The sequence below is a fragment of the Gobius niger genome (assembly GCF_951799975.1).
Source record: "Gobius niger genome assembly, chromosome: 15".
Lineage (NCBI taxonomy): Eukaryota > Metazoa > Chordata > Actinopteri > Gobiiformes > Gobiidae > Gobius > Gobius niger.
In genome coordinates, this window is record NC_136866.1 from 24,319,755 (window position 1) to 24,608,112 (window position 288,358).

Sequence of the window (288,358 nt, forward strand, 5' to 3'; positions counted from 1 at the left end):
AGGTTAAAGTGGGCGGGATTAACCTTTACTGACGAAAACTTGCATCAATATTACTCAGCGACATGTCGACGATGGAAAAACACAAAGCGCTGTTACAGACGCTTCACATTTTTAAAAACTAAGTGTCTGATGGATCAGAGCAGTTTGTCGTTGTGAACTTGGCTGTGACCGGCGAAAACGAGGAGTGCCAGAAGTTTGTCCTCTCCCCGAACGATTTCAACCAGAGCGATCCCAGACTGATGTCAGAGCTAATGTTATTGGCTCTGTCACGTTAATCAGGCTCTTGCCAGGTTTTATAGAACAGACATGGCAAATAACACAACATAATGTGCCAGGTCACTTGCACGCATGTCATACACATTACCTAACATCATTACACGGTTGTGAAAGCGATCCACAAATTCTTCATATTAATCTTGTGTCTTTAAGGCTCTTCAGAAGTGAAGTTCATGAATGCATATACACTCTACTTATTCCACATTTTCTGTATGGATCTGGGATTTGTTCATATTAACCATTGACAAGCCTGTGTTTTGACCATTAAAAGACTACATCTACCAGAATCTGTCACGATGATGTCACATGCACACAAACTATTTGATCCTTTTGTTATTTCTTATTGCTCTATGTGGTGTGTGGACATTCACATCTGCTGCTAAACCTTGTATCTGATGCATCTGTTCATCATTCACACTGTCTATTTTTATGCAAGCCCTGTTAGCTTTAAATCAGGGGTGTCAAACATACGGCCCGTGGGCCTGATCCGGCCCGCCAGATGATTTAACCCGGCCCCTGCCATGTAGAGCAGAAATTCCAGAGTACGTAGGAAAAAAGTCAGTCTCTAGCCCATTCCTATGCAGAGTTATGATCTATTAAAGAATAACCAAAATGCTTATTCTAGCCACTAGGGGGCATTACATTAAAAAAAAAGGAAGAATGAATAATGAATAATGACTATGTATGAATAATGACTATGTAGTACTTTGAGGAACTTGTGACACAGGCTTTTAAAGTCCAATACAAGTGTAAACCGTTGTTATTAGTGAAACTTCAGTCAAGTTGGGGCTTTGAACAAATCACAGCTTATTATTATTCATTTATTGGAAACATTTTCACTGTTATATGCGGCCCACGACCCGCTGTAGGAGCTGCATTTCGGCCCGCGACCCAAAATGAGTTTGACACCCCTGCTTTAAATCTTTTATAGTTACATACAATTTTATGTTTCATGTTGCACGTTTGCACCAGAGAAAATGAGTAGTTTCCTAGTTTGTGAACCTGGTCACTGACAACGGCAATAAATCTCTTGAGTCTGCAGCCAATATACCTTCAGCATCTTCACAACAGCTGAAGATGTTTTGATACAAACAACAGAATGTTCTGTTTGCCCTTTACAAAGATCCCTGAAAGGTGTTGTTCTTGCATTCACATTTGCGTCAATGTAAAAACAAAAGTAAGGTACTACTTGCCGGGAGAGCTGTGAAGTCGCTCTTTTGAAACGTATGTGGAAGTGTGAGGCCTTTATTATGCTGCCATTATCAAACAGCAGGTGTGCAAATAAACAACGCGCCGCGGACACGCTGTTCCATATGGCGCGGCTCGGGTACATGATTTCCTTACTTTTCATAGTTTTCTGTGTACTCTTCACTTGAATGGAAGTAACCATGGCGACACAGGACCTTCTTCTTAGCATCGGAGCAATCATAGCTTTGTATTTCCATCAGTAAACGCCAGTGCTAAAATAAATGCTTTTTGGGCGGCACGGTGGCACAGTGGTTAGCGCTGGTGCTTCACAGCGAGAAGGTCCCGGGTTCGAGGCCCAGGGCCGGACGGGGCCTTTCTGTGTGGAGTAGTCCTGTTCTCCGTGTCTACATCGGTCTCTTCCAGATACTCCGGATTGTCCTTCAATTAAAACATGTACAATAGTTCCAGCCAGGTGTTTCTGACCATTAGCCTGGCTCCACACCTGGACTTTGTCTTAAAGGAACAGGCCATTGTTTTCCATACTGAGATATGTTCTTACCTGAGCTGAGACGAATTGATACACACCTGTCTGGTCTTTGTGAGTGCCAGGGGAAGAGCTTGGTATAGCTTCTAGCGTCATTCCCTTTGGAGCTATAGGAATATGAAGGGAGAAGCCAAATGCTAATAACATCTTTGGTCTTTTTGCCTGACTGAGGGCACAAAGTTCTTCCATACTGTGATGTTCTTACCTGAGCTTAGACGCGTTTACACATACCTGTCTGGTCTTTGTGAGTGCCAGGGGAAGAGCTTGGTCGCTTCCAACTTCACCCCGTTTGGAGCCATAGGAAAATACTGGGAGAGGCCAAATGCTAGCAACATCTTTGGTCGTTTTGCCTGACTGAGGGCACACATAAAGACCAGACAGGTCCACATCAACTCGTCTTTGCTCAGGTAAGAACATATCTCAGTATGGAAAAACAGTGGCCTGTTCCTTTAACTTAATCTATTATAGGCCTATTTACTGGTCAGAATGTTTTGATATTATATATATTATTATGATATTCAGGCTATCTAAAAGAAGAGCTTTCAACCAATGTTTGACTAATGATCAATGTATTATGCTTCATTCATCCATAATCCTATTTTCTGCTCTTGTTTCTTCTTCTACAGCTGGGGCGCTCCGTTCTCTATTTCTCGGGTGTATTTGCGTCATATGGGATCGCTCTTCTGCGAGACACTTGATATATTCGTTTCATATAAGATATTTAGTTTGTTTGGTTTTTGAATTCTGTAGGCCCAACACGTTCAAAAGTGGCAAAGTGAGATCAAAGATATGACTTATCAAGCAAGACTTTCATTTAGAGAAATATTTGCTTTGTGAAAATCCAAAATACCGGCAACTTCAGAACAAATAACTCAAGGATTCCAAAGGTCATTGGTAGACACGAAGGGCTGGAAAGAAATATGTCATATTAGAGTGTGCAAACAGTGAGACATTGTTTATAAGAGAGAAATATCTGCCAAAGTATGATCGTATTTATCCATCTATATTTAAATCAGTGCTTCTGCTTCAGTCTAAAAGCACAAAGAGCATCTGTAACCTTGGTGCCTTCTTAACTGTATGAGTGAAGTATGTTGTTTTGTTTATTACCTTGTTTGTCTGCGTGACATGTTTAAGTCTGTGCTCCATACCACGAATATAGTGAAGAGCAAAATAATGAAAGAAAGCTGTTGCCTTATTTTTGACAAGCATAGCTCAAATAATCAAGCAGGAACTAGATATGTGCCTGTACATTTCTCATCTTAAGTGGCAGCTGCATCCCAGAAAGATAATAACCATATTTGGGAGTTTTATTTCCTTGACAAAACATCATAAAATAAGCGTCGCAAAGAGTGTGTTTACTCTCATAGTGAAATGAAGATGTTAAAAGAGAAAACAAGTCTTCATCCTGGCTGGCACTTAAGTTTTGCTTCCATGCCATTAGCTGAAAGTGAAAGCCTGTTTTTACTGTTTAATAATGTGTAATTCCCACAGCTGCCTGCAGAGGGAGCTCCAGGCTGATTCATAATCTTCTACCCAGCCTGTCTTTCCCTTACATAGACATTATTTCTAATTTTTTATCACTGAGGAGCCCAAAAGAATGTTTTAAGCCTCAATTAGGAAATGTCCACTTTAAAATATCGTCTCCTCTCCTTCACCCGGTGCCTCAGGGAAACCTAAGGCGAACAAAACTGCTCTCATCAACATTAAAGATTTCCTTAACGACTATGAGCCACTTTGATTGCATACGTACAGGACGGTATGGGGCAGTCTGTCCACTTGGGGAGATTTTCTTGGATGCAAATCGCGTGGCATCCGACCCCACAACGGCGTCCCGCTCCCCATTACCGGCGGCCCGAAGCGATAACGCGATTAGCATAAGCACTTTTGGTGTATCAGTGAGAATGGCATCCTTAAAGAGGCTTAAACTGTCCCCTCTCGGCCCGCGCTGATAGATAGTTACAAGTTATTGCCACATCTGTCTGGGCCCGGACGCTTTTTCTCCACAGCGCGGCGCGGGGCAAGACTTTACCATTAGGGAAAGGATTGACAGAGTAAATCACCGCCAACAGTGATAGCGGCTATCAGGCAAATAGTTTCTAATGGTGGCTAATGCAGCTAGTCATTACTCAGCACTTAGTCTCTGTGCATTTAGAGGAAGAGCAGCAGCGGCAGCAGCAGCAGAGACAACGCTAGGGCTGAAAATCTCCCAGGCATTTCATGCAAAATATTGCTCCAAGTTTGTACAATTTCTAAACGGTTGTTATTTTGGTTTGTTTTGGAGTGTGTTTAATGATACGGCCTGTTACCTTCAGCAAAATCTTATATATGACTGTGTTTAGTGCCTATGAACTGGTGAAAAACTCGGGAGACATTTCCTATGCTCTTCAAGTTCTTTCAAATGACAAAAATGTGTGTCTGTGTGAATATCTATTTACACAAAATTTAAAGACTATTGTGAGAAAATTACCACTATGCCTGAGGAAGTTAAGGGAATAAGTAATTATGTTTCTCTTGAAACAGATCTTAAGAAATATGTCGTCAGTCAGAAAATGATCCTGACTTAATGTTCCTCTAATTGTAATGCAACCGACTTGTTCTTTTCTTGGGTTTTACCTCGATTATTGATTTGGATGTGGAACTATGTCTGTACTGTTGATGTGTGTTTTCTTTGTAATATTTTCATAATGGTAATTGACCTCAGGAAGAGTAGATGCTTTGATAAAGTCTTTAGTGATCCTTCACCCTCCTTTTGCCTTCAGGTCAGAATGACCAGAAACACTTTTAGAAAAAGTGAAATGTTGCCTTTATGTATATTTCCATGATAAGCTGTACAAAACAAGCTACAAATATTGTCTTTGGGTCAGAATGACCTGAGAGTAAAATTGCATTGAAATCACTGTCACAGAGTCGCAACACTTACACACCACAAAAATGTGAAAATGCTTTAATTCTAAGGTTTATCAGCAGCGGACATGAACGTGACGAGATCTTCTCCAGCAGAGTGCACTGCCCAGATCTGACCCAAGGGGGGGCAGCATAGATTAGTGTCTAGAAATGCAGGGAAATGCAGGTTCTCATGATCAAAATGTAACAATATTCAGAATATGAAGAGAGAGGTTAAAATAAAGAAAAGGGGGAAAAATACAGTGTGGCTTTTGCCAGCTTAGGTCAGTACTAACGGATATATAACAATAAACTCAAAACATCTGAAATTCTGGCCTGTCCTCCAGTACAGTGCACCTCAATATTTGTCTCTTTACAAAGTTTTGTGAATAAAATCATAACAGGTCAAACAGCGCAGACATATTTAGTGGATAACTGGTTAAACCAAATAAACTCTTGTGTTCCTTTTGAGCAGAGCGGTGCAACTCTCATTTTGGTGGTTTTCGACACTTTTGCCCAGTCCATTATCGACTCTAATGGCCTCTTCACTCTGATAAAAACAACCGCATTGTCCTTTTAACAAACACAACAGGCTGCATGCTGCACACCAGGACGGGATTTTCCCGAAGCGATGATGGTCATTAAATTTTGGCAACACCGAAACAGAGAGTTGGCCTGAGTGCCCCGCTTTGTCACAACCAACTAAAATTCACACGGACAAAATGAAAAGGCCATTAACGTCGACGAGTGGGAATCAATTTGGCCGTCGAGAGAGAGAAAGGTGGAGGAGAAGTGTGATTTAAATTTATGTGAGTGGTATCCAGTTAAGAATGGATGTGATACGGGTTTGAGTAAAATCAAGAATAGTTTTTTTTTGTTTTTTTGTTCAAGTTGGATTTTTCCACAGCGTGGCTTTATATCATATTGTCCGTTCGTTTTTGTAAGAGACGAGCTCAGTTAATCAAAATGCCTCGCTCACATCTCTGGCCCTCAGCCGACTCGGCATTTGAGCCGCGTATCGAATCACGGGGCGACCATTGTGTTTCGGGAAAAGCAGTGATTGGCAGGTTGAGTGATAAGGCGTGTTGCTGCCGAGGAACACAATACAGGCCATTTCGGTACAATGGCGTTTAGAAATGAGCCTCATAGTCATACAAAGGTTTTGGCTGAAAAGGAGAGGTGACTGCGGCTGAGAAACAGTCGGTGAACTTTGCAAAAGCTAATTGTGCGGTTAAAGGAACTCAAACTCATTCCACCCTTTCCTCATGTCAAAAGATCCAGCGGTGTAATAATGTTTCACCGAGATATTGCGTTGATGATGAGATTCAACCATCTTCCCAAAGACTTTCAGTGGGGTTATAAGATCTGGACCTTGTGGTGACCAATCCATGCTCCCAGAACCACTCTTTCACAATGAATCTTGGCATTGTCATCTGGGAATATGCATGTTCCATTAGAGAAGAAGAAATCAATGGATGGAATAACCTGGATGTTCATTCATGATGTTCAAGTCGTCAGCTGATCTCATTCTTTGGGCGCATAGTGTTGCTAAACCCAGACCTGAACAACTGCAGCGACCCCAGAATAGTTACTTTTTTTTTGGTCAGGCAGTGTTGTTCCAAACTAGACCTGCAGAGAAACCTACACAACCTGAAGAATTAGGAGTCAACTCTTTTGGTCTGGTGTGTTGGATGGTAGCCTGGCCTTAACATACCCTCATACTCATTTCGTACAGAGGGTCTGGATCTTCACAATTGAGCTCCGTTTTCAGGTGGGAGGGGTGAACTCCTTTTAAACAATTTGAAGCAGCTATCATAACTCTTGGGGACAGCAGCCTTCAATTTCCATCTCTGGATATTCGGGAGCCGAGCCAGGACGGATTGAAGATACTTTCGTATCCGCCGCCGTTGCCGAACTGCAACCATCAAATGCGGCGCAAATGCTTAACACCCGCCTCCCCCACTCGCTGAATGGTAGTAATGGAGATTATAGAGTTAATTCGGCCTTAGCACATGCCTTGCAAACCTTATCAGATTGTACTGTCAAACGGGGAACATTTGGACGCCGACCTTCTACATGACTTGTGGCCTAGTCAAAGTGACACAATGTCTGTGAGGTAGACTGTCGGTGCCTACGTGTAACCGAGGCTATTTAACTCTCTTCATGTATCGCCAGACTCTGAATGCCCAAAACACTGTATTGACTTGTTCAAATGTCTCCAGGCCTGTAATATGGTAATAAACTTCTTCCATGTAAGACATCCAGACTGTGTCCCGTCTCTCCATCCACCTCTCCTCCGTATTCCTTTAGTATTTATAATATAACAGGTAGGTTGAAATTCAACCGACGTAACTTATAAGGAATTGATAATTGACTGGAGTTTACGGATGGCTAAGGCCAGGCTAGTTGGATGGGGGATTAATTCATTTATATCATCTCAAAGCTTCTACTGTTTACCGATCCTTTACACTCAACAATCAAGAGACGGGGAGTGCATGTCTTTAGCACTTTGAGAAACACTGTGATTAGAGGAAACATGCCCCGTCCACACGAAGTCAAGCTCAAGACATTTTCCAAACTGGGTCCAAGAGTGGAAAGATCTGAAATCGCTGTTTACGTGGTTCCATCGTTACGGCGTCTCCGCAGCTTTTCCTAAAGCAATGACATCACAGCGTCAGAGTTGTGTCTATTATCCATCATCTACTGACCTCATAATGAGTTTTACAGCACAATCCTCCGCTCCTCTGCTCCACGACATGTGACAAGGAGAAAAACATGGCAGAGTGAGCCTCGGCCCCGTCTGTGTTTTCGGACTCACAGTGAAAGTCTGTTCGCCGACAGTTTTTCCACTTTAGTCCCGTTACGTCTGAAGAATAATGTCTTTTGATTATAAATCCATTGAGAAGTTTCATATTTACCAGCGGGGCTATTTACAGTCTTGTTCTATTTTCCGTGGTAGCGACACAGCGCCTCACACAGGCCTGGCAGATGTATCGCAGCGTTTTCGCAGATCCATGTGATTGGACACATTCACTGAGCTGACTCCATGTTTATAAGGTTTACGAAATGATATATATTATTGCGTGGATGTAGCCGAAAATGGTAGATAGTTGCCGTAAAAGACCTTCATAACTTACTAGTACAGGCGATTTTCAAACTTCTAGACCGGCAAATTGTAAAAAGCAAGAAGGAGCTTATTTTATGGTAGTCTCCGCTCCTTCTCATTTTAACGTGTTGAAATATGGTAAATGGTAAAATAAAGTCATTTTAATGTGTGATCTATAGTCATGTTTATGTATAAATGTGTTTAAATATCCTCTTTGTATCTAACTGTCCAGGTGGGTGCACTTCACATAAGCACCGAACTCAAGTGCCTTCAAAAGCTCGCCATTTTTTATTGCGTAGAAGTTGCTCACAGGGGAAAAGAGCTTTAAGACTGATGCTCGACACCAAACGGCGAGGCTTTAAGCGCCCGGTTAAAGCCGCCTGACCTTTTGGAGGTTTTTAAGTACGCCTAGTTTTTTTTTGTACGCATCCCGATTTCTTCTCAAAGCCACACTTTCCCCCTCACGTGTTTGACTCCGGCCCGAGTGTGGCCTTGAGAGTGAAGTGAAGTGGTGCTTATGGATTGTCTCACGCAGCTGCGGGTGAGAGGAGGCGGAGCCACGGGGCGCGGGTTCAAAGCGGGCAGGTCATCGCCATGTGGAGCGGAGAGGGGTTTAATCACACTTCAATAGCACGCACTCCTTTCCCGTCTGTCTCCCTGTCTTATATCTATCAGTCTAGAAACTAAACATAGCCACTGTCGCTAAAAAGGACGCTCTTCTGCTCCGTCCTCGCTCTCTCTTCCTACTTTTATTTTTATTTTGTATTTACTAAGGAATAATTCAGCACACGAGAATTAAGAACCAAATTATACAGCTGTCATTTTCCATCAAATTGTTTTATGCTAATTTGCGATCAGCTTTTGACGTCGATTAGCTTCACATTAGAACAGCTGCTTTCAATCAGCGTGAAGCAGATTATACGGGAAAATTATGACATTACATTTAATTAAAGTTAACGCTGCATTCCTTACTCCTTTTGTTAACCGTTCATTGACTTTCTCTAAAGCATGACTCAAAACCTCGATGCAATTCATGGTTTTGCGACTCTACCCTGTCTTTATGAGAGCACTTTATTTGCACATGCGTTTTCAAAGAAGTGCGGTAGATTGGGCAAAACAAGCACCGATTTGATGTCTAATGTTTGAAAGGGGGAAATCAACACGCACTTGAGTTCCCCCTTGAGTTGTTCTTAAAGGGATATTTCAGGATTTTTGACATAGGGCCTCATTTCCTAGTTATCCAGATTGTTGCTGGTACTTGGAGATATTTTTTTTGTAATTCATGCAGTTCTTATGTTTGAAGAGTTTCGTGGCGCTAGGCTAGTGCAAGGCTAGCATATTCCTATGGTATCAGCTAGCCTGCATTAAAAACAGTCCGACCCGCTCCACAGTGCACCTGCGGCAAATCCCTTATAACACCAGACTAACCATATAAATGTCTGTGTCGATAGAATAATTTTTGGAATATAACTGACCTTGCATCACATGAATGATCGCATTTCGAGGGACTATTTTCTAGCAGATCACTCCGCCGCTGCGTAGCTTATACAACCACGAAGCTGATGCTGCTCAAATATAAGGTATTTTAAATGCAAAATGGTTAAAATTATTCTATCGACACCAGGTACCAGCAACACTCTGGATAACTAGGAAATGAGGCCCTATGTCAAAAATCCTGAAATAAGTTTCTTTATTCAAATTGAGTCCAGGATTTGTGCGCATTTGTACGAAGAGCCTCACTCCACTTCTTGACGGAGCTAGCAAACCGTCGCTAAGGGGGCGGGGCTTTTGCGAAAGGTCAATTGCGACAGGAAGAGCGTATGACTTGCCTGTGGTGACACTGCACAATTAAAGAAGCAACACAACTCTCTGACCAAAAACAGGTGAATACCTGAATGACCAGGTTATTCCACCCATGGATTTCTTCTTCCCTGATGGCACAGGTATATTCCAAGAATGCCAGGATTCATCAGGCTCACGCTGCAAAAGAGTGGTGAGGATGCATGTGTGTATTATTGCTTATTACTTCAACACAGTAGATTCTATTGAATTTAAACATAAAATGGAAACAATTTATTGCCAAAACAAGACGAGTTACAGAACAGGACACGCCTTGATCTGCCAGACTATAGCGTTAAATATATAAAAACCCAGAATCACACGAGGAGCATCATTAGTTTCCTTCATGTGTTTCCAAACCAAGATCTCCACCGTTAATTTTAGCTTCCCCAAAAAACACAGCCATGTCTTTGATGAATGATTTACTGGTTTATAAAGTTATAAATAAGTTATTCAGTCTGTCTGTGCTGTTTTGGAAAAGCGAGCGCGGCTTGATGACTCTGTTGGCTCGGGTAAGTCCATTTTGCAGTGATTTGGGCCAAAAATAGATCTGATTTGCATAAAAGCTTGCATCAAAGAAAGGCTGGAGAAGTGCGAGAAGAAGCCAAGTTTCTGTGCACACGGGTTCATCAGTTACAGTTTTTCCCCAATTGATAAGATGCCGCTCCTGATACGAAGCACACATTTCCCTAAACACATGATTTCTTTATCATAGGCACAAATCCGCCAAGCCAATGCACTCTTAGATCAAAAGTGTTTTCTTCACTCACGCTGCAGAAAACACTTAAGGCGAGACCCTGCAGGTAAAATGGGAAAAGAAAGTAAATTTAGATATATTACTTTGGGTCCGAAGTGCCGTCATACACGAGCTTAATATAGAAGCTGCAGTTACACGCATGACCTGAGGTGGCAGTAGTGAGAATAAAATGGCCAACTTGCATTTAGCCTCTTTAAGAAAGAAAAACATGAAAATCGGAAGGAAAAAATGTTTTCCCTATAGTGTCTCCCCTTAACACTTCAATCAATGTGTTTTCATTAGGCTTGGGACTTTTTTATTTATTAATTCCGATTAATTCACATCACATGTGGTTTAGTGCAATGGAAAATATGAATCGAAATAAATCACACTTTACTTTAGCAGTACAGACATTTTTTCAGTTTCCTTTTTCCTGCAAGACGTTGCTTAGAGACGAACACCACGAAAAGCCAAAAGCAATTTTACCATCAAACTTGTTTATTCACACAGTTAGGCCAACATCAGCTTTTTTAACATTTAAAAAGATCATTCTCCAAAATAAAGACTGCTATTGTCTTTGTAATGTTTGACATGATCACACAGGCCTCACATCTGCACTTAAAGTTTGTAATGAACTTGATTTTTTTTTTTTAATCGAGACCATTAACCCACCTCTAGTTTTCATATGGAGCAGATTAAGTCTATTCTTTGGCTGAATTCGTGGCCTACAACCTTGTGTTTCAAAAAAACAAAACAAAAAACAACCCTTTAGCCATCACAAATAAATCAGTATAAGTGCCATTTACAAGATGGTTTCCAATGATACTTTTTCTGGGTCCCATTTCGTCCCAAGATCCAATAACCTATTTGTCTGACCTGCTTCATTTCAAAGACGATGGCAGACACACATAGGGGGTCATTTCCCAAGCGTTTTCTCATGTGCAAAGTGAGTAGTCATTTATGTGTTTTTTGCTTATTTGCAGATCAGATTTGGAGGCCTGATGCTGTAATACAGGCAATATCAACATCAGCTCCGTCCTGGGGGCCCCTGGACTCTGTGGAGGAGGTGAGGGACAGGAGGTTGTTAGCCAAGTTCACCTCCATCAAGGACATCACCTCCCACCCACTGCACGGGACTGTGGAGGAGCTGAGCAGCTCTTTCAGTGGAAGACTGAGACACCCTCAGTGCAAGAAGGAGCAGGTCCTTCTTCCCCACTGCTGTCAGACTGTACCACAAGACTGTGAAGTAACATATGGAATAACCCCTTTGTAGAATATACTGTATGCAATAATCCTTGTATTTACATCACTTATCTGCATCACTTTATCAACCACTGACTATATATACTGTATATTTTTTTTTTGTTACAGTCTGTTATTATTTACTGTTTATACTTTTTCTCCCCACAAAGTCCTTGGTAGTCATTGTATATAAGATACCATTATTTACTATTTAATTGTCTTTTTCCTAACATTTCCTGCCTATTTGCTCACCCTGAGTGTTTCTAAGAGCTGAATGTAACAAATTTCTTATCTTAAAGAAACTAGATGCAAGTTGGCCATTTTATACTCACTACTGCCACCTCAGGTCATGTGTGTAACTGCACCTTCTATATTAAGCTCATGCATGACGGCACTTCGGACCCGAATTAACACCTTTTTGAGTGACAGTGCAGGATTTTAGAGGCAGTTGTGGTGAACAGGTCTGGGCTCATTCTACACATTAGGACATGGCATGACATTCGTTTTAACACTTTTAAACTCCTTGTAACGTTCCATCCCCTTACAAATGAATAGGGAAGACAAACAATGAAAGAGGAAGCCATAAAATTCAAATGTTAGTTGTGGTCCAAACTAATGTTGCAGCATCCAAATTCTTCACAAGTACGAGTTTATAAGCATGTTTCACAAGTTTCAGGATCACAGAAATGCTGGAAAACTAGCCTCCAAGTTCATGAATTTAACCTAAATGTGGTCGACAACAGCTGAAAACATCGGGATTGTTTAGAATTTGTGATATTTGGTGGCTAATGCTAATGGCTATAGGAAAATTACATTGACCAGGCTAACGGACTAGCCTATTGCTAACTGTTTGCATACGTTAAGATCGATTGCCGCTTCTCCTTTTTATTTCTATGGTTTAACACATTTCATAACGTGTGTGTTAGTGATTCTTTTGGTGGAAATATCCTCCAGAATCCAGAGAGAAGGAAAATGTGCAGTGGAGGAAAAATGAATAGACGTCTCCTCCTCACTCCTCCCCGTTTGCCACAATGACCACGTTCGAGAGGGAAATCATGGCGGATTTACAGACTCCTCCCTCCCCAGCTCTGACGGAGCACGTTCCTAAAAAGGGCACAAGGGCGGGATCTTCACTGTAGACTCGGCCCTTGTGTGACGTGTAGTTCACGTACCTCCAATGCTAACAGTATGAGATTTCTAGAAGAGAGTAGAAAATTCCCAAAAATTAAGCACCAGGCTTTAAAGTTGTTTTTAACGTGTCTGAAGTGCAGTGATTTCTAATGGGAGACTAGCGGCTATAGGAGGTACCACAGCTATAGCGGAGCAATGGCGGCCTCTAGTGTTGTGGTCATAAACACCTGCCTGATATCCAAGTGGCAGAAACAGATTTTTTTGTAGCGATATCCAGCAACATCAGCTCATAAAACTCCTGCAAAAGAGTCTTACCTTTGCTCAAAAGTTAGCAGGCATTTTTGTTCGTGTTTGAGACATATGCCGCGGACAATCATTTCCTCTGGCAGGAGGTCCGGAGAGTGTCTGCAACAGTTGCTACGAGGTGCAGAATAATTGGACAACGAGTGTTTTGGGGTTTTGCGAAAGCTCAATTAGCCGCTGAAGTGCCGTGTCTGCCCGGAGTGGGGAATGTGAGTTAAGTGCCTTGGCATAAGACACAACAACGCTCTTTTGTATCCAATGTAAAGATATCTGTGTATTGGGATTTTATTTCTTATATTTTATCTCCTCTACAAACGTATCTGTCATAAACACACAGCTCAGCCTCTCTCAGCCCGAACAAAAGCACAGCCCGAGCTCTTTTGCATTTTAATGACCTCATATGTGCCATAGAAAATAATGTATATGCCCACGAAAAAGAAAGGATTGAAAGGCTGGAATTCATCATGTTTGTTTGGGATAATCTTGAAGCTCCATATTAGTCTGTGGTGGCATCAGTGTAATGACGTATCTGTAAATATACTTGAGTGCTGTACTTAGTTTTTGAGGATCTGTGCTTTACTTGAGGAGTATTTTTGTTGAGAACTTTCCACTTTTACTCCACTTCATTTGAAAGATAAATATAATACTTTCCACTCCACCACATTTCTATTGAGGCTCTGAAGTAAAAACTAAATTACTTCATGTGTTTTGCTTTAATTTTGACTCTTATTTACTGATTTGTGCTTTCTACTTTGAATACATCAGTACTTTCACTCACCACATTTAACGGAACATCATGTACTTTTATTGGAGTAACATTTAGGTATAACAATAAAAGTACCTTTGTTATTGACCTCTTAACCCCCACCTGAACCGAGCACATTTTCTCCACACAAAGAATATGACTAAAGAGTGATGTGAAAACAACAACAAAGAGACAAAAACTCAACAAAAATGTGACGAAAAATCAACAAAAAAGTGACACAAAAATCAACAAAAAAATGATAAAAAAATCAACAAAAAAGTGACCAAAAAGTGACAAAAATTCAACAAAAGTTTAGCAAAAAAGAAGCAAAAAAGTGACAAAAATGTGCCGAAAAAAAAATAAACAAAAAAGCGACAAAAATGTGATGAAAAATCAAAAATGTGATTTAAAAAAAACCCAAATCAACAAATGTGACTAAAACTGAAAAAAAAAAAAAAAAAATTCAACAAAAAAATGAAAAAAAAAAATCAACAAAAATGTAACAAAAAAGTGACAAAAATGTGTTGAAAAATCAACAAAAAAATGACCAAAAGTGACAAAAAATTACAAAAAATTCAACAAAAAATGACGAAAAATCAACAGAAAAATCAACTAAAATTCAACAAAAAATTCTACAAAAAATTATAAAAAAAAGTGACAAAAAAAATCAACAAAAAAGTGACAAAAAAATTCAGCATATATGTAGCAAAAAGTGACAAAAATGTGACGATAAATCAACAAAAAAGTGACAAAAAAATCAACAAAAAAGTGACAAAACCAAAAAAAGTGACAAAAATGTGACGATAAATCAACAAAAAAGTGACAAAAACAAAAGTGACAAAAATGTGATGAAAACTCAAGAAAAGTACTTATAGCAACAATAAAGTGACCCCCCAAAAAACTATGAAGACATGACACAGCAACAAAAAACCTTTGTAGCTTTCAAATGAGGCTTTGCACTGGCATATTGGCTGTGAGCTCTGAGAAGCTCATAGATTTGGGTAAAACCAAAATGCACTCAGTTAAGGCGAGGGGCAAGAGGTTAAAAGAGCAATACTGCCTCGAGTTTGATCCCACAAATGGATCATCGGGTCCATACAAGGTAGATTTTTGTGACTTTAAAGATTGAAAACCCAAATTGTGCGACAGACAGCACAGATGGTGGGACCATCTTGACCCTAATGAATCTCTTCTAGTCGCTGTGATGCCACGTGAGCACGGTCTGCTAAAGTTAATTTAAGATCTTCCCTTTTTCGCAGCCCGGGAGCAGATTTGTCTTGTAGAAGGCCACGTTTCGGTCCCTCGAGGCCCCGGTGCTGCAGGAGAAGCGGAGAGAGCGTGTTTATAAAAATCAATCACAGCAGCATCCGTCCACAGCGGTGCGGCTCCAGTTCCCCTCACGGCTCTGCAGAGGATGTAACGGGAGAATTACCGACTGGTTCTGTCTGTCGAGGTCGCGCTGAGAATGAAAGAGTCACGAGAGGTAAACTGGACACACCTTTTGAGTTTTTAACCATGTTCTAATGACGTTACCTTAAAGCATAGTAGTTCTTTCCTTCACTCACACAGGGTCTTTCTTCTTCTTCTTCTTCTTCTTCTTCTTCTTCTTCCACTCCTTCTTCTGCTTCTGTTTGTATTTCACAGACTTTTGTTGTGATATAGAATGAACATTGACCTGTTTGTCTTTCTGGGCTCAACAGGGGCATGCTGGGAAATCATTTCAGCCCGGGAGTTTTATTATTTAACCCGACCCATGTATCTCCAGATTTGTAGCCCACCACGTACAGCGTCAGCTTAGAAAAGGGCAGTTTGTGAGATCAGAGCTCCAACTTTTCACATTATCCGCTACACAAATAATCCGGGCCTGACACATCTCCACAGTCAGCCTTGAGTTATGCAAATGAAACATATATTATTTATGCACTTTTTATACATCACTGCTGCCTTTCATTCTGTCTTTTTGCCCTCACCTTCCTTTTTTCTGTCTACTTATTTACTTCCATTTGTACTCGGAAGTCGAAATTTCTGACCTCCCATTGGGAAATTTCAATTGGAACGTCCCCCCTATGTCGGATTTCCCACTGGGAAAGTCGGACGATCCTCACAAGCCCCAAATTTGGGGAAAAAACATGGCGGTGCACAGTGTTAGCAGTAAATAAAAACAAGCAACTAAAATATTTTTAGATTTCCTGTGTTCTTAACACTTTAGTTGTCCTCCTTTGCCCACTCGCTGTCTGTCACTCAGCTCTTGCACAGGAGTTGAGCCGCTGCAATTATAGTAAGGAAGTAGTAATATAAAATATAAAATGGATTGTTTGCTTTGCGATACTAATGTTGCTAACGTCCCTAACGGGCTAATACCAACTGTGCTCTTATTGATTATAGTAACATTATTTATGAGATTTATGAGACCACACTGTTTAGGTTTATAAAACAAGTAGGTTAGGCCCATATAATGTTGGATTGCAGCTTAAATGATACTTATTTCCGACTTGACAACTGGAACACTAAAACTTTCCTATAGCTCTGAGTACAAATGAAACGCAGCATTACTCTGCGTTGCACCAACTTAACCTAACTCGCAGGGGTGTTGAACTGAACTCCCCTGCTCGGAGTCAGTTCAGCGTCCAGTTGCATCTCCTGCTTCAGCACGCTGAATGCGAAGCACAATGTGAAAGTTCTTTCTGATTTCACCACCTCAGTCATTATTTGATAGATTTACAAGACAAAAATCATTTATGTAACTTTATTCAGGTCTGAAACAGCAGCTCCTGCTCCAGCTGCAGTTAGAGCATTTGGGCCTGTAGTAGCACAGCTGTGAGAGTCCACTATTAATAGTTTTTTTTCCTGGCGGCCAAAAAGGAACGCGACCCACTGGGAAATGTCCAGACTCTCCCGTTTACCCAGCACTCCTTTGGGACACTGCATTCATCACGACGCCATTGATTTGTTATCATGCCACTAAAAATGCCCAAACCTGATAAGGCACAAATTTCCTTTCATATTATTTTAAGATATAAAATGTAAAATGTAACTGCTGAGTTGCCCAAAAGCAGGTTTATAAGCCACAATGTTCTCGAATGGCTCAATTCTGCTAAACATTGAGCGGTGTTTAGTTCCATTCATTCATGCATGTCTGACTGTCTTCCTCAAGAACAATCGCTTTCCTCTCACCTGCTGATGTCATGAGGTGGTGGTTCCTTGTTTTTGAAGCCTTGACATATTCACTTGACTGATTCCGGTTTCATGGAGTTCCTCCTCCATGCACAAGCACAGATCTGTTCCTTTGGCAGTCAATTGAAACATCTGAGGCACTGAAGTGCACGTTTTTATTCCCATCTCACATTTTTAGTCATGGCTTTAGCCTCATTAACCACTCATTTTATTCCGCAGAACTATTACTTTGACTCAAATTATGACAAATATTTTAGCCCACGAAAGTTACGGCTCCCGGAGTGAATGAAAAACGCAATATACTACAGTAAAGCGGGGTCTAAAAAGTCTCTGAATTAATTTAGCGACTCTGGGACTGAGCTTTGTCCCCGCTGACAAACCCACCACAGAGTCCTTTCATCGCTCTCCACCCCCTTTCCCACTTTCCCCCTCTCCACAGTTCTCTCTCACACTCATCCTGCCTTTGTCTCTGCATAATGTGCGTTTCATCTTTGGAAACTCTTACGGGAAATACCAGCTGGTAAATGAGAACTGAGCGAGTCATTTGATTTGACTTCTGTAGCAATTTTCGGCACACATGACGTAGACAGATCCTCCGTGAAGTTAGCGAGCTGCCAACTCTGGGAAACCTGTGAGAATTCTGTTGCCTGTTTCATGTCGACACTTAGCCATCAAACAGCGCAAATTATGAATGATCCAGATGTTTTCAGCTGCTGTCAGACCATCGACCGCATTTGGGTGACGCCAAAGCCTCGTTAGACGTCACTAATAAATGAACTCATGATCAAAATGAGCGTAGTGGCCTCGAATCCAAATGCTAACTCGTAATGAAGCTTCAGCTCAACCTTCAAGACGTACCTTTAGCCTTCATTCATCGCCTAATCAACGGCAGCCTTTACCCTTTTCCCCTTCTTAAGCTGTGCTGTGACCCTCCTCCGCCCCTCCTCCGCCTGGCCTCTGGAATTGCCCATATATGGTCATGTTTGAAAACAATTAAGGGGGAAAACAATTTGGAGAAAAATCTAAACTTTCTCTAATTATTCAAAAAATACTTTAACAAATGCTGAATTATGAATAGTTTTGTACTACATAAAGATACAAAGACATGGAGAGGAGCAAAGTGATTGCATTGGGCTAAGCTAACGGTTAGCTAGCGCTAGCTACGACTGCTGTTTTTTCCACTTCTACTGAACAATCTGCTGTAAGAAAATATCATATGGGCCCGATTTACACTTGACTTTATTCATGTGCGATAAATAAGTTCATATTCCACCAGAAAATGGCAAAAAAGTGGAAAATTGTGTTTCTATTTTCCCCCTTGGTGAAGCCACGCCCCTTCTATGACGAGATGCCGTCTGTATCTATGCTAACAGTCCGGCCCTCACTAGTATACGAGATTTCTAAAATGTTTCTTACGAAAAGCAGCCTGGGGCCCAGCGTTATCACAGGAGGAATATCTAGCTGTATCAAATTCCCAAAAAATAGGCACCAGGCTCTAAAGTTTTTAATGTGTCTAAAGTCCAATGTGAATATGGGGGAATAGCGGCTATATGCCTCTAGTGTCGCGGTCATGAAGCAGAGCAGTCAGTGGGCATTGGTTTCTGGCTATCGTCCATCAATGCCATGTACTCCATATCATTACTGCAATCTTCCGCCGGGGTCTGAGCCCAAATCATGATTCACGTTCAATAAAACTTCCCTAACGCATCCTGTCTCCGAGTATTTTCAGGCTGAATTCACTCTCTGCTTTTTGTGGAGTCGGATTCACATAAAATGGCCACTAAATAGCGTCTTGTGATATGTCAATGAAAGAGAAACCACAGAAATTATATCAGTGTCAACGGACAGCCATACTTACACGGCCTGATGACATCATTTTTTCATTTTTCATTTATTATGTTATTTGAATGGGACAGTGCATATTAATGAACAGACAACTTTATTTGTCGGATCAAAGCATTTGCCAGCAGCTCGTGAAATGCGAAGGGAACAAAAACAATTATCCCAGCGGCATGAACGCTTTGAGCTGCGTTTGTGAAGATCTGCTCCTGAAGAAGAGATTTGGACTCGTCTACACAACCAGCGCCAGGGCAAAGGATATAGAGGCTCCTAAAAGTCTGTTCTCCTTTCAGCAAAAGGTGAGCACTTATCAGTAGCGTTATCTCAAGAGCTATGTATACAAATTATTAAATTGACTTCAAATCATAACAACACTGCCCAAGAAGTGACTTCCTGTTTCGATCCAGCGCACCAAAATAAAAGCACCATCTTATTCATTAGTTCTGCAGTTCATTAGTTCAACTTTATTTCTGCCTAACTATTAACAAAGCACTTAAAATGTGTGTATTTAATTATATTCTTGTAATGTTGCAAGAACCTGCTGAACTAATCAATGAGACGAACTGTGTGCTTTTATTTTGGCGTGCTGGATCAAAACAGGAAGTCACTTCTTGGGCAGTTCTATCACGCTGGATCAGACGAGCTCAAACAAACTTTGGTCGTGCAAGAGGTTCGAGCATCATTTATAATAGTTTTTTTTTTCTCTATTATGCTATTTTTGTCATTGTTTAGTGTAATAATAAAAATTGTGATTGAATTTTGATTGACTGCACAGCCCTAAATAGATGTAACCTGTACATCACAAACAGGTTTTCTCATGATTTGCTCTTACAGAGGAATGTTTCCAGCTAAGAACAAGTTTTGTGAATGCTAAAAAATCCTATGAACAAAGGTTGTGAGTAAGAACGTGTCGTAAATGAGGCCCATTGTCGGTGTCGAGCTGATCATCAGGAACATGCTTGGCATCCCTGACATTAAAGGGACATTTCAGGATTTTTGACATAGGGCCTCATTTCCTAGTTATCCAGAGTGTTGCTGATTTATGGAGATATTTGTTTTTGTAATTCATGCAGTTCTTATATTTGAAGAGTTTCGCGGCGCTAGGCTAGTGCAAGGCTAGTGTATTTCTATGGTATCAGCTAGCCTGCATTAAAAACAGTGCACCTGAGGCAGAGCACCTGAGGCAAATCACTTATAACACCAGACTAACCTTATAAATGTCTGTGTCGATAGAATAATTTAAACCATTGTGCATTTAAAAAAACTTATATTTGAGCAGCATCAGCTTCGTGGTTGTACAAGCTACACAGCGGCGGAGTGATCTGCTAGAAAATAGTTCCTCAAAATGCGATCATTCATGTGATGCAAGGTCAGTTATATTCCAACAATTATTCTATTAACACAGACATTTATATGGTTAGTCTGGTGTTATAAGTGATTTGCCTCAGGTGCACTGTGGAGCGGGTCAGACTGTTTTTAAAGCAGGCTAGCTGATACCATAGAAATGCACTAGCCTTGCACTAGCCTAGCGCCACTTACTGTAACTCTTCAAATATAAGAACTGCATGAATTAGAAAAAAAAAATGTCAAAAATCCTAAAACATCCCTTTAACTTGTCTAGCAATGTTGCAACATGTGACCCAGGATGTTCCGCAGTGTGGCTTTAAACAGAACTGAGAGCAGAAGCTAAACAAATCTTTTTATTTTTGTCGCATGCGGCTTCACGTTTTATACAACGCACTTGAAAATATGACTTTCATTAATTGCAACTGAATGAAAGTCACAATTTAGTTTGTGTCCCCAGAGAATTGTATAGAACCTGTCATGTAAATATTCTGAAATACATACACTAGCTGTGATGTAGCAGCTCTTCTTCAGCCTTCTCTCAAATGTTAATGCTCCTGGATGTGTTAAAAATGTTGTGAACAAAATTTTTAAATAAATAAATACATAAACAGCAAATCATAGTCACACAACTTGCCAGATAACATTGGCCAGCCTGCAGATAAGCGAGTATGGACGGGACAAACACGGAGAACTGGTGTCTGGCAGGCGAAAGTATGAAAAATGACATTGCAGAAAGTGAAAGCATTACTTTGTTTTGAAATGAGCCTCCGCAGATCCCTTTATCACTGTTTTATTTATACTGGTAAACATCAAACAGAAACAACAGCGAAATCAAGAGCCCGCGTCCTCCCACATTGTGATTATCATTTCCCGTACATCGACAAGTTCATTTACAATGTTTGTCATCGGTGACACGATAATGTCCGTAAGTAAAAAATATGGAAAATAAACGCGTCCAGACTCCGTATAGATATGATTCTGGAGCGTGAGTCGGCTTCTGTCTGGGTATTGAAGTTGTGCTGCTTGAATCGGTGGTGACAGAAATCCTTTAAGTTGAGTCTTTGTGTAATTGCGTGATAAAAACGTATCGATCACGGCGGGGCAGTATCAGGCTGAGTCGAAATGTGCCTCCAAATGCTGCATTGTGCTGTTTGTGGATATACATTCTGTTCAGCGCCGGCCGGACCCAGGTCCAAACCAGCGGGACATTAAGACCGAGTCATGTTTAGAGTCTGGGGCGGGGTATAGGAGCCCCCTCCTGGAGTCACTATATGATACAGTGTTACTGCATTAGTCACGTGTGAGATTTACACATCTCGAACATTTGTACATGGAGTTGTTTTATACATCGTTGTGCCTTTAGATCATTATAAAGAGACTTTAGGTTATAATGTAGAAAACAATGGTGAAACATTCCTTGCGCCTGTGGTCATGTGACCCTGTGGTCATGTGACCCTGGTTTATAAAGGTCCCTCTGTGAGAGCCTAAAGCTCCATGAGCCTCTGCTCCTCAGCGTCAGTCCAGAGGAGACAGAGGGATCATAGGGTGCTCTCCAGCAGCCACTCGGACCGGGACAGATGGTCTCTGGACCGTGTCAGGTGGTCTCTGGAGCGGGACAGGTGGTTGCCGCGGTGATCATGTGAGTCGCCCTGGGGCAGGTCTCCGCTCATGGACAGGCTGCGCTTGGAGCGCAGGCTGCCTCCTCCTTTGGCGTAGGCCACATAGCAGCGGTCTGTGTAGGAGTCTGCGTTTAGAGAGTGTCTGCGGTGCACTCTCACGCCCCCTGCAGGCACAGTCATGTACTGTCGCTGCAGCGGCCGCGGGCCCCTGGGGGCCACAGTGTATTTGACTGGTCCCGGGGCAGACAGGGCCAGCAGAGACGCTCTCTTCAGCTCAGCCGAGTTGTTTCGGTTCATGTTGTCCATCTCCAGGGGCTCTAAGGGTTTGGGGGCGGAGCGTTTGAGCCGCGGGGCGCCGGGGGAGGCCGGGTGCCAGCTGTGACTCATCGCTGACGAGGACACGGTGCAGTCAGGCACCGAGGGCTTGGAGGAAACTGCCGCAGACGGCTTCGGTGCAGCGGGCTTGGTCACAGAGGGCACTGCAGGAGCCACAGCTGGCCTCTGCTTGACGGGCTCTGGCGGCGGCAGGGCGACTCGCAGACACTCCTTGTCGTTCTTCTCGGGGCGCAGCGCCTGTTTGGACACAGACTTTGGGATCCCACAGCCCTGGAGCTGCCCGTCACTGCTGAGCGAGCGCAGGTCCCCCATCTCCAGAGCCTGAGGAGACAGCAGCAGGAACGAGATTAGAAAGACAGGATAAGTCATGAGTTACACAAAGGGAAGGAGACTTAAGCATGACACATTTTCAGATGTGCTTTGTTTGAAGAAGCTATAGTTAATAAGCACCTTATCTATGTCGCCGTGGTTACAGACCCGGTAGCGCACGATGAGGAAGATGATGAAGGCCAGGACGGACGCCACGATGATGCCGCCGATGATGACCACGATGGTGCCGCCGAGGAACTGCGACTGCATGAAGTGGCAGCGGAGGTACTGCGGCTCGGTGCTGAAGTGGACGCAGCCCACCACGCGCGTGGCCGTGAGGGCGGTCACCTGGTCGTCGTAAATGGCCAGGACGCACAGGTCGTACTGAGTGCCCGCCGCCAGGTTATTCACCAGGATGTTCTGACTGCTGGGAGGGATCATCCTGAGGGAGAGGAGGGAGAGAGGGCAGAAAGTCAAAGTCAGCTTTAATGTCACCACATGACAGTGAGATGACATTACTCTCAAACCCTCAAGGAGCAACAGTCCTCAAACTGTCCCACTGCTAAGGGTCATCTGCATTTATAGACTTTATTCACTCTCAGTGCACTCAAAATTAGTGAAAGAAAAGATTGTTTCTGATGTTTTTTCTTAAGTGGAACACCAACAAAAACCCACCATCTTCAATCAAACCCTGAGTCGAGTTACATTTCTATTTCCGTACATTTTCCTGCTCGAGAACAGACAGACAGTTGCCAATTTGCAGCTCACAACTGCCGTGACAGTAACATATTCAAGAGAAACAAGTGCACAGAAACAGTCAGGAGTAAGATCTATTCTCGACACCTTTTGTTTTAAGATTAAAGATTTATCGCTCAGTAACTTTATTATAAAAAACTCGAATATTCTTATTGGCATGTTTCTGTCGTGAATCTGCTTCTCCAGGTTACCCGCACCAACCCAGAACATGCACAATAAGCAAGATCCTCCAGCTAGGTACTTCTGACCATGCCCAGCTTATCCCGACATGGCACCATTGGAAGGCCCAGGGGCAGTGAAGGACAGATCAAGTTTAATTACGGGGACAATAAGGAAAACCACAAAGGAGAAAATTGATTTTCCGGTGGGTCGGGACCTAAAGGTCGGCCACGGAAACAGTTCTAGTGGCTTTCACAGGCAGCATTTGTTTTCATATTCACGCACTAAAAAGTGTGTGAGGTCCATGAATCGGGTTCAATAAAGTATTTATCTATCTGTAAAGAAACACAATCTGAGTCTGTGATAATGTCTGCTACTCAGGCGGTTTTGATCATAATTTTTGCTTCATAGGTTCATTTAATGTTTTTCCAACAATGAGCTGTGGAGAAAAAAACAACAACAAAAAAGCACCAAAAAATACGACAACAATGACAACAACGCAAGGGAAAATCTTTAGGTCAGTTTTGTAGGTCTTACTGTAGCTTTCAAATGAGGCTCTGGCCTGTAGGCTGTAAACTCCAGTCGAGAAGCTTTTAGATTTGGGTAAAGCTGAACTGGAGAAAATGTACTTGGTTTAACTTCAGTGTTCAGTATAAAAGCTGTATATAACGTAAATATTTGCATTTTTCTATTTTTAAAAATATGATTTTTAAACAGTACCTTCTGCATCTCTAAAGTTTAAAGGTTAAAACCTTTCAGGACCCCCTTGAAAAAGAGATGGTTCATCTCAACGGGGCTATCCTTGAAATAAATGAAATGAAAACAGGAAAGGAATATTCTATCATCTAGTAGTGGTGCGAGAACTAGGGCTGACCGATATGTCGATATTTGGATATTTTCAACATCGGCTTTCGGCCAAAATCGGCCAATAAAAAGGCCGATATTTTTGGGACCAAAAGTGATAGAGCTTTCAAATGAGCTCTCCCCCACAACTTCCTTGGCCTCAGGGGAGCGAAGAAAGATCGCAGTGAAAATTGTTTGTACACCTATTTTACATATTTTAGTTTAGAAACTCTTGCCTATAATTTCGGAACCATAAGAGATAGAGACAAAAGGTTTTTTGTTTTGGAATCTACATATTTTTGTCTTTCAAACAAGCTCCCTCTGAAGAAACTACTAAACATGAAAATTCAGCGCCCCCTGCTGTCACAGTTCAACACACTTTTAGAAGCTTCATACACAGGATTATAGACAGTTCTAAAATTTGGCCAAAAATATCAGTCAAATACCCGATAATTGTTTAGTTGAATTTATTGAAAGGACAGTGTGCAAGATGATAATTTCCATCTGTAATCCCCACACCATATTGCTATATATTTCTACGATTGAAACCTTTACTATAATAATAAATAAATGCTTAACTTTAGGCTATTTGAGAGATTTAAAAAAAAAACAACAACATCAAATTAAATTACTTAAAATATCGGCCTTTATATCGGCTATGGGGCATGCCAACCCCCTTCATATCGGTATCGGTATCAGACCCCGAAAATCCACATCGGTCGGGCCTTAGCGAGAACCCCCTGCAAAGTGCTCACGAGCCTCAGCGTCCCTGGTCCCTGCACCGCGGATTGGAAATCACCACCCCAGATTAGCGCAGCAGACAAAAGATAATCTGATTATGGAGCTTATTGTTCAGATGGGATGAAATGACATGACTTCATACGGTTACTCTCAGAGGGGTTGTTTAAATCTGTCTGTGGCATTATCTTCGGTGTGTTTGTTTTTTGTTATTACAGATGAGGGATTGAGGGTCGGGCCGCGGGACATCGGGATTACAGCGAGGTTCATTCACGTCGACTGATCGCTCGTAAACCATTTTCACAGAACAGCGGTGAAGAAAAAAAAAGAAAAATCAGGTATTGTAGCATCCTCAGCAGAGAATGAACGTCAGTAGATTTGTCTTCTCTCAGGTGTTACAATCGCCGCGAATACGAGCGAATCAATACCAAACATGACCTAAATATCAGAATCAATACTCGTTTACACCAAATAGCAATGGCACACTGAAAATTGAAAAAAAAATGTGCCCAACTGCATCTTGTTTCTTGTGCGATAAAGAAGCAATTTGCACAAAAGGAAAAAAAAACAAGACAAAAAGACAGTGACAATGTTATAATCAGTATCAATCGCAAACACCAGCTTTGGTATTGATGGAAATTGAATCTAAATTGAAAAAGCAGGTCTCACGTATCGGTCTTGGATCAGGTTTGGACAACCCTATTGACCCAAGAGCCACATTAGGTTTTTGGGCTCGGCGGGAGGTCAGGATGTTTCAAACAAGTGCATTTCTCAGATAGACTGTAATTGCATAAACCAGTGGGTCCCTTTCTTTTTGTCTTGCGTCCCCTTTGGACCTCTGTGTACCCCCCTATATCAATTGTGCTGGGACCTCATTTCGGCCCGGGAATTTAATTTAATTTTGATTTAGACCAGCCTATCTATCAATGGAATTATAGCTCAGTTATAGTGCGCTAGCCTCATAAACTAGATATTGCTGGGTAAAATATCCACATTGACAATTTAACTTTTCACACAGGCCACTGCCATGGATATAATGATTAGAAATGAGTGGGTCCCTTTCAACCCCATCCATTGTAAAGGTCCTGAGTCCTGTGTGAAACTTAAATTCCTCTCTTCCTATGCAGCCTGTTCCTTAAAAGGGCAAAAAGGTGGGAAGCCCCGTTCTCGTGGGGTGGGCGGAGCCTCCACAGAGCTCCAGAGCTTGCTTGACAGGCTCTGGAGCCAGTCAATGCACTGAAAAATGCTTCCACTTCTTCGGGCTGATATACAAAAACCAGTGTAGTTAAAAATATTTCACCTACCCCAGCGCTGTCACATGGGTCATAGCGATTTTTAGAAAAAGAAAAAGTCTTGGAGCCAGGCTTTTAAGCCGTACATGGGAGGTCTGAAGTCTCATTAGAATCCTGTCTCTCAAGTGTTTTTTGGAGTCGCCCCTGGCCACAAGGGGGCGGTATTACAGCTTCTCGCCATAAGGACCCGGAGCCTGATGCATCTCCATGGTCAGCAACAACTAACAACTCACAGGGACACTTCTCTGTCTCCGCTAGATTGGACTGCATCAATTTGAACTAAAGCGGAGGGGTGTTCCACTTATACACCTGAGATAGTTCAATGTCACATAGTATCTCCCTGCCACAATAAATGAAAAGTTCAAAGTTAAAATTCTTTCTGATCAGTCATTCTTCGATAGATTTACATGACAACTACACTTTTGTTACTTCATTAATGTCTGGAACAGCTCTGTTAACCTCTTAACCCCCACCTGAACCGAGCACATTTTCTCCTGTTTGGCTTTACCCAAATCTAGAAGCTTCTTGAAAAAAAAGTGTGAAAATACCAACAAGAACGAGATGACAATAAGGATGAAAATGCAACGAAAATGTGACAAAAAAGGGATGAAGAAGTGAAATAATGTGTGACAAAAATGCAACAAAAAAGCCAAAAAAGAGCAAAAGAAAAGTGACGAAAAAAGTGAAGAAAAAGTGACAAAAGAGCAACAAAAAAAGCACAAAAATGTGACAAAAACCCAACAAAGAAGAAAAATGGCAAAAAAGATGAGTTTTGTAGGTCTTAGCTTTCAAATGAGCCGTTACACTGGCCTAAGGACTTGGGTAAAGCTAAACAGGAGAAAATGCACTTGGTTAAAGCCTTTAGGCCTGGAAGAGCACAGCTGTGAGTCTGTTATTAATTATATTCTATATATTCTTATATTCTATGTTCCTATGTTCTGCCGGCACAAAAGCAAAAAAATGTCCCAGGTCTCCTGATTACCCATCACTTGATGATTATGTATAAAATGGTCAATCAAAACTACTATTCAGTAAAAAGAAGCTAAACTATAGTCTCACATTCATACATTTCATTGCAAAATAACATGTTACTTGCTGATCAGGGGGCTGCAGGATTAGGGTTAGGGTTATGATTAGGGTTTGGACTGTACTGTAAATTATGCTTCACACACACAGATTTTACACACATTTTTTAGAAACTAAAAGGTCTTGGCTTTCAAATTGAGGAATCACACTGGCATGTAGGCTGTTAACTCTCCATATGCTTTAGGATTTGGATAAACATTATTGGAGAAAATAACCCTAAAATGGCAGATGACGGATTAAAAAGACTTTCCTTTCAAAAATCATGTTCAACCAGCATTCAAGTTCACCTTTCAAAAAAAATCACTCCAAGTAAGTCCTCGAGTGCTCCCAGGGGTCCGCTTACCCCTGGTTGGGAAACACTGGCATAAACCACATTAGAAAAAAAACAAACTGTGAAATAGCGGCTGTCGACTGGGTGTTTTGCAGGTTGGATTGAAGGGCTAGATTTATCAGAAGAATTTCACAGCCCAAAATGATCTGCCAGTGGGGAAAGAATATCTCGCTGCACCAGCTTTAATATTCAACAAAAAACCCTGAAGAGCTAAAACCTGAAGGATGTTTTTTAAAGCGAAGATTCAGATCACGGAGCACATTGTAAACACATCTCGGAGCATTTACATCTGAGAGAACACCGAAAACTGCTGAACTGAAGTGTGACCGGTGAAATCCCATGTACCTTTTCCTAATATGCAAATACATCTCTACAACTTTGGTGAGAAATAAAGTCTTTTTAGCTCTAATGTACGAGCTAAGCCTCTGGACGTTAATGTTTCCTCTTCCCTCGTCACACGTCCGGCCTGGATTGTGTCGATGAAGCATTTTAAAGGTTTATCTCACTGTAGAAGGTGCACATACCGCTGCTGCCTGTGGAGGGATTACATGGGGTCAGAGCCGGTCCATTAGCGGAGCATCCTGAACGGGTTAACATTAGAAACATGCTAACGGAGACAACATGAGCCGCAACTTTGTTCACTTTCTGATGACGGCGGCAAAACACTGCAAGTCGAAACTTATTCATAATTTAGGTTCGTTCTGTGCTTTGTTTGAGGATTAATGTTACATGTTGTGGTCCTGGAGTGACTGGAGAAGAGGCTAAAATACCTCCAAAGAGACAGTAGCTACAGGTATGTCTGCGTACATAATTCAGCCTGATCAATTTGTTTGAACAATTCTGTATATATATGTTATATTCTGTCATCACTTACTTTTGCAGTTAATGTTTTTATGAATGGTAGGATCAATCAATAAAAAAAGTCATATTGCCCAAAATAATGATCGTCAGTTGAGACTTATTATCTCTTCATTTCTTGACCTTCAAATTTTTTTTAAGTGGTTTTGGTGAGTAATAGGAGCTCCATGGTAACGCTCAGGGGCGGGGCTTCAGACTTAAACAAAGTCAGCTCACATTTAAAGTCTTAACCCCCGCACCTGAACTGAGCCCGTTTCCCCCCAGTTTGGCTTTACCCAAATCTAAAAGCTTCTGTGACAAAAACGAGAAGAAAACAAGGATGAAAACGCCCCAAAAAAAAAAGCATAAAAAAGTCACATAAAAAAGCGACAAAAATGTGACAAAAAAAGTGACAAAAAAGCCACAAATAAATTATAAAAATGTGACAAAAAAGCCAAAAAAGTGACAAAAAAATGCAATGAAAAAGTCACAAAAAAGTCACAAAAAGCCATAAAAAAGGAATGAAAAAGTGACAAAAAATGACAAAAAAAAGGCCACAAAAAAGCCACAAAAAAGCCACAAAAAAGCAACAAAAAAAATGCCAAAAAGTGACAAAATAGCCACAAAAAAGCCACAAAAAAATGACAAAAAATGACAAAAAAAGCCACAAAAATGCTATGAAAAAGTGAAAAAAAAAAGTGATTTTTAAAAAAGCAACAAAAATGTCATAAAAAAGCGACAAAAATGCAATGAAAAAGTGACACAAAAAAAACGCAATGAAAGTGCGGCAATAAATTGACAAAAATGTGATGGAAAATAACGTGAAAAAAGTTCCAACAACACGGCTGGTCTTAGCTTTCAACTGACGCCTTACACTGACCTATAGGCTTTAAGCTCCGGTCCTGAAGCTTTTAGATTTGTGTAAAGCTGAACTGAAGCTTAAGGCGGGTGGTAAGAGGTTAACCTCAGACAGGAGGCAGGTGGGATGCATGACCTGTTTCCTCCTCTTCGTCTCCTCTTGGGGAGTTCAGGGATCAGAAGAGTTCCTTAAATCCAGGTGCTGACTGTTGATTTTGGCCGTCGGGGTTAAGCTGCAGTGAGTTTGCTTTCGAACAGTGAGTCGCCTATTGTCCATTCCCGCCTGCTCCGCTTCGAAACACGGAGAGAGCGTTTAATGAAAGAAAATGTTCTGAAGTATAAACAGGCAGCGGAGCACAGAGGCAGAGATGACTTTATGGTTATTATGTGGCTGTGAATTATTTATACACGGGGCTCAAAGAAAGTGCATTCCTAGTGTCGTCAGTATATTTGCATGCGCACAAGAATAGAGGGCTTCATTAGACGGAGCCAGTAATCTCGCCTTTCTACTCTTTCAGCTCCGCGGGAGAATTTCAATGAAGCCGGAGCACAATGTCAGCCGAGAAGACCTCCCCCACACTGCGACAATAAAAACATGAGCTCAAATGATTGGAATTTAGACTTTTCATTTTGATTTTTTCTGGCACAAGCCTCGCAACCCACAACAAGTCAAACGAAGCGAGGCCTCTACGCCGGTGTTTTTCAGACTTTATGAGTTACTGTACATGTTGTTAAAAAGATGACACTGTATTTCGTGGTTTCTGTTTGCGGACGTAAGTATCCAGAGGGCTCAGCTGCGAAGCCGGTTTAACTTAACCTGGATCAGTTCCCGTAATCCCAGTCGACAAACCCAGACAAGGAGCTTCAGGATAAGTGGCGCTACAAAGCGAGTTATCAGTCGGTTAAGTTAACCCTGGGTTTCTCTGAGGATTTGTGAGCGCGTTGATGTGGAACGGGGGGGATTCAATCACGGAAGACCACACTTCGTCTGAATATCAAAATCTATCACTTAACTAATGAGGAATATATTGACAAAGGATAGTGACAGAAGAGCAACAAAAATGTGACAAAAACGCAAATAAGTGAGAAAAAAAGCGACACAGAAGCAGTAAAAGGGCGACTAAAACATGCAGGATAAGCTACAATAATACAACAAAAAAGTGATGAAAGAATGAGAAAAAAGTGACAACGGGAAGCTCTAAAATGTGGGTAAAGCTGAACTGAAGAAAATGCGCTCAGTTAAAGCAGTACTAAGTAACTCTTGCCCCTAGAGGCCATAAGCGCAACTGCAGGTGTCGTAGCATGTTGCAGTGTTAATTTTGACAACACATTTTATTTTAGTTTTAGTCTTAGTCTTTTGACTAAAATGTAATGTAATTTTAGTCGAGATTTAGTCAAAAAAATCTTTTCAATTTTAGTCTAGTTTTAGTCGACTAAAATTGCATGTCAATTTAGTCGACTAAATTTAAGACTAATTTAGTCGACTTTGCATTGATAATGTTCATTATAATCATATTTAATCTTGTTCCTCTGCTTCATGGAGCTGCTCCACATGAACAAAGCTCAGAGCGTTTCCTTTGGCAGAGAATTTACATGATCTGAGGCTCTTTCAGACGGTCAATACAAGTTTGGATGATTTTAGTCTCTCCTTTTCATTTTTGTTTAGTCTTATTTTAGTCGACTAAAATATCTGGACATTTTAGTCATAGTTTTAGTCCCATGAACAACTTTTAATTTAGTTTTAGTCCAATTTTAGTCGTCAAAAATATCACTTTGACTAAAATTAAGACTAAATATTTTAGTTGACGAAATTAACACTGGCATGTTGCAGTTTTTTACTCATTAGTTGTCCGTGAGAGTAAATACTACGCTGACAGAAAAGACAAAGGGAGAGAGGGATATTGTACATCTAATTACACAATGGAGATCATTTTTTTCACTCAAACTTGACTGTAAATACTGTTTAAGTGGGGCAAGCCCGCAGTTAGCTTTGCCCGTTAGCCTGCTAGCTTCTTCGTGATTCCATTAGTGTGTATTGGTGGCAGTCAAGTTGTGGTTTGTGGTCAATTGTGGTTTTCTGGCCAGAGACACCATGGGGAGATGAAAGACCCTCCAATCATCTCCTTAACACTATCACCCCTAGAGGGACTGTGATAAGGATTTATTAAGGTAAACAAGTTACTTAGTATTGCTTTAAGGGGTGGGGTAAGAGGTTTAAACAACTTAAATGCATCACTCATACTGTTAATGATACTGTTGAACGAGAAATAAGCCTTTTTCATGTCGTCATCTACAATCTGCATCAGTCACATGTTAAAAGTTACAACATGATGTCACTACTTTATCAAATCAATGCACGCTTTCAAATAAAGGACGTCTCTCACGGCTGCTCAAGGTGCTTCCTCCTCTCCCCTCTCTGCCGCTCCCTCCCTCCTACACTGCAGAATTTGGGTGACAAAGCTTAGGATTCTCTCCTCTTCTCCTCTAAGCTGGGAACTGATCCAGGTCCAGAGCAGGTTATACGCTAAGGGCATGTTTCCATGGAGATCTACTCTGCTAGAACGTTATCCAGCTTTGTAAGACCGCAAAACCAGGGTTAACCGTGAACTAACCCTGCTAACCCTCTAATCCAGTTTCGTAGTATCCACAAACACAAACACTACATCACAGGTTAAGAAAGGACATCAGCGTCTCTACTGAGAAGAGCCAGAGTTACATCCCCCATAATGACAACTTTCTATAGGGACAATAGAGAGCGTCCCGACAAGCTGCACCAATGTGTGGTACTGTATGTACTGCATCCTGCAGCAGGAGCCTCCAGAGCAGAGAGAGAGCAGCTGAGGAGATCATCTGTGCCCCTCTCCCCTCTATTCGGGACATTTACTCCAACTGTCCCACCAGCAAAGCCTTCAGAACCACGGGTGATCCCACACACACCCACTTCACTTCACCTTCAGATAGGATTCTACGGGCTGCTTCATCCACTAAGAGGCTGAACTCTCTACCTTCCCTCCCTTCCGCTGCTTCCACCTGCATTCAAAAAACTGTGGTCCACTCCAGCCCATCGACGACACTGAGCTCCAACCCCGCACCGATCGGTTCATTAAAGCTGACCCAGCTGATCTCCATGGTAACGCAGGACAGTCAGCACCAAACCACTTTCCATGGAGTTAAAGTCTGCAAAAAACTGATCAATATTGATCTCTAAAAGTTTCAAATGACGAAATTAAACCAGATTGCCTTTTTGTCCAGCAGCACTTCCACACAAACATTTACATCTTTCAGTCGCCAGAAGACCCGGCCCGGTTTAAGTCTCTCCTGTTTGGAATATAGTATAATCCTCACCTATACACCAGGGAGTCGTCGTAGGTGCCGTTGTATTGTATTTGGAACATCCTGATCCCGGGAATGCTCCTCTGGAAGTTGAATTTGACCAGCGCGGACGAGGAGGTGGCTTCGGCGATCACCACTTTCTTCTCCTGGCCGTTTTTGGCGTTGCTCAGGGGCACGTTGCCGGCCTCCGCCCCCGTCTTGGTCACCGTGGCGATGTCGGAGGAGCCTGGGTTGCCGGGCACCTGCTCGACCACGGTGCTGTTGGTGATGTGCGGCAGCTTGTCGATGACCAGGTCGACCGTCTGCTGCGCCTCGCCCGCCGGGTTGGACGCCACGCACGTGAAGGAGCCTGGGACACAGGAAATGGATTCAGTTTAGGAACTTTTGGAGACACATGCTCTGATGCAGCTGAAATTCTTATAAAATGTCCATGTTATTTGTTTGATATTCCAAAATCTACAAGTGTATGAGGCGTTCGAGGGTTGCAGGAATTAAAAGCTCTGCACTATATATTTTTTTCTAAATGGAAGTATTATGTCCTAAATGCCAGAAAAACAGACACAGGACAGTTAAAGTTCAGAATAAATATAAGTATCAAAATGTTAACTTTGCTACATATTTTATCTATTCTGCTGATAATGTATGTTGCACACAAGATTATTGATACTTCCCTTCTGTCTTTGAATGTATCGCAAGGAGGGGAGGGGGTGGGGGCAGAGCAGGCTTCACTACTGACACCCACTGACAAAAATACAATTCCAGGAGTATAGCAGAGGGTATACATGTTATTGCACTTAAAATGAGATAATAAATCTCCATTTAAATATTATGTTTTTTGTCTCATTTTATATGTAAAAATACCACACACTCATATTAAGGTGAAATACTTTTAATATAAGTAATTTCACGTTCTGTTGTCTCTGCTATCTATCTATCTATCTATCTATCTATCTATCTATCTATCTATCTATCTATCTATCTATCTATCTATCTATCTATCTATCTATCTATCTATCTATCTATCTATCTATCTATCTATCTATCTATCTATCTATCTATCTAGATAGGGGGGACACACAGGGGGACCATTTTAACTGGTCCCCCTGTGTCTTGATGCACTTTCAGTTCATGACGTCTGTATATGATTGTATGTGTCTCCATTTACTGTTTTTATGACCAGAGAGCAGTGAACAGAATTGCCCATTGGGATGAATAAAGTTGTTTTGATTTGACTGATTTGATATCTATCTATCTATCTATCTATCTATCTATCTATCTATCTATCTATCTATCTATCTATCTATCTATCTATCTATCTATCTATCTATCTATCTATCTATCTATCTATCTATCTATCTATCTATCTATCTATCTATCTATCTATCTATCTATCTATCTATCTATCTATCTCTATCTCTATCTATCTATCTTATTTGCAGGCTGGATGTAACTCCTTAGCTCTCCCATTGTTTAGGTACACTGACCTGAGTCCTTGACAGTGCTGATGAGGATGTCCAGCGTCCCGTCGGCGTGGACAGCGGCCCGGGACGAGTTGGACATGAGGCGTCCGTCCGGGGCGATCCAGTGAATGACAGGGTCCGGGTCCCCTCTGGCCTTACAGCGCAGAGTCACACTCTGCCCCTCCAACGCTCGGAGCTCCTGAGAGACACAGTGACAGAGATCAGACGGATATGGAAATCAGGCCTGGGAAAAAAACACACTGCCTGGGCAAAAACCGAAGCATCCACTGTGTATTAAGATTTGTGAGTGTTCTATTAAAGAGAGAAATAAGAGGAAATGTCGGTATTCTGAGGCAATTTGGGCACAACAAGAAATATGGAACATTTCAGCCAAAACTGCAGTTGAATTTGCTCTGGACCATATTTTTTTGTATTGTTGACAATCGTATGCTATTAACCTCTGAGTGTATTTTCTTTCCGGTTTGGCTTTACCCAAATCTAAAAGCTTCTCGACTGGAGATTTTACAGCCATAGGCCAGAGCAACGTCTCATTTGAAAGCTAAGACCTATAATACTGATCTAAACAGATCTTTTTCCCCACATTGTTGCTGTGTTGCCATCACTTTTTTGACTGTTTTTAATCATCACTTTTATGTCGCCTTTTTGTGGATATTTTGTTTCTTTTTTGGTCACTTTCTCATTGCCTTTTTTGTCACTTAATTGTTGTGTTTTTGTGGCTTTTTTTTGTCACTTTTTCATTTCGTTTTCTGCCTTGTTTCTGTCACTGTTTCACTGGAGACAAAAAGAGAGAAAAAAAGAAACTGGAGAAAATGTGGTCGGTTCAGGTGGGGGTTAAGAGGTTAAAGAGTTGATCATTGTTTTCCAATAAATTTATACTAAATACCAGTTTGAATCCAACAGAGTAGCCAAAATATTTACTCAAGTAGTGATGTTACTTTGAAATAATGTTACCTAAGTACAAGTACAAAGTAGTGACCGAAAAAAGTACGTAAAAAGTAAGTAAAGGTAAAAAGTGCTTGAAGAAAATCTTACTTGAGTACTTTAACTATTTCAGCTGTGACATAAATTATGACAAACACAACTTGTAATAATGTGAAAATCCTAATATTTCCAAAGAAAATATCATAAAAATGTATTAGTAATATAGGTTTCTGAAGAAAAAGGGGCACGAAACACAGACTACAAATACACCATGTTCCAAATTATTATGCAAATTGTATTTCAGTATCAAAAAGGTAAAAAATAAATCAACAAAAATCTATGAAACTCATGGATGGTATTGTGTCTCAGGGCTCTTTAAATCACTGACATCAATCTCTGACGCCTGTGATGATTAGTTTTCAGGTTAATCCCAGTTAATGGAAAAACTACTGAAAAAGGATGTTCCACATTATTAAGCAGATCATCATTTTCAAGCAATATGGGAAAGTAAAAAGATCTCTCTGCTGATGAAAAGCGTGAGAAACTCATGATGACCTCAACCCTATTGAGAACCTTTGGAGCATCAACAAGAAAAACACCTATGAGGGGGGAGGCAGTTTTCATCCAAACTCTGGGAGGCTATTCTGACATCCTGCAAAGTTCAGTTAAATACAAGCTTTAAAATGCAGTGTATTTCAGGTCGACATGAAGCTTTTATAACTTTAAAATGTCCTCACTGTGGCACAAGTAACCTTTTTTTACTCGAGTAAGAGGAAAGAAGATAGAAGTAAAAAGTCCTGAATGATAGAACTACTCTAATAAGCATGGTTTCTTTAAAAAGTTACTCAACTAGAGACTAAAGACTAAAAAAATCTGCTTTACCGTAAACTTAACACGATAAGCATCTTTGGAGACAGGATATCTAGAATTCTGCAGTAGTAACACCTCGGACATGTAAAATCCACACAGAAAGGTCTCATAAATGTTTGGAGATGGTATTACAATACAACATTTTATCATGTCTTTTTTCTACAATAGGGAATTTACTTTTAACAATTTATCGCATTGACACAAAAAAGCTTTCAAAAGGCCTGAATTCCATTATGTAGCATGTACTATTTATGTACAGACTGTTCATGCCCAGTTTGAGAATAATGGTGCTTTGTGGAGGATTTTAGAGCGCGGACAATATGGACATTTTGAGAGCCGGCATCAATATGAATGTTAAGGGAACAGGAAATGCTGATTTATTGAGTAATTTGATGCAGGTTTAAGGGGAGACACTGCAGGCAAAACTCATTTTCAGGTTTAAGATTCTAGTTTTCTCCTTAATCATATAAGCTTTCACCAACTTTACACCGATCTGCTTTACTATTTTGCAGCATACACATTTGTCTATAGATAAGAATGCAGTGTCTTTTTTCTCACACTTTAGGGCATGAGTGCCCAAAGTGGGGCCCGCGGGCCAAATTTGGCCAACCGGAACAATTCTATTGGCCCGCCAGAGAGTGCCCTACTTTTGTGCCGCATATGATTAATACCAACTCTCTCCCATTCATTCTCTATGGCAAATATGGATGCAGTACACTGTTTGGCCACCAGCGTCAAATTGGGGGCGCTGTTTCACTCCTATCGCAAAGTTAAGCATACACTTTCAACATGATCTTATATGGCATTTTGTTAAAGTAACTAGTAAGATATTATTTGCAGTTGTGTTTGCAAATAATGTCAGGCTTGACATGGCCGTGTTTGGCCCACGACCCACAGGCACTTTTTCATTTTGCCCCTCGGACACAAAAAGTTTGGGCACTGCTGCTTTAGCGCATCATAAACAGGCCTTAGGATGGGGTGTCATGGAGGACCATAGATGGAGGGCCACAGATTGGTGGTCAAAGTCGTTCAATATTAAACTGAGGGCATTTAAGGGAGATGCAAATTGTTCCCCATGCCTTTATTTAAGCTTGGAACATAATGCCAGCTCTGTCTCACAATAAAATGTTGGTTTAAGACGTTTTAATCATGTAGAATTATTAAACTTGGCGTAAAAAGTACCATCTCTGACAATGTGTGCCAATTCAACAAGAAGCCTGAGGCGAGGGCTCAACTAAAATTGAGCCTATACTGATTCAGTGCTACTGCTCAACTGACTTATTAAAGTATTATTTACTTTTAAGTCCTTTATAATCATATGAAATTGAATTCAAAATAGTCCAAAGGGCCATTATAATCTACAATAAGCGTATACTGAAATTAAGTTCTTATCTTTATCCAAAACATTCCCAAACAAAAGCTTTTTGCTTTTAGGTTCTAAAAGGTCCCAACTAAGCTACAGACGACTCTTTACTCTTCACGAGCAGCACACGGCTCAGACACAGGAGGTGAGTTTATTGACACGACAGAAGCTTCTGTAATCGGAGCAGGGGGAGCGTGGGGCACATTGAGGCAACGTGGCCCGGGACTCTGAATGGAGTAAATAGTGCTGCCGCTAACGCAATGCTAACAGAGAAAAAGCAGCAGTCCTTCGCAGTGGCTGTAATACAAACGCTGATATTTACACTGTACATCCACGATCTGCTGCGCACCTTAACTAGACTGAGAAATAAAGAAAAGCACATACAGCCTGTGAGCGCACGTCGCCACCTCTCGCTGCTCCATTCACTTCTATAGAATGGCAAATGCAATTTATCCTTCACAAGCAGGCACTCAAACTCATTTATTCTAACTGCTAGCGACCTAATAAACTCGGGAGAAAGCAGGAATTGAGTGATGTTGTTTTGTGTGTTGTTATTGTATTGTTCTCTGCTGCATCATGCGCCTGGAGGTGTGCCGTGCCCCCTGGTGTTGTTGTTGCACTGACGGACAACTATTGTTTGTCGTTGACTGACATGTATGGATGTGTGTGTTTGCTATGTTCTATTTTTAAGAAGCAGGGGCTGCAAACTGAATTGCCCTCTTGGGATAAATAAAGCTTTCTGAATCTGAAATGTATCTGAGGGCTGCATTTGGGCACTCTTGCCTTAGGACACCAACTCAACCGAAAGCAGTACCTACATACACCCAAATACTTAACTTCAAAACATTTGAAGGAGTCATTGATATCTACTAATTCCTAGTCAAAAATAAACTGCAAATCAAATTATACATTAGACCTTCATTCGAACACTGTCCTGCCCTTAAGCAAAATGTTTGAGAAGGCTCTCATTCATCCAGGGAGTATCCACAGTAGAAAAGTATAATCAACAACTGGAATGGGTTTTGTTAAAGTTGAGGACGTTTCACTTCTAGTTGCTTCTTCTTAGAGCTAAGAATGTCCTCAACTTGGCCAAAACCCAGTCCAGTTGATGATTTAACCTTTTCTACAATGCACTTAAGTAAAGCTCACTATATTTGAAAGATGTAATACTTTCTACTCCACTACATTTCTGTATGTTTTGTTCATTTTAAAAGCCTAATAATGCACACTCCACAACAGTAGGTGGCGCTGTGCAGATGAACAGTCAAATGCCACTGACTCACAACAAGGAAGAGGGTTTGTCCCCGTCGTGTTGCCGTACACTTTTGACCACCACTGCTCTTAATCTAGATTCTAGATTGCGATAAAGGCTACGCATCTCATTAAATGACAATCACTATTTTTTTTTGTTGCATTTTTTTCTTTTTTTGTAGAACAGCCATTATTTCAGTCGCTTATCCAGCAAATTCCTCCTGCGATTGATGATTTGCATTTGTAAACGTGTAAACAAACCAATACACGGATCTCCCATGTCGCATTGACTTTAGCATGACCGTGAAAACACGCTAATCAACACAACAGCATACGCTCTGAAGTCCAAGTAATTATAATTATGCAAACGCTTCCCTCTGAATGCAAACGAGATTCTATGGACATCGTTATTTGATCGGATAATATTGTTGGGATGCATAAATCAAAGCCTAAATTGCTGTAAGCCTCTTATATCTATCCACTATAGGCCTGTGAATGGCTTAATTAAAAGAAAAGCTAAAAAATATCTACATGAAATTCTCCCTAGACCGGGCGCTGGAGAACATTTACGACTAATTCCATATATTTGGTAATTTTGTGCCAGTAAAGGAGGCTCGCAGCGTCCCACCGGGCTTGTTGGATTTCCTGCAGTCGCTAAGCTAATATTTGGTTTGATTTCAAAGACGTCTCGGGTGTCATCTTGCATTATCCGAGGGAGGGAGAAATGCCTCGTTGAGGCAGCATAACTGAATATGGATTTTGTGAAGAAGAAGTGGGATTTCTGCTTTGTGCGTTCACTGGTTCAACAGAGCTCCACAGTGAGAACAATTTAGGCGCTTATGCCCCTAAAAGTGCCTCGGATTTGACTTATTTTCCTTTCGCATCAATCCCTGTCATATAAGTAGATGTAAATGTAGTCATAATAGTTATATTCTCTGTGCAGCTCAATATCCATATTGTTTTTTCTCTCTTATTCACATAATGCGTTTGGTTATGAAAGACTAACTGACATGTTTTTTTCTACTTTTGTACAACATCAACCTGTCCAGGGACTGCGGGTGGAAAATATGTTTCTTTTCTTTTTTTAGACAAATGTCTTTAGCGCATTGTCCCTGATCAAATTAATCAACTCAAATCTAAATTCAAAGCCACAGAAAGTGCTGAATGTTGTTGAAGTCCAGCCATTGAGCCCTATTTTTCGGAGCGTTTGGAGCATTGATGGTAGTTTATTGTTTATTTGGTCGGGACATGCATGTTAATGAACACATGGGACTCATGCATGTAAACACGCTACGCCAGATTGTACGCTTACAAACACTCTCATTCATCCTGGCCTATTGTACATGTGTTTTAGTGCAAACTTCACACATGTCAATGTAAGTAGATATGTTTAAAAAATGTATTAGATTGTGTATAATTCACCGCCTGAGTCTGCTATTTGACCTAGCTTAAAAGGGCTAGATGCAAGTTAGCCATTTTATACTCACTACTGCCACCTCAGGTCATACATGTAACTGCACCTTCTATATTAAGCACATGCATGACGGCAATTTGGACCTGAAGTAACACCTTTTTGAGTGACAGTGCAGGATTTTAGAGGCAATTGTGGTGAACAGGTCTGGGCTCATTCTACACATTAGGAAATTGTTGGAACATGTAGGGGGAGGAAAATACATAATTTTGACATTGTTAAACTCTGTATAGTACCTTTAAGTAATATTAAATAATTATATTTTTTATTTAAAGGTGCCATCACTTTGGCCAATGAGACGAGCTTTCCTGTGAACCGGCCCGTCAGGTCCAATCAGGAGGAGGGGGCGGAGCTTGGTCATTAGCTTTTGAAATTTTGTTCTCTCTCTCCTAGTTTTGCAAATGTGGCTTTCAGGTCCAATCAGGAGGAAGACGGGGAACTTTACCATTTACTTTTGAAATTTCACTCTAGCGCTCTCCTCATTTTGCAAACCTACAGACAATTACTTTAATATAAAAAGATCAGATGACATAGAGGTTGATAGAGTAACCAACATATATTTTAAAATCAAAATTACATACCGTTCCTTATTTTTGCTTTATTTATCCAATTCAGAGTAATTTGTCACATTTTACGGTTCAATATTACATATTTTGAGAAATGTCTGAATTGTTTAACACTGATTTAAAGTTGTAAGTGTTAATATGTTTTCCTTTCAAACTCACTTTTTATGAATATACTTTTTCTGGTTCCACTGAAGAGCCTTTGAGGACCCCCAGGGAGCCCCTTACCTCACTTTGGGAACCACAGTTTAAGCCAGAAGGGGAATGTCTCCGGTTTGTGGACCCACAGTGGAAAGGGAAAACCATCGTGAAATGTCTGTTTGCAGATTTCTTTCAAACAACAAAACACGGACCCGTTATCTCTGTCCGAGAGAAATTGACACAGTTTTTATGGACAATCAGTGAAGGCACAACTTAAGACGTGTTCTCCGCCCACTGGCTTCTGCTGCTTTCTCCTCTGTCGCATGAATCGTGTGAAAACGCTTGATAATCTTTTGATAAAGTCAAAGCTTGGGAACAAATGGGAAAAACAATGATGGCGCAGACACTGGGCACAGACATTTAGAGCAAACATATATCATGGTTTTCGTTTTGTTTTGTGCTACACAGCCAGGTGTTCTGGGAAGATATACAGTTGTAGATAGAAAGAGTTCCCTTTGTTAGAAGCTGATCTGAGATTTCATACTTTTTTACTTTGTCACTCATCCTTAAAGCCATGTGCAACTATTATTATTTTTTGTATGTTTCTGTTTTGAAACAAAAAGTATATGCCTCATCGTTGTGCTACACTGGCGTAATATGGAAACATCCAGCTCCACAGACATAAAAGGCCAGTTTAGATCCGGCGTCTCTAACCCTGTGGGCTACTTTACGTATTTCCATTTTTGTTACATGTAATGTAAAATGGCAGAAAGCAACTTATGCTTCGAGGACACTTGTGTATCTATGCACCTTGACATACCTCTTCATATTTATACTTTACATGAGACAAATGCATTCTTGAAGAAATAACAAGTGGAAAGGTGTACTGTATAGAAGATGGTGAACATAAAGATGATCGGGATGCTGTTTAGAGTGAGCTATGTTAATTTATAAAAAAGATACATTTGCAAGAATAATGAAAAGTCACCCCATAACAATAGAGCTTAGATTCCTCCACCAAAAAAAAAATCCATGCATAGTCCATTATAATAAAACAATGGGGATTTTAAATGTAAAACATTCACTGGAAAAAGAATGATCATCTTAAAGGAACAGGCCACAGTTTTTCCATACTGTTCCATACCGTACGAGTTAATGCATACCTGTCTGGTCTTTTTACGTGCTCAGTCACGTAAAAAGACCAAAGATGCTGTTAGCATTTGGCCTCTCTCAGTATATTCCTATGGCTCCAAACGGGGTGAAGTTAGAAGCGACCACGCTCTTCCACGGGCACCAAAACCAGACAGGTACGTGTCAACTTGTCTAAGCTCAGGTAAGAACACTCAGTATGGAAAAACAGTGTCGTTAGCATTTTTTATCTTATCTTAGATCAGTCCAAACGGACTCAAGTTCAATATAAAGAAGCAATTTAAGTCATTTATCTCATTTAAGATGTTGAGATTGTTGTTTTCGTCAAAGCGTTTAAACCCAACAGAGTATTAGATATAGCCGACAGCTAATGGATTTGTTCCTTGGATCTTGTGTCTACTTTTTAAATAGTTTTTTATCCAATAGTCAGTGGACAATGTTTGCTAGTTCTCCTTAAAGAGACTATACAGAGTTTAAAATGTTAAAATTATGTACTTTCCTCCCCCTATACATGTTCCAGCCATGTCCTAATGTGTAGAACAAGCCCAGACCTATTCACCACAGCTGCCTCTAAAATCCTGCACTGTCACTCAAAAAGCTGTTAATTTGAGTCCAAAGTACCGTCATACACAAGCTTAATATAGAAGGTGCAGTTACGCCTAAGGCCTGAGGTGGCAGTAGTGAGCATAAAATGACCGACTCGCATCCCTTTAAACTGGCAAATATAAACCCCAGTTGTACCTGTGAATGCCTGGTGATGAGGGGCTGCTCGCAGAGAAACTCTTCCTCCGAGACGGTCCAGAAATACCGTCCGGCCAAATGCTGCGGAGAGGCGCACGTCTCCAGGTCGTCCTCCCGCCGCAGCCTCCTCAGCCACAGCAGCTCGCAGTTGCACCTCAACGGGTTCCCTCCAAAACTCAGCGCGAAAGACGTCGGCCCCATTATCCCCGACGTGGCCAGGACCCCGGCCCTTTGGAAAACCGGATCGGGGGGCAGCTTCTGCAGCTTGTTCGAAGTCACGTCTAGCCTTTTCAGCTTCTGCAACCCGGAAAAGGTGCCTTCGGGGATGAGGCCCAGCATGTTGTGGTCCATGTTTAAGGTGTGGAGGCTGGACATTCGCTGGATAGCCACCCACGGGACGCTCTCCAAGTTGTTGTAGGACAAATCCAGCTCCTCCAGCGCCGTGAGGTCGTTGAAAGCCCCGATCTGGACGTGCGTGAGCTGGTTGTTGTTCAGGATGAGATGGTGCAGCTTGGACATCCCGCTGAAGGTGTCGTTCGTGATCCGCGTCAGCCGGTTGCTGTCCAGGTGGAGCGCGCGCAGGTTTTCCAGATCCTTAAAAGCGAGCGGCGCGATGGTCCCGATGGTGTTCCGGGAAAGCGTCAGGTCAACCAGCTTGGTCATGTTGGCGAAGTCTTTCCTCTTGATGCTCGTGACGAAGTTGTCGCCCAGTCGCATCTCCACGGTGTGCCTGTCGATGTTCGGTGGGACGAACAGGAGGCCCTTCTTGTCGCAGAGCGTGGCCAGGTTCGGGTTGAGGAATTGGCACATGCAGCGTTTGGGGCATATCTGGACTTTGTGGGCCTTTGCCGCCGCCGCGCCCAGCACCATCAGGCAGACCAGGAACGTCTCCATCGGGCTTCAGGCTGAGGTCAACACTCCTGGAGAAGACACAGAGAGGAGGGAGTTTAGTTTGGGCAACATATAACTCATACCAAAGCAAGCGATCATGAGCAGAGGACGAGAGGTGTGTAAGATTGTCAATAGCCTAATCAGAGCGGTGAATGGCCTGATCCTGTCAATACTAACTCGCCTTATGCAAGTCTGGAGTAAATCATGCACTATTGTTTCGCCCTTCATTCACTATACCATCCTTAATAAAATGAATTACTTAAGGTTGCTTGGGTTAAGATTATTGTTGTAGAGACTGAGACAAATTTAAGATAAAAACAAATTCTTGGGATATTTATGAGTTCACACACAAACAAACGAGAATCCATATTGTGCTGCCTCCACTGATCTGTTTGAAAACCGACCCCAAAGTGGTTTGGGCCAAATAGATATGAATTAACAAAGCAGCAAAGATGGAAAAAACACATGGTACACCGCTACATACCTAACAAACACACATGACATTCATCAAAACTAAATATTTGATGGATTTGCCGTATGTTTGATCCAATAACTAGCAAATGCTGCCCCAAAAGGTCATCCTCTCCTCTCTCTTCTAATGTGATTGACACTGTAATATCAACCTGTCCCGTGCCAGGTTACTTATCTTATCTTATACTTAGAACAACAGCTTTTACATATAAATAGGATTTGTTTTTCACTTGAAATGAGATTTAAAATAAACTCTATCAAGAAATATAAAAGTTTGTTCTATTGGGAATATTTTTGTCTTGATCTTAGAGTAGATCAACTGCCATAGCATATTTGGCAAGGCCTTGGCAAGATTTAACTTTTGCCCATTATGACTACTTTGGATATGGAAAAGGCTAGTTTTATTTTATTATGATGATCATTGTTAACTGTAGTTAGTTACTGTATACTGGACATTTTCACCACTGTGTTACCTGGCTCCCCAGAGGCGTAGAAGGACCAGGGAGGGGTCGTTTGAAAGCTTGAAATGTCTAGTTTCCAACATCTCTATCACTTTCTGTCCCAAAGTTATGAGATAATGGACCTCATGGGGTTCAAAAATTCAAGCACAATTCTAGCAGCTAGTGCAGATGTAGGCAAGTGGAGGGCCGGGGCCGAACCTCACCATTGAAGCCCAAAGTAAAAATTCAATCTTTTACATTACACATGATGTAATGGGATGTTTTTTTTAACCTCTTAACCTTAACAGAGTGCGTATTCTCCAGGCTTTACCCAAATCTAAAAGTTTGTAAACAGTGTAACGCCTCATTTGAAAGCTAAGCCCTACAAAAGTGATGGTAACTTTCTTGTCGCCGCTTTCTTGTCACATTTCTGAAGCGTTGTTGTAGTTTTTGTTGTGTTTTTGACGTTTATTTGGTTGTTTTTTGTCCTGTTTTCTTCTGTCACCTTTTCTCGCTCCTTCGTCACTTTTTGTCTATTATTGTTGCTTTTCTGGCATGTTTTAGTTGCTCTTTTTTGACGTTTTTGTCGCTTTTTTGTCACCTCATTTTCATCCATGCTTTCGACGCCATTTTGAATCTTTTTTTTCAAGAAGCTTTTAGATCTGGGTAAAGCCAAACTGGAGAAAATGTGCTCGGTTCAGGCGGGGGTCAAGAGGTTAAAAAACATACTCCAGACGATTTTTGAATCCCAAAATGTACTGTATATACTGTACATAGTAACATTTTGTTTTTATTTATATTATACTGTTTACAATACAATAACCAGCAAAGTTAAAAGAGATTCATCTTCCCCCACTCTCCCCTACTAAAGCAGGTATTTGATCTCTTATTTGTGTAATAATATTTATCTAATTCGTCTTGGGGACCAGAGGTTCTATGCTGGAGGGCCGGATTTTGCCCGCGGGCCTGACATTGCCTACCCCTGAGGTTGCCTATGCCCACTATCTCAAACCAACTCACGCCCGACTCAAATGTGAGCTTCTGCAGAATCAGGTGAATGACTTCTCGCTGCTACGACAGGTCAGAAAACTCGTTTCAAACATCCATTACCGCTCAGTATTTACAAGTACTAAACGACCATAGAGGCACAGCGTGAATGTCCTGAGTTCGACTTCCAGACCATGTGGTGCCGGATCTTATGTGCAGCACTTTGGAGATGCTGTTGTTTAAGTGTGCTCTATAAATAAAGCAGACTGTGGAGTTTGCGTCTGTGTAAGTTTCCTCTGGGTTCTCTCGTTTTTCTCTGCCACTGAAAGAGATTCTGTAAAAGAGATTCTGAGGGGAACTTTTCAGGTTAAGAGACACTTTCGGGTTTCTCTTTTTTGCTCCACACTTCAGAATACGCGCAGGACTGAAACCAAATGAATGTCAAAAAACCCGACATGTAAAATTCTCTTATCAAAGAAACGATGCCGCCGCCTGATTACTCACGCCGCCGCTGACAAATCCCCTTCTGCACAGGCGCCCGAGTGTCGCTGTGTGAAGTTTGGAGACGGCTCTCTGTCTCATTTAAAATACTATCTGCCAGCAGCACTTCAGACTATGTGCTTTAGCTCCCATATAAGCAAACAATGAACGCGGTGAGAGCAATTAGGGACACAACAAACCCGCCTCCTGCCGATGTAAGAACTAAACGTCTGAGTAATCCTCCAGAGTGACTTGAGAGACTGTTCTGCAAAAGCTATAGGCCTAAATCTTTATAGCGTTGCCATGGTAATCCTTCATTTTACTCTTTGTTTGTTTAGATTGGGATAAAAGACTTACGCGTTTTTATCAAGGCTACATCAGCAGTAAAACAATATTCATTCACAAACAGATTTTTAAAAGGTGTATATATATATATTGTCCTAAACTGACTTATGTGAGCTTATGGGGTCGGGTTTATCCGATACCATTTATTCCCCAATCTAATCCTAATTCCTAGGCTCAGTGCAGCTGCCGAGGTCGAGCACCGGTCGTATGCCACGAAGTGCGAAAAAGTGAGGCCTGCAAAAAGATGATAAACCCAAAGCCATGGTTAAATGCATAGAATACAAAGTTATTGATATTGCGAAGCTCTCCTTTCACTCGAAATAAAAGAGACAACATGAATACTTTCTCTGCAATTCGCCTCGACACACAGTCAGTATTTAAGCTGCTCTGGGTATTAGTGCTATAGCTTTACACACAATAAACAGTGCTGACCCCATCTGCGGACGCTTTAGAAGAAAACACAACGTAACATACATTGCCTGCCTGGAAAGAAAAAAAAAGTCGGCACAAAAAAGGTCACATGCTCTAGTATTGTAGCACCTTTAGCTTTGATTACAGCACATATTCACTGTGGCTTTGTTTCAGTAAGATTCTGCCACGTCAAAAGACCCTGTGTTGCATTAATGTTTCACCAAGATCTTGTATTGATGATGGGAGAGTGTGACCACTGTGGAAAGCCTTTTCCAGCACATCCCAGAGATTCTCAAAAGGGGTCTGGATTCTGTGGCGGCCAATCCATGACCCACTGATCCCTGAACGACTCTTTCACAATGAATCCTGGCATTGTCATCTTGGAATATTCCTGAAATCCATTGATGGAATCACCTGGTCTTTCAGGATGTTCAGTTTAGGTTGATTGAAATACGGAAACTCTGTATAGAAACACTTTAGATACTAACAACTTTTGACACACACACAAAAAAATACAAATGTTTTTACTTTACTAAAGGGGATGGACGGAGTTTGAAAATGTTAAAACGATGTATTTTCCGACCCCTATTTGCTCCAGCAATGTCCTAATCTGTAGAATGAGCCCAGACCTATTCACCACAACTGCTGCTAAAAGTCTACACTGTCACTCAAAGAGTTCTTAACTCATGCACGAGCTTAGTATAGAAACTGCATTTACGCATTGGACCAGAGGTGGCAGTAGCGAGTAAAAAAGTCAACTTCCATCTAGTCCATTTAAAGACAGTATACCTGACTTTTTTCTAGTAGTGGAACAAAATTTGTTTTGTCCTCCTTTCATATATTGTAAAGAATTTGTGGAAAAACACTGTGCACCTATGATTATACGCATTTGTATCAATGTCATGAAGTTTCAGGCTAGTTTTCCAGCATTTCTGCAAAAGTGACCCTACAGGATGTGAAATGTGCTGATAAACTCATCCCTGTGAAGAAATGGGACACTATGTATGAATGAGTTTGGACCACAGCTAACATTTTCATTTAATGGCTTCCTCTTTCGTTGTTGCCTTTAAAGATATTTTTTTTAAATCCAGATTTGCTGCGCCCAGATTTTTAAAATGCTTCTACCATTTGTGCTTTTCAAAATGTTTGATTATCTGATTTATATTTCATTCATAAATTTTGTAAACTCAACTTGCACTGTCTTATTAAATTTATTCGGGGTATAATATTGCAGCTTGTTATAATGAAAAATCATAAATTGAACACTTTGTGCATTGGAACATATTCTTGAAATGTCGGCCAGTCTACGAATAGAAATGTCCGGCTGTGTTGAATTAAAAAGTTGTCGTCTTCCCAGTCCCTTTCAAGCAAAAGTGTATGTTTCTTTGCAAGAATCATTCATTCTTTTGTTGGAAAAATGCTTTGTCTCCCTTGTGTTCCACTGTGATATTACATTGACTAAAATAAATGAGTAAATCAATCAATCTAAATAAATTGAATTGGAAAATGTGTCATAAGAACCTGCAGTAATGATGATCTTCCTCCAGATTATGTTCCACTTGCTTTATGTCACGACGCATAACTAAAATAACTACCAAAGTAATAGGCAGCAGGCGAACTCCGCACATACAGACTCCATACCACGGTGGAAGAGTGATTCTAGGTGTTGACTATGACAGGACTATACAGGAAGGATCATATGCACAGTAGAAAGTGGTGATTAGGCCCACACCCCAGGCCGAGGACGCGCTGTGTTTCCATCGATTTCCCCTCTACCGCTGCGCTTACTACTTATCACAGCTGAGATGGGGGGATGAGACGGGATACGAGAAGAACCCGGCTGAGGCCTTGTCAGGGACGCAACGTGTCATAAGAAGAGATAAAGGTGACGATATATCAGAGCGAGGCGACATCAGCCAAGCGCGTGTGACGACAGATACAGCTGAGGCCGGGGCAGAGGTTTTTCAAAATGATGTATAATGTAAAACTCGCACACTGTTGGCGCCTGTACAAACTTAGATTATTTTTTTTGAAATGGCAACGGCCGGGGGGCGACTGAAGTGCAAAGCCATTGGTTCTCAAAGTCACACTAAACTGCCAAGTGCGTATGACATATTAGACACAATTTTTTTGCATGAACAGTTACATTTAAGATTTTGCTACATATTTTATCCAGCTTTCTTCAGTTTGACTTTTTTTGTGTGTGTGTTGATAATTTCACTTCCTTATTGGACACTGACAGGAAGTGACATAGACATAGAGCAAACATGTTCAACTGTTGCCGTGCCAACCATGTTATGTCAATGGGAAATGAGTCAAACACAACTATACCCACTATCTATAGATACAGACGGCATCTCTGGAATCGCTCATACATGCTCATTTTTTAAAACGGTTAAGGGGGGAAAACAATTTGGAGAAAAATCTAAACTTTTTCTAATTATTCAAAAACTACTTTAACAAATGCTGAATTACGAATATAGTTTTCTACTAAATAAAAATGCAAAGACATGGAGAGGAGCAAAGTGGTTCAACTGCCCATAAACACATAAAAAACATGGAGAATGCTAACATGGTGCTACATGTTAGCATCGTGTAAATGCTAACGGTAGCTAGCGCTTTGCCGATTTTTCACTTCTACAGAACAATCCGCTGTGAGAAAATATCCATATGGACCCCATTTACACCTGACTTTATTTGTATGTGATAAATAAGTTCATATTCCACCAGAAAATGGGTAAAAAGAGTGAAAATTGTGTTTCCCAAAAGATTCTATTTCCACCCTCGGCGAGGCCACGCCCCCTTCTATGACGAGATGTATCTATGTAAGATATATTAACAGTTATATAAACAGTAAATAAAAAAAACAGTTCTTCCCAACATTTCTTCATTAATTTGCTGCTTCACTGAAATAAAATGATAATTATTACTTACAAAGAAGTTATCCATATAATTAAAGGGACTAGACTAAGTTTAAAAATGTTAAAATTAAGTATTTTCCTCCCCTTACATGTTCCAGAAACGTCCTAATGTGTAGAATGAGCTCAGACCTGTTCACCACAACTGCCTCTAAAATCCTGCACTGTCACTCCAAAAGTTGTTACTTCGGGTCTGAATTGCCGTCATGCACGAGCTTAATATAGAAGCTGCAGTTACACATAACACCTGAGGTGGCAGTAGTGAGCATAAAATGACCAACTAGTATCTAGTCCCTTAAAGTCATATTTACAAAAGCATTAAGAGCTGTCATATGCACTTTAATGCTGCCACGATAATTACTATATCGACTTATCATTCAATAAATAACAGATGACCGATATATTTTTTAGCTCAATATTTATCGTCTGTGCATTTATTAGCATTTCCCCCTATTTTTTCTTTGTAAAACTTTGATTTCTAACTGAAGCAAATTGAGTTACATTATATTTCATGTTTATTGCAACTTGTGTGGTCTTTTAGGATATGATGATGCACTTTTAGAACAACGGTTTGCTGTCATTTTTATGCCTGAGAGTTGACAGAATCGTTAGAGTCAATAATATCGTTTATCGCAATACTTTCCTGCCTCAATATATCGAACTTCAAATTTGTTATCGTGACAGGCCTATCAACAAGCATCAAAACTTGGTCTCTTAAGATGCATTTTTTCGCTACCTGCTTTTATTTTTTGACACCGGTAGTATGTAAACCTGTTTTTGGGTAACTGGTATCGTTGGGTAACCCAGATTAGATTAGATTAGATTAGGATTTTTACTCCAGTGCATTTCTATAAAAGCTCCAAAGTACACTTGATGATACTTAAATGAACGTTTTTGCAGTAGAAAACATATTTTTGTTGGAGTGATGTTTGACCAGTAACTTCAAACTTCCCGTCTGCCTGTCCCGTCAGATTTGTGGATAAATAACAATCACGCCTTTCTTCTTCTACTCTCACATCTTGTTGATAAATACCCAAACTTGGCCAACTTAACAGACTCAAATCCTGCCTTTTTTTACTCATGATTTTGCCCCTAGAGTGGAGGCTTTTTAAATCTACTTATGCTTTTCATGCTTAGCTTCACCAAGCCTGACTCTGTGCCTAGTTGCTTCTTTGATGTGCTGCGCTTTCTCTATGCCTCCCAAACGCTCCCTAAATAGACTTAACTTCTTCAAAAATAATGAAACTCTTCAAACCGGAGCAAGGATTCTCTTACAGCAGCCCAAACATGACACCAATCCAATCAAATACAAGGAGGAGGCTCATGTCTAGTGAAGGACGATTGGAACTTCAAACACATGCAATATGAAATAGCGGAAAAGTTACATTTTAGGCAGGATTCCTCCTTCTTTCTAAAACAGACATGGTCATAAAGTGCTTTACACGGGATACTTTAAATTCATGCCATACACCCTACCCTACCCTACCCTACTATCTATCTATCTATCTATCTATCTATCTATCTATCTATCTATCTATCTATCTATCTATCTATCTATCTATCTATCTATCTATCTATCTATCTATCTATCTATCTATCTATCTATCTATCTATCTATCTATCTAGCTTCTGCAAATGAGCTTCTGCTCTAAGCACTATGATGCATACAATTCAACTTTGGTTTGTGAAAGAGCACTTAGATGCTCCACTGCACTACTGGTGAAATAACTGCCTAACCCAAAGTTGAATTGTTTGGGTGGAACATCAAGTGGGGAGGAAAAATGGATCAGCATATCAACATCAAAACCCTCTCCCCACTGTGAAGGATGGTGCAGGAGAATCATGGTGTGGAGCTGTTTTGTTGCCTCAGGGCCTGGACAACCTGCTGTCATCAATAGAAAAATGTGTTCACAAGTTTTTCAAGATAGTTTGCAGAAAAACCTGAGACATTCACAACAGCATGGGATCCCTTGAATAAAATAACAGCAACAACCGGTTCCTGTAGTTGCAGATTAGACGCTCACAACAATGAGGATGAATCTTGGACCATTCCTCTTTACAAAGCTGTTCAGTTCAGCGAACAGTGGTTTCACTTACTTTTTCCTCCCTGTCCTGTGAGTGTTTACATGTTATGGCCATTAAAAACAAGATAACATGTAATTGTTTGGGTGGTATTAGTTTAAGCAGACACTGTTTATCCATTCTTATGATTTTGATGAAGATCAGACCATATTTTATGACCACTTCAGGCAGAAATGTGAGATATACATTTCATATTAGGGCTCAAAGATATATCGTTATCGTATCAATATCAAGATACAGTGGGGAAAAAAAGTATTTGGCCAAAATCCAATAGAAAATCTATGGTGAACTGACCAACCTTTTTTTCCCCACTGTATGAACATTCAAGGTATTAATATCAAAAAAGCAACAATATATCGTATTGATGTCGAGATATGAACATTCAAAACATTAAAATTGAAAAAGAAAGATATATACAACATAGATTTTCACCAATAAAACTGCACTCTTTGTGTTTTTATTTTTCTGAAAAATGCTTGGTTTTCAAATAACCCATAGTTATACTGCATTATATCAGTATGGAGATATCTGACATGAATATCGAGATATGAAATTTTGTCCATATCATTTAGCCCTATTTCATATACATTTTCCACCCACTGTATGTTACAGTTTGTCTATGGTTTTGTATCTGTCCCTATCAAATAAGCAAAATAAAGAAATAAAGAAAATAAAATTGCAGATGATCCAGAAAAAGCCCAAGTACCACAGTTTGAGAACACTGGAATCGTCGAGAGCAGACTGAAAAAAGACAAATACAAGAACCCACGCATTTCAGAGTATGTTTGTGGTCGTGTCGACTACAGCGTTAGCAGGTTTTACATAATAAATCCAGAGAGATTATTTTGTTGTTTTCAGACTTCATCCTGAATCACTGCAGTGTTTATGGAGCTAATTATGATCGTTGTAATTGACCTTTTACAAAAGCCCCCGTAGTCAATGTACTATCATGTATAATGGGGGAGTGCGTGTAAGTGACAAGGGAATGGAGCTTCTTCTTATGCTGGTCCAATAGTGATGCCAGTCCTGCTCCTGGCCGTGGAGGAGAGAGAGGCTGCAGTGGCTTTGTCTCCCCCGGGGCTGTGGCTCAGCGACATAAAAACATAAAAGTCATTATTTTCCCGCATAGACATAATGTAGTGATGTCCCGTGTGCTATCGGTGCAGTGACGATAACAAATCCACCTGCAGCTGACAGATCAAAGCCCTGCTAGAGCTACTAAACAACCCCCCTTAGAAAGTCAACGTGCCAGATATTCAAACGGCAGAAACAGCTTTATTGCGACAATGTCCTGCAATGACAGCTCATGAAACGACAATACGGCTGTTTAAACGTGTATTAGCTTGGCTCTAGTTAGCGGGCGGTATTTATTTAGCTCGTTTATGGGCTTCGAACGGCGGGAAACGGGTCCCGCGCCATTAGTTTCAATGTGAGGATGTCTGGTAGCAACGGTTGCTATGGGGTACGATAGGACAATGACCGTTTTGGGGGGCGGGGTTTGTGCGAAAGGTCAATTGTAATTCGATTATTGTATAATTTCGGCCTGTGTTATTTGACAAAATGCATCGCGGCAGCCCTAGAACGCGTAAGGAGGCGAAGGGGAAGGTGGGGGGGGGAGAGGTGACTTTAGAACAGCCCATTGCAGCGGGGGGAGGAATGATCCGGTTGTTGGGAGCGCGGCGGGTGTGACATTTCCGTGAATAGTGCTGATCAGGCAACAATGAATCAATGTCTGCTCTGGCCTGTTTCTGCAAAGACGGCGAGGCGGGAGCTGAGGCTTTTAGTACTGGCTTAAACTAAAGGGCTTACGCAAAATCGTCTCTTTAGAGTTTTTAAGCCACGCGATAATGTTATTCTCTTGTAATAAAGAAAAACAGTATCTGCAGTTTGGTTTAATTTCATCTGGGGACGTTGCAGTAATCCAGGATGTTTAGTCTTCTGTTCTCTCTATCATTGAGGCATCTTATCCTTTACTACATTTACTTTCGGTTGTTTCTGAAAGGACCGAGAGGAAAGAAAGGAAAGAGATGACACTTTTTACACTCGGTTTGAAATATGTATGAATAGATCAAAACTGCAGACACGGAAATGCTTTCGACGCATTATCCTCGTCATAAATTTCATTACTCTGTCACACTGTATGAGCGGGACAAAGATAAGATATAGGACTTTCAAATGAAGCACCTCAGAAAGAAATAGGAGTTTGGAGCTCAAACTAGAAATAATAGCGAACAAAGAAAACAAAAACATAATGAGTATCCTCTTTACAAAGGCTGCTCGGATTGAGTATTTGAGAAACTTTCTGAAACACAAGATCCTGGGCATTAAAGGAACAGGCCACCGTTTTTACACACTGATATGTCTTTTAGCTTAGACGAGTTGATGCGTACCTGTCTGGTCTTCATGCGTGTGCTCAGTCACACGAAAAGACCCAGGATGTTGTTAGCATTTGGCCTTTCCTCCTCTATGGGCCCAAACGGGGGTGAAGTTAGAAGCGACCAAGCTCTTCCATGCTTCATTTTGTGTAACTATACTTGGATCATGTAACTAGTCACGTAACCGTATTTAAAGGCACACTGCGTAACATTTCGGACTATACTGTTGCCATCAGAGCAAAACATGCTCCTAATGACCAGCTCGACACAGGAAATGCTATTACTGCAGTGGGTAATCAAAGAATGGATTTGGATGAGAACCTAAGCTGTTAAAATCTTAAATTCTACTGACTTTAGTCACATCTCCATGGAGACGAGCTGGAGATGTACCCACTCCCGGTAAAGTTATGTCATGTTTTAGGAGAGCTGAGCCGCTCACAGCAAAATTACATGTTTGTTTGAGGTATTTTTCAATGCTGAAAATATCTGTCATAAAATGAAAGCTTGTATTTCAATTTAATTTTTTGGGTGAAATTCTATGCGGTGTGGCTTTAAATAGGGAAAACCTGGAAGAGCTTGGTCGCTTCTAACTTCACCCCCGTTTGGCCCCATAGAAGAGAGAAGGAGAGGCCAAATTGCTAACAACATCTTTGGTCTTTTTGCGTGACTGAGCGCACGCGTAAAGACCAGACAGGTACACATCAACTCATCTAAGCTCAGGTAAGAACATATCTCAGTATGGAAAAATGGTGGCCTGTTCCTTTAAGGTGAAGTTGGACATGTCAAATTAAAGGTGCTTTACATGGTGCATGATCAATAGCCAGGCCCTGGGCACAGGCGACCTAGGCGGCTGCGCTATCTGCTGGAGGGACGTTGAATGGCTATTTAGTGTTTTAGCTCTATGAGGTCCATGCTCCCGCCATCTTCAAAATCGTCGACTTTTGGATAAAACTTTGGAAAGGACCCACTCGGGTCCTTCTACATTTCCAGGGAGTTGTGTAACATTGCAGTGGACATTTGTAAATTTACTTCAGAAATGGAGGCGCCTCTTGTAAAACTGTGGTTCACTCAATTCATGATTACACATATTTCGATTATAAAAAAAAAAAAGTATAGATTGATAAGAATAATGGTCATAATCATAATGAACTAAAACTAGTCTTTTCCACAGTGTGTCTAAAAGGACTGGTTTAGCAAGCTAGAAAAACACAGTAATATACAGTACACACAGTAATATATGACAACTACCACTTTTAATGATTGATGTTTTTACTAGGGCTGCATCTAATTTTGTTTGTCATTTTGTAATCGATTAATCTATCGATTATTTTTACGATTAATCTCTTGTTTGTAAATGGTGTAGGAAAATGTAATTTTTTCAAATTTTTTTCATCAAATAAAGCTAAAGTGGCGCCGCTTGAGGACATGTACAATTAAAGTAAACGTTTGTTTCTTGATTCTGCTTCTGATTGGATGAGACACAGACAGATATTCATGAAATTTACAATGCACAAAACACTTCATATACACTAACGATAAAAACAAAGTAGGTTTTCATCAAAAATACTACATTTTCATGCTATTTTTGCTCTATTTGAGTCTGTGTGAACCAAGAAACGATTAATCGATCACTAAAATAGTTGTCGACTATTTCAATAATCGATTAGTTGCTTCAGCCCTAGTTTTTACTATGTGTTTTTCTTTTTTGTTTGTTTTGGGGGGTGGGTTAGGGTCAGGTCTAGGTTCAGCAACACTATGTGCCCAAAGAGTGAGATCAGCCGACGACCTGAACATCCTGAATGACCAGGTTATTCCATCGATGGATTTCTTCTTCCCTGATGGCACAGGCGTATTCCAAGATGACAATACCAGGATTCATCAGGCTCACATTGTGAAAGAGTGCTTGTTATCATTATCACACATTTTAATGTAAATTTGCCTCTAGACTGAACAAATCCACACCTAAATCAGTCAGAAGCTCAAACAAAACTGACATATCATCAAACCGTGCCTTTTGTCTTTGATTGACAGGACATTGTGTAATAATAGCACGTTTATTGGAGCCTACAGAAAACAGCTAATCTGCTGTCTCTGTTTCTTGAGACAAATTCATTTTCAGCCTGAATGAACTTAATTAATCTTTTTTATAATCTCGTCGAAGTGAAAATCAGCACACAAAATAAATCATCCTCTTTCAAGCGCAACTAAGGTCGGATATTAATCTTTCAAACAATTTGCTGGTGTTTTTGTAGCGCAAGGCCATGTAAAGAGGATGTTAAAAAAAAAAAAAAAATCCTGTTTCACATGGTCACTGGTGGAATATGTACACAAAAATCTCAGTTTTAACTTTAATTCTTCACCACACCTCGGTGATTCAGCCTGCTATAGGATTGACTACAGAACGCTGCTCGTTGGCTTTGCATTTCCCTCCTGTGGGGAGAGTAAATGGTTTTATGCTCCACAGAACAGGCCCATGTGAACGCGTCGACAGCCTCTCGACGGCTCGGCTCCTGTTTGTGCAACGAGCTGCAAAGAACCTGCTACATCCGCACTGCAACAGCGCTCTACACGTGCCATTGATCCCCTTTGTCTGTGGAGATGGGGCTTTTTTCATTTGATTTCACTGGTAAAGAAAAAAATCCCTCAGCCGAACGTGTGAGAACAGAACCGATGTTAAATCCCCGCCGCAAAAAAACTACATTAGTTAAAATCAGAGGTTGTGAAGCACTGTGTAGTTTTTGAGGATCTGTGTTTTACTGAGCCGTTAGTCTAGTGCAGTGTGTACACGAGCTTCTCTACAAAACAAAAACACATTTATTTGCTGAAATGTACCACTTCATATCAGTCATTCAGGATTCATTTTGTCGACTAAAATATTTAATCAGAATTTTAGTCAAAGTGATATTTTTGCTGACTAAAATGATGCTAAAACTAAATTAAAAGTTGTTTATGAGACTAAAACTCTGACTAAAATGTATAATGATTTTTTCATCAACTAAAATACAACTAAATCAAAATGAAAAGAAGAGACGAAAATCATCAAAACGTCCAATGACACTGATGGCTTTTATTTTGGCAGTTTTGGTCCAGTCACAGAAGCTTCTGTGACTAGATGAGAAACATCCTCAACTTTAACCAAAACCCAGTCCAGTTGATGATGTAACCTTTTCTGCAATGGATACTCCCTGGATGAATAAGAGCCTTCACATACATAGCACTGAGCTGGCAAGCTGTCAAGGTCAAGGCCCGCGGTCCGCATGATTTAATGCGGACCGCGGGCATTCCTGTTCAGAGTTATGGATTTTTAAAGAAATAACCAGTTTGCTCACTCCAACCACTAGGGGGCAGCTTAAATTTAAAAAAGAAATAATTCCACACGTGCCCAGCAGAGGGCACTGACATAATAAGAGATCAGGATAAAAACAGCAGATTATAGCCATGTGGTAAATGGTCAGTCTGCCCCAGGGCGGCTGTGGCTACAATTGTAACTTACTTCCATAGAATGTGGAGTGAATGAATAATGGCTTAACACTTTGAGAAACATGTGACACAGGATGATAAAGTGTAAGATGTTGTTTTTTATGAGGCCACAGTCCTGTATAATATATGCGGCCTGCGACCTAACGTGGGGGCTGAATTTCGGCCCTCGACCCAAAAGACTTGGACACCCCTGATGTAGGAGAAGAAACATGAAGTAGCACCTTGATCAAAAATGATTATAATGAATATTATAAATGCAAAGTTGACTGAATTAATCTTAGATTTAGTCAACTAAAAATAGACTAAAATTGAAAAGAATTATTTGACTAAATCTTCACTAAAACTAAATCACATTTTTGTCAAAAGACTAAGACTAAAACTAGGGCTGGGCAATTAATCGAAATTTAATCGAAATCCCAATCTCTACTTTGGTCAATCTCAACAATCGTCATGGGACTTAATAATCGACAGGTTTACAGTTATGTCTTTGGCACAAACAGTACCTGAGACTTGATGAAAGCAAGCCAGGTTTGAGTAAAAGATGCATCTAATTTTATGAATCAGCCAGATGTATTTAATTCATTATGAAAAAATCTAATCAAATGGAAAATCGAGATCCCTCACTAAAAGTAAATTAAAATATGTTATCAACTCAAAATTAACACTGCAGTCATTGCAGATGCTGTTTATGTCATTTGAGCCGTAAAATAATGACAAATTCCTTTGAAAAGAGTGAATTATTATCATTAGGGCCAATAAGGGAGCCATGAGTCTAGGTTTGTCACGACTATATCGACTTCTTGTTTGATAAATGAAAGATAAACAATATATTTAGGGCTCAATATTTATTCTCTGTACATTTAAAAGCAGTTTTCCCTCACTGAAGTAAATTGACTAAAAAATGTGCCACTTAAAATGTGGTTAGGTACATTTAGAACTTAAAGGGGTAGATGCAAGTTGGCCATTTTATCCTCACAACTGCCACCTCAGGTCATACGTGTAACTGCACCTTCTATATTAAGCTAAATAAAACCTTTTGAGTGACAGTGCAGGATTTTAGAGGCAGTGGTGGTGAATCTGAGCTCATTCTACACATAGGACATGGATAAGTTCCTGAATGTCTTACTTACTTACTACTTTTACTCCAGTGACAGCATTGCTTCTTAAAAGTTGTGAAACGGCCTTAATTGGAAAGCCAGAAATGCCCAGGGAACAAAACAAATCCAGCATATAAGGCTTTTAATATACAGTACCTATTATATAAGCAACGCAATACAACCGGTAACATCATCAATGGAGTCAGAGCTGCTCAAACCCATATCACTGTTCAGTTTTCAATGCACTCTCACCTATTTCCGTCTTCCTTCGCCGTGTATGTTTCTGTTGCTCCCCAATTTGCATTTCATCAGAGCGATGATGCGCTCCACTGTCATTTGCATAACGGGCTGCCCTCATCGGCTCCATGTAGATAAGCAGATAATCAATCAATGCTGCCATTTATCACGCTACCGAAATGCCACACCTGACGGAAAACATGCATGTCTTAAAAAGAGGCCCAAGCAGCGAATATTCTACTGATGAATTCACCGTATAATCGCGGACAGATGTTGAATATGGAAACCAGATTAGCTCCCAGTGGTCGCGGGTCTTCCTCCCATTTATAATAAGGCAATACATACATGAAAGTACACACTACAAAAAGTAAATATCAGCATTGGCTTAAATTACTTGAATTGAGGAAATGTATCTTAGAGGGGTTTCAACTCATTTACACTTTTCTTCCTGACAAAGTTTACTTTGCTGGTTTGATGACAAATAAAGACGAAATGTATTGAAACAAGTCAGAAACATCTCAGAACAAGTGAAACGATCTAGGTCAAATACTCAACCAAATCTTAACTAGACAAAACAGCTCAGATTTGGAGACATTTAAACTAATCTAGTTAACTACTTTTTGCAGTGCAATGCCATTACATACAATAAACAAAAAAAATCTATTCCAATATTTAAAAAAATTCCACACAGTCCACTTCCTATGTTTAATCCATAGACTGTAGAAAAGCGATGGACTAAGTGGGGCTAGAATCCCTATAGCGTTCAGCACAACTAACTGAAGCTTGGTCATGCTAGCAGTTTGAAACCAAATAGGACCAAAATTAAAATAGCAAATAGAAGAAATGGCGCATGTTAAAGGAATAGGCCACCGTTTTGAAATACTGAGATATGTTCTTACCTTAGCTTAGACGAGTTGATGTGTAGCTGTCTGGTCTTTACGTGTGCCCTCAGTCACGTAAACAGAGCACAGACGCCGTTAGCATTTAGCCTCTCCTCTTCTCATCTATCGATCCAAACCAAGGTGAAGTTAGAAGCAACCGAGCTCTTCCTCGTTTTTTCCCTATTAAAATATGGTTACCTGAGCCTTTACACGATCCAAATAGGGAAGAGGTGGAAGAGCTTGGTTGCTTCTAACTTCCCCTCCGTTTGGATCCATAGATGAGAAGAGGAGAGGCTAAATGCTAACGCCGTCTGTGCTCTGTTTACGTGACTGAGGGCAGGCGTAAAGACCAGACAGCTACACATCAACTCGTCTAAGCTAAGGTAAGAACATCTTATATATATATCTCAGTATTTCAAAATGGTGGCCTATTCCTTTAAAGGGGCTAGATGCAAGTTAGCCTTTTTATACTCACTACTGCCACCTCAGGTCATACGTGTAACGGACCCGAATTAACACCTTTTTGAGTGACAGTGCAGGATTTTAGAGGCAGTTGTGGTGAACAGGTCTGGACACATTCTACACATTAGGACAATGTTGGAACATGTAGGGGAGAACATGACATTTTTAAACTCTGTATAGTCCCTTTAAGACTAACATGTAGAGGTCAGAATGAAAAGCCTGTGTTCAATAAAGACATAAACAGGGTCACTTCCGGAGGCCTGTCCCCAATAACAGTTTGGCTTCAGCAGCTAATCACAATGCTACGCCCATGTCTATGGACGTAGCATTGTGGGATGTGGGATGTTTTAGAATCAGAACCTAAAATCACAATCTTTTCTTCATAACATTTGCTACTTCAATGGTGTGAAATTGTGACTGATATTAACCACTCTTTCACAGTGTGACCTGGAATCGTCATCGTGGAATATGCCTGTACCATCATGGAAGAAGAAATCCATTGACAGAATAACCTGGTCATTCAGGATGCACAGGTAGACCTCATTCATTGGGCTCATAGTGTTGCTGAACCTAGACCTGACTAACTGCAGCAGATCAGAACAGTTACTTAAATGCACCAGGCAGTGTTTAATGAACAGAAACACAATGTCCCACCGCAGAAAGTCAGCACAATAAATAAATCAACAGACTAGTCCAAATTTATCGCTACAAATTGATATTCTGAAGAGCTTTCCTTTTTTCCTCCCTGTGTTTTCGAGCAGGTGGTTTGTGCCCGTGGAGAGCGGAGCCGACTGACAGCACACCCCCACACCGGCGCTCAGTGGGTGGATTTGTGCCGAATAGACGAATGGCCAACCTCATTTATGGACGTGCACCACCAAAGAACACCAGCACAGCAGCCGCGTGAATATACAGCACATGGAGACTCGCCACGAAGCGCTTTACGAAGCCACGGTTCCTGAAGTCAGGCGGCGTCAGTGCCTCGGAGTGTTGGATTGGTGCTCACTGTGAATCTCTGGGCAAGACTCTGCGCTCACCTCGATAATATTATGAAGATAAGTTTAGTCATCTTAAAGGAGCACTGCGGGGCATTCGCTATCAGTCACAAAATGCAGATATATAAACAGACGTGCCAGCAGTAACAAACAGGCTCCTCATGCTCAGCCAGAGGATTTGTGCACTTAACAACCTCATGTTAGAGATGGCGATGCCCGCTCTTAGCAAAGATACGAATATGTGGCTTCTGTAACGTTAAACTGTTGATGTATCATTGGGAAAGATACAGTGCGTGAAGTGAATGAGTAATGACTTTGAGAAGCTTGTTAACTCAGGCTTGTAAAGTGGAAGAGGAAGGTTTGCTCCGTCGCGGGCCGATTTTCATCATAGTTAAAGATGCTCTCAGTAGAATTTTAGAACCCACAATAAACCCCTGCCACGTCTCATGAGCCGTAGCAGAGAGTAAATCTTGTCAATTTTCTCAACGGAAGAGTCCCAAAAGAACACCGTGCAGAGCTGCATTTGTTATGTCACGGTAAACAAAGGAGCACAAATAAGATTTTGTTTGTTTTGTGTGAACATTTAGACAGGACTGTGAAGGGATTTGAGAAATTCTCTGCATTTTCTTCCTTATTTTTGATCATCGTGAAAAATCATAAAATCTCTCGTGCCTGATGTTGCCTTCCCCTGCACTTAACGATAGAAAACCATTATGTCTGAGGAAAGACCAGCCGACTCACAGTAAGTTTGCATGTTTTGAGTCACAGTACATGTTTTGAGGTATTTTTCACCAATAAAACACCTGCAATTAAATCAGCAATGTTAGTGAGAATACTTTGAAATTGTATTTTGTTACTGAATACTGAATACTTGCCTTAAAATGTATTTTGTAACGTATTCCGTTACTTTGTCTAATCAGAGGACAGTATTCTGAATACTTTGAGAATACTTTCACATTGATTGTCTTCATATATATGTATACATATGCCAAATAATTACAAAAATGAAGACTCCGATTGTTGGACAGTGGACACCTGTTATAAACTCTCTCTCTTGGCCAATGGAGCAGCAGATACAGCATCATGTGACACATGTGCAGAGTTTGTATGAACTGTGGAATTAAGGCGTTTTAAAGCTTTATTTTAATTTAGGGGGAAAAATTAAAAGTTTCTTTCTTAATAATGTGCAATATGGAGCTTAAATGTAATGATTGAGTACTGGGATGTATTCCCTTGATATTTGGAAATATCTGTATTCTAAATACTCTATAATGAAAGTGTAACTTTACCAGAACACAGCTACTCAAAATCCATCCATCCATCCATCCATCCATCCATTTTCTTCCACTTTTCCATTGCCAGGTCGTGGGGGCTGTTGGAGCTGCCCAAATCACATTGCACCAGCCCCTTATGGCTCCTCCTGCAGGTGGTGGGTCCACAGTAGGACAGCCTCATGATTAACCGGGCTTGTTGGTCTCTCATAAGGGACTTCTGAAACGCTCTTTATCTGACCCGTCACCTATACGACCTGTTTGTCATGGGAGACCCTACCAGGGGCACGAAGCCCCCGACAACAGAGCTCCAGGATCATTCGGGTGCTCAAACCCATCCACTACATTAAGGTGGCGGTTCCAGGAGGGCAGTTACTCAAAATGAGTTCCCAAATACATATTCTAAATACATGTATTTAGTTACTCCCCAACACTGGAAATCAGCGCTAAGCTGAATTAATGTTTGTTTTATTCACAGGGTGAAAAGTTACACAGCTTTAAGTGGCTTTAATTCAGGAGCAGGATCTCATTTCCCTTCACCTTCTGATGCCACTTTTCTGTGTTCAAACAATATTAAGATTCACATTGGAGTCAGGCAACACAAAATAAGGGAAAAAAGAGATATTCAGTAACAATCTTGAATATTACAAAACATTTTTTTCTTCAAATCGTGTTAAAAAAGATACAAATAAATAAATGCAAAACAAGGCTTTAATAGAATTGAAACAGGAAAATCCAATCTAAAGCGCAGTTTTAATTCACTGTTCGTTTGTGTTTTAGACTGTTGGCAACCTCAGTGATTTTGCGATATTTCGTGGCTTATTGTACAATAAATAGCGATATATTGCGCAGCCTTACAGTGAAGCAAACTCATGTCCAGTTTCTGCAGGGTTTGGCCCTTATATGTAGCAGACGCAGCCCGTTCAGACGATCAGACGGCCAGGTCATGGAGACATGTGTTCAGACGGTGGAGCTTATGTTGAGCTCGTATGACAAAACTCTGTCTGGGCACCGAGTCCAGGGACCGGGCCCTGTGTGGAGTCGGAGAGATGGAGCGGGGCCTCTATGAAGAAACATCTATAATGACGTAAAATGAGAACGCAAACTAGGCCTATTTATGTTTTGAAACCGAGATTACACATTCAAGACATACCCATTAGCATTAATACATCACTGTGATTCTTTTGGCAGGATCTGGAATGGCTGACTTGTCGTATCCTGATCTAGTTCAAACAGTGAGAAATGGCACTATCCAAAAATAAACAGCGATGTGACAGGGAGGTAAAGCAATACTGTAACATGGCAGCCAAACATCATCGACAAAGGCAATGACAGTGAAGTTCTTAGATCTTTCATTATGAGTGTGCTTTAGCAGTTCAGACTAGCTTTAATAATTCAACCATGACCAGATATAGATACAGACGGCATCGTACAGGACTAGGAGGCATGGCCTAGAGGAGGGGGAAGGAAGCTGAATGAACGTCTTTATTAACTATTAAGCACATTTTCCAGTAAAAGTGAAATGACTACAAAGTTAAAGATGCATTATGCAACTTTTTACGCGGAACAAAGTTGATATATGTGCGCCAGGATCAATTGTTGGGAAGGTTTTCACTGCTTCCTGACCCTCTCACCAGAAAACCTAAAAAACAATTGATTCTGGAGCGTCTTAGAAACCACTGTAAAGGAAGGGAAAGGCGCCATGCTGACCACTCATACAGCCGCTGGGTCACTACAAGGTCAAACATGCACAAATATCAACTTTTTTCTCAACATAAAAAGTTGCATAATGCACCTTTAAGCCATAAGCCACGCCCCCGCAAATTCTCATTGGATAACACTCCAAATGCAGCTTTTTCAGTCGGCTTGAATAAGTCAATATTGTAGTTTTACAAATGTTTAGGGTTAAGGATTAAGGCTAGGATTAAAGGGACTATATGGAGTTTAAAGAGGCTAGATGCAAGTTAGTCATTTTATGCTCACTACTGCCACCTCAGGTCTTATGTGTAGCTGCAGCTTCTATATTAAGCTCTTGCATGACGGCACTTCGGACCCGAATAAACACCTCTTTGAGTGACAGTGCAGGACTTTGAGGCAGTTGTAGTGAACAGGTCTTAGCTCAATCTACATATTAGGACATGACTGGAACATGTAGGGGGATGAAAATACTTAGTTTTAACATTATTAAACTCTGTATAGTCCCTTTAAAACTGTTATTATGTATTTTCACCCCCCTACATGTTCCAGCCATGCCCTAATGTGTAGAATGAGCCCAGACCTGCTCACCACAACAGCCACTCAAAAAGTTGTTCATTCTGGTCCTAAGTGCCGTCATGCACAAGCTTAATATAGAAGCTGCAGTTATGCATAAGACCTGAGGAGGCAGTAGTGAGTTTAAAATGACCAATTTGCATCTAATCCCTTTAAGTTAAGGATTTGGAAAAGGGATTTGGTTATGGCTGGAACAATGTTTGGGGCAGAATCATGGTGTAACTGGGTAGAAAGACGTGGAAAAAACAGCATGTAAAGCTAGTGGCTAGCATGACGCTAAAATTGCCGTCATGGTTACCATATTAGCTATTGAACCACTTTGCACCATGTCTCTGTATCTTTATTTGATAGAAAATACATCGTAAATTCAGCATTTGTAGAAGAGGCTGTGTTGTAGAAGTTGAAAGAGTCGTTTTTCCACCTTTGTTTTCCTCGTCTGGTTTGCAAAAGTATCAACAAATTGATGTTAGGGCGAGGAGTGGGCAATATGTGAAAACCTCCTTATCACAATGTACAACCTACCACATAGTTGATTTGATCATGACTCTTGTGCATTAGTATCTCATAAAGTTTACACTTAACTGTGATTAAATCCACCTGTCACTCACTCAGAGCACGAGGCTGACAGAGTTACAGGTTCAATGTCATTTTTCTGGCACAAGGCAACAATGTCGACACATTGACATCATTCAAAATGTTAAGGCTCTTAGTTGTCAAGGAATTATCCATCAAAGTAGAGGTTTTCAGTTATCGTCGACTGGACTGTGCTGATCGGGTTGAGGATGTTTCTACTACGATTAGCCAAAACAATGTAAAAAGAATATGTAGAGAAAAGAGCAAAAACAGAATGGTAGCGTCCTTTGTTCATCATCCTGCATCTAAATGAGGAGCTTAACTCGTGAAATCAAAGGATGTAGTGGGGAGTAAACAATCGCTTTTTTCATGTCTTTGTGAAATGTCCTGTGTCTGAATAATGTCCTTGTATGTGTGTTGCTACTCGGAGCCGCTGAATGTTGCAAAACAAATTTCGGGATCTTCGGATCTGACAATAAAGTATTTATCTCCGTCAAAATGCTTTTATGTGAACAATAACTCCCATATTTTAAGCTTTCAAATCTCCATTGGCTTATGATTATGGAATGGAGCAGAATTATCAGTGGTTTTGACTAAACAATCCGATCTCTATGTGTGGACCATGTGGAGAAAAGTGTCTGTAATGGAGCCAAAAGCTGCATTTAAAAACAAAACAAAAAACATAATCACGGTATGACGATATCACCAAAACGAGAGATCGTCACAGGGAACAGATTACAATTCGTTTTTTGTTTTTTTTAAATCGTCACAAACCAGCTGCATTGTTACTTTAATGGCATGGTAATGAGAGCCCATCTACAACTCTATTAACATGGTAATATGGGAAAACAGGACTATGTTGAGGTTTTCCATAAAAATTAAATTTAATTCCGGTTACGCAGTCCATTAAAAATAAAACAAATGGACTAGACAAACAATTCAAAAGACAATCATGCCAATGTCTCCACAAGTCAGACTGATAACGTGTCGCATTTTGTGAGGGACACTATTATTTCATTTCAGTCGATACATGAAGCTGTACATCAAAGTTCGTGGTACGGCCTGTACAGTGTTTACTCTGACATTGACAAACATCTCTGTGGTTCTTGATCGTCTTGGCTTCCTCAGAAGAACACGCAAAGCATCATTATCGGCCACCTGCAGCCTGCAGTGCCGGCTTTCTTATAATGAGTCCAGACGTGAGCCGTGTACAGTACGCTTCAAATAAAGCCAGCGCTAGAGTCTCATCACAACAGCCAAACTTACACAATATTTGGACAAAAGACTCGACTACAAGGACGTTCATAAATTGCTTCACTGCCATTAGCAGCGATGTTAATGGAAGCGCGCTTTATGCTACATGTGTTCCTCTGGGTGACAGCCTTGATGCCATGGCAACACTAAAAACGTCAGATATTTGGGTGAGAAACAGTCATCGGCCGCTTGTTTTTGAGATCACCTCTTAATATTTGGAACAAAAGGCCCCGGCGGACAAGAGCGCAGGGGGGAGCCGCGATTTTTGGAAGAGATTGCTGGGTAAAGGCCAGACGCGATGATGGCAATGAATTGGAAACAGGCGAATTTGGATAATTCACGCTGCAGTGTCAATCTGTCCAAAACCGTCTCAGAAAGAGCCTTTTTTTTGGATTTACAAGAGACACCAGGAGTAAATTAAGACTCAAAGGGGTCGGTCGGAAACAGGGCTTGGCCAGGACTTAAAAGAGCTAAACTAAAAGAGGACTTTGATAGGTTATAAAGAAACACGTGACCTTTGCATGTTTGCACAGTGTACGTGGAAAAAGCAAAGCATGCGCAAACGTGATTTAGTTCTTTGTCCTGTTTCAGTTGCCTGACCCGGTTAGGGCTGGTCCTGGTTGTAAATCAAAAAGGAATCTTTTTCAGGCAATGGGCTATATGCACATTGCACACAACCGTATGTCTCGTCCAAAAAATAAAAGCTCAAGATTAAATGGAAGGCAGCGAGGGACTGGAGGACAGTCACTAGCATCATGTTTAAAACATTTTTTCAAGAGCAAAAAATGTATTCACTAGAGAAAACTTCCGTGGTTGATCTTTTTATCTTGAAGGATAGTGGGCCTGTCTTTAGTATAAATACTCTTTAGTAGGGCAGGGCAATATGGTCTAAAGTCTATATCACAACATGAAAAAGAAATATCATCTGTCTGTGCTTGGTCATGACTTCAGTCCAAATCAGCTGGAGTGCGCATATCATGTCTACAAGGATATAAAGAATTACAACAATATACAATACGATATGGCCCAAGCCCACCCCTACTTTTTAGTTGTTTCATTTTTGTGATGTTGTTTTCCGACACTAGCTGTTAGCGCTGAGATAAAAACACGTTTACTGCAGCCAGCGACTTCCCATCACCATCTCGCTGTCCATGAAACATCATCATCATTCGTTGATTTGTGCAAGACATCGCTAATCCTTATTGGGAAAATAGCGAGAGAAGAAGGACCATAACCTCCGGAGATCGCACTTGGAGTCACATGTCACTCGCGTGAAGACCTATAGTGTATTAATATGCATATGGGGCTTGAAAACAGGCTTAGAAACATTTTTGGCTACCTGATATTTTCTGTTTTGTAATTTGAAATCATGTCTCTGCAAGAATAACACGGGCGCCAGAGCTGATGAACAGTTTGCATGGAGCTCCCTCTTCAGGCAGCATGGGGAATAACCTTTATTTTCATTGGGCTCCTGGAACTGCCTCTGTTGTCGGGGGCTTCGTGCCCCTAGTAGGGTCTCCCATGGCAAACAGGTCCTAGGTGACGGGCCAGGCAAAGAGCGGTCCTTCCGTGGACCCTCCACCTGCAGGAGGAGCCATAAGGGGCTGGTGCAATGGGATTTGGGCAGCTCCAACAGCGGACAAGTGCAAGAAAATGGCTGGATGGATGGATGGATTTTGAAAATAAGACGGTCGGTTTCATGTTTTACCAATGACGTACTAACCCAGGAAATACATATTGGAGCACGACAGCAGTAGAAGAACAAACAACCAAAGTGAACGGGATTACTCAAGTCAAATATCGATTTTGCATCATATGTCACCTTTAAAACATACAAAGGATCTGAATCTCCTCTCAAACTCATTGCCATCATCACGTCTGGCTTCTACCCTCGACCTCTTGATCCATCAGGGCCTTATTCTAAACACGACATGATTGCAAAACAAGCTTGAGACACCACAGGGCCGGCCAGTGCTACTTTTGATGCGCTAATTACGGCTTCTTCTATTTTTCAAAAAGCCCACGATTTGACGGGAGCGTGACATAGTTGGAATCGTTTTTTTTTTACTCCCTTTCTTCCTTCAGACAGACGTGTATAAAGTGTGAGTTGTGCGTCGGGCGGTGTCAGGGGGATAGCATACTAAGTAGACCCCACCGCATCAATAGAAGTGCTGTGTTCATCAAGCCTTTAGAACTCCCTCATGTAAATCAAAGGGGTTTTTCTTAGCATCATTAGAGAGGACTTTTGGGGGGCTACCTCGTCAATCTGCGGAAGACGACGGGGGATTTTCTAATTATATGAACTAGGTGAATCACGACTGAATCCAGGGTTTATACAAACATGGAGTGGCAAGTCAATTTTAAGGCTCTGCAATGCCATTTTAGGCCCTTTTGAGTGTCGAAACTTAAAGGACAAGAACTTAATATGGGGACAACCTAGGACCAAAACCGGGCTAAACCAGGATCTGAACTGTTCTGAAGAAAATGATACATCGAACAGACTACTCATATCCAAGGACTAAACCAGGCCAAAAAAGTAGGTCTTAATTCGAAGAACATCAGATCAGAAGAAAGCAGTCTAAACCAGGAACATACTTGAACCAGGACTAAACCAGGCCAAACCAAACGGAACTAGAGCTTATCCAGGATTAAAGACTGAACTAGAACTTAAAATGCGTCTCTGCAACTCAGACTGACTGTGTGCATACAAAGGGCCTATCTCATCGACCTGGAGACTACTCGACTAGTTGGAGACTAGAGTCGCCGCTGGTCTCGTAGACGTCTCTGATACGTCCCCAGGCAAAAAGGCAAGTCTCCAGGTTGTCTTGGTGAAAACGAACAGAGGTCTACGCGGTCTCAAGCAGTTGTGGAAATGTTAAGAGCACTATTTGTTTTCCTCAGCCTGTGAAACGTTTCGGTGACGTCCCGGCAATGTCTCCAAGACCTGTCGGATACCAAGGAGATCTCAAAGAGTTGTCTGGAGTCTCTGAGATCTTCTTGGTATCACGTCACAGAAATGTTTCCCAGGTTGAGGCCAACAAATAGTATTCGCGACACAACTGCTTGAGACTGTATAGACTTTTTCTCCACTGATATTGAACAAGTTTGTTTTCACCAAGACGACCTGGAGACGTCTCGGAGACATCCCGTGGCAACTCAAGGCTCCAACTATCCTCTATGCTGGTGAGATAGGCCCTTAAATCAAGACCTGAATCCGGCCAAAACTCAAGCAAAACCAGTGCTCAAAAACACTTTATTAGTATTTACAAAGATGAACCTAACAATCTCAAAAAGAAGCTAGGAATCCACCAAAGCAGGCCTAAATCAGACTAAACCCAGGACTAGAACACAAATACATGTCCAAATCAGGACCTTTCCAGTATCTTCACAAAACAAGGACTGAAAAAGGGTTCATATCAATCGGCCTGCAAGAATCGAAACTGGAATTTGAATTGCTGCCATGATAAAATCTCATATGGCTGCAATTCCTTGGGCAGTGTGCAAACGTTAACATGTCCCATCCCGTCCTCTCTTAATGTGGTCTTTTATATGTGTAATCCTGTAGTTTTGGCCTCTACAATCATGTTCTGAAATGCATATAGTGGAGCAGTTCATATTTCAGTCTCTCCTCAAATGTTAACGCACCTGAACATACTTAAAATGTGCAACATGATCTGGAAGCTTGACGTTAAAACACAAATCACAGATAAAATTGCAATGAATGTTTTGAAAAACGCAGGCGGATCGAGATGCAGATTCCTATTTCAAGAAAGTATGTGCACACGACTTAAATGGGAAAATTTCACTGGAGATTATCAACTGATGTGACTTGACTTGCAATCTGGGGAATTTCTTCGGAAACATCGGAGGCCGAATCCTGCAAATCGGAACAGGTGCGACATTTGGAAAGCAGAGGCACCTGGTCCATACGTGCTCGCGCCTACAGCGGCTCTCCCATGTACAATCTCTCTGATCAAACGAGCGAACCGCCAAACTGGAAAAGACGCTCTCCGCAGCGCACCTTTCATCCACAGCCCCCCTGGGGACATTTCCACCTTTTTGCAAAGCGCACCCAAATGGGCAAAATGAATTCACACAACAAAAAGCCTCTCCCACGGACATCAGTTTCATAGTTGGAATGAAAAACCCCGAGTTGAATCCATCCCCTTCACACACACACAAAAAAAAGAAAGAAAGGATCTCATTTTGCAGTCTGCCAAATTTGGGTCAGCTGGTGAGCACGGGCAGCTCGGAGGAGGATGTATCATGTCTAACACGTAGTGCGAAAGGTTGCTGCAGCCAATGAGCCATGGAGCCTATACCAATGGTTCCAATGCTTTGATAGGTAGGTAGATAGCGGCATATGGAGCCTACCAGCACTAAAAGGCGGTAAGATGAGGCGTGGGCACGTTGTCATCCCTTCTTTCTGGCTGGTTGATGTTACAACAGAGCTCCAGGCTGATGGTGAATAATAACGAATCAAGCACCACCTTCAGCCCATTTACTGGCTGGCTTTTTATCTGGCGAAACGTTCCAAAGGGAAAGAAACTAGGTGTAGAGCAGAAGGAGCGCAATGTATGCCTAACCCATGACTAAAAGCCTCGCACGCTCTCCAATGGCAAAATCGCTCTGGCAAAATTGTGGGAAAGCTATTTAACGCAATCTTCTGCATGGATACCTGCAGCTATATGTGCTCGGCAACCAGAACTAAAAATACAATCGCACTTGGCAAATGAGACGATTTTGACCTTGCGGTGCAGGTCTTGGGATGGTGGCCACAACCCCACGGTCTGTCACACTGGGGGGGGAAAGAGGGAGGAGGGCAGGGGAGGGGAGGGGGGTGTTAGTGAGGGGAGCGCATTGATGAACCAAGCGCGGAGGAAAGGAAAGAGGAGAGAGGAGAGGAAAGGAGAGGAGAGGGAAGGGGAGAAGAGGCGATGGAGAAGAGAAGAGTGGGGGGTGGGGTGTCCTGACAGAACTTTCAAGTCGTTTCTTGTAAAGACACTCGCACATGCCGCTGCCCAATCACATCATTAGTCCAAAAAAAATAAAAAAAATAAAAAAAATAATGTAGGACTTACCTTGGCGATTGAACATCCAGCCCGCAGTCAAACCCTGAGTAGCCGAGGAGCGCGTTTGGTCATATCTGTGTTAGTTTTTTTTTTTTTTTTAATCCCCCTCCTCGCTCCAAACGTGGACAATTCAGGTGGAGGCGATTATTTAAAAAAAATAATAATAATAAAAAGGAAAAAAAAAAGGCAAGCAGGTTCCTTCCTTTTACAGCGTGCGTCGGCCTGCTGCCAAACAACAAGCAGCGATGCCCTTCAAGAAGAAATCCATGGCCCCAAGAATCGCGAGCTTCTTTTCGGGCAAGGGCCCCACAAACTCGCAACGACACGAGATCTCGGTCGAAAAAAAACGGATGGATAACGGAGGGTTAGGGGTTGGATGGAAGCTTTACGTCCCGGGGTGTGTGTGTGTTTGTGTGTGTGTGTGTTGGGAAGAAGAGGGATGTGGCGGGTTGTTGCAGCTGTCGGTATTCGCTTCCTCCCGTCCGAGCACACACTGCGCAGCCGTTCCGTTCGCGCCCGTGTGCACCTCCAACGCGAGAGAAAACGCCTTTTGCAGCAGCAGCGGGCTTCGATAATGCACTCCACTTTTAAGATAGATGGACGGGGAGGATACAGTCACTGGTGGTGGTGGTGGGGGGGAAAGGCTGCTCCTCTCTGCTGGGCGCGCACCAAATCCCGCCAGATGTTCGTATCGCTTTCACTTCGGGTTTTTTCCTCCCTCCCCTTTGCCTCGATCTGTGCTCACTGCGAGTTAATCCCGGTTTGAGCGAAAGGTTGCTGACATAATATCTCCCCGCTCAGCGCTGCCCTGAGCTCGGACGACTGTCAGGCAGCGGAGTCGGCTCCATTTCTGTCCAGCCAGAGGTGTCGTGCGCGGAATGGCAATGGCGTGCGCGCGCAGAGACAGACAGATGCGGTGTGCGCCGGGAGCCGTGCGCGCCTGTGCCTCGCTCTCTCGCTCGCTCGCTCTCTCGCTCCCTCCCTCGCAGCCGCCCCGTGTATCTCCCTGACACACGGGCGAAGGCATTATTTATTCATGTGCGATGAACTCTCGGCTGCTCCTGTGCGCGGCGCGGAATGCAGCAAAGTCCGGTCACATAAGAGTAGCGATGACCCACTGATTTCACGCAATCGAGTGTTTTATTGAGTTGTCGCGCCATTAGCACAAAGAGGAAAGTCGTGTGATCAATAATTGACCGCAAAGACAAGCCAATATGGTGGCTCAAAGTGTAATCGATGGTAGTTTACTGAGGGGGCAAAATATCCTTATTGTGTGCTATAGACTCCTCACACTGTGGTGCCACACTGTACGTCAAATGTACAGGAGAAGACACTTGGTGAGTATAAGTACTGCTTAATTAAATAGTCTCTACCGGCTTTAGGCTCTCAAAGCGCTTTACATCAAGGAACCAGTCACCCATTAACACGCTCAGTCACACACACTGAAGTGAAGTGTCTTGCTCAGGGACACAATGACAGTGTGCACCTGCGGGATTCGAACCACCGATCCTCCGATCACAGGTCGTCCCACTCTACTCTCTACACCAGTGGTTCTCAACCTGGGGGTCGGGACCCCCAAGGGGGTCGTGAGACGAATTTGGGGGGTCGCCAGATCATTTAGATAAAATATACATACTTTTTTTAGCATATATTATAATATTTTATTGTCGCATGTGTGTGTGCTATTTTACCATTATATGTTATATTATATGAGTGCCATTATATGTTCGTAATTTGATTAATTTTATTTTAACCATTTGTTTTTTTCTTTGTTTTTAAAGAATTATTTAGGCTAATATTCCGATTTCTCACGGTGTGACCCGGGCGGGGGGGCACGAACCCCTTTAACTGTTATAGTGGGGGTCGCAGCTCCAAAAGGTTGAGAACCACTGCTCTACATCACCGTCGCCCCAAGTTAATATCTTATTATTTGCTTGGAGCGCCCTCCGCTGGCAGCAGGGAGAAATGTGTGGTAAAGCAAAACACAAGCTTTCACTTCGAGAAAATGTAATAACAAATCGATGGCACGGCGGTTAGCGCTCGCTCGTGCTTCACGGCTAGAAGGTCCTGGGTTTGATTCCCACCTGGACGGGCCTTTCAGTGTGGAGTTTGCATGTTCTCCCATGTCTGTGTTTCCTCTACCACTAAAAACATGTACCATAGGCCAGGATAAATGAGAGTATGTTTGAGAGTGCGCATGGGGAACGAAGCTACAATCCGGTGTGGCGTGTTTACATGCATGAGGCCCATGAATGTTCCTCAACATGCACTGTCCCAACCAAATAAACCAATAGGCTAAATAAAAAAAAAAATGATTAAGAAGTTTGAGCTTAGCACTGCTCAGAACAGGTCTGCTGGTTTGCTTTGGAGCAGTGTTTTGTAACTGAATACATGTAATACTAACTTTGAGGAACTGTATTCAGGTAGTACTTTTTCATTTGAGAGTATTTAGAATACAGGTACTCTCCTCAAAAGAATACATTGCAGTGCTCAACCATTATATTTTAGTTGCACGACATTATTGAACTTTTAATGATGATCTTTTTTTCCTCCTAAAATAAAATAAAGGTATAAAACTTCTTACGCCACAGTTCATTGTTTGCACGTCTATTAGATCACTTTAAAACAGGCATTACACAACAAGTGTAGCCTACAATTGTGTAATTATACGCGGTATTTCTACATTAATATTATGCAAATCAACGTGAAAGTATATATTCTAAGTATTCAGATTACAATGATTGGACAAAGTAAAGGAATAACACAACATATATTTTAAAGCAAGTATTCTGCAACTAAATACAATTCCGAATTATTCTCTCCCCAACTCTGGTGAGGAGATACATCTGGCTTCAATCTGATGTGAGAGCAACATTGTCAAATAAAATATGTACAATAGGGTCCCCTCTGGAGCCAGGACTCCCCTGGAAATGAGATTCCCAATCTCAGTGGCTCTTCCCAGGTTTAAAAAAGGTAAAAAAGACACACAAAAAAGGAAAATTCAGATTGGAGTGCTGCCTGCTGTGGGGATCTTACTTTTTAAGGTCAAATGGAGGACAGTGGCCAATATTTCATCTATTTTTCTTTTAATTACAAATGTCGAAACTGAAAAAAAGTAAGTTTAGTTCATTTGTGCTGCCAGAAAAGACATTGAACAATTACATTGGTAATAACACAATATGAAGATAAATTCACGCCGAAACAATTTGAATTATCGCTGTTCATTTGTGAGTTCTCTTACTCATCACTCACAGCTCAGTCCCAGATTGACCCAGTGTTACCTGTCCCGCTCGGTCATTTCAAAAGGGGTGTTCCCGGTCCACGTGAATTGCCTTGTGGACATCAAGGGTGAAATCGATGGCTCCGTTCTGTTACATTTACTGGAAATCAATACAATAAGGCCAGAGCGAGCCGAGCGTTCGCCGTGACGCTTCCCTGTTCAAACCAGTCCATAAGCGGCTCGTTTAGAGGACATTAAGGCCAGAATAGTCATATTAAGGAAGATTAGTTCAGGCCGTTTCAGCTCAGCTCCGCTTTGGAGCACGGACAGAGATCCCAGACGTTTAGGGGAAATAGAACTGTAACGCTTTACACCACAATAATGGGAATCACATGGTACCTAAATAAATACCTTATGAAGTGCTAGAATTAAGAGAATTTGTGTCAATTTTTAAGTTTGGACTATACATTAAAGACATAAGATGGAAAAAGCATTATTTCACTGCACGTTCTACTTTTACAGATATCAATTTGAAACTTGTGAGATATTAGAAGAAAATCTATTGCTGTCAGTTTATGTTTTTGTGTAAAAAATCCCATATTTTCAAAATAATGGATCGAGCCAGGTTTAAATTTATGATTTGTTGACAGATTAGTAGACTTTTTCTGAGGGGAATTTGTTTTTAAATGGAAAAATCTGTAAACATTGAAAGTTCGCCTTGTTTTTGAAATTCAAAGCTCAACAAATCAGGCAACGGAATTAGATATTAAACAAACCCTCTGAAAAAATATTGTGTCTCCCCTTAATATGAGGTAACCAATAAAGCAAAAGAAATTGAAGGCAGGAAAAAATGGGAATACTCAAAATCACCATCAATTCTCACACTTTAGAGCCTTTTTCTTATCTAAAAGCATTATTTTCCCACCGTATAGTATAACAAATATGTTAATAATGAAGGTGATTATGGAAACAGGACAAACACCTGATTCATTTCATGATAATATGACAAATCTCAACCCGATCCCCAGTGGAAAGACACTAAATTGCCAGCAAACATTGTTGGTATGTTGAGAAGGAACCTCCACTTCTGAAGTAAATTTACGAATTTTCATCACGATGTTACACGGCTCCCCTCCACTCAAACTTGGTTGTAAATACTGTTAAGTGGCGCTAGCCCGCAGTTAGCTTTGCCTGTTAGCTTCTTCGTGATTCCATTAGTGTGTATTGGGGCCTCTGACCCATGGGCAGTGAAGTTGCAAGCATGGTTTTCTAGCCAGAGACACCAGGGGAGATGGAAGACCCTCCAATCATCCCATTAACACTTGTATAACCGGCAGAGGGACTACAAAAATAATGTATTAAAGGTCAACAAGTTACTTAGTACTGCTTTAAATGTGGCACAAACCCTGGTTCGGGAAAAGTCTGATCGAGAACTGATCCGGTTATAAATATGAGTCAAAGTGCATATGACATGTCAGACTCATTTCTCACCACAGCCCAGTCAAAAGCACGATTCCCAAAATACTTGTGGAGGGTACTGTACATGACACTATATTACAACCCTGTAGTCATGAGTGAACCAGACAGACTCTGAGTTTGAGTGGGATCTGGGGAGCATTTTGCTGGTGGGAAGTGTGAATGCCACGTCCGGCCTGTGACCCGCTGCCGTGCGTGGTCTTCGTCAGTGACAGTTGGCGAGGCGGTGACGAGGCTCGGCTCATTGTGGTTTCATTTTTAATACACACTACGACCAACTCGCATCACAGCCTCCTCAATGTGACGCATGCTGCAGAGAAAGCGGAATCTAAACCTCAGATGGAGAGCAGGTGTTTTATTGTTTTTTTTTGAAGAAATCTCCACACAAAAGATCATTCTCTTTACGGTTTATCTGTCCCCGCTGTGGTACAGGGAGCTGATGAACTCTTCGTACGTCAGTCTGTCGGCCTGGGCTCCTGTGCGGCTCTTCTTCTGCAGGAACATGACCCTGGTGTCCCACGGAGACTCTGTGATCTCCAGCAGCTCCCGTACATGACCAACGATGACCTGCAGGGGTCACAGAGGGGGGCGGCCTTTGATAAATATATGTTTACAGACATAACCTGCAGTTCAAAAGGTCTCCCACTGAGAGGAGGATGTGACTGGTGTCGAAATATCAAATTATGAGACGGTTTCCACTGCAAAGCATCACTCACAGGTAAGGGCTGGGCACCAGTAGTGCCTAAACCTTTTTTTTTCAATATGAAAATATACCAGTTTGGTATAGGTACTAGTGGTATCGAAATAATCAAAAGTATCGAAAGCAGGTACCGAGAAGGAAGTATTCAAGTTTTGATGCTGTTGGTCATCAAAATTTAAAAGGATAAAAAGTGAAACACAAGTGGAAAAAATTGGGGGAAAAATTGGGGGGAAACAGGGAAAATGTGTGGGAAAAAAATAAAATAAAATGGGGAAGAAAAAATGGGGGGGGGGGGAAATTTCTGAAGAAACATGTAAAAAAAAATGGGGAAAAATTGGGGAGAAAATGTGGAAAAAAAATGGGGGAAACAGGGAAAATTTGCGGAAAATAAATAAATAAAATGGGAAAAAAAAAGAAAAATGGGGAAAAATTGGGGGAAAACATGTAAAAAAATTGGAAAAAAATGAAAAAAAAAAAAAAATGTGGAAATTTAGGGAAAAATATAGACCATTTGGGGAAAGAACGTGATTTTTTTTTTTTAAATGGGGAAAATTATAAGAAAAAAAATGCAAAAGAAATTAAATGGAAAGAAAAGGGATAAATTAACATTATTAATCTGTTTTATGGTTCTATATGACAAATAATTTTGCACAGGTGTCGAAGAAAGCATCGTTCAGGTATCGGTATCTAATACCAAGCATCGTTAAAGTACCGGTATTGAAAAACATTCAGCGGTGCCCAGCCCTACTCACAAGCACACAGACACACACACGGACACAGAGACAACAGTCCACCACCCGAGCCCTCCGTGTCCCTTTTACTTCATCAGTATTCTCTCAGAAGCGTCAGTGTTTTTGTGCTTTTTACGCAATTAATATTTCAAAATCCAGATTCTCATTTCAAACACGTCCAGGAGCGTTCACATTTGAGAGCGGACTGAAATGAATCGCCAAACTAAACGCGGGAATCACATGCCTTTCAGAACGTGTTTGCAGAGATCTGAATGACGGGATTGAAAAGCTTTGGAGTAAGACCTATGGAAACAGGACATGTTGTTTGCAAAAGGACCGTGACCTTGCTAAATAACTGCCGACTTTGCTATTTACCAACGGCATCCATTAAAATTGCACATGGGCACGTCGTATAACCTTTATATAATTGGGGAGCACTGACACCGGAATGCAACAGAAGATTTTTGAGATCAAGCATCAATTTGCCCCGCGGCGCACACACACACACACACACACACACACGCTGAAAAGCATGTTTTTTATCGAGCACCAAGCAAAATTCAACAGATGCCAGACATTACAGGATAATTTGGTTTCACAGTAGAGCTGCAAAATTGAAGGCAATCAAAATGAAATTCTAAGGGTCACAATCAGCAAATTGAGAAAGCTGCAGATGGTGAGGTAGAATATTGTCCTCTGCGGGGAAACGAGATGCGTCTCCATGTAGTTTCATTATAGAAAACTGGCTAACCCTGTAGAGGAGACATCGAGTTAGTAAGTAATATAATATGCGCATAAAGACTGAAATACAAACTGTTGGACACGTCAAATTAAATCAGAAATCTATTCAGTGTCACGATAACAAACTCTGACCCTAAAAGAAAATCAGACCTCCCTCATAGTTATGGCATTTTGTTGTAAACAAGAATTACCTTAGGCTTTAGGCAGCTCTTGACCCGAGATCTTGGACTAACAAATTATGCAAATAGGTTCATGGGGGTAAATGGTGGACAAGACAAAGGGAAAGAAAAGGCCTTTTTTTTTTTAAACTACGCCAAAGTGCCATTAGCTCCAATCAAAACCCCCATGTTTGGTAAATTACTAAATTACAAATTGGTATCACTAATAATGATTAAAACTGTGACAAATTACCTGGCACTTCAATACTTCAGTTGCTGTTTTTCTGACATCAAAGCTACTAAAAGGGTAACATGTTTCTTTGCAAAAATGCTCGAGTAAATTAAAATGCTTTTAGTCAATTTCAAATAACCTTCAGTCAAGAGGGAAAATGGGTGTTTCAGCTCGAAACAGCATGAGTCATTTAAGGTGTCTGGTAAGTGGTAATGAAGAAAACTGACAAGTTTAACAAGGGCTTTTAAAATGGTATTGGATCAATCAGTGTCTAAAAGTAAAAGCACATAATGCACGTCTGCCACTGTAATAATTACAGGCTAAAGCCATATCGCTGAAAAAACTGCATATATAGGCACCATTAACACATCAGGTCTTAATGTTGACTTGGTTTTATATTATGCAAATGACACAATGACTAAGACAAGAAAGAACTGGCATTTTTGATCTTGGGCATGTTTCTGGGTACTTCAAAACATTGTCCATAGACTGTTTTATGTAACTCCAGTACGATCTGTTTTCCATGATAAACTAATGGAGAATAAAATGAAGACACTATACTGTGTACCAGTAAAGACCAGGCATTTTTCCGGCAGTTCTTTTCCCTGCTTTTAAATGGCTCATTGTCATGAGATTTGGGTCATGACTGAAAGGACAAGATCTTGGATTTGAATTGAATTTCTTCCAGATGGGTAAGGAGTGCAAACCTGAGGCAACTCCTGTTGTGAAATTGGGTTATACAATACAGCTTGTGTTTTTTGAGAGCTGATGTAACAAGTAAATTTCTTCACTGCGAGATCAATAAAGGCTTATTTTACCTTATTAGATTTGATTTTGAGTTCACAAACTTGGGAGGAGCTCGGAGTAGAGCTGCGAGAGGAGCATCTGAGGTTGGCATCTGTTCTGGGAGCTTCTTCATTGCCTCCCTATGGAGATAATTTGGTGCACGTCTCAATGAGAAGAGGCCCCGGAGAAGACTGAGTATACACTAGAGCAGGGGTGCCAAAAGTGTGGCCTGGGGGCCAAATACGGCCCTCAGACCAATTTTTGGTGGTTCTCAGACTTCTTCTTGAATTGGCACATATCTCACCAAATAGCATTATGGCATTATTAAAGGAGCTATACCTGATTTTACTTCGAGAAATGGAATGAAAATTATTTTATTCTCCTTTAGTATATTGTAAACTCAAATGCTTTTAGGGAAAACGGCGTGCATCACATTATAAAACATTTGTATCAATTTCATGAACTTTCTGGCCATTTATGCAGCATTTTTGTGAATGTGAGCCTGAAAAGTGACCCTGCAAGTTGTGAAATTTGCCTATACATTTGTGTCTGAGACGAATTTGGATGCTACAAATACATTAGGAAAGTTACAAATGAGTTTGGATCACAACTAACATTCTAATTTAGTGGCTTCCCCTTTCATTGTTTGCAATCAAAACATCAGGTATAGGGCCTTAAATGGCTTAAATGTCTCTCTTAAATGTACCCGGGTGAATGCTTCACTGCACTGACCACCGATATTTGGCCCTCCACAGTGCATACACTTCGACATATGGCCCTCGATGAAAACACTTTGGACACCTCTGCACTAGAGGGAAGTCTCTCAGCTGGTCTGGGAATGCCCCAAAAGAAGGTGAAGAGAAGTGTGGCATCTCTGCTCAGCCTGCTGCCCTGACGACCTGGCTCCGGATAAACCCAAAGGAAACGGATGGATGGATGGATATATATATATAAAATTGTGACAAAAATGCCTCATTATCTTTAAACATGACAGGGAAAAACTAAAAGCAGTTACGGATTATTACCTTTATGTGTTCAAAGTCTGTGATTCCAAGTTTGGGCAAGTTTTTGTAGTTCATATGGACGAGTTTCCTCCCTGTGATGAAATTCTCCGTAAAACACGCCTGTTGACATTGTAAACATAAGATCACACAGACATACATGTAGTAAAAAAAAAACTTGGTATAAATTAAATGGGTTTTGACATTTGGTTACTTACTTTATATTGCGGAAATCCTAAATCTTCGATCCAACTCCCGACGTCTTGACAACTCCACTGAAGGTAGTAAAAGTCGGCCGTTCCGGTTGATACAGCCTGCAAATCTAAAACGTTCAAAGCCATTGTATCACCTAAATATCTGAAATAAATCCTACTTCTACCTAGTAAGTAATTTGGCAGAAATTTTTAATCATTTGAGGTCAATTTTGCTTTTTTCTCAAGAAGTACAGACACGAAAATGTGGTTTGTGTTTATAGCAACATATGATAGCAACAGCCAATCAGCGCCTCTCAATTCTGGGTGGCGTTCGGAAAACGCAACGTGATTGGCTAAAACTGGAATTGGACCCGCCTCAATTTACCGGAAGTAAGCGCTGACGCTTCACTGATGTGTAGACAAAATGGATCAAGTAGATTAACTTGAACACGTTCCACTGGTTATTTATAGATCAATACTCACAACATAACCGTGTCTGCAGCAGCATTTATGCTAGCTGGAGTTGTCCTGTAGGTTTTGCGTGGTTTGGTAACAGAAACACGAGTCTTCACAATGGCAGCACTCCTTCTTCGATCGCTTATGGTCAAAAAGGTAAGTGACATGCATCTTATTAAAAGCTTTTAAGTTTCCAAAAAGTGCTTATTTTAATGTTGGGAATACTGAAAGCCAAGGTTACACATTGCTGCCAGAGTAAGCTGCACTACAGGTTCTTCTGAAAGGTTAGCCAAGCTACTAAAACAAGTCAAGAGTCTTGCCAAAAGAATGGTTTATGTTTTTTAATCTACTCATGTGTCTTTCTGCAGTATGCAAGTAATGACGATGTTTGTTTTTGTCTTTCTTGCAGGCTCCCGTTCACTTTGGTCGCATGTGTTACTCCTCTTCTTCAGTGGTAAAGTTGCACAATTTTTTTCATAACTCAGAGAGCACTGCTTTTACTGTAGTTAAAAATAACTATCCCATCCCACTCATGTTGGTTTACATTTTATTTTATAGTCTATTATTATGTATGTATGTTTCTTTACAGTGGGTATGGAACGTAAATTACATAAAAATAACTTGCTATGAGCAGTTGTTCATAGATTATTTCACATAGTTGCCACAGCTGCCCTGGAATAGAATGACGGAAGCAAGGCTGCCAACCCCTCTCGCATACACACCATTTGCCTAATGTATGTAGGCCTGTCACAATAAATACAATATCGACTTATTGTCCAATGAATTTCAGAAAAGCAATCCACACATACTCTTAGAACAAGGTATTACTGAGATTTCCACTTTTTAAGTTTGTTTTCCGTGGCTTCAAGTGGTCCATAATAATATTGTTTGTCACGATATTTTGCCTCAATATATCAAACTGAAATCTAGTTATCGTGAAAGGCCTATGTATATGTTTTAGGGAAACCTATGCAGACACAGGGAGAACATACAAACTCTAACCGCTTCGCCACCGTGGCCTACATTTTACTTTTTTCCCCCTCGGCTGTACAGGATTTACTAATGTGTAATATGGACCGAGGAGGGTAGAGTAGCCAAAATATATGACAGTATGAGTAAAGTTACTTTAAAATAATTTCACTCAAGTACAACTAAAAAGTACTGGCTCAAATGTTCGCTCAAATAAGAGTAAAATTAACATTAAAAATGCATTAAAAAAAATGTACCTGAGTGGTGTGATTAGTAAGAAACTGTAAAAGTCTGATTTATGGTCCAGTAGTTGCATGAATTATGAGAAAAAATGCATGGAATAAAGTGAAAGTGAAGAAAATACCATAAAATCATATAGAAATAAATCCTTATGACAAATTCAGTTTACAAAATACATCTATTGTATGCATCAAACTGAAGATTTGTCACTTAAAGATGTACTCACAAAGGCACAACTTACTTTTTTTTTTTACTCAAGTAAGAAACAGATACTTCATTTTAATATCACTCAAGTACAAGTAAAAAGTACTGTATACAAAACAACACTTGCAAAAGTACAGTTAGTTCAAAAAGTGACTTAAGTACATGTACTACCCACGGCTGAATATGGAATGAACTGAACTGTCATTTATTATTTTCTGGTTTGTTTCTTGTTCAGCCCACCACAAAGCTGTTCATCGATGGCAAATTTGTCGACTCTAACACAACAGAATGGATTGATATTCCAAATCCGGTAAGTGTTATTATTAAAAATACCTTTGACGGTGGCAGAGCGGTGGCAGAGTGGGTCGCCTCGTGATCGGAAGGTCGCGGGTTCGAATTCCAGCTCCCACAAATGCACACTGTGGTTGTGTCCTTGGGCAAGACACTGCACCTTACTTGCCTCCAGTGTCTGCGGACATTGGTGTATGAATGAGAGTGTGAATGGGTGACAGGTTCCTCACTGTAAAGCGCTTTGGGCCTGATAAAGGTAGAAAAGCGCTATATAAGATGAGTCCATTTACCATTTTCCTTTGCTACTGCTAGTGCTGCAAAGTGAACCACCAATTCCTTCATGATGAACTTGACAGTTAACACACAAATCATTTGTTTACGTTACTGCATGTGCAAACCTAAACCAAGCCAATGATTGAAATGAATCTTCTAACTATTTACCATTACATGTGACTCCATGTGTTGTTTAACAGGCTGTGAGAAAAAGAAAAGAAAAAAAAGAAACAGATTAGACACTGGCAACAGCCAAACAGATTGACACAAAAGTCCCAATGCCTGATCAACCTGGTTTGGTGAGCTTTTCCATAGCGGAGGCCAGGGCCAAACCGGTCTGATCAGGTATACGTTTTGGGATCGACCTCTAGCTGTGGCCAAAGCGTGCTAACCTGTGACTTATGTGACGTGAATAGACGCTGGCCTCTGATTGGCAAGTGAGAGGGTGGACAGCCCTCACTGTTAACATGCAGGTCATAGGGATTTAATAATTCACATCATCATACCGCTGTTCTATAAGGGGATTTTCCTGATATTAGCATTTAGCTGCTGTTAGTGCAACTTTAGCTGGTGTTTGCATAAATGTGCTTACCTTCATAGTTCGTATTTTAGCAGTTTCATTTCTGTTTTATTAGCCTTGGTACCTCTGAATGATTTGATTTGTCCACATTTGTTCTCATAGTGGCTTACAAAACTTTAATGACGTTCTGTACTCCTCTGTGGCGGCACCACCCACATCAACTGCGGTTGTGTAGTGTAGTGGAAACAAAAGCGTGTTCTGGGTAGAGTCGATACGTGCACGTACAGTGGGGAAAAAAAGTATTTGGCCAAAATCCAATAGGAAGTCTATGGGAAACTGACCAAATACTTCTTTCCCCACTGTAGATCGTGGTGTGCACTGGTTGAGCCGTGCTATGTGGAATAGTGGCTTAAGGGTAATCTGGACTCCTGCGTAATGACCCTCGTTTGTTTTAATTACTCTCTCGTCATTGACTCTCTACCCAGGCCACAAATGAGGTGGTAGGTCGTGTTCCCAAAGCCACTCAGGAGGAGATGCTAGCGGCTGTGGACTCCTGCTCCAGAGCCTTCTCCTCCTGGTCCGAGACGTCCATCCTCAGCCGACAGCAGATCTTCCTCCGCTACCAGCAACTCATCAAAGACAACATCGTAAGTAGTTTGTCTTACAATTTTGGGAACATATCGCATTAGTTTTTCTGAGAAGTATGGTGTTTACAGTTAGTTTTGTGTTAAAAAACTCAGTTGCAATCCGCTGGGTCATTACTTCAATTACTTGAGTCGAATAATGTCCTCAGCAGAGCTCCCCGTGTCCCCATGAGGTCTTATTATGAAACCTCTGCAAACATGCTCTCATAATGTGCAGCTCCAACCGAATGAATAACAAATGGAAAGGTGCGTCAATAGAAGGGAAATAATGTGACTTTCAGGGTCATCCTTTGTGTTCCAGAAAGAGCTGGCGAGGCTGATCACGCTGGAGCAGGGCAAGACTCTGGCAGACGCAGAAGGGGATGTGTTCAGAGGACTGCGTAAGTACAACGTAACGAGGGGACGCCTGGCTGCTCTTTACGAGGCGGCGTAGACACGGGGTTATGTAGCATCATATCATTTTTACTGTTGGGGATATAGCACCAGGATCTTTTTGACGACCCTCTGATGGATAAAGGGGTTATAAGGTGGATAAAGTGCTTCAGGCCGTAGCTTTTGTCCGCTTTGGTGCGTGACTCCCTGGTTACAGTAGTTTCTAAATCAGGGCGGGATGATTTTTGTCCAAGTCGAAAGATGTAGAGACGAGAGTAGCAGCCTGAACTGAATAAACATGTTTTACATAGACTAAATGATGAGGCCTGTGGATCGTCCATCAATTGTCCATCAATACAAAACGTGCTCCTAATGACCAGCTAGACTCAGAAAATTATATTTTTGCTGTTGGTGATAAAAAAGAATGGATTTGGTTGAGGACATAACCTTTGAATCACATAACAGGCTGCCTTTATTCAACGTCTCCATGGAAACGAGCTGGAGACCGCCCCGCTTTCAGCGAGGTTACAACAAGTCAGGTCTTATGATAAAACATACCCTTTTTCCCCATTTCAGCTACGTAGACGCTAGAACGTCTATCACACCCGCTATGACACATTTGAACACTTCTATTCAGAGTCCATTAGCCTGCTCAATGTATTTTTCCTATAGCCATTAGCATTAGCCGCCAAACATGGCAAATTAAGAACGATCCAGATGTTTTCAGCTGTTGTCAACCCATCGCCCACATATAAGTGATGTCAAAGCCTAGTTAGAAATCATGAATAAACCTTCTGAGATTTTACTCGAGATACAAATTAGCATATAAGTGTGCTCAGTTCAGTTAAGTTTCTGCTTTTTGTGGGTTGAATACACATCCAATGGCCACTTAACATCACCTTATAATATGTTAATGATAAAGAAAACCACAAACATTATATAAACATACCTCTTCATATGTGCTTTCCTGTTCATTTGTTTGGGGTGGAACATTCAATTTAAAGCGGGTCCGGGCTCAGATAGCTAAAGGTTTCTGTGATTTCTATGGTTCAGTTCAGTTCATCATTTGTGTATCAGGTAATTTTTGTTTTACGTAGCCATAGTCCATAAAATCATGTGGGGAGTCAGTGGATTATGCTGATTTAGCCTGACATTCTCTACTCTGCGAGTCATTAAAATGCGAAAATAAAATTCATAAAACGAATTGTGCCAAAATCAAGGCCTTAAATGTCAGTAAAAAAGGCATTCAATTGTTTTCTGAAAAAGTTGCCTGCTGCTTTTGAATATCTCCTAAGGCAGTTTTACTTGGAGGCTGATGAGATGTGCTTACTTTCTTCTTATTAGTGCAGACATTTGATATCCGTGGCCGTCTACTTGCTAAATGTGCTAAAACATGCACTTAATTATCAATAAAGGTATTTTTCATTGGGAAGGGAGTCTTCGTTTCCCTTTCTTCCTTTTTTTGTTCAGCCCAGACGTGTGTCGCGTCCAGATTCTTCTGCCAAACTCATTTCTGTGAGCTCTCATCTGAAAAGCTCCGTTCACCTGTGGGTGGGCTGCCAGCGCTGCACAAATTAAACCAATGGTGCTTGAAGGTTTATTACAACTTCGGGAGGTAGAAGTGCACAGAATTTGTTGTGAAAAGTGCGGAATAAGAACTAGAGAAGTCCTTGTATTAGGGATATTTAAAACTTATGCATGACCCTCAGCTAATACTGGCAATTCGGATGTAGGTGATGTAGGAAACTGGATACAGTCCAAACGACACAGATGAGATCTTTTTTATAAGCAGCCCACTGCCATATGTGGTAGGGCTGCACGATATTGGAAAGAGTTGGGAAATGCGATTAGGGCTGGGTACTGTTAAATATTTTTTTTTATATCAGTACCTGAACTAGACAGAAATATTTGTTGTCTAGAACCAGAAAACATAACAATAATGTAGATTTATTCTATAAAAGACCATTTATTTTAAATTTGTTTCATTGATTTGTGCTGAAATAACCAAGTAACTTCCTTTATTTCTGTCCTGGTCCAACAGTCACATTATACACATTATAACTTGGATCTCAAGATATATTTTTTATTTTTTCGATGCCAGTAGTACCTAAACTTTCTTTTCCCCAATACCACGCTGCCACCGTTTAAAGGAATAGGCCACCGTTTTTCCATACTGAGATATGTTCTTACCTGAGCTTAGACGAGTTGATGCGTGCCTGTCCGGTCTTTGTGCGTGCCCATCTAAGAACTTGGTTGTTTCTAACTTCACCCCGTTTGGAGCTATAGGAATACACTGGGAGAGGCCAAATGCTAACAACATCTTTGGTCTTTTTGCGTGACTGAGGGCACACAATTCTTCCATACTGTGATATGTTCTTACCTGAGCTTAGACGAGTTGATGCGTACCTGTCTGGTCTTTGTGCGTGCAAGTGGAAGAGCGTGGTAGCGTCCAACATCACCCCCGTTTGGAGCTATAGGAATACATTGGGAGAGTTCAAATGCTAACAACATCTTTGCGTGATTGAGGGCATGCACAAAGACCAGACAGATACGTATCAACTCGTCTAAGATCAGGCAAGAACATATCTCAGTTTGGAACAACAGTGGCCTGTTCCTTTAATGGTACCCAGACCAGGACGATATGTGATACAGATGTGCAGTATAGCGATATTTTACTTAACCGTTTCAACACCGTATGTTCCATGCAATTCAAACTCAAATTGAAAGTTTTTTTTTTTTTTTGATGTTTAGGCTTAGTTTGCAAAAAATGCATGGCTCTCAGTCAGATGGAAGACTTAAAGGAATAGGCCACCGTTTTTACATACTGAGATATGTTCTTACCTAACCGTAGCCGAGTTAATATATACCCGTCTGGTCTTTGTCCGTGCGCTCTGTCAGTCTGTTAGGCAACACGTGGAAGAGCTTGGTAGCTTCTATCGTGAGCTTTTTTGGAGCTATGTGACATGTGGGAGAGGCTGCGTATGTGCTCCGTTTGCGTGACAGAGCGCACGGGCAAAGACCAGACGGGTATATATTAACTCGGCTACGGTTAGGTAAGAACATATCTCAGTATGTAAAAACGGTGGCCTATTCCTTTAAGTGACTCAGTGATACAGTATATTGTGGCTTCCTGCGATACTGATATGGCATAATGTGCAGCCCTTATACTGTATATTGTCCTAAATCTGATACAAATCCAAAAGGGATGCAATAATTCTACATTGATTTAGTATGCCCTCTTCAGTTCAATACGCAAATGTTCTCAATAAAAATCGATGGAAGATTGTAGATTTGCCGCTAATAGTATTTTCAGATGTTTCTCTTTTCAAAGGTCTATATTTTTGTGCGTTAGTATTGCTTGTTAGTATTTTATTAGAATTTTTTTACATTTTAATTCTTGTTCAGCACATTAAATGTATTGAATCAAAATCATGACCTTCAGATCATAATAATTATCAAATCGTGACTGGTACCGTTAAACAATACCAGTATGGTTTAAAAAATAATTATTAGTATATCTTTAGAGACCGAGTTTTGATGCTGTTGGTCCAGGGACCGCATTTAAGGAAGTTACAGCTTGAATAAATGAAAAGAAAATAGTCTTTTATGGAGTAAATTGTCATTATTGTTCTGTTTGTGGTTCTGGATGAGAAATATTTAGTATCGGTATCGAAGAAAGTATCTACGTATCTAAGTATCTATGTATATCTGTATTTAATTTTTTTTTAACAGTATAAAGCCCTAATCATGACTAAAGGGAATTGTTGCATCCCTAGTATCTAATCTTTTGCAATGCAACTTCAGCCTCAACGCCCAAGGCACATTCCTCAATAGCACATACAAACACAGTGTATGTACAATACCAACTGTCTGAATGCAGCCTTTCTGTTTTAGTTTTAGAGATGTTTTGGCCCAATGATGTAACTAACATTCCAAGCAAACGACCAAAGTTTTGCACCACCTGGTAATTTTCGCATGATTTCTGATCTTTTTGGCCAAAAGTACCAATTAGGGCTGCAAGATAAATGTTAGTTTATTAAAACGGCAAAAGCTCTCCAAAGAGAACTTAATGTTTCTGCCTCTTTTGGGTCTTATTGCACAGAAAAACGTCTAAACCCTGTTATTCCTTTCCCCACAAACACGCTGTAATTCTTGTGTTTCTTTAGTTGTTCACTTTGCAGGCTTTTCCCAAATGTTCATACCCCTGAGCGTTTTAATAGTGCACTTTGAACTTGATTGAAAAAGAAAGAGCAAATCTTATTACAATTTCAACACTTATATTCACGAAATAGCTCAGCCCAGCTTTACCGAATGGCTCTGCAGAGTACCCTGATGCTCATCTCTTGTTCCCATTTCAGAGGTGGTTGAGCACGCCTGCAGCATCACCTCCCTGATGCTCGGGGAGACGCTACCCTCCATTACCAAAGACATGGACACTTACACGTACCGCCTGCCCATTGGCGTGTGCGCCGGCATCGCGCCTTTCAACTTCCCGGCCATGATCCCCCTGTGGATGTTCCCGATCGGAATGGTGTGCGGCAACACTTATCTGATGAAGCCTTCGGAGCGGGTCCCCGGGTGCACCATGCTCCTGGCCAAACTGCTCCAGGACTCAGGCGCGCCAGACGGGACCCTCAACATCATCCACGGGCAGCACGCAGGTGAGAGGAGCAGCTTTCAGTGCATCAACTCACTGTGAAGGAAACCCTGGCTTGGCTTATTTATGAATACACAGCTGGATCCTGAAGCTGGAGGATACTTTCTATTGCCTTTTCTGAATGAATCAGTATCTAAAAACATAAGTCTAAATTATAATCGTTCATAAACACCATTAAAGGTAATTTCTTTGAGCAAAACCAGTAGTTTTTGTAATGTATTTGTGCTGGAATGAGGCCTGTAGTCTAGTAGGAAAATCTGACATTTTCACTGTTGTGGTTCCGGATTGTTAAGGGCTGGTGGTTTCCAGCCCTTAACAATCCGGAACCACAACAGTGAAAATGTCAGATTGTTGATATAAGATGTAGGGAACAAACTGTATTTGATGAATATGCAACTCATGTATTGCCTTTGTTTGCTTTTTTAGTGAAAAGATTAAGACAAGAATGTTTACAGAAAAGTCAAATTTAATGATAATGTACTTATCTGTCAGATAAAATGAAATATTTTCTATATAAAACAAAATTTTCTCGTGAAATTTGCACTGTATGTGTATTTTGACATTATATAACCTCACAGGAAATCTTGGATTTAAAAAAGAACAAATGATGTGACTTTTTTCATGGCGGAAACAAGATGGCCGCCGTTACTGAACTTGCTGATATTCAGTTCAATTGTTGTATCTTCAAAATTACACCAGATGTTCTGAAATAATTCACACTGTATTTAGACTTCACCAACCTGATGCAGTATGCAACCCCTAATCTTCATAGGTTAATGCATGAATAAATTATATGACATTTCATTAAGAAGAACCGAAATGGCTCATTTTCAGCTGACAGATGTACAGTCTGTCATATATATAATGTAATATCTAAAAAACAAGAAATTGGTATTGTACTATATATGTGTTGTTTGACGTGATACTATCAACAAATCTAGGCCCATCTTGATCTCAAAAGATCAAATTTACATGGATCAATTTCATCTGAAGTATGAACTAACAGAGGTAGGTGCTAGGTTTTCAGTTCACACTGTGGAAACAACTTGATTTTTCAAAATTTTACAATTATTTACAAACCCAAACAACAATGTAAAGTCATCAAAGGTCACACAAAAAGGTTGCGAGATCTTTTGCTTTATAATTGCAAGTCATGCCTAAAGAAGCGCTACGATGTGAATGACTTTTGACGCTGATAAAAACAAAAATGTATCAAAGTTAATAAGCGTACTTAATCCAGTGTTACTGACGAGTGGAGAATTAGGTGCTGTGGATGTTCTTACACAAGCACCTAATCATCAGAGTGTGTGATGAAATAAGGCCATAGATCTAAGCGCGATACAGTCACTTTAAATAAACCCCCAGCGCTGTGCAGAGACTCATTTCCATAATGTATGCAGCCAGTAATGAATGGGACTATGGAGCTAAACCTATGCATCAGGGGACCTTGAATATCTGATGTGACAAAGATATAATGTAGGAAATAACAGATTTTCACATTACGTAGGAATGATATGTTATGATCCTTTATTTATTTATTTGTAGAGCACAATTCATACAGGCAATTCAAAGTGCTTCTTTTAATAAACATAACTGTTTAATTGTAGAACTATTTAACATTTTGTGATTATTAATGTCTTACCCCCCACCTTAACCACTTCCTTTTCTCCAGTTCAGTTTTTACCCAAATCTCAACATTTTAAAGTGATGTTACTATGATCACACTGCCATGATTTTCAGTTGGATTTGACATTAAAGGTGCATTGTGCAACTTTATAATGCAAAATAAAAAGTTGATATTTGTATGTATTTGACCTTACTTTTCATCAAGGTGGTCTTTCCAATGCACCTGGAACAATTGTTTTGTCGGTTTTCTGGTGAGGTCAGTCAGCAGTGAAAACCTTCCAAACAATTGGTCCTGGAGCGTTGTAGAGACCACTGTAATAAAGGAAATGAAGACGCCATGCTGACCACTATTACAGCCGGTGGGTCACTACAAGGTCAAATACGCTCTTTTTTTTTTTTTGCATTATGCTTCTTTAAAGGGGCTAGAAAGCAAGTTGGACATTTTATACTCACTACTGCCACCTCAGGTCTTACGTGTAACTGCAGCTTCTATATTAAGCTTGTGCATGAAGGCACTTCGTACCCGAATTTACAACATTTTGAGTGACCATTGTGGTGAATGGGTCTGGGCTCACTCTACACATTAGGACATTGCTGGGACATGTAGGGGGAGGAAAATACTTTTTAAATTTTAACATTTTTAAACTAGTAATGTGTGTTGTTGAAAAATTATTAAAATGATCAGGTCCAACAAGTGTACATTTTCTATTTGTCGTTTGCTTGTTAGATTCTCTTTCATCATTTAATTAAAACGTTGTGTTTTCTGGTCTCTTTGTAGCTGTGAATTTCATCTGTGATCACCCAGCGATCCGCGCCATCAGCTTCGTGGGCTCGAACCAGGCCGGGGAGTACATTTACGAACGCGGGTCCAAGAACGGCAAGAGGGTGCAGTCCAACATGGTATTATTTTTTCAATTTTATCACTACCCTTTATTCTATTTTGTGTTAACCTTCTCCAGCTTGCATTTGAATTGCAATTTCGATTTTAAGGTTATAGCCCTAATGGAGACTTTTACAATGTTCTTTTAGGGAGCCAAGAACCATGGCGTGGTGATGCCCGATGCCAACAAAGAGAACACGATTAACCAGCTGGTGGGGGCGGCATTCGGGGCGGCCGGGCAGCGCTGCATGGCCCTCTCCACGGCCATCTTTGTGGGCGAGTCTCGCGAATGGCTGCCCGAGCTTGTGGAGCGATCCAAGTCTCTCCGAGTCAATGCAGGTACAGCGGCTTCAGTGATTCGGACGCTTTGGTTTTTACAACACATAATGTTTTTCCATTTCACTTGGTTTGATCATGTCGTGGATCAAATTGCCTCCACTTTTTGACTTGGGGTTAATTTTTACTGTAGACCTACATTACATACCTACATACAAGTTCACAAAGAGTTTCAATGGCCTGGATCCTTGTTACACTCCTTATTCAAACAAATTTGCTTGCTTACACGTGACCAATGGGAAGCACTCAAGAAACCTTGAAACCACCACTGTGAAGCATTTAAGACTGGGAAGGAAGTTTTAAAATAGACCCAGAAAGAATGAAGGATCTTGGAGCCTGATGAATGACTGAATTAAGCTTAATTGTCTCTCTTGGGGAAATGTGTTCTGGGCGCAGATACAGTACTGCTGCAGCTGACAAGGAACACATAAGACAGAAACAGACAAAAAACGACAATTAGTGCAAAATTGCTATAAAATCAATCATTTAATTAGTAAGTACAGCCTTGTGTAATGTGATCGTGATCTTGGGTTGTGGATCCACAGCTGAGGGCCTCCCCACTACTGTAGGAGGGGAGTGGAGCGGGCGAGGACTGAGCTGTGCTTGTGTTTGTTGAGGAGGGAAATGGAGGTGGAAATGACAGAAAATTTAAAGCGTTTGCTTTTGCATTTAGTGGCTCTGTATCAACAACAGGTCGTACTCGGGATGGGTCAGCCGGGATTTTAGAGGCTTGTTTGACAATGACCTTCTAATCCAAACACTAAAACTTTCCACATTCAAATCACATGCTGCAGATAAACAACTTTGGTCGACCATGAACTTGAAGAAGCGGAATAGGAATGTTCATGATTAATTAGTTAATCGTTCAATCACCAACCTGGGCTTAATCTATTGAAAATGATAACTTTTATTTGTCATACAGTGACTCCTAAAGGTTATTGACGGAAGTGAGCGGGGGAAGTCTTTAGGAGTTACTGTGCGGACGTTGTGCTCCTCGTATCATTACGCCTCACAATATAGTACCCCTTTTTATCTGCTTATAAAATCGACATGTTACATTACTGTGTAAATATACTTCGCATGAAAACACTTCACGTAACTTTATTTAAATAGGGAACACGTGGAAGAACTTGGTAGCTTCTATTGTGAGCTTTTTTGGAGCTATATGACATGTGGGAGAGGCTGCGTATGTGCTCCGTTTTCGTGACAGAGTGCACGGACAAAGACCAGACGGGTATATATTAACTCGTCTAAGGTTAGGTAAGAACATATCTCAGTGTGTAAAAACGGTGGCCTATTCCTCTAAGGGCAAATAGATGATCTTCTAAGAACAAATAAGCAGAAAAGGCGGCACCTAAATTTGGATTTTGGTTAATAATTCAACTTTTTAATAATATTTCATGATCATTACAGGGATAAACAATCTTTCATTATAAATTTTGATGATAAACGAGGCCACTCCTTTCGTTCAGTCAGCCAATAAGTTAATTGATAAGAGAAATGAGTGAAGAGTGCTCCTGGTGCTTTCCCCCCCCCACACACACACAAATGAAGATGCAAGCTTGACTGGCTGTTGTTTGTCATTGCTCATATTCTTAAGCCTGATTACCGAGCGCCTCGACGCATTTACCTTCAGGGGACCAGCCCGGAGCAGATGTGGGACCCCTGATTTCTCCTGAGGCCAAGGCGCGGGTGGTGTCGCTGATCCAGAGCGGAGAGGAGGAGGGCGCCCAGCTGCTGCTGGACGGGAGGAAAGTCCAAGTGAAGGGATACGAAAACGGAAACTTTGTGGGGCCCACCATTCTCTCCAAAGTCAAGGTGAGACAACGACCGTCACAAACAACCTGGATTCACCACAAGAGACAAAAGTTCCTCAATGATCAGGCAGAGGGCAAGTGTACCATTAAGTGTAGAAGAATTTGTCATATTGCTTTGTCTTGTGTCTTGTCGGTGGCAGCGACACAAGGCCAAAGAAGATAGAACTCATAACACAGATATAATTGAATACAGTGAGTCCTGCCTTAACCTCTGTATCTACATCCTGATCACGGGTTGGCACCTAGAACAACCGCGCCTCATTAAATCTGAAGGGAACCCTTTAATGAGGCCAGCACTTTCACTTCGAGCTCGAACTCGCTGTCGCTCTAAACCCGCGCTTTCAGGTCATTATAGATAATACACGCACATCTTAAACTCCTGCTGGACTGGCTTTGCCCTTTGCATGAAATCAAAGTATAATCATTGGATTTCTGTACAAATCCTTAAAGGGCAAACCGTTACTAAAATACAGTGATGTGTTGGAATATAAACGTTGCTATGAATACTGTCTAGAAAAAAAGAAACTGTGCTTTCGAATGTAAATTACAAGTTTATGGAACAATCTCCTTCACCTTCCTGTATATCCACTAGGGCTGGGACGATACACTGTTATCACGATCCGATACGTATCACGATACTTAGGGGCCGATACATATTGTGAAACAGTAACTAATTTTGATGTAATATACTGTATTTACCTTTAAAATGTGTAAATAGAAAACAATCATGTGTCCAAAAGTGCCCACAAGATAAAATGCCTCCAAACACATTAACTAAGCTTCTCATTTTTCAACTGGAAGTGCTAATATTGCAGGTATCTTATCTTGATTAGTTCATCCTTTTAACTTAAATTCATGCTTTTAACTTAAAGCCACACCGTGTAACATTTTACCCAATAAATATAATAATATAAAACCATTTATTTGATTACAGACATTTCTGTTATTGAAAAATACCTAAAAAAACAAACAAAAAGAACAACATATGTGTTTGCTGTGAGCAACGCACCTTTCCTCTGACCTGACAGTTGTGCAGGGCGATATGGCCACATATTTATATCACGGTATGAAAAAGAAATATCACCATAACAATATATTTGGGAATATAATTTACACCTGGCAAAATACTTAAAAATCAAAGCCTGTAGCCGGAAAATTCATTTACAACTATTTTATTCTCTTTATTCATCTAAATTCACCTAAATCTCTTCCTCCATCTGGAAACACACAGAAGATAAGATAATATTGCTACAATTATTTACACCTTCATCTCCATTACAGTAAAATGCTCCTGTAAGTTCATCCTCCTCTGTGCAGTTTACTTGTGGTTTTATTGTCAGGAGACTTGGGATAGTATTGTAGTTTTTGAACGATCCACTATGTCCCCTATCTCTCCTGTTCGCATACACAAGCAGGAGGGAAAGAGAGGGAGAGAAGTGCGTATTTGAGCTTGTCCTGAGACTTACGTGAACACTCCTGATGCGAAGGACATTAGCCTTTAACCGCGTTTGCAACATGGTTTTCTTCGTGCCGAGGCTAAGAAAGTTAGCTAGCGAGCTAGACAATGCTTCAACTTGCCGGAGTTCATCCAAGACTCAAATCCTGAGCTCTTTCCTTGCAAATATGAGCGACAAAAGCAACATACTTTATTCATATCATTAGATTCTTTAACCGCCTGAAGCCCCACAGTCATTTTTATGCTGCTGCTTTCAGTGACTCTGAGCGCAGCATCTCCGTGTGGTTCTGAAATCAGCTGCGCATGCAAATGATCTCATCTACCGCGGTAGAAAGTAGAAAGTTTACACCGGTGTCTAAAAACTATAATGGTATTACCGTGCACGATATTGATATGGACCAACCCTACCTGACAGTAACTTAAAGGGGCTAGATGCAAGTTAGCCATTTTATACTCACTACTGCCACCTCAGGTCATACGTGTAACTGCAGCTTCTATATTAAGCTCGTGCATGACGGCACTTCGGACCAAATTAACACCTTTCTGAGTGACAGTGCAGGATTTTAGAGGCAGTTGTGGTGAATAGTTCTGGGCTCATTCTACACCTTAGGACAATGTTGGAACATGTAGAGGGAGAAAATACTTAATTTTAACATTTTTAAACTCTGTATAGTCCCTTTAACTGGGAGTGGGATGCCTCCAGCTCGTCTCCATGGAGATGTCGACTAAAGGCCTCCAAATATGAGAATTAAATTGGTTAGGTCTTCATCTAAATCCTAAATCCATTCTTTCATTGCCCACGGAAAAAATAGCATTTTCTGATGCCACGTTGTTTTGTGTTGGCAAAATGTTATGCAGTGTAGTTCTAAGGTATTATAGAAAAAAGTAGAGCGATTGATATTTTGCCCCAGCCCTAAGATCCACTTAAAGAAATGGCAGTTTGGTCTATTTTACATGGGAACTGTTGAAATCTGCTTTTCTTTTCATCTGAGGAAAAGCCTAAAGATCTTTTCTAACTAGCTGCAATTGATTTTAGTCTAAATCTATCTGTCTCCCTCCCTCAGACGGACATGACCTGCTACAAGGAGGAGATCTTCGGCCCGGTGCTCGTCGTGTTGGAGGCCGAGAATTTGGACGAAGCTATTTCTCTGATCAACGGGAACCCCTACGGAAACGGAACGGCCATCTTCACCAACAACGGAGCCACGGCGCGCAAGTTCACTCACGGCGTGGACGTGGGTCAGGTGAGGGACACGTCCGGCAGGAAATTACCTCTCAGCAGGTGGCCTGTGCGTTCAATAGATCAATGATCAAGCGATGAGCGTCTGAGCTGTGTTTGTCGGCGGTGACTCACTCCCAGTGATATAACTTTGACCCTGGTGAAAAACATCCCTGAAGTGGAGTTTTGTCATGTTTGATTTGTCTCAAAAAACTAAAAACGATTGCCCTCCACCTGCTATTGTCATGAGATATCGTGCTCCTTGGTGTTTTTGATCATTTCAGCTCTCAAATTACCTCTACTACAAAGCATGCCTCGCTGACGCTTATGTTGTTTTTACCAAACTAAAACTAACTTTTAACGTAAACGTTTTGGGACCTAAAAAAGTTTAAGGCAGGAAGTAGCATTCTTGTCCAATAAGCCGAATGCCCATCTCGGGTCGCCCGTTGCATTATGGGTAATGGAATTTCTTTTGGCTGCCAAACAATATTGATAGTTAGCGTGAAGCAACGAAGAAAGCTCTGATTTGGACCGTTTTTAACCGCTGGAAAGTTGATGATTTAAAGCATTTTTGTCGCCGCTGTGGAGCTTGTTACAATATTAGCATAAAGTCTATTTTTACAGCCTCAGCTGCTACGGAGACAGACAGAAACTTGTCCTTGTTCACATAGTTGGAAGAACTATGTGAGAAAAACATTTCTGACCCTTGAAGGCGACTGTTGGACGAAGTGCAGGATCTGAAACTGTGGCCTCATGTCGCTGACATTCATTACATTTAAACTGAATGAGAAATAAAAACGTAGAATCCTTCTTTTTTTTGTCAATAAGGAGATGGACAGTAAATGAAATCGTTTTTATTATTGTGACCAGAGATCCACATACACATATGGCATCTAAATTTACTTTATTTGTATTTTTTTTTTTTAGGAGTGATCTGATGGTGAACAGCAACTAATTGACAGTCGGAAATGTATGCACTATATCTAACATCAACACCGCTTTGAAACTTTTCCCTGTGATTTCAAGACAAATTTAAATGATTTAAAAAGTGGCGCTATGGTCCACTATGGTCCGCTATGGTACACTATGGTCTGCTATGGTCCTGCCTAGGGAGCCGCCATCCTGACTTTCCCCTTGCTTTCAAGATATTGACAACATAAATATTTGTCTTTAAACCAATGCCCGTAAGCCTTACAGTTCACGGTTATGGCTCAATATACTGTACTTCAGTTTCACGCTCTGCTACCTGAACTCGCTCACACACGTCAAAGGCGGAGTGGTTTGTTTGGTAGCCAAAATTAGGAGCCTGATTGACCCACGCAGTCGAGATGTGCATTCGGCTTGCTGGCAAAGCTACTTTTCAGATGGTCTAAAAGTGCTTGAATTGAGAGCATTTATTACAATTTTGAGTAAATTCAAAGGCCACTGAATTAAGATGTTAGTTGTGGTTTAAATTCATTCCCAACTTTCCTAACATGTGAAGCATCCCAATTCAACATTCAACATTCACAACTGGCATCAAATTGATACAAATTAAGATGGTCATTGTCCCATAAATCAGGACAAAACTTAAGATCGAACGGAGGACCTTGGCTGAACGGAGGAACCCTGTGTACTGGAATTGGACACCAAGGACTGGACGGTCTGCGATCTTGGCCCGTCTGCTCAGGGACTCCCATCGGCCTTGAGTCTATAGCCTGTCAGTCCATGGGAGTGGAGTGCTGTGCTGGAGAGTCTAAGGACAGGGGACACCCACTTATTTGGACATTATGTTTGCCTGGATACTTAATTCGCCTGAACTTAGCATTGTCTTATTTACTGCTCTGTTTTATTGCCATAATGTTCGGTGCAGCAACTCCTGTTGTGATATTGGGCTATACAAAACCATTGATTGAACTAATTTTGTTCCACTACTAGAAAACAAAACGGGTATAGTCATTTTCCAATCCTAGATTACGATTACCAAAATCAATAGCGTTGCGGCCCACAAAATTTTCCAAAAATTCCAAGGGGGCTTTCCAGTGCATACATACACACTATGTTGCGTTGTTAAACATGAAGCACTAATGGTCATATATCCATATATCCAAAATAGATAAAAAATAAATAGTTTGTTTGATTTTTCAGATCGGTGTGAACGTGCCCATCCCTGTGCCTCTGCCCATGTTCTCCTTCACCGGATCAAGAGGCTCGTTCAGAGGAGACACCAACTTCTATGGCAAACAAGTACGATAAAGGGGGTGGATTTAGAAATATATTAGCATCATTGTTTATTGTTATTAAAAATGTGTTGCAAACTTCAAAACCTCTACATATTTATATATTTTGGTTTAAACTGGTCTAAAACTGGAATAACCATTTAAGAAATTACCAAAAAGAGAGAAAAAAAATCAAATTAATCTGCCTGAAACTATTACTAGAAATGCACAGGAGAACTGAAAAACTCATTGCTAACTCGCTGTTTTCTCCTGTTTTGTTTTGTTTTTAGGGCATCCAGTTCTACACACAGATCAAGACCGTGACGTCGCAGTGGAAAGCGGAGGACGCCACCGTGACTAGCCCCGCGGTTACCATGCCGACGATGGGACGCTAAAACTGACTTTTACCAATCTTTTCTAAATGCCTTTCAGGAACCAATAATGTTTTGAAGGACAATAACGTAAAGACCTGCAAACGGGTAGATGTATTCTGCTAAATTGTAGTGTTAGTCGCCCCTTTGCCAGATGTAGAAAGATTTAAAAATCACATTTTAATAACAATGTTTCATTAATTAACACGACACTTCAATAAAATCAAGTTTGAGCACATAAACAAATCGATTTTTGCCGATAATGTACTTAACCTTTGATCTTTGTATAGTGAGCCCTGTTGCCCATTGCATTTTTGGTTGCACAAAAAACAAAACATCAATTAAAGGTTTCTTTCCCCTGTATAATAAGGTAAAAAAAAAACTGTAGCAGGATTTTTTTCATTTGGACATGGTTTCGTACAATTTTCGACACTCGTGAAGGACTTGTTGATTGTGTCGCTTTGGTGCTGTGAAGTTTTCTAGCTGGTGACTTTATCTTCAAATATCTATGTATTTGCTTCATCTACAATAAATGTTTGGTTTTAAAGGAAAATTGTAAAGGCCCGGGGTGTTTTTGCCTCTGAAAGCACAACAGATCCGAAATGTACCTACTGTATTTGTTGACATGTACAGGTTAGTAAATAGCTCCTCTGAAGTGCTGTTCTTGACACATTTCTGTTACTAAAGCTTGGGTGAAAAATGGGCTCTCCAGTTCAAATAAAAAACACACTTGAATGGATTTGTGTTTTCTTTCTTTTGGTTTCACCTTTGCCATACTCTTGTAACAATATGCCCTTTAACAAAAACATTGATTTATGGAAGGATCTCATTGAATGTGCTGACCTTGAAATCAAGATTCTGTTCACAGTTCACATTTTACGCATGTCCAGGAGCGTTATGAATTGAGAGAAGACAAATATGAACTGCTGAACTAACAGTAATAATGTGTTTAGTCAAGGTCAACTACAGGTTCAGCAGGTTTTATTCAAAGAAGGCTGTGCACTGGTAACTCTTGTTCAAATGCTGTATTGTGGATTGTAAATGGGAAAGGCCTGAATATAATGAGCACAGAGAAACCCGTGGCCTTGAATATTGCAACAAGCTGTGTCAAAACAAACTTAATTTTTGAAAAGACAGTGGATATTTCAATGAAATTAGATGAATCCATTATTTTTATTTTTATAACAGCTATCATGTTTCCCACTAAGGAAATTCTTAACTATTCTTGATATTAGTGGTTAAATAGGCTGGTTAAAGTTGAATAAAAATAATACTTACTAACATTGTGTGCAGGCTTTGAGAAGTGTAGGTGTTCACCATAGTAATCAATGTTTCCAGCGTCATCAACTTGACAGATACACACACAAAAAATGAAAGCAGAATATGTTGTTATGGAGAAGTGAAACGTCCTCAAATGTAAACAACCCAGTCCTGTTGACTACTTTGGACACTTCCACTTCATATTTCAAAGAGTAAAAAGGGCCATTGCAAATTTGGGTAAGTTAAATCAAAAACACAAATAAACTATTATTATTATTTATTATGTATCATGTATTATGTATTATTTATTATTTATTATGTATTATTTATTATTTATTATTTATTATTTATTTTATTATTTATTTTATTTTTATTATTATTATTATTATTATTATTATTATTATTATTATTATTATTATTATTATTATTATTATTATTATTATTAAATAATAAATAATGTGTCCCGTCATTATTTACGTTACGCTGACGTCATTACGACAAGGCTGGGAGTCTGACGGCGGTGCCCTCATCAACAACATGGTCCGTCCATATCTGTGCCTCAAGTCCATTTAAAACACTGAGAACTCTCCCGGCCCTGGCCTTTCCTGCCTTATCAAATTACCAATGGCATGGACGAGTTGTCCTTTAGTCATGTTCAAGCAATTAGGTGATTTCCCTTCAGCGAAATGTAAGTTTAAGGCTACGTTTCTGTAGCAGCTAGCATTAGCCCTGGCAGAACAGGAGACACCGCAGCAGCAGCACCGTTTCTCACTTATTGCGGGTAACGTTTTTCTTTTACGTTTATTACTTAATTATTTCTCTGAACTGATTCAAAACCTTTAATCTGCCTCCAGGTGATACTTTATTTATTTTCATATCTAGTGTATCTAATGGATTTTAATGCACCACACAGAAAGTTTTCACAACTTCCTGGACCATCTACACTAGGATGAACTGGACTAACCCACGAATAAACTAGATTAAAACTTGCTCTACTTTTGAAAAATCTGGGTCTAAACAGTACTAAAGAACAAAATGTGTTTCTATTTATTTATGTTTGTGTGTGGTGTCAGTAAGTGAGACATTTCGGAAAATCTGCTGTTGCCATGGAGATCCGCAGTGGCTGTTAACATATTCCATAGACTAACATAAGCTAGTAAAAACAATATACAAAATTGAGAGAAAGTCTGAATAACTTCAGTATTTTACCTTAAAAAATCTCCATTAGTTAATTATTGCTGCTGATCCCATGATGCTTTGCAATATGACAGCACAATCCTGAACTCTATTAAATGCTGTTTCTGATAGTGTACACATTGACATTGTGACATCTCTGAGTCCGACAAGATTTAATCTGTACCAGACTTGACTCAGCAGGTGAACTAACAAGGAGTGGCCGTCGATGCTGCTAAATTACACGTCAAACAGACTTACCTTTAAGTGTAATGACAGGCTGTTGGTTTGTCTCTGCATCCTCCAGTGTGAAGATGGAGGCAGTCACGGCGCTGCTCCTGCTCCCCCTGCTCCTGTGCACTCTCTCCGGGCACAGCGGAGCCCAGGCCGGGATCTCTTACATGGATCTAACCCAGAGCATGAGCAGCCTCCTCCCCAGCCTCAGCCGACCAGCCAACCACAGCCGCATCCGCTACGGCGTGATGTTCGACGCGGGGAGCACGGGCACGAGGATTCACGTTTACACCTTTATACAGAGCGACAAAGGTAAAGTGTTTATAGTCATATGTATGAGACTGCGCTGTTTTTAACTATGCAGCTGTTGCCTTTGCATCTGGAGTCACCAGTGTTGGGGAGAATATTTAGGAATTCTATTTAGTTACAGAAAACTGAATACTTGCCAATACTTTGTCCAATCAGAGTATTCTTAATACTTAGATTACTTTCACATTGATGTTAAGTATATTTATGTATAAATGTGGCAAATGATTAAAACATGGAGCTACGCTCTATAGACCGCCTGATATGAACTTATTTACCCCTGATCAGGGACGAAAGAACATCACGTGGCATGTACAAATCTGTTCCTAATTTTGGAGGAGAGACAGATAATTGATTATTGAAAGTTAAGCACTACAGAGATAAACCTTCCCCTGTTTTTTTTTTTTTTTTTTTTGACTGAGTGCAGGCTGCAGCGATGTATGCCTTTGATTTTAAGAAAGTAGCTGTATTCTAAATACTCGACAAATGAGTGTTCTACTGTGTTTTTTTTTTTGTGGAGCATTATTGTCTTTTTGTTACATTACCCACATTACTGACTGGAGTGGCCAATGGGGTGAAGTGTGTTACCCAGACAAATGCACAACATGCTCTCGGTTATGCATTTCTATTTACTGGAGAAAAAGTGGAGCACAGCAGTCTGTGTACATACAGTCGAGTTCACGACCCTACCGTGTAAAGGGAAAGAAACTGAAGAAATCTCAATGTAACATTTCTTTGAATGCGTTTTCTTGCTGTAGCAATATTGTGCATTCTGATTACCATTACTACTACTTATTGTGTTTTTTTTTTTTCAGTTCATGAAAGATCCTTCATTGTAACCTTCAATTTGTTTCTTTTTCAGAAAAGCTGCCTATTTTGGACAATGAGATGTTTCAGTCAATAAAGCCTGGTTTGTCTGCTTATGCTGATTCTCCGGAAATGGTAAGTATCATGAGAAAAATTATGATTTAAAGACAAAAATAAAGGAACTGAATTCGAACGTTCTCATCCAGATTCTCATATGTTTTTGGCACATGCTTTTTCCTCTAATTGGCGTCATTTGTTGAATTTTCTTCCATTAAAATATCCATTAAAAATGAATTCTGAACAAAAACTCGAGGTCACCGAGACTTGGTTCCTTCCACTGTTGTTTCAGGCTGGACACTCTGTGCGGATGCTGCTGAAAGTGGCCAAACGAACAGTGCCTCGTGTGGAGTGGAAGAGAACTCCTGTGGTGCTCAGAGCCACAGCTGGATTGAGATTGCTGCCCAAACAGAAAGCTCACGCTCTTTTGGACCAGGTGAACATTTCTTGTGCTTATATCGGCTGACACATCGGTCGGGTCCTGTGTTCTGTCAAGTATTTCTCTCAATTATTTAGGTGTGTTCTTTTATCACTGTCACAATCACCTTATCTGACACTTTATGGGGAAGAGCCTCCTCTTTTCCAGACAGCAGATTATAAACCCCTGAGAGATGGAGCCGATAGAGGGATAAAGCACTGTTATCAGACTCAAGGCTCTCTGTGTGAAGTGCAACGATGTTAATGTGTGGCTTTGGGGCACTTGAAAAGATAAATGACAAATGTATTATTTCTCTGGAGGCAGTTAATTAGTCCAATTATAGGACGGCATCTAGAAATTAGCCTCCATTACAGCTGTAGTGTAGAACGTGATGATATACTTTTTGATGGAGCCTAAATCCAGTACTCCAGCATCGTTTATAATGGTTTTAAGTAAACATTACTGAACAGGATCATTATCCTAAAGTAATGTGTAAATGTGACGCTAGAAGTAAGAATATTGAAATATGTTTTATGTAATCTGTGTTTCCCTCTTTACATTTTCTTTACATTTGATGAGGCACAGTTAATAATTATAAAGGTAAATGGCATTTAACACAACTTCTCACACACTTTTAGTATTTTATGGAAAGGAAGCTTATAGCGCTTTTCACATGACAGGAAATAAGAACCACTCAAAGACACTATCGTCCAGGGATAGGGCTGGGTACCGTTAACCTCTTATCCCCCGCCTGAACCAAGCACATTTTCTCCAGTTTGGCATCTCATTTGAAAGCTAAGACCTACAAAAGTGATTGTAACTTTTTTGTCAATTTGTCGCTGCGTTTTTTTTTTCATCCTCGTTTTCGTCACTATTTTGATGCTTTTTTTTTTTCAAGAAGCTTTTAGATTTGGGTAAAGTGAAAAAGTAAGTGGGGGTTAAGAGGTTAAATGATTAAAAAAAAGTTACGGTACTGGTATTGAAAAAAAAGTTTAAAGAAAAAGAAAGTATTGAAAGCAGGTACAGCATTAAAGGACGTTACACCACAAATAAATGATACAAATGTAAAAAACAAAACATAAAAAAGACATAACATTTGTTTAAAAAACAAATGTTGTTTAAGTATCAGTATCTGAAAAAAATACAACGCTGCCCAGCCCTATCCAGGGGTAGGCAAGTTTGTGTCGTGGAGGGCCGATTTTCTTCAAACATGGCGGCTTACCGAAGTGGAGAAATGAAAAAAGAAGTTAACACTTTATTTTACAGTACCCTTGATACATTGTACCTAACTACATTTAGTACAATGTAATGTGCTCTGTAACAGTGTGTAATAACTTGTACTTATGGGTTAGATACAAAATGGAATAATATGTATTTGTAGTTCGTAGGTACATAATGTATTAAGACATAACTCTAACCCTAACCTTAAGGGTCTCGTGTCCTATTACATTATGTACCTACAAAGTACTAATACAAGTTATTCCATTACATTGTACTAAAATGTAGTTAGGTACAATGTATTAAAGTAGTGTAAAATAAAGTGATACCAAAAAGAACAAATAAATCACACAGATTTCAGCCAAATCAACAGACGAGGCACTAAACACTAAAACTGAGAGACTTCCACATCTGGATAGAAATGATTGGCTCCGAGTCCCAGATGCTCCAGTCGTTGACTTACTCCAGTGTTTCTGTGTCGTAGGTTCAAAGTGTGTTTGATGAGTCTCCGTTCTTGGTGCCAGACAACAGCGTCAGCATCATGGACGGCACAAATGAAGGTAACGCCCACAGTGGGTTTATATACTGCTCTATCTCAATGTGATTACGCTGAAATCTGACACTGAAAATGTTCAAGTTATTCATTACTTTCTGTATTTTTAATCACTTTTTTGTATCTTGGGTGATGGACTGAATTTACCACACCCCAACCTTTTATAAATGTAAAAGATTTGGCAGCAGTAGTTGCTGTTCAGGGTCTGAATATGTAAATTGAATTCATATTTTTCTTACTTTTCATAATCTTCCAAACTTTTAATATCTATTTTTAATGCACTATGGTTGGTAATCCATTTATTTCCTAATATGAAAAGAGGCCTGAAACTTCCTTCACCCTCTTTAAGGCAGGAACAAGTAACTGATTACTGCTGTTTAACACTTGTTTGTAAAATCTGATGACACTTAGAAAAATTATACAGTTGAAACCACACAGCTGTCGTCATCTGAACAGGCTTTAATTATGTGGAAAACATGTTACTAACTGGCTTTACAAAGGTGTTATCATACTGTCGGAGGTGATGTATCAGCACTTTTAGCTTGTTTGGAAATTCTCATCTTAAGCCCGAGTGTCTCGACGCAGTGTCTAGGTAAAGGTTTAGTTTCAAATTTAATCTTTGTCTGTTTGTAGGAATCTTGGCCTGGATCACTGTCAACTTCCTAACAGGTTTGTACTTATCAGCTTTTAATGTGTTATTATATAAAACACACCTGGATGGTCTCATTTGTGTCAGTAAGATATTTAGTCATCCTTGGGCCCTCAAAACACCCGTCTTCCCTAAACATCATACAGAGTTTTCCACCAAAGTCTTTCCCGCACTGATTTGCAAGCTTTCCGTCCATTTTTTCACCCCCAAGTTTCCTTTTTTCACTGCTGCCCTCATCACTGGAGCACAAGAGGAAGAAGTGCCCCCACTGCTGGCATTTTATATAACTGCATTTTATAAAATCTTAAAACTTATGGGTATTTTCGAGACACATATACTGTACATAAGTATAAATTATACTACACAAAAGACCTTGTTTAAAAAGACCTTTAATAACATTGGCTCAATGGCCCCACCTGGTGATGTCATGAGGTGGCGCTCCTCTGTCTGATTATTTGGGAGATTTGGGGCATGTGATCAGTGGAGTTGACAAGGCTAGTTTAAACTAATCCAAATCCTAAACCCTGATCCTAACCTTAAGCATAGCGGAATTTACTAAATGCGTTTTACTGAGATTAATTTCAATAAATGTTGCAAGAAAATAAGTGGAGGTTGACGTCTCCGTCGGCTGCGTTCAGACCCGCTTGGATTATTTCAGCACTCAGATTGCCTCATCTACAAACCACTCGTTGCAAACACCCGGCAGAACCTAAATTTTAGTCTCAATAATAATGCTTCACTTCTCACTGTGCCAGCAGAGAACAAGTCCAAGTGTTTTTTTTTTATGCTCAAATATTAGGACTAAATGTTTTTAGTACATTATCCATCCATCCATTTTCGTCCACTTGTCCGTTGCCGGGAAATCACATTGCACCAGCCCCCTATAGCTCCTCCTGCAGGTGGTGGGTCCACAGAAGGACGGCCTCACGATTCTCAGGCCTGTTGGTCTCTCATAAGGGGCTTCTGAATTGCTCTTTGTCTAACCCGTCACCTAGGACCTGTTTGCCATGGGAGACCCTACCAGGGGCACAAAGCCCCCGACAACAGAGCTCTCAGGATCCTTCGGGTGCTCAAACCCCTCCACCACGTTAAGGTGGCGGTTCCGGGAGGGGTTTAATACATTATTTTAAACATTATAAAGCCTAGATGTCCTCAATTATTAAGTAAATCTATAAAGCACAAAATCAGACCTTTGATCAAAGAACTGTTTTCAGGTCACTTGCAAACTCAGACTCAAAAGACAGTTGGAATCTTAGATCTGGGAGGAGGCTCCACACAAATCACTTTCCTGCCAAAACTAAGGGTAAGACGTTTTTGTTTTATTTATGGATTTATTTGTTTGTTTAAGGTAATCCACGGTGCTGTATTTGCTCCATTTGGAAAGGAATTAGGGAAAGGACACAAAACTCTCACTGGATTATTATTCCTCATCCGGTCCACAACCTGTACACTTAATGTCTACCTTTTTATAGTGATGATTCAAGGACAAAATGCCTACAATTGCCTGGTACAATTATCTGGTTCTAACATCTTTGTCCTGATAAATACATAAATGGAAAAATAAAATTCAAAAGGCCATTTGCAAAGTGATTTTAGCATTGCCTTTTGAATGTGACGAACTCTCACTTCGTCATCATTTCTCATCGTGTCGCCTACATGTGTAATTCAATGGTGACTGTATAGAAACGATCACCGCTGAGTCTGATCAGTAATGGTTTGTGTGATGTTTTGTTTGCAGAAAACCTTTGAAAGTGTTCCCAGTGAGGACTACGCGGTCAGATTTGACATCTTGAATTCAACGTTTGAATTGTACACGTTCAGGTGGGTAACAGTGGAGACAGGGGACAACATACAAGTCTGTGGACATTTCACTATTTTCTAAAGAAGCAAGAAATGCTTAAATGTTGAACCCGACGACCTCACAAACTTTCCCTGTCAGTCTAGTGGTTTATAGCCCTTTGAACTGACAATTTATGGCAAAAAAAAGAAAAAACCTCCCTCAGTTTTTAAGCTAATAGAGGAGATTTTAAACTTTGTGCCAGTGTTTGTTTTAACCCCAGTAATTAGGGTTTCTGTGGGGCATTAAAAGCTTAACCCCCCGCTCCAGTTATTATCCTGGTATCCAGGCATTACCTAAATCTAAAAGCTTCTTGAAAAGTGCGACGAAAATGAGATGTAAATGAAGATGAATACTCAACAAAAATGTGACAAAAAAAGCGTAAAAAAGCAACAAAAATAACATCAATAAAGCGACAACATAGTTACAAAAACACACCAAAAGAGTTACAAAAACGTCACCAAAAAAAGACTACAAAAAAGTGATGAATAAAAAAAACACTTAATTTTACAGTACCTTGATACATTGTACCTAACTTCATTTAGTACAATGTAATGTGCTCTGTAACGATGTGTAATAACCTGTGCCTATGGGTTAGATATACAATGGAATAACTTGTATTAGTACTTTGTAGGTACATAATGTAATAGGACCCGAGACCCTTAGGGTTAAGGCTTAAGGTTAGGTTTTGGGTTATGTCTTATTACATTTTGTACCTACAAACTACTAATACATATTATTCCATTGTGTATCTAACCCATAGGTACAATTTATTACACGTTCTTACAGAGCACATTACATTGTACTAAATTTAGCAAAGTACAATGTATCAAGGGTAGTGTAAAATAAAGTGTTTCAGCTTTCAGATGAGGTGTTACACTGGCCTGTAGGCTGTAAGAAGCTTTTAGATTTGGGTAAAGCCGAATAGGGGGAAATGCACTACAATAAAGTGGGGGTTAAAAGGTTAAAAAGCATTAAAAATCATTAAATGCCTATTCAGCTGGGTTATTAAAAGGCATTACATTGGTCTTGCTGCCACCTGTAGAACAACAACCTGTATAACATCAGCCATATGTGCTATACCATATGGCTGATGTCATAACTCAGTGTTTGTCTATGGGCTGTGATTTTTTGACATCATCTGTTGCCTCCTGTAGTTACCTTGGAAACGGCCTGATGGCAGCGAGACTCGCGACTCTGGGAGCTTTGGGCGCAGAAGGTACTCAGCTCTTTCTCTCTCCTCTTCATAAATGTCTCCAGATCAAAAAAAGCACCAGTTCTTGTTTTCAAATATTAACTTTGTGGGCGCTGTTGGGCGTCTGGGGGAATCTGCGTCTGCGTTGGCTGCGGTAACCACCTGTCGAGCGCGGCGTGGGATTAAACGAGCCATTTGTGTGTTTTCCCAGGGCTGGATTGGCAGGTGTTTAAAAGCTCCTGTCTGCCAAAGAAATTCAAAGACGAGTGGAGCTTTGGCGGCCTCACGTATCAAGTGAGCGGGGATCCAGAGGGTAAGGGCCTGTTCACTGTGATCAATGAAATAATTAAAAACTATTGTTAGAACCTCATGACTCGTGCTGTCTCTGCTGTAGGCCTTTCCGGATATAAGCCGTGTTACCAGGAGGTGGGGAAGGTGGTGAAGGGCGTCATTCATCAGCCTCATGAGCTGCAGGATAACAATCTCTTCTATGCATTCTCCTACTATTACGACAGAGCGGTGGACGCGGGTCTTATCGGTCAGTATCAACACTAGGACCAGTGTCAGAATCATGGGGAAAAGGCATTAGGAATCACGGAGTTGGAGCCAAAATATTACATGCTTGCATTTACTATGTTACAAAGTTGTTCTCTCATCAAAATCCCACACGTGCTGAGCAGTTAGCGCTCTCGCCTCACAGCAAAAAGGTCCTGGGTTCGATTTGCTTTTCTATGTGGAGTTTGCAGGTTTCTCTCCCCGTGTCTTGATGGGTTTCCCCCATCATCTAAAAACATGCCCAATAGGTTAATCCTCCAGCAGGTTATTGTGACCATCAGCCTGGCTCCACATCTGGTCATGGGAGACTTGACAGCTATGCAACCTTGCGACAACTGCCACTCAGTCTTCTGCAGGTGGTAGTTCTCACGAGGTTAGTGACAGTGAGTTCAGTATGAAGGGGCAGAGAAATGTTTTATTTGAATGTTTAATTATGATACAGGAAATTTACGGGACAAAACTAATACAGGAAGACGGGGAGAAACGGGGGCAAAATATGGTACATTTAACAGCTATGGCGGTCACCCACTGCTCCTTTGCCCCAGCAACATTAAAGGATGGGTCTAATGCAGAGGACAAATTTCCCTACAAGGACAAGAAAGTCCACCTTAAAGGGATATTTCAGGATTTTTGACATAGGGCCTCATTTCCTAGTTATCCAGAGTGTTGCTGATTTCTGGAGATATTGTTTTTTGTAATTCAAGCAGTTCTTATATTTGAAGAGTTTTGTGGCGCTAGGCTAATGCAAGGCTAGCGCATTCCTATGGTATCAGCTAGCCTGCATTAAAAACAGTCTGACCCGCTCCACAGTGCACCTGAGGCAAATCACTTATAACACCAGACTAACCATATAAATGTCTGTGTCGATAGAGTAATTTTAACCATTTTGCTTTTAAAATACTGTATATTTGAGCAGCATCAGCTTTGTGGTTGTATAAGCTACGCAGCGGCGGAGAGATCTGCTACAAAATAGTCCCTCAAAATGCGATCATTCATGTGATGCAAGGTCAGTTATATTCCAAAAACTATTCTATGGACACAGACATTTATATGGTTAGTCTGGCGTTATAAGTGATTTGCCTCAGGTGCTCTGTGAAGCGGGTCAGACCGTTTTTAATGCAGGCTAGCTGATACCATAGAAATGCGCTAGCCTAGCACCACGTAACTCTTCAAATATAAGAACTGCATGAATTACAAAAAAAAAATATCTCCAGAAATCAGCAACACTCTGGATAACTAGGAAATGAGGTCCTATGTCAAAAATCCTGAAATATCCCTTTAACTTAACGCTGTGGCAGCTCCCAAAAAGCTTCCTCCTGAGGACCTAGATGTCCAGGAAACGCTTCCCTCACCTCTTGATCTCTTGCTCGGCTTAATCCTTTCATTATGAAGTAAAAACACAGCGAGGTGGTGGTGGGGCTTACGATCTCATCAGGAAGTGAAACTCTTGGATATTTTGTTTCAGCTGTTTTATATCAATAGTACATTTCCTAACCAACCTGCATAAAGCAAAATACCCGAGAGCATAAAAGAGCATCGTTGTCCATAAACCTCACTCATCGTAGGCTGTTTTACCTCTCTCCAGTTGAATTGGGTAAGCATGTCATTAATATAATTGATCCTCCATATATGGCTTTGTATGGCTTTAATCACAGCCCCAAATGAGCGCACACTAACTGGCAATAATGACACAAAATGACACAGTTTTCGGAGCTCGCCATTGACCTGAAGGAGAGCACCAACATGGGCCACTTTAGTTCCAACCTCCCGTATTAGTTTGACAGAAAGAGTTGTGTTTAGATTATAGTTTTTAAGAAGAACTCTCAACACAAGAACATCTGCAACACATTCTCCCCCCAAAAAACCTTTTAGCTCCACGCCTACATCCCTCATAATGGTAGCAGCGCGTTTGCTTTTTGCGACGCCATTGTCATGCCAGACACGGCGTGGATGAGTCACCGCGCTGTTCTCCGTGGATTTGATGAGCTATAGGTGTGTGGTAAATGCATCTGCCAGTCTAAAGGCCACACAGGGACTATTATTTGTATTATGCAAATGCTCACGTAAGCCGGCGTAATGATGGCACGGGGAGAACCTTTTCAAACATGCCGAGTGACCTGGTTTCTGCCGTTACAGACGGGGAGCAGGGAGGAAGGCTGGAGGTCAGAGACTTCAAGAAACGAGCCAAAGAAAGTGAGTTCAGCCGCAGTTTACTTTCTTCCCCCTTTTTTGGCAGATCCATTGTCGGCAATTTCTTCAACATTTCCATGGTTTTAAATGGATTCCAACTGAGATTTAATCCGAAGCTCTCAATAATAACACTGCTTGACTATTTTACTGCATAAATTTATGGAAAATACAAAAATGATTGCCTTAAACACATTCAGCTGAAATTGTGCATAATTTTTTGCTCAAAAGTTCCCAGCTGTGGCCGATTTGCATTTGAATATCGAACGTTCTCCACATTTTTGTTCCTGCTTGATGGAATATTTGCAAGTCCTATTAAATGAATAAGTCTGTGGCATCAAAATGTAGTATATAAAAAAACTATGGCTGAAGGTCTGGGTATTTCGTCTATTCGTACAAACTCGACATGAATGAACTGAAAAGGACAGAACATGACCAATCATTCAGTCCTTTCTTCCTTTTGAAATCCACTCGTCTGCAGAATAGAGGACAGATTTACTCACTAACCCACACAATGATGACCCTCCGTCTCTTTCAGTTTGCAATAAGATGACCAAGTCCCCTCCGAGTAGCCCTTTCCTGTGTCTGGACCTGACCTACATAACCTGTCTGCTCAAGGACGGCTTTGGGTTCAAGGACAGCACGAAACTTCAGGTAACGTGCGCCCATAAACACTTACAACACACAGCCCAGTAAATAAAGTAAATCAAATGCGTCCGAACAGATTACTTGGATTGTGATGTGGATCGATATGTTTTACGATACGGGAAACAGATTGCTTATGTAGTCTTGCGACATCAGGGTTTATACAGATTTTAGCGACCTAAATGTACTGTCTTTGAGTGCCATTTTTAACATCTAAACCAACTATCTCAGGGTTTCTACAGGTCTCAGCCAATCAAATTGAATGCGTTTCAATGCCTAATCACTACAGGCGCTTGTCATATAATTAGAATATCATGAAAAAGTGTGAAAACTGTGAAACTAATATATGATACTCATTACATGCAAAGTGGCATATGTCAAGCCTTTGTTTGTTATAATTTTGATTATTATAGCTTAGAGGCCCCTCCTGGAACTGCCACCTTAACGTGGTGGAGGGATTTTAGGGCCTGAATGATCCTGGGAGCTCTGTTGTCGGGGCCTTCGTGCCCCTGGTAGGGTCTCCCATGGCAAACAGGTCCTATAGGTGACAGGTCAGACAAAGAGCGTTCAGAAGCCCCTTATGAGAGACCAACAGGCCCGGTTAGAATTGTGAGTCAGTCCTTCTGTGGACCCACCACCTGCAGGAGGAGCCATAAGGGGCTGGTGCAATGTGATTTGGGCAGCTCCAACGGCTGCCCCCACGACCCGGCAACGGACAAATGGAAGAAAATGGAAGGATGGCTTACAGTCCATTTTGAAAATATTGGGGTTAATAAGCATTATTAAGGGGTTAAAATAATTTGGGGTTTTTACAAGCTGAGCCATAATAATCAAAAAAACAAATCAACTCATTACTTGCAAAATGAGATATGTAGCTTTTAAGTTGAATAACAGAAGTGTTATTCAACTTAATATCATATAATTTCATGATATTCTAATTATATGACAAGCACCTGTAAATGTTTAACGCCACAAATGCAAAACATCTCGGCATATTTCATTCCGTAAGATTCAAACAAACTGGGGAGTGAGAGGAAATTATAATAATCACAACTAAATGGAAATGGGACACAACGGGAAACTTTTGAGCAAAAGATTGTGGGAAATTTCAGTCCGAGCTGCAGCTGAATTTGTTTTTGACCAAAGTTTGTCAAATGTCTGCAGTAAAAAATAGCTGAGCGATGTCATTGTCTCTATGGAAAAATTATATTTTGATTTAGTAATTTGAATCCATTTTAATGACGTTTAAAGAGACAAGATGCAAGTTGGTCATTTTATACTCACTACTGCCACCTCAGGTCTTACATGTAACTGCAGTCTCTACATTGAGCTTGTGCATGACGGCAATTCGGACCCGAAGTAACAACTTTTTGAGTGACAGCGCAGGATTTTAGAGGCAGTTGTGAACAGGTCATTCTACACATCAGGACATGGCTGGAACATGTAGGGGGAGGAAAATACTTAGTTTTAACATTTTTAAACTGTGTATAGTCCCTTTAAGGCCTTAATTTTGGCATAATTCAGTGAATGACTTTTACTGCTTTTTAATGCCCTGCAGTAACCCTGTAACTTTATTGCCACAAACGCATAAGGATCTATCCGGGTTTCCGTGGGGCATTAAAATAAATTCAAACTGGCATTAGATCTTAATTTCTTAGAAAATATGTTTTTCCTTAGAGGCAGAACCCTCTCAATGACATCACTCAACATTTTTTACTGCAGACATTTATCAAAAACATAAAACCTATGGTCTAAAACTAATTCAGCTGTCGTTCTTTCCAATTTAGTTGTGATTATTAAAATTTCTTCTCATTCCCCTGTTTGATTGAATCTTACAAATGAAATATATATATTAAAAAGCTGCCACCTGTAAAAACCCTGTATACGCATAAAAAATCTAAACATTTGTATCTTGTCCAGCAAACAGGAGGAATGATGGTAAAATCTATATTTAAAAAGAAAATGGACAAAACAGGAAAATATAGAGTAAGATTTTAAAGTCATTGAAAAGTAATTGAATAAAACTGAGCTAAACCTGAACTGAATACTTTGTAATAATGTATTTTTGATCATATCTGGTGTAGAAATTAGTCAAGCAATGTCACTATTGCCAAAGAAATGATACTGGAATCATTACAGCTTGAAATGGCAGGATGGTAGAGTGGAGAGTGATTGTATTTATAGGAAAAGCTTGACAGGACATTGCTGCTTCCTGACTGAACGTACTCGATATTACCAAGACAAAAACAAAACCATTTTCTTCATTATTCCATCATTTTATTTCAATAAATACAAAAGGCATTTGAGTGATTTGGTGTTTTTTGGGGGGATTTTTTTTTTATGGCCACAGTTGACCAAGAAAGTGAAGAACGTGGAGACGAGCTGGGCTTTGGGAGCGACTCTGAAACACTTCCACGACCTGAAGATCCACTGAGGAAACACCGGACCTACTTGAATGAAATGAATGAAACTTGAATTGACAATTGTTTTAAATTATTCTGATGAGTTTAGATAGTGGTTCTCAACTCTTCCAAGTGCTTTATTTTGATTCGCCACGGCAAAAACAGCACCGTTAGAAGCACTTTGGTGTCGATGGCCAGTTTATTAGCGCTGTATGACCTGGAATGTTCCATAATGTTGCTTTAATGTCTCTTTATTTGGGTCACGGCTCGTCATGAAAGGTTGAAAGTGGGTCGTGAGGCTGCGCCAGATGAGAACCACTCGTCTAAATTTTGTTCGTCGTTTAAAGGCGAAATTTATTTATTTGACCAGGACATACTCATTTATATTGCACTTTACAATGTCCAGCGGGTACAAAGCAGATTCTACATGTTTTTAAGTGTTCCCAAAAAATTGTTTCATACCAAATTCTGATAAATTTTTGAAGTAGAGTATGAGCTTTGTGTGTTTGTTATTTTGAATTAAACAAAATGCATTGAAACCTATATTAAAAAAAAAGAGTTAAAGTCTTAAAATGTAGCAGTGATAAGCAGACAGTGCTCTTAAGACGTCACAAGTCATAATCTAACCTCTTTTAGCGGTTGGTGACATGTTTTTAACCCGTGTTAGACTTCTTTGGGACTTGAAACGTGTGAGAAAGTGGCTCTTTGTTAAAAACTATCTGTACTCGAAAACAAACCAAAAAAACATTAGTGACTACTATTATACATATCTACACTTGTGCAGTCCTGGATGTGTGGCTCCCAAAACAAAAAAACAAAAAGTTCATTTTTCCGTGAGCAGCGGGAGGAGCTAAAGCAGCCCCACCACGTCCTCGCCGTACGGGTGCGCCTCCGTCGTCATGGCAACCAGGTGGTCGTGCGGCTGCGAGAGGACGACCACGGAGTCCGCCGAACCTGGATGGATACAAATGATCTCTCAATAGATACAGACGGCATCTCGTCATAGAAGAGGGCGTGGCTTCGCCATGGGGGGAAAATAGAATCTTCTTGGGAAACACTTTTTAGACATTTTCTGATGGAATATGAACTTATTTATCACATACAAATTAAGTCAAGTCTAAATCGGGTCCATATGGATGTTTATTCACAGCAGATTGTTCAGTAGAAGTGAAAAAACGGCAGTCGTAGCTAGCGTTAGCATTAGCTCGATGCTAACATGTGGCATCATGTTAGCATTCTCCATTATTTATGTATTTATGGGCTGTTGAACCACTTTGCTCCTCCCCATGTCTTTGTGTTTTTATGTAGTTGAAAACTATATTCATAATTAAGCATTTGTTAAAGTATTTTTTGAATAATTAGAGAAAGTTTAGATTTTTCTCCAAATTGTTTCCCCCCCCTTTTCCCCCTGTTCAAAGATGACCATATATGGCTGATTCCAGAGATACCGTCCAGGGACGGGCTGGGACTGAAAAACAGCCCTGGACTCTGGTTCAGCCTGGCCCAAATTAGCGTAAATGTGACACTTCCACAAATACATATGTTAACCTCTTACCCCCCGCTTTAACCGAGAGCATTTTCTCCAGTTCGGCTTTACCCAAATCTAAAAGCTTCTTGACTAGAGAGCAACACAATAACGCCTCATTTGAAAGCTAAAATCTAGAAAAGTGATGGTAACTTTTTGTCATGTCGCTGCATTTTTGTCATGTTTTTGCTGCTTTTTCATTTTTTTTTTTTGTGGCCTTTTGGCGTGTTTTCGTGCCTTTTTTTTGTCACTTTTTCGTTGTGTTTTCGTCTCTTGTTTTTCGGGTTTTTTTTTCATGTTATTGTTGTTTTTTCATTGCTTTCTTGTCACGTTTTCGTCACATTTTGTTGTGTTTTTGTCTCTTTTTTGTCACTTTTTTGTTGCTTTTCCAGCACATTTTTGTTTTTGGATGCTTTTCTTTTAGCTTTTAGATTTGGGTAAAGCTCGGTTTCGCCCGGGGGTAAAGGTAAGGTAAAGTGAGAGGCCAGACCGGTGGCCCTATGGCCCTTCTGTGCTCTTCCAGAATAGAGATATGGCCAGTCCGCCCCTGATACCGTCTGTATCTATCAATCTAAAAGGTGACCTTTAAATTTCCAGCACTTTCAAAAAGAGTCGTCGTCATTTCTAGAGTCAAATTAAATTAAAACTTGGCTATAAAAAGCAGCAAATGCCCTTAAGTAACCCCCCATATTAACCCGACTGTTATAAATTTCACACTTAGTTCAGCTGGTTGCTTTTAATCGCTGTTATGGAAGTAATGCTGCAGAGGGTAGTATAACTTTATGACCTGTGTTGAGGATAAAACTTCTGTAAAAGAGGTTTTTTAGCCGGCCACAGACGCGCTGTTAAAGTTGGATACGGAAATATTCACCGAGACGACACCATCTTTGTGATGAAATAGGACTATAAGCGGAGAATACGTCGTGCAACACTGTGAAATACTTTTGAAAGAAATCCACAAACATTGAACCTAATCATTAAAAAAAAGTGATGTTTAAGTTGAGGTATCGTCCAAACTCATTCCCAACACTACAGGTGAATAGGGAAACTTTTTAAACTTCAATTTAAACTTTTGCTGTAGATTACAAACAAATAAGAGAAAAAATATATTGCAAGTTTTCTGTCATTTTATGTTTTTAATTTATGCAGTTCTTATATTTGAAGAGTTTAGTGGGGCTAGGCTAGTGATAGGCTAGTGCATGTCTATGGTAACTAGTAGCCTGCATTAAAAACAGTCTGACACAAGCACAGAGCACCTGAGGCAAATCACTTATAACACCAGACTAACCATATAAATGTCTGTGTTGACTGAATATTTTTTGAAACATAACCATTTTGCATTTAAAAGAAGTTATAGTTGAGCAGCATCAGCTTCCTGGTTGTAAGCTACGCAGCGGCGGAGTGATCTACTAGGTTACCGGATCTACGGTAGTTTGTTTACCTGCGGCCGGCATTACTACACATGGAATTCACAAAGGAACTTTCTACAAATCAGATCTGGCAACGTTTGGAGGACTACCACATGATTTTGAAGAGGTTTTTCATGCAGGCTAATAGTTACCATAGACATGTACTAGCTCAGCACTAGCCTAGCACTAGCCTAGCACTAGCCTAGCACTAGCCTAGCACTAGCCTAGCACTAGCCTAGCACTAGCCTAGCACTAGCCTAGCACCACTAAACTCTTCAAATATAAGGACTGCATGAATTAACAAATATATATATCTGCAGAAATTAACACTCTGGATAACTTGGAAATAAGGTCCTATGTCAAAAATCCTGAAACCTCCCTTTAACTTCCACCTGAACTGAGCACATTTTCACCGGTTTGGCTTTACCAAATCTAAAAACTTATTGAAAAAATGTCAAAATGGGGAAATGATCTGTTTAGATGAGTTTTGTAGATTCGGGTAAAGCTGAACTGGAGTGGTTATAGGGTTTTTTCCAGTCCTGTATCCTACCATTGCACATTCGTAAATAAACCTGCGCCCGCCCACCTGGAGACCGGAGCATGGCGTGGTGCAGATTCATCGTCTCCACCGTGGCCGTCGTCATGGAGACCATCCCCTCCGCGCTCTCGCCGTGGTCCTCCAGCAAACTGCTCTGCGTCAGCGCCTCCCCTGGACAAAGGCGGGAGTGCACTTTCAGTACAAGTAACAAAAACGGTCACAAAGTTCAGCGTCTTCTCCCTCAGCATGTGTGAACAGAGGTTAAATCGAATAAAGGTGGAGATGATATTTACAATCAGGGGGGGAAAGTTGGAGTTCAGTTCAGTTTGGATTTCCAAATCCATCATTGAGCCCCTGTTCCAATTGAAAGTAGAACGTCCTGTTGCATCCCCTGAGCTTGTTCACAGTAAAATTGGACAATGCTTTTTCTTTTAACAGCCACAGTTCTGCAAAGGAACAGCCACAGTGGAGAAAAACAGGCTCTCATTATTATAAGCTTCCGATTTATATGGGTCAGCCTTCTCAAAGCAAGAAAGAAAGAAAGAAAGAAAGCAGCGCATTCACGCAACACCGGGATAATATCGTGTACTGGGTTATTTACGAGCGGCTGTATTATTCAGTTGCAGGTCTTGGTTAAGGTAACAGCAGCGCAGTAGGTACAGCAGGAAGGTCCCAGGTTCGATTCCTGGAACAGTTATTTCATATTAAGTGTGCACAGTTGATCACAGGACTTTCTGTGTGGAGTTTGCATGTTCTCCCTGTGTCTGCGTAGGGTTTCCTCCAGGTACTCCGGTTTCCCCTGTCACTAACAACATGTACAATAGGTTCCCCTCTGGGACCAGGACGCACCTGTAAATGAGATTCCTAATGTCAGTGGGAAATATTGAGGTAATAAGGTTAATGTTATGCTTTATTTAACCCTGTTGGGAAATTTGTCCTCTGCATTTAACCCGGGGACCCATCTCCAGATGTGGAGCCAGGCTAATGATCATAATCACCTGGCTGGAGGATTAACCTATTGTACATGTTTTTAGTATACTACTGTATATTGCCCTCTAAAAAATCTAATCACATTCATATTACTTGTCAAAAACTACATTTCCATAAATGTATCCCCCTAAACAATGTTCATTTGATAACTACTTTTAGATTAGTTTTAGTCAAACTCTTAAGTCAAGATTTACAAAAAAAAGTCTCTTTTTTTTTTAACTCAAGTAAGACTAAAGATACTTCATTACAATATTACTCATGTAGAAGTAAATACTACACTGACAGAAAAGACGAAGGCAGAGAGTGATATTGTACATCAAATTATACAATGGAAATAATTATTTTCACTCAAACTTGGTTGTAAATACTGTTTAAAGTGACGCTAGCCCACAGTTAGCTTTGCCCGTAAACCTGTTAGCTTCTTCTTCGTGATTCTGTTAGTGTGTATTGGTGGCTCCGGTCTGGTGGCAGTCAAGTTGCAAACATGGTTTTCTGGCCTGAGACACCAGGAGGAGATGAAAGACCCTCCAATCATCCCATTAACACTTGCATTACCCCCACAGGGACTACGGAAAGGATTTATTAAAGGAATAGGCCACCGTTTTTATATACTAAGATATGTTCTTACCTCACTTTAGTCGAGTTAATATATCCCCGTCTGGTCATTGTCCGCGCGCTCTGTCACGCAAACGGAGCACATACGCAGCCTCTCCCATATGTGACATAGCTCCGAAAAAGCTCACGATAGAAGCTACCAAGCTCTTCCACGTGTTCCCTATTTAAATAAAGTTACGTGAAGTGTTTTCATGCGAAGTATATTTACACAGAAATGTAACATGTCGATTTTATAAGCAAATAAAAAGGGGGACTATATTGTGAGGCGTAATGATACGAGGAGTAAAACGTCCGCGCAGTAACTCCTAAAGGTTATTGACGGAAGTGAGCGGGGGAAGTCTTTAGGAGTTACTACGCGGACGCTGTGCTCCTCGTATCATTACGCCTCACAATATAGTCCCCCTTTTTATTTGCTTATAAAATCGACACGTTACATTTCTGTGTAAATATACTTCGCATGAAAACACTTCACGTAACTTTATTTAAATAGGGAACACGCGGAAGAGCTTGGTAGCTTCTATCGTGAGCTTTTTCGGAGCTATGTCACATATGGGAGAGGCTGCGTATGTGCTCCGTTTGCGTGACAGAGCGCGCGGACAATGACCAGACGGGGATATATTAACTCGACTAAAGTGAGGTAAGAACATATCTTAGTATATAAAAACGGTGGCCTATTCCTTTAAGGTAAACAAGTTACTTAGTGCTGCTTTAACCACTGAACCAAGCGCATCTTCTCCAGTTCGGCTTTACCTAAATGCCTCATTTGAAAGCGAAGACCTATAAAGTGATTGTTGTGTTTTTGTTGGATTTTTGTTGCTTTCCTGGCACGATTTTTGTCACTTTTTTGTCATGTTTTGTGTCATGTTCATCCTCGTTTTTGTCAGAATTTCCAAACTGGAGAAAATGTGCTCAGTTCAGGTGGGGGTTAAGAGCTTAACTAAACATTTATAATATATAACTACATTTACTCAAGGTCCACGGCTTCATGAATCTCCTGTCACGGACAAAGCACAGACCTGGTCCTTGGGCAGTGAATTCAAATGACAAAAATATCTGGAGATGAGTCACAGTTTTTCATTATAAACTACTTTTAATTTAAGACTCAATTTTAGTCAGTAAAAATATAACTATGACTAACTTGACGAGAAAACAAAACTCCAGATACGTCTTAAACTAAAATAACAACGTGGTCTTTCATGTGAGAGGCGCAGATTGGCAGCCACACTCCTTATACCCTGCCCGCCTTTCATGACGATGTCTGAAACACGGTGCTGCATTTGAAGTACCCACTTAATAATTTCCGAGGTGAAAGCAAATGCATTTTAATGGATATTCGACACACACGCTGCGGAGTGTGCAGACTGCTGCGATTCCTCGACGTGCCCCAAAGAATGAAAATTCAAATGATACATTTTTAAGTGCAGAAAAGCATTAATGATTCAAGATCTGTCTCTAAATGTTACTGAGGCTCACCGTATTGCTATGCACATTTCTAATAATGTGAACCGCTTGAAGCCACATTTTCCCAAAGAATTAGCATAACTGCCTACTACGGCGCGTGGCTTTAAAACAGCGGCGCTCGAACGGGGGTCAGGACCTAAAAGTGGAGCATGGGGAGAACGAATTTAGATTTAATGCCGTGACTATTCAGAGACCGGCCGTGCTTACATTTACATATAAAGTCCAGGGCGGAAAGTAAAAGCGTAATTAATATGGACGCAGTTAGTTAGCAAAGCGTAATGTGCTCGGGAAAACTGGGATCTGTCGCGTGTAAAAGCTGCTAACACTGTGGTTTAGTCCTTAACGAACATGTATGTGATTCTTGCTTTAGTTGAGCAGTTCGTATTCAAAGCGGCTCTGAAGAGGAAGGTGCTCACGACATGTTTAAAATGTGCACTGAGGATGACGATGCTTCAGGAAACAAGTTGAGATCTGACCTCAGAAAAACAAAATAAAAAACCTAGGAATAATGATGATATTCAAAAACAAAGTGTACAAATTCAGCCCAAACTGCTTTTGAATGTGTTTTAGATCCGGACTTGTGGGCCAGGGGCCGTCTGGTACCAGGAAGTAGGAAAAATAAAAAAGACTTAAAGGCACTATACCTGATTTTTCTTCTAGAAATGGAACAAACAAATGTCCTCTTTTCGTTTTTCGTAAACTCAAACATTTGTGGAAAAAAACACTGCATCTAATTATACAGCCATTTGTGTCAATTTCATGAACATACCAGACCAGTTTTCTACCATTCCTGAGACGGTCACCCTGCAAGCTGTGAAATGTGACTATAAACCTGTCCCTGTAAAGAATCGGGATGCTACAAATATAGAATAGCTAGGAATGATGATTTAGAGGCTTCCTCTTTCATTGTTTATAATACAAAAAACATCAGGGGTAGGGCCTTTAAAGGGACTATATTGAGTTTAAAAAATTTCTTCCCCCTAAATGTTCCAACAATGTCCTAAGGTGTAGAATGAGCCCAGACCTGTTCACCACAACTGCCTCTAAAATCCTGCACTGTCACTAAAAGGTGTCACTTTGGGTCCGAATTGCCATCATGCACAAGAGAACTGAGCATTACTGTAAGGCGTGGGTCCGACTCGAACGGAGCCCGTGCACCTTCACAATAACAGAATCTGAAGTTTGATATATTGAGCCAGGAAAATATTGTGATAAACGACATTATTGAAGACCTTTTAATGCCAAAGAAATGAACTATAAAGCTTTAAAATGACCATAGCTTTGAAAAACAGAAAAAAGTGAGTGCATCAGCAGGTCCAAAAAAGTAGGCGCAGGTGCTCTTCAGAGATCAGGTATAAAACTTGATAAACAGAGGGAAAAAAAGGGATCTGAGCTAGACCTAGAGATGGTCTTCCTCAGGACATATCATATAGATATGCCCTGAGGAAGTGAATGTCCGTTCAATAAAGGACTTTTAATTAAGTCAGAGTACCTCAGATGATAATAGCTTTGTTCAAAAAAATACTGAGCCTAAAAATGTATTGTTTATCCGTCCTCATGACAGCCCAGACAGCCAAGCCCTAATCTGGAGTCTGATTGACAGAGTCAACATGTGTAACATGCATGTCGTACCTGTGGTGTTCACAGACCTGCACCGCTGAGAAACTAAAGCTGTTCCTTCCCCTTTATCGCCCCTCTTTATCTCTTCATCTCTTCCTCCCTCGCCGCCTTTTAACATTAACATCACACTGCAGCCTCCTGCACTTTCATGCAGCATTTACATCCTTCTGTGCTCACACAGGACACCAAACTGCTTTATTTATCCCACTGTGAGCTAAACTGTCTCAGAGACGGAGAATACACCAAAGGTCCCGCTCTGGCGCTGGTATCAAAGAGCACAGGGCTCTCCATGCGACAGGAACATGATCAAAACACCAGCACGTTTCAACAACCCCAAGCCCCCCTGGGTCGGCAGTTTCCAAGTCTAAGGTTGGAAATGTTCCAGTCACAGAAGGCCTGTAACTCCACATTATTCTTGATTTAGAAGAAAAGTAGCAAAAAAAAAAAATGGCTCTTAAACCTCCCTTTGAAAAATAACTTTGTTTCATAAACATATTGATGCTAAAAGTCGAGGACTGAAGTGAAGACAAACCTGCGTCCCGCTCGTTGCCGACGCTCTCCTCTCCATGGCGTTTCCTCATGTGAACGTTTCTGCTCCCAGACTGAGAGAAAGTCTTCCCACAGATCCCACAGTGATGCGGCTTCTCCCCTGAAACAACAAATGCACCCGAGTTTAGCTGCAGAACTATAATAAGATCTAAATTAAAGTTAGAGACAGGTTCCACCAGAGCAGAGTTAACACCATTTTTTAAAGCTTCTTCATAAAATCACCATCACTGGTGTAAAACTTTGCCGTCAAATGAAGCGATAATTTAAAACAAACATGAAAAGCTGTGAATGCACGTTAAATTGATGAAGGCAGGGATAGAATTATAATTGTACAGTCGCGTCAGCACGGTCCTACAGAGGGTGATACAAAAACGAAAAGCTAAACAGCAGGATATGGTTTTATTGAACTTCTCACCTGAATGAACGAGCATGTGTTTCCGGAGACTCGAATACTCGGCGAAGGAGCGTCCGCAGCCGTCAGCCTCGCACAGAAAAGGCTTCTCCCCTGAAACAAAAACAGCACAGACCAGTGTTTCCCTTGTTCTGATCCAGGCAGTCCTCAAATTACCTGCAGAACAAAGCTCCAACACCGTAGAAGAAGAAACAGCTAAATCAAACAGGATTGACTCGAGGATTACTCAAAACTGCGAGAAATGCTGCTCTTGGACAAAGGAACGTTATAACATGATTTAAAGCTAAAAAAAAGTTGATTTTGCAGAATACGTCTTCTTTAAAGCAATGCTGCGTACAATTTTTCCCACTAAATCAAACTAAAAGCATTTATTTCATTATGTGTGCAGAAGTTAATTGTTCTTTAAAGCCATTTTAATCTCAAATACTGGCTTTAAAGTCACAAAGGCAATAATCTGCATATTTTGATTGTTCACATTTGTAAACATTCCACAAACAGGAATGTGGCGTTCAAAAGTGAATTGGACACAAAAGGAAACTTTATAATAACTACACCTTATTAAGCCTTAATAAATGATGAATTAACATGTAATTCATCATGAACAATTCACTAGTTAAGTGTGACCAACACGTCGTAACTACTTACAATAAATAAGTGAAGAACTATTCATAATGAGGTAGTAGTAGTGTTTAAGTGTTAGTCACACTTAACTAATGAATAGTTCATGATGAATTAACTGTAAATAAATAGGGTGTAGTTATTATAAAGCGTTACTGAAATAATTGCACAACTTCAGTGTTTTTGAAATATTTATGCAAAAGAAATGTCCTTTAGTTTGCAAGAAACTGAGATTAGATGCCAGTTTGAATCCATTTCAATGCTTTCTTCTGATATTTAAGGCTTTAATTTTGGGAATAAATCAGAGTATAGCATTATTTTCGTGTGTAACAGATTTACAAATTTCAAATAATTGGATATTATAGACAAGTTTTGTGCTTCTAATCACTTTATATGTTAAGTTTTGAGGCAGTTCAATTGATCTTGAGAAGTAGAAACATCGTGGCTTTAATTCACACGCTGAACCCCCAGACTTAGCAGTCTGAAAAGCGCTCCTCCCTCCTCCTGCGCCGCACCTGTGTGGATGCGCCTGTGGTTCTTCAGGTTCCCCGCGGTGGTGAATTTCTTGCCGCAGTTTTTCTCTTTGCAGATGAATGGCTTGTCTCCGTTGTGCGTCCTCATGTGAACCTGGAGCCGCTGCAGGACATAGAAGCTCTTCCCACAGCCCTCGGCCCCGCACCGGAACATGCGGTCGTTCCTGCGCAGCACAAGTGGATAAAATAAGAATTACAAGGTCCTAATCAGTGGCAAGGGCAGGCCTCAATTACCTTTAATATGTATGCAATATGTATGCAGGCGTTCTACCAAAACTGTTGGAATTGAGGAGTAATTTGTAAAAGCAAATATAAAAACACAATAAGCAACCCGAGATCAAAGATTTGTGGAAAACAGATGAAGAAATGCCTGCAAAAACTGCATATTTGTCATATCTATAACATAAAAAAGTTGAGCCATGTCAATATTAGGAAAGAAAATAAGATTTAATGCCAGTTAGAATCAAATGGAATGCTCTCTAGTGGTATATGGGGCCCTTGTGTTTCTAAACGCAGACTGTAGACTTTTGTGCAGACGGAGCGCGCTCTGTGCAATGTTCAGCATTCATGCCTGGCGGAGGAAGTGGCAGACTCTCCAAGCTTTACCCCCGCGGACAGCGTTTAACTCACAGTTTGTAGTTTGTCCTGTGTCCTGTAATAAGATGCACCCGACATTAAGGGGACTATTCACCTTATTCTGGGCCAGGCAGAGAAACGGTGCAGTGTTGACTTGTTGGTGCAAATGAACACTGGACGTTTTACACAAATCAATCGACTAAACATCAGATTTGAGCGGAGAATATTTTCCCTCGTTCTCCGTTTAAATGAACGGGCTTTGCGCTCGACCCGAAGCGTCTGTACAACGGAAGTGCCGAGAGGGGTGAATACGGAGCTTAAAAATGTTAAAACTAAGTATTTCCCCCTACATGTTCCAGCAATGTCCTAATGTGTAGAATGAGTCTAGACCTGTTCACCACAACTAAAATCCTGCACTGTCACTCAAAAAGTTGTTACTTCGGTCCGAAGTGCCGTCAAGCACGAGCTTAAAGGAATAGGCCACCGTTTTTACATACTGAGATATGTTCTTACCTCACTTTAGCCGAGTTAATATATCCCCGTCTGGTCTTTGTCCGTGCGCTCTGTCACGCAAACAGAGCTCATACGCAGCCTCTCCCACATGTCACATAGCTCCAAAAAAGCTCACGATAGAAGCTACCAAGCTCTTCCACGTGTTCCCTATTTAAATAAAGTTACGTGAAGTGTTTTCATGCGAAGTATATTTACACAGAAATGTAGCATTTCGAATTTATAAGCAGATAAAAAGGGGTACTATATTGTGAGGCGTAATGATACGAGGAGCAAAACGTCCGCGCAGTAACTCCTAAAGGCTATTGACGGAAGTGAGCGGGGGAAGTCTTTAGGAGTTACTGCAGCTTCTATCGTGAGCTTTTTTGGAGCTATATGACATGTGGGAGAGGCTCCGTTTGCGTGACAGAGCGCACGGACAAAGATCAGACGGGGATATATTAACTCGGCTAAAGTGAGGTAAGAACATATCTCAGTATGTAAAAACGGTGGCCTATTCCTTTAATATAGAAGGTGCAGTTACACATATGACCTGAGGTGGCAGTAGTGAGTATAAAATGGCCAACTTGCATCTAGCCCCTTTAATGTAAGAGGAGATCGAGAAAGCACTTGTTGTAGTCAGTACAGCTTGTAACACGCCACGCCTCAGCTGACCACCAGTGACGCCCTCAGGTTACCAGCGAAAGCACTGAGGCACCGTTGTTTGTAAGCAAGATACAGAGTTCTTCTTCACCGACGCTATTGTTGTGCCAGCCAGGCAGAAGATCGCTCCCTTAAGGTATAAATTTTGGCGCAGTCTATATAAACTAAATTCCAAACCAGTTTATCTACAAAGCACTATCTATAACAACAACAGCGCTGTAGAACAGAGACAAAATAAAAATATGTGCAAACTCAATACAGTGCCATGAAAACAAAACAGCAACAGTAAGATTTCAGACTGTTTAAACGCCAGAGAGAACAAGCGTGACTGTAAAAACAAGAAGGGAGTCAACTCAGTATGGACAATTACGATTTGAATCAGAATAAACTTAGAAGGTTCTGCTACTCTTTTGTATTAATAATAACAATAGTACATTTTATTTGTTTGGCGCCTTTCTAAACACTCATGGTCGCCTTACATCAAGGAAACACATTAAAAGTACAATACACAAAAAGAATCAGAAACATTAAAGCAATGAAACAAAACCATAAACAAGACAATGTAAAGTTCAGGCAAATGAAGTATCCGGCAAACAATGTTTAAAACAAGCCTCGGCAGCAGGTGGTGATGAGCTACGTGAGTTTCCCCTGTATTATATCTAAATATGTAATATATTATATTTATTTATTTATTTCTGCTCTTATATCAGACAAACATTAAAGCCATGTGCTATTCGTTATTTCATTTACCTCAACGTGTGTCCATGGAAGTCTGCCATCCTCCTCCGAAGCGCTGAATAATTGTGTATTGTGTGATTGTGTGTTATCGCCGGTTGTTCCTGGGCGTGGTCGACCCGTCAGGACCCGACTGGTCCATCAGGTCGATCACGTCCTCCGTTCACGGTTCGCGGTAACCGAAGGAATGTGTCCCAAGAAGGCAGAAGACGTGATCTGCCTGATTGACCTGGAACAACCGCGGGTAATGGCAGGGGCAACTTTATTCATAACGCACTTTGGAAGGACAATGGGGTTGAGAGAAAGTGCTCGAAACAATAAAAAGTCTGATAAAAGGTCAGCAACTCGGTAAAGAAGTGGGTCTTAAGACGGTATTTTAAAAAAAGATATGGAGTGGAGTCTGTCTTATGTGAAAAAAATCACCCCATAACTTTGGAGCTACCACCACAAAAGCCGATCCCCTCTTCTGATCTCCCGACTGGTCTTTGAGCGCTCAGCGAGGCAGTGCGATTCAGACATTTAAAAACAAATAAAAGCAACGGGCAGCCAATGAAGAGGAGATAAAATCGGGGTGATGTGCTCAAATTTCCGCGTGCCAGTTAAAAGACGTGCAGCTGCATTTCGCACAAGCTGCAGTCGAGCGACTGAGACTGACTCACACGGAAGAAAAGTGCAGTAATCCAGACAGACGGGTGGTAATACAAACATGGATTATGGTTAAAAGTGCTGTGTCATGCAGGAAAGGGCACATAAGGTTTGGGCAGCTGCCACAGGCAGAAGATAAAACATGGCAGACGTCTATGTTAAAGAAAATGAAAAGCACATTACTTGCCCGTTTGTCTGATCAGGGTTTATGCAGGTAGAAGAAAGTGCACAAATACAAGGTCTGGGCAATTAAAGCAGCACTAAGTAACTCATGCCCCTAGAGGCCACCACGATTTTTTACTTATTAATTGTCCGTGAAAGTAAATACTACGCTGACATTAAAGACAAAGAGAAAGAGGGATATTGCACATCTAATTACATAATGGAGGTCATTTTTTTCACTCAAACTTGGCTGTAAATACTGTTTAAGTGGTGCTAGCCCGCAGTTAGCTTTGCCCATTAGCCTGTTAGCTTCTTCGTGATTCTATTAGTGTGTATTGGTGACTCCCGTAGGCAGCGAAGTTGCAGTTGTAGTTTTCTGGCCAGAGACAGCAGGGGGAGATGAAAGACCCCCGATCATCCCATTAACACTTGTATTACCCCCAGAGAGACTAGAGAAAGGATTTATTAAGGTAAACAAGTTACTGAGTACTGCTAAATCGCAGCATCTCTATTTGATCAATCTCAATCATCGTCATAGGACTTTATAATCGTCAGGTTTACAGCAGAAAGGTTCAGATGAGACAACGAAAGATTTGTGTGTGTTAAATGAAACTGGAAGGAGGCGTTTGCTTTTGTTTTAGTGGAAGTTTATATAAAAGGTCTAAGTTCAGGATTCAGCTCTATTTCTGCAAATCTTGCAAAAAGCCTTTTTAATAACATTTGAGGGCTTGATTTGGTCACAATTAATTAAATGACTTTTAATACTTTTCAATACCCCGAGAAAACCCTGTTGATGTAGAAAAGATATTAGCATAAGACATTGTACTGCCTTAATAATTGCAACCACTGAACCATAAAGACAGATATCTCTAAAGTAAGAGATAAAACAGCCTCTAGTCAAACTACCCAGTCCAGTCGGCGACATGAAAACCCCTGCTGCGATACATTGCACATTAACCTTCAACTTAATAACTCTGAGTTTGCGCTACCTGTGCGTCTTGAGGTGGTATTTGAGGTGAGCGGGCCAGATGAAGGTCCGACAGCAGCCTTCGAAGGAGCAGTGCAGCACAGACTTGGGGACGGGGCGGTCGTTTCCGGGCGAGGGGCACTTCCTCCTGTCTCCTGCCTCTGAGGCTAAACTGAGTGTGTGATCGCCTAGGCAACGGGAAAGAGAGAGGAAATAATGTTACAATGTTTTAGATCAGGATGCAGATTACAGTCAGCATTTCAGGCATTTGAGAGACGATGGATAAATGACCTAAACTAATACAAGAATCATGTGCATTTCAGAACAAGTTTGCCGTGGACTAAACTGCAGGATTAGCAGGTTTTTAAAAAACCCTGCAGAGACAAAACATTGTGTTGCTCACAATAAACATTGCATACAGCCTGAACAAAACCGCCTCGATCTGTGGATGCTGCAGGCGGTCAGATCCATGGTTAGGTTGAAGTAAATACGTTTTTTTTTTAAACTGGGAGACAATGCTACAAACAAACATGAGAATCAAAATATTTCCAAGAAAATGCAATAAATATATAGAAAAAATAAATAATTCTGAAGAATAACACAAACTACATCCTATTTTCTATGTCAAAAGGAAACTTTTGCCACATAAAGATTTACTCACAGTGAAACAAGTAACTTACCTAGAGTACACAACCTAGAGTACAGATACGTCATTATAACATTACTCAAGTAAAGGTAACAAGTACTGTATGATTAAAACTACTTTAAGAAAGCTAAATACAGTTTGACCTAGGGCTTTCATCAAGTCTTAGGTACCGTTTGTGCCAAAGAAATGGCTATAAACCTGTCAATTATAAAGTCCCATGACGATCATTGAGAGATTGCGATTTCGATTAATTGTCCCAGCAGTCAATTTCCTAAATCATCTGCGCTGTTTGTGATTAAAATATTGCAAACATTCAAATACGGATTCTTAGTCTTGCTGCCCTAGATTTAGATCAGTAGTTCTCTAAGGCTCATCTGTCATTTATTTTTTTGTTGGACAGAAAATAGGCCCTTAAACTCATGTAAATGAATATCGCTTCACGATACGAGGGTGCTCAGAATGTTCCATAGCAACATGATGGTTTCCATGGAGCCTTGAAGCTAAAGGTTAACATTACACGGCAACAAATCGTAGCGCCTCCATCTGAACTAGGCTTGACGTATATTTAAGTTTCCTTCTGTTTTTTAATCTTATTTTATTTCCAATTTACATTATAATGTGGACAGGAAGTAGTCTGTACCCTACACTGGCCAACAGGAAGTTAGCCAAAATAAATCAGTGCACAAAGCTTATAATGCAATGTTATCGTAATATCTTTCAAACAGTAAAACAAATACCAAAACAAAATGGTTAAAATTGAACACAATCAGGAAAATTACATTCAATCACATTTCTTTTTTTGTTTCAGAAAGAGTTAACCAAAAATGTGTAAATCTCATTCAGATGGAAGACGTCTTTGATTTGCTGTGGTTTCTTCAAATATTATACAAAATTTCGGCGATACATTGTGCAGCTACATTAATATTTTTGCAGCTCATGTACAAATCCAGGCGAACTCTCTGTGGAATGAGAATGAGATGATACGAGAACTACAGAGCGGGCCTGATCTAAATGCAATCACTGCCTTTTTTAACTCGCTCTGACTCCCTGCATTCAAAGCCTTTGACAGCGGCAGTTTAGCTTAAAGCCAGTCAGCGGCGGCCGCTCTATAACGGACGTCCCGCGGCCACGGAAACGTGGGCCGGGCTAATGCGCGGTGGTGGGAGGGCGCCATTTCACCACAGAACGCAGGGGGAGCTGAAACCTGTTACAGCGGCGGCAGGAATGTCACCACACGGCTAAAATATAAACTGACTTCCTGGACACAGCTGGAAATTTTACAGATATTCAGAGTGTGATCTCAAATGTTACTGGTTTATAAAGGGTGCAGCAAATCAAATGTAAATCTTTCTCATGCCATTTTAAAGGGGGGGAATTATGCAAAGAGCTTAATGTTACAATGTTGTTCTGTAATCTTTGAATCATCTCCGGAGGCTATTCTTAGCAAAGTAGCTGCAGCTCCCAAAAAGCTCCTCCTGGGTTCTACATATCCAGGAAATGCTTTGCTCACCTTTCCTTTAAGCTTAGATCAAGAGATGATCCAAGCTTAAAGGAATAGGCCACCGTTTTTACATACTGAGATATGTTCTTACCTCACTTTAGACGTGTTAATATATCCCCGTCTGGTCTTTGTCCGTGCGCTCTGTCACGCAAACGGAGCACATACGCAGCCTCTCCCACATGTCACATAGCTCGAAAAAAGCTCACGATAGAAGCTACCAAGCTCTTCCACGTGTTCCCTATTTAAATAAAGTTACGTGAAGTGTTTTCATGCGAAGTATATTTACACAGAAATGTAACATGTCGATTTTATAAGCAGATAAAAAGGGGTACTATATTGTGAGGCGTAATGATACAAGGAGCACAACGTCCGCGTAGTAACTCCTAATGACTTCCCCCCGCTCACTTCCGTCAATAACCTTTAGGAGTTACTGCGTTTGCGTGACAGAGCGCACGGACAAAGACCAGACGGGTATATATTAACTCGTCTAAGGTTAGGTAAGAACATATCGCAGTATGTAAAAACGGTGGCCTATTCCTTTAAGAGACTAGATGCAAGTTTGTCATTTTATGCTCACTACCGCCACCTCAGGTCTTATGTGTAACTGCAGTCTCCATATTATGCTTGTGCATGACGGCACTGCGGACCCGAAGTAACAACTTTTTGAGTGACTTCTTGAGTGACAGTGCAGGATTTTAGAGGCAGTTGTGGTGAACAGGTCTGGGCTCATTCTACACATTAGGACACTGCTGGAACATGTAGGGGGATGAAAATACCTAATTTTAATAGGGCTGTCACGGTATGAAAATTTTACCTCACGGTTATTGTGACCAAAATTATCACGGTTTTCGGTATCATCGCGGTATTTTTTTTTTAGTGTGTGTTAATAATTTCAGAAAGCATTGATAGTCTACACAAACTGAAATAGTTTCAAAAAAGTTTAAGAGTAGGGCTGCAACTAACGATTATTTTGGTAATTGATTAATCGACCGATTATTTTTACGATTAATCGATTAATCGCTTGGCTGTGAAAGGTGCATGGAAATTGTATTTTCTTCAATTTCTTTATCACATAAAGCTAAAGTGGCGCCGCTTGAGGACACGTGGATGGAGTAAACTTAAAGTAAACGTTTGTAGGAGGCTCTTTATGCTAATTCTGCTTTGATTGGACGAGACAAAGACAGATATTTATGAAATTTACGATGTACAAAACACTGCAGACCCTAACTGTAAAAACAAAGTAGGTTTTCATGCAAAATACATAATTGTCATGTCTTTTTTGCTCAATTTTAGTTTGTGTTTACTAGAAAACGATTAATCGATTACTGGCAACTACTTTAGTAATCGATTAGTTGTCGATTAATCGATTAGCTGTTTCAGCCCTATTTAACAGTGCTTATTATCTAAAAAAAAATACAGACAAAGCCTTATCAAAAGTGCAACTTTTCACATCAAAGTAAAGGAACTATAACGATGTGTTGTTGATCGTTTCGAGGGTATTACATATTACATGAAAATTGTCCTCAGTTTGTGTCCTTCCAGTGAGCTTTCGCTTTGCAGATTTGGGAAAATGCCATCAGACAGTGATCATTATTAAATTCATGATACTGAGGCGAAAGTGAATCTATTGCAATCTGCCACCGGGAGCCCCGTAACGCATTGTGCCATTGTGCGGAGGTATCCGGACACGGCTTATGCTGGCGGTGGCGCTGCAGCCGCACTATGGGGCGACGCGTTACATTCTCCCTCAACCCAAAGTCCCACATCAGCATTTCAGCTAAAACGCTAACGTTAGCTTAGTTGCTATAGAGTTGTGGGAGACGGTCACGCAGGTGAGTCAGAGGTTCGAAGTATTGCTGCATTTAGAGACACTTTTTCCTGCACGTTCCGCAAACAGGAAAACTGTCTTCTATCAACTGTCCAGCTTTCTTAAAATACCCAAAATATGTCCAGAATTCAGGCTTGGTCCGCTCTGAAGGCTGATAGATCCAGCGCGCTGTCGTCTCGGACATGATTCCAGCTTCGAGAAAGTTTTGTTTTGGTTGTAGCTACAGAGTGCGCCTGCGCAGCAACTTCAGCAGATGAGACGGCGGCTCGTAAGGCTCACTTTGCCTAAACCGCGGGCGCGGTAATCCACCGCGGTTAAATATTTTTTCAAACACAAGACAGTAATTATTATTGTCAACATTTTTACCTTGGTTTACCGCTACACCGGTAACCGTGACATCCCTAAATTTTAACATTTTTAAACTCCGTATGGTCCCTTTAAAAACCTGCTGTTTTTGATGTAAATATGAGGTGGATTTTCATAAAACATATTGCAGCTTGTGATTCGTGCTGAATATAAATGAAATGTAATAAATCTGTACCATAATGAGCAAGAGCAGTTTTATAAGTATATGTGCAGCTCGTGCTCAAAACATATGCTGTAGGCAATTAGGCTTTCAGGCAAAATAGAGCATTTTCTAATAAACAGATGTTGATTAAAATGTGTTTGAGATTATGACCAAATATCTGAACAAAGCAACACCACATCTTTATGCACAACTACTATATTTTGAAATGACACATCTGCAATATATCAGTGCATATTTTCTTAATATTTGAAAACATTCTGAAGGAAGGGAAGGAAGGAGAATTTCAATATTCAAAAGCAAAATGGATGAAATGAGCAACTTTTGAGCTAGAAAGTCTGCACATTTTAGCCAAAACTGCCGTGGAATGTGTTTCAGACAATCATTTATGCATTTGATGAAGCTATGCAGTAAAAACTACGGCGCAATGTCATTATTTTCCAGGAAATGTACACATAATGCCAAACTTTTTGTCCCCAGAGAGAAATCTGTCCTCTGCATTTGACCCATCTGTCAGCACCAACAAAGTGGGTGTAATTACAAACTGCATAATACATAGAAAGCAGCGGGACTCGAAGATTCTTGGTAAAACAGTTCCCTTTCTCCACTCACAATCTGCGGCAGAGCTTTTGTCTCGGGAGGGGGCAGAGATCAGAGATGGAGCCAGCAGTCGTATCGGGGGCAAACGTGTTATCTAAGGGGCGGCGAGCGAAGGGGCCGTAAATTGGTTCTGACGATGTGCCGCGGAGTCCTGCTGTGTGGGCCATTAGCTTGCATTGGTGATACACAACTTTAAAGGCATCCCTGCTTTGTACTGGAGTGCGAAACAGATGAAAATGAATGAGAGGGAGATGAGGAGAAAAAAGACAAGAGCCTGCTGTCTCCACTCATGCGGTGTTGAAAGAGTCTATCGTTTATAAAAGGCTGGGCATGCATCATAGGAGTGGACCGTAATTAGTTTTTTCCTCTTCCGGTATATTATAAACTCAGACTATTGTGGAAATCATACTGTGCATCTAATTATAAAGCATTTGTATTAATTTCATAAACTTGCAGGCTAGTTTTCTCACATTTCTATTAAAGTGACCCTGCAAGTTGTGATCCCTGATGATTGGGATGCTACAAATGTGTTAGGAAAGTTAGGAATGAGACTGGAAAGCAACACCAAATTTACTGGCTCCCTCTTTCATTGTTTGTAATTTTAAAATATCCCATTTTAACCAAGCATATTTTCGCCAGTTCGCCTTTACCCAAATCTAAAAGTGTCTTGACTGGAAAGCTCACAGCCAATTGGCCAGTGGTTTTTGTCACTGTTGCTTTTCATCTCATTTTTGTTGCAATTTTGACCCTTTTCTAAAGAGGCTTTTAGATTTGGGTAAAGGCGAAACTGGAGAAAATGGTCGGTTCAGTTGGGGATTAGGAGGTTAAGTGGTTGGTACAAGACTCACAGCAAGAAGATCCTGGGTTTGATTCACACCTGGACGGGGCCTTTCTGTGTGGAGTTTGCATGTTCTCTTTGCAGGGTACTCCGGTTTCCCCTACCACTAAAAACATGTACAAAAGATGGGGAATCTTTTGTACTGGGGCCAGGACTCCCCTGAAAAAGAGATTTTTAATCTCAGTGGGACTATCCTGGTTAAACAAAAAGGTCAAAGGTTTGTGTGGAGTTTGCATGTTCAGGGTTTATATAAGCAGAAGAAAGTCCAATGTATTGCTTTCAATGCACTTTTAATGTCCAAATATGATATTTGAATGCCACAAGCACAGAAAAATAATCTGTGCTTGTTTAATTTCTTAACATTTGCAAAGATTTCATCAAAAAGAGGAAAAAGAATTGAAACTTTCAGCCAAAACTGCTACTCAGTTTATTTATTTTATTTGACCTTTCTTTAACCTATATTGTTAAGACCAGAATTTTGGTATTTGCGATGAACACGAATGACAGGCATTGATTTGACCAAAATTAATTTAATGACTTTTAATGCTTTTTATTCCCCATGTAAACCCTGATGTTCTGCCTGTGACTGCATAGGTTTCCTCTGGGTACTCCGGTTTCCCCTACCACTAAAATCATGCACCATACGGGTTTGTGGCTTCAAAAGATGGGGCAAATGCAGAAAACACATTTCCCTACGGTGATCAATAAAGTACACCTCAACTTTAACATGTGCAGAGTCATGAATTCAAAAACCTGGTTAAAACTAAAGGTGTGCATTTAGACGCTATAGAATCAGCTTGCATTGTGATATTGTACCTGCCTGTCCTTTTATGAGCACAGGCTTTTTTCACCAGCACAACACTGGATGCTATAGCTACTAATCATGCGATTCTCCGACATCTTTGTTAGGGTTCTCCTGTTCTGACAAAATCTATAATTAGTTGGTGTCTGGAGCCTTGAAGTGTGTACATCTCTCCAGGGCCTTCATTAAACACAGAATTTGTAAGCGCTTCACAACAATGTCAACTCGGAGCAGCTGCTGATTCATTAGAAGTTGCCATAGCATAGGCAGGATTTCAGCGGGAGACCTGACTGATCTACAGCGACAAAGCTTCGAGACAAGACACAAATTAGCTCAGACAGACCTTACTTTACCCCCAGTCTCTCTTTGTATACTGTGCAAAACTGTACAAGCATTCCCATCCATAGTGAAGGGCGAAAGAAGGGATAAACAATTTGAAAAGAACATGTTTTGCTGACAAATACTGAATTATGGCCACAAGAGGGATCACAATCAAACTAAACTCATGTGATGTTAAGAGAAGATGCAATTATGCTCCAAAACATATTCATTAGCAGGTTGGCCGTTGTATCCAATTTGGGTTTGACGACCTACATTTTCGCTCATTTCTCTGATGAGTGTTTGCAATTCTTATGAATGCATGGACTTTTTTGTGATTGTGGCATTACGGCTCAAGCATTTGGGTATTAAATGGCTTTAGAAAACAATAAACTTAACTAGCTTCTCCTTAAGTGGAAAAAGAGTGGTGCGCACTGAATGGGTGCTGCTGCCGGATGCTCTCTCATCGAATGCAATTTCTCCATCTGTGAGATCAATAAAGTATCATCTTATCTTATCTCTTAAATAAACCCTGACTAAATATTAACTTCAAAGAAGGGCTGCTCGATTATGGGAAAAATAACAACCACGAGTTAGATTTTTTTTGGAATGACTGCAATTTCAGTTGGGATCAATAAAGTTACAATCTATTTATCACTATAACTGGAATCACAATTATTCAAAGGGTTATGTGTCTTTTGTTACAGACACAGGCATAACTCGAGCACGTTGGGAAAAGAAGTTTGTTATGGATTTTTTTATTTCACTCTGTATAGACTTAGGGCAGACTTATATTTAACCTCTTAACCCCCGCCTTAACCAAGCCCTTTTCTCCAGTTCAGCTTTACCAAAATGTAAAAGATTCTCATCTGGAGGACAGCTCACAGCCTATAGGCCATTGTTGCCTTTGCGTTTCTATCACTCTTTTGAGGCTTTTTTGTCACTTTTTAATCACTTTTTGTCAGATTTTTCCTCTCATTTTAGCTGCTTTTTCCAATAAGCTTTTAGATTTGGTTAAAGCCAAACTGGAGAAATGTGGTCGATTTAGGTGGTGGTTAAGAGGTTAACCACCATATATAAAGCCTAGTCAAATTCAGGTTCTTATGGATGTTTTGACAAAGCTGATTGTCCACTAGAAGTGAAAAAACAACACTCAAAGCTAGCCGTTAGCATGTAGCATGAAGGCAACATTAGAATTATGGTTAGCATTTGGGCTATTGAACCACTTTGCTGTTCTCCAGATCTCTGGATCTTCAATTGGTAGTAAACACCTCCCTCTTCTTCTTTTTCCTTTTTTTTTTCCTTCATAATCATTTGTGATTAAGAAGGAATGAGGTTAATAAAATACAAACATTTGTATTAGTAAAAGCTCATATTTCAGTTTTCTTGTAGATATAAATGCTACAAAGGTGATAAAAACATTTAGAGAAACTGAAAACGAGCATCACCGTGACCGTTGGTGACCGTGACTGCAGCGCGAGCCTCCTGGTTGGCTCTGGCGTCCCGTGCAATCTGAGCGCGTGTGGCGGCGATAAGGCTGTCGTGGGCGAGTTCCTGAACGCGGAGGTACCAGGGCGCTCCGTCCACCCCATAGTCGCCCAAAGACACCCCGTCCTCCTCCTCATCTCCAGGGCCGTCCTCGAAGATCAGAGACTCTGAGGAGGCTGAGGGGACAGAGGGAGACGGTGAAACAGCGACACAAAGGGAAAACCTTCCAAAAAACAAGACAAGACGGTAGATGGTGTATGTGCTGAACACCTTCTGGAATGAAAAGGTTAACACTGTGGTGAATAAGAAACTACTGCATGGTTGTGTTTCATATACAAGTGACCCCTAGAGGTTTAAAAGGGTAATGCTTGGTCCTCCTCCAAATGCTACTAACTCTCTCTTTTATGTGCATCTCTAGACAGTGCACTCAAAGTAATCAAATATTTCTGTGCGTTGTTTATTAATTCATCTGAGGCAAGTGACCTCTGGCAAGGACTAGAAAGTAAAGCCCAGATTCCACATTTTCCGCCTGTTCGCTCAGCTCCACTCCGCCGCCTCCGAACGACAGCGACATCAACGCCCACCATCTCCTCTTCAATCTGCTCTGGTCGCCTCCGCCGCACACGCAAGGCAATGAGTTTGAGAAATAAAACTCCTAATAAAATATTACGGGCAGGCGAGCTGTAAACTCCGGAAAGAGAGGAGATCACGTTAGAGTTAGATCACTTCTCTTTATTTCTTTTGATTGGTTGTTTATTCCAAGTTCAAAGTACATTTCATATACACCTAACTTTTTTCACCATATGTGGCTTTTACATAATTTTAACATATATCCATAATACTGTACATAATTAAACTCGAAAAGTAGTGGGCAGAAGTATAACTCATATGTTCCCACCCCTGCAAGTATCATAATTTAATTCGTTTTCTTTTGCTCATCCTGCATGCAAGGGAGAGAGGGGCAGAGAAACAGTTACGTGAATGAGAGCCGTAGAAGCTGAAACTGGGGCGACAGCGGGTCGTCTCTGATTGGAAGGTCGGGGATTCGAATCACAGCTCCCGCAAATGCACACTGTCGTCGTGTCCTTGGGCAAGACACTTCACCCTCCTTGCCTCCAGTGTCTGTGTACATTGGTGCATGAATGAGGGAGTGAATGGGTGACTGGTTCCTTTTCTGTAAAGCGCTTTGGGCCTGATAAAGGTAGAAAAGCGCTGCATACGTTGAGTCCATTTACCGTTTAAACTCTTAACCCTCACTTTAACTGAGCACATTTTCTCCAGTTCAGCTTTACCCAAATCTAACAGCTTCTCGACGGGAGCTTACAGCCTATAGGCCAGTGTAAGGCCTTATTTGAAAGCGAAGACAGTTTTATCCTCATTTCTTTGTGCCTATTTTGACGCTTTTTTTCAAGAAGCTTTTAGATTTGTGTACGGTTGAACTGGACAAAATGTGCTTGGTTAAAGTGGTAACCCCCACGAGGTTAATCGGGTCATGTGACTGTGTGAAAACAAACTCCTACAGAGGGACATCGAGGTTATATTGTGTAAAATAGTCAGCTCGGAGTAATGTATTTACTTTGAAAACCCAGATGTCAGGGCCGTTCTCTCTCCTATCTGGTGCTTGATCCGGCGCGGCTCTTACAGAGTGAAGGCCACTCGGAGCGAAGAGGACAATGTGGAAGTTAAAATGGCAATGCACGTGCTGCGGAGGTCCACGGGCGGAGTGGAACGAGGCGAACACAGAGAATGTGGAATCTGGTGGTAACTCTACCCCAAAAAGGTGGGGCAATATAGCAAACTTCTTACCTTTGGCGAGGTTGAGCAGGACGTAGGAGCTGCTGTCCGTCTGCTGCAGGTCGTGGAGGATAGTCGGGGAGCTGGGGGAGGCCTGGAGGGGACCAGCGACTGAAGAGCTTTCAGAAACTGTCCGAAACTCGGACAGAGACGGGGAAACGTGCGCCTCATGGCCAAGACCCTCATCTGGAGAGGAAACAACAAACAAACCTTATCAACAAATGAAGGGCAAGGGATAAAATGATCAAAAGCAACGTCTGCACTGTGAAATACATTTTGAAACATGAGCTGGATATTTAATTTAAGTCATTCTTTAAAAATAACGTTTACAGCAAAAGTCTGATTTAAAACGCGTACAAGCAGCCACTGAACGGGTCACACAGTTTGATTGCAGAATAGACATTGAGACCTTTAAAGTGAGTGATGCCCTTCTAAGCCGTCGACCACATCAAACCTAATGGTCCTCTCTGCGCTACAAGGCTTACAGCATTAATTTAAAGGCGATGCATGAATAATCTCCACCTTAAGGGGACAGCTCTCGGATAAAAGATGGCTATTATTCAAAGCTCCAGCGCTGTATACATAAACAGGGTAACTTTAGCAACATGCAGCGTCAGCATTTCAAACTTGGATGTAACTTTATGACTGCCCATCAAACTTAACAGCTGAGAGGCTTTGCACAAACTTTCAAAAATAGTGTAACTTACTGTATACCTTAAAACCATTGACCTAAGACAAAGTTTAATCTGAAACATAAAAGGGAAACGCAAGACAGCTTTCCAAGTTTGTGTACCGGATCGGCCTTCGGTGCAAAGTGCTTATATGGCAGCACAATGTTGCCCATAAGTGTGCTTCTTTGTAGACAGAAGATGGTCACACTAACATAAACATTTAAAAAAAAGAGGGGTCCATATTTATTTGACCTGTATTTAAGCAGGAAAATCCCACTGAGACTTCAGGTTTTTTTTTCCAGGGAAGTGAAAGGAACAAAGAGGAACAAAAAGCTTGAATTGTCTTTTTCCTAATGCAGCTACAACACAACGCAGCCCATTAATAAATCTCACAAACTCAAATATCAAAGTGCTCAGGACATTTATGTAAGATAATTGGTAATAATTAAATGGTGAAGGTGCTGTTTACATTTAGAATGCCGTTATCTTTACAGGGACTAGTTAGTTTAAAATATTTAAATAAGGAGCGTAACAGAACCACAGACTTCGGGTTGGATGCAGAGACGAACTAAGAAGGCCTCAAACCTCTGAGGCCGGACCTCACTTTTAGGAACCGCTGTCCTAAGCATTGACTTATCAAGAGTAAACTATTCCCATAGTAGTTGAATAACAATATTACCTGAGAGCTGCAGAGGGCTGCACAGGGAGCTGACAGCAGGGGGCAGCAGAGGGACACAGGGCTTGGACCCTGGCTCTTCCAGACCCTGCACCAGAGGGATGGACGCGTTCTGCACAAAGTGCACCAGCAGCTGAGGAGCAAATGAAAACATTTATGACAAAGACTCCTATTGGGATGTAGGAGATTATCTGTCCCTCTGATGGTCTTAACGCTGCACAGCCGTTTAAGCCCCTGTCCAACAAAATCAGCTGATGTTTCACTTGTTCATTGGTGACATTTCAAGAAAAGTTGATTTTGCCATAAACTTGAATAAGTTTGGAATATGCTTTGAGTTCCGAGTTTTCCCCTATGGAAGCCTATGTGAGACTACATTATCTACTATTTAAACTTTTACTTTCTCCTTTCTCCACTTTTTTGAATTATACATACATACACATACATACATACATACATACATACATACATACATACATACATACATACATACATACATACATACATACATACATACATACATACATACATACATACATACATACATACATACATACATACATACATACATACAAAGCTTCACACAACAACAGTCATATCATTCATTCTGACTGCAGTGAGGAAACCGTACCTCTGGTTTAGAGTCAAGCTCATCAGAAAGCATGGGTCTCTCTTTGTGGAACCTGAAATACAAAAATGACAAACCATCTGTACTTGGTGCAACAATAGTACTCAGAGAAAATTATAATCCAACTGGATAAATATTACGGTAGAGTCAATGCATTCAGGCGTGTAGCACTGTTTGTTTAAACCTATAGATCTTTTACAAGAACAAGGGAAGCTTCACTACTCTGCTCATCAAAGCGTTTTTGCCCATCATCGAACTATTATTTATCTAATACATCTATGTTGCCTACAGGAGCCTCAGCCTTGACAACATCGTGATCACTTATATAAATTGACATGACTATTGTGACCTTCCTTCGTAACATTTTCTCCAGTGTGCTCTAGTTCAGGCTTATTCAGCTTGAGTACAGGCCACGGCCCCCATGAATACAGTTTAATGATCCTAATCATAAGTCTAATCTAAACCAGTGGTTCGCAATCCGGGGACAGAATTGCAGGGTGGCCAGAGCGAAGGCTGGGAACCAATAAATGATACCAGTATGGTATCGAAAAAATAAAAGTATCAAAACCAGGTACAGAAACAATCTTATATCTTTAGAGACTAAGTTTTGATGCCGTTAGTCCAACAACAGTCCGACAACATTAAAAGAACTGACTTGGTTGTTTGAGCTCAAATAAATGATAGAAATTTAAAAGAATTAGTCTTTTGTAGATTCATTGAACATTATTGTTCTTTTTTTCTGGTTCTAGATGACAAATACTTTGGAATAGGTATGGAAAAATGTATTGTTGAGGTATCTGTATCATAAACCAAGTATCGTCATTCGTTATAGTACCAATCCCTACCCAGAGCTTTGCCTGGTCGGGAAAAAAGGTTATTTTGGAAAATCAAATGATGATAAAAAACAAAAAACCCACAAAAAATGACTAAGAAAGGGCTGCAAAACACTCCATATGTTGTTTATTTGTTTGAACAAATGGTAGTTGGTCATTATATGCATGTTTTATTTTGGTTAGACTGTGGATTTGTAGAAAAGAGGTTAGTAATCATTTCTTTATTTATCATTTATCTCAAAGAAGCTTGACAGTAAATGTGGGTCACCTGTTCTACCACTACAACCATCACAATAGATTATGGACATTCCCTCTAGTCTCATTTACATCTATGTTCCGTGTTATTTCAATACATTACAGTGACTTAATGTTACCTGTCTCCAGTGCTGCTTTTAGAGAAGAGATGTTGTTTCTTCAGAAGGTGACACTGCGGGTCATCTTTGTGCCATCACAGCCCTGCAACTACAAAACAAGCATTAAACCAGTCAGCATTTTATTTTTAAACCTCCAAAACATAATTAAACAAAACATAAAGACTGTTTATGTCATAATAGTGGGTGTTTCTATCACTTCTGCGTTGTTGTTGTTAGCATGTAGCATTCCAGTGCTAAAGCTAGCTTGTGAGAGTGTGCAAGCTAACTGTCGTCACTTTACATTTATGAATTACACTTCTTATCCAGCTTTTTAAATAAAACAAGCGAACAGGGAGAGCGGAGTACCTTTCAGTCCCAGTGAGTAAATTATAACATGTTAAAGGTCGGGAAATGTGTCAAAACAGGAGCAGGTAGCGCTACGGAGCCACGGAGGGGACAAAGTAAGCGGAACTCAAGCTCATCAGCGCTATCTAGTGGTCACCGTCCGAAACACAGCTTTTTACAGCCTAAACATAAATTGATTTAGTTTGGTTTTAATTTATAAGCTTTTTAATACAGACCTGGGTGTTTGTCTTTAATTAATTTTAATTTACTTTATTGGGACAGACACTATAATTTCACATGTAAAAGAAATTCTGAAAAAGAGACTTTCCAAAAGGTCAAATTAAATTAAATGTAATTATTTTCTTGTAATGTTTTAAGTACCTGCTGAATTAATCAATGAGACGAGCTGTGTGCTTTTATTTTGGCGTGCCGGCTTGAAACAGGAAGTCATTTCTTGGGCGGCGTTGTTATGATTTGAAGTTATGCACAGAGTCAATTAAAAACATCACAAAAATGGTCATACTAAAGAATGATGGGTAAAAAAAAAAATCTGCAAAATCTTAAATGTAACTGTGTGTGTGGCAAAAAAAAAGGGGCCTAATGTCTCTCATGCAGTGTAATCATATTAAGGATTTCTTAATATTGGCCAGTTTGTTCACAGCTTTCCAAATAAATATAACTTGTGTCAATAATATGGGTGAAGAGTCTTAAGTAACACAACTAATCACTCAGAGCTGTTCTTCATGAGGCATTTATTAGTAATAAAAAACCAACAAAATCAAATCACAAATCATACTTAAATACATACGAGCGAAAGTGGTCAGAACCAAAGAGAATCAAAACGATAGAAAAAGATATTGAAACAGGTGTTGATATTTACAGGACACTGTCACAAATGGTGCTAAAGTTTCAGCAGAACACATAATAAAAAAACTTTTGTCCTGGAGAGCTACAATAGCTGCCTCAATGGATATGCTGCGGAGAATCTGCTACTTTTAACATGCAAAAAAAATCTGAAACATACACTTTTGTCATTTTAATAAGGCCTCATTCAACAAGGGCGGGGCAATAAATATAATAAATTAACGCTTCGTATTCCACAAAACGGGGAAGAGTGCCAGTTTGTTCAATTGTGCTTTGACTGAAGCTGGAAATATAATTAATCGTTGATGTTTATTTCAAGATACTAGATATGTATTAAGCGCTGCACGTATGTTTTATTTCAAAACTGAAGCTATTTTTGCATTTCCAGCATGTTCAAATGTCATCAGGATTGTCCAGTATCCTTTCCGCCCCCCCAAAACATTGACAGGATATTTGTCCACAGCCCTATCGTGAACTGCTTTGAAAGTCTTAATCTGATCCAATAAAGGGCCTCTGTAGTTGAGTCAAGGAGGAAGCATTAATTCTCTTTGCACAGTTTGAGCTGCCATTCGGATTACGACGGATTGAGACGAGGACAACACAAACACCAGCACTTTAGGCACATGACAATTTAAAGAACGACATAAGGCTCTCGTCACATTCAAATATTTCTGCTTTTAGATCAAAACATGTTAAAATGAAATGATCATATTACATCAAGTATGAGACAGGAAGTATTAAAAGCAGAGAAAACCCCTTCTGATGGAGTTCAGGGCTCGGCAGTAACTTGAGTAATGCGTGTTTTTAAATGCTAAATTGCAGAATGAAGTTGCTACTTGCAGTAAATCTTCAGTTTTCAGAGTGTTATGTTTGTACTTTCATTAATATTCAGTCCAGTCCATAGAGTGTGACTGTCAAAAGCAGTTTAAATATTATTATTACATCATTCAAAGACCCTCTATCCACTTCTTTTTATAGCAGTGTGGAATAAAATGTTTTGTCCTTCAGTATATTGTAAAAGCAGCCCATTGTGAGAAAGGATCTTCGTGCATCTCATTCAGCTCGTTGTTGTTTGCATCACTGTGACAGTTTTGTTTTTTTAAAGTTGAAACTAATCCCTGTCAAGAAAAGGGCCGGGCACCGTTAAGTGATACCAGTATGGTATTCGGAAAAAAAACAAGGTTTAGGTACTACTGGTATCGACAGTAGCAATATATAATCTTTACGTTCAAGTTTTGATACTGGAGTCATCCAAATTGACAAGTTGGAAAAACAAGTGGAAAAAATAGGGGTAAATTTGAGAAAAATTTGGGGGGAGTATGAAAAATGTGGAGAAAAAACATGGAGAAAAAACTGGGAAAATGTGAGGAAAAAAAGAGAAAAATATTGAAACTTTATGGGGGGAAAAAGCATAGAAAATTTGGGGGAAATTGAGGAAAAAACGTTGGAAAAATATAGAAAATTTGGGGGAAAAATGAGAAAAACATTTATTAGTAATGGGGGAAATAAATAAGTGTTTTTCCTGCCCTTTTATAGTTAAAGGAAGTTTCTTGGTTGTTTCCCCTCAAACAAACAAAACAATTGCAAAATAAATTAAATGTACGGAAAAGGAATAAATTAACATCATTAATCAGTTATGGTTCTACATTACAAATAATTTAGTATCGGTATCGAAAACCAAGTATTGATAAAGCACCGGTATCTAACTTTTTTTTTTTGTACGGTACTCAGCCCTAGTCAAGAACTGGGATGCTGTGTGAAGAGAAAGTTAGGAATACGGTTGAACTGTAACTACGTTTTCCATTAGCCAGCTTATTCCTCCATTACTTGCAAACACAGAAAAATCTCTAGTATTGGGCCAAGGTTTGTGGACCCAACTCTGATATAAAGAAGTTCAACGAATAGGATTAAGACAGAATACGCCTGCTTTCCATCTGAAATTTGCATAATTTTCCGAGCAAAATGCTTTAAGAAAGTCGGTGCTATTTCAATCACTATGTTACAGTTGGTTAAAATCGCAGACTGACCCTACTGCCCCAGTAAACGGAGCCGACTGAACGCTTCATAGCCTTTTGCAGCGTCATTGAAACTGGCACTTCTTCAATGCTTCACCACACAATACGCCAAACAAATGTGCAATCTTTTCAGTCTTTTTCAAGTCAGAGTTTTCCATTTCACTCTTGGCCTTATTTTGTCAACAGCTGCATCCCTTTTGGTGATTTAGAGCATCTCTTTTTTCAGGTTCTGGGTCAGTTCTGGGTCAGTTTGGTGCGGCGGGATCCCAAAAGCTGAGAGCGCTCAAAGTAGGGCACAGTACCCACGGTGTCGGGGGGTGGGGAGGGTATTTCAGAAGAGCGCATTACTTCTGGTCCATCTGTCCACACTGCCTGTACACCCCCCCCCCGTGGTCAACTCCTTTCTCCAGACCTCTCCAGGCTCCAAACGTCATTGGGTAAAGCGAATCCAGGGTCTTAATCGTGTTTCGAGGAGTTTTATTGATTTATTTACTTGGGTCGGGTTATTGGTTTAAGTCCAAATAGTTCCAACGGCTGTAAAACGTTAGTTTGAATTGAGATTAAATTACTACAAAACACAATACAGCAATATAGTAAGAAATCAGGGCACAAAACATGGCCAAATTATCGTAATGACAACGTTAGGTGATGCTGTACCCGTATTATCACGAGAAGCCACAATATTTTGACTCTGACACACAACCAACAACAAAAATAACAAAAAACAGTGCAATAGTTCTCCATTTAGTCCCATTTTAGCTTTGTTTTGGTCCTTATTCTGTATTTTTGTAAGTCTTGTTTTGGCACAGAATTGAATGGAACATACCGTGTTGCAATGGTTTGGTAAAATATTGCTTTAGTATTGTTATTGTAGTATGGACATGTTTTCTCATACACAGTGCAGCCCTAATTGACAGTAACCGAGTTTACACCATATCATTTGGTGTGAAATTGTCCTGGACCCAAAACATCGGCAGAGTTAATCGATTTTTGGCTGGTCTGAAGTTTAAAAAAAGTCAAAGTACTGTAAATATTCTTCTGTACGGTGTGGTCCCTGCCTTCCTCCATTTGTTCCTCTGTATCAAACAGGCCTAGGACTCATCGCTCTTCACTTGTCTCACTTCTCTCCCCTCTCTCTGCCTCTCCTTCTCCTCCTCTCGTAAACTCGCCTGCAGCCTCCCGCAGACGCTGGCGTCCCCGCTGCGCAGCGCTTGCAGAAACAAGTCCGTCTGCTCCTTCAGTCTCTCCAGGTCGCCCTGGGTGCGCTTGTTTTGCCGCAGCAGCTCCTTGGTGCGCAGAGTGATGTCCAGCAGGCCCGATTTGCTCAGGATGTTGTACGTGTTGCAGAAACGCTTCCGTCTTGTTTCGCCGTCGTAATCGCCGTCTGGTTGTTCCGCTGTAAAAGTCTGTGGATCAGTGAGAACTTCCTTTTTGAGTTCGAAACACAGAGGCGAGGGCGTTGGAAGTTCAAGTAGCCTCGCTGATGCTACTTGACTGTCCTGGGCAAGTCCAAAGTTTGTCGCTTCTGTTGAGGGAAGTTGAGAAAGTTGAGTCTGCAGCAGAGGCGAAACAGCACTGAGAGGAAGAGCTGGTGAGGCAATAGCGACCCCACTGTGGTGGCATTTTTGCGAGTGATTGCTCTGGCTGCTCCGCACTGAGCTTGTGGAAGAGCTGGAAGAGGACGAGGAACCGGTTCCTCGACCCGACGAGCTGCCATCGTCGCGCGGGGCGATTTTGGGGTAGGATTTTAAGATGGGAAGATACTTCTTGGAGCGGCGATGTCTCGCAGATGAGGATGTGTGGTCTTTGGATTTGGAAGGAGTCCGGCGCGACACGACCGGCTGGAGGAAGACCACTTGAGGCTGCTGGACCACGGGTTGGACCACCTCCACTGCTGGGCTGAAGCGCCACGGCTTCAGAGCGGGAGGAGCATCCCCAGGCTGGAAGAAGAGAGAGACAGAGGAGAAAATCACAAGCAGTTCATTCAAATAAACCCAGGTCCGTTGTGTCATAGGTTGGGCAGTTTCTGAACATTTTGTCGCTAATTATGATTTTGACTCAATTGTAATTAATCTTGGTGCTTACATACCAATTAGGGCTAAGGTGTAACCCAAAAGCATTACTTACTCTCAAAACCGTTCCTTTGCTGGGACTGCAGAGAACACATTTCTAACGATGACAACTGTGATGTGACTGGGGCTACTTAAGTGGTGCTCAATGTGTTTTTGTAAAAAGACACAAACTAGAGCTGAAATGATCTCAGAGTGTTAAGATTATGATTAGATTAGTTACAGTGACTATCAAAATGGTAATGATGTTGGTGATGGTGAGCAGTTCCTGTCTGTACCTGTTGTTTCAGCAGCATGTTGTTCATGATGATCATGGGCCTGGAGTAGGAGCCTCCCACCACAGCCAGGGGAGAAGGCTGCGGCGTCCCCCCTTGAGCTCCAGGCGTCTGTGGATTATCGACCACGGGACCGGGAGAGTCCTCAGAGTCTGTGGTGTCCATGGTGCTGAGGTACTCCGAATTGCCGTCTGAAGCAAAGAGCATGAGGCGGAGAATCGTGTGAGACTTTAACTTAGGAAGTACTTATTCTATATAAAAAGGGTTCAGTCAAATGTCCTTTAAAATGCCTCTATCTGGCTTTTTAAAGACACAGGAACACATTTTTGGAGAAATCCACTTTGGCCTTGTGTAGTATATTCATATTTTTGAAAGAAAATGCGGTGCAATGTGCAAAAGGTAAACCTGGGAGTAGCACTGATGCCAAAAATAAGTTAGGATGTTAAGAATAATATGCAAACTCGTGAAGCGTTCCTCATTTTTATCTTTTTGATCCAGTTTCTATTGTTTTAAGCGCTTCAGTTTTTTGCTTTTTCACACTAAATGCTTTATATCGAATCCTACAAACAAACGTTTTGATAGTGAGTTATGTATGAGTTTGGATGACATCGAAAATTAGCTCCCTTTAGCGATACTTTTCTTCTCTGGCTATTAGTAAGACATGCTTTGAAGTGAAGTCAGATTCAGTGACATCAGCAGGTAGGGGGAAAGTGTTGTCATTTTTCAGGTAAATAAGACTCTTAAACTACTAAACTATTACAAGCTAGATTATAACATTCATATTTTGGACAAACTCACCTGAGAAGCCGGAGTCCCTCTCCGCCTCTCTCTGAAACTCTCCAGACTTCATGTTGCCAGGTCGCGTCACTACTTTCCTTTTCGTGCTCATCTTTCCTCGTGTTCGGCTCACAGTGTTTATTATCTCCACAACCTGGCGAGACACAAACACATCAGCAACTTCCCATTTCCTGAATCTAAACTATCCATGACCTCAGCCACGTGAGCATCCAAAGATATAAATGATTGGCTACACATTAGCAAAACATTAGGCTAGTGTAATGTTTGCAGTAACTATGTAATAAACTTCTATTGACCTGCATATTTCTGAATCATGTAGCCAAAACTCAATTTCTCAGAATAAAATAAAGATGTATTTTCCCCATTGTTGAAATTGAGGTCTCATAGATTACATTTAAACTCATGTTAAAACTTTTGATGCACAAAATTGCCATGGAAAGGCACATGCATTTTCTCAAGTGTCAAAACAAATGAATGAATCTTTCTGTTGGTGACCATGTTATAACTTATCAAGCAACAACCTGAATTTATTATTGTTTCTATTTATTGCTTTACAGAGAAAAAAGGTAAACATTTCAGATTTCAATCATCTGTTGCCAATATGATTTCTGAACAGAGTATGAAGGTTAATTAATCGCCATCAAACCTAAATGTATAACCTCACATTAAAGGCCCAATACATGTTGTTTTTATTATTACAAACAATGAAAGAAGAAAGCCACAAAAGTAAAATGTTTGTTGTGACCCAGACCTGTAAGTTCATTAAATTGATACAAATGCTTTAGATGCACAGTGAGTGAACAGAAAGCCGCAACAAATTTCGTTTCACTGCTTGGGAAAAAACAGGTATAGAGCCTTTAAGCAGGAGGTGATCCTTTGCAAACAATATAGTATCTAATTTCCGACTCCATGTGGTCATTCCTGTTCCTGTCCATAAAACTTGCACGCCTTAGTTTAAAGATCTCCACACCATGCATGCGATTCTAGTAAGTTTTCATTTTCCCGTCATGTTAATGGTACATAGAGTGATTAAAACGATAAATATGTTCCAGACAGACAGAAGACTGTAATAGAAGAGTGCCATAAAGCAGCAATACGTGACAAAAGCAGCTCAGCTTCGCCCACAGACAACAATCAATAACAAATGATTCCACAAATGATTCCACCTACTTTTCTCTGTGCTGAAAATTAAGTCATCGATGAGGCTGGTTCGTGTCCGTATGGTCCGAAAGAGTCTCGTCCTGTGTCCGTGGTGCCGTGTGCCCGCTGTAGACCTACGCGCCCTGGAACTCAGTGTTCCACGATACAACACACGGGACAAGCGGGGCCCCTCCCTCCGCCTCAGTCACATGCGGAGCACGGTGGCTGCCTGCGAGCGCACGAGTCTGCAGCCCGGAGCCCACGGCACAACCAGGACCGCGGATTCACGACACCCGTCTGTTCAGACACAAGGACTCTCTTCTTATTTACAGCTTTCTCACTGGGTCTGCACAACATTTCCCTCAAGTCCATCGCTAGAAACCACAATGTATAAGTCAACAACTGAGGTCAGGTCTGTCTGACTGAAATTCGCACTCTTTTGCAGGGCCAATAATGGAAATGTCTGGTAGCTTAAAAATGTGCAAAAATTCAGATTTGCCTTTACCTTTTTATTCCATAACCCTCAGAATCTTAAGGCATTCAAAATGACTGGTCCCACCCAGTGTTGGGGAGTAACTAAATACGTGTATTTAGAATACTCATTTTATTTTAGAATATTTAGAATGCAGTTATTTTCCAAATATCAAGGGAATACATCCCAGTACTCAATCATTAATTCAGCTCCATATTGCACATTATCAAGAAAGAACATTTAATGTTGACCTGTTTTTCCTCCTAAAATAAAATAATGATTGAAAACTTAATTCCATTTGCCGAGAGAGTTAAAGAGTTGATCATTAATGGTAAGTGAATCGTAGTCTTCATTTTTGTAATTATACAACATATTCATATATAATAAATATATAATGACAATTAATGTGAAAGTATTCAATGTATTTAGAATACAATACTCTGATTGGACAAAGTAACGGAATAACTTTACAAAGTACATTTTAAGGCAAGTATTCCGTATTCAGTAACTAAATACAATTTCAAATTTCTCACACTGGTCACTTCAGCAGTGATGCCGCTGTGAGAGGCCTGTTATACAGCTCAACAATCCGACCACGGTCTAAACAATAACGTTGTTTTTTTGCCTTCGCCATCAGGACGTCATGACAGTGTGAATACCAGACAACAGATTCATTTGGCCTTTTAATGTGGCCCTAAACTTTTGATCAGCTGCAAAACTTGTTTTCAATAAAACCTTTACTCTTAACATTTCTCTCACTCACATTTCTTCTTGTTGCTTGTTGAAGTTCTCTTGAAACCTGGTTAAGATCCAACCATGCAAAATGTGATTTTTTATTTTTATTTTACCATTTTTCAAGAGGTCTTAAACATTTGATTAGGATTGTATCTATCTAAAGATGTAACAATAACTTACAATTAATAATTTGATTGGGGCCCTTCTAGGGGGGTGGCCAATAGGGTACAGGCCATGCACCTAAGCAGCTGAGGTGAGGGTCTATAACTATTTCATTTATAATGCTGTATATATCCAAAATTCAACACATATGAAGAGATGGCAAAATATAAAATTATTATTTTATTATTATCACCTTTTTTGTTGTTGTTTTTCCTTAATTCGGATAGGCCTTTGACTGGTTGGCCCCTGGGCTCCAGCCCCTGCTTGCCCGATAAGGTGGCTCTGCTGGTGGCACCCTGGAAGAGGCTAAGTGACCCCTTTATGCCCTGCCAACAAGAAAAGGGCTGGACAGGCCATTGCGTTCTACACTTTTGTAAATGTTTTCTAATTCTGTAATGAGTAATTAATAAACACATAGTTTATAGGTTAGTTTAGAATTTCATCATTTATTTTTCTATTTATTTTTCGCTTGTTTCATTTACAGGACTACCTGCCTTTTGGAGAATGTCTCTTTTGTTTAACATGCTTTTTGAACCTCTAAAGCCTCCTAATCACATCTTGTGCATTAACGTGGTGATTTTTCTATCTGCGGTCCTGGATCTGCCGCGCGCTCCAGTCTGCCGCATTCACCCCACTCTCTGCATTTAGTTCATTTCTTCGTCACAAAGATAAAACACAGCCGCCTACGTGCACCAGATAGGTTATAATCTATTCGCCAATGCCCTCGATATCACTGACCCCGGTCCAAATCGTTCCCAGGCGTCCCCAAATCGCTAAACACGGGGACATTATTTACTGTAGTTTTGCCATATATGGAAGTACGACGCATACGTCACGTTCCGAGCCCGCCCCCTCCTTGCAGACGCGGCGCTGTGATTGGTGGACGGGGCCAGGCGCTACAAAACGTGACTCGGGCCGAAATGTGTGGCAAGTTAAGGACATCGTGTACACGCCTCAGTCTGTGGGTGTAGTACTTCAATGAGTACAGCAGGTCAGATCACGTACCGACCGACATGGGAATCCACTGACAAGAGGGGGTGAGGGAAAGGGGGGGTTTCAATGTTGGACGCAGAAGCTTTAAGCGGGGTGTGCTGGGAGTAAACAGTGCACGTTTGGGAAGAACAAAGCGGCCTCACGTGCCACAACCATATGACTATTAACATATTTCACTCATTCACAAAGTAGCCTGGGAGGGAAACAGCACGACCAATAGATCCTGTGTGTGTAGGTAAATGGTCTTTGCAAGAGTTACTTTTATGTAGGAAGTTGGAAAGAAATGTTGTTGATGTTCTGAGGTTTATGTATTTTTACTCACTGCTAATGAATTTCCCCACGGGGACAATACATTTCAAAGTTTCAAAGCATGATCACTGTGACCCTCCACATCCACAGCATACACTTCAATAATGTGTCCTATAATAAACAAAAAAAAGTGGTCTTCACTCAAGTGACATAGGAAAGATGGAGAGCTCCATATTCCAATGATGAAACTGGCTCACTCATGGCCCCCTCTTAAACATTTTATACAAAGCACCACCTTATATTTGACCTTCCAAGTACCACCTCATGAAATATTTGACAATTACACCTATAGAGTTCGGGAATGTGATGTCATATCGCTAAGCATTATGGGATTAGCAGCAATTGTAAACAAATGGTAGAGTTATTCTTCACATTAAAACACTTGGACACCACAGTGAGTTAGATGTATTTACCAGCAGTAACTCAGCAGCTAATGGAGTTGTTCCATGGCTTTTTTTCTTCCACTTTTTACACTGTTTTTAGCTAATATTAGTCTATGGAAATGTATGCTAACAGCTGCAAAGATGGCGGATCTCCATGGTAACTGTGGAATTTCCCGAACTCTACTGCTCAAGATTAAATCAGGCCTCAACTGTATCTAAAACGCACCAAAATCAGATTAAATAATGTACAAACTGGGTGACGTCTCATCCAGAAATACAAATACCAGACTTAAACGCATAACTAAAGCAAATTGAATCATCTCTAATTGAATCAAGTCTACAACTGCAGTAAGGAGGAGTCCCACCTGAAATGGTACACATACCACATATAAGTCTGCACCAGTATGGTTAAATAGCAGAGTAACCGAAATTCAACTTCTTTTCTGTCTAACTAAGAGGTCAAATACTAAACAGGTGAGAAAACAAGATCACTTTTCCCTTTTCAAAATTTGTTTTTCATGGGAAATCGGTCGAACAGGTCTAGCTAAACCTACTGTTTTCTTTTCAGATTAGAAACCAGTTCAGTGTCTTGGTTTGAAGAAAGGATTACTTTGAAGGACTAAATGTGTACCACTACCTACTTAGTACTTGTTCTGCAGTGTGGTGATACTTGACATCGTATACAAAGGCAGAACGGGTCATTCATTCGCTCTTTGAACTGGAAAGACGAGCTTCAACTCACTCAGTCGGAGTCACTTGAATATCTGTAGGGTTTGGACAAGGTGATACTGACTCAAAGTGAAGTGATAAATTGTTATGAGACATCCACATTATTATCAATATGAAAACATGATACTCGTGCACCTTCTTTTGTTTTACGTAGATCAGAGAATTTGTAGCTGCCATCTGACTCAGTCTTATGCAAATAGACCTTTTTATTGGTCTCTTTGCATAATATGTCATCATCACGTCCATGCAAACTATTATTTACACTTCAACAGAGTAAACCAAGCATTCGGTTCCCATAAAGTTGTTGTAGGCCTATCGTTTTCCCAGAAGCTGAAAGTATCTTGTGTGGTCTCCGGTACTTTAAGGATTTACTTGTTGTCGTTCGGTCATAATGAAAGGTATATTGTATGTAATAACTACTTGGTGCTGCAGAAGCATAAACATGGCATCTACTCCCACACAGTCCCAACGATCTCCTATGTTTTGTCTAGCGTCACACAATGTTCTCTCCTGCTGCTCCATTTAAATTGTGTTATTTCAACATTCTTTGGCACTTTTTGTAATTCAGAACAGCTCATAACTTCTAAAATAAATTTACATAGGAGCCATTATCAAACGCCGACTATACTGGTTAACAATTTATAATATCTACGCACTAAAATAAACGGTGTAAAGTACCTACAAAGCATTTTAAATCATCTCGGAACATTTATATGCAGCTAAAGAGATGTGCCTAATCAGGAATGATTAGATCAGAAAAAGGGTGAAGGTTAGTCGTCCTGAACATAATCATGGTTTGAGAAAGAACCTTAAAAGTAATCACCATTTTTGTGTTTCCAAAAAATCAGATAAAGTAATGCTTTGCAAATGTTTTACAAATGAATTGTTTACCAAATGCTTAATAGTGCACAAGTATTAAAAAGGGTTACCTCTGCCAATTATTTGGGAACAGGATTTATTAAATTTTGTAGAAAACGTCCTGACGTCCCCTCCTGAAACCCCTCCACCACGTTAAGGTGGCGGAGGGGTTTGAGCACCCGAATGAGCCTGGGAGCTTCGTGCCCCTGGTAGGGTCTCCCAGGGCAAACAGGTCCTAAGTGACGGGTCAGACAGCCCCTTATGAGAGACCAACAGGCCCGGTTAGAACCGTGAGGCCGTCCTTCTATGGACCAACACCTGCAGGAGGAGCCATAGGAGCTGGTGCAATGTGATCTGGGCAGCTCCAACAGCTGCCCCCACGACCCGGAAACAGACATGTGGAAGAAAATGGATGGATGGATGTTTACCAAAAGCTTAATAGTGCACAAGTATTAAAAAGGGTTACCTCTGCCCATTTTTTTGAAACAGGATTTATTCAATTTTGTTCAAAACGTCCTGACATGTCGAGATCAAAATGTGTAATGTCTGAACACTTAACACCTGATCCATCCATAATCATACACCATTGAAAGAAGCAAGTTCCAAAAAAAGGAGGTTTTAGTTCAGTGGATAAATTTGCATTTCAACAGAAGTACGTGCATTTAGTGTTATTTTTCCAATAAAAAAAGTCCCAACTTCAACCATGTCTAATACTTTACGTTTATTTATGCCAAATAATATGTACAGGACACTGATGTTGCCTTCTGCGGTAAAGTTACAAAAAGCAGTGATAGCGACAGACAAGTTATCGATCAATTTGTAAGATTGGGTGATGTTACTCAGCAATTACAATAAATAAGTTAAACATTAGAAAGCCCAGACACAGAACAAGTCGAGTATCCTAATTTGAAACTGGAATGAATGGTGCAAAGTTTCAGTAGCAACTCTGGTAAAATGGCAATTGTAAAACAACTATTCACTTTTTATGTACAAAATAACTAGCGTTTGTTTTTGGCTACTTTTCTGTGGAGAAGGCCCTCTTCATGGGCGGAGGGGGGGTCTTCCCAGCTTCATACAGCGACTCTGGAGGAGGGGAGCTCAGGCAGCACCAGTCCGGGATACGCCCCGTTTGGTTGTAATAATCTCGGGACACGGACCGGCTGCCCAAAACGTCCTGCAATGCGCCGAATATGGCACCTGGAAAACAGCAAGAGGGGATTATTTTCACTGTAGCGTTAATATTTTAACAGTGAGAAGACAGCAACGTGGGCTTTGATGGTATTTGTTATTTGCAAATGTTAAAACTATTTCAATACAACATTTTTATTTCACCCTGAATCTCTCTTAGCTCATACTGATTATATTCTAGTTATATTCCTACCTCCGAGCCAGGCAGTGCAGTTGGGTTTGGCAGGTGGAGAGTGAATGCGGAAGCTCTTGCTGGCCAAGACACTGCTGTACTTGGGTTTCTCCACCAGGAGGCGTATTTCTGCCAACAGTCGGTGCAGAAAACCAGGGAGCATCGCAGTCCCTCCAATCACCACCAAGTTCTCAGAGAGGACCTTACGAGTGTCAATGGGGCACTGTAGAAAAAGGAGCAGATCAATATCGCACATTTATAATAGCAAATGTCTAAACCGGGTGTAAACCATGTCTAAAGGAGAAAAACACCAAACTAAAACGCATTCCTCATTGCCCAAGAATTGAACCTTCCTGTTGTGAGCCAAGAGTACTAGCTCATATTCCACCATGTGAAACGAGTTACAATGTCAACTCTTGCGTCAAACAAGAAGTTAAATGAACAACAAAACAGACTTTACCTTGACTAAAGTGTCTAGTATTAATGTTGCTACGCTCTTCTCTTCATTGTCTTGTTCAAACAGAATCTCCACGAGTGAGTCTCTGAGGAAACAAAAATATAACATTTAAATAACAAAGATGACCACTGCAATTGGTACCAAGTGCAGAAAGATCTACAAACCTGATCGAGCCTTTGACGTGCAGAATCTTCTCTCCATCCAGAGGGTACGCAACATCCGGGGGAGGAGCAGGGCGCTGCAATGTATAAAATCAAATTAGAAATACTTGTAGGGGTTAAGGATACATTACTCTCCAATGACTGCCTTTGGGAGCAGCTTGGCGTGTCTACAATTAAGTATCAGAGCCCTTGTATATCTTAAAAACCTACCTCTGCATCTGGATTGAATTTAGCTTCTTGAATCATGAGTCCTCTCTGAAGGTCACTGACAAAACATGTTCTTACTACGAAAACATAAAACATCATTATTCAAAAGGAAATAATGAGTGATCATCATATAAAAAGTCTTGATATACTTGGCCAAGGCATTTCACTTTGAATGATTGATAATAATCGGAAGAGACGGAATATTAACTTACCTTTGATATCCTCAACAATATCTTCTGGAATGGTCCCTGTTAAAAGCCATATCAAAGATTGACAATAAAGAGATAAAACTACATTCATATAGGCAAATATGTTAACAGTCCGGTCATATTTTCGTAGACACTGTGTGTGTGTGACATCTCAGGTACTGACCAATAGCAGCAGCTACAGTCTGCCCACTGCTGGTGTCTGTGTCCACCAGGCACTGCTCCACTAGAAGTCCATCCAGTTCTCTACAAAATATATAAAAAAAAAAAAAGTACATTAAAAATGAAAAAACACCACCAAACACTTGAGAAAGGCACATGTTGTTTGACACAGTAAAAACATTTAAAGGTTACATACTTATGAATAGCTTTTCCTCCCAATGGTAAAGCCTCCCATGCTGGAAGAATAGGTGTGTGTTCATAAACCTGTTGTTTAGTTAAGGATAAAACAAAGAGGTTGAGTGCATGTGACATCAAATCTCTATAAAGAGTCCATGTAAATACAGAGATGGAGATCAATTGATAATTATATAGTAGAGTTTTGCCTGATCTTTTATATTGCAAATGTTACGTGATTACAGCACCCACTTCGTCTAGAGTTAAGTTTGTGTGACGATTTGTTTGTAGCTTGTTTGTATGTCCATTACCAAGCACTGTCCCAACCAAATTTACACAAACTAGCACAGGCTAGAGGTCTAATGCAAAGCAGGGCAAGGATACAGGCAGCACCAGTGTCTCCGTCTGTCCACAGTCCATCACCAGAGCCGAGTTTATACCCAGCGTCATCACAGCCATGAGGTGACTCGGGGCGAATAGAACCGAGGGGACCTGGGGTTAAAAGCAACGATAAAAGTCAAGGCCAATTTACAAGACAAGTCATCCAACATTCAATTCAGTGGTGCATTGTTCATAAAATGTGCTATATAAATTAAATGGATTGGATTCAATTTGTTGTGCAATAACCTCAAACTGCTTGAAGAAAACTTTGGTGAGAGTCTCTCTGAAATGCGACGGGCAGAGGATGGACTCGATAATGACCACTCTTCTGTCGCGAGGGTTCACCAAGAGATGTCTGAATCAAAGAAATGTTCAGAAAATAAAATAAATATATGTGGATATTAGGGCTGGGCAATATCATGCCAAATTTTCGCAATACTTATTAATATCCATAAGGAAAAAATCCACAGTATAATGCACTGTCACTGAGGTTTTCCACATTTATTTGGCTATTTGTCATACCTGAAGTAAAGTAAGTGGATGAACTCTTTGAGGGTGACATAAAGCTCTTCTGTGTTGATGTTGTACTGCACCACTTTGATGGGCTGTTTGTGAAAAGGAAATAAATAAATAAATGAATTGATACAGAGACACAAGCAAAAAAGGCAGTAAAACCTCAACTTTACCTGTTGTCCTGGTTTCCGGATCTCGCTCGGAATTATGAACCTGGGCCCCGTTTCCCCGGCAAAGCCACATCTGAAAGTGAAAAAAGTTATAATATAGTCAAGCACTCTCTAGCTTCACAGTAAGAGTAATTCCTTTGTCATGTGGCGGCCTTTTGTGCAAGAAGTTTGCAGGTTTGAGTGGGTTTCCTCTGCTTTCCACAAAATAAAACCAGCCACAACCAACAATTAAAGTTGTGAAATCTACAAGCAGATTGCCCCTGAACAATTCCTGACAGGTGTGTGTTTACTTTGCATTGTCCCGTCATCTCATAATAATAATAATAATAATAATAATAATAATAATAATAATAATAAATCACATCTTTTTTCATGACCCGAATTCTCCAGGTTTACAGTGGTTGCACTAAAGTGAAACAATAGCCTTCTTGTCGATGAAGAAAGAACTAATTCATTACTCAGAAAAAGTGGTTCATGTGATCAGACTGCCTGAGGTAATGAAAATAAAAGTCTTAGCACTCACTTTACAGTTTTAAGGTGTCATCCCATCAACACTGACAATTTACAGAGCAACAAAGATCAATTTGTTGAACATACTCTATCAATGTTACGAAATTGATGAATATAGCATAAAACATACAAAGATTCCCATACATATAAATGAGGCTATGCTAGCTTGCTCTTGCTAATGCTACTTTGGCACCAGGTAGGAGCAAAACAACATTCATTTCACGGCATTGCTCATTAATGTACACGCTTATTAGGAATATAATATGTGTTCATTTAAAAGTGTATAACTAATGTGGGTAAAAATAGAAAAAGGCAATCCGCCCTGATAAAAAATCGTAGCATGCAAGATGCTAATAGCTAGCTTCGGTAACTCACTTTGTATACGCCGCTCCCAAATCTATAATGATGGCCGTTTTCTCTCCTCCGCTGACCAAACCATCAAAGAGGGGCATTTTAACTACAACTACTAAAAGATGTTAGGAAAATTGTGCCGCTCATTCGAAGATTTCTACAGACAGATTTTGTTGTTGTGGTTGAGCGGCTGACAGATGGGGCAGGGCCGGGTCCTGAGAGCGAGAGAGGCGACTGAAGCGGTGCCTGATCAAAAATAAGAGTAGCCTTTCCACAAACAACAAGTATTTATAACAAAATCCATAAACAAACATGACACTGTCCGTGAAGCATTTAAGTGCACACTTTTATGTTGAACGTGTTCGACAAATTTACAAGGTGACATCTCCCTATATTATCATAGCAGGTCTGATGGAGATTAAAATAAATAAATACAATATGTTTTCTTCTTACACCTTGTGATTTTACGTTTTATAATTTGAAAGTATAAAAACACAAACACAAGTAATAATGCGGCCCTATCAATGGATGAGTGGAGGAGCAGCAGCTCTATTTAGAGCTCCGTATAGCTATGGGAACACCTAGACTCCTTGCCATATCATGAATGATTAGACATGATCATACATACATAAAATATTATATTTGTTTTTGACTGAGTGTTTTATTTAGTCCACCCATCAACATAATATTTTTCTTTATTTCAAGCAAATGTCTGTCATTTAAATCAACGTGCTGGCTCGTAGTTCCAATGACTATATGACTACTGGACCATAATATCAAGGTTTAGATCCACAAAAGCAGGGCTCATTACATCTATTTTGTGGCTCTAGAAGTAAGGTGATCTAAAGTCTTGGATTAGTCCTGTTAGATCATTTTGTCCTGGTTTAATTTTAGGGTACTGTTATGGCTAAACTTTGGTTCACTAGGCTAATATTGGCACAAAATTCTAAATCATATGGGACTGTCTTTTCAAAAGAATTCGGCATGTACATTGCAAAAAAACACAAAAACAGTATTCATGCACTCTAATAAATGTAATACATATCCTGCAATTTTGTTTTGAAAATAATAACGTAAATCTGCGCACTGATTTAGTATTCAGTGGAAATTGCTAAAAAAAAAATTCATACTGTGTCTTTTGTTCCACCAAAAGGCTCCTGCCACTGCATGTCACAAAATGTGTTTCGAAATGCCGATCAACGAGCATCTCTTGAGTGCATGTGCAAAAGAGACGTGTTTTTGTTACACTCTCGCACATGCACACGTCAGAGCTGCGCACAGCGTCCCTTCCTCTCAGCATCTTCGCAGTTCGCATGTTCCTCTGGCATCGTTCATGTGACCGTGCGGTATTTATGCAGCGCCAGTTTTCAGCATAGAAATAATCGCCACGGGAACTGCACCCACGCCATACGCGCCTGTTGGATTCTTTCGGGATTTCTCAGCAAAAAAAAAAAAAAGAAAAAAAAAAAAAAAGAAGCAAAATAAGCCCGTCGCATCCTCCTAAAAAGCACTATCCGCCATGCAATCGGGAAGGTAGGTGTATTTTTAGCCCGAGCTACTCCAATGCATAGCGCGCGCGGAGATGTTATAAATGCGTAATTAGTTGCACGGCCAAAATCTGGGTAGCAAATCAGCTGTCTCGGGGTGAGACGGCGGTCGCGTTTTGCATTTGTTTACCGTGCAGAAATATGTTGTGCTGGTTAGCTTTGGGGCAGTAGCTGATCCATTTTAGGTCGTTTTGGTTTGCAGGCACAGAAGTGGGTTTGCAACAGCCCTTCTTTTTGGAGATAATTCCTTCATTCCACTTGTTGTTTTGACGATTGTAATTTTCCGTAGCCTCGATTTGAAATTACCGTGATGTCACGTGTTCCCGCTATGAAAACAAACCCTTGCTTGGTGCTAGAATGATGCTGCATCTTACTACCAAAATGCATACAGGGAGGGATATGAGGCTATTTTTAGTTTAGGTGCGCACAGGGTTTGTTTTGTCCCAAATGGATAAAGCTTTTAACACAAATGCAGATGCACAAATGACAAATGTAACAGGGTTTATACAGGTAGCAGCAAGTGTAATTTTATCATTTTGAATGCTCTTTTAATGCCAAAATAGTCGATTTTCTATGCATTTAGAATTTCTCTGCAAAGGAATGAAGAAAAATGTGGATATTTTAAAGCACTGGACACAAAAGCAACAAAAAATGAATCAGAAATTGATGTAAAACTGTATATAAATGGCCAGAACTTTTCCGCCAAACTGGACCATATTTCTGTATTTTCTATAGGCCTCCAATATAGGTTAAACAATGACACTATGTCCAAAGACTCTCAATGCTTTACAATGCCCTGCGGAGACCGGGAAATGTTTTGGTAGTAAAGCTTCAACTCTTATTGATCAGATTTTATTTTTTTAATCAATTTTTTTCTCTTGAGTTTTATAGCATGGCATCATTCTTTTTAATAAATCATTCTTTCAAACAAGTCAAGTGGTGATGGACACTTGAGCAGCTAACCAGAGGGTCGGAGGCTCCCCGCTGGCTCTCTATAAGCTACAGTTGTTATCTTGAGCACTTATCTTCTCACCTTCCCCTTGAGAATGCGTTGAAGTGACTGTGGTTGACTGGTAGAGGCTGTTGCCGTGTTGTAGCAGGTACATTTCTGTCAGTCAGCTGTGACTATGGAGTAACTCACCACCTTGAAAATGTGACGGAGCGACTGAATAATATGGACTATGCCTTGACGGCCTTGACTTGACAATTCAACTATTCTTGGCCATAGAACGCAGCAATAGTAAACACTGGTTGGAGAAAGTAATGAACTGCCGGCTAGGGTGGGGCGATACTGACATATAATTAATATCTCAATATTTTTGGGGACTTTCTCAATAACGACGATGAAGCAATGCCATCAGAAATATGCAAAACTGTGCTGGAAAACATCTAACATTAACATTGCTTTGTCGCTCAAAAGGATAAAAGATAGTCATTAACAAACTACAAAAGGGCAGGAACATTTCTTTCCCACTATTTCCACTATTCAACTATTTGGGTTTTAGCATTAGCCTCATAAAATGACTTATTTGCATCGTAGAGCTAACATATACCTTACTCATCTTTGTTTTTCTCTTCTTAGCAGTGAGCTCTGAGACGTTAAGACAGAGATGGAAATTGCCTGGATACTCCTACGCCTACTCCTCAGCGGCACCATCTTTTCTGTTCACGGAACTCCGGTCTCCCTCCCCGGCCTCGCCCCCACGCGAGACAGTGATTTAGCGACTACTGCTGCATTTCGGCTAAATATAGACACCGCCAAGCCCGGACTAGGTGAGTTTTTTAGCCGCTGGGATGAGTGATGCTTAATGTAGGTCCAAAAGGAGGATGTGACCCAAATGCGCAGTATCCTTAAAAGTGCCCATTCTGTTAAACTGACTTAAAAAAAAAAAAAAAAGCTTTTATCCACGTTATAACTTTGTTCCCCTGTGAAAAAGCATATTGGGAGATGTGTTTGGTTTACGCCACACAAGCTTGAGAGAACCTTGAGCTCAAAACACCTGCTCCCACCTGCTGATGTCATGAGGTGGCCCATGCCCTTCTATTCTAGGTTTAACAGCTTTGACGTCCTTGGCACTCTATTTTATACTACTCTATTTAAGGTGATAATTCATTTAAAAGTCTTGAAAAGAGTGGTGTGCTGGGTTTTCTGTATTCGGAAGAAGTCTGCATAAAGCACAGGTGGGCCACGTCAGGCCTGGGAGCCAAATCTGGCCCTCAGGCATAGAAATTTGGTCCTCAAGATGATCTTGAAAAATATTCTTGCATACAACAGACACCAAATAGCCTACCAGTGAAAGTACTAAACATATGCTGAAAATACAGAAAGTTCCTTTGAAATGTACCTAAACCCTCAGAATGTAAGAAATCAAACCTCCACCAAGCAAGCCTGCCTACCGTTGGTATAAGGAACCGCAAGTAGTGTTTGTACTTAACTAGTGCCTTGAAATGATGCTGTTTTAATTTTTTTTAGAATAAAAATGAACAGAAAGTTATAGTTTTCCTTTGCTCTCACAAGTTTTTGCTCACTAGCCGGCCTAAACAGAACAATTACTTTGACAAAAACTTCCCAGTAAAAACTCTTTTCTTTTGGTGATATAGGACAAATACCAAACACACAAGCTACGGATGGAGAAGACGTTAGCATAGCCTCTACCACAACGACCGGCAGGGAGACGATTGGCGAGGATGACTCTTCAGAAAGTTGGCTCGCACCAGTGGACAATGATGATGTCCCGAAGCGGCTCCTCGGCCCTCAAGTGCCCACAGAAGGAGCCACCATGTCCATTTTGCAAGATCCCCCGATGTTACCAGCTTTAGGACCTCTGCCAAAGGAGGATGGTCTGGAGAGTCTGTGGACTGAGGCGGCCAGACCCAGTGGAGGTAAGACACAGAGACGTCGCCATGGCCGTATCGACCATTGAGGTCACCGAGGTCCGGACCTCGGTACAATTTTAGCTTTTTTTTCCTTCTCCACATTGAATCCTTTACTGCGCAAATGAATGTTGTAAACACGCGCTTCTACAGGCGGAAGAGCCTCTAATTCAGACGTGGATGAGCTTGTTCTGAACCTAAATGTGTCTCTAAAACCGGACCTCATGAGCTGCTTTGGACCCGAGTGCGTAAAACTCTTTGGAGGCGGGGGCGCGGCTGTGCGTCAGCCTCACTACAACAGCAGCGCCTTCAGCATGAGCCGCGCAAAAGTTTTATCCTGATGCAGTTTCTTTGCTCTCTGTCATAAAGAGAGAGGAGTCAGTGTGCGCCTCAGAATGACGGTGACTTCATTTCAGATGTTTCAGATGTTTTCCTCATTCTGACCTGAGGAGCGAGAGAAGGAGAAGCGTCTGTGCCTCATCATTGCTCTCCTCCTCTGCTGCTCACTTTGTTTCTGTCTCATGCAAAGATTGTAATGTCCTTCTTCGCTTTAATGAGCTTAAACCAGCGCATTCACCTTTGTAGCGACCAGTGGTTTGACAGTGAGGGCGACGCAGAGGGGGCGGGGCCAGAGCGCAGTGTCCAAACCAGAGTCTGATGTTCAGAATGAGCCAAAGCAAAACACTCAGCTTTACCCATTCACACCCACAGCCTCGTTTTCAAAACAATTAACGGACATTTTCATTTAATATTTTAGTTTTTATTTAGGACCAGACATTCCTATTGCCTCTCACTCAGGCGAGCAAAACTGTTTGGAAAACCTGCTTCACAGTAATAATGGATGAAATAGATGTTAAATAGGTATTTTATTTTGTGATATTCATCATGTCAAAGTAGGGGGTACGTGACTCGTCACCTAAAACTTCAGGGGGTGCACGGCTGCACCCACTGCCCTTGGGTAGACTGATGGAAGCGAGGCAACCAGTCTGCGCCATCTGCATGTCCGACCACCATCCACTCACTCACCACATTCACTCAGGCCTCCTGGTCCCAAACGGTGCAACGAAAAGCAATTTTTGAAAACAGCTTCAGGATGAGACAAAAGTGTTTTTGATCACTTAAAATACAGGAAATTACATCTGAATCTTTAAAAAATTCCTGGGGAGGACCACCAGACCCCCCAGTTTAAAGAATTATCTGGACCTCACTGTTTTTTATATCCTGGCAACGGCCCTGGACGTCGCATCTGGTTTTAGAAGACAGTTCACTAGGGCTGGGTGTCATTGTATTTTTTTTTAGATACTAGTACTTTAACAATACTTGGTTTTCGATACTGTTGTGGATTTTCTTACTTAATAAAGCTTAGAGATATGTTGTCTTAGTCAAAAGGTGAGGTTTAATACATATATATATACGGAGAACGCACAAAGCGCTGCATTAGAGTTCTGAGGAGCAAATTCTCTGATCCAGCTATGTAGCGTAGGTCACAACAGCACAGCAGGAAAGACCATGGCAGTTTGGTGTGGTTATGCAGATGAGTAGCAGACGTGTGCAATGCTAATACTGCTTTTGTTAATGCTTTTGTCTCAGGACAGGTCTTTGGTCTTTGAAAAGTCAGGGAGGCAGGATGCCGGCGCTCTCCAGCAGACCGTGGCCCAGATGACAGGCTAGTCTGTGTATTTGCTGCGACTAGTTTTGGTGATACTAACTAAATAAAACTGTCACAACAAAACTGATACCTGATCTATACTAAAATATTTGTCATCTAGAGCCAGAAAACAGAGCAATGATGTGTGGAATATCTGTAAATGTACAATATCGGGTTCATTTCCAATGTCAAGAAATGTGTGAAAAGAAATTGGAGAAAACTAAGGAAATAATTTGGATGGAAAAATGAGGCGGGAAAATGGGAATATTAGAAAAAATTGGGCAAAAATTTGAAAGAAATGTGTTAAAAAATTGGGCAAAAAAGGGCAAAAATATATATATAAAAAAAGGGGGGGGGGGATGGGGAATAGATGGGGTAAAAGGAAAAGAAAAATGGGGAGAAATAGGGTAAATTTAAGGAATAACAATGAGTGGGGAAAAATGTGAAAATTAGAAGAAAAAAAATGGGGCTCAAATAAGAAACAGTGGTGTTAAAACATTTGGAAAAATTAGGAAAACTTTGGGCAAAAATGGGGGAGAGGGAGGTCATTTATTTGAGCCCATACCGCCAAATAACTTGGAAATGAAAATATTTGTAAAAAATATTCGATACCTGCTTTCAATACTTTTTCGATAATGGTACCTAAACCTTTTACCGATAACTATTGTTTAACAGTACCCAGCCCTGCAGTTCACTTGTCCAATTTGTTTGCATTGTGCCAGATCTTGCAAGGCAACATCTCTCCATTAGATGATTAGGTTCGTTACGACTGGCTCAAAGCGTAACATACGGTAGATCTTTTTGCTTTACTGAAGCAGCTGAGTTAGCAGTAAAAAAAAAAAAAGTACTCCTGAGTGTGAGTGTTGCACTATACACCACTGAAAAATGAGTCCAAAGCGAGAGACAAATTTCCCCACAGGGACGATAATGAAGTAGTCTTTGAAACTTCCCATACACAGCACTCTCACACCAATCTGTGCAGAATTCATCGGATCCATTACGAATTCAAGAAAATTAAACGCATTTGTCTATTCTTGATGGTTTCGGGAGCGCAGCACTCTTTCTCTGCTCCACTTTGAACCCAGCTGGGAGTGGCGACAGTCTAATTAAGTTCTATTCCTGAGCGCGGCACTGAAATAGAGAACACAGAAGCTGCAGGCGCTCGTGCAATCTGTGGGGAACAGGAGGAGTCCCCAGCGGAATATGAAGTGGATATGATGTTTTTTAAGAAACAAACTGGCTTACCTTTATGAATGCAGAGTGTCCACCGCTCAGGTATTTACAGAATTTACTTCTAAAAACGCATTCGGTGATAATCCTCCAATAAATGGCCGAGGCAGGATTGTAAGATATTTTTGATGTATTTAAGATCTTTTTTGGCAAATTTTTGGTCAAAGCAATAATTTTGCAGACTGGAATCAGACTAAATTAAAAGTATTGATGACAAAAATCTCCAAATATTTACGCCGACTTATGAAAACTGCATGAAAATGAAAAGAAGGGACTGAAAAAACATCTGAACTTGTCATAACAGTATTTTCTGCCAATGGAATACATGTAGCGTTCTGTCCATGTTGGTGAGTCACTATGCAATATGATGATGAAATAACTTATATAAATAATACCTGAAACTATATGACACTTTCATCAAAAGACTTATTAATGATAATCTAAAATATGTTGGGAAAATGGACGGGAGAGGGAATGAGACATTGATTAAACTAATTGTAAATGGGACTAAACCCAGACCAAATCGGGCTTAAATGAAGCTTCAGCGCAAATTCAACCTGCAGCATTAATTCATCGCCTCATCACCGCCAACCCTTATCCAATCATCCAATCACAGTCCCATCTCAAGCCGCACCTTCGCGACAGCCAATCACCGCAGCTGCTCGTTCCTGCTTCAGCCATTCATTGCCCAGGATCCCTTTCTTAAAGGGGCTAGATGCAAGTTAGCCCTTTTATACTCACTACTGCCACCTCAGGTCATACGTGTAACTGCAGCTTCTATATTAAGCTCGTGCATGACGGCACTTCAGATCAGAATTAACACCTTTTTGAGTGACAGTGCAGGATTTTAGAGGGATCTATGGTGAACAGGGTTAGGGTTAGGGTCTGGGCTCATTCTACACATTAGGACATGGCTGGAACATGTGAACCAGTGTCCGGGCTCCAGGGGAAGATTCTGTCTAACATTCATAATCATCATGTATTTCATATCTTTAATTCAATCTTCCACCGGGGTCTCAGCCCCAATTACGATTCATGTCCAATTAAACTTCCTAACGCCACTCTGTTTCTATGAGTCTTTTCAGGTTGAAATAGGTTTATGTCGTACGTCCCACAGACAAACTCCAGAAATGATTCAGGACTTAAAGCACATATGACAGGTTTTTATGCTTTTGAAAATAGATTAGGGCCAGGAATTTCGATTAATTAATTACATAAGGTTTAGTGTGATTAAAAATATTTATCGAAATTAAACACACTTTACCTTAGCAGCACAGACACTTATTAAGTCCTTTTCCAATTTAAAATTGTTTGCCTCTATCTATGTCACTTCCTGTCAGTATCCAATAAGGAAGTAAATCTGAAATATAATTGTGTTAACTATGTTTTAGCAAAATTTGTGTCATATGCACTCTAAAAAACGAACGCTACTGTTGTGCCTCCAGCAGACACCGTGGCCCCGCTGTCCCAGGACGATGCCACCGAGGGCACCATGTCTTCGGAGTCTCTGCCCCTCATTTTCGATCCGCTTGAAGACGTCTCACCAGAGGGGGCGCTGTCTGACCGTGCCAGGCCCAGCGAAGTCCCGGGACAGGCGTCTGGCACAGAGCAGCAGGAGCCAATCAGGTCGTCTACGTCAGAGCAGGAGGCGGGCTCAGAGCCGGGATGGGATCAGGCTGGGACAGGTGTGACATGACCTGTGATCACTCTGAATTAATGGGGTTAAAAGTAGACATGAAATATGGATGTGTGTGAAAATACTGCTTTGTAAGATCCAACTGAGAAGACGGTGTTTTACAGTTTAAAAGAGGTGATCGAAGCCAATGGTTTTCAACTGGTGGGTCAGGCTGGGCGATGAATTTATCTCAATATTTTTGGGGATGCACTTTATAACAATGATGCAATGTGCTGTCAAACATCAAAAGTGTTCATTGCTTTGTCGCTCAAAAAGATAATTGTCCTGAACAGACGACCAAAAGGGCAGAAAACCCTTTCCCCATTGTTTTCTCCCCATGACTCTCGCAGTGTCCTGAAAAGCTCCTCTCTGTGTGACGCGTTATAAACAGGCGCCGCGGAGACCAGATCAAACCTCGAGGAAAACCCTCAGTACACCGGCCCCTCACTCTCATCCCCGCCGCGTCCCATGACAATGGCAACCGTGGCAACCGTGACCATGGCAACCAAGCATCAGCATCACTCCAAATCCAGACATGGGTTTGACGAGATGGGGTCTGACGGTAGGCGTTGTTTTTGCATTTGAAATATTATTGTGCCCTTTCAGTTTCTTTCTGCATGTTCACCCTGTGTCTGGATATGTTCCCTCTGGGTGCTCCGGTGTCTCCCATTGGGCTAAAACATGCACAATACCACAAAACCAAACCTAGCTTGAGTCCACTGGCACGGCACTCTAATCGGAGCAGGAGCAATTTCTGAATGAAATCTCCAAACAGACCCTTATCATTAACTGTGAGGGATTGGATCCACAAATTGTCAATTTAACTTGCCAACAACAAGCACATTTTTTGAATATTGTTGCCACATTTAAACACAATCATTTATTTGTGTAGACAGTGAAGATGTTGAACTTTCATGTGGATAGGTCAAGTAATTACAGAGATATTCATCATTATAAAAGATAAGTAATTCAAATAAAGTAAAACAAAACAACAACAAAACATCTGCCTATTGAATTTTAAACATCATCCTTTTGACAATAACCTGTTCTGTTCCTTGTTTGTGTCTTTGCAGAGGATCCAGATGATGATGAGGAGACCTCAGAGGAGTCGGAGGAGAGCGAGGAAGACCTGACAGAAGCCCCCGAGGCCTCCACTCCTCCCCCCTACAGCCTCATCCCCCCTCCCCCCATATGGGTCCAACGCAACCAGGGACTGAGTATGACATTCACGTACACAAACATATAAAATACAGTTTTCAAGACAGAAATACATGAATTATGTGTTTTTCCTCTAGTGCGTAGCTGGGTCGAGCTGATCAGAGAGAAGGTAAGACTGCCCTCTACTGGCTGAGAAATGTATTTTGTCCTTGAACTTTAAATATTTTACAATACTAGTAGTGCTGGTAAATATGACAAAACATTAATCACTTTTAAACACTCATTATGACTGATTTAATAAGAAAATGTATTTTTATAATGGTTCATTGGATAGACATTTCCCCCACGACAGGACTGCAAATGAAATGTTTGAAATGACCAAAATTATCTATATTTTCCAACAAAATTTTAACAACAGAAACAGCCAAACATGTCTTTATTTGTTTACCTTCATTTCTGGTTTGTTTTAAAGGAGCAGGCCACCGTTTTTCCATACTGAGATGTGTTCTTACCTGAGCTTAGACAAGTTTATACGTACCTGTCTGGTCTTTCTGCCAGTGGAAGAGCTTGGTAGCTTCCAACTTCACCCCGTTTGGAGCTATAGGAATATACTGGGAGAGGCCAATGCTAACAACATCTTTGGTCGTTTTGCGTGACTGAGGGCACACACAAAGACCAGACAGGTACGCATCAACTCGTCTAAGTTCAGGTAAGAACAAATCTCAGTATGTCAAAACGGTGGCCTGTTCCTTTAAAGCCATTTCACCAAGTAAACATAATGAAATACAAGCATCCAGTCTCCAGCTCGTCTCCATAAATAAGTAAATAAGTCCTCATCCAAATCCATTCTTTGATTAACCACAGCAAAAATACAATTTTCGGATTCTAGTTTGGCTATTAGGATGTGCCTTTAATTAAAATTTTCAGAAGGAATTCTGTATATCTTTATCTATTACTGAATCTGACTTGTTTTTTCGAAGGGCCAAAGTGACATATGGCTCTGAATTTTGCTGCAAAGTTAAAAAGTATAGTTGAAACTGGAAAATGTTATCATCATGTCAGAAAAAAGCATTTTGAGAAAATGACTTTTGAATGTGCATTTCCCCATGTAAACCAATAGTGGATTCAGCGAAATAATGGGGGGGGAAAGCTGACTGCGTAGATTAGATTATTTACTTGTTTACAGGTGACAATTTGCGTGGCCATATATCTCAGGATTTTAATTGTCCGCAGTGTCTCTCCTGCATAACCCTGTCCATTACTACTTCTAGGCAGGTTATGTGTCTGGGATGCTGGCTCCCGTGGGCATAGGGATATCCGGGGCTCTGCTGCTCGTGGGCGCCCTCTACAGCATCAGAACGATGCACCGCAGGAGACGCAACAGCTTCAAACACCAGAGACGGAAGATGCGGCAGCAAGAGGTCAGTAACGAGCAGTTCCCATCACAAACCCGAAAGGTTTAGACACTTAACATTTTTGTCTTTCATCTGCAGCAGCCTCGGGAGCCGGGCACCAGTGGACAGGACCAGGCCATGCTGCTGGCGGACAGCTCGGAGGACGAGTTCTGAATGAGTTTGGGGAGTTTGGGACGCAGCGCGGGAAGTGAAGCTGCTGAACGGACTCTGGGTTAGCTTCACCTGGACCACATGATCCCCAGATAAGGATAAGCACTGGGCCAGATGCAGCAGTGTCCCTCTGCCTGAGAACAAACAGACAGAGGACAGTCCCCCTGGTGGTGGAAGTGTGACATTGCAGGGTATTTGTGCACCTTTGAAAACGTTACAGTGTGTTATCTCAGTGGAGAGTTGGACTGGTATAGAAGTTTAAATGAACCATGACAACCTTTGTTGCTTTGGACAACTGAGAACCTGCACAGATAATGATTAAAAAATAATAATAATAATAATAAAAAAAAGAGTCAAAGCCACAGCTAGGTTGTTGTCAGACCAGTGGAGAATCCTTGTAAATACTTGCACAGTAAATGTGTCAGCTTTGTTACAAATTTGTCCAGGAACTACAATGTAAAAAAAAATCTCTGTTTCATCTAAAATTGCAATATAAGGTTAAGAGTCACGAGTGCGTTATTGTTGTCACTGGGTCGGTGTCCTGAGTAAATGTAAAGGAACTGTGTCGTTTAAGAATTTTAAAAGAAATCAACAAACTATGAACAAAACTATATTTTGTCTGCGAGTGATCTACAACCTCACTGTTTCAGAGTTTCTGCCCTTCTACTTGTAACGATCACGTGTCAGTGTTAATGTGGAAAAAAAAAACAGTCGATATGTGCTGCAGGAAAGATACAACTTGACCTCGATTCGCCACATCCACAGTGCACAACCTTCTGTAGCATTGGTACAGTCCGAGACCTGCTCCTAGAAAGAAATGTCACTTTGTGTTTTTTTTGGGGCATATTCCTTCTTTTATCAGATCAGAGAAACTAATCGGTCTTATGTTTGTCCTGCCACATGCATAGAACCTGTATTCGTCTTATTATCTGCCTGTGGAAATGCAATAAAACCATTACATCCAAGTGTTTTTGAAATAGGACTTTGAGTTACCAACAGAAAAACCTGAGCTGATCTTAAACAGGACACAACAAGGGTATTATCAAAGCCTATCATTTACAATATACAATAATCTAATCATTTATTTCTGTGTTCTTTTTCCATATTAAAGGTAACCTGTTGGACAAATCAAAATTAATAAACGGATTACTGCAAGGAGTGGTCTCTTCCATTCATTCTTCTATTAATAAAGCCCTCACTTGTCGCGCCGGTCCTCACCTGAAAGTCCCCTCCAAGTTGAGCGAGACCAGGCGTGTAACTATTTCCTCTCCTGAAACCGAGAGTGGACAGTTCATCCCTCTCTTTCTCTTTCTCTGTCTCTTCAGAAACAGTTCCGTCTCTCGTGCGCTCGTGCGTAATTGCGCACGACTCCCCTGTTGTCTGCTCACAAAATAAAACCCGACCTGAGAATAGCTGATGACGATAGAGGCTTATTAACAGTCGCGTATGTCTCACGGTCAGGTCAGCGTCTCCCTGTCATAGACTCTTTCCCCGCTCATCCCCCGCTCTGAGAGTCCACCATGTCGTTTAGGCTATGCGCATTTCTCTCTCCCTGTGCAGCGGCTCGTGAACATCTGGGCAAAGGCAGTGACGGGTGCGGGCTGGTAACAAGCAATCTGTTCTTTACTACAAAGTGCTGAAGTCCGCGGAAAGTGGATGCGCCCACAGCACTGACCGAGCCACGCGCGCTCCTGTTTATTCAAAACATGGTCAGAAAACAGTAAGAGTCAAAACAGTCAAAACCATTAAGACTGACGTCTGGCGACGGGACTGTACTTAGGCACGTTGTCATGGAGAGAAACGTGACGCACCAAAGGAAGATAAACAAGCGCGCAGTCTTAGCTCTCGGTTTGCTTTTGCCGTATCTTTCGGTGATGCTGCTGTTTTGCATTGAACGAATTTACAGCTTTACTTTTATATCTCAGCGTTTTTCAGTCTTTTTTCTAATTATCATTAGTGAAGAGGTTATTATTCATATTCTTTATTATTGTTATTAGCATTATTAAGTCTAGTATCTGCCTGTACTGTATTACATTTTAAGTAGGGCCGATGTACAATGATACTTATCATCATGAGTATTCATTTTATTTTGATTGGTTTACGTATTCTATTGTATCTTTTTTCCATCTGTCTTTTTGAAATTTTTTGTTTCTCTCTCTCCTTTTTGCATTAGATTAATTTAAGATCCTCTCCTGCCTTTCAACAACCACGCAGTTTACACGCACGCGCACTATAGGTTAAAGCTGTTTGTGTCTTATTGTAATGTCTTCTGTCTATTGTTTTATTCGTGTTCAATTACTTTACAGCACAGTATTAAATTTGTACAGCACTTAATGAAACTAAACTAAACTAAACTAAACTAAACTAAACTAAACTAAACTAAACTAAACTAAACTAAACTAAACTAAACTAAACTAAACTAAACTAAACTAAACTAAACTAAACTAAACAATGGCAATAAAAAACAGTTTCAGCAAGAACAGGTTTGTGTAAAGAGTGGTGTCTTCCACTCACTCTGGACGTGACATCTTTATGAAAGAGCGTACCTGTGCGTTTGAATGAATCAGTGAAAGGACTTGATGACTCATGCGGGCCTGATGAGCTGAAAGGAGGGGGATGGGGTTACTATATGGCAGTGGTTCTCAACCTGGGGGTCGGGACCCCCAAGGGGGTCGTGAGACGAATTTGGGGGGTCGCCAGATCATGTAGATAAAATATACATACTTTTTTTTAGTATATATTATAATATTTTATTGTCGCATGTGTGTGCATTATATGTTATATTATATGAGTGCCATTATATGTTCGTAATTTGATTAATTTTATTTTAACCATTTGTTTTTTTCTTTGTTTTTTAAGAATTATTTAGGCTAATATTCCGATTTCTCACGGTGTGACCCGGGAGGGGGGGGCACGAACCCCTTTAACTGTTATAGTGGGGGTCGCAGCTCCAAAAGGTTGAGAACCACTGCTATATGGTATGTAATGTAATTAGGGGGTGATGTTTCAATCAGAGGGGGGCTGGAGGGGTCGTTTGGGGAGGGGCTTTCGACACAGATCAATAAAAGCCACAGGTAACTTACTGCTGAAAGGACATCTCCAAACGCAGGAAGACCCGTAACGGCGCACCGGAGGAGAACACGTTATACAGAGCAGCTGCTGCCCCTCCAGGAGTCTGTCTGCAGCTTCCAGCTTCACTCGCGAGGCCCTTTGTCTGTATGAGCTGAGAAATCATTCTCAAGCGCAGGAAGACCAAGACGCCTCAGAAGAATTTGCTGATTTGGAGGAAATATCCGTGAACAACGTAGCAGCTCCACAGTCGGTGCTGCTGCCCCTGCAGGAATCTGTCTGCACAAAGGTGAGTCGGATTCTTTCAACAACGCACACGCACATCAGCGGCACTGGTGCGGGACAGGAGGGACATGATTCAATTCAGAGGAAATTATTCTTACAGTTTTGGCTACAACCCGGCCTCTCTCAGAGGTCAGAACGGTGTCCACACCTCGGACAGTCCGACTTCTTCAGTCCCAGGTGAACACATTTGTGACATTTCTGACCTTCTGACACATAGCCCCCCACGCCACACGTCTCCAAAAAGAGACAACAAACCCAAACAACCAATAACATTAGCCTAATACAAACGTAAAACACAAACAAATGCATTGATTGCCGCGGGATATCAATCACTTTTTGTAACTGTTTCCTACCTTTTCATCACATTTTTTACGCGTTTTGTCATTTTATTGTTCCGGGACTTTTGTATCACATTTTTGTCGCTCCTTTGTTGCGTTTTCGTCTCGTTTTCGTCACTATTTTGACACATTTTTCAAGAAGCTTTTCGATTTGGGTAATGCTAAACTAAAGAAAATGTGATCAGTTCAGGTGGGGGTTGAGGAGGCTAATTATAATCATTAATAATGCGAGATTTTAATGTTTGGTGCTTTATCGTTACATCGGGTGGGTCGCTGCCATTGTGGGCCAACCTGACCAGCAGGTTTGATAACGAGGCGATCGAGGGTCAGACAAGCAGATTTGCAGAATAATGTCTGTAACAGAGCTCTAATTCCTCTCCTGTTTCTGTCTGCAGAGAAATGAACACAGACCAGACCCTTCAGACTCTCCGCACACGGAGGAAAATGCACAGCTGTGACGAGTGTGGGAGGGAATCCACTACAGCACACAGCCTGAAACTTCACAAGATCATCCACACTGGAAAGAAGCCCTACGAGTGTGGCCTGTGTGGACATGCGTTTGCTCGAAAGGCAACTCTCCAACAACACATGAGAATCCACACTGGAGAGAAACCGTACAGCTGTGAGGTCTGCGACAAGACCTTTGCTCAGGTGTCCAACCTCAAAGCTCACACGAGGACGCACACAGGGGACAGGCCGTACCGCTGTGAGGTGTGTGACAAGACCTTCAGGCAGCTCTCGGCTCTCCAGCAGCACAAGAAAATCCATTATGAGAATGGCCATTATGAAAAGGTAAAGCCGTATGAGTGTGACCAGTGTGGGCATACGTTCAGCACGTCAACGCACCTGCAACATCACAAGAGGATCCACACCAAAGACAAACCGTACCGCTGCGGGCAGTGTGGCAAGTCGTTTTCGGAGTCGTTCGGTCTCAAAGCTCACACGAGGATCCACACTGGAGAGAGGCCATACAAGTGTCAGGAGTGTGGCAGGAGCTTTGCTGTGCTGTCCAACCTCAAAACACACACGAGGGTCCACACTGGGGAAACGCCGTACAAGTGTGATGTGTGCGAGAAGGCGTTTAGTCAGCACTCAAATCTCGTGCGGCACATGAGGGTCCACAGTAGGAGTGTGATCGTGAGGGAAGACATTTAGAAGTTTTAGCGCTCTGGAAAATCACATGAGAATCCACACTGGAGAAAAACTGTACAGCTGTGATGTGTGTGACGAGAACTTTACTGTGTCATCAAAGCCTCACATGAAGAGGATCCAGAATCAACTTGAACAGCTGCGTCTCACAAAAAAACCTCAGAGAATCAACCATGACCAGAGACTCAGAGACATTAGAAGGACTGGTCAAATGAAGAGATCATCATTTTATAACATGTTTGTGTAGTTCAGGGAGACGCAAACGAATGTTTCGGGCATGCTGATGTTTTTGTGTTGACAGATTGTGCATAGCTACAAATAAAGTTTACACTTTGACATTGAAGCTTTAATTGTTCATTGTCCTTTTGAAATTCACACTTACAGGAGTTAAAGACAAAGTTGTGTTCATGAAGACACTAGTCGTGAATATTAGTTGTGTACATTTGTTATACAATTCCTTATTTTTTTTTTATTTTTTTTTAGTTTTTGAGTTTTTGCACAAGTACAAAGAAAGACAGCAGAGCTAAACGGCTCTGTTAAACAGGGTAAAACGAGACGGCAGATGAGGGAGGGGGATGTGGGTGGGGAGACATGGGTGTGCGTGTGTGTATGCGTGTGCGCGTGAGTTTTAGTAATAATAATTATGGGAATTGTCATGGTGAGTGTCAGAGGCTGGCGCTTGAGGAAGAAAGGACAAAAATAAAAAATAAAGAGTAAAAGTAATAAAAAATAATAATAATAAATAATTAGAAAATAATAAGATAATAATAATAAAACTAAATTAATTGAAAATAAGTATTAATAAGAATATTTTTTGATAGATAAATTAAAAGGAGAAAGGGGGGATCAATAATTATGTGATTTGGAGAGCAGAGAAGGAGGATGAGGGAAACAAACACAGAATAGACAAGCAGACACACATATACGTACCTACATACAACCATATATATATATATATATATATATATATATATATATATATATATATATATATATATATATATATATATATATATATATATATATATATATATATATACGTCTCTTAGCCACTTTTTTTTCCCTTTCTCCTTCTCTTCCCTTTCACTTTTCTCCTTCCTCCCCTTCTCCTCTCAGGCCATTATTCCTAGTCGCACTCTAGCCCTAAGGAGAGCGCAGACCAGGACAGCTCCATAGACTCCAAGGCAACCCACTCACCCCACTCATTGTGATACATTTCCACATTTTTCCGTATTGTGATTAGGGAAAGGGTTACATCTAGGTCATCCCAGTATTATTATGATCCCAGTAGTATTTCTCTTTAGCTTATAATAACATAGTTACAAATAAAACAAAGTCTCCAATTCCCACAAGCAACAACTATTTTTTCAGTCCTCAGAAAATATGGAGCCATCTCAGCCTCTGCAGACTCCCCACACACAGAATACACAAGACGTTTACTCAGTCATTAAGCCTTTAAGCACACATGAGGATCCATACTGGAGAGATGCCATATGAGGGTGACCAGTGAGGAAAAACTTGTATCCAGTCTTCAAATGTAACACTTCACATGAGAGAGCTCTTTGGGGGAAAAGACAAAACAGCTGTGACGAGTGTGGGAATGTCTCCCTTTCTCTTAGTACAGCGGTGTGGATGCTTTTGTACATCTTTGCTTTGTTTTTATGAGGTTTATTGGATTACTGCAGAATCCGTACCAGCAGCTGATTAGGACCTCGAGACCACTAGGGGGCCCCCAAGAGCTCCTATGTTTGATTGCAAATAATGGTACAGTTCAAATAATATTCACACAGGACCACGCAGCAAAATAACCAGAGGAAGATATCATGCTGCTGAGAGAAGCCGGACTTTTCCATGTTGAGTAAGTGAAGCAAATTCATTGTTTCAGTTGACTCCTTTTGTGATCTACTTGAATGTTGCTTAAATTACCGGTCAACTTGTTCTTCCGTCGAAATGAGCGAATCCAACTTTCTCACATCTGCTGGGAAGTGAATGAGGCGTGAACGACCCGACTCATTAATATGCGTGTTTTCGCGCATATCAATGCATTCAATCACCTGCGAACATTTTGAGCTGACATTATAGTGTATGCCAGGACAATTCAGTTACATTTTTTACTGGGTCTGATCTTTCAGAGGTCTTTGACCCCGGGCAGCTAATTGAATGGCCGACTGGGTGTGTACTGTCAGCAGAGAGAAACAGAAGACGCTTTATCCAGAAGGGAGAGGGAGGGATTCTTTGAGGATGGGTATAAAAGTCCTGTGACATTCCAGCTTGTCTTTTGTGTGATCCTGTCTGTGTGAGCTGAGAAGACATTGTCAAGTGCCTTTAGACCAAGAAGCCTCTGAGAACTTTGTTGATTAGGAGGAAATATCCGGGACAAACGGAGCAGCTCCACAGTCGGTGCTGCTGCCCCTCCAGGAGTCTCTCTGCACAAAAGGTGAGTAGGATTCTGACTAAAGCTTTGGGGCAAGAGGCAATTGTTGGTACATAAGAATTCAGGGGAAATATCACATTTGATATAATTGTCATTGTGGACAATCTTGATTAATTTCTCCAATGGGTTCTGTGGTGAGGGCCACTATGCTCCATTTCACTCACAAGGACCACAACTTCAGATACGATGTACACAAACGTTTATTGATACACACGTGATAAATGTCGTTTTGGGGCTTCGATGAGGGAAGCTCACAGGCTCGCATCCCCATACCTGAAGGAAAAGCAGAAGAAATTTAGTAAAAGGTGGGTGGGTGGGGCCGGAAACCTCGAACGAGAGGATGAGGTTAGTAGACGGGGGCTTGAATAGGTGGCCGGAAGAGGCGTATGGGAGGTGTGTCCTGCTCTCGAACCTCAGATAAATATAAATACTTATCTCAATTTGTGGCTAGTTAACAGAGATATTGTTTTTATTGCTCTTTGTGTACCTGCAGAAAGAAATATGACCACGCTAGAGGTCACATGGGCTACAACACATGATACTCCCCACCTCCTTCCCTCCCGCTCTCCCACCAACCTCAAACTCGGGGTTGGCGGAAAGATAAATAGCTTCACCTAGGCTACAATGAAGGAAAAAATAGGAGACTCTTTGTTTAATGGAAGAAAGTCAGTAGCACAGAGTCAGTCAAGACACTGCTGATGTTTCGACATTAAATAAAACTGGAAAAGGTTCAAAACTCAAGTCAAGATGTTCATTCATACTGTGTGAATGAGAATGAAGTCAGAGGGATGGTCAAACCTGAAGAAAGCTAGTAACTTACAGAATGTCTGTAACTTAAAAACAACTTCTCTCCTGTTTCTGTCTGCAGAGAGCAGGTTCCCAATACACAGGGAAAACATACAGCTGTGATGAGTGTGGGAAGGAATTTAACAAATCAAAGAATCTGAAACAACATAAGATTATCCACACTGGAGAGAAGCCCCACGAGTGTGGCCTGTGTGGAAATACGTTTACTCTGTCTACAAGTCTTAAATATCACATGAGAATCCACACTGGAGAAAAACCGTACAGCTGTGATGTGTGTGAGAAGACATTCCGTCAGCTATCAAGTCTTGAGCATCACAAGAGAGTCCACGATGGACGAAAGCCGTATGAGTGTGATCAGTGTGGGAAAACATTTACAAGTTTAACTGGTCTTGAAAATCACACGAGAATCCACACGGGAGAAAAGCCGTATGGCTGTGGGGAGTGTGACAAGACCTTTACTCAGTCATCCACCCTCAAAACGCATATGAGAATCCATGCTGGGGTAAAACCGCACAGCTGTGATGTGTGTGAGAAGACATTCAGGGGCAGCTCAAATCTCTTGCGGCACAAGAGAGTCCACGCTTGGCAAAGGCCTTATGAGTGTGATTAGTTTGGGAAGACATTCAGATATTTAAACCGTCTCAAAAAACACCCGAAAATCCTCACCGGGGTGAATCTCCACTAGAGTGACCAGTGTGGGACGCATCATCAGTGATCAGACCAACTCCACTGTGCTGCAGAACCATCCAGGAGCAGAGTGGAAGCCGGTCAGAGAATCAGAGACATTAAAGATACAAACACTAAAGAGCACAGAGCTGCTGAGGCGGGTCATGTGACACTGGACTCAGAAACATGAGAAGGACGGGACACACGAAGAGATCAAATCTGTTTTATGACATGAACATGTTTGTTTGATGATTAAGATATGCTGATGCTTTTGTGTTAGAATGTGTTTTTTGTTGTTGTTTTTTAACAAATAAAGTTTAATTTTTGACGCTGATGCCTTTTTTATTGCTGTTTTGAAATTCACACGTACAGGAGTTAAGCACAGATTTGTGTTAATGAAGACAACGATAGTAATGATTGAATATTAAAGTAAACATTGGATTTGATCGGCTCAACCCACTTCTATTGTGAACATAATTCAACCACTCTTTAATTTTGTGACTGAATTCCACATTTTCATGGAGCCCTAGAGGCACCAGACCCCAGTTTGAGAATGGTGGGGCTGCAAACTGCCTTGTGTATGTTAATCTTTCCACTTAATTAATTTTCATCACTTTTTTGTGCATATTCTTTTGGGGCACATCTTTCAGCACATTTCAAGAACTCATATTTCTGTCGGGAGTGGTCTCATACATTCACACTGGAGTGCTATTGTTTGTGTATATGAAGCATATCTGAGGTCAGTGTATTTTGATGTAAATTGGTGAAAGAACTTCAGGTGTGGAGCAGGCACAATGAGCTGACAGGAGGAGGGGGGGAGGGGAATTCTGTGTAGTATAATTCCAGCAGGGGGCAACAGAGGCTTCATTCAGAAGGGAAGTGGAGGGGTCATTTGGGGAGGGGCTTTCAACACAGAGCTATGAAAACACCAGGTGACTTCCTGCTTGACTTGTGTGTGAGACTGTGGGAGCTGAGAAGATATCTTCAAATCCAGGAAGACCCACAACGAAGACCCAGAGGAAATATCCAGGACAAACGGAGCAGCTCCACACTCGGTGCTGCCCCTCCAGGAGTCTGTCTGCACAAAGGTCAGTAGGATTCTGACTACAAGGTTTTGTACAAAGACACGCTCACATCAGCTGCACTGGTGTGGGGCAGGAGGCAGAGGGGACAATTGTTGATACACAACATTTCAAGGTAAATTATCTGATCTCATTTGGCTTCATTTCTCTGATGGGTTCATCCTACTGTGAGAAGAGGCACTAAACTCCATATTGTGTCTAGTTATCAGAGATGTGTCATTTTTTATTGCTCCAACCCCAAACTCAATGGGATTCTGCAATGAAGGAAAAAAAAAAGACTTTTTCTTTAGTGGAGGAAAGTCAGCAGCACATGTCAGTAAATACACTGATGTTGTTTAAGTGTCAGGTAAAAGTGAAAAGATTCAAAACTCAAGTTAAGATGTTCTTTACAATACAAACTGGACAGAGATTCAAGCAGCTACAGCATTCACACAGTGTTTTGGTAAAACCGATTTGTTGCTGATTCACAGTGAGCTTATGTGGGGTTGGGGGGAAAAGTCAGAGGGAGGGGAGGGTCAAACCAGGCCTGTAGACAGCTACTAGTCATTTACAGAATAATGTGTCTAAGAATAAAAGCAACTTCTCTCCTGTTTCTGTCTGCAGAGAAATGGACAAGGAGCAGATAACACACAAACAGGAAAATGCATACAGCTGTGATCAGTGTGGGAAGGAATTTAGTAAATCAAAGTATCTGAAACAACATAAGATCATCCACAATGAAGAGAAGCCCTACGAGTGTGGCCTGTGTGGAAATGCGTTTAGTCGATCCAAAAGTCTTAAACGTCACATGAGAATCCACACGGGGGAAAAACCGTACAGCTGTGATGTGTGTGAGAAGACATTCAGTCATTCCTCAAGTCTCTGCCAGCACAAGAGAGTCCATGATGGACTAAAGCCGTACGAGTGTGATCAGTGTGGGAGAACCTTCACAAGTTCAAGTGGCCTTGAATATCACATGAGAATCCACACGGGAGATAAACCGTATAGCTGTAATGTGTGTGCCAAGACCTTTACTCAGTCATCCCACCTCAAAGCTCACATGACAGTCCACACTTGGGTAAAACCGTACAGCTGTGATTTGTGTGAGAAGACATTCCGTCAGTCCTCCGGTCTCTTGCGGCACAAGAGAGTCCACGATGGACGAAAACCGTACGAGTGTGATCAGTGTGGGAAAACATTTACAAGTTCACAAGGTCTCAAATATCACATGAGAATCCACACTGGAGAAAAACCGTACAGCTGTGATGTGTGTGAGAAGACATTCAGGGACCGCTCAAATCTCTTGCAGCACAAGAGAGTTCACGATTGGCAAAGGCCTTATGAGTGTGATTAGTTTGGGAAGACATTCAGATATTTAAACCGTCTCACAAAACACCCGAAAATCCTCACCGGGGTGAATCTCCAATAGAGTGACCAGTGTGGGACGCATCATCACCGATCAGACCAACTCCAGTGTGCTGCAGAACCATCCAGGAGCAGAGTGGAAGAGAATCAGAGACGTTAAAGGGGCAAACACGGAAGAGCACAGAGCTGCTGAGGCGGGTCATGTGACACTGGACACACGAGAAGGACGGGACACATGAAGAGATCAAATCTGTTTAATGACATGAACATGTGTGTGTGATGTTTAAGATATGCTGATGTTTTTGTGTTGATAGAATGTATTTTTTTTATTTTTTACAAATAAAGTTTAATTTTTGACACTGATGCCTTTTTTATTGCTGTTTTGAAATTCACACGTACAGCACAGTTTGTGTTAATGAAGCCCAAAAGATACAGCTTGATGCAAAAAGCACAACACAACCCTCTCTAGCATACATTCCAGGACCTGCTCTTAGAAAGATGTTACTTTGTGTTTTAGATCAGCTAAACTTATCGGGACAAACAGGGTTTTGTTATTGTCCTGCCACATGCATAAAAAACGTATTTGTTTTATCTCTGCCTGTGAAAATCCAGAAAAACCAGTACATCCAAGTGTCTTTGAAATAGGACTTTGAGTTACCAACAGAAAAACTTAAGCAGATCTAAAACAAGGGTATTATCGAAGTCTGTCATGTACAATATAAAATAATGTAATCAATTATTTCTGTGTTCCTTTCCATTGAAGGTAATCTGTTGGACATTTTCAAACCAAAACTAATAGACGGATTACTGAGTGGTCTCTTCCATTGAACACAGAGTTATTTTGTTAATGACACGGTTGATTTATATTTATTGTACTGATACCGGTGAGCGCCCATTTTGAGCTGACATTATAGTGTATGCCAGGACTATTCAATTACATTGGGCCTGATCTTTCGGAGATCATTGACCACTGGCCAAGTCCTTTTATCGAGCCCCCGGCCCGCCTGATGAATAGGCCAGGTGTATAATGTATATCTAAAACAAGGGTACTATCGAAGCCTGTCATTTACAATATAAAATAACTAGCTGAGACCAGGCCTTCAGCCGGGCCTCGCTAGTCTCCACATTTGATATTCTGAGATTATGAGTTATTACAAAGAAATGTCCAGTATAGTCCCTGTAACCCGTCACTCAGTTTAGCTGTAGACCCGCACTAAGTAGACCAGTGGTTCCCAACTGTTTTACTGGAAGGCCCCCCTGCACATTCCATTTCAAAAACTATGGCCACTACAAATGTTTAAAATAATGAATGCTAAAAATTATTTCAAACCAACTGCAATTGGAATGTTTTATGCACCCGTACTCCTTTCTTATATTTGATTATTTTTACTCATGCCCTGACCCTTTGACCAGACAAAGCTCTGAGCTTCTGCAATCCCCACTGTAATGACTGTATGTTTGTTTGTTTGTATACTTTATTGTCCACGTAGGGAAATTCGTCCTCTGCATTTAACCCATCCTTCGATGCCGCTGGGGCAACCCGTAAGGAGCAGTGGTCGACAGCAGTGCCGCCCCCGGGGACCCATCTCCATGATGTGGAGCCAGGCTGATGGTCAGAATCACCGAGCTGGAGGATTCACCTATTGCACATGTTTTTAGTGGTAGGGGAAGCCGGAGTACACTACGCAGACACGGGGAGAACATGCAAACTCCACACAGAAAGGCCCCGTCCTGGTGGGAATCGAACCCAGGATCTTCTAGCTGTGACACGGACGCGCTAACAGTGTGCAGAAAGGAGTGAGCCATTTTCCAGAGCACACGCAGAATGAGCCACATACGTCTACATACATCTACGATATGTTCGCTAAACTCAGGAAATAGAATTCAAGAGACAGTGGAATATTTATGGATAAATATTCGGGGTTCAGCTCTCACGGTTAAAAAATAATTTGTTGGTTTTGAAATGAAATAGCCTAATGATCATTATTAGACAGTATTTATAACCTTAGAATGAAATTGTCAATGGTCAAAGCTGCTTTATAATAAAATGCATCTCTGGGCTCACAATACGTGAAAGCAAAATAGAAAAGAAATGGTAGGCACCGCAGGAAAATGTTTAAAAAAAAGCAACGCAGTGCAGACCATTCGCTCGTTAAGTCATTTTCGCCTTCCGCACACGGAGGGTAAAGCATTCGGAGCAGCGCGTTTGATTTGAGGCTCGTGTTTGGCCAGGTCGTGGACCACATTCTGCGTGTACCTACTTGTTTTCGGAGACAAAGCTTTTGAGACGGCTTTTGAGACGGCCAGGATTAGATCTCACTCATTCGTCTGCGCCTCTGACATTACGCAGCACTGGATCTATAATGAACCACAGCCTCGGTCACTGCAGGAGAAAGTTAAACAAAGACACGCAGATGTCATGTGTTTTGGAGGATGTAACTGTACCAGTGCGGAGCGTCTACAGCTGCAGTGTAGCGGTGAGTGACGATGACTCACATCGCCCTGTTTGGATGCGCGCACACGCACGGCAGTCAGATCTCGTGCACTCGCGTTGTAGTGACGCTGGGTTGTCCTCGGACAGCGGTAGGTACAGCAATGCACTGCAGTCCATATTGACCCGTGGCCAATGCCCACGGCCGGTGGGACGGTCACATGGTGGCCCGTGGCCAATGCCCGCGGGCAGAGGGACGGTCACGTGGGGGCCGCCCGCGGACTTCTGGGAAAATAACATGGCGGCGCCCCTATGGAGCTTAAGCCCCGCCCAATCCGCGATTCCGTTTTATATGATAGATGTAATCAATTATTTCTGTGTTCTTTTCCCATTAAGGGTAATCTGTTTTACATTTTCAAACCAAAACTAGCGGATTACTGAGTCGTCTCTTCCATTGAAAACAGAGTTCTTTTGTTATTGATTTATATTTATTGTAGCCTACTGATACCGGTGAGCGACCATTTTGAGCTGACATTATCGTATATGCCAGGACTATTCAATTACATTTTTCACTGGGCCTGATCTTTCGGAGATCATTGCCCACAGGCCAAGTCCTTTTATGGAGCCCCCAGGCCGCCTGTTGAATAGGCCGGGTGTGTAATGTCAGCAGGGGGGCAACAGACGCTTCACCCAGAAGGGAAGGGAAGGGGAGGGATTCTCTGGGAAGGGTATAAAAGTCCCATGACATTCCAGCTTGATTTTTGTGTTATAGAGTGTAGGTGTGTTTGCATTTTTGTGGTATTTAATTTATTTTGTGGTTAATTTTTATTTTATTTTATTTTGCTTTGTTCGTGTACAAAGGGTGTAGTTTGTAAGCTCATTGGCTGACCCTTACTCCGGAACAGTAGGAGGCGGTAATGCTCCTTTAAGCTGGTTGCCAACTGCCGTAAAACAAGAAAAGGAAGAAGTTTGGATGCGTCCAAAATGGTCAGATTGCTAAGAGCTCTTACGCCAAACCGGATGTGCGTCAGTGTCCGCCATGGCAAGTTGCTTCCGAATTGGTAAGTCAATTAGGAAGTAGTTAGGAAAAGGAGCCTCGATGCTAACTATCATAGCCACTTTAGCATAGGGACCTCTGATGCTAACTAACCGGTGATTAGGAGCTATGGACACTGTACAGTAGGGGGCGACATGCACTTTTTTTTGGCCTGCACTCCACCAATAACTTTAAAGAAGAAGAAAAACAGCTGTTGGTGATGTCACTTCCCTTTCCCCTGTTTAAGGATGGACGGATTGTGCAAATTCTGCTGAAGCTCTAGTTCACTAACTGCAAAGAGATCTAAGAGTCGACCCCATGAAAGGTTAAGGATTAGTTGCTAGTGTTAGTGCTTAGAGGCTACAATTTGATGGTTTCGGACGCAGCCATAGTCTTTTGTGTGATCCTGGGCCTTTCCGAAACCATTCCCTCCTCCCTTCCCCTACACCCTTCCACTCAGGTCTCAGTGAGGGCAACTTCTGAGGTTCACTAAACAGAGAAATTCGAGCTGTGACTTTCAGACGCACTGTCCCTCTCCCTCACGAACGGCACAGCCCATAATGTGGAAAAAATCAGTAATTCGACTGATCATACTTTTGAATAAAAAAAAAGGTTCTCTTATGAGTTTACAAAGTTATTCAGATTCAAATATGTTGTATGTACATTATTTAATGTAGCTTCTTCAAACTCACAAGTGAGAACTTTTCCTCTCATTATAAAATCATATGAAGTCTCACTGTCATTTTCTTTTTCATTAATAAATGTCTATATGACGATAAAGTTGTTCAAATGAACACTTAGATGCTCCTAAATTAACACGGAACTGAGGTTGTTTGGTGTGTTGTTGTGGGACTGCTCTCTGGTGTAACACACACCTGTTAAGTGTGGTGTCGATGCAGACTCGCTGAGAAGGAACTTTTTACCCACTTCCCCTCACTGAGGGCTCCGTTTCAGACAGAACTCCACTCCGCGGGCATGCGCAAACTGAGTGTTAGGGGGAGGGGGAGGGAGGAGGGAGCAGTTTCGGAAAGCCCCCTGTCTGTGTGAGCCGAGAAGCCATTTTCAAGCGCAGGAAGACCAAGAAGCCTCTGAGAACTTTGCTGATTAGGAGGAAATATCCAGGACAAACGAAGCAGCTCCACAGTCGGCGCTGCTGCCCCTCCAGGTGTTTGTCTGCACAAAGGTAAGTAGGATTCTGACTATAAGGCTTTGTACAAAGACACGCTCACATAAGCAGCACTGGTGTGGGGCAGGAGGCAATTGTTGGTACAAAAATATTTAGGGGAAAATGTCCATCAGATCTCATTTGGCTTAATTTCTCCAATGGGTTTATCCGACTGTGGTAAGAGCCGCTACGCTCCATATTGTGGCTAATTATCAGAGATTTATGTTCCTGTCTAAAGAAATATTACTACGTTACAGGTCACATGGGCTACAACACATGATACCCCCTCCCCCACTTCCTTCCTTCCTCCCCTCCCTCCCTCTCCCTCCAACCCCAAACTGAATAGGCTTCTGTTTTCTAATAAGTTAAATAGCTTCACATACAATGAAGGAACAAAACAAGAGACTCTTTGTTTAATGGAAGAAAGTCAGTAGCACAGAGTCAGTCAAGACGCTGCTGATGTTTCGATATCAAGTAAAACCGGAAAAGATTCAAAACTCAAGTCAAGATGTTCATTCATACTCTGTGAATGAGAATGAAGTCAGAGGGAGGGTCAAACCAGGTCTGAAGAAAACTAGAAACTTACAGAATGTCTGTAACTTAAAAACTAACTTCTCTCCTGTTTCTGTCTGCAGAGAAATGGCCAAAGAGCGGGTTCCACATACACAGGGAAAAACATACAGCTGTGATGAGTGCGGGAAGGAATTTAATAAATCAAAGAATTTGAAACAACATAAGATTATCCACACTGGAGAGAAGCCCCACGAGTGTGGCCTGTGTGGAAATACGTTTACTCTGTCTACAAGTCTTAAATATCACATGAGAATCCACACTGGAGAAAAACCGTACAGCTGTGATGTGTGTGACAAGACCTTTGCTCAGTCATCCTTCCTCAAAATTCACATGAGGATACACACTGGGGAAAAACCGTACAGCTGTGATGTGTGTGAGAAGACATTCCGTCAGCTCTCAGGTCTAAAGGAGCACAAGAGAGTCCACGATGGATTAAAGCTGTACGAGTGTGATCAGTGTGGGAAAACATTCAGTCTTTCAAAGCATCTCACACGTCACATGAAAATCCACACTGGAGAAAAAACATTCAGCTGTGATGTTTGTGACAAGACCTTTGCTCACTCATCAAGCCTCAAAACACACACGAGAATCCACACTGGGGAAAAGCCATACAGCTGTGATGTGTGCGAGAAGACATTCAGTCACTGCTCAGGTTTCTTGCGACACAAGAGAGTCCATGATGGACGAAAGCCGTACGAGTGTGATCAGTGTGGGAAAACATTTACAAGATCAGATGCTCTTGAATGTCATCTAAGAATCCACAGGGGAGAAAAACCTTACAGCTGTGAAGTGTGTGACAAGACCTTTACTCAGTTACCAAGCCTCATATCTCACATGAAAATCCACACTGGGGAAAAGCAGTACAGCTGCGATGAGTGTGGGCAGGAATTTTGTAGATCAAATTATCTGAAACAACATAAGATGATCCACACTGGAGAGAAGCCCTATGAGTGTGGCCTGTGTGGGGTAGCCTTCAGACACACTGGGTCCCTTAAAACTCACTTGAGAAGCCACACGGGAGAAAAGCCGTACAGCTCACAACGAGTGTGAGAAGACATTCAGCCGGCTCTCACTTCTAAAGCAGCACAAGAGAGTCCACGATGGACTAAAGCCGTACGAGTGTGATCAGTGCGGGAAAACATTTACAAATTCAAATGGCCTCAGATCTCACATGAGAATCCACACAGGAGAAAAACCGTACAAGTGTGATCAGTGTGGGAAAACATTTACAAATTCAAATGTCCTCAAATCTCACATGAGAATCCACACTGGAGAAAAACCGTACAGCTGCGATGTGTGCAACAAGACCTTTGCTCAGTCATCCCACCTCAAAGCTCACATGAGAATCCACACGGGGGAAAAACCGTACAGCTGTAATGTGTGTGAGAAGACATTCAGGCAGCTCTCAAGTCTTGAGAATCACAAGAGAGTCCATGATGGACGAAAGCCGTACGAGTGTGATCAGTGTGGGAATACATTTACAAGTTTAACTGGTCTGGAAAGACACATGAGAATCCACACTGGAGAAAAAAACATACAGCTGTGATGTGTGCGAAAAGGCCTTAACTCAGTCATCCACCCTCAAAGCTCACATGAGAATCCACACGGGGGAAAACTGTACAGTGTAAAAGAGAGTCCACAATTGGCAAGAGCCGTATGAATGTGATTAGTTTGGGAAGACATGCAGATATTTAAACCGTCTCACAAAGCACCCGAGAATCCTCACTGGGGATGTGACATTGGACTCAGAAACATTAGAAGGACGGGACACATGAAGAGATCCAATCTGTTTTATGACATGAACATGTTTGTGTGATGTTTCGGATATGCTGATTCTTTTGTGTTGATAGAATGTATTTTGTTGTTTTTTTTTTACAAATAAAGTATAATTTTTGACACTGATGCCTTTTTTATTGCTGTTTTGAAGTTCACACGTACAGGACTTAAGCACAGATTAGGGTTAATGAGGAAAACCATAGTCGTGATAGAATATTAATATAAACATTGGATTTTATCGGCCCAACCCACTTCTATGAACAGTGGCGGCTCCAGACAATTTTGCTTGGGGAGGCAATGGGGGGTCCTTTCAGGGGGGGGGGGGGGGGGGGGGGGGGGTCTCATGAAAACCAACAAAAAATACAGTGGACACGGCGATCCATCCATCCATTTTCTTCCGCTTTATCCGGGGCCGGGTCGCGGGGGCAGCAGTCTCAGCAGAGATGCCCAGACTTCCCGATCCACACACACCTCCTCCAGCTGTTCTGGGGGGACCCCGAGGCGACACCAGACCAGGACATAGTCCCACCAGCGTGCCCTGGGCCTTCCACAAGGCCTTGTCCCACAAGGACATGCCTGGAGCACCTCCCGCGGGAGAAGGCCAGGAGGCATCCGGAACAGATGCCCTAGCCACCTCAGCTGGCTCCTTTCGATGTGAAGGAGCAGCGACTCTACTCTGAGCTCCTCTCGGGTAACTGAGCTCCTCACCCGATCTCGAAGGGTGCGCCCAGCCACCCTGCGAAGGAAACTAATTTCGGCCGCTTGTATTCGCGATCTTGTCCTTTCGGTCATGACCCAAATCTCATGACCATAGGTGAGGGTGGGAACGTAGATCGATCGGTAAATCGAGAGCTTTGCCCCCCGACTCAGCTCCCTCTTCACCACGACAGACCAATGCAGCGACCGTATCACTGCTGACGCTGCGCCGATCCGTCTGTCGATCTCACGCTCCATCCGTCTCTCACTTGTGAACAAGACCCCAAGATACTTGAACTCCTCCACTTGAGGCAAGGACTCCCCACCGACCTGTAGAGGGGAAGCCACCTTTTTCCGGTGGAGAACCATGGCCTCGGATTTGGAGGTGCTGATCTCCATCCCGGCCGCTACACACTCGGCTGCAAACCGCCCCAGAGCGTGCTGAAGGTCCTGGTTCGTTGGAGCCATCAGAACAACATCATCCGCAAACAGCAGAGATGAGATCCTGAGGCTCCCAAACTGGACACACTCCGACACCGGACACCTGCGCCTAGAAATTCTATCCATAAAGGTAATGAACAGAACCGGTGACAAAGGGCAGCCCTGGCGGAGACCAACACGCACCGGGAACAGGTCTGACTTACTGCCGGCAATGCGAACCAAGCTCCTGCTGCGGTCATACAGGGAACGGACAGCCCTTAGTAGAGGGCCCCGGACCGCATACTCCCGGAGCACCTCCACAGGGCACCACGAGGGACACGGTCAAACGCTTTCTCCAGATCCACAAAACACATGTGGACTGGTTGGGCGAACTTCCACGAACCCTCGAGCACTCGATGAAGGGTATAGAGCTGGTCCAGTGTGCCATGACCAGGACGAAAACCGCATTGTTCCTCCTGGAACCAAAGTTCGACTATCGGCCGGATCCTCCTCTCCACCACCCTGGAGTAGACCTTACCGGGGAAGCTGAGGAGTGTGGAGCACACCCTCCGGTCCCCCTTCTTAAAGAGAGGTGCCACCACCCCGGTCTGCCAATCCAGGGGTACTGTCCCTGACTGCCACGCGATGTTGCAGAGACGTGTCAACGCGGCCGGAGGTCAGACGACACAACTACAAAGTCGATCATCGACCTCCTGCCTAGGGTGTCCTGGTGCCACATGCACTTGTGGACACCCTTGTGCTTGAACGTGGTGTTCGTTATGGACAAACTGCGACTAGCACAGAAGTCCAATAACAGAACACCACTCGGATTCAAATCAGGGAGGCCGTTCCTCCCAATCACTCCCATCCAGGTCTCACTGTCGTTACCCACGTGGGCGTTGAAGTCCCCCACTGGAACAATGTAGTCCCCAGTCGGAGCACCATCTAGCGCCCCTCCCAGGGACTCCAAGAAGGCCGGGTACTCTGCACCGATGTTGGGCCCGTAGGCCGAGACAACGGTGAGAGACGTGTCCCCAACCCGAAGGCGTAGGGACGCGACCCTCTCGTCCACCGGGGTGAACTCCAACACGTGATGGCTGACCTGGGGGGCTATGAGCAAACCCACCCCGGCCCGCCGTCCCCGTGGGCAACTCCAGAAAAATGGAGAGTCCAGTCTCTCTCCAGGAGTTGGGATCCGGCTAATAACTGCATATTACTGTTACTAAACAACAAAAACAACTCGGCATATCAACTACTTTGTTTTTTAATTAATTAATTAATTGCAGTTTGCAAACAATACTCTCAAACTTTAATTGCCATAGCCACACCCATGACAGAAAACATATTTACAAAATGGTAGGTGCAGCGAAGTTCATGGGGTGTTTCAGTGATTATTATGTTTACATTTTTTCATGTGTCAAATAAATTATTAATCAACCAATCAATCAATCAAAGTTTATTTATATAGCACCTTACAACAACACAAGGAAGACCAAAGTGCTTCACAGAAAGATTAAACAACATTAAAAAATCGCTACAAACTAGATTTAAATAAGTGTGATCTAAGTCTTCAAAGCTAGTTTGAAAAGATGTGCCTTTAATCTAGACTTAAAGAGGGACAGGTCAGTGAGAACACGCAACCCTGAAAGAACGATCACCCCACTGTTTGTACTGGGACCTGGGCACGTCCAGAACCATCTGATCGGCAGACCGAAGAGTTCTGCTGGGGCGATGTACGGTCAACAACTCCGTTGAATATCATTTGTTGTTTAAAGTTCAGCTCTCGGTCAAAGATGACTCCCAGGTTCCTAGCTGCATCGCGAACCTGACCAATGACCCTGGACTGAAATTAAAGGACATCCCCGGAACCAAAAAGAACAAATTCAGATTTTGCTTCGTTCAGGTGGAGAAAGTTCTGAGCAAGCCATTGTTTAATGTCCAAAAGGCATCTATGGAGTGATTCGAGAGCAGAGGCAGGTTTGGGGAGTACCGGTAAATAGACCTGGACATCATCAATACAACGGTGGAAGGACAAACTATGTTTAGCAATGATGGACCCGAGCGGAAGCATGTACAGTGAGAATAGGACCGGGCCAAGGATGGAACCCTGTGGCATCCTTGGGGCCGGGAATCTATTAATTTTTTTTTTACAAATTAATCGCAAATCTAATTTTAAATGAATTATTAATTATTGCCTTCATAAAATGCCTAAAATCTCCTGACTAGAATTGACTTTGGCTTTGAAAAAGGCCAAAACATTTCTCTTAAGCTCAATGCTGCCTGTCTGTGAGCCTTCCCTTGCTGTGCTGGTCCTCACCAAGGGTGACCTGTTCTATGACACTGAAAGCAGGACACTTGAGGTCAAAAGTGAGGACACAGATGCTATTATTTAAAAACATGTTACATCCAATTAGAATGCAAAGCATCAATGTTGTTGCATTAGGAATAGAAAATATCAATAGAATAAATAAGAATTTACATTTTGTCAACTAATGATTGATCTACTGTAACTTTAAGCTCTTTTAACATTATGTGGTCATATATGCATTTGGCGGTAGCAGGTCTCTATGGTAACGCTGAGGGGAGGGGCTGTCTCGCTCTCTCATTTGGTGCTTTGTGAAGAATACAAACAAACAGAACGAAGAATGCGTGAAATCTGTCTCTTCCCTCCTTAAGGTGAAGGTTAAGGTATACTTTATCAATCCCCGTAGGGAAATTTGAACCATTCTCAATGCCGCTGAGGCGACCTGTAGGAGCAGTGAGCTGCCAGCGTGGGCCGGCTCTTGGGGACCCGTCTTCATGATGTGGAGCCAGGCTGGTGGTCAGAAACACCTGGCTGGAGGATTCATCTATTGTTCATGTTTTTAGAGGTAGGGCAAACCGGAGTACCCGGACGGAGGAAATGCAGACACGGGGAGAACATGCAAACTCCACACAGAAAGGCCCGTCCCTGGTGGGAATCGAATCCGGATCTTCTAGCTGTACCTTCGAGCGCTAACCGCTGTACTGACCGTGCTGCCCTTCTGTTCAGTAGGGTTAGCCTACGCTCGCTCCGGGCTGCAAACTGCATTGTGTATGTTCATCTTTTAGCTTCGTTAACTTTCATCACTTTTTTTGTGCATATTCTTTAGGGGCACATCTTTCAGCACATTTCAAGAACTCATGTTTCTGTAGCACACTGGAGTGCTATTGTTTGTGTACATTATGCATATCTGGGTCAGTGTATTTTAATGTAAATTGGTGAAAGAACTTCAGGTATGGAGCAGGCAAAATGAGCTGAGAGGAGGAGGGGGACTCTGTGAAGTATAGTTCCAGCAGGGGGCAACAGAGGCTTCATTCAGAAGGGAAGTGGAGGGGTCATTTGGGGAGGGGCTTTCAACACAGAGCTATGAAAACACCAGGTGACTTCCTGCTTGACTTGTGTGTGACTGTGCGAGCTGAGGCGATATCTTCAAATGCAGGAAGACCCACAATGACGACCCAGAGGAAATATCCAGGACAAACGGAGCAGCTCCACACTCGGTGCTGCTGCCCCTCCAGGAGTCTGTCTGCACAAAGGTGAGTAGGATTTGTACAAAGACCCGCTCACATCAGCTGCACTGGTGTGGGACAGGAGGCAGAGCCGGCAATTGTTGGTACACAACAATTAAATTATCTGATCTCATTTGGCTTCATTTCTCTGATGGGTTCATCCTACTGTGAGAAGAGGCACTAAACTCCATATTGTGGCTAGTTATCAGAGATGTGTCTTTTTTTATTGCTCCAACCCCAAACTCAATAGGATTCTGCAATGAAGGGGAAAAAAAGACTTTTTCTTTATTGGAGGAAAGTCAGCAGCACATGTCAGCCAATACACTGCTGTTGTTTAAGTGTCAGGTAAAAGTGGAAAAGATTCAAAACTCAAGTTAAGATGTTCTTTACAATACAAACCTGACAGGGATTCAAGCAGCTACAGCATTCAGACAGTGTTTTGGGAGAACAGATTTGTTGCTGATTCACAGTGAGCTTATGGGGGGTTGGGGGAAAAAAGTCAGAGGGAGGGGAGGGTCAAACCAGGCCTGTAGACAGCTACTAGTAATTTACAGAATAATGTGTGTAACAATAAAAGTAACTTCTCTCCTGTTTCTGTCTGCAGAGAAATGGACAAGGAGCAGATGAAACAGAAACAGGAAAATGCATACAGCTGTGATCAGTGTGGGAAGGAATTTAGTAAATCAAAGTATCTGAAAAGACATAAGATCATCCACAATGAAGAGAAGCCCTACGAGCGTGGCCTGTGTGGAAATGCGTTTACTCGGTCTGAGAGTCTTCAATGTCACATGACAATCCACACGGGGGAAAAAACGTACAGCTGTGATGTGTGTGAGAAGTTATTCAGGGACCGCTCAAATCTCACCGATCAGAACAACTCCACTGTGCAGCAGAACCATCCAGGAGAAGAGTGGAAGCCGGTCAGAGAATCAGAGACGTTAAAGAGACAAACACTGAAAAGCACAGAGCTGCTGAGGCGGGTCACGTGACACTGGACTCAGAAACACGAGAAGGACGGGACACATGAAGAGATCAAATCTGTTTTATGACATGAACGTGTTTGTGTGATGTTTAAGATATGCTGATGCTTTTGTGTTGATAGAATGTATTTTATTTTTATTTTTTTTACAATAAAGTTTAATTTTTGACACTGATGCCTTTTTTATTGCTGTTTTGAAATTCACACGTACAGCACAGTTTGTGTTAATGAAGCCCAAAAGATACAGCTTGATGCAAAAAGCACAACACAACCCTCTGTAGCATTGGTACATTCCAAGACCTGCTCTTAGAAAGATGTTACTTTGTGTTTAATATCAGCTAAAACTTATCGGGACGGACAGGGTTTTGTTATTGTCCTGCCACATATAAAACCTGTATTTGTTTTGTCTCTGCCTGTCAAAATCCAGCAAAACCAGTACATCCAAGTGTCTTTGAAATAGGACTTTGAGTTACCAACAGAAAAACTTAAGCTTATCTAAAACAAGGGTATTATCGAAGTCTGTCATGTACAATATAAAATGATGTAATCAATTATTTCTGTGTTCCTTTCCATTGAAGGTAATCTGTAGGACATTTTCAAACCAAAACTAATAGACGGATTACTGAGTGGTCTCTTCCATTGAACACAGAGTTCTTTTGTTAATGACACGATTGATTTATATTTATTGTACTGATACCGGTGAGCGCCCATTTTGAGCTGACATTATAGTGTATGCCAGGACTATTCAATTACATTGGGCCTGATCTTTCGGAGATCATTGACCACTGGCCAAGTCCTTTTATCGAGCCCCCGGGCCGCCTGTTGAATAGGCCGGGTGTGTAGTGTCAGCAGGGGGCAACAGTCGCTTCACCCAGAAGGGAAGGGGAGGGATTCTGTGGGGAAGGGTTTAAAAGTCCCATGACATTCCAGCTTGTCTTTTGTGTGATCCTGTCTGTGTGAGCCGAGAAGCCATTTTCAAGCGCAGGAAGACCAAGAAGCCTCTGAGAACTTTGCTGATTAGGAGGAAATATCCAGGACAAACGAAGCAGCTCCACAGTCGGCGCTGCTGCCCTTCCAGGAGTTTGTCTGCACAAAGGTAAGTAGGATTCTGACTATAAGGCTTTGTACAAAGACACGCTCACATAAGCAGCACTGGTGTGGGGCAGGAGGCAATTGTTGGTACAAAACAATTTAGGGGAAATTGTCCATCAGATCTCATTTGGCTTAATATCTCCAATGGGTTTATCCGACTGTGGTAAGAGCCGCTACGCTCCATATTGTGGCTAATTATCAGAGATTTATGTTCCTGTCTAAAGAAATATTACTACGTTACAGGTCACATGGGCTACAACACATGATACCCCCTCCCCCACTTCCTTCCCTCCCTCCCTCCCTCTCCCTCCAACCCCAAACTCAATAGGCTTCTGTTTTCTAATGTTGATTAGCTTCACATACAATGAAGGAACAAAACAAGAGACTCTTTGTTTAATGGAAGAAAGTCAGTAGCACAGAGTCAGTCAAGACGCTGCTGATGTTTCGATATCAAGTAAAACTGGAAAAGATTCAAAACTCAAGTCAAGATGTTCATTCATACTCTGTGAATGAGAATGAAGTCAGAGGGAGGGTCAAACCAGGTCTGAAGAAAACTAGAAACTTACAGAATGTCTGTAACTTAAAAACTAACTTCTCTCCTGTTTCTGTCTGCAGAGAAATGGCCAAAGAGCGGGTTCCACACATCAAATCAAAGAATCTGAAACAACATAAGATTATCCACACTGGAGAGAAGCCCCACGAGTGTGGCCTGTGTGGAAATACGTTTACTCTGTCTACAAGTCTTAAATATCACATGAGAATCCACACCGGAGAAAAACCGTACAGCTGTGATGTGTGTGACAAGACCTTTGCTCAGTCATCCATCCTCAAAATTCACATGAGGATACACACAGGGGAAAAACCGTACAGCTGTGATGTGTGTGAGAAGACATTCCGTCAGCTCTCAGGTCTAAAGGAGCACAAGAGAGTCCACGATGGATTAAAGCTGTACGAGTGTGATCAGTGTGGGAAAACATTCAGTCTTTCAAAGCATCTCACACGTCACATGAAAATCCACACTGGAGAAAAATCGTTCAGCTGTGATGTTTGTGACAAGACCTTTGCTCACTCATCAAGCCTCAAAACACACACGAGAATCCACACTGGGGAAAAGCCATACAGCTGTGATGTGTGCGAGAAGACATTCAGTCACTGCTCAGGTTTCTTGCGACACAAGAGAGTCCATGATGGACGAAAGCCGTACGAGTGTGATCAGTGTGGGAAAACATTTACAAGATCAGATGCTCTTGAATGTCATCTAAGAATCCACAGGGGAGAAAAACCTTACAGCTGTGAAGTGTGTGACAAGACCTTTACTCAGTTACCAAGCCTCATATCTCACATGAAAATCCACACTGGGGAAAAGCAGTACAGCTGTGATGAGTGTGGGCTGGAATTTTCTAGATCAAATTATCTGAAACAACATAAGATGATCCACACTGGAGAGAAGCCCTATGAGTGTGGCCTGTGTGGGGTAGCCTTCAGACACACTGGGTCCCTTAAAACCCACTTGAGAAGCCACACGGGAGAAAAGCCGTACAGCTGCGATGAGTGTGAGAAGACATTCAGCCGGCTCTCATTTCTAAAGCAGCACAAGAGAGTCCACGATGGACTAAAGCCGTACGAGTGTGATCAGTGCGGGAAAACATTTACAAATTCAAATGGCCTCAGATTTCACATGAGAATCCACACAGGAGAAAAACCGTACAAGTGTGATCAGTGCGGGAAAACATTTACAAATTCAAATGGCCTCAGATCTCACATGAGAATCCACACTGGAGAAAAACCGTACAGCTGCGATGTGTGCAACAAGACCTTTGCTCAGTCATCCAACCTCAAAGCTCACATGAGAATCCACACGGGGGAAAAACCGTACAGCTGTAATGTGTGTGAGAAGACATTCAGGCAGCTCTCAAGTCTTGAGCATCACAAAAGAGTCCACAATGGACTAAAGCCATACGAGTGTGATCAGTGTGGGAATACATTTAAAAGTTTAACTGGTCTTGAAAATCACACGAGAATCCACACGGGAGAAAAGCCTTACGGCTGTGGGGAGTGTGACAAGACCTTTACTCAGTCATCCACCCTCAAAGCTCACATGAGAATCCACACTAGAGAAAAAAACGTACAGCTGTGATGTGTGTGAGAAGACATTCAGGGGCAGCTCAACTCTCTTGCAGCACAAGAGAGTCCACGCTTGGCGAAAGGCCTTATGAGTGTGATTAGTTTACGATGACATTCAGATATTTAAACCGTCTCACAAAACACCAGAGAATCCACACTGGGAAGGATCTCCACTAGAGTGACCAGTGTGGGACGCATCATCAGCGATCAGACCAACTCCACTGTGCAGCAGAACCATCCAGGAACAGAGTGGAAGCCGGTCAGAGAATCAGAGACGTTAAAGGGACAAACACTGAAGAGCACAGAGCTGCTGAGGCGGGTCATGTGACACTGGACTCAGAAACATGAGAAGGACGGGACACATGAAGAGATCAAATTAGTTTTATGACACGAACATGTTTGTGTGATGATTACGATATGCTGATGCTTTTGTATTAGAATGTGTTTTTTGTTGTTGTTTTTACAAATAAAGTTACATCTTTTGACACTGATATCTTTTTTATTCACACGTACAGGAGTTAAGCACAGATTTGTGTTAATGAAGACAATCATAGTCGTGATTGAATATTAATATAAACATTGGATTTTATCGGCTCAACCCACTTTTGTTGTGAACATATTTCACCAACTCTTTAATTTTGTGACTGAATTCCACATTTTCATGGAGCCCTAGAGGCACCAGACCCCAGTTTGAGAATGGTGGGGCTGCAAACTGCCTTGTGTATGTTAATCTTTTCACTTAATTAATTTTCATCACTTTTTTGTGCATATTCTTTTGGGGCACATCTTTCAGCACATTTCAAGAACTCATATTTCTGTCGGGAGTGGTCTCATACATTCACACTGGAGTGCTATTGTTTGTGTATATGAAGCATATCTGAGGTCAGTGTATTTTAATGTAAATTGGTGAAAGAACTTCAGGTGTGGAGCAGGCACAATGAGCTGAGAGGAGGAGGGGAATTCTGTGTAGTATAATTCCAGCAGGGGGCAACAGAGGCTCCATTCAGAAGGGAAGTGGAGGGGTCATTTGGGGAGGGGCTTTCAACACAGAGCTATGAAAACACCAGGTGACTTCCTGCTTGACTTGTGTGTGAGACTGTGGGAGCTGAGGCGATATCTTCAAATGCAGGAAGACCCACAACGACGACCCAGAGGAAATATCCAGGACAAACGGAGCAGCTCCACAGTCGCTGCTGCTGCCCCTCCAGGAGTCTGTCTGCACAAAGGTCAGTAGGATTCTGAATACAAGGTTTTGAACAAAGACACGCTCACATCAGCTGCACTGGTGTAGGGCTGGAGGCAGAGGGGACAATTGTTGGTACACAACAATTCAGGGTAAATTTTCTGATCTCATTTGCCTTCATTTCTCTGATGGGTTCATCCTACTGTGATAAGAGGCACTAAACTCCATATTGTGGCTAGTTATCAGAGATGTGTCTTTCTTTTTTTATTGCTCCAACCCCAAACTCGATGTGCTTCTGCAATGAAGGAAAAAACAAGACTTTTTACACTGCTGTTGTTTCAGTGTCAGGTAAAAGTGGAAAGATTCAAAACTCGAGTCAAGATGTTCTTTACAATACAAACTGGACAGGGATTCAAGCAGCTACAGCATTCAGACAGTGATTTGGGAGAACAGATTTGTTGATGATTCACAGTGGGCTAATGGGGGGTTGGGGCGGCGGGGGAGGAAAACTGTATGTGTGAATGGGAACAAAGTAAGAGGGAGGGGAGGGTCAAATCAGGTCTGTAGACAGCTACTAGTAATTTACAGAACCATAAGGAGCTGGAGCAATGTGATTTGGGCAGCTCCAACAGCTGCCCCCACGACCTGGCAACAGACAAGTGGAAGAAAATGGATGGATGGATGGTGTTTAAGAGTAAAAGTAACTTCTCTCCTGTTTCTGTCTGCAGAGAAATGGACGAGGAGCGGATTACACACACACAGGAAAATACATACAGCCGTGATCCGTGTGGGAAGGAATTTACGAAATCAAAGAATCTGAAAAAACACAAGATCATCTACACTGAAGAGAAGCTCTATGAGTGTGGCCTGTGTGGAAATGCGTTTAGTCGATCCAAAAGTCTTAAACGTCACATGAGAATCCACACGGGGGAAAAACTGTACAGCTGTAATGTGTGTGAGAAGACATTCAGTCATTCCTCAAGTCTCTGCCAGCACAAGAGAGTCCATGATGGACTAAAGCCGTACGAGTGTGATCAGTGTGGGAGAACCTTCACAAGTTCAAATGGCCTCGAATGTCACATGAGAATCCACACGGGAGAAAATCCATATAGCTGTAATGTGTGCGACAAGACCTTTACTCAGTCATCCCACCTCAAAGCTCACATGACAGTCCACACTGGGGTAAAACCGTACAGTTGTGATGTGTGTGAGAAGACATTCAGTCAGTCCTCCAGTCTCTTGCGGCACAAGAGAGTCCACGATGGACGAAAACCGTACGAGTGTGATCAGTGTGGGAAAACATTTACAAATTCACAAAGTCTCAAATATCACATGAGAATCCACACTGGAGAAAAACCGTACAGCTGCGCCGAGTGTGAGAAGACATTCAGCCGGCTCTCATTTCTAAAGCAGCACAAGAGAGTCCATGATGGACTAAAGCCGTACGAGTGTGATCAGTGTGGGAGAACCTTCACAAGTTCAAATGGCCTCGAATGTCACATGAGAATCCACACGGGAGATAAACCGTATAGCTGTAATGTGTGCGACAAGACCTTTACTCAGTCATCCCACCTCAAAGCTCACATGACAATCCACACTGGGGTAAAACCGTACAGCTGTGATGTGTGTGAGAAGACATTCAGTCAGTCCTCCAGTCTCTTGCGGCACAAGAGAGTCCACGATGGACGAAAACCGTATGAGTGTGATCAGTGTGGGAAAACATTTACAAATTCACAAAATCTCAAATATCACATGAGAATCCACACTGGAGAAAAACCGTACAGCTGCGCCGAGTGTGAGAAGACATTCAGCCGGCTCTCATTTCTAAAGCAGCACAAGAGAGTCCACGACGGACTAAAGCCGTACGAGTGTGATCAGTGCGGGAAAACATTTACAAATTCAAATGGCCTCAGATCTCACATGAGAATCCACACTGGAGAAAAACCGTACAAGTGTGATCAGTGCGGGAAAACATTTACAAATTCAAATGGCCTCAGATCTCACATGAGAATCCACACTGGAGAAAAACCGTACAGCTGCGATGTGTGCAACAAGACCTTTGCTCAGTCATCCCACCTCAAAGCTCACATGAGAATCCACACAGGGGAAAAACCGTACAGCTGTAATGTGTGTGAGAAGACATTCAGGCAGCTCTCAAGTCTTGAGCATCACAAGAGAGTCCACAATGGACTAAAGCCATACGAGTGTGATCAGTGTGGGAATACATTTACAAGTTTAACTGGTCTGGAAAGACACACGAGAATCCACACGGGAGAAAAGCCTTACGGCTGTGGAGAGTGTGACAAGACCTTTACTCAGTCATCCACCCTCAAAGCTCACATGAGAATCCACACTAGAGAAAAAAACGTACAGCTGTGATGTGTGTGAGAAGACATTCAGGGGCAGCTCAACTCTCTTGCAGCACAAGAGAGTCCACGCTTGGCGAAAGGCCTTATGAGTGTGATTAGTTTAGGAAGACATTCAGATATTTAAACCGTCTCACAAAACACCCGAGAATCCACACTAGGAAGGATCTCCACTAGAGTGACCAGTGTGGGACGCATCATCAGCGATCAGACCAACTCCACTGTGCAGCAGAACCATCCAGGAACAGAGTGGAAGCCGGTCAGAGAATCAGAGACGTTAAAGGGACAAACACTGAAGAGCACAGAGCTGCTGAGGCGGGTCACGTGACACTGGACTCAGAAACATGAGAAGGACGGGACACATGAAGAGATCAAATTAGTTTTATGACATGAACATGTTTGTGTGATGATTACGATATGCTGATGCTTTTGTATTAGAATGTGTTTTTTGTTGTTGTTTTTACAAATAAAGTTAAATCTTTTGACACTGATATCTTTTTTATTCACATGTACAGGAGTTAAGCACAGATTTGTGTTAATGAAGACAATCATAGTCGTGATTGAATATTAATATAAACATTGGATTTGATCGGCTCAACCCACTTTTGTTGTGAACATATTTCACCAACTCTTTAATTTTGTGACTGAATTCCACATTGTCATGGAGCACTAGAGGCACCAGACCCCAGTTTGAGAATGGTGGGGCTGCAAACTGCCTTGTGTATGTTAATCTTTTCACTTAATTAATTTTCATCACTTTTTTGTGCATATTCTTTTGGGGCACATCTTTCAGCACATTTCAAGAACTCATATTTCTGCAAGGAGTGGTCTCATACATTCACACTGGAGTGCTATTGTTTGTGTATATGAAGCATATCTGAGGTCAGTGTATTTTAATGTAAATTGGTGAAAGAACTTCAGGTGTGGAGCAGGCACAATGAGCTGAGAGGAGGAGGGGAATCCTGTGTAGTATAATTCCAACAGGGGGCAACAGAGGCTTCATTCAGAAGGGAAGTGGAGGGGTCATTTGGGGAGGGGCTTTCAACACAGAGCTATGAATATGCCAGGTGACTTCCTGCTTGACTTGTGTGTGACTGTGTGAGCTGAGGTGATATCTTCAAATGCAGGAAGACCCACAACGAAGAACAAAGGAAATATCCAGGACAAACGGAGCAGCTCCACACTCGGTGCTGCTGCCCTTCCAGGAGTCTGTCTGCACAAAGGTCAGTAGGATTCTGAATACAAGGTTTTGAACAAAGACACGCTCACATCAGCGGCACTGGTGTGGGGCTGGAGGCAGAGGGGGCAATTGTTGATACACAACATTTCAGGGTAAATTTTCTGATCTCATTTGCCTTTATTTCTCTGATGGGTTCATCCTACTGTGATAAGAGGCACTACACTCCATATTGTGGCTAGTTATCAGAGATGTGTCTTTCTTTTTTTATTGCTCCAACCCCAAACTCGATGTGCTTCTGCAATGAAGGAAAAAACAAGACTTTTTCTTTAGTGGAGGAAAGTCAGCAGCACATGTCAGTAAATACACTGCTGTTGTTTAAGTGTCAGGTAAAAGTGAAAAGATTCAAAACTCGAGTCAAGATGTTCTTTACAATACAAACTGGACAGGGATTCAAGCAGCTACAGCATTCAGACAGTGATTTGGGAGAACAGATTTGTTGATGATTCACAGTGGGCTAATGGGGGGTTGGGGCGGCGGGGGAGGAAAACTGTATGTGTGAATGGGAACAAAGTAAGAGGGAGGGGAGGGTCAAATCAGGTCTGTAGACAGCTACTAGTAATTTACAGAACCATAAGGAGCTGGAGCAATGTGATTTGGGCAGCTCCAACAGCTGCCCCCACGACCTGGCAACGGACAAGTGGAAGAAAATGGATGGATGGATGGATGGATGGATGGTGTTTAAGAGTAAAAGTAACTTCTCTCCTGTTTCTGTCTGCAGAGAAATGGACGAGGAGCGGATTACACACACACAGGAAAATACATACAGCCGTGATCCGTGTGGGAAGGAATTTACGAAATCAAAGAATCTGAAAAAACACAAGATCATCTACACTGAAGAGAAGCTCTATGAGTGTGGCCTGTGTGGAAATGCGTTTAGTCGATCCAAAAGTCTTAAACGTCACATGAGAATCCACACGGGGGAAAAACTGTACAGCTGTAATGTGTGTGAGAAGACATTCAGTCATTCCTCAAGTCTCTGCCAGCACAAGAGAGTCCACGATGGACGAAAACCGTACGAGTGTGATCAGTGTGGGAAAACATTTACAAATTCACAAAGTCTCAAATATCACATGAGAATCCACACTGGAGAAAAACCGTACAGCTGCGCCGAGTGTGAGAAGACATTCAGCCGGCTCTCATTTCTAAAGCAGCACAAGAGAGTCCATGATGGACTAAAGCCGTACGAGTGTGATCAGTGTGGGAGAACCTTCACAAGTTCAAATGGCCTCGAATGTCACATGAGAATCCACACGGGAGAAAAACCGTATAGCTGTAATGTGTGCGACAAGACCTTTACTCAGTCATCCCACCTCAAAGCTCACATGACAATCCACACTGGGGTAAAACCGTACAGCTGTGATGTGTGTGAGAAGACATTCCGTCAGTCCTCCAGTCTCTTGCGGCACAAGAGAGTCCACGATGGACGAAAACCGTATGAGTGTGATCAGTGTGGGAAAACATTTACAAATTCACAAAATCTCAAATATCACATGAGAATCCACACTGGAGAAAAACCGTACAGCTGCGCCGAGTGTGAGAAGACATTCAGCCGGCTCTCATTTCTAAAGCAGCACAAGAGAGTCCATGATGGACTAAAGCCGTACGAGTGTGATCAGTGCGGGAAAACATTTACAAATTCAAATGGCCTCAGATCTCACATGAGAATCCACACAGGAGAAAAACCGTACAAGTGTGATCAGTGCGGGAAAACATTTACAAATTCAAATGGCCTCAGATCTCACATGAGAATCCACACTGGAGAAAAACCGTACAGCTGCGATGTGTGCAACAAGACCTTTGCTCAGTCATCCAACCTCAAAGCTCACATGAGAATCCACACGGGGGAAAAACCGTACAGCTGTAATGTGTGTGAGAAGACATTCAGGCAGCTCTCAAGTCTTGAGAATCACAAGAGAGTCCACGATGGACGAAAGCCGTACGAGTGTGATCAGTGTGGGAAAACATTTACAAGTTTAACTGGTCTGGAAAGAAAGACACACGAGAATCCACACTGGAGAAAAAAACATACAGCTGTGATGTGTGCGAAAAGGCCTTAACTCAGTCATCCACCCTCAAAGCTCACATGAGAATCCACACGGGGGAAAACTGTACAGCGTAAAAGAGAGTCCACAATTGGCAAGAGCCGTATGAATGTGATTAGTTTGGGAAGACATGCAGATATTTAAACCGTCTCACAAAGCACCCGAGAATCCTCACTGGGGATGTGACACTGGACTCAGAAACATTAGAAGGACGGGACACATGAAGAGATCCAATCTGTTTTATGACATGAACATGTTTGTGTGATGTTTCGGATATGCTGATTCTTTTGTGTTGATAGAATGTATTTTGTTGTTGTTGTTTTTTTACAAATAAAGTATAATTTTTGACACTGATGCCTTTTTTATTGCTGTTTTGAAATTCACACGTACAGGACTTAAGCACAGATTAGGGTTAATGAGGAAAACCATAGTCGTGATAGAATATTAATATAAACATTGGATTTTATCGGCTCAACCCACTTCTATTATGAACAGTGGCGGCCCCAGACAATTTTGCTTGGGGCGGCAATGGGGGGTCCTGGTCATTCAAGGGGGGGTCTCATGAAAACCAACAAAAAATACAGTGGACACGGCTAATAATTGCATATTACTGTTTCTAAACAACAAAAACAACTCTGCATATCAACTAATTTGTTTTTAATTAATTATTTAATTGCAGTTTGCAAACAATACGCTCAAACTTTAATTGCCATAGCCACACCCATGACAGAAAATATATTTACAAAATGGTCGGTACAGCGAAGTTCATGGGGTGTTGCAGTGATTTTTATGTTTAAATTTATCCATGTGTGATATAAATTATTAATCAATCAATCAAAGTTTATTTATATAGCACCTTACAACAACACAAGGAAGACCAAAGTGCTTCACAGAAAGATAAAACAACATTAAAAAATCGCTACAAACTAGATTTAAATAAGTGTGATCTAAGTCTTCAAAGCTAGTTTGAAAAGATGTGCCTTTAATCTAGATTTAAAGAGGGACAGGTCAGTGAGAACACGCAACCCTGAAAGAACGATCACCCCACTGTTTGTACTGGGACCTGGGCACGTCCAGAACCATCTGATCGGCAGACCGAAGAGTTCTGCTGGGGCGATGTACGGTCAACAACGTTAAATATCATTTGTTGTTTAAAGTTCAGCTCCCGGTCAAAGATGACTCCCAGGTTCCTAACTGCATTGCGAACTGGACCCATGACCCTGGACTGAAATTAAAGGACATCCCCGGAACCAAAAAGAACAAATTCAGATTTTGCTTCGTTCAGGTGGAGAAAGTTCTGAGCAAGCCATTGTTTAATGTCCAAAAGGCATCTATGGAGTGATTCGAGAGCAGAGGCAGTGTTGGGGAGTAACGGTAAATAGACCTGGACATCATCAGCACAACGGTGGAAGGACAAATTATGTTTAGCAATGATGGACCCGAGCGGAAGCATGTACAGTGAGAATAGGACCGGGCCAAGGATGGAACCCTGTGGCATCCTTGGGGCCGGGAATCTATTAAAAAATGTAATTAATTAATCGCAAATTAATCGCAAATCTAATTTTAAATGAATTATTAATTATTGCCTTCATAAAATGCCTAAAATCTCCTGACTAGAATTTACTTTGGCTTTGAAAAAGGCCAAAACATTTCTCTTAAGCTCAATGCTGCCTGTCTGTGAGCCTTCCCTTGCTGTGCTGGTCCTCACCGAGGGTGACCTGTTCTATGACACTGAAAAGCAGGACACTTGAGGTTAAAAGTGAGGACACAGATTATTTAAAAACATGTTACATCCAATTAGAATGTACAATGCATCAATGTTGTTGCATTAGGAATAGAAAATATCATTAGAATGAATAAGAATTGACATTTTGTCAACTAATGATTGATCTACTGCAACTTTAGGCTTTTTTAACATTATGTGGTCATATATGCATTTGGTGGTAGCAGGTCTCTATGGTAACGCTGAGGGGAGGGGCTGACTCGCTCTTTCATTTGGTGCTTTGTGAAAAATACAAACAAACAGAGCGAAGAATGCATGATATCTGTCTCTTTCCTCCTTAAGGTGAAGGTTAAGGTATACTTTATTAATCCCCATAGGAAAATTTGTCCCATTCCTCCTACCCGGAGGAAACACAGACACCTTCTTGCTGTTACCCGCTGTACTGACCGTGCTGCCCTTCTGTTCAGTAGGGTTAGCCTACGCTCGCTCCGGGCTGCAAACTGCATTGTGTATGTTCATCTTTTCACTTTGTTAACTTTCATCACTTTTTTTGTGCATATTCTTTAGGGGCACATCTTTCAGCACATTTCAAGAACTTGTGTTTCTGTAGCACACTGGAGTGCTATTGTTTGTGTACATTAAGCATATCTGGGGTCAGTGTATTTTAAAGGAATAGGCCACCGTTTTTACATACTGATATATGCTCTTACCTCACTTTAGACGTGTTAATATATCCCCGTCTGGTCTTTGTCCGTGCGCTCTGCCAGGCAAACGGAGCACATACGCAGCCTCTCCCACATGTCACATAGCTCCAAAAAAGCTCACGATAGAAGCTACCAAGCTCTTCCACGTGTTCCCTATTTAAATAAAGTTACGTGAAGTGTTTTCATGCGAAGTATATTTACACAGAAATGTAGCATGTCGATTTTATAAGCCGATAAAAAGGGGTACTATATTGTGAGGCGTAATGATACGAGGAGTAAAACGTCCGCGCAGTAACTCCTAAAGGTTATTGACGGAAGTGAGCGGGGGAAGTCTTTAGGAGTTACTGGGCGGACGTTTTGCTCCTCGTATCATTACGCCTCACAATATAGTCCCCCTTTTTATTTGCTTATAAAATCGACATGCTACATTTCTGTGTAAATATACTTCGCATGAAAACACTTCACGTAACTTTATTTAAATAGGGAACACGTGGAAGAGCTTGGTAGCTTCTATCGTGAGCTTTTTTGGAGCTATGTGACATGTGGGAGAAGCTGCGTATGTGCTCCGTTTGCCTGACAGAGCGCACGGACAAAGACCAGACGGGGATATATTAACACGTCTAAAGTGAGGTAAGAGCATATCTCAGTATGTAAAAACGGTAGCCTATTCCTTTAATGTAAATTGGTAAGATAAGATAAACCTTTATTGATCTCACAAAGGAGAAATTCACTTGTTACAGTCGGCGTTACTTCACAGTAACGCCGACTGGTGAAAGAACTTCAGGTGTGGAGCAGACACAATGAGCTGAGAGGAGGAGGGGGAGGGGGATTCTGTGTAGTATAATTCCAGCAGGGGGCAACAGAGGCTTCATTCAGAAGGGAAGTGGAGGGGTCATTTGGGGAGGGGCTTTCAACACAGAGCTATGAATATGCCAGGTGACTTCCTGCTTGACTAGTGTGTGACTGTGTGAGCTGAGGCGATATCTTCAAATGCAGGAAGACCCACAACGACGACCAAGAGGAAATACCCAGGACAAACGGAGCAGCTCCACAGTTAGTGCTGCCCCTCCAGGAGTCTGTCTGCACAAAGGTGAGTAGGATTCTGAATACAAGGTTTTGAACAAAGACATGCTCACATCAGCTGCACTGGTGTGGGGCAGGAGGCAGAGGGGGCAATTGTTGATACACAACAATTCAGGGTAAATTATCTGATCTCATTTGGCTTCATTTCTCTGATGGGTTCATCCTATTGTGATAAGAGGCACTGAACTCCATATTATGGCTAGTTATTAGAGATGTGTCTTTTTTTAGTGCTCCAACCCCAAACTCAATAGGATTCTGCAATGAAGGAAAAAAAAAAGACTTTTTGTTAAATGGAGGAAAGTCAGCAGCACATGTCAGTAAATACACTGCTGTTGTTTAAGTGTCAGGTAAAAGTGGAAAAGATTCAAAACTCAAGTCAAGATGTTCTTTACAATACAAACCTGACAGGGATTCAAGCAGCTACAGCATTCAGACAGTGTTTTGGTAAAACAGATTTGTTGTTGATTCACAGTGGGCTTATAGGGGGTTGGGGGAAAAAAGTCAGAGGGAGCTACTAGTCATTTACAGAATAATGTGTGTAAGAATAAAAGTAACTTCTCTCCTGTTTCTGTCTGCAGAGAAATGGACAAGGAGCAGATAAAACACAAACAGGAAAATGCATACAGCTGTGATCAGTGTGGGAAGGAATTTAGTCAATCAAAGTATCTGAAAAGACATAAGATCATCCACAATGAAGTGAAGCCCTACGAGTGTGGCCTGTGTGGAAATGTGTTTACTCGGTCTGAGAGTCTTCAATGTCACACGAGAATCCACACAGGAGAAAAACCGTACAGCTGCGACGAGTGTGGGAAGACATTCAGACAGCTCTCACATCTAAAGGGGCACAAGAGAGTCCATGATGGTCTAAAGCCGTACGAGTGTGATCAGTGTGGGAGAACCTTCACAAGTTCACATGGTCTCACATATCACAAAAGAATCCACACTGGAGAAAATCCGTACAGCTGTGAGGTGTGTGACAAGACATTCAGGCAGCTTTCAGTTCTCTTGCGGCACAAGAGAGTCCACAAGGGACTAAAGCCATATGAGTGTGATCAGTGTGGGAAAACATTTACACGGTCAAATGGTCTTGAACGTCACATAAGAGTGCACACTAGAGAAAAAACGTACAGCTGTGGGGAGTGTGACAAAACCTTTGCTATGTTATCCAACCTCAAAGCTCACATGAGAATCCACACCGGGGTAAAACCGTACAGCTGTGACGTGTGTGAGAAGACATTCAGGGACCGCTCAAATCTCTCGCGGCACAAGAGAGTCCACGCTTGGCAAAGGCCTTATGAGTGTGATTTGTTTAGGAAGACATTCAGATATTTAAACCGTCTGACAAAACACCCGAGAATCCTCACTGGGGAGAATCTCCACTCGAGTGACCAGTGTGGGACGCATCATCACCGATTAGACCAAATCCACTGTGCAGCAGAACCATCCAGGAGCAGAGTGGAAGCCGGTCAGAGAATCAGAGACGTTAAAGGCACAAACGCTGAAGAGCACAGAGCTGCTGAGGCGGGTCATGTGACACTGGACTCAGAAACATTCAAATCAAATCAGTTTAATGACATGAACATGTTTGTGTGATGTTTCGGATATGCAGATGTTTTTTTGTGTTGATTGAATGTATTTTGTTGTTGTTGTTTTTTTACAAATAAAGTTTAATTTTTGGTGCTGATGCCTTTTTTATTGCTGCTTTGAAAATCACACGTACAGGAGTTAAGCACAGTCGTGATTGAATATTAATATAAACATTGGATTTTATCGGCTCAACCCACTTCTATTATGAACATATTTCACCCACTCTTTAATTTTGTGACTGAATTCCACATTTTCATGGAGCCCTAGAGGCACCAGACCCCAGTTTGAGAATGGTGGGGCTGCAAACTGCATTGTGTATGTTAATCTTTTCACTTTGTGTATGTACTTTTTGTACATAAGGGGCACAACTGGAGTGCTATTGTTTGTGTATATTAATTAATATTGTGTATATAATGGTTTACCTCCACAGTTGGTTCCGCTGCCCCTCCAGGGGTCTGTCTGCACAAAGGTGAGCAGGATTCTGACGAGGCTTTGATCAAAGACACACATCAGCAGCACTGGTGTGGGAGGGGTCAGAGGAGATGGCTGGGGGACACAACAGTTCAGTGGGAATTATCCATCTGATCTCATCGGCAGCCTACAAATAACCTACATTTCTCGGATAGGTTCATTATAATGTGATAAGGATTCACTTTGCTCCATTTTAAGGTTAGTGATCAGGGATGTGGCTCCATATACTCAAGATGTACTAGTTTATCGTCAGTTCTTGTTCCATTAGAAATTAGACACTCTGGAGATTTTATGTCCAAAGCAGATACATTTAGTATTATAGATATAAGAGTATGAACTGAACATGGCACTTGATCTGTTTTGATAAAGAGCTGATTTCCATTTCCATTAATATGTCATAACTAAAAAAAAAGCACACAGGAGAGTCAACAGCTACAGAGCCCTTGTAGAATGAATTTCTCCACAAAAATAAAGGGTTTGGAAAGCGATTTAACAGCTTGCATCTGGGATCTTGTCCTTTCAGTCATGTCCTCAATTAACCTCATGACCTTCTGAGAGTAAATTACCTTTTTGACGATGCAATGAGGTTTGTTTAGTTTTTTTCCTACTGTTTCTTTGCAGATGAAGTCGGAGGCTTTTCCCTTTTCCGCAAGATCTGCTCACAGTGAAAGTAATGCTGCCCTCTGCTGGTTAACACTGGCCTGTTAAAAGTCATTGGACTTGAATTGAAACAGGCCAGGGCAATAAATGGTATATCATTTTTTGTCTCCTAAACTAAATTGACCTCTGTAACCTCTGTTTTGTAATGGAAAAGTGACACAAAAGAGACAAAAAAGTGTTGAAAAAGTGACAAAAATGTAGTGAAAAAGTGACGAAAAAATTATGAAAACGTGATAAAAGCGACAAAAAAAGTGATGGAAGAGTGACCAAAAAGTGACGAAAACACAATAAAAATGTGACAAAAACGTGGTAACAAAAAAGTGATGGAAAAGTAACAAAAATGTAAATTAAAAAGTGATGAAAAATGGATCAAAAAGAGATCAAAAAGAGATTTAAAAAAAAGTGACAACAATGTGATGAAAAAGTGACCAAAAAATGATGGAAAAGTGACAAAAACACAACAAAAATGTGACAAAAACGTGGTAACAAAAAAGTGCAGAGAAAGCAAAGGAAAAATCTGAAATCATTTTTGAAAGTCTTAGCTTTCAAATGAGGCGTGACACTGGCCTATAGTCTATAAGCTCCAGTTGAGAAGCGTTTACATTTGGGTAAAGCCATAGTGGAGAAAATGTGCTCTTTTAAGGCAGGGGGTTACTTTAACGTGACATATTTTGTTTCTTTTAAATACTTAAAGGTGCTGACAGGGCCTTGCTACAATCACGATTTTGTATTTGTCCAGGAATTGTAATGTAAAAAATGTTTGATCTGAGAAATCAAAGGGTTCATTATTGTTGTCGCTGGGTCACTGCCCAAAGTGCAGGATACAAAGAACTGACTTTGTGCCCTTACACCCTTACACCAATCACTCGTGTTGATGTCAGTATTATCGCTGTGCAGCTCTTTGGTCTTTCTGTTGCACCTTGTGTGTGAGTGTTAGTATTGTCCAGCCTAAAACCTGTATTTGTCTCATATGGGCTCTATCTGCCTGTGGAAATGCAGCAAAACCATGATATTCCAGTGTGATTGAAATTGCAGAGACACTTCACAAGTACCTCAGTATAAAAAAATAAATAAATAAAAACAGTTTTCAATAAACGGCTTTCTTTATTCTCCACTTTGAGACAGTATATCTTCAATAATAATTAAAAAAAACAGACAATCCACACCTTTTACAGCTTAAAAAAAAAAAAAAAAAATCAAATAATTTATTTATGTGTTTCCGCATTAAATAAAATGTATTGGACATTTTCAAAATTACGGGGAAGAGAGGAACAGAAATGACACATGCAAAAACAACAAAGGTAGAACTCTCCTCTTGTTGCACATACCGACGATGGTAGAATGTGTTACGAGGACTGCAAGAAATGAATATCCACTGTGAATAAAATGACTTTCATTATATTCATATTAATTTGAGGTTTTTGGGCATGTCAAATTGTCAGAAACCAATGTCCAATTGTCAATTTTTGAAAGGAACAGGCTCCACAAGCTTGTAACACTAATTCTATAGCAGATTAACCAGGTCCAAACATCTGCATTTGACAATTAAAGGGCAAAGTCTACCTCATTGATAAAAAAATAAAAATAAAATCCAAATTCTGCTTCAATCTTGACTATCGCAGATGTTCATTTCTTTGCAGTGGTGTTGATGTTGCCATGGGTGATGTGTTTGTGAACTCTCTGCTGATGCTTGTGTAAAGAATGCAGCGTTGGCAAAGCTCCCCACAAGCCTCTAGGATTTCCGACGATAGCCCTTGAGTCATTAGATCTGAACAGAGCAGTAGTAAAAGCTGTAATGCCCATAGAGTTAGCGTCCGACTTCTGTAGTTACTTCCTGCAAAAGGAATAACAGTCTGCAAAAAAGGAGGATCTAAATTAGTTTATAGACTATCTATGCAGGGAGTTTGGGCTCTTTGTAATTCTTTATTAACGTTTCATGCGCTCGAGTATCCCGGTTCTTGGTTATGACAATATTCTGATTGTGATGTTTACATGCGTCAGAGAAACCATAATACTCATATCCCTGTTTACATGAGACACCATAGTATCCTGGATATTCACGCTCCACAGTGGGGCGGGGTTAATGACAAATACAGTGAAGAGCTAAACATTTGGCTTTGTCGAACATCTCCGTAAACAGAGACAAGAATTGTAAACCATTACCTTCCGTCTGAACCGAGTGCATTTCATCCAGTTCGGCTTTATCCAAATCTAAAAGCTTCTCAACTGGAGAGCAACAGTGTAATGCCTCATTTGAAAGCTAAACCTACAAAAGTAATTGTAACTTTTTTGTCACATTGTCGTCACATTTTTGAAGCATTTTGGTCAGTTTTTAATACTTTTTCATACGTTATTTTATTGCGTTATCATCATGTGTTTTTTTTTGTTGCTTTTTCATTGTTTTTTTGTTGGGCTGCAACTAACGCTTATCTGGTAATCGATTATGAATCTACCGACTATTTTCACAATTAATCGCTTGGCTGTCAGTGGTGTTTGAACTTTTTTTTTTTTCAATTTTTTCTATCACATGACGCTAAAGTGGCGCCGCTTGAGGACATGTTGATGGAGTAAACTTAAAGTAAATGTTTGTTGGGAGGCTCTTGAAGCGAATTCTGCTTCTGATCGGACGAGACACAGACAGAGATTTATGAAATGTCAGTGTACAAAACACTACAGACCCTAACTTTAAAAACAAATTAGCTTTCCATAAATGATACACAATTTTTAGGTCATTTTTGCTCTATTTGAGTCTGTGTTTACTAGAAAACGATTTAGCGATTACTAAACTAGTTGTCGACTACAGCCCTACTGTTTGGTCATATTTTCGTTTTCGCTTGGTTTTTCGTCACTTTTTTGCTGCGTTTTCATCCACATTTTCGTCGCCATTTTGACTTTTTTTTTCCGTTTTAAGCTTTTAGGTTTTGGGGAAAAGCCAAACTGGAGAAAATGCACTTGGTTCAGGTGGGGGTTAAACAAACATAGCAAAGCAATAATTAGAACTAATCTAGACGGTCCTTTTTTGCAGAGTGTGGGTAAAATAAAAACTGCCAAATTATCTGTCCTCTTTCTGAGGGAGTGTAAGTTACAAGAAATGTCTAAGAAACAAATAATACCATGGTTTTATCGACATATTCAAAAGAACTCTTAATGGGTTTCATTGGAAGGAGGTGCACAGGAATATGGTCCAAACATGGGCATTTTGTAAACATTTCCTGTTTCCTGTTTCTGACCTTACAACAAACACAGTCAAACCGCTGCAATTTCATTTTTAATCTTAAGAGCTCAAGGCAGTGGTTTGTTGTTTAGTAGATACAGTGCCCTCCACAAATATGGCAACTTTAGAGAATATGGACAGATATTCTCTGAGGAGTCTATGAAGTTTAAGGTGACAAAGACATGTTTGCGATGTCAGGAGGATGGAGAAGAGTCCTAACATGAAGCTAAAAGACCTCAAATCTGCGGGAGTCCTACGCAACATGGTCAAAAAGTCTCCAAAAGTAGAATATAAAGTTACCCACATTGTCGCATTTGATCAAAGGTAGCAGTATTGCAATTGTCTGTCATTCTCAGCCAGGCAACAAAACAGAACATTGCTGAAAGGTGATTTATTTGTGTTTATGTTTATAATGCTTCAAACGCCATTGAGCCATCAATTGTGAATAAACTGAAGAGGAAAAAAAAAAAAGTATTTGCCTCAAGGTTCAACATACAAGTCCCATACGTTTCAATCCTTCTATCCAAACCAGCAATACATTTCAAGTTATCGCTCTGATTTCCCTCTGCAACACTGCTCTTCTTTCCTCATTCAACTTTTACTCCAAAGACCAAAGCAAATCCTAACCATGTTCTTTGATAGATTCCCACCTTGGAGATTATCTGCTCCAATCAACTGCCATGACAACTTTTCCAAATGTCTCTTAACATCCCAACACCTGCTCATATTCCCTGCCTGTAACAATTTTAGGGACAGAATGTTCCACCAAGACTTAAATGCACCTTTCCGTAATGTTCCAGCCTGTAGATGGAGGATCTCAGATGGAGGGCAGAGGCCAATATATGTATGAATCTCTATTTTTGAAAGTGCCCAAAAACATATCTTACAGCTTGAATTCCTTTCAATTTACAGCAATCATGGATTTACGCTTTCAAACAATTCAAGGCGAGACACTGCAGGTGAAAAGAGAAAAACTAGAGGCATCAATCTGATTTCTTGGCTGAAAATAAGAATAAGTACTTTCACATTATCAGTCTATAGTTGTGCCTCTGAATAACAGATAGAGCCAGGTTTGCATTTATGGGTTTATTTTGATCACAGTCTTAGAAAAAAAACAACTGAAACAAGTCTGTAAAGTTAAAAATGTTGCTTTTTTTTTTTTTTTTTGGCAATTTAAAAATAGCCTAGGAATCGAGATCTGGTGGTGTCTGTAGGTGTTACTTTTAAGTGGAGATGTCGGCCTTGGGAGAACATGGCCCCGGACAGTAAATGTTAATGGAGCATCTTATTGTGAAGATTAGACTATTTATTATTTAACCTCTTAACCCCCACCCGAACTGAGCACATTTTTTCTCCAGTTTGGCTTTACCCAAACCTAAAAGCTTCTTGAAAAAAGCGGCGAAAACAGCAAGAAAAATGAGGATGAAAATGCAACATGAGCGACAAAAAAGCAACAAAAACGTAACAGAAGAGTGATGAAAACGCAACAAAATGGTGACCCCAAAAATGCAACAAAAACGCCACAAAAGAGAAACAAATTAGTGACACAAAGCGACGGAAATGTGGCAAAAATGTGACGAGAAAGAGTCACGAGAGCGTGGCAACAGACAAGCGAGGATAAAGATCTGTGTAGATGAGTTTTGTAGGTCTTAGCTTTCAAATGAGGCATTATACACCGGCCTATAGGCTGTAAGCTCAAGTCAAGAAGCTTTTAGATTTGGGTAAAGTAAATGCATTCAGTTAAGACGGGGGTTAAGATGCTAAAGCTTAAAAAAAAAAAGGGTTTTGCCTGCAGCGTCTCCCTTTAACACATGTTGTATATTCCAACAGAGAAGAATTTAAACTCTGTGGCAGTTTTTGTTTGATGTGGATTAAGTCCCAGTAATAAAGGCTACTAACCTAATATGAAATGACAAATTCTGACCCCCACCACCTCACTTTATTTTCACTTTATCATCACTGTAACCTATGAAGGCGCTGAAAATGAAACAAAAAAAACAACTGCTTGAGCGGCAGAGATTTGCAATAAGTCACGTGGCACAGTTTATTGGCACCACTATGAATTTACATTAGCAAAGAATTAAATAACAGGGGTTCAATTTTCCAACACCGGGTCAATGATGAGAATTTGGAGTGAACCGGGCGCGTTTTGAGTCAGCCTGGAGGAGGGACGTGTGTGAAAGACCAGAGTCACTCACTTCACCGTGGGTTTGATCAAGGGGACGATATTAGCGGAGGGCACTGTATTCCACCATCGCAGCACCATAAATGTGATTTGCGTTCTGAATCCAAAATCAGAAGGAATAAAAGCAATACAGTCTAAACTTTTTTAAAAATAAAACACACATTCATATGCAGCACACACACGGCAGCGATCCCACAGAAGAGCATCTGACTTTTGTTCATTATGAGCGTTGCATAAAAAAAGGAATATCGACATCAAGTTAAAATGACTTATGAATATTAATCTTTTAATGTGGTTTGAGAGGTTTTCAAAATGTACTAATCTGTGCTCGCTTTAGATTTGATGACATTTCGTCTCTCATCCAAGAAGCTTCTTCAGGGCATCGGCTCTTGTAATAACAAATTGAGGCTTTACCCGTTCAGTAGAGAGGAATTAGACTTATTAGATCCACCTTATCATGGTTTCTACAAGCAGCAGCGAATAAAATGTAATACCAGAGTTTTTGTGATTTAGACAGACGTATGCAAGGCCGGATTTATGCGGGGGCTTACAGGGGCTAAGCCCAGGGGCCCAGTAGGTTGAAGGGCCCCTGGGCATAAGGAGGAAAGGAGAGCGTTCCCTCTCTCTTTGCAGACTCCCTCACATGTAAGGCTTAATCTGATGACTTTGTACCTGAGACTAAACCAGGAGTAAACCAGGACTAAACTAGGTCTAAACAAGGTCTGAGCCATTTTCATTGAGTTGACACAGGGAAAAAATATGTACCTATTGGTCTGTTAAAATACACGACATGCACGAAATTGCACCATTAAAATAAAAAGAAATCTCTGTGGGAGGCTCAAATTGAGGTCATTATGTTCAACCGTTTTTTTTTTTACTAGTACTATGTTTAAGAAGTTAATTGTGCCTGTTTAAAAAAAAAAAAAAATCATTAATCTTTTCATTGTAGAGAGAGAGAAATCCGACATACATACAGTATATGGGGGGCCCTGAAAAAACTTTAGTCCGGGGCCCATTATACTTAAATCCGGCCCTGAACACATGCAGTAAAAACAGTAATGTCATTGTTGCCTTTAATGCCAGTTTGAAATCCGATTGTGTGCTCTTTAATGACTTTTAAGGCCTTCATTTTGGCTGGGGTTCCAATGCGGCCCCGCCAAGCCCTTCCAACTTCTGCCATTTTGTTGTTTTTTGTGTTTTGTTATACATGTTTAGACATTATAGTTGATTCAAAGATGAGAGGCGAACGGTGTCGAATCCAACCCAGTAAAGATAATTCCGATCTGAAAAGCTTTTCTACAATGGCGTTTGTAATGTATAAGGATTGGGTAAATTCACTGGCTTCAATATTATCCGTCATTGGTGTAAGAAAAGCGCATTTTGATTAAGATACATTCTCTTACTCCTCTGGGACAGCTTTACGCTTGAAATCAGTCCAGACTAGGGCCGCAATATTAATTACTATTGCAATTTTACTCATGAGAAGTTGTCCAGATTCTAATGTTAGCCCTGTAGTTTAAAGCTCTGAATTTGTTCTGTTAATATTGGGTTCTTTTATCTTGTGGATATTCCTTTTTCGCAGTGCGGGAGGGAGAGTAGAAACTTGCTATATTTAGTGTATATGGGCAGGTGCGTCTGATGTGCGAATATTGAAGTGCTCAGTTGCAAAAAGGTTCGAAGTCAAAATAAAGTGAAAGCAAAATTGAGAATGAAAAAAAAAAAAAAAAAAAGGAATCGATGTAAGTTATCCTTGTTGGAGAGGCTGACTGCACAGCAAACAGGTCTGTCTCTGGCTTTGCTAACGCTGTGGTAATTAATTTGGCATATGTGTGACCGCACCGTTTTGGCAGAGGTCGTTCTCCTTTTTAGCAGCGGCTGGCAGTGCATTATGGGGTAAAAGGGGCGTCGTATTTGAAAATAAAACAAAGGGGAAACTATAACATTTTAAATTTCGTGAAAATGCTAAAGAGGACATATCATGCGCTGTTGAAGCTTTTGATTTGTAACTTTAGTTGTTTTTCTAATTTCAAGTCAAAAAACTGTTTTTTTTGGAATTATGCAAATTAGTTTGGCTCCCTCTCCTGGTGTCAACTGGGAGTGACGCCTTTTGATTAGAGAAATTAGCAGCAGGGCTATTGCCAACAGATGGGAACGTCTTGGCCGGCCACAATTACTATATTGATTTATTATTCAAATGACAGAAATACAATTGTTCTACAATAGTGTGGGGCTATATAGCTATTGTTTGTGCATTTACTTGCATTTTTCCCGATTTTTCTTTCAAAACATATTTACCAAAGCTAATTGTAGTTAACTATACATGTTTATAAGCCCTTTTACAACAAAGGTTTACTGCCGTTTGTAGCATAAAATGGAAAATTTCCTGCCTCAGCATATGAAACTTCAAAATGTGAGGCCTTGGAATGTTGTAGTGAAGGCAATTGGATTTGAAAAAGGGTGTTTCTAAGAATAAGATCTTAGCAAACTCGATTCCTCAAAAAAGCGCAAATTAAATATTTATGAGGTGCAAACATGTGGGTCGAAAGCTCAATTTTGCATGATAGGTCCACTTTAGAAGTGACAAAAGGGGGGGCGATAGGTAGAGAGTAACACCTTCAACGTAGCACACACTCCAAACCCTTGTGTTAAAATAAACGCATGCATATGTCGCACAGTCCCCGATCTCGAGAGGCAGGAGACGAGATGACAAACTAAAAAAAAACAAAAATGTCACAATGGGGTTAGACGATCACACAGACAACAGCCTTTGCCCACAGTGAACCCAACTGCGCTGCAAAAAACGGATTATCTAATGGAGTTGGAAGGATGAACTCGGAATATTTAACTTGATTGTAAAGCAGCTTTGACGAGTGTAGCTAGATTACGTCTTTAGGTCTAGGTTTGTTGGCTTATTTTATGGTATTTTCACTGGTTTCATCAGTTTAAAATTGTGTTTAGAATTTGTATAAATTCTGTAAATGAAATATAACAGGTATTTTACAGTGAGCGGGCACGCCTCTCCTCAGGCCTGACTTGTAACTGCTCGTCTTCATGGCAATGTTGCAACTTTGCTTTGAAATGCAAAAATTAGGTTTAAAAGTATAAAGTCCTCTCCCGAACAGAGCCGTGGGAGAATATTTTAGTTTAGTGGTGCTGAGGGACAAAATTCACCCCAAAAACGTATTTATTGATATTGCCTGCAGTTCCCAAACTATCCGTCAGGGGCTGCAGCACCCACAGCACCCTGGGTTCCCACGCCCTTGCTCCCAAATGATTTATTTTGAAAACCCACTGTGAAATTGGTGTTATTGGTAGCTTGCTTGTGACATGTAATCCGAAATGTGGTTTCTGCTTTATGCGGGTATTTTGGTAACACATTATCACTCTTACATCCCTGTCTCACACTTTGTGGATAGAAAATGCCCCTCCCTCCCTCCTCTTCACTGTGCAACTGTTTCAATTATTATTATTATTTAAATGCATTGCTCGGCCCGTGTAGTTAAGCTTAGCAAGGAGCTTTTCGAGAGCAGAATGTGAGGAACATCCATAGATTACTCAAAGATGCGCGAGCGGCTCCAAACACAGCTCCATGTATGTTTTAATGAGAAAACAACATCATAACATGGTAAAAAGCTCTAAAAAGGGGATTTGTCAAAATAACAGAAGTGAGAGTGAAATTTGTAAGTAACCAGTCAAGCTCCGCCCCCTTCTCTCCTGATTGGACCTGACAGGCTGGTTCACAAGAAAGCTCGTCTCATTGGTCAAAGTGACAGCCCGGGGATTCTTATTAGTGGCTGAAATCAGCAAATGGGAGGGACTTTTGAAAGAAATATTTAATATTACTTTAAATTTCAGGCTCAGGTGGTGAATTATATGCAATCTATGACAGTTGTTAAACTATTCAACTTACAGACTATCGCTTTAAGCAAATCGTGATACAGTTTTAGGCGTCGTCTTTTGATGAATCTGTTTTGTAGTATTTTTTTTTTGGCAAGTCAATGAAAACATCCAGAATATGGAAATTGATTTATCTGGAAAAAACAAACATCACAACTAAATATATTTGTCGACCAAGTTTGTGCAAGTTCCTCACGTCCCTGTCAAATCCGATAAATAAGCTTGAAACGAGCCAGACATTCATGGAAAGAAGTTAAAATAATCTAGAGCCAAGTGAATCCATATTAGCTGAAAAACTCAAGTCATTTCAACTCCTGTAGATAGTATTTTTTTGCAGCGCATGTACACACAATAAACACACCAGGCATAAACGTGCAGTCATCCCAACACTTTTCAAATCTAACTTTCACAAGGTTAAAAAAAAACAACAACACAAAAATAAACTCCACAAAAGTTTTTTTTCTTCCGGCGGATTCGGGACTCGCCCTTTTCCTCTTAGTGGGTGGTGTTCTTTAAATCCGTTTTCCTTTTGTCCTGCGTTTTTGATGCATGATTTTGGTGTTTGGCGCCCGTGTGTCCCGTGCCTCGCATTTCCAGGTGAAAAAAAAGGCGGTCAAGTGCTCGGTTTGGTAAAAGTCCCAGCGCGCGCAAACACTCTCACACACACACACGCACACACACACAGGCCAACTTTCCCCCTTCCTTTTTAGTGGAAAGATTCAGTCTCATGAAGAAACACTGCTTTCGGAGTCCGCACGAGGGTTTAACGGGGCGCGTCTATGCAAACCTATGTGCGTACTTTTGTACACAGGCGTCGATGGTAGCTGAACGTGTGTTGAGTGGACATTAGCCTTTAGCGTCCGTTTAGCGTAGCCACAGTTTGAGCCGTAGCGCGTCCACTCCGTTCAGGTAATATCTGAAGAGCCGTTTATCTCTGACAAAGCCCAAGTTCTCGTACAGCTTCAGCGCAGATTTGTTGGTTATTTCCGTCTCCAATACAACCTGCAACAAGACAAACGACAGTTCACTGCGGTGGATGAGATGCAGCAAGAGAGTCCTGCTCAGTTTTGGCAAAGCAGACAACACAATATTTTATCGCTTACTTACAACTTACATTAAAACAAATCTTCTGGTTCAAGTAAGGTATTACTTAATTGTCCCTCAATGTACGAGATAGATACAGTTTCCCTCGGGCTGGGCAATTAACCGCAATCTCTTCTTTGGTCAATCTCAATAATCATCATACAACTTTATAATCATCACACTAGAAACAGAACCTAGTTTGGGAGTTTGGATGAGGCAATGGGAGATTTTTTGTGTTAAAAGGAACAGGCCACCGCTTTTCCATACTGAGATATGTTCTTACCAGAGCTAATGTGTACCTGTCTGGTCTGTGTAAGCCTTATACCTCTCCCAGCATATTCCAATAGCTCCAAACAGGGTGTCTTTAGAAGCGACCACGCCCTTCCACGGGCACGCACAAAGACCAGACAGGTACGTATCAACTCGTCTAAGCTCAGGTAAGAACATATCTCAGTGTGGAAAAACGGTGGCCTGTTCGTTTAAGTAATTCTGGAGGAAAGTCTGTTTTTGTTTGAGCTGAGGTTTACTGTATATAAAAGATGAAATTGTCTTTCAGTTAATGAATGAAGTGCTGAATGCATTTATTTTCTTGAAAAAAAAAAAAAAAAAAGAGAAAATACATTTTAAATCTTTTGCCATATCATCCGGCCCTACATCCACACAAAATAATAAGAATAAAAACAGAGACAAAGTAAGAAAGAGAAATTAAAACAATAAGAACATGCAGAAATGCTCTTAAACATTCTTATTCACAAATGGTGTGGAGAATTGGATCATTTATTTTTAAAATCGGTTATATTCTCACTTTGGCAACCTGAACCTCCGGCCAAACAAACTCTGCGTTTAGCACATGGGTCGGATCGATTACAATTCTCCGAGCCTCTCAGGCCAGAGACTAATCATAGAGGGATGTTACAGCGAAGACCGGATGGTTTTCTTTGGTCACACAGACTGTCTTCAGCTTGTCTTGATTTTAACTGCACAGACAAATTTCCAAGACAAACCTGAATGCTGTAACGTACCACGCTCTCTAAAATGGCCTCACAGAGCACAAGCATGATTTTACTGCTGACCTCATATAGGCGCCATCTCCTTAAGAAATGCAAGCGCTGCTGTATCTGCGAGCACAAAGTGTCCACATGGACCAACCACGTGAGGCCGCTGTCAATAAGTATTTAGATGATGCTGCTGCCTGCATCTATCAAGTTGTTGGGAGGAATTTTTTTTGCAAAAATCTACCGGTATTACAATATTGTCTTTTATATATTACTAAAATATAAGGGCCATAGTGTCCGGCCAAAGGTAAAAGTACTGTTTATCTCCTAAATCTGCAGCTTAAGGCGACTCGGGCTGAGTTGTGAAGGGCATAGGTCTGCACACAACATTTGAGAGAAGACCAGGGCAACGGTGGTTCAGTTGTTTAGTTCACCCATGGATTCAAAGGTTCTTGTGTATCAGCTACAAATGTAAGCTAATACTGAAACATCGCCTACTTAACTATAAGAAATGAAGGCATTTCACAACTTGATTTGAGAGGTCTCAGAACTAAAGATTTAGCAGGTTATGAACATTAAAAAGTTGCATAAAAATGCAGGGATATTTTGTTTGCAGAGGCAGTGGTGCAATATGACAGAAATAGCTACTACGGGTTGCTGATGCACAGTAAATGTTTTAGCAACACCACACAAAAAATAACACGCAGAAACTTGGAAAAAGAACAGTTTTATACAGGTTTCAGAGATTACCATTGAACTCATATATTTTATTATATAGAATTTATTTAGATTCTGTGACGTCTCTACAAAATAAACATCTTAATTGGATGTTTTCTCTTTTCTTGTATAAAACCTGCTAACTCTAGTTAAGGGACCTGTGATTCTAGCAGTGGTTTGGCAGTTCATATTTCAATGCATCTAGACATGTTTTTAAAGAGCACTGTCAAGTAAATCTTTGATTTTAACACATCTAATCACAATTGTAAGACTTGATAGAAAAATCTCTCTTTGATATTTGTTCAAATGTCAACACTATCATAGAGGCCTGTTTATCACATGATATATCACATCGCTTCAGTGGGCCATTGAGTCCAAGGCTGAGAGCAAACCAAGTGAAGGGCAGTGTTTGTTTCTTTAAAAATCAGTAAAAACACAAGGACTTACCTCGTCACAGTCACCCTCCACCATAGCATAGATTGCCTTTTTTACCAAATTAGTACCTGAAAAGAGAATTTGTCATAAGCAAGATACAACTTCTAGTTAATAAAAAACAGAATTCCAAATCACTGATATTTACAAATGTTAAAACCCATAGGTTGGGTTTCCTTTCTTACATTTAATCTCATGTCTAAATCTCAGATGGAGAGCAGGGCCTAAACTAGAGGAACAATTACTTTTGCCAGATAGAAATTCTTAGGGAGGCTTTGAATGAAAAGAACACCCTGCGTCTGTCCGTTAGGGACACAATGTCTCCTCCTTTTTCTTCTTGTTTCCTCTGTCTATAACAGGTTCCACACCGCAGAGATCGAGACTAGTGTAAAACCATCTGCGCATGAGTGAAGCGTAATAATGTTCTACAAAAGCATGTGGCGCTATCAGCTGAAGCGTGCACTGGTGACTTTTACACAGCACTACACATAATGCAGTCTCGCGTTTCACCCACGTCTTAATCAATGCACTTTACGTCTAAACGGAACGCTGCAACAATCCAATCTTATCAGTGGATAAGTGGAGTATTGTCTCAGAAAACATACAAGAATAGCTGTTTGCTTGAAAGTTATACTAGACAAAAGGAGAGTGATAGTTTGAGAATGGAGCATGCGGCCAGTGCTGCTTGGGTGGTGATGTTGAAATGAATATTCTACAGATACAATCTGCAAAAAAATAGCTCCACCGAGGTCCTACGGTCTCCTCCTACGTCTGATGGTGCTGTTCTCACCAAACAAACTAGTGCCTCTGTCTGTGAAAAACTACCTAACCACTCATTTTACGCCACTTTTTGTTTCTAGTAAAAAGACCCAGCGGTTTTAGAGATCTTCAAGAACAGTAAAAGGCAAGTTCTACCACAGTAGTCTGAACGCTCCTGCCTCAGAATATTGACCTCCCTCTTCATAATGTTTTGTCTCGTGCATGCAGCCCCTTCAGACGGTGACCACATCAGCTCCAAACTCACCAATGCTTTTCCTTCTGTGTTTGGAGTCCACCGCCAGCATCGCGATGTAGCCGCGGCGAAACATCTTCTTATGCATGTCCAGCTTACAAACAATGGCTCCGACACACTCCTGCTCCACCATGGCCTAACACACACACACACAGACACACGAAAACACCATGAGGAATGACATTGCAGCAGTGCTGACATTTTAATGGTCACATTTAGCAAATCACAAAGGCTGTATTGTTAAAGTGTATACAACAACTTTTCATGTTTGTTTTTTGAGTTATGACTTAGTTGATGGGATGACATTGAAGTCAACCATTAATAGTAGTTTCACACAAGTTAAATAGCATGTTATGAAAAACTGAAACAGCTCAAACTCTATCAACCCAGTCCATCTATTGACATGGCATTGACATAAACTGGACATGATGAATAGTACAAATGAACAAAATAAACTTGTGAGTGTAGCTTTAAGAGATCCAGTATCTTTAGCCATATCATCCTCTGCTTTGCATTTACAGTGGCCTTGCTTAACTGCACAAAGGTATGTAGTGCTTATTCAATCAAAAGTTGAATGTACAGAAAAAGGCGCAGTACAAACACCAGTGACTACATACAGTTGACTTTGAGAGACATCCCAAAGAACTCTCCTCATACCAGTTCTGTGCTGTCATGAACTCTGACCTCAATGTCATGACACTTCCTCAATTGTCACGTGTTCCAGACAAACAGGAAGTGGAATGGGTACTACCTTTTAAAACAAGGCAAGGAAACTGCAGCCAATTGAAAACATATTACACACACGTTTGTAGTAGACTAACATCAGCATGACTCATACTCAAGTGCAGCCGTAACAACACAGATCCTTGCATTATTCTGATGCAACAGTGGTGCTAACTCTGCCCTTCAGGCATTTACATTTGGTGGAATCTTTACAGTCACGCCCTGCCTCCAGAAAGTGCAGAAAGAGACACACTCTGACAGATTTCAATGGGATGCGTTTCGAGCTCAGGAGACTTGTCATACTCACCAGAAAGCAGAGCTGCGGCCAGTTGTGGATGAAGTACCTGTACGTGTAAATGGAATAAGGTTCAGATAAGTCCTTGGTGATGAGGCGCATGATCCACGGCATCTGCAGCTCGGACTCGTAGCGCACGTAGCGGATGCCGTGGTTCTCTGGTTCGGTGGGTCCCGGGGAGGACAGGTGCAGGCGGGACAGCTCTGCAGCGGGAGGCTCCTCTGCGGCGGATGGGTCGGTCTGGTCCGAGAGCTCGCTCTGGAGAGGGTCGGGGGACTCGGACTGGTCCTGGAGCTGACTCGGGGGCTCCTCTGTCCGCGTAAAAGCCGGTATCCCGTTCATGCTATTGTTAACCAGCGGAGATTGGCTGCCGTTTTTGGATAAAGCGCTGTGGCCTTCGTGTAGACACCGCTCAGTGCTGTTTCTACAGACAGAGAAGTCCTCTGCGCTGCCGCTGTCACAGTTGTCCGTGGTGGTTCGGAGATTGTCAGGCAGGTTTTCGGGGAGTTGGCTGTCGCTGTCCTCTGTGGGACTGGACAAGCCGTTCAGCTGCTGCTCTCGGCTTTGCATTGGAAGGTGCAGTGCGGGGCTAGCTCGTGCTAGCATATTTTTCTGCTTTTGCTTCGCCGACTTATTCACTTCTGTGACCGAGAGCGGCCGGTTTCCTGTGGTGGCACAGTCCGTGAGATGACAGGCCGGGTCTCCGTCTGTCGTGCCCCGCTCAGAGCCGCCAGCCCCGGGGAAAGAAGCAGCTGGAGCCGGGGATGAAGGCACAGCGCTACTAGGCCCAGGCGGCACAGTGGCCATCCCCCCGCATTAAGGGCGAGATTCTCTCTCAAAACACGACAAACGTAGTGTCATCCACAATGCCAAAGGTTATACGAACAAAATCGAGGTAATTTTACCGAGTATTACAAAAATCCTGGATTTGAGGGGCCAATAACGTGTCCGCTGGCGTTAGTCGCTGCTTTCTCCTCGATTTCCCCGCTGCCGTTAAGCGGTGTCGCAACAATCACCATTGCAACAGCAAGCAGGTGCTTTTTACGACAGTGCGTAAAATGTGAAGCTGTCAGCTGTCATTTGTTTATTATAATGTCAAAATAAACGAGTGTGAATGTCGTAAGGAAACCAAAGAGCATGTTCGTGAATAATTACTCAATAATTATTCAACAATGGAGCATATTTTACAAGAAAAGTGTAAATGTCACATTGTGTCCTGCTGCACATGCGGCTATTCAAACCTCTACCACTAGATGACGCCAATCTACAATTTAATTCTGTTATAATCCCCATGTCACCTTTGTACCACGAGATGTCGCCCGTTGATAGAGATACTTTTATGGGCAAGGTAGCCTTTTATTCTCCCCATTGTGCATGTGCATGCACTTTAATGGGAAAAGACAGTTCCAATAGGCTTATGGGCTGGATTCAGCATTATGGCAACAATCAAGACTAAAGACAGACATGATGCATATTCATTTTTCATATCATAGCATAACATAAACATCTTTTCTAAATCCACTTCTGGTTTAGTCATTCATTACAACAGATTATTCACAACAGATTGATTGAATAGAAAGAGAGGAGATGTTGAGCCTTGTGCCAGTTTATATTTCATGTGGATACAATATATTTCCAACAAACCTGACCACTCGCTAGCACAATATCAAACGATGGAGGGCTCTTCACAATGTTGCGGTTTCACATGAACTCCACCTATTGTTTGTAGTAACTTAAAAACAGGTTCACTATGATGGTTCTTCAAAGCTGAGCCTGCAGGGTTCGAACTCTGGAGGACTGAAATCAGACGCGCACAATCAGTCTCCCCTCTCCAAAATCTCCTTCAAGACCCTATCTACTTGAACAGGCTTCTCTTAATTACTTTCTCTGTCACTGTGCGAGCCACGGAGCAGCGCCTTGCCAAAAAAGACTTGGCTGCCACTAACCCATATTCGCAGCCCTGTGTCTTCTTTCTCAGCCTCCTGTCCTTACCTCTCCCTCTCTCTCTCTCGCTCTCTCTCTCTCTCTCCTTTTTCCAAATTTCTCCAGGGCATCCGTTGCGTCATGTGACTGGTGCGCCTGTGATTACAGCTATTGGCACCAAGACACTTCTAAGAGAGGCAGAGCTATATGCCCCCAAAAAGCACAACAAAACAACAGCATATACTAAAGGAGGCCCGCAGAGGTGGAGAGAGTTGCCCCAAATTGTACAGAAGTAAAGGTATTGTTGCTTCAAAGTATATGTGCTGATTGTAAAAAAAAATAGGAACTACTCTCTTTTAAGCCTTAATTTCATGACGAACAAATTATTTTTACAATGTTGGGACATGGAGGGGATAACAAAACAAACCAAAGCATTTACATAAGTCTGTGTTTGAAGGTGCAATCATCAATTTCCACTTACATTATGCTGTTAAATTCAAGTGCAGCTTATGACTGACATAGAAATGAAAGAAAATATACAGAAATATGTCAACAAAGGTAAGTAATACGAATAATGACATGAAACATAATAAACTAATATAAATTGTACTTGTACTTATGTCATGGCTCGTGGCTGGTGGTGGTCAAAGAGTCCGATGGGGCACATTGATAGCCACACCACAGTCAACACTGACTGTGGTGTCTCTATCCCGTCCAGGGCAGCACTGGCTACACAAGTAGTTAACCACCACTGAGTAGTATTTAATTTTTTCGTTATTTCAACAACAATAAAGCATTAGTCATTATCATTATTTATTGAAACAGGGACAATGTACAGAACCATTAGTCTTTACAAGAGGAGATGGTTTGAACCAGATTTAGCTCAGCAGCTATTTTCCATCCGCAGTCCCCTGGTCTTACTGTCTATTTCAGATGCTTAAATGTGCTTTATAGTTGCAAAAGATTTACTTTTAATGTTTTAGATGTATTTTTCATTTATTTAGATAAAACAGATGAAACATAAGATTAAAACAAAAATACTACATCACATGGAAGGCATTACTCTAACCCTCTGATTTAAAATGCTGTTACTGAATTATGAAGTCGTGTTTGTTTTTTGCCCCTTTGTACTTATGAATGTAATATTTACCAGTTAACTCTTTCCCCCATAAAGATGTCATTTAACGATTATGCTCCATGGGTAGCCCTATACATGTATAGGTTGTTCCTAGGACCTATGCCTGACATTCTTTTTCCCCCATAAAAGTATATGGTAAAAGTGGTCATTTGTTGCACCATATTATGATTCATTGATGTTGCGTCTTGTCAACCCAAATCTTCAATATGTGATATGTAGCTTTGTCGTTATATAGTGAAGGACTCAATGAAGGACGGCAGTGACGGTAAAAATACCCATTTCCTCACATTTCGACTAAAAAGGTTCAAAATTAGGTATAGTCCCTCCAACAGTGTGAAGACATTCACACTGTTGGAGGGATTGTGTATTTTCCCGTCACTGGTTATCAACTGGTATGGTGTCGGGACCCACCATCAACCTGAGGTCAAACCGCCTTTGCTCTGCCCAGTCCCGTCAGACCTTGTAAGCTAAGCAGGGAAGGACCTGGACGGTACTTGGATGGGAGACCGTTTGGAAAAACCAGGAAGCCTGGGTGAATGTGGTGAGTGAGTGGTTGGTGGTGGTCGGAGGGGCCAATGGCGCAGACTGGTTGCCTCGCTTCAATCAGACTACCCCAGGGCAGCTAGGGCTACAACAGTAGCTTACCACCATGGAATGAACAAATAATGACGACAGTGTGGCGCTTTGAGAAACTTGGTAAAACAGGCTTGTAAAGTGCAATACAAGTGTAAGGCATTATTATTATTATTATTATGAGGTGACAAGCCACGATCCATAAGACTTGAACTTGTATATAACGTATTTAACGTTATACGTTATATACGTTATATACGTTATATACGTAACGTTAAATACTGCATTTTTCCTCACAAGTTGTTGAATAAGCTTTAAATATGAGAAAGCTGAAATTATGATAAAAAACAATAACAGTCATTTTTAGCAGAATCAGGTAGTTTTCTGCACAAATTATGAGCATAAATATTAAAAGAAATGTTGAAACCCACTGAAAACGGTTCCACAACCCACTTTTTGTTAGTGTAAACATTGATCTTACAAGAAAGTTTACATTATCTGTTCGCTTAATCAGTGGTAAGCTTGTAGTCACATCTGCCCTGGGACCGAATGAAGGAAGTGTGGCTGCTAATCTGAGCCTACAACTGCTGTCAATCATTCACACCGAGCACATTGCAACAACACAATAACTGTGGAACCGTCAGAGTGAAATGACATGAGCACTTTGCCTCCTCCTGCCCGTAACGTTGGCTCTCTCCAAGGCTCCCCCCGTCAGCGCCTCTCGTTGCTGTTGCCCGCCGTCTGGACCGTAGAGCTGCATTTAATGAGTTTTCTGTGGGTTAATTAGGAGCTGAAGTTTGGGGGCCGGACCGGGACAAAGGCGGGCGAGGCAGGTGCTGCTGAGTGGCTGCCAGATTCTGTGGTTCAGATTAAGACGCCGCAAAACGACTGGAGAACATTTGACAGGGCCAGGAAAATGCTACAATGACTTTTTACTGCAGAAATACACACACTCTATGCTCCAGAGCAGAGGTGGGCAGAGTAGCCAAAATATTCACTCAAGTAAGAGTAACGTCACTTCGAAATCATTTTACTTAAGTAAAAAGCGGTGATGAAAAAATAAGAGTGGAGTATTGTGTAAATGCTCAATGAAAATCGTATTCATGCTTCAGTAGTGACATGAACTACGAGAAACAAAACATGACATTATGAGAAAATCCTAATGTTTGCGACACACATGGCACACAAATATATGAGAAGAAATATTTCTGAGGAATTAAGTACTCCAAACACAAACTACATCTTTTGCCAGGTAAATATTTAGCCGTGAAATAAGTAACTACTTTTCTTTCTTTTTTTTTTCAGTAAAGATTATGATATTACTCAAGTAGAAGCAGAGGTGGGTAGAGTAGCCAGAATGTCTACTCAAATAAGAGTATTGTTACTTTAAAATAATTTACCTCAAATAAAAATTAGTGGCACAAATATATACTCAAGTAAAAGTAAAAAAGTACTTGGAAAAAATGTTACTTGAGTAAAAGTTTGATTGCTTGATTGAAACAATACATGGAATCATGGGGAAATTGTAACATTTTTATAGAAAATCCCTTAAAAACAAATTTAAAAAAGCACAAAGTACATCTATTTTATGTGTCAAAATGACGAAAGGCTCCGCCCAGGTGGAAATCGAACCTGTGACCTTTTTGCTGAGAGGCTCAAGCACTAATCGCTGTGCCACCGAGACACGAGCAACTCTTCTTTTTTTTTCTTATGCAAAAGTACAGATGCTTCATTTTAATATTACTCTAGTAGAAGTAAAAAGTACTGTATGAAAAAAAGTTACTTGTGTACATGCACTTGAGTACATATAATTGAGTACCCTCCTCTGAGAAGAAGTAAAAAAGTACTATGATAAAACAGGCAACAGTTTTTTGCGCCATGTCCAAGACCCTAATAAGGTACTGCCTGGTAGGAATTTAACCATAACTAAACGAGGATCAGACGGGACTGAACCAGGTCTGACCCGGGTTTAAATCAGGATTGGTGGGTTTGAACATGGACTGACCCGGGACCAAACATTGGACCAGAATTGCAGGGCTATGCTGAGATAAAATGGTGAGAGGAGAAGAAGAAAGAAAATACAGACTAAAACCATCCTCTAACTATTCCAAAGGTTGGTGATATGAATCTCGGCTCTGATGTTCCTATGTAGTACAAGCTTTATACTGTATACATGTGTGGTTACTAGTATTGAGTGTGACGTGAGTGAATGAATTATGAGCATAGTGCAGTTGTCCCACATGAGCAGACTTGCCTTCCTCTTATTTAGGGCTTGTCAACTCAGTAAAGCACAATATATATATTTCTGATGCCTCAGCTCAATAATAAGGTTTCCATTACTTCTACAATGATACATTTCGGGTTTCAATCCAGTTCTTAGTTCATCTTCTTCTGTCCTTTGTCTAAAAGCACAGTGTTTGCCAACTTGCCTTTGTTTGCTCCACAGAAGACGAGGTGCCTGTTCATGTTGGCTCCAGAACAATAGGTTTTTCATGTCACTGAGGAAGGTACGCAGCTCCATTGCCTTTTTTGATTGTGGAGTGAAAACATGCAGTCGGTTAAAAAAAACACGCTCGCACCGAGTTTCATTCCAGTGAGGTTCAGTTCAGTCGGGAAAAATGCAGTGATCTCATAAATGAAAAGTGACCTGGATGTACTTGAACCACTGTTGCCCAGGGAGATACTGATGATTGTATATACCAATTTATAAAGTAATTGAACCACAAAGAACAAAAAGACTCCATAAGGGTCAAAGTATTGAAACCAGCCCCTTTCCACTATAAACATGCACAAAAGGCCAGAATGAACGAGTGTGTGCGTGGTTGTTGGTGGTCGTAGGGGGGGGGGGGGGGGGGGGGGGGGGTGCAGATTGGCAGCCTCGCTTCCATCAGTCAAAGCTGTGGCTATAGCATTTATTCGTATATTTTAGGCAATGGCACAAAGAAATATAAGGTGGACAATAATCCACATGTAAATATGATGATCAATACCGTGTTTCCAAACTGAGATATGTTCTTACCTGAGCTTAGACGAGTTGATACGTACCTGTCTGGTCTTTGTGCCCGTGGAAGAGCTCGGTAGCTTCCAACTTCACCCCCGTTTGGAGCTACAGGAATACATTGGGGGAGGCTCAGGTAAGAACATGTCTCAGCGTGGTAAAATGGTGGTCTGTTCCTTTAAAGGGAGTGGGAAGAAGATAACTATAACTAAAATAACTAAGGTAATCACCACTGAGTGTGGCGTGAATGACTGAGGACTATAATGTGATGCTTTGACAAACATGGTAACACAGGCTTCTAACACACAATAAGCAAATGTAAGCCATTATTATTATTAATTGTATTATTATTTTGCTTTTCAAACTTCTTTGCTGCATTGTAGTCATTATTCATGCACACCACACTCAGGTGATAAGCAACTATGGTGTACCCTGGAGGCGGCCAATCTGCACCTTCAGCTCCTCCTCAGTAGCTTCTTCCTTACTCCTTGTTGTCTCTTCTATTCCCCACTGTTTTATTTATTTACTCATTTCAATTAGGACCTGGTTCAAGATCAGGAGACGAGTCCCTGACGCTCCACAACTCCAGACAATCAATTGGATTTATCCTTTTTCTTGTGACTTGCCAGGTTATTCCCATCCCATTAACCGCTGAAGCAAAGGCGTGAAATGACACGGAGCGAATAAATCTCAATCTTAAGACATTTTCCCCTGAATGAAAGCTTGTAAAAATCGATAGCCCTTTTTTTTTGATAGAGTAAGAGAGGGCATCATGGCGTATGGGTGGAGGGGTTCTTTAGACAGGCGCCAAAGCAGCAGGAGACACAGACAATCACCCAGCACCAGATCCACCACACAGGGCAGAGATGGAGGGATGGAGAGAGGGAGAGGGGGATGAGGGGGTGGAGGACAAGCACAAGGAGAAAAGGACCAAACACTGCAAAAAACGGATGCAACAAAACATCATGCCAAGTTTATTTTCACTACTCACAGTTTCCTTAGGTTTGGTGTTTTTTGTGGTTTAGATGTGGTTCGCATGATGTTTAGGTCTTAGGTTTCTTGGCTTGATTTGATCTTGGCTTGTTGGTATTTGAAAGAAACACATGACCGAATCGACCTCTTTGAAAGAGTACCACCTCAAGAAGCCTGAATATCACCAGTGGTATACGTTCCACAGTTTGGGAACCACTGTTGTTTTGCTTTATATTCCTTATGTCAGCGGTTCCCAAAGTGGGGTCCGGAGCCCTCCTACTCTTGTGTTGGTAAAGACTAATGGGGATCCTTAAATAAAGTAAAGAAAATAAAGAAAAAAGTAGATTACATTTTTTATATTTAAGTGTAGTACTTTGACCCAGTATTTAGCCTACAGTACAGTCATTGGGCGGCACGGTAGTACAGTGGTTAGCGCTCGTGCTCCACAGATAGAAGGTCCGGGTTCGATTTCCACTTCGGCAGGGCCCTTCTGTGTGGAGTTTGCATTGTTCTCCCTGTGTCTGTATAGGTTTCCTTTGAGAGTGCACATGGGGGACGACGGATGGAAATTATCCGTCTGTCGTATGCCTTGTTTACATGCATGAGACCCATGTATCTTCATGAACATGCACTGTCCCGACCAAATAAACCAATAAAACATTTTGGGAAAGACTGCTCTGTGTGGGGAGGTGAATTTGAGAACTGGTGGGTGTGTTTTGTTGTACTGTACATTTAGTGTATCTACTCTGCTCTTTTCTGTTTTCTTTAACTTTCTTTAACTTGGATGTGATCCCGAGGACCCCCTTTAAAATGAGAGGATTCCTCTCAGGGGGCTTATCCTCCAATCGAATATGTCCATAAATAGATAACTAAACACATTCACATCCTTAATTTAGATGATTTGAATGAAAAGGTGCTTGTCAGTGACCATTTTGTTTTCTGTTTGGTGTCACAAGAAAGAGTCATAAGTCTTTTGAACAGCTCTTGGCAACCCATAAAAAGCCATAAACCTCATAACTATTTGAAAGGCCAGATATCTAATTGTGGCACTGAGTGTAAAAGGCTTGAGAACCATACACCATACAGGGAAATGGGCTTAATTGCTGCTGAGTTTAACCTGTCAGGAGCAGATCTTGAGATTTGATGAGGAGTATCTAGCAGCAGATCAGTTTATTGTACATGTTTAAGTTGCAAATCCCATATCCAGGACAACTAAATAATCAATACGAGTAATCACTAAATAATGAAGTGCTCAAAGTTTTCCACTCATTGTCGCTGCTCCTTTGTTTGAGCTGAACGTCAAAGCGACTTTACAGAGATGAGACGTGCTTTTGAAAACAACCTGGAAAACACACACACGCACAAGAAAAAAAAACCCCGAATGTGCAGATGAAGAGGAGGTGAAAAGAAAAGCGACGGGAGGGAAGACGTGGAAGAAGAAGGAGAAACGCGTCGTCCGGGAGAGATAGCGGTGCGGTGTAACGGTGTTTATCAGCGAGCCACATCGAGCCGCATGAAGAGCGATCCAAGTGAACCATCTGCTGGGGACAGATAAGACCGAGAGAGCGGGAGCATAGAGCTGTCATCCAGAAAACAGGGGGAGAAAAGAGGGAAGGAGAGCGAGCGAGGCACAAAGAGAAAACATAGCGAGAGAGAGAAGAAGAAGAAGAAGAGGGGGAAAGGGAGGGGATTTGTGAGTATCGTTTGAAAAAGACTTAGCGTCAAATAGTTGTCCACTCCTGTCCGATGTCATAATAATCCTCTGGCTAACGAGCAGAACTATTAATCACGTTTTATATTTCCTCACCGCTCTTGCATTTAGACACACATTTGGGCTCTTGTCTGGAATAGACACCTGGCCCAGCTAAAAAGAGACAAAACAAATCCCAGGGTGGAAGTTTTGACTTGATTAAGATGATTAAGATGATTAGGATAAATCCCACTTAAACAGACCCCCTTAAACCACTTAAGCAGGAGGACGGGCCCTGCTCTTCTGAGACCAGACAATGGAGAGGAATCATGAAGAGATAGAAGTACAGATATCAGGAATCTCCCTTTGTTTGTTACAGACAGAAAAAAAATGTATTGTGTGTTGTTGAGCCTATATGATGGACTGTACAATGTGGATTTTGTCATTTCAATACAGAAAAACAAACTAATGTCAAATTTGGTTTTCATGTGACATTGCTTCTTTCTCTGAAGCGCTGTTTACTATAGCACTGGGATAAAAGTATCACAATACTTTCAGTGTTTTTAGGCGGTTTTGTCTTGCACTCCTTTGTTTTCCAGTAACAGCCCCTTGCTACAGTTTGAGTTAAAGCAGAACTAAGTAGATCTTGCCCTCAGAGGCCATAAGCGCACCTGCAGGCGTCGTAGCAAGTTGTGATTTTTTTTTTTTACTTATTAATTGTCCGTGAGAGTAAATACTACGCTGACAGAAAAGGCAAAGGGAGAGAGGGATATTGTACATCCAACTACACAATGGAGATCTTTTTTTTCCACTCAAACTTGGATGTAAATGCTGTTTAAAGTCACGCTAGCCCACAGTTAGCTTTGCCCGTTAGTCTGCTAGCTTCTTCTTTGTGATTCCATTAGTGTGTATTGGTAGCTCCGGTCCGGTGGCAGCGAAGTTGCAATTGTGGTTTTCTGGCCAGAGACACCAGGGGGAGATGAAAGACCCCCAATCATCCCACTTGTATTACCCCAGAGGGACTACGAAAAGGTAAACAAGTTACTTTGTCCTGCTTTAATGCACTTTTCAATCTACACACAATAAATGTCAAATGGCATTTGGTTTATAAACTTTGTATAGCCTACATTACTGTTTTCTTTATACACACCATAATTACTTTATCAATATACAAAAGTGGATCGTCCCAGCCCTACTGTTTACTGACATTGAATTGACATGAACCATTACAGAAACACATTATAGGATAATTTCATTCATTCATTTATTTGAATGGAGCAATACATATTAATGAACAAACAACTGCTGTAAATATGCTGATCTAGCTCAAAGCTCATTTCCATCCGCATCGGACTGGAAACCGTGGGAATAATGTGGTCGTGGTTGGAGGGACCAATGGCGCAGATTGTCAGCCACACTTCTCTCAGGGCAGCTTCTGCTATTGTGAGTTCCCTATAACAGACTATGGAGTGGATGAAAAATACACAATAATGTGAAGTGACTTTGAGCATCTGGAAAAGCACCAAAGGCTATAGCTGTGTTTCCCAATCAGGGGTACTTAAGCACTTAGCAGGGGGTACTTGGAATTTTATCAGATTAATAAAAAGGGAAACAGAGTAGTATTTTCAGTATTGCTTTCAAAGGAAGGTTCATTTTAATTATAGGGGGGTACTCAGAGAACAACTGAGGGGTACACAAGACAATAAAGGTTGGGAACCACTGGGCTATATAATACTTTATTATTATTTGGTGACTAGTGCCATTATAAGCCTCTTCCTCAGAGAAAATGTAAATAACAATTCTCAGATGCATTGTGCCTGCCAGTTGGTTGTGCTTACCTTTTAGGATTTAAATGGAGGCCCAGCATTTTTATTGAATTTTAGATTTAGAGCTTTCATTCTTGGAACAGAATGAGATTGTTTTTACATGTTTGTAGGAAACCAGCTATAGGAGAAAATACTTAAAACTGCACCATGTGTTTCTTCCTTTCCAGTGATACCTGCTAACTATCATTGAGTTGCATGAGGCCGGTGTTACAGTACTGGGTCCTGCAGATCTGAGAGAAGGACATTAGCGCTGACATTAAATCTGTAGTAATCCTGAACTGAATCATTTAAACTCATTTCATTCTCCGTTTTGCAGTGCAGCTCCCAGTCTGAGCTTGGGGTCCCGGTGTCTTTGTCGTCCTGCCGTTTTCAGAGTTTTGGGGGGACAGAGCCGGAGTTTAATCCTCATTGTCCCGGGACGGTGGAGGGAGCGGGGGCTGAAAGATGATCCAACTGGCCCCAGATAATCCCCTCCGCACCCCCGACTCTCAGCCTGCCTGTCCCCCCTCCTCCAATACATGACTTCACCATATATACACTTCATATGTAGGACAGAGTACACACAGGTTTTACTAAAGAAATATCTAACACTCAAAAACTTTCTTACAATAAAGTCCACAGCAACTATATGTGTCCTTGTGCCTGGAAAGTTAGTTATCAATTCTAGGTAATTATTCAGACAGTCATTTTAAAGGCGACATCACACAAGATGCAATGTTTTGAACTTTGACCCTCATCTCACCTGGAGTTGCTTCATTCATGCGGTTTTGAGTAATAATCACATTAACTTTGGTGGTTTCTTCTTCTGCTCCATTCTCTATTTCCTGAATATTGTCACATTACAGGTACCTATAGTGTCCTCCAAATTTTCAAAGCCCAGAAGGATACGTTCTGAGAGTTGGCTAAGGTAATCGGTTTTTGCCATGATTAATTCCCAGGGCTGGGACAAAATATCGTTTTGCAGTGCATCACAATACTTCTTTGTTGTAATATGTGTATCGTATCGGAAGCTATATATCAGTCATCAACTCAGTTATAAGAAATTCTACTAAACTCTCATTCATTAATGATTAGTAGAGTGATAAAAAGTGATTAAAAAAATACAGCTAAATATACCAGCTCAAATACTCTAGAATTCAAGCCTTTGACTGAAAAGCATGATTAAAAGTTACTTTTATTTAAAGGCACACTGCGTAACATTTTGGACTATGCTGTTGCCATCAGCACAAAACATGCTCCCAATGACCAGCTCAACACAGAAAATGCTATTTTTGCAGTGGGTAGTCAAAGAATGGATCTGAATGAGGACCTAATCTGTGAAAATAGCATATTTGGCAGCCTTTAGTGAAAGTCTCTCTGCTTTACAGCTAGAAGGTCACTGGTTCGATTCCCACCTGGACGAGGCTTTCTGTGTGGAGTTTCCATGTTCTACCCATGTCTGCGTAGGTTTACTCAGGGTACTCCAGTTTCCCCTACCACTAAAAACTTGTACAATAGGTTCCCCTCTGGGTACAGGACTCCCCTGAAAAAGAGATTCTTAATCTCAGTGGGACTTTCCTGGTTAAATACTGTACATTAAGGATTAAACAAAAAAGAAATACTACTCAATCTAACCTTTTTTTGTAAATCTGAAATTATTCCAAGTACCTAGACTGACTTATATTTAATTAATACATTTTGGAAACTCAACTTGTGCATTTTGTATTAAATTAATTCGGGGTAAAATATTGCAGTTTGTTATAATGAAAAAATACTTATTCTGAATTGGAATATATTGAATCCTCAGTATTGTATACGTATTGGATCTCGACAAAAGTGTTTCGTCCCAGCCCTAATCCCCCTGCCACCAGTGGAGGGCGCTCTGAATAACATATGAAGTGAAAGAGCGATCCTTACTCATCAAGAATCTTTAACAGAAACATTATTTTATGTAGGCTCATGTAAAATTTCAAAGCCCAAATGCGAGTTTATAATCCACAAATATAGTATATGGTATGAGGTTTTACTCATAATTTAGATATCCGTTTTGGCAGTGCATGGGGGTTTAGAAGTGGAAAGAGGGGGGTCCTTATATAAAATTAATCCGTTCACACTTTTCCTCGGTGCCGAGTGAGATACGAGTCGTGTCTAATGGGAGACTGCCGTCATCTCAGGGCGGCGCGATAAAGGCACAGTTTAAACTAATGGAGCCGGTCATTAGTGGCTCTTTGAAGCAATACAGGCTTTTGGTAATCGTCACGGGGGATGTGGCAATTTAAATGGGTCAAATTAAGCTACACCTCCTTGATTTTTACAATTTGCTTTGAGGTCGTTTCTTAGAAGTGGGTTGCGATAACAGACAATATCCCTCTGTTATGTAATGAATCCTGCTTTTAAGAGTTTGAGATGAAGGATTCTGCACTATTGATCAGACCGTGGCCTTGAAAATATTAAAATGGGTATTTGAGGATGTTATCTGGAGTGGTGCATGTCCTACTCATCAGATAAAAGCGTATTTGTGTCAGAACTGGGGACTTTGTTCTGTCAAATGGCCATAATGTCAATTGGTGTGCCTCAAGGGTCCATCCTTGGGCCACTTCTTTTCTGTTGTTTCTGCCTCCTTTAGGTGCTATTTCGGGAGCTTTTGTTAAGCTTTGTAAAACCGGAAGTGATATTTCTGGAAACCTCGGGGTCCCTAGCACAGTTTGTCAAACTTGTCTCAAACCTGGAAAATGGATCAAATATACAAACTTGAGAAACAAATTAGTGCTGTATTAAAGCCAGTTAATGATTAGCCAAGATAAAGTCCACACTCGCAGGTCAACATTTTGAAATATTGTCATGCTTTTATTACTATTCCATACTGAACCGGTTTATTCACAACATGATAAAACTGACTTCTTGAGGGAAAAAAAACAAACATAGCTGGTCTTTTGAACGGCTTTGGAATTCGACTCTAAAGAACCAAAAATTACGTCACTCACGACAGCATATTTTTTTGTTTGCGGACGTAGATTTGAACTGATAGGTGTGAATTGCCACGGTCCCTCTGCTTTGTGAGCCGCTGAGGACAGACGATGATTGGGGTTGACACTGTGTCCAGGAGCCTTTTATTTGCTCTTTTTCAGTAAAGAGAATGAGAGTCTTTTTTGTGAAACAGACCCCTCCTTTGCTCAAACTCCCCCTATTCCCCCCCCCTTGTGCACTCTTTGGCTGGAGCAGGACTGTTCACTTTGCTCTCTAGTCCCATAGCTATAATTCTGCAGATTATTCAACACAATTCATTTGAGTAATATGGAAAATACAGTATGATTAAGATAGTAACATGGAAAACGTGTACTCCTAAGGCCATATTTATGAGAAGTTTCCAAGCAATTGAACATAGCTGGATTTTCTTGATTTAAAGCCAATATTTCAACACAAAACATGCGGCTTTGTCAAGGCTGGGTTGTTGGCTGTGTCCCACAAGATGTAAGGTCAAAAGAGAAGAAATTCGGCTGTGAATGTGTGGAAGTTTTAACTCGTATTGTTTGATGCCTATGTATATCGATACCTGATATCTGAAATCAATGGTCAAAAACAAGAAAATAGTGGCTCTTTCTAATCTGGTCTGTGATAAAAGTCGGTAAAACAAACATGCATCAACTTCAAGATTACCACCACCAACAATCGCGCTACAGCTAATAAAACACGCTAACAATCTTGATCCCTAAAAACCTTTTGCCTCGATAAAAGAAAAAAATGTCCATCTCCAAAAAGAAATCCCCTAAATCTCATTGTTGGGCAAATCCTGTTTTAAAGGCAAAGTGTTACTCTGCGTTTTGAGACTTGGGCTAAGCCAGCGGCTCCTCTCTGCCACTTTGCCGCGTCTTTTTGATCGCGCAAATCCGTGTTGTCAATGGCGATCTTTTCTCACGCGGCCCCCTCCTCGGCCGCGCAGTGTTTACCCGTCACCGAACAATGGCTGGTTACTGGCAATTAAACAGCATTTTCCGAAGGATCTGTGCCACTGGCTGCTCCTATAATGGCATTACTGTTGGGGGATGATTCAAGGTTTCAATAGTCAACAGGATTTTGGGGACTCACCAGGAAGAAAAAGAAAAAAAAGTGCGTAGTCGAATTAAACGTATTACATAGATTTAGCGCCGAAAGCTTATGATTCAAGGTTTGCAGATTAGGAGGCTTCTAAAGATGGAGGGGGAAAGGAACGACAGGCCCAAAGGAAGTGGCTAGTGTAGTCCCTAAAGCATAGCATCACTCGTGTCGACAATGAAATGGAATGACAAACTAAGCGTTTATCCCACAATGGCATTAAATTGAGGCTTATAAACGTTCTGTTGGCGACCTGAGCGTTGATATTGTAAAAAATAAAGAATGAAACACACAAAATAGAGATAACAACAAAAGACACATTAAGCAAAAAAGAAATAGTCAGTCAATCATAGAATTTATTTAAACCTGTAGCACTGACCGCATTCATACTTGTCTGTATTTTTGTAGTACACACCCATACATACGTTTATTTATTTAAAATCAGAATACTGTGTGTGTAATCAAGACTTCTGATGTGAATTAAAACATGTAATCGTGATGTTGCACACCCTCCAGTGAAAGCTCGCTTGAAAGCTTGAAATTTGTAGTTTCAGACAGAAAAGTCTCTATTGTTTTTTAATGATTATAATAATGCCTTACACCTGTAATGTGCTTTACAAGCCTGTGGTCCTATGGTCATGAGATTTGGGTAATGACCGAAAGGACAAGATCGCGAATACAAGCGGCCGAAATGAATTTCCTTCGCAAGGTGGCTGGGCGCACCCTTCGAGATCGGGTGAGGAGCTCCGTTACCCGGGAGGAGCTCGGAGTAGAGTCGCTGCTCCTTCACGTCGAAAGGAGACAGCTGAGGTGGCTCGGGCATCTGTTCCGGATGCCTCCTGGTCGCCTCCCGCGGGAGGTGTTCCAGGCATGTCCTAGTAGGACAAGGCCTCGTGGAAGACCCAGGACACGGTGGTGGGACTATGTCTCCGAGCTGGCCTGGTGTCGCTTCGGGGTCCCCCCAGAACAGCTGGAGGAGGTATGTGTGGATCGGGAAGTTTGGGCGTCTCTGCTGAGACTGCTGCCCCCGCGACCCGGCCCCGGATAAAGCGGAAGAAAATGGATGGATGGATGGAAGCCTGTATAATCAAGTTTCTCAAAGCGCTACTCTGGTGTCATTATTCATTCACTTCATACTCGGTGGTGGTAAGCTAGCCACAACTGCCCTGGGGTAGACTGATGGAAGCAAGGCAACCACTCTGTGCCATCAGCCCCTCCGACCACAACCAACCACTCACTCACACACCACATTCACCCCAATCAGTTTCCCATCCAAGTACTGACCAGGCCCTTCCCTGCTTAGCTTCCAAGATCTGACGGGATTGGGCAGAGCAAAGGTGGTATGACCGTGTTCCAAAGTTACGTCCAAAATTTGGTGATGTTGTAGATTAGGGGTCTCCAACGAGATGATTAAATCTGGCCACTGACTTGTAGAGCACAAATTCCTATGTCAATAAAAGAGCAAGTCTCAAGCCCATAATTATGATTTTTTTTTTTTTAAAGAAATAACCAGAATCCTCACTCCAGCCACTAGGGGCAGCTTAAAGAAAGAAAGGAAAGAATTCCACATGTGTCCAGCAGAGGGCACTGAAAAAATAAGAGATCAGGATGTAAACAACACATTATAGCATTATAGCCATGTGGTAAATGGACCACGAGTGTAGCAGAAACCTGTGACACAGGCTTGTTAAGCTGTTTTTATGAGGCTACAGTCCTGTCAGGCTTCTTATTATTCATTTATTGAAAACATTTTCCTCAATAGTATATTCTCAATGAAAACATATTTTACCAGAGCTTTTGATTATGGATACCGGCAATACAATCTCATTATTTTCTACACTCTCAGAGACCCCTGTTATAGATGGTGGGACATGGACGTCATTTGGTTGAAAAATTAAAGCACAGCGCCCCCTCTGGCAGATGGCACCTTAAAAAACAAACACAAAAAACAAAACAAAAAAGCAAAGGGAATAAAGAAACTCATATAATTTAAATTCACTTCAAAGGAACAGGCCTCTGCTCTGTTCAGCTCCATGAAACAGAGAATATGATTAAATATGTTTTAAAACAATAATAGAAATGTAAAGATGATATATTTTAGATTTACTGATATACTGATTTTGCACCACTAGGGGGCGTACAGTGTAGGAAAGTTCAGAATTACATTATTTTGATATTTCAGTATCACCGCATTGCCAATATTGTTCCACAGCACAAACCTATACGAGTCATTCTGCACATTGCGGCCTTTGCCTTTATATCGGGCCGTGCAGCTCCTAAAACAAGGCAGTGCAGCCAAGTCCATTATCTCACAATGAGCGGCTAATTACTGGGCACACAACGCGCCACGAATCACACGGCGGCAGACTGTGCGCACGCCCGTCCCTCTCTCACCAAAATCTTAATTACTCTTTTATTCTCCGTGATTTTTAGACCAACTTTGCCCTCCATTTTGCCGGAGACATTTCGCACATAAAAACAGATGGTAATTGCTTGCTATGGAAATATCGGCGCGCTATGATTAGGAAGGGAGCGGGCCTTTTGGCTGGTCTCGGTTTAGGCGACGGGCTGAGGAAAATAAATGAATTTGCGTTTGTGATTTGAGAGGGTGAAAACTGTACATTTTACAGCTCAGCTCATTTCGAGAAGACTGTAGCCACATCACGGACTCTTCAGTCCAACCAGGAAGAAGATTGTGGAGAATCGATCGATACAGTAAGACAGTGGTTCCCAATCTCTCTGGTCCTATGGACCCCTTGGACCCCTTAGTGCAGGGGTGTCGAACTCATTTGGGTCGTGGCCTGAAATCCAGCTTGGCGGGTCGCGGGCCGCATATAACGTGATAAATATGCGTCCGTATGTTTATAATGTACACAAGAAAATACTATTGAGAGAACAATGTTCCAATAAATGAATTACATTGAGCTGTGCTTTTAAAATAATTCTGATTTGAGTGCTTTATATATAATAGTGCTTTTTTGGGACACTAATAATAATGGTTCACACTTATATTGCACTTTACAAGCCTGTGTCACAAGTTTCTCATGCTACACTGTCGTCATTGTTCATTCACTCCACACTCGGTGGTGGTCAGACTGTCAATTTTCCACTTGGCTATAATGTGTTGATTATAGCCTGATCTTATTATGTCACTGCCCTCTGCTGGACACGTGTGGACTTGTTTTCCTGTTCATTCCAGCCCCCTAGTGGCTGGAATGAGCATTCTGGTTATGTCCTTCAAAATTCATGACTCTGCACAGGAATGGGCTAGAGACGTACTTACTTTTTTTTTACATACTCGTACCCCCTCCCTCAAGAGTTGTTGCAGTATATTTAGAAAACTCCAACTCAAAAGGATTATTTGTAAGTAATGTTGTGTTCAAAATAAACCGAAAATACTCAAATGCCCGAACTATACTTCTGTCTGTAAATATATGGCTTTTACTTTCAAGGGGTCCCCATTCCCCTGGTTGGGAACCATTGTAGCAAGTAGGTAAAGTTTCTTATATAGCACCTTTCACAGACACAAGAAGTCACAAGTGAAATACAAAGAAAGTACAGCTACAGACACAAAACAAGATAAAAGTGCTTTCCAAAATAAGAATGTTTTTCATGTGCTCTTAAAAACATTAACAGAATCAAGTTAATGTAAGGAAGGCGGAAGATCATTCCACAGTGTCGGGGCGACCGTCTGGAAAGAGGGAGATCGCTCTTTCCAGAATTAATTTAACAAAAAAGGTTCCGATCCAAAAACCTCAGCCTCTAAGAGCTGGTATACTGTTCTCTGATATAGGAGGGAGCCTGCCCAAGCAAGGCTCTGAAATCAGCACCGGGATTTTAAAAATGAAAACAAAAAGTGACTTGGAGCCAATGAAAGGGCTTTGAGAATTGGAATAATACGGGCCCTTCTGTTTGTCGCTGCAGAGTTTTGTACCAGCTGAAAACAAAACAGCTCTTTATTTTGCTTAGACAAGAAAACAAACTGTTTCAGTCGTCGAAACGAGAAGAAACAAAGGCGTGGATAATCATTTCAAGATTATCTTTGGACTCAATTGTTCTAAGTTTAGAGATTTCCCTCAGCTGATAAAAACAATTCCTTGTCAGCAGTTTTGAGTGATGCTCTAATGACGTTGCTTTCTCAAAGATAACGCCAAGATTTCCAAGGCGGTTGAGCTCAGGTCGCCCAAACACTGGTGAGATCCTGTGGTGAGACAGTGAGACTCTGTGAAGCTTGGCCAAACAAGAAAACAAAGTATTCAAATATATAGATTTTAAATGTTTCGCATACAAAAATCTGACTACCAGAATATATTGAATGACCAGGTTATTTCATCTGTGGATGGATGGATCGGACACCACAGAGTCCAGGTCATAACCCCTTTGAGAGAATCTTTGGGATGTGCTGGAGAAAGCTTTGCACAGTGGTCCCTCGCTCCCATCATCAATACAAGATTGTGGTTAAAGATTAATTCTGGAAATCAACATTGGATCGAAATAAATCTCGCAGAAAGTAAGCAAACAGCTAGCGTATGATCTAATGGTCTTTGAGCGGCGTTTGAGTTCTACAAATCCACAGAATTCTTCTTCTGAAACACTGAAGAGGCACCAAGAGCCCCCCCCACACCTGCAGCACAGTAGAGGCTTCACAAGAGGTGCTACGGGGGAAAATGAAGGGGCAAACGAGGAGGTATCCAGACAAGACTCACAGCTAAGCCACACAAGCCTTATCCCTACTATCCTGGTTAAATAAAGGTCAATAAAATAAATACATAAATATTGTTCTGGCTAATGTATGTTCACAGAAGAATAAATTGGATGGATTATATTTGTCTGCTACTGTCAGAGCCAGAGGAGAAGGAGGAGGACAAAGGTGAAGATGAGAAAGAGTGAGAGGGGGCGGCGAGAGCGGAGAGAGCTGAGGAAGAGGAACCAGGAGGAAGGAGGAGCCGATCAGTGCAGGACACCACGCTCTGAAACAGGGACAAACCCAGGAGGCGGTGCACCGTTTCAGAGGAGCCCTGAAGGCAATGCTCCAATTTCCCCTACCTCCAAAAGCATGCTAGTCAGGTTGGTTGTGACCTTTTTAGTTGACTTATAAACTGTACTCAGAGTTTGAAAGTAATTCCCATTCTCGGTATGTACTTTACTTGTGTAAGAGCTAAAGCTAAATGAACAGGATCGAGCAGCGAGGCCTCCAGTAAGTTCCTTGTTATTTGGCCTTCGCCTCGTTTCAGACCCGACTCTAAGAAAACGGAAATTGAAATAACTCTTTCACAAACTCGTCGCCCGTCCCCTCCTGCACTTTGTCCCGCGAGTGGAGCGGCGTCTGGCTTTTGGAGAGCGCTTTGGGCCATCGACGGGGGAGTCCAAGGAAAAACCCGAGGGGTCCGAGGCAGGTCGGCTGTTCAAAGGCTGGCTTTTTGCATTGTTGGTCAGTTGGGGATTAAGGTCCTGTGTGCAGCAAGAATAGCCCCTCTAATTAAAAAGGATAAGGAGTCTGGAGAGGAGCGAGAGGCACGGGAGGAAGCACACAGCGAGGGGAGCAGGGGAGAGAGAGAGAGAGAGGGCAAATTTACCCCCAAAAAAAAGAAAGGAAAAGAAAAACTGTTTTCAGTGTCAGCGCTGCAGCCGGCCAGTGGATTCAGGACGGATTAACTTCACACTCCGCCTCTGCATCTCGATTCTTTTCACTTCTCTCTCTGTCACTCTTTCCTCTATTGGCAGTTTTTGTTGAGGCAAATGAGAATGTGCTCCACTTAATTTACAGTCCAAGAGTCCAGCTGAAACATTAGGAAAGTTGACCCAGAAGAAACTCATCTCAGTAGTGCCGTGGTTTTGATTTTAAGACATTAAAACCAAGGCAGGCTTCATCAACGTTTATTTATTTTTTAATCTTTTTGTTCTCTTTTGGCTTCAATTGCGGGACTTTTTTTTTTTACATAGAGAAGAGAAGGTCTAAATATCAACAGTAGAATTGTAATGAGAATCACAGGGCTTTAGAATATGCTATATGTAGGATAGATAGTGTAAGCTTTAGCACATTCTTTTCTCCTGCCTCTTTTCCTTTCTTCTTCTTCTTCTTCTTCTTCTTCTTCTTCTTCTTCTTCGTCTTCTTCTACTCCTTCTTCTCCCTCTGCTTCTCCTTCATCTTCTAGTTCTTCTTCTCCTTCTGCTTCTTCTTCTACTCCTTCTATTCCTTCTTCTTCTTCTTCTTCTTCTTCTTCTTCTTCTCTGTCTTCTCCTTCTTCTCCTCCTTCTCTTTCTTCTTCTCCTTCTGCTTCTTCTATTCCTTATTCTTCTCTGTCTAATCCTTCTTCTTCTCCTTCTTCTTCTCCTTCTTCTTCTTCTCTGTCTTGTCCTTCTTTTCCTCCTTCTTCTCCTTCTGCTTCTTCTCCTCCTCCGCCTTCTCCTTTTCCTTCTGCTTCTTCTTCTCCTGCCTCTCCTTCTCCTTTGTCTCCTTCTCCCTCTGCTTCTTCTACTCCTTCTTCTCCTACTCCTTCTTCCTCTTCTTCTCCTTCTTCTTCTTCCTCTTCTTCTTCTCCTCCTTTTTTACTCGCCAATTCAAATCGAGGGCAAATGCACAGTACTTGCTATTCTTTCTATATTACTATTCACAGTGTGGTCAAAAGTACAGGATAAATAAAGCTTTTGCAGAGGACATTTGCTGATTACCACAATAATAATTGCGATTTTTGACACAATTGCAATAAATCCTGTAGAGCCCTATTATCAATTACAATCCACACTCTGGGGCCAATGGCTTTTTTAGACCCAGCTGAATGTTGGCTTATCCCGAACAGACACAGTGAACGGCTTAGTGCTCAGTGTTTGCCATGATCAGAATGAGAATGGAGGAGTTCTGTGCCGGCCGACGGTAGGTGGGCTGTTTGCGGAGGAGATGCCAGGTTGTGTTTTTGTTTGGCCCTCCCTCGCCCCTCCCCTGTCCCGCTGGGGGGTCCCCGCGGAGGGGTCCGTGAGCTCCCGGGGCCGTCCCTTCTGACGGATGCCCAGGTAGAGGCTCTCGGTTTTGGCCGCGGGCTGTGGGAGGCTAACGAGGAACCAGCAGGGACAAGATTTTCTGCCCTCCCCGGGGGAAGTACAAGTCTCTCTTAGTGAAAGACGAGGCAAAATATTCAAAACAAGTGAAGCTCAAAAATCGATTCATTTGAATTCATAGCAGCGTGAGATCCAGGGGCCAATATGGACACCGTTTTGGAAAGAAATTTGTAAACAGAAAATCTACAAAACCTGTTTAAGCCTCTTGAACAAAGCGTCAAAATAGTGATGAAAAGGAGATGAAAATGAGAATTAAAATGCAACAAAAAAGACAAACAAAAAAGTGACAGAAAAATGATGGGAAAAAAATGTTTAAAAAAAAACAACACAAGGAAAAAAAATCTATTTATATGAGTTTTGTTGGTCTTAGCTTTCAAAGGAGGCATTATTATACACCTTATGGATTTGGGTAAAGCTGAACTGGAGAAAAGGCACTTGGTTAAGGCGGGGGTTAAGAGGTTAACATCATCAATCGTGTGGGATTAAGTCCTCAAACCTGTCATATATTAAATAACTTGACCTTATGAGTTGAAGGGACTAGATTCAAGTTGGTCATTTTTATGCTCACTACTGCCACCTCAGGTCTTACGCGTAACTGCAGTTCTATATTAAGCTCATGTATGACGTCACTTTGGACCTGAATTAACACCTTTTTGTGTGACAGTGCAGGATTTTAGAGGCAGTTGTGGTCTGAGCTCATTCTTTATTTTTAGACTCTGTATAATCCCTTTAAGTTCATTTATACTTTATTAATGCGCATAGGGAAATTCGTTCTCTGCTTTTAACCCATCCTCAATGCCACTGAGGCGATGTGTAGGAACAGTGAGCAGCCAGCGTAGGCCAGCGCTCGGAGGCTGTGTCCAGATGTGAAGCCAGGCTTGGTCAGAAACACCTGGCTGGAGGATTAGCCTATTGTACATGTTTTTAGTGGTAGGGGAAACGGAAGTACCCAGAGGAAACCTACAATGACACGGAGAGAACATATACAAACTCCACCCCGTCCAGGTGGTAATTCTTCAATAAAAATGACTTAATGTGATCCGGTTTCCCCTCACCACTAAAAACATGTACAATAGTCCAGGATGAACGAATGCAGTCCACTGTCCCAACCAAATAAATGCTTGTGAAAGTGTTTTTGTCTTATTTAAGTTAATTTCTCTTATTTTAGGTGAAGTAACACCTGTAATGGCTTGTAATGTCAAAGAAATCGTCTGTGTGGAAGGTCTCAAAAATCATTTGCTTGGAAAACAATCGGTTTGACCTGTAAATAAATTAAAACAAGAAGAACAAATAGTTATTGTACAGTGCACCCCTAAAGCCTGTTAAGAATTCTCAACAGAGTATTGTCCCTGAGTTTGATTTGACCGGAGTGGGCCTCACTGACACCTGCTATCCCAAACACTTGTGGACTGTGGACCGCGCTGGAGCTTTGTCCCGACAGACCAAACCAAGCCTTTAAAAGTCATTACTCTGCGGCGAAGCTTATCAATAAATCTATCACTGGACATGCTCTGTGCAGATGGTGACAGAAATCATAACTATCAATATTCAATACTTACATAAGAGGTTTAGCCCAGCGTGGAACAGATGTGCAGTTTGTGAGGGATTGATTTGGAGAAGAAGCTAAAGGCAGTGGATAGCGTGCTCTTAGTGGTGTATTAAAGATAATGCTCCAACTCGGGTTCCCTTTAAAAGATTGTGCACATATAAAGCTTTGACTGTTCTTGAAACTAATTTGGACTGTAAAACCTTTTTGTGATTGTAAATAAATCAGCTTCACTGTCACAATAGATTTGAACAAGTTACTTCATATCTGAGGATTCATAGGCAAAGGCATGACTGCACTGGCTATTTGCTAAGTTTTTCTTACTGTCTGTACCAGGCTGCATAACTTTTCCCTATTATAAGATTGTATATCGTCTAACCCATCGACTGTAAAATTAAGAATGGACTTACTGTGAACGACTTCTTCCTGTAACCGTAAGGAAAAGGCGGCTGGCTCCAGACGCTCCTTTCCATTTGAACACAGGCTTGTCAATCTTACCTCCATGTGTTTGTCTGAACATGCGCAACGTCGTCTTGACCTTTTACCATTTTTTTTATTCTCGTCCTCTTCTAAATAAAGGAGCTGGATCCGAAAACGCAGTCAAATTCCTAGCATGAACGAGCTTCAGCTATGGGGGAAACCTTGCTTTCTCAGCTCATTCTCTACAGTCTATGGTCTGACTTATAGGGCTGAATACCAGTTTTTTTCAATACCTATACTTAAACCAGTGGTTCTCAACCTGGGGGCACCTGGGATTGCAGGGGGGGCCCAGAGCGTTGCCTGGTCAGAGGGTCAGGTCATAAAATATAGTATTTGAGCAAAAATACATCTCTAATATGACTGAATAAGGACTTAAACACTCCAAATGCAGTGTTTGTTTGTTTGTTTGTTTGAAATACTTATTATCAATTATTTTCATGTTCTGATACATTTGTGGGGGCCATAGTTTTAGGCCGGGGTGGCCCGGCTCGACCACAGCACGCTCAGGGGGGGGCTTCAAGCTAAAAAGGTTGGGATCCACTGACTTAAACAATACTTGGTTTACAATACCGACACCTGAACAATGCTTTTTTCGACAGTTATCTTCAAATATTTACCATCTAGAACCAGAAAACAGAAACTTTTGTTCCTTAATTCCTTAATTCTGGTACCTGCATTTGATACTTTTGTTTTCTCGATTCCAGTAGTACCTAAACTTTTTTTTTGTATCATGCTATTGTTTAATGGTACTGACCGTTATATTTAGAGGAGGGTAAATTCAGATTCTCATCACAAAAGTCTGGCTAAGAGGCAGCAACAGCAGCGACTGGAGCAAAATTTGACATGTAGTTTCATTGTGAAAAGTCTATTTGCCACCAGTCAGTCCATGATCACATGATGTTGCTCACAGGCGACGCTTACATGATTCCTCCCCTCCACGCAGCGGATCACCAAGTCCGATCTGAGAAAGTCCCACGATCCTTAGCCTCATCCTTATCCCCCGCATCAGCAGGAGGAGCCGTGACCGTGACAGAAGGCAGGGCTTATTGCCACGGACTTAAACAAGTGACTTCACCTTTTAGAAAAGACGATGCTCCGTTTTGCTGCTGAAGCGATCCCCCCCTCGGGCTATTAGATATTTTCTGATGAATTATGAATGAGAGTGTGAGATGAAAGGAGCGAGTGCCAGGATCGTAGCTTTGGGACGATCAGAGCGCCGCTTAGTCCTGCCTGATGGCCTGTTTGTTTTATTTAGATCTAGGGGGACCAGTAAAAAGGGCAAATGAATTAGGCGGTTAATGTTCCAATCAGAAATGCAAAATATGAATGTAAAAGATGCCAATTTGTGTAAGAGACAGACTTGTTTGGGGTCAACACTGAGCAGCAGTTTTAGAGTCAGTGTAATTTTAATGTTTGTGGTGAATCTGGGGACTAAGCCAAGCCTAAACCAGGACTAAGCTAAAAAAGAAAACCAAAACCAAGAAAAGCCTTAAGCATGGTGTAGTCTAGTGGATAGTAATGACAACAAGGAAGTGGCAAGATGGCAGAATATAATGTCCAATATGCCTATATAATATGAAATTGGATATTCATCCATTGATAATGACAAGAAGGACAATTGCTATCATCAATAACAAAAATTATTAATTATAATAATAATTATTATTTATTTGCATGCTGTGTAAATGACGTGAAATGCAACTTGAACCTCTTTGTTTGCCAGATCAAGATCACACTCACAAACATGTACAGGTATATAGTTGTGTTTTGAAACTGATACAGACGGATTTTTATTGTTTATTTGATGTAAATGTTAAAGTAATGTATAACTGTAACATCATGAATTGCAAATGTAGTTTACATGAACAAGGAGTAGGCACGTATAAGCATTTTGCTTCAGTCTAGTCCCTTTGAGCTTCCATTAACTGCATGATTGTGAAACTTTGGAGAAAGAGAAAATGTTAACTGCTCAAATAAACTATACTACTACTACTACTACCCCTCCTGGAACCGCCACCTTAACGTGGTGGAGGGGTTTGAGCGCCCGAATGATCCTGGGAGCTCTGTTGTCGGGGGCTTCGTGCCCCTGGTAGGGTCTCCCATGACAAACAGGTCTTAGGTGACGGGTCAGACAAAGAGCGGTTCAGAAGCCCCTCATGAGAGACCAACAGGCCTGAGAATCGTGAGGCCGTCGTTCTGTGGACCCACCACCTGCAGGAGGAGCCATAAGGGGCTGGTGCAATGTGATTTGGGCAACTCCAACAGCTGCCCCCACGACCCGGCAACGGACAAGTGGAAGAAAATGGATGGATGGACTACTACTACTACTACTACTACTACTACTACTACTACTACTACTACTAAACAAATTATAGTATACCAAGACAAAACCAGGGATAAACCATGTCTAAATGTGCTCTAAACCAAACCATACAAAAACGATCAGTAATAACCTCTAAACCGAGTGATTTTTCTCCAGTTCAGCTTGACCCAAATCTATTAGCCAGAGGAACACCTCGTTTGAAAGCTAAGACCGGCAAAAGTCATCAAACTGATCTTTTTCCTTGCGTCGTTGCCGTGTGGTCACTTGATCTTACACACAATTTTCCCATTGCTTTATTGCTAGTTTTTTGCTGCGTTAATGTCACTTTTTTTGTCACTATTTCCATCACTTTTTCTGTTGCTTTTTTGTTGTGTGTTTTCGACACATATCTTTGTCATCATTTAATGTCCCGTTTTTGTTGCTCTTTTGTTGCATTTTCATCCCCGTTTTTGCAATTTTTCTTGTGCTTGGTTCAGGTGGGGGTTAAGAGGTTAAACCACAACTAAGTCCAAAAACTGAGCCAAAACAGGTCTGAAGGAGGACTTGCAGGGCATCAAGTTAGAAATATGGTTTTATGTGACCCATTTTTAAGCTATAAAAGAATATATATTTTTTAAAAAAAAAAGATGATTGTGGTAAAAAAAAAAAGAGTTATGTTTTCGATGTTTTGACGGCGTTGTTTTCCTGTTTCAAACTGACTTCCAGCTCGAGCACATTATAACAGCACTCGCGCGTTAATTAGGGCAAATACAATAATCTATAAACGCGGTGGTTTTGTGTCGCAAACGGACTCGTTGGTGGTATCGATTTAAGCCTGTCTAAGCGAGCAGCCGTGGCGCAGTCTGCTCGTCTGGCATGAACACTCCTAATTAAGTTTCCCCCATAACCTGCCGCTGTACGCGTTTATTCACGGCGACTGAGCATCAATGCGGCGAGGACGGCGCTTCCGTTTCTACGGTTTCCCAACGTGCGCACTGAACAACAGACCGATCCACCCAAACCAAGAGGAATAAACGGAAAAAATAAAGGGGGCTTGTGATGCAGACGATCAGGCGCACTTTTACGCACGCTTTACGCACGCCGTTCCTAATGAAATGGCAGGTGGATGGGATTGAAATCCAAGGTGCAAAGTTTAGATTTATTGGCCTACATCCTCACATATGTGCTATAGGCTACAATATGTGGAAGCATGCGTAATTGGACACAGGTGTGAACTCATAATTTCAAATGAGTTCACATATAAAATGATGGAACTTGTATTGTTTACTGTAGACGTCATGTGTTATTTTATTTGCTTGCGTGGGCTCTAATCCAGGAGTTTCCCCACAGGTGACCTCGATGAATCCAGGCGTAAAGAAGCCGAACGTCCTCAACTCAAACAATACAGTCCTTTTGACGACTTTAACCTCTTAACAGAGCACATTTTCTCCAGTTTGGCTTTACCCACGTCTTAAAGCGTCTTGGACAAAAGAGCGACAAAAAAGTGACAAGAGTGATAAAAACAACAACAAGATAACAAAAACGTGCCAGAAAAGCAACAATAATAAAATAGAAAAGCGACAGAAAAGTTGCGATCAGTCTTCTTTCAAATGAGGCATCACACTGTTGCTCTCCATTGAAGAAGCTTTATTTGGTTTACCCAAAGTTGACTACTTAAAGGCACAATGTTTAACATTTTGGACTGTGCTGTTGCGGGAAACACCAAACATGCTCCCAATGACCAGCTCAACACAGAAAATACTATTTTTGCAGTGTGTAGTCAAAGAATGGATTTGAATGAGGACTTAACCTGTTTAAATTTAAAATGCTGCCTTTAGTCGACATCTCCATGGAGACGAGCTGGAGACGTACCCACTCCTGGTACAGTTACTGTCATGTCTTAGGATAACGCTCAGAGCAAAGGCTCATGTTTGTTTGTACATTTATGAGATATTTTTCAATGTTGAGAATATCTGATATAAAATAAATGCTTGTATTTCAGTATTATTTATTGGATAAAATGTTACGCGGTGTGGCTTTAAGGTGGCGCTAAGAGGTTAGCCCCCACCTTAATGGAGCACATTTTCTCCAGTTTGGCATTACTCAAATCTAAAAGCTTCTTGACTGGAGATTTTACAGCCTCATTTGAAGACTAAAACAAACTGATCGTAACATTTTATATTGTTGTTTTTCGGCGCGTTTTTTCCACGCATTTTGTTGTATCTATATGGTTGCGTTTTACAGACCGGTGCAATCCCTCATTTGAAAGCTAAGACCTTTTAGTTTCTGAAAATAAGTGTAAGATCCGTGTGCGTAAAACACAACGTGCAGGTGCTAGAGATGGCAGGCAACTATAGACTACTACAACTGTATCCAGTGTAGCCTATGTAGAAACTGTAGAAACTCCGGTGTAAAGTAACACAGCAAATAAATTAGACTCCATCCTTGTCCTTCGTGTTCCCATTGGCTCCATAAAAAAAAAACTCCTCTTTAACTCTCTCTCCCTCTCTCTCTTTCCCTCTTCCCTTCCATAAAATGCGAGGGGCTTTTCTTTAGTAGCGCATTATCCGCATCAAACAGGCTTAACCGAGCGAGGGACCTAATCAAAGCTGCCTCGTAACTCCGCTGCATCCAGGCGCTTAAAAAGTAAGTTAAGCTTTATTTCCGACCGGTTCATTTACCGAGTTATTTATTTTTGAGGGGCCCCGTGCTATACGTTCAGTCCGTGGCAGCACTTTTGCGGCAGAGAGCGTACGCGATAATTGGAGAGGCGTGAAACTTCTTTTTTTCTTTTTTTTTTCTCCCCTCGCTGCTGCTGCTGCCCTCTGATCATTTTTCGGGCTGCGAGGTGGAGGAGGAATAAAAGAGGGTCGTTGGAGCGTTTGAGCAGATCCGAGGGCAGTGGAGCTGTCACGTAGTTTTGAACAAGAGAGATTTGGAAGAGCGATGCAACATAATTAAGTTTTTGATTGTAGGCTTATGTGCTATTTGGTCTTTTAAAGGTAATGTGCCCATTGTATCAATAATGAGTGAAGATGAACAGTCAAAATAGCCTCTGGGGACGTAAAAAAACACGCGTAATGATATTCTATTTTAACTTCTTACTTGCTCTCCAGTCGAGAAGCTTTTAGATTTGGGCAAAGCCGAACTGAAGAAAATTCGCTCGATTCAGGCGGGGGGGTAAATAAAGATGTTAAAGCCACACCATGTAGAATTTTACCCAATAAATAAAATTGAAATACAAGCATTTATTTTATGATAGATATGTTCATCATTGGAAAAAATACCTCATACCGGGAGTGGGTACGTCTCCAGCTCGTCTCCATGGAGATGACGACTAAACAGGTTAGGTCCTCATCCAAATCCACGCTTTGATTACCCACTGCAGTAATAGCATTTTCTGTGTCGCGCTGGTCATTGGGAGCATGTTTTGTACTGATGCCAACAGTAGGCCTATAGTCGAAAATGTTACGCAGTGTGCCTTTAAGTTACATCAAATCGGAGCCAAAAAGCGACAAATATATACGATTTTTTTTTTAAGATAAAAATAAAGTTTATATCACTAAATAATAATCCTGAAAAAAATAATATAAATAAAAATAGGATGATAGCAAATAAGAAAAAGTCAACCAACACTAGGCTAAAATCCCCCATTATATAATCCATGATAATAATAATAATAATAATAATGAAAAAATAATAATAATGGTTAAGGAAAGTGAGTTGTCAGTTGTGCTTATGTTCGTGGGGAGGCCGGGGGGCTGTCTGGCGCTCAGCTGGTCTCATGTACACAATGGCCGGGCTTTGTTTTATTTTCGTGACGCAGAAAATCGAGGCGGCCCGAGCGCGCGGAGTCGTGGCTGGCGTCCTATAATCAGGCCAGCGCGTGCCGGCCGGATTATCTCGTTAATTTCTTACTGAACGGAGGGGAGGAGGAGGAGGAGGGGGGGAAAAAAAGATATAGAAGGGGTATAGTAGCCAATAATAATTAAAACCGAACCCCAAAACAAGGTATTAGGTTAGATGGTATTGAGCGCGTGGAGGGACGGGGACAGATTGCGCGAGGAGGAGTGGCCGTTACGTGCGTAAATAAAAGAAGTGCCTTCTTGGAACGTGACAACATTGTCCAATCCATTTTTTTTCCTCACTAAATCTTAAACGCAAAGGGCCTATTATGGCTTCAAACTTTAATAGCGACAAAGGAAAACAACTTTACTTAGCGCCTAATGAGAGAATTATCTGACTATTTAGGTTACTTTAAGGGCCTCTTAGCCTTAAGTAATTGGAACTCAAAAGCTTAATGTGCCTATAATACCTTCAAAATAGCGCTATACATTAATGACAAAGGAACACAAACAAACAAATGAGCCAATATGTGAGATTATGACATGATAAATCACTAATGGTCTAAAAACACTGTAATGACTCGATAGCCACTAATGTTTTGCTGAAAGGGGGGAAATATATACACTTCTAAAAGACTAATAGCCCAAAGGCAATAATCCATATCCACTAATACAATAAAATATCTGAGCAATATTGGCCAGTTATTTTAGCCTTACAGTTGTTTCCCGCAATACACTCTCATGACCTTCCTTTGGCAACAGGTTCTAAGGTGACAGTGGCTTAAGACAAACTTCGTCACCTGCGCACAAACGGAGTGAGCAATCTCCTTGTTTACTTAGATTAAGATTAAGTGGTCTTTCCTAATCAACACCTTCGCATGGTCTCACTACGCAAATCTAATTACCGAGAGAGCAATTCATTACGACACGGGAGGAGGAGGAGGAGGAGGGTGGAGACGGACGAGTCCTCAAGTTTTTTTTGTGTGTGTCTTGAATTCGAATAAAGTTTTGGAAGATGCGCGCCTTGTTGTCCCCCCCCCCCCCAATTTGCTCGAGTTGCGGCCCCTTGTCATTTTAACATAGTTGCATCTGAATGAGCGCGGGATTTTTAAGGGGGAAACAATTGCGCGTATAGAATTTAGAGATACTTGTATGTGAATGCGCGCCCATGCAGTTTGCAGCATTGACCTCATTGTTTGTGCCCGGCCTGAAGTCTTTTGTTATCGCCATTACTTATCGGTCAACAGTAGGCTTTGTCTGTGCAAATGGCCCCCCAATCAGCTGTCTATTTAGCTTCGCCCATAACCTGTGGGTATATGCTAATGGTGGGCCGCTCGGTTTTGGGGGCCCAGCGAGTGTGCGCATTTTAACGACAATGTTTTGTTTTGGGGTCGTACGAGTGTAGGCCAGTGGAGCAGCAGCAGCAGCAGCAGAAGAGGAGGAGGAGGAGGAGGAGGAGGAGTGGGGTGTGTGTGACTGTGTGCGCTGCTTGCTTGGGGCGGGGTTATAGTGGCAGTTTGTCTACGGAGATTGGTGAAGGCGAAGGGGGGGCGATGGCGTAAACGCTTGTTAGCCAGACAGAGCTCTCCCCCAGTGCTGGGAGAACAGCTGGGGGTCCGCGCTTGGCTTTAAGAGCGCAGCAGAGTCCAAGGACGTGCACTTGTCCGAGGGATCGTCGTGCGTAAAAGGCCGTGCGTATAAAGGAAAAAAAACAAAAAACGCAGAGACCGCCAGGAGAATAACAGATCAAAACAAATCGTATTTTTTTGTCCGCGTTGGCACAACAACAACAACAACGACACCAAACGGATACTCTTGAGGATCCAAGCCTTTTATCTTGTGTTTTCTTTTTCATTTTTGTGGTGCACTCCCAACAGCCGCCAAAATGATGTCCTACTTGAAACAACCGCCATACACAGTGAACGGGCTGAGCTTATCTACCTCAGGAGTGGATCTACTGCACCCTTCAGTGGGATACCAAGGTAATTCAAAAATACCCGGATAGAGTTAAAATAAATACGACGCGCTATCGCCCGATATCATTTTGACGCACAGCCTTTTTTCAGTTTAAAAATGCTGTCAAGTCGCTTATGTCTCATCATTTTTATTACAATGTCTTTCCCTGTAGCAACTCCAAGAAAGCAGAGGCGAGAGAGGACGACGTTCACGCGGGCCCAACTCGACGTCCTGGAGAATTTGTTCGGCAAGACGCGATACCCGGACATCTTTATGAGAGAGGAGGTGGCCCTTAAAATCAATCTCCCCGAATCGAGAGTGCAGGTTGGTCCCACCTTGAACACGTTGAAAGGGGAAAAAAAACAACGAGAAAAAAACAAAACAAAAAACAATGTTGCTATTGTTGGGGTAGAGAGACAGGTGATTGGGGGTCGTTAATTTGGCCTGAAGTGTGCGCGTCAAAAGAGAGACAGTGGCTCCATTGTGTGTAGCGCGTTGGGACGTTGGTGGTTTTCCATGTTAATTGTTTGTTCGGTGAAATGTTAATAACAGAGACTATACTTGTAAGAAAACAAATATCTGTAATTGGCCCTTTACCTTTTCATTGTACAAACAAGAAAAGGAGAAGCGCAAACGTTTTAAGTCTTCCTTAACTTTCTAGAATCCAAATTCCTCACAGAGATTAGTTTATAGATACGCATCACAACATTCAGGGAGGAATAGCCTACTGTCATAGTGTAAACAACAACAGTCAATAAAAGGTTTATGTGTATTTTCCTCTGAAATGTCTGCCTTTACCACAGGGCCTAATTATTTAACCTTTCCCCCCATTTCAGGTCTGGTTTAAAAACAGACGAGCCAAGCACCGGCAGCAGGCCCAGCAGCAGACTCAGACGGGCGCGCAGAAGCAGCAGGCCGCGAACCGACCGCTGAAGAAGAAGGGCTCCCCCTTGCGCGAGGCCAGTTCGGAGAGCGGGGCGAGCGGCCAGTTCACGCCGCCGTCCGGCACCACCGCCATCCCGGCCGTGAGCACCACCGCCGCCAGCGCGGCCCCGGTGTCCATCTGGAGTCCCGCCTCCATCTCCCCGCTTTCGGACCCGCTCTCCTCCACCACCGCGGCCTCGTCCTGCATGCAGCGACCTTACCCGATGACCTACACGCAGGCGACCACGGGCTACAACCAGGGCTACACGGGCTCGTCGTCCTACTTCTCCGGCATGGACTCGTATTTATCGCCGATGCATCACCAGCTTTCCGCGGCGGGCTCAGCTATGAGTCCCATGGGCGGTGGCGGCGGCTGCGGCAACGGCGTGTCCAGCCACTTGAGCCCCGCCAACGCGCTGTCCTCGTCGGCGTACGGCTTCACCGGAGCGGACTGTCTCGACTACAAGGACCAGGCGTCGTCGTGGAAGCTCAATTTCAACGCGGACTGCTTGGATTACAAAGACCAGGGCGCGTGGAAATTCCAAGTGTTGTGAATTTATTATGGACACGATTTCGGGACTTTTATATATAGTGCTAAAACTACCTCGAGTGCGCGCGTTAACTTATTGGACATTCAGACTTCTTCCGATCAGAAACATGGACCAAATCTGTTGCGCAAAAGTGAAAAATGGGCGCGAGGGGTGGAAGAACCAAGTCCAGGGCGCACAGGAGCTGGGGAGTTGAGCTCTTCACTCTCGTTGTTTTACATTTTGTTGACAGATCGAGAAAGAGGCCCCTCTGATCAAGGAAGTGGTGTATGTGTGTGAGAGTGTGAGTGTGAGAGAGATCATTGAAGTCTATGATTCTGAATGCACTATTTTATTTATAAGAATTTTAAGACTAGTTGAGACAATCAGTCCATTTGCGTGTTCATATACTGTACCTTTCTTTGTGTCTTCGAATATTCTTTTGTGTTAGTTCTTAATGTTATTATTTGTACTATACCTGTATGCAATTTTCAATACAAGTTATGTTTCCTCCTTATCAGAGTTATGGCAATGTTTAAAATATCATAAACGTATATTGCTATCAGGATTGGCCCAGCACACGCAACAATAAAAAACTCCTTGACTTTACTTTACGCATGAGTAACACATTTCTTTACGGGTCTCAACAGGGAACCTCCACGTCCAGTGCGTAATTCTGCCAAGAATGTGAATTATAGGCTGTTAATCTCTAAAGAAGATAAATCCACTTTTTATTGACTGCTGGCCTCTGGCTGAGTGACTGCTCTCTTGACCAAATTTCGTTGGGTGAAGCTCTGTATGTGCTTTTTTTTTAAATTCTATCAACCTGAATTAACCTGGTATTTAGAGTAACATTGCATGAAATAAATAAAGTTTACATTTGACATTCTATTTGGCTAAGATAGACCTTTAGTGTTTGCCCAACTATAGCTTTCAGTCCTTTTCCTTCATAATCTTGATAAAAACATACATTTTTGTTATTGCATGAGAGAAAATGGTATTGGTGAAGGGTAGGAATCAAGCTAAGGAAGAGAGGTTTCCCATCACACAACTGCAACACAATGGGGAAGTTTAAGATTTGTGTTTGATTCAGAAATATAGCCTTAATAATGCAATAATAATAAAATCATCGATTTGACTTCTTTTTTAATAATCGTCAAACTGTAGCCTATTTGACCAATAAAAAAACAAATGATTGTATGCGATGCAATGAAAAAAAGAACAGTGCATGGTTTAGACTCCATCTCTATCAAGGGATTATTCATGCAGTTAATTCAAGGTGCTTCTTGTTCGGTTTACAATGACCTCTTAGACATAATTTATTCCAATATGGGTCTATTTTTAAAGACGTGCTTTAGTCCTGGCAAGCTTCAGTTTTCGAGGTCAAATACAGGTCTCTCTTGCAAATGAGTCTCAAGGGACAAATCTGTGTAAATAAAGGACACATAATAAAAAAAAAAAAGTTTATGTGTCTGTACTTGGTGTGATAGAAGATAAATATGCTACATTTTAGACCGCTTATTACTTTTATTATGCTCTTTTGTTGGCTAAACCAGTGCTTAACCACTAAACCAAATATCAACATGATGAACTGTTCTGTTCGCCACTGGTCTCCATTTTACGCACACGCGCAGCACCGTCCGGCCCTCCATAAATCGGCCACATTTGTCTCAGCCTTTATGTTTCGAACCCAGCGGACAATGAGCGAGTGTATTATATGAATGAAGAGAGAGAGAGAGGATTAAACGGCTCGCGCTATCGGTCTAATTAGGACGTGACAGGGAAACTGAGGCGCGCGCATCAATCTGCCGTGACTTTGTGCCGCGGCTGAAGTGACCCTCAATTAGCGCGAGACACGACACACGCCATTGGGGACGGAGCGATCAATGGAGAGAGAAGACTGACACGTCTGGGGCGACTTTCAGACCGGGAGGCGTAAATTAGGCCTTTGACTGAAGGGGTGTCCAAACTTTTTTTGCACGAGAGGGACACAAATAAACGAAGAGGAGGGACATACGGCAGGTGACTCGGATCGTTGAAATTGGTGCAGGTAAAGTTTTTGAAGAAGCCTCCAGGAAAAGCAGCCAAAAGTTCTCCACTCAAACAGCCCTGTTCAGATGACAACTAAATCATCTACTTTAACTACTCTTTTCATCTACATTTTACTTTTACAAGTCATATTGTACTGAAGCATCTTGCTTGAGAAATAAAAAAATAAATAAAAAATAGTTGCCTGATCACTGAAGCTTTAAGTCAATCTAAAATATAGGTATTTTGCGTTTCGTGCCCCTTTTTCTTTAGAAATATATACTTTTAATACATCTTTGGAGATATTAGGATTTTCACATTATTACAAGTTTTGTTTTCAAAGTAACGTTTCTCTTACTATAGATTTTTTTTTGGCTTCCCTTCCCAGCCTCTTTTTTTCCTCTTAAACCTTAATTGTGGCCAGCTAAATTGTTCTTAGGTCTGCGTTTTGTTTTAAAGGTGCACTATGTAACTTTTTATGTGGATGGGTGCATTTGCTTTCCCTCACAGTGGCCTTTATGACGCTCCAGAATCAATTGTTTTTGGGTTTCTGGACAGTTTCTGGTACAAACACCTAAAAACAATCGATCCTGAGGCCATTGTGAGGGAAAGCAAATGCACCTATAACGCCACCGAGTCATTAAAAGGTCAAATGCGCGCAAATATTAAGATTTTTTTTCACCTAAAATGCTGCATAGTGCACCTTTAAGCTTCGCCTTCTAAAGCAACTAAGTTCATATAAACTGTAGTCCATATACATTCAACAACCAATCTATAGTTTATGTGGCTATTTAAGATTAGGCTGTGGAACAAGACAAAATAGCTTTAGCAAAATGACATATTACTCATAGGCTATAATTTCACATTTAAATCCTCGTGGCTGCTTCATCTTTTGTGCACGTACCTCCATACTCAATCATAAACTCTTTGGGGCAAAGTTTGTGCGACAAAACAAAGTGCGAAACTGGGACCTGCTCCATAATGCGGCTGAATCTTCATTGCAGCTTTACCAGCGCGCACTGCCCAGTTTCCAGAGTCACAATATCAAAGTAACAGATCGATGGTTTCAACAGGTTCAACAAATGTCCGCGGAGCGCACGGGCCGGTGTTACCACTCGGTTTTAATTAAGCACCAGCGACACTAAAAAGGGGCATATGGGTCCGACAGACGCTCTGCCTAATCCTCTCAGCGCTTTTGAGGATGTTAAACAATAAAAAAGGGCCTCGGAGGGATCCTCTGGCCAGAAAAAAGACCGCACATGCTATCGAGCTTTGCCCCGAGGCAGGGCTTTCCCAAGCGGCTTCTCTCAGCTCCGCGGCCCGGGGTTCGCAGCTTCCCCCTGCGGCCGCGGGATCCACTCTGCGGGAGATCATTCTGGATGGCCCAAAGAAAATGTTACATAAGGCTTCCGTCATATCATAACATTAGAGGATCGCTTAATAGGCTTTGGTTACGCGTAAAACAGGTCTTTAAGGTGTCACCATATAGTGTGTGAGACATTTATTCATGAATAGTAACCACATTATAGGCCTATAAGCATCAAGTGTGACAAAAACGAGAATATGTTTGAGTCCAGGAAGTATTCATTATTATTAAAAACGAGGATTAGAGCTAAAATATGAAAATGAAAGGCTTGGCCAAAGTTACAAAACGTTTAGGCCTAAGCGTTATTGTGTTTCTATAAAGAGATATGAGGCCAATGAGGAATCCTTCTGGCAAATGGCAACTTAAAGCCTCAAAGTGACCAGTTTGTCAAGAGATAGTAAAAAGTAATAGTAAAAGCAATAAAAGTAAGTCTTAATGGTGAAGTAAAGCGTTAATACATATAATAGGGCTGGGTTTAATTAATCAACCCCTAAATCAATCTGTTTAATACGTTGTTTCCCATAATAATGCCATGTGACTTCTTGCATTTTGTACCTCTTAACCCCCAGCTTGACCGAGAGCATCTTCTCCAGTTCGGCTTTATCCGAATCTAAAAGCTTCTGGACAGGAGCTTACAGCACAGCCTATAGGCCGAGGCCAGGGTAACGCTTCATTTGAAAGTTAAGACCTACAAAACTTTTTTTAACCCCCACCTGAAACGAGCACTTTTTCTCCAATTTGGCTTTACTCAAATCTAAAAGCTTCTTGAAAAAAGGCATCAAAGAAAGCAACAAAAACACAGCAAAAGAGTGACAAAAAAGCAAACAAATGTGATGGAAAAAACAAACAAAAACACAACTAAAGCTATGAAAACGCAACCAAAAAGGGACAAAAAGAGACAAACACACAACATAAACAGTTCAAAACGGGGCTTAAAAGAGGTTAAGCGTTTTTGTTGCGCTTTCATCGTTTTTTTGGTGAGTTTTGGTCAATTTTTTCAACACATTTTTATTGCTCTTTTGTGGATTTCTTGTTGACTTTTCGTTGCTTTTTCATCACATCACATTTTGGACAAAAACAGAGAAGAAGAAGCAGGATGAAGGATGAAAGTGAAGATGTTTGGGTTTGGGTGATGCCAAACTGGAGAAAATGTGCTCGGTCCATGTGGGGATTAACAGGTTAATGTAACTGCACTGGGTTCAGTTCTTAAAGTTATATTCATATTTTTACTAATGCACCAAGTTAGAGTTAGTCTCTACTTTTTGCTGCATTAGTTCTTCTGAGAATGTCTTCCTTATATCCAAGTAAAACTGGTTCTGTGTGATACCTTTAACTGAATCGATATAAAGCCCTTGTTATAACAAACAGGCCTATGGTTGTCTGAAACTCCAACCGTCCCCCAAAACATTCACTATCCTACTGTTTTTGTATTTCAAAAGCATGTTCATAATATCAGTGCACCGCCTCTACGGAAAGATACTGTCCTTTGCTTATTTGTTTTGAACTGACACATTTTTTTTCAGGGAAAGCAGTTGCGCTAAACATGGATTATTTTTTTGACAAAGTATCCTTTTATAGCGCAACATTCGATAAATAAACGGACACTTTGCTGGTGAGAATTTAACCGAAGACCATTGTTATGCATAAGTATGTGTCCTACATTCGCGGGGGGAGTCTATCGCCGCAACACGGCACCACAAAACGCATACATAATTCATACGTACACAAACAATAGTGTTGCTGTACTCCGTCAGACTCCAGCCGTTGAAGGATGTAGTGAAAGTGTGTGTCCTTAATGACCCTCTTTAGAGGTTGACCGATATGGGATATTTCATGGCAGATTTCCATATTTTTTACCCATGAATATTGAATGATGGTGGTGGGGGGGGGGTGGCAGTTGCACAATGGTTTCTAAGCATTCGTCTGGGAATCTAAAGGTTGTTGGTTCAAAGCCAGCTATAACCACATAGACAGTCCCAGTGCTATAGGTACATTTATGAGACGAGTGTGTGAGTCAAAGGGCTTTACGGATTTGTTTGCAAAGTTTGTGTGATTCAAAGGCCTTTACGGATTTACTGACATCAAATTAGACTAAATTCACTCAGAAGGCTTGTAAAATCAATAAAATATTATCCTGAAGTTGATTAAAAGGCCTTAGAGCAGCATAAGTGTAGTTGTCATGCACTGGTAAATAGAACTGTTTTCAGCCAGGATTTGAACATTGCAAAATTGAAGGCCTGTGTTTTATCTTAAGGAAGTTCCACATTTTAGCAGAATAAAAATGAAACAAAGCCTCGCCATGTCCTGGTGTCTTTTAATATGCGATGATGGCTGCAGACTGCAGCCGCCATACAGTCTTGGTGTTACCTGATTTGAGCCGCATTCGATACTGTAGATCACACAGACTTGATTGACAGACTTACATCTGATTCTGAGTTTTCTGGGTTTGTTCTAGAGTGGTTTTCTTCTCACATAAAAGGAAGAACTTTCAATATTGTTATCAACAATATAATGTCGGATGTGTCTCACCTGTCTTGTGGAGTTCCTCAGGGCTCTGTTTTGGGCCCTGTTTTGTTTTTGTTGTACATGATGCCTCTTGGTCGCATCAGTGGTTTTAAAAATGTGTCCTATCACTTTTATGCTGATGACATTCACATGTATTGCTCCTTCAATGACTCAGAGTTTCATCTGTCATCTATGTTTTTGAAATGTGTGACTTTCTCTCTTCAAATTACCTTCAGATAAGTGCTAACAAAACTGAAACTGATCATTGCTCCTGACAAAAAGATTCCCCTGATCAAAAGCCACCTTGGTGCTCTGGGGTTATGTTTGATCATGTCCTTGGAGGGTCACGCTCGTCAGCTGACCAAAAACTGTTTTTATCACATGAGAAATATCTCAAAAATCAGGAGGATGTTTTCAATCATTCATTCCTTAATTTCATCTCGTTTTGATTACTGTAATTCTGTCCTCACCTGCCTGACTTCAGGGGGTACAGAATTCTGTTGCTCGGCTTCTGACTGGTACAAGTCTGTCAAGTCTTCACTAGCTACCTGTCAAATATCTAACTGACTTCAAAGTTCTGGTCCTCACTTTCCGGGCATTGCATGGTCAAGCCCCTCAGTATATCGCTGACATGTTGTGCCCTCATGTGGCCGGGCGCACACTCAGATCTTCAGGCCAGAATCTTCAGAAAGTACCCAAGAGCCGCTTTAAAACTCGAGGGGACCTGTCCTTTCAGGCTGTAGCCCCCAGACTGTGGAATTACTTATTTTCTGTTAATTTTGTTATTGTAAAAATCTTATTATGTCATTTTACTGCGCCTATGTGTTTGTCCAGCACTTTGTGATTTTATCTGGGAAAAGCTCTTCACAAATAAACTGTACTTACTTACTTACTTACTTACTTACTTACTTACTTACTTACTTACTTACTCACTCAGTACAGACTGTAATCTGCTATATTGCACTGTGTGGTATGTCTGCACTTAGTTCCACTGCACTACTTATCACTGTATCACTTTATATCACTTTATCACTTTATGTACCATATGTAAATCCAATCCTGTTGTTCTATGTCAATTGTTGTCGTCTACCATATTTTACCTCTTATTTTTATCTTATTTCATTTAATATTCTTATGCATGCATCTAAAGTCTTACAGTTTATAGCTTATTTTTATCTAAACTCTGTGTTATATGTTTTTTATGTTTAATGTTGCACATCTCAACAAGAAAAAATCCTAGATTGTGAACCTGTTTATAAACGATGGCAATAAAAACTATTCTGATTCTGATTACTTATGTACTTACTTACTTACTTACTGACTTACTAAATATCACACTTCATTTTTACCTGGATGTTTAAGAATTCCTGTTTATTAAAAGCCGCTGATGTTATTGAGTTAATGTGACTGTTAACGTTGACGCACTAAATCCATTCCACCCCGAACTCAGAATAAAGCAAAAATAATAAGCACACAAAGAGACACAAATGGAGATAAAGCAAAAGCCGATTACCAAAAATCCATATGTAGAAATAATAGCTACTGTGGCATTACGTGTCTCCAGTCTGGCCAATGTGTCTTTTAGTATTTGACCTTAACAACTGTGGATTATTCTGACGGGACTCTGAGCCAACAAAGCACTTTTGGCCTTATGTGGGGAGCCACCATTAGGAGAAACCCGATAATCTTCTTATAACTAAACAGGAGATGTTGTATTAACAGATTACATGCATCTAATGGAGTTTGCACCCATGAGATTAAAACGCGGAGCTGAAAGCATCTGACGCCTGTAGGTTATTAAGTTGCTCTTCATTATGAAGGACATATAGGAACTGTACTGTGTTCACATGCACCGACTTCATCGTACTTAAACACAGATGAGGTTAGACTCACAAAGTATTTCAGTCAGTGGTACATTATTGGTGGAACTTGGGCTTTATCAGGTGGCAATGTTGGATTTTCATCATTTTAATTAGAGATGGGTTTATTTGCGCTTCAGTAATGCGTTAATGTTACGTATCTTCTAGTTTAGACATGGGTTACATCCGTACACCAAACTGTTACTTGTGTACACTGGTGAATGAATGAGAGTGTGAATGGGTGAGCGCTTCCTTGATGTAAAGCATTTTGGTGCCTAAGCAGGTGGATTTATAGAAGAAAATCAGTTTTGCTGTAAAACTCAATGATATTAAGCAGACTTCATCAATTTAAAACTCACTGAATTTTTAAAGTTTTACATGCACTGGAGATGAACTTTCAAGTTTTACGTGGCCCCTCCCACACTGTATATCTGAAAGTGTATTCCAGTTAAATAATTTGAGTCCAAATTACTTATAGAAAACTGTTTTGTTGTAAAACTCAAGTATAGTGTTAGGTTTTACACAGCCCCTCATTGATTTTAAGTTGTATTAAGTCATCTTCACTTAAACAAATTAGTTGCCTGATATCTATTACTTAAAGCTATTCAATGTAAATAACTTGGTTTTGTGATTTTTGACTTTTAAGTTTACTTCACTGAACCAATTAAGTTGAATTGAATGGTTTGAACTCAAATCGTTCAAGTGCGCTCAACTTATCTGTGTTCATAGGACACAGCTATTCACACTTCTCTGCAGTGTTTCCCAAACTTGTGACATCATGTACCAACTATAATATTTAATTTCCTAAGTATATCAGGAAGTTATGTATGGACCAAAAGTTGTAAAAAACAAACAAACAAAATGTCTAAATAAGAACAAAATTGTCTTTAAACTAAAAAATTATCAGAAGCCCCTGAAGCAGCCCATCATTTCTAGCATCTGGTAGTTCCCATTTTCAGCCTTATATAAACTGCTTTACTGCCCTTTGTACCAGAGAAGTATATATATAAATAAATATTAGAGTGAATTACTTTGGGGTAACACGGTAGCACAGTGGTTAACACTCTAGCATCACAGGAAAAAGGTTGCAGGTTTGATTCCAGGTCCAGGCGGGGTTTGAAAACATGTACAAAAGGGTCCCCTCTGGAGCCAGGACTTCCCTGAAAAAGAGATTGTGCAGCTCAAGTCAAACACAAAGAAATAAACCTCACATTCAGCTTTCTCTCATATATTCTAATTGCAGCATTTAATCAATGCTGAAATGTCCATAAGTTCATTTAGAGCCATGTAAAAAAAACTCACATCTTTAAATCCACATAAGTTGTCAAGAATCAACATTCCAATTGGCTGTTTATCACAAAGTGCTTGTTTTTGTCAGAGTCTATAACCGCCGTAAACACGTCCTGTAGCCTCCAGGGGTCAAAGGTCAGGGGCCATGTTGTTTGGCATCAGTACAGTCTCCATTCTGAACCACTTCCGTCGTTCTGTATTGATTGGTCTTGGCCCAGAAAATCACCAAAGCAGGAAAGGCAATGAGAGATAATTCTCCACATGAATACGGTGTTAGACATGACTTTGTCAAACTGTGCGACTCTAATAGTGATCCAGTATGTCCAATAAGTGGATCTGCTATTTAGTGTAAGATTGATTGAGTGTTCATATTACGTTCAGCAATGGTGTAAAAATGTTTGGCCATGCATAATACTGCAATTTGCATTTGTATTTATCTATTTAAAGGATGCAATTACAATGCATTTACAAAATATACACATACAAGTACAATATACTTCGCCAAAGCTATTTCCATCCACTACCATTCTACCTGGCCAGGCCCAGCTACCCACTAGTCCTGTCACGATAACCAAATCTGATGTTCAATATATCGAGGCAGAAAAATATTGTGATAAACAATATTGTTTAAGACCGTTTAATGCCTCAGAAGCTAACTCTAAAGCTTAAAGGGACTATGCAAATGTTAAAACTAAGTATGGTCCTCCCCCTACATGTTCCAGCAATGTCCTAATGTGTAGAATGAGCCCAGACCTGTTCACCACAACTGCCTCTAAAATCCTGCACTGTCACTCAAAAAGATGTTACTTCGCTCGAGCTTACAGAAGGTGCAGTTACACTTATGACCTGTGGTGGCAGTAGTGAGTATAAAATGGCCAACCTATTACATTATGTACTTACAAAGTACTAATATAAGTTATTCCATTGTGTGCGTACTACATAGTTATTAACAAGTTATTACAGATTGTTATAGAGCACATTACATTATACTAAATTTAGTTAGGGACAATGTATCAGGGCACTGTAAAATAAAGTGATATCCTTAGTACCAACAGATTGTGCATAAAAGTTGGACTTATGGCTGAATTAAGTAACAATAAAATAATATTTCAATGCATCTTCACTCCCTCATTTAGCCTTTAATAACGGGAAAGAAAAGAATAAGACCTTTTTCTCCCTAGTAACTATTTGATCATATTTCCTGATTTTCACAGAGACTGAACTCCCCTCCTCGAGCCCTGTGTGAGCGGCTGCAGGTGTTTCTCTTCAGAGTTTTACAGTAATGTTTATTGTGCCATTGTGTGTCCGAGGCGATCCGGGAGTGTGTCCAGACCCCCGCCACCCCCCCGCCACCCCCATCGGCCGCCACACGCCCGACCACCTGCTCCAGGATTAGACAGCCATGTGGGTTACACGCGTCACAATGGGGCTGTATACGCAAACTGCCCCAATATATGTGCCCCCAAAACACGCACACAAACGCAACAGGCTCAGCACTAATCGCTTCGAGCATCTGCAATATTTCACTACTTTGGGAAATAATGGGTTAGAAGGACACACTCCACCGGCGGGATTATGGTCATTGTCAAGTCCGGTGGATGCGTCGTGAAATGAAATGTCTACAGCACATCACACATCAATTCAACTCAAGTTTGGTACTATGCAGGTTTTGACCATATTTGTCAGATTTGGACCTAAAAGATTTGCCCCTTTACGTCTTTTTTCCGTCCATTTGGGCTGAATTTATATATAAACAACATCAACAAATCAATATAAAATGCAGACTTCTGGCATCAAGCTTCTTTTCCCCACAAATAACTACTTTTATAATACATGCTTATGGGGCAAAAGGACTGTTACCTTACTTACTTATTAAAAGGTATAGAGCTTTTAATTATATCAAGCAAAATATCAAGCAAAACAAACACATTGAATGTGGTTGTAATCTGGTGTGATCTACAGCGTTTTCTAAAAAGTGTTAAATGAATCAAATCATTCACTTTCTTTTTCAAATCTGGAAATCATGATGATGACAATGGCATATTGCACTTTACAAGCATGATGATGACAATGGCATATTGCGCTTTACAAGCCTGTGTTACCAAGTTTCACCATACTGTAGTCATTATTCATTCACGCCATACTCAGTGGTGTTAAGGTACACACTACACTCATTCTGGCCTATTGTACATGTTTTTAGTGGTTGGGTAAACCGGAGTACCCAGTCCTGGTAGGAATCGAACCCGGCACCTTCTTGGTTCTTGGGCTTGGGCTTATGTTGAAAGTTGAAATAATTGCATTTTTCTTCGATTACTACTTAACACATTTTTGACATTTTCTCAATGAGCTTCACGATGTAGTCAACAGAAGTGGTTTAAACTTCACAGACTGTTGAAAATCATTTTGGGGGTACGGCCTTATAAATTTTGAAGAATTTGAAATATACAACATAATTTGAGTTTTTGAACACTTTTGTTTCCTACATAATCCCATGTGTTCATTCATAGTGAGAAGTGTATAATGTAAATGGTGTTGAAACAAAAGAAAAGCACAAATAAAAAGTGTTTCTGAACTATGGACGGGTCCAGGTTTTCAATAGGGGCTTTTTGAATCTACACCTTATAGACTTATTACAGTTGCTGCAAGTGCTTGTTCTGTTTCAACTACTGTGTCTACTACAATGGTTACAACAACTCCTCTAGAGACCTTTTTATGATTATTATTTCAGGAGGTGCAACAGGGAACAAAAACGTTGTATCTGGGCAAGACTCACAGCGAAGCCGGGCATGGTAGCACAGTGGTTAGCGCTCTCGCTTCACAGCCAGAAGGTCCAGGGGTCAATTCCCACCTGGACGGGGCCTTTCTGTGTGGAGTCTGCAGGTTTCCCCAACCCCTAAAAACATGTATAGGCCAGGATGAATGATGTGTGTGAGTGAATGTATGGTGGTGGTCAGAGGGACCGTTGGCGCAGACGTGTGCAGTCACGACAGCACTTCTGTCAGTCTAGTCCAGGGGAAACTGAAACTACGAACGTAGCTAACCACCACCCAGTGTGGAGTGAATGTACAATTCCCTCATGTAAAGTGCTTTGTGACCATGTCTGTGAAAGGCTCACAGACTCGAGAAAGGCTCTTCTTCTTCTTCTTCTTCTTCTTCTTCTTCTTCTTCTTCTTCTTCTTCTTCTCACACATGCCTTCTATCCCTAGTGTTCTAGCTAATGGACGTTCACTGGAGAATAAAACAGATTGACTGCTCATCCCAGAAGAGGGTGAAAACTGTTGTGAAGTGGAGAGAGCTGCATAGGAGGAAGAGGAAGGCGGTGGAGCTGACCAGTGCAGGACACCACGCTCTGAAACAGGGACAAACCCGGGAGGTGCTGCACTGTTTCAGAGGATCAGAGGAGACTGAAGGCAGACAGATTTCCTCCGGGTGCTACGGTTTCTTCTACCTCCAAAACCATGCGGGTCAGGTTGGCCCACAGTGTTACTACTTTTTGGCTTGAGGAGTCACATTTTACATGCTTTTGTCTTTGTGTTCTGAACCCAATCGTATTTAGGTAATTAGGTCTTTAATTGTGTTCATCAACAATAACTCTCCAGGGTGATCTCCATCTCAGTTACGCACAATTACCTCAAGTATTTCTCTGCTGTTTTTGTTGCAGCACCAACAGATCTGTAAATACTTCTAGACAAATGACAAGTTAATTGCAAAGCGGTGTCGCTGATTGCGTTTACATGTTAACATTGTTGAGTCGCCCCCCCCCCCGCGTGGCCTCATATGCCCCATGGGGCGGGGGTTTGTTTTGCTAATGCCCCCCTCCTGGTATGACCTCATTCAGTTTGGAGCAGTGGTAATTGGTGGCACACTGACACATTGCGGTAATGTGGGGGGAGGGGCGTCCCATTGTAAACATGTGCTGCCCGACAAATAAGGTTTTGTTTTTGTGATTAACGGCTCTGCGGAGGAGTGAGGGAGTGATGTGGCAAAGGAAAGGCTTGAAGATGGTGTTTTGATAAATGATCGGCAGATAAAGTGCCACCTGTTTGTGTTTTGTCGCCGGGATTCTCAAATTCAGATAAAGCACTGATTCTTTTAAAGTCCTATATAAACCTGAGCCAAACTCTTTCATTGGAATTGCAGCACATAACATATTGACTCCTTTGCTGTTTAAACAAGGTAAAATAATAATGGCTGCTAGCAAGCTATTAGCTTTTAAAAAGACAATGCATCTAAGACCCATACGAAGTCAAGCTGAGGACCAAACGCAAGATATTTTATCAATCCAGTGTCTACGAGCCCGGCGTTTTGGGGGTCTGTAAATGAACATTTTCCAAACTAGGTCCCAGAGTGGAAAGATCTCAAAACGCTGTTTACGTGGCGCTGTTATTACGACGTCTTCGCAACTTTTACTAAAACAATGACATCACAGCTCCAGAGTGGTGTCTGTTATCCATAATCTACCGACCTTATAATGAGTTTTGCTCATGGATCTATGATGGTTTTACTCCGCTCCTCTTTGCTCAACTGCAGTCCACAAGCCACAGGTGACAAGTAGAAAAACACTTCAGATGTCAGTCTGTGTTTTTGGACTGACAGTAAAAGTCACTGACAGGTTTTCCTGCTTTAGTCCCGTTGCGTCTGAAGAATAAACTCGCCTCCTCATCTCTTCTGTAGATCCTAAATCCTTGAATCAGTTTCATTTTCACTGTTTTCACATGCATTTCACTACATCTGGTTCTATTATCTGTGTTAGCGTCACAGCGCCTCACACAGGCCTGGAAGATGAATTGCACCGTTTTCACAGACCTGAGTCGACCCATGTGGACGCACACATTTACTGAGCTGCTTCAGGCTTACAAAGAAAGTTTATGAAAACCGAAGCGTTTTGTCTTCGTGTGGATCTTCCAAATACCACCAGGCCTGGATCAACATCAAATCAGGACTAAACTGGGTCTAGAGAGTGTCATACCTAAACTAAACGACAGATAAATTGAACAGACGAGGCAAGCAATTCCAAAAAGTGAACCAAATGATCAGCAGGAAACAATATAATACATCTAAACACACTGACAAAACAAATGTTACTGTCTGTGGGAGTTTAAAACATAGCAAAAAACTCCCGGAGAGTAGCGGATCATGTCCGGAGCCAGATTTATTAGCAAGAGCAACAATCAGAAGTACACAAAATCAGACGACATGCTGCTTTCAGAGCTCTCCCCATGTCTCTCTCACGAGCACAACAATCAAGGAACAAGTCAAGAATCAAGCATCAAGTCAAGGAGCAAACATTAAGGAAGTCACAGAGATTCACACAGAATTATATAGTTGTTCCAGACCTCATACACGTAGACAAAACTAATATACATCATTTTATTCACAGGCAGCTGCGATTGTCTCTCATAACAAATTGTACATAGCTAAGTGTCTGCACTCTTAAAACAGATGTGTTAAAAACAACACAAAATGTGTTAAAAAAAAGCACATCCCCGTGTCTAGTTAAGGACCACACAACATGTGTTGTTTTTAACACAGTCAGTGTGTTCAAATTTTTAACACATGAAATGTGTTAAAAATTTCAACACACTGACTGTGTTGTTTTTTACACATGTTGTGTGACCCATGGGTCAAATTAACCGTAGGATTCGTAAACATAACAAAATAACTGAAATATTATCTCCACACCACCTTGATTTAACTAACTGTTCTGATCCTGAATGACCAGGCAATTCCCTTATGTGATTTTTTCCTTTCCTGATGGCAGGAGTGTATTCCAAGATGACAAAGCCAGGATTCATCAGGCTCACGTTGTGAAAGAGTGGTTCAGGGAGCATGAGATGGATTGGCTGCCACAGAGTCCAGATCTTAACCCCATTGAGAATCTTGGGAGAATGTGCTGGAGAAGGCTTTGCACAGTGGTCACAATCTCCCATCACCGAAGCAAGATCTTGGTGAAAGAATAATCCAACACTAGATGACACTGCAGAAGCTTATTAAAACAATGCCACAGCGAATGTGTGCTGTAATAAAAAAATAAAAAAAACTGCTATATGGCTTCAAAACACAATTGAGCACCACCTCGTGACATCAGCAGCTGGGAGCAAAAATGAAACAAAACACATCACCCGGGTTTCCTTGTGCCTCATTAATTGAGTTACAGCTTTAAGCTCCTTCTAAATGACCGCATTTCCTAATTCCCGAAGGAGTAAATATATTATAATCCACTGTCAGCCTTTTCCTCCCCCTCCAAAACTTTCTTCTCCCATTTACAGGAAACAGGCTCTTAAAAACTCCTAATGTGGCGCAAAATGACGCCCCCGAGGCTCAGTGCTGTGTGTGTGAGCTGCAGTGAAAGGGCCCCTGGTCATTCGAGGCTTTCCCTAAATGTGACTGTCAACACGCCATTATTCAAATTAATAGAGCCTTTAAAAGTGTAGCATAAGGGGAAGTGAGAGAGACAGAGAGGGGGAATGGGGCGGAGCGGCGGGTGCTAACGCTTACATGAACATCAAACAGAGATGGGAATCTTCACAGCTAATTTACTGTGCCATTTTACAACTCATTTGTATTTCATAAAATTCTTGATTGAAAACAGCATGTATTTGTGACTATACTGCAACGTAGACTCTGCAAAACCATATCATTAAGCCAGATTTTTACATTTTTGCTGTTTTATTTGATTATTAACACCCCTAGTTTAAAAACCACTTAATCCCCACCTGAACTGAGCACATTTTCTCCAGGTCGGGTTTATCTGAATCTAAAAGCCTCATTTGAAATCCAAGACCTGAAAACTGAGATCTTTTTCCTCATGTTGTTGCCTTGTAGTTGACATTTTCTTTTTTTCTTGTTCTCATCCTTGTTTTTGTCTGGTTTTTGGCAATTTCTTTGTTCCGTTTCCATCACATCTTTGGTGCTTTTATTGTCATGTTTCTGTTGGTTTTTGTTTTCACCTCGTTTTTGTCGCTATTGTGACACTTTTTCCAAGACACTTTTCTTTGGGAAATGTCAAATTGGAGGAAATTTGCTCGATCCAGGTGGGGGTTAAGAGTTTAAAGGGGCTATATGGAGTTTAAAAATGTTAAAATGATGTATTTTCCCCCACCTACATGTTCCAGCCATGTCCTAATGTGAAGAATGAGCCCAGACCTGTTCACCACAACTGCCTCTAAAATCCTGAACTGTCACTCAAAAAGGTGTTAATTCGGGTCATGCACAAGCTTAATTTAGAACATGCAGTTATGCGTAAGACCTGAGGTGGCAGTAGTGAGTATAAATGACCAACTTGCATCCAGTCCAGGGGGTGTTTAAATTGTTCCCCATACCTTTATTTATGCTTAAAACCTTCCTGCCAGCTCTGTCTCACAATACAATGTTAGTCGTTAGAACTGTGTATAATTATTACATTTCAAATAAAAAGGACTATCTCTGATAATGTGTACCGATTCAGCAAGAAAGCCGAGGGCGACCAAAAATTGGTCTGAGGGCCGCATTTGGCCCCCGGGCCGCACTTTGAACACCCCTGATCTAGTCCCTTTAACCTATAAACAGGGCAAAATAAAAAATTAACTTCATAATTCCCGCCTTAACCAAGTGCATTTTCTCCAGTTCAGCGTTACCCAAATTGAAAAGTTTCTTGCCTATACAGCCTATAGGCCGGTGTAACGCCTCATTTGAAAGCTAAGACCACGTCGTCACTTTTCTGTTGCTTTTTTGTTTTTGCTTTTAGCTGCATGTTTGACTCTTTTGTTTTTTGTTTTACTTTTTCTTAAATAAAAAGAACATCCTTGTTTACGTATTGTCAAGAAGCTTTTAGATTTGGGTAAAGCTAAACTGGAGAAAATGTGCCTGGTTCAGATGGGGTTAAGAACAAAAATAAGGAGAATACTTGAAGGTGCAGAAACATTAGACGCTTTTCTAAAATCATTCAAATCACTTACATTTGTTTACTTCGGCTTTTATTTATTTAATTTCCAGCAAAACCTGACGATCGTCTCCAGCTGTGATTTATTTTCAACGCGGCGACACAGGGCGGAGGACTATTTTAAAGCAGGGAAATGGCCCAGATTAAAGAAGAAGCCACAGCGGCTCTAATCCGTGGAGCGTGGCCAAAACGTTATCCCCCCCCTCTCTGCTCTGAATGAAGCCGTGCAGAGGGGACAGGAAGTAGAAAAACGACCTCTTTGACCCCGACACGATTGAATGTGGGATTGGAATTAGAAGTTTAATCTTGTCCATTCAAATATTTTCTGAGGACCGGGCTTCACACCCTCATATAGGTTTACTGTATATGCGTTTGCACTGTAATCGTGAGTCGAGAGGCTCGGTCCACCAACTTTTGAGAAGGCAAAAGTCTCCTACCTCTGTCCCAAAATGACAAGCCACAAACCAACTAAGAATTTAAATATATATATAAGAATTCATTTGCAAAAGCAGATATCTTCCTTTTGATTTTCAGACTCGTCAGACTCGTTTTGGATATTTGTCTCTGTGTTCTACACACATAGTGACTTTATATTAGACCTGGTAGTGAGAAATGTGCATGCATCTGCTTTTTCAATGGCACTTAAGCTCTTCAATGTTGCGCGATAGTGTTCTGTAGTGATGTGCGATTCGTCAACAAATCGTTCAAAGCTTATCAGTCACTTCACTGAATCGAGAGTCATGATTCACCTCCTCTATTCACTCGTTCACTCATTTGGTGCTGTTTTAATACTTTAGAAGGTGATTGATTTGAATCAAATGTCTCAACAACTAACTCCGGCTAAGTTTTTCTCTCGCTAAAGTGTAAATAAATCAGGGAGCTCAATTCAGACAAAGTGGGGAAATTAGATCATGGATTAGATAAAATGTTACTTTATCCAGTTTCAAAATCTAAAACAGCAGCAGATTACAATCATTAATAACAATGGTTGGATCTAACTGTGTGCTACTGTTTTCGTTCTCTATGAGATTTGGTCATTCACTATAAGATTTTCATTGGATTGAACAGTAGTTTACATTAGACTGACTCACTGAACCAAACAACTCAAAACAACTGGTTCACTTTGGTGAGTGATTCATTTTAACTCGAGTCAGTAAAATGAACTTCACATCACTAATGTTATGCCAATCAGAGATACTTGGACAAGATCGTGGATAAAAGTGGTTGAAATGAGTTTCCTTCACAGGGTGGCTCGGCGCACCCTCAGAGAGGAGCTCAGTCACTCGGGAGGAGCTCAGAGTAGAGCCGCTGCTCCCTCAGGTCAAGAGGAGCCCGCTGAGGTGGCTCAGTTTCGGATCCTCCTAGTCGCCTCCCTGAGGAGGTCTTCTGGGTATGTCTCATTGGGAGGGAGCCCAGGGAAGACCAACATGCTGGAGGGAAGACATACATATGTCTAAACTGGCATGGGGACACCTCGGGATGCCCCAGAAGAGCTGGTGGAAGTGAAACTTTTTCTTATTCTTTAAATGAATATTGAACTTTCCCTGGGACACGCTCACAACCAAATCATGGTCAAAAATGGTTCCGCGACTCACTTTTGCATCCCGACACACAAGTTGAGAACCACTGCTTTAAAAAATGGTGCATTTTGAAGTCAAGTTGTGGTGAAGTTATCAAACCTAAAAAACAACAATTCAATGCTTTTACAAAACTTCTAAAACATCTCTAATGAAACACAGCTTTTATGTTTTCACGAGTGTGGCTTGATGGACAGTGCGTAAAAAGCAGCGCTGCAGTTTTCTGACAGGAGGAGGCCTAATGTGTCCCACAAAAACGCATCTCTCTCCCTCTCGGTCTCTACCCCCCACCGACAGTCGTGCCAAGCTGCTGACAGCTCCAAGCCCCGTGGAGAATGAGTCTCGCTCGCGTTACAATTGCGCGGGACAGATTCCATTAGCGCTATCTGAAATTGAGCGCGGGGAGTCGAGAGGCGAGCGTGCGGCCCTTATCGCGACGTCACTGTAATCCGTGCGCGCGGTGAGGAGCGGGAGAAGACAGGGGAGGGAGGGAGAGTAAAGTTACACACACGATTCTTTACAGCCATGAACAAAAATGACATCTGTGATCAAGAGGCAGAGGGAAAAGACACTGCCTTCTGTATATCTATAAGATGATTTTGGTTCCTATATGTTTTGTGTCGACATGTAGGCTGCCTACATAAGAACTCATGGATTTTATGACTATGGCAAAGCAAGTTTATTTATAGAGCACAATTCATACACAGGGCAATTCAAAGTGCTTCACAGTTGCATAAAATTATAACAGATAAAATAAATGAAACCTCAACATAAAAAATAATTAATTACAGTAAAAGGCAAGAGTGCAGGTAAAATACTTTCAGTTGTCATGCACGAGTAAAAATAACTGTTCTCAGCCTGGATTTGAACATTGCCAGAGTTGAGGCCTGTCTCACATCCTCATGAAGACTGTTCCAGATTTTAGCTGCATGAAGCTGAAGCGCCTAGTGGAAGGCCCAGGGCATGCTGGTGGGACTATGTCTCCGAGCTGGCCTGGTGTTACCTCGGGGTCCACCCAGAACAGCTGGAGGAGGTGTGCGAGGATCTGGGCATCTCTGCTGAGACTGCGGCCTCCGCGACCTCAGATAAAGCGAAAGAAAATGGATAGACGGGCCTGTGATGGTTCATATGGCTCTAACATGTCAGAGATGTACTTTGGTGCTAAACTATGAAAAGACTTGTAACATGCAGAGCTGTTTTAAATTCTATTCTCAGAGTGACAGGAAGCCAGTGCAGAGACCTGAGCATTGGACTAATATGGTCGTATTTCCTGGTTCTTGTCAGGACTCGAGCAGCAGCGTTCTGGATGTTCTGCAGCTGTCTGACAGCTCTATAAAAATTGGCCTATTTGATAAACGTCTTCAACTAAATTCAAGCACAAATCATAAGCAATTTTGACTTTCCAGTTTTGGCAAAACCTGATGCCATCGTCTTTTAGCTGCTTCTTTCCTCTAGTTTTCCCCTTGGCACCACTAAAAGAATTCCATAAACTCCACCAAAAGGCATTATTATACTTCTGTGACCCGGCCAAGGATATTTGGAAAGAAATGGATGGAAGTAAGTTACACCGTTAGCTCCATTTTAAATTCCCCTAGGAATGTATGGGTTTCAGTCACGTGACTTTTTCCTGCTATGGACGCCATTTTGAAAGAATTTCTGCCATTTAAAATATAGGATATCCTGTTTTGAATTATGGCAACAGTTCTTATACCATCACTTTGAATCCATATACAGTATACCTAAGAGTTAAGTTTATAAGAAGGCTACGAAAGCTTTATTTATCACTATGTAGTATATCATTCCTATACATACACATTCCCTTTAAATATGTTCACGCGAGGGACCTCCTCACGCGCCACCCCATGTCCCCCATCCCTATAGCTATTAACCCCTGACACACAAATCCGAGGGTGCGTGCGCCTGTGATATTAGCCCGCCGCGCGTAGGAGAGGGTTAATCTCTATGTCGTGTTGGATATTTCGTACAATGTCTCCCTGCGTTTGAATGGAGCAGAGGTACTTTGAAGTCCCCAGTTCTCCCTCGTCACCCCGCGCTCACTCTCAGCATTAATTTGCTTCACGTCGCCCTCCCTCTGTGCCCCTGTGATAAGGTGCAGTGGATGGGGAATGTTGATTTGTAATTATTTTTCATATATACAGAAATAGAGCTTCATCAACTAAATGTGGTCGGTCTTAAGAGCGGTGTATGGAAGGACAGCAAAAATATGAAATTTAACGGAAGAGTTTTCCTTTCCTGGCTAAATAGCAAGAGGCAGTATATTATTTGTATTTTTGACTTGGTTTATGGTTAATACATAAAGACTCATTGCCCTCAGCGGAATGTCTCAGTGTCACATTTTGGGAGGTTCAGCTGATTCTTTTTTTTTGCTGCAGAGAGTCCGTACTGGCCATGAAGGACCCAGCTTTTGTAAAAGTAAACAAACAGCTAGCTTATGAGCTAAAGACATTTGAGACCTACACATTTCTACTTCTTTAACACTGAAGAGGCACCAAGAGCCCTCCACACCTGCAGCACAGTGGAGGCGTCACAAGGGGCGCTACAGGAAACCACAAAGGGACAAACGAGGAGGCATCCGGGCAAGACTCACAGCTAAGCAACCCAAATCTTCTATCCCTGCTATTGCTTTCCCAGAAGATGGTGAAAGAGCGGTGGGAGTAGAGGGAGCTGCGCAGGAGGAAGAGGAAGATGGAGATGGAAAAGCTGACCAGTGCAGGACACCACGCTCTGAAACAGGGACAAACCCAGGAGGCGGTGCACGGTTTCAGAGGAGCACTGAAGGCAGCACTCTGGTTTCCCTTTGTTGTATAACTGTAGCTTGATGATTCTAGCATTTCCAATTTGATTTTGAGACAAAGAAATCTCTAGATACTCACATACTCACGATACTATGGTGAAAAAAGTGGAGCAGCAAGGTTCAATGTTACAATGTCCAACCCAGTGAACTCCTGTTTCCAATGGACTGAGTCAGATTAAGCACTTTTAACATGAATTCCGAGTTTCTTCGGACTACAACTGTGTGAAGAAGCTTCTGAAGATGCAATGTAATCCACCCAATCCAGCCAACGATATATATAAACATCTGTATTTGAATTGCATGCATTATAAATTACAGTTTATGTACTTTTTGAAACCTACACAATTCCTACTGCATGTCTGAAAACATAAAAAAAAATGCTGAGGTGAAGAGTAAAAGGGAAAATCTGGGGACCCAACAATTATGGCTGGTCTGTAGAAGCCATAGCAGTCAACGTTAATGAGAAATGAAAAATACTGTGATGTCAGACGTCCTCAGCTTATCCCCCTTCTCTCTCTTTTCCCCATTCTCTCGCTCTCTCTCAGTTAAAGGGGGGATGTCTCGTCTTCATTAGTGCCATTTAAAGGGAATTAAACTAGTTCCTCCTCAGGCTGTGATTGGTCACAGTCAGAGCAGTCACTCCAGAGACGGGAAAAGAAGTCTGTGCCCTATTTATTTCACTGCAGCATTTTTTTTGTACATTTTTATGAAGAAGTATAACATATATGTGGATGTAGACGACTGTCTTTCATTGTTTCTGCACCTGACAAGTTGGCACTGATATTAAAATCTGGGTTAAATGTGTCCGGAGCAGCTGATGAAAGGGCATTCCCACTGCTTTCACCTGCATTCATGAACTGTGGTCCACTCCAGCCTAATCTTTCATGAGAAAATAATGATGGAGAAGCCACTTAAGACAGTCCATAGTTCACACAGGTCTTTTCCCTGCAAAAATATTCTCTTATAATATACTGAAGGACAAGATATGTACAACAACTGGTACAAAACAAAGTATTGGGCTTTTAAACTTTGTGCCACTTTTTGTTTCATGTCGATCAACCAAATACAGAAACAAAACAGGTCAACACATCTGCATTTTGATGGATACAAGATCTGGATTGCGGTGCCATAACTGCATCTATTTCTTAGTCAGTGCAATGTTCAACCGATTTTGAAATGCAAAAATACTCACAACAAAGTATTTTTCTGATGTTACTGGATATTTGCAAAGGTAGGTAAGTCTGCTGCATGGTTTACCACATGTTCCTTTGTCGATCTTTTTTCCTACCCTCATCTATGGTCATGAGATCTGGGTAATGACTGAAAGGACAAGATACAGACGGCTGAAATAATTTTTCTTCGCAGGGTAGACATAGGGTGAGGAACTCGGAGTAGAGTCGCTCGAGCTCCTTCACGTCAACAGGAGCAGCTGAGGTGGCTGTCCTGGATGTCTCCTGGTCGCCTCCCTTGGGAGGTGTTCCAGGCATGTCCTAGTTGGAAGAGGCGTCGTGGAAGGGCCCACGCTGGTGGGACTATGTCTCCGAGCTGGTCCCCCCAGAACAGCTGGAGGAGGTGTGCGTGGATCGGGAAGTCTGGGCATCTCTGCTGAGACTGCTGAGGAAGGATATTTGGCATCCCTCTCTCAAAGAAGAGCTTTGATAGAAAACCCGCAGGTACTACAGCGGCGTGCAGACGCTTGGCTCCCACAGTCAGGAGAGGGGTTTACCCGTGTCAGCTGCTCAGGTACACGGCCAGGTACAGGTACGAGACTCGGGAGCGCTGAAAGCAGGGTTGCCAGGTCTGGGCAGCCACACCCGCCCAAAAATATCGGAAAACCCACGGACATACGGCGCGGCTGGAATTTTCAATATTGTTTACTAGTTAACAGAGTCCATGTGCTCCTGCGATGTTGAGAAACCACCCCTATTTCTCACTTATTGAAAAAGCAGCTTACAGAGCCTTGGATTTGCCTTCGAAATAGTGAAACATTGATTACAGCAAGGCAAAAAAACGCTGACAGTTTTCTTTACCCGCAGAATGGCTTTAAAAAACGCCCAATTCTGAGGTTTAACCGCGGACCTGGCAACCCTGGCTGAAAGGCATCTCACGTCCAAACTGGAAAACATATTCTACCGACTGGTATAAATAAGGTTACCTTGAACCTTGAACATGTAGGATCAAACTATAAATCTCATGTCTTTTTATTATTTGGGATTTTTAGTGGTAGTACTTGTAGAAGTTGTTTTTTTTCTCTCCATTTCTTTTATCACAAATATTTACTTTATTCGTGTTAAACATACTGTTCTATTGTTCCATGTCCTGAATCTGTGTGCTGTTTGTGTTACCTATGTCTAATGTCTCCTTTGTACCTTTGTAAAATGCACTTTATCTTGCAATGAAAAAGAACAACATACATTATATTATTTTGGATTTTGCAATTTTATTTATTTCATTGGTGCTGCGGTAAATAAAATACCGCCCTCGAACAAACACGCTTGTTTCTGCTGCACGTCGTCCGTCGTGGGTTTCCGTAAATGATGAGGGTGAAGGTTCCGGCACGAAGGCAACGCCTCCTGAAAAATATCAAATAGAAACACACAGAATTAAATTAGTGATTGAATTTTATCATTTGTATTTAGTGAAATGGCTTTGACTGCCACAGGAGAAACATCTGAACTTCCTCATCTTCCTACACATGGGCTGACGATATTAAAGGATTATCGGAAGAGACATCAGTAGACGCGCTGTTGGCTGTTTGCTAACATTACCACGACACAAATCTGCAAAGGGCGTTAAAATATTTATTCAAATTAATGGTGATGTCAGTGCTATTATCTAATTTTTAATTTTTTTATTGACCTTTATTTAACCAGGATAGTCCCACTGAGATTAAGAATCTCTTTTTCAGGGGAGTCCTGGCCCCAGAGGGGAATCTATTGTACATGTTTTTAGTGGTAGGGGAAACCAGAGTACCCGGAGAAAACCTACGCAGACACGAGGAGAACATGCACACAGAAAGGCCCCATCCAGGTGGGAATCGAACTCGGGACCTTCTTGCTGTGAGGCTTGAGCGCTAACCGCTGTGCCACCGTGCCGCCCAAAACCTAATCTACAGGTGAATAATTTAAGTTAAAGTCATGAGTCATGTCAAATAGTTTCCAATTGTTTTGTTGATAGAAATGAGACATTTCTTTACCTGCTAACGGTCCGCCACGCTCAGAGGTTCCGCCGCTCCTGTTGACATGGTGTTTTACTGCTGTGGTCAGTCGAGCAGACCTGTATGTCCACTCGCCTGACCTCTGCCTCATCACCACATCACCGAGAGCTTTGTCACCTCGAGGAAGGCTTGGTGTTAGATGTTGAAACACCCAAAGCAGATAAAGAAATGTCTAAGTGTGGAAAGTAGTTTTAGTAAAATATGCCGTGTTTCTAAGAGTGACTGTTGTGCATGTTGTTATTTGCGTGTATGTGTGTGTGGGTGTGTCTGGGGGGGTCTTTTTAATCTTTTAGGGTTAGGGTTGGCTAATTATTATTCAAAATGTGCAGATTAACTTGGCAGCCATGTGGCGTTAGCTTAAAGCTGGACTGATGTCCAAAATCCTTAACAATGAAGCTCGTGAGCAGTGCTATTATCTAATCTATAGGGGAATAATTTAAATTAAAGTCATGAGTCATGTTTGTTGATAGAAATGAGACATTTCTTTACCTGCTAACGGTCCGCCACACTCAGAGGTTTCGCCGCTCCTGTTGACATGGTGTTTTACAGAATGCTGTGGTCAGTCGAGCAGACCTGTATGTCCACTCGCCTGACCTCTGCCTCATCACCACATCACCAAGAGCTTTGTCACCTCGAGGAAGGCTTGGTGTTAGATGTTGAAACACAAAGCAGGTAAAGAAATGTCTAAGTGTGTAAAGTAGTTTTAGTAAAAGGTGCCGTGTTGCTAAGAGTGACTGTTGTGCATTTTTAATGAAGGTATTCAAGTCGTCTTCTGTACTCAGTGGTTGAAGTCTCGAGACTTCAACCACTGTGTGTGTGTGTCTGTGTGTGTGTGCGTGTGTGTGTGTGTGTGTGTGTGTGTGTGTGTGCGTGTGCGTGTGTGCGTGAGTGCATGTGTGCGTGTGTGTGTGTGTGTGTGTGTGTGCGTGTGTGCGTGAGTGCGTGCGTGCGTGCGTGTGTGTGGGTGGGTCTGGGGGGGTCGTTTTTAGTCTTTTAGGGTTAGGGTTGGCTAATTATTATTCAAAATGTGCAGATTAACTTGGCAGCCATGTGGCGTTAGCTTCTAGCTCTACTGATGTCCGAAATCCTTAACGAAACCATCTGTTTTTCTGTTTGCGTCGATTCGCAATCTCCTGAATCTGCTCCTCTTTGATCTTGATGGTTTCCTGAAGCTCGTGTTGGTGCGTGAGCAGATCAGTGTTGTTCTCCTGGGAAGTCTTGAGAGCGTCGGAAAGCTCTTGTATCGTCCGCTGAAGCGCGACCCTCTTCTCTCCCTCTGAGCTTTGTAACAAGCTCAGCTCTACGTTGTGGACGAAGTTTAGATGCTCCATTTCTTGGCGTAGGTCCTGCACTTTCATCTCCATGTTGCCTTTCTCTGCAAGAACAGCAGAGAATTTGGCGCGGCACTGCTCGGTGATGGCCTTAAACGTGTCCTGCGTTGTTTTTAAATTCTGCTCGAAGGCCTGTGCTATGGCCTTTTGCTTTTTTAACTCCCGCTCCCGATCACATTTCTCCTTCTCCAGAGTCTTTACTGCGGCGTTCTTTGCAAGGAGGGCCGATTCTAGGTTGGCCACCTGCACGGACAAGCCATTTCTTTCTGCCAGTAATCCATCTTTCTCTTTCTCCAGAGTCTTTGCTTTGCTGCGTTCCTCTGCCAGTGCTTTGTTCTTTGCAAGGAGGGTTGATTCAGCATGGCCCAACTTCAAGGTCAACACATTTCTTTCTGCCTTCAATTCAGCCAGGTTCTCCTTCAGAGTTTTGACTTTGCTCTGTTCCTCTTCTAGGGCTTTCGTCTTTTCAAAGAGTTTTCTTTCTGTGTGGCCGATCCGCAAGCTTTGGCTATAGATTTGCTCATGCAATTTAACCTTCTCGTCTTCTTGAGATTTAACTTTGCGCTGGGCCTGTCCCAGTGTGTTATTCTTTTCCCGGACTTCTGATTGTAGGTGTCCTACCTGCAAGGACAAGGCATCTCTGTCTCCTTCCAATCCAGCCATCTTCGACACCAAATCTTTCATTTTGTTCTCGATCTCTGCCAGTGTCACATCCTTTCCAAGTAGGACTGATTTTAGGGAGCCCATCTGCAAAGACATGTCATCTCTTTCAGCCCGCAATCCAGTCATCTCTGCCTCCAGATTCTGAACTTTGCTCTGAGTTTCTGCCATTGCTGTGATCTTTTCACTGACTTCTGATTGTAGGTGTCCTACCTGCAAGGACAAGGCATTTCTGTCCCCCTCCAAGCCAGCCATCTTCGACACCAAATCTTTTAGTTTGCTCTCGGTCTCTGTCAGTGCTGTGTTCTTTTCAAGGAGGGCTGCATCTAGACTTCCCACTCGCAAGCAGAGGCCATTGCATTCAGCTTGCAATGTAGCTTTCTCCTCTTCTTGACTTTCAACTTTCCTTTGGGCCTTTTCCAGTGCCGTATTCTTTTCGAGGAGGACTGATGTTAGGTTGCCCACCTCCAAGGACATGTCATTTCTCTCTGCCCGCAATCCAGCCATCTCTGCATCCATATTTTGAACCTTGCTCTGTTCATCCAGCAGCTCTTTGATCTTTTCTTTAATGGTGGACTCTAGCCTCTTCACCCGCACGCATAGGACATCGTTTTCTTCGTGCAATTTTGCCATTTGCTCCTCTTGACTGTCAGCTTCCCTCTGTGCCTCTTCCAGTGATGTATTTGCTAATTGAAGGGATACTTTTGCCTTGCCCATCTTCCACATGAGGTGAATTCTGTCTGCCCGCAGAAATTCCATCTCTTCCACCACTGTATCCTCATAACGGAGCATTGATTCTACTTCTGACCATTCCTCCTCTAGACTTGTAACTTCATTCACAGCCTCTTGTGTTGCCAAAGTTTGTTCATGGAGCTGTGATCGTAGTTCTTCCATTTCTGTCTCCCATCCAGCCTTCTCCCCTTGGAGCAGAGTAAATCCATCCTGGGCCTCATCTTCCAGAGCTTTAACTGTGCTCTCAGCCACTTGTAGTGCCGTATCTTTTTCAGTAAGGGCAGATTTAAGGTGTTTCACTTCTTTGTAAAGCTTATTTATCTCACCTTCAAGACTGGAAATCTTTCTCCAAGCATTTGTGTTGTACTTCTTCTCATCATGAAGGTCGTTTTTTAATTTATTCACCTTTAATTCTAGCCCATTTTTATCGTCTTCCAGGGTTTTAATCTTTGTATTTGAGGCGTCGATTTCTTTCTGCCATTCCTTCTTGGCTGTTTGCATCGCTGCGACGCTGGAATTTACACTTTTGTGTTTCTTTATCTCATAGTCTTTGGTGATGAGCTCGGCCTTCTGCTCCTTCACCTGTGCTACAAGAGCCTCTATTTGTCGGAGAAGTTCCTCCCGGGAAGCCTGGCTTTCACCTGAATCCATAACATTAGACTTAATGTCAGGGACCACTGAAGGACCATTTTCTGCAGTTTGGACAGGCTCCATCAACGGTTCAGAGCTCTGTTGACCGGATGTCGTCTGCGCCTGAACGTGGTTCTCCCGCTCCTTGCGCTCCTGACCTCTGCGTTCCATCCGTCTAATCTTGCTAGGTGTTTTTTCCACCTTTGCAGACTGGATCTGAGAAGTCTGTTTGGTGTTCATTCTGCTTTTGTCTTACTTTCAGCGACAGAAGACAATATTAATCTCTCTGTGGAGAATTTCACTTGTTACAGTCGCTGTAACGTGAAAGAGAAATGTCCAAAACGTTTGTTAATTCTCAAAACAGTGGTGAACTAGCAAACAGTGTGTGCTCAGCTCAGCGTATATGTCGAAAGTGATCTGTCTTAGGAATG

At 41.4% G+C, this 288,358-nt stretch overlaps 10 protein-coding genes across 14 annotated transcripts; 4 read left to right on the plus strand and 6 right to left on the minus strand.

Annotated features, from left to right (window-relative positions):
• Positions 1 to 20,780: 20,780 nt before the first annotated feature.
• On the minus strand, positions 20,781 to 72,154 carry lrfn5b (leucine rich repeat and fibronectin type III domain containing 5b; the record flags this gene model as incomplete). Of its 3 annotated transcripts, XM_079572701.1 has the most annotated exons (6): positions 71,804 to 72,154; positions 42,802 to 43,721; positions 34,335 to 34,509; positions 32,863 to 33,199; positions 22,759 to 23,059; positions 20,782 to 22,629 (listed from the first exon to the last, which is right to left on the minus strand). In XM_079572701.1, exons 2-6 carry the CDS (start codon positions 43,693 to 43,695, stop codon positions 21,892 to 21,894), a joined length of 2,445 nt encoding a protein of 814 aa, XP_079428827.1. In that variant the 5' UTR covers positions 43,696 to 43,721; positions 71,804 to 72,154. The 3 variants fall into 3 exon arrangements, with proteins under 3 accessions (XP_079428828.1, XP_079428827.1, XP_079428829.1); XM_079572702.1 differs by lacking the exon at positions 71,804 to 72,154 and having other exon boundaries at positions 20,781 to 22,629; positions 42,802 to 43,701; XM_079572703.1 differs by lacking the exons at positions 20,782 to 22,629; positions 22,759 to 23,059 and having other exon boundaries at positions 32,859 to 33,199.
• Positions 72,155 to 76,882: 4,728 nt separating this feature from the next.
• Positions 76,883 to 81,297, minus strand: LOC306975345 (sterile alpha motif domain-containing protein 15-like). The gene is made up of 3 exons (XM_079572865.1): positions 81,058 to 81,297; positions 80,864 to 80,962; positions 76,883 to 77,057 (listed from the first exon to the last, which is right to left on the minus strand). The coding sequence occupies exons 1-3, from the start codon at positions 81,178 to 81,180 to the stop codon at positions 76,899 to 76,901; spliced, it is 381 nt and encodes a 126-aa protein (XP_079428991.1). The 5' UTR covers positions 81,181 to 81,297; the 3' UTR covers positions 76,883 to 76,898.
• A 204-nt stretch (positions 81,298 to 81,501) lies between these two features.
• Positions 81,502 to 99,719, plus strand: LOC306975256 (methylmalonate-semialdehyde/malonate-semialdehyde dehydrogenase [acylating], mitochondrial-like). Its single transcript, XM_079572751.1, has 12 exons — positions 81,502 to 81,645; positions 81,899 to 81,943; positions 83,138 to 83,212; positions 84,472 to 84,633; positions 84,932 to 85,010; positions 89,361 to 89,663; positions 92,064 to 92,185; positions 92,315 to 92,504; positions 94,138 to 94,319; positions 96,839 to 97,018; positions 99,121 to 99,219; positions 99,482 to 99,719. The coding sequence occupies exons 1-12, from the start codon at positions 81,607 to 81,609 to the stop codon at positions 99,584 to 99,586; spliced, it is 1,581 nt and encodes a 526-aa protein (XP_079428877.1). The 5' UTR covers positions 81,502 to 81,606; the 3' UTR covers positions 99,587 to 99,719.
• Positions 99,720 to 101,337: 1,618 nt separating this feature from the next.
• On the plus strand, positions 101,338 to 115,196 carry entpd5b (ectonucleoside triphosphate diphosphohydrolase 5b). Its single transcript, XM_079572774.1, has 14 exons — positions 101,338 to 101,510; positions 102,303 to 102,541; positions 103,398 to 103,477; positions 103,692 to 103,835; positions 105,520 to 105,595; positions 106,222 to 106,257; positions 107,452 to 107,540; positions 107,976 to 108,058; positions 109,232 to 109,293; positions 109,481 to 109,582; positions 109,664 to 109,807; positions 111,961 to 112,017; positions 112,550 to 112,665; positions 115,007 to 115,196. The coding sequence occupies exons 2-14, from the start codon at positions 102,310 to 102,312 to the stop codon at positions 115,088 to 115,090; spliced, it is 1,305 nt and encodes a 434-aa protein (XP_079428900.1). The 5' UTR covers positions 101,338 to 101,510; positions 102,303 to 102,309; the 3' UTR covers positions 115,091 to 115,196.
• A 372-nt stretch (positions 115,197 to 115,568) lies between these two features.
• On the minus strand, positions 115,569 to 143,548 carry znf410 (zinc finger protein 410). The gene is made up of 12 exons (XM_079572773.1): positions 143,431 to 143,548; positions 143,086 to 143,173; positions 141,882 to 141,933; positions 141,257 to 141,386; positions 139,919 to 140,092; positions 138,079 to 138,288; positions 129,588 to 129,753; positions 125,311 to 125,492; positions 124,181 to 124,270; positions 123,749 to 123,865; positions 118,579 to 118,701; positions 115,569 to 116,012 (listed from the first exon to the last, which is right to left on the minus strand). The coding sequence occupies exons 3-12, from the start codon at positions 141,912 to 141,914 to the stop codon at positions 115,909 to 115,911; spliced, it is 1,329 nt and encodes a 442-aa protein (XP_079428899.1). The 5' UTR covers positions 141,915 to 141,933; positions 143,086 to 143,173; positions 143,431 to 143,548; the 3' UTR covers positions 115,569 to 115,908.
• A 3,370-nt stretch (positions 143,549 to 146,918) lies between these two features.
• cipcb (CLOCK-interacting pacemaker b) lies at positions 146,919 to 149,571 on the minus strand. Its single transcript, XM_079572797.1, has 3 exons — positions 149,431 to 149,571; positions 148,636 to 148,823; positions 146,919 to 148,228 (listed from the first exon to the last, which is right to left on the minus strand). The coding sequence occupies exons 1-3, from the start codon at positions 149,519 to 149,521 to the stop codon at positions 147,380 to 147,382; spliced, it is 1,128 nt and encodes a 375-aa protein (XP_079428923.1). The 5' UTR covers positions 149,522 to 149,571; the 3' UTR covers positions 146,919 to 147,379.
• Positions 149,572 to 156,036: 6,465 nt separating this feature from the next.
• actr10 (actin related protein 10) lies at positions 156,037 to 160,089 on the minus strand. Its single transcript, XM_079572248.1, has 13 exons — positions 159,888 to 160,089; positions 159,006 to 159,075; positions 158,842 to 158,924; positions 158,566 to 158,674; positions 158,323 to 158,430; positions 157,961 to 158,028; positions 157,769 to 157,848; positions 157,609 to 157,644; positions 157,400 to 157,473; positions 157,193 to 157,266; positions 157,032 to 157,113; positions 156,593 to 156,794; positions 156,037 to 156,408 (listed from the first exon to the last, which is right to left on the minus strand). The coding sequence occupies exons 1-13, from the start codon at positions 159,962 to 159,964 to the stop codon at positions 156,227 to 156,229; spliced, it is 1,245 nt and encodes a 414-aa protein (XP_079428374.1). The 5' UTR covers positions 159,965 to 160,089; the 3' UTR covers positions 156,037 to 156,226.
• Positions 160,090 to 161,097: 1,008 nt separating this feature from the next.
• On the plus strand, positions 161,098 to 172,288 carry armh4 (armadillo like helical domain containing 4). 3 transcript variants are annotated; one of them, XM_079572782.1, is made up of 9 exons: positions 161,098 to 161,396; positions 162,993 to 163,183; positions 164,012 to 164,293; positions 168,611 to 168,847; positions 169,229 to 169,399; positions 169,911 to 170,054; positions 170,133 to 170,164; positions 171,267 to 171,416; positions 171,489 to 172,288. In XM_079572782.1, exons 2-9 carry the CDS (start codon positions 163,021 to 163,023, stop codon positions 171,561 to 171,563), a joined length of 1,254 nt encoding a protein of 417 aa, XP_079428908.1. In that variant the 5' UTR covers positions 161,098 to 161,396; positions 162,993 to 163,020; the 3' UTR covers positions 171,564 to 172,288. The 3 variants fall into 3 exon arrangements, with proteins under 3 accessions (XP_079428908.1, XP_079428907.1, XP_079428906.1); XM_079572781.1 differs by having other exon boundaries at positions 161,101 to 161,396; positions 162,996 to 163,183; positions 168,608 to 168,847; positions 171,489 to 172,286; XM_079572780.1 differs by having other exon boundaries at positions 161,102 to 161,396; positions 168,608 to 168,847; positions 171,489 to 172,286.
• A 49,138-nt stretch (positions 172,289 to 221,426) lies between these two features.
• On the minus strand, positions 221,427 to 227,149 carry naa30 (N-alpha-acetyltransferase 30, NatC catalytic subunit). Its single transcript, XM_079571676.1, has 4 exons — positions 226,182 to 227,149; positions 225,164 to 225,287; positions 224,155 to 224,210; positions 221,427 to 221,914 (listed from the first exon to the last, which is right to left on the minus strand). The coding sequence occupies exons 1-4, from the start codon at positions 226,974 to 226,976 to the stop codon at positions 221,777 to 221,779; spliced, it is 1,113 nt and encodes a 370-aa protein (XP_079427802.1). The 5' UTR covers positions 226,977 to 227,149; the 3' UTR covers positions 221,427 to 221,776.
• Positions 227,150 to 255,281: 28,132 nt separating this feature from the next.
• LOC306974481 (homeobox protein OTX2-like) lies at positions 255,282 to 260,574 on the plus strand. The gene is made up of 4 exons (XM_079571722.1): positions 255,282 to 255,390; positions 258,467 to 258,571; positions 258,718 to 258,869; positions 259,382 to 260,574. Exons 2-4 carry the CDS (start codon positions 258,475 to 258,477, stop codon positions 260,021 to 260,023), a joined length of 891 nt encoding a protein of 296 aa, XP_079427848.1. The 5' UTR covers positions 255,282 to 255,390; positions 258,467 to 258,474; the 3' UTR covers positions 260,024 to 260,574.
• Positions 260,575 to 288,358: the final 27,784 nt, after the last annotated feature.

Coding starts and splice junctions, on each gene's coding strand:
- znf410 (XM_079572773.1), bottom strand. CDS start 141,914: ATGCTTTCTGATGAGCTTGACTCTAAACCAGAG. Junction 129,754..138,078: donor TGCAGTCACGGTCACCAACG/GTCACGGTGATG, acceptor CCCGTTGCCTAG/GCGATCACACACTCAGTTTA. Junction 118,702..123,748: donor CGGCAACGAGCGGGACGCAG/GTTTGTCTTCAC, acceptor GCCTTTGTCCAG/GGGAGGCGCTGACGCAGAGC.
- LOC306974481 (XM_079571722.1), top strand. CDS start 258,475: ATGATGTCCTACTTGAAACAACCGCCATACACAGTGAACGGGCTGAGC. Junction 258,572..258,717: donor CCCTTCAGTGGGATACCAAG/GTAATTCAAAAA, acceptor CTTTCCCTGTAG/CAACTCCAAGAAAGCAGAGG. Junction 258,870..259,381: donor TCCCCGAATCGAGAGTGCAG/GTTGGTCCCACC, acceptor CCCCCATTTCAG/GTCTGGTTTAAAAACAGACG.
- armh4 (XM_079572781.1), top strand. CDS start 163,021: ATGGAAATTGCCTGGATACTCCTACGCCTACTCCTCAGCGGCACCATC. Junction 163,184..164,011: donor CACCGCCAAGCCCGGACTAG/GTGAGTTTTTTA, acceptor TTGGTGATATAG/GACAAATACCAAACACACAA. Junction 169,400..169,910: donor TGACGAGATGGGGTCTGACG/GTAGGCGTTGTT, acceptor GTGTCTTTGCAG/AGGATCCAGATGATGATGAG.
- LOC306975256 (XM_079572751.1), top strand. CDS start 81,607: ATGGCAGCACTCCTTCTTCGATCGCTTATGGTCAAAAAG. Junction 92,186..92,314: donor AGAGGGTGCAGTCCAACATG/GTATTATTTTTT, acceptor ATGTTCTTTTAG/GGAGCCAAGAACCATGGCGT. Junction 92,505..94,137: donor GTCTCTCCGAGTCAATGCAG/GTACAGCGGCTT, acceptor ATTTACCTTCAG/GGGACCAGCCCGGAGCAGAT.
- cipcb (XM_079572797.1), bottom strand. CDS start 149,521: ATGAGCACGAAAAGGAAAGTAGTGACGCGACCTGGCAACATGAAGTCT. Junction 148,824..149,430: donor GAGGGACTCCGGCTTCTCAG/GTGAGTTTGTCC, acceptor TCTTTGCTTCAG/ACGGCAATTCGGAGTACCTC. Junction 148,229..148,635: donor ACATGCTGCTGAAACAACAG/GTACAGACAGGA, acceptor CTCTTCTTCCAG/CCTGGGGATGCTCCTCCCGC.
- LOC306975345 (XM_079572865.1), bottom strand. CDS start 81,180: ATGGCTTTGAACGTTTTAGATTTGCAGGCTGTATCAACCGGAACGGCC. Junction 80,963..81,057: donor TAGGATTTCCGCAATATAAA/GTAAGTAACCAA, acceptor CAATGTCAACAG/GCGTGTTTTACGGAGAATTT. Junction 77,058..80,863: donor CAGACTTTGAACACATAAAG/GTAATAATCCGT, acceptor TGACCCCTGCAG/GTCATCGTTGGTCATGTACG.
- actr10 (XM_079572248.1), bottom strand. CDS start 159,964: ATGCCCCTCTTTGATGGTTTGGTCAGCGGAGGAGAGAAAACGGCCATC. Junction 157,474..157,608: donor TATTGTTGAGGATATCAAAG/GTAAGTTAATAT, acceptor ATGTTTTCGTAG/TAAGAACATGTTTTGTCAGT. Junction 157,267..157,399: donor AATTCAATCCAGATGCAGAG/GTAGGTTTTTAA, acceptor TATACATTGCAG/CGCCCTGCTCCTCCCCCGGA.
- naa30 (XM_079571676.1), bottom strand. CDS start 226,976: ATGGCCACTGTGCCGCCTGGGCCTAGTAGCGCTGTGCCTTCATCCCCG. Junction 225,288..226,181: donor GGCCGCAGCTCTGCTTTCTG/GTGAGTATGACA, acceptor TGTGTGTGTTAG/GCCATGGTGGAGCAGGAGTG. Junction 221,915..224,154: donor TGGAGGGTGACTGTGACGAG/GTAAGTCCTTGT, acceptor GTCTTGTTGCAG/GTTGTATTGGAGACGGAAAT.
- entpd5b (XM_079572774.1), top strand. CDS start 102,310: ATGGAGGCAGTCACGGCGCTGCTCCTGCTCCCCCTGCTCCTGTGCACT. Junction 105,596..106,221: donor CATGGACGGCACAAATGAAG/GTAACGCCCACA, acceptor GTCTGTTTGTAG/GAATCTTGGCCTGGATCACT. Junction 109,808..111,960: donor GGTGGACGCGGGTCTTATCG/GTCAGTATCAAC, acceptor CTGCCGTTACAG/ACGGGGAGCAGGGAGGAAGG.